General features: G+C 39.0%; 1 protein-coding gene across 2 annotated transcripts; it reads left to right on the top strand.

Annotated features, from left to right (window-relative positions):
- Positions 1 to 45,796: 45,796 nt before the first annotated feature.
- On the top strand, positions 45,797 to 284,005 carry ANK2 (ankyrin 2). Of its 2 annotated transcripts, XM_061993136.1 has the most exons (45): positions 45,797 to 45,877; positions 138,504 to 138,605; positions 151,940 to 152,038; positions 153,600 to 153,698; positions 167,491 to 167,589; positions 171,706 to 171,891; positions 174,462 to 174,560; positions 175,733 to 175,831; positions 183,786 to 183,884; positions 185,982 to 186,179; positions 189,172 to 189,270; positions 189,442 to 189,540; positions 191,953 to 192,051; positions 192,925 to 193,122; positions 195,528 to 195,626; positions 196,172 to 196,270; positions 197,535 to 197,732; positions 199,094 to 199,192; positions 199,294 to 199,392; positions 201,970 to 202,068; positions 204,180 to 204,278; positions 208,522 to 208,594; positions 221,580 to 221,724; positions 226,993 to 227,095; positions 227,710 to 227,813; positions 239,543 to 239,767; positions 242,747 to 242,901; positions 243,811 to 244,022; positions 244,823 to 245,027; positions 246,849 to 246,945; positions 250,811 to 251,039; positions 252,668 to 252,793; positions 254,894 to 255,016; positions 256,176 to 256,208; positions 259,436 to 259,457; positions 269,293 to 269,367; positions 271,125 to 271,256; positions 271,750 to 271,896; positions 272,855 to 273,137; positions 275,432 to 275,717; positions 277,514 to 277,606; positions 278,054 to 278,137; positions 279,751 to 279,915; positions 281,374 to 281,556; positions 283,911 to 284,005. In XM_061993136.1, the coding sequence occupies exons 1-45, from the start codon at positions 45,797 to 45,799 to the stop codon at positions 283,923 to 283,925; spliced, it is 5,763 nt and encodes a 1,920-aa protein (XP_061849120.1). In that variant the 3' UTR covers positions 283,926 to 284,005. The 2 variants fall into 2 exon arrangements, with proteins under 2 accessions (XP_061849120.1, XP_061849119.1); XM_061993135.1 differs by lacking the exons at positions 196,172 to 196,270; positions 277,514 to 277,606; positions 278,054 to 278,137.
- Positions 284,006 to 288,358: the final 4,353 nt, after the last annotated feature.

The raw sequence follows: 288,358 nt of genomic DNA, 5'->3' as shown, positions 1-288,358 counted from the left end.
GTTGAGGGCAAGATAGGAGAAAAAGGAAGAAAGGAAAAAAGAGTCAGGGGAAGATGGAAAAATGTCAGTCTAGGATTTTCTCTCTGAAACATAATGAAAGATTGGCTAAGGCATGTCCTGCTCACCAATGTGTTACTGAAGAGGAGTACAAGAGGAAGAGGGCATAGGTTCCAGAGCTAACTATATAACTTATGCTTAAAAATAAGGAATCTAATTCATACTTTGGAATTATTGAAGATTTCCTGTAGTATCTAGGTCTGCATTCATAAGAATCTTTTTTCAAAGGTTTATCCCTGTAATATTTCCTGGAGTGTGGGTCAGTGCATCTCAATTTTAAGCTCATATCTTCATTGTGGTAATAAATAAATGTACTTGTCGTGGTTTAGGCTCATTAGGGAACAAAAGACCATGATTAGCCTCAAGTACCAGGACCTGAGGATTGCTAAAGGGCATGGAGAGCTTAATTGCTGCTTAAGGTCCAGGACAAAACAGACCAGGCTACTCGGTTTGGGGAAGAAAACAGAAAATAATGTAATACCAACTAAAGCATAACCATAAAACCCCAAAATATAACAAACATAACACAACATAGAGTGATACAACGATGAAAAGTCTGACCAGCCCTTTAAGACCACCTTCTTCCCACCTGTCTCCTCTTCCCGGACTCAGAGCCCTGATCCTGGCGTTTTTACTTCCTCCCCCCCGAATGGCCCAGGGGGGCAGGCAGTGGGGGTTTCAGTCAGTCTATTCCTGATAGCTTCTGCCATTTATCTCTTCTTAGGGCCAGTGGGCTCCGCACCAGTCTTCCCTGCAAGTCCATGGGGTACCTCACACACCCAGCAGCCCTGCCCGGGCTGCTCCGACGCGCACTTATTCCAAAGGCTGCAGCTCCTCTCTGCCTCTCGTGTGGGGCTGCTCTGCAGCCCGCAGGCTCCAGCACGGCCTGGGCCATGGCCGTCTCCCCACACAGTCCCTCGCCCGTCTGGACTCACTCACACGGAGCTGCTGGTGGCTCTCATTCCTGCCATTGCCATCCATAGGTTGCAGGGGTACAGCCTGCGTTCTCACCATGGCTTGCAGAGGGGTCTCTGGTCTGCTGCTCCTCCTTCCTTCCTCCTGCTCTGACTGTGGGGTCTGCATAGTCGCCTCCATCTTGTATCACTCTTTGATCTCCTGCAAGTGCTTCAGATTACCGTCCCTAAATAGTGATCGCAGAGGCGTCACATTGGCCCAGCCGGGCCAGAGGTGGGTTCGAACCCAGGAGCCGGGGGAGAGTCCAAAAACTCTTTACTGGGTCTTCACTGCAACCCCCTCCCCGTTACCAAGCAAAAGCTGCTCCTTTCTAAACTATGACAGTACTTTTCCAATCCAATACGTGTCTTTGAAAAGTGTGCACTATGGATAATAAATGAAGGAAGGTCAAGGGGGAAGTGACCACAGCAAACACAGCTGCCATCAGCTATTAGAGTGCAAACCTATTCCCTTATGCGTTAGAACAAGCACTCTTCCTTCTTCTGTGTGAGGGAAGGTCAAGAAAGCATCTTGCGGTGTTCACAGATGTGACTCCTGGATTGATTGGCAGGGTTGAAAATTACATTGTACGCTCTTCTGGGCAGTTGCAAACATCCATTAGGAGACCCTGTGTGTAATGGTGCCGTATATGAGTTCTCTTGTTTTTTATGGTGTCCCAGTGGCCAGTCCACATCTATACCTGTGAGTGTTGTATATTTTCCAGAGATTCAGATACTGCAGTTGTTGACAAGCCTTAACATCTGGATTAAATAAATCTGTGTTTGCTGTTGTAGAGATCCAGCATCTCTTCAGTCACGAGTGGGACTTTTCAGTACAGTGTTTTGAGCTGTAGATGGTTTCCTGTGTTGTACTGCAGCTGTCAAAAGCGACGGTAATGAGTCTGCAGCTACCAAAAGGATCTGCCGACAGCAGGGGAAGAAAGGAGCTGCATAATTTCATTATCCTTTTTACTTGTATAGAGCAAATGCCTTATAGCCTCTTTTCTTCATTGATACTAATGCCTCTGGAAGCCTTTTGTTATATTAAACCATGTACATTTGAAGATATCCCTTTGAGGCTCTAGTAGTTCAAATCTGAGCCTGTCATAGAGCTGTACATAATTTCAGGGGTCATAATCCCAATGTATCTATGCGTTTCAATTTCAGTTCTAGTCTTTAATTGAATTGGAAAAACTTTATCCCTTTTATGATGAGTGCTATTTCTATCCTGTTCAAACCTGAGCACAGTTTCTTTGTTAGCGGTCTCAACTTTTTTAATTAGAAAATGTTGGATTTGTCATTCCAGAAACTTATTTTTATGAGTTTGGAGATGTTCCTTACATTACAACTTGAGTTGTGTAAGCTGAGAACATTGCTTTCTGGTAAGCCATTGGTTTTCCATTCCTAACTCTAGTCAACATAACTCCAGTTATCACAAAGGATCTGGTAAGATGGTGGCACTCAGTGTCCTGTGGAGCCACTTCTGCAAATAATGTGGGATTTGGTCCTTCTTCATTTATGTTAGCAGTAAAACTCTTGGGAATTTCAGCAGGGTCATTCTAGGTGGGTTTTGTGTGGGTTGTGGGATTTATATTTATTTTTTAGGATTTTTTTAAAGCTTTCCCCCCACTTTTTATGTAATACAGAGAATTTAAAAAATGTTAATATCAAATTTGCACCAAGATCTGCAAATATGTATTTCAAACACTTTACATTCAATTTCTTACCATGGTGGATGGTAAATATGACATCCTTGACTCAAACTGCTGTTCTTATTGCTGGGCAATTGCTGTTTTGGACGGCAAAGCTGTCCTAGTGAGGTTACAATGTTGATAGCTGTAGTTAGAAGGAATGTTTAGTTGCAGTCAAGCTGCCCTCTGGCAGCCTATGTGCCTGAAGAGCAGACTAGGAAGAGGGCAGGGTTCTCCCAGCCAGCTTCATCTGATGGCCATGCTCTTGGTGGCATTTCCCCCACCTGATAGGCTGAGAGATCAGCTTTTGTGGGACTCCAGCCCTCTCCTCAAGAGGCAGGTAGTGAGAGTACAGTGGCAGAGATGAGAGGTGAGCCAGAGCTGTGTGACTTCCAGAATGGACCATCTAATTCTCTGGTGTAAGTTTGGTCAATGTGGCTAAGTGCCAGCCTTCACTAAGGGCAAATACTCCAAGAGCCAGTGCAGCTTACAGGTTTAAATAACTGGTAAATAATATACCATGTGAAACAAGTCTGTGGTAGGAAGTGGTGCTGTCCAAGAACACTGCATCTTTCATGTGCTTTTGAAATTATGAATAGGCAGTATTGTTGAATTTGAACAGAAATCTTTATGAATATATTTAATTGAAGATACTGGAGGCTCACAGAAATACAGAACATTCTATATATGTTATTTTGTAATTAAAATTCATTATTAATGAAATACTTATATTAACAAACCACATCTTCTTTATTTGCTTTGTAGAGATTATGTTATTAGGCTTTTATGAATTTCTGAGGTAATCTTGTGATCAGGACCTTGCTTGCTTTGTTCTCTTTATCAAAGTAAATTTCCTCTAATAAAGACTTTTTCTTTTCCTCTCTCTTCCTCCACCAGTAGCCTCTAAAGTCCTTCTGGGTAAGGACAGATCTGCTTATTGGGGTTATTGAAGGGTAATGTAGACTTATTTTTTCTTGGTTTCTGGTTGGGAGCAGGAGATGGCTTAGTAATTTTTCAAGAGAAGCCATGTGTGTATAAACTCTGACCCTTTACAATGCTGTCAGCCATTTGATAGAAGGATTAATTTTTCACAGTATTTGGTACTATTAAGAATCTTGACACTTTTTACAAACATTCTCTTGGTTTTGTTCTGTGCTGCCTGCCAACTAACATCTCCAGTCAGTAAGAAAATAAGAATGAGATGAAGTGTCCATATAGAATGAGGATATTAGGCAAAAATACAAGAGCTTTATCACGCAGAGTTGGTTTTGTCACAACAATAATGCCAGGCTTTTTCTCTCTACATACACTCACACAAATCTAAAATTTAAGTATGTGGGTTTTTTTCCCCCTGTTTCTCAAGTAATGTGTGTCATGACAAACATGCAAATTATGGATCGGCACATAATTTTGTTTGCATCTGGAAGTGTTTCACTGATCAAGTTTTAGATGAGTAAAACTGCACACAGCAAAGAGAAACAGTGTCCTAAATCCAGATACTGTTTTCTCTCTGGATGCATGTAGGAGACCCTCAGAAGAGAAATTTTCTTGAAGGTGCTAGAATTCATTGCTCCCACATGCTATTTTGTTAGGCTGTGCATAGATCTCAGAATATTATGTGAAGATGGGACCATAGGAACGATTTTCTGGTTCATTAATTGAAATTTTCAAAAGGTCTTAAGTATATCTCAAATATATGAGAATGTTTCAGTTCTGTTCAGTATGTGCCAGGAGGAAAAACTCATGCTTTTTTTTTCTGTGGCAGCTGAACTGAAGTCAGTGCTGACGTTCTTGTTTACAGCATATCATCCTAGAAACAGACTATTCAGAAGATTTCTTGTTTTATTTAATCCTTGAAGTCATAATTGTCATATTCTTACGATTTTTCTAGTCTTAGACGCTAATAAAGTCACAGACTCTGATTAATGGTTAGAAAATTATATGTAGAGTAGTCACTGACCAGAAGAGAAGTCTGATGTATCACTGGTTTTTAAAGAGGGACTATTTTTATTATTTTTCCTCTCTTTTTCTTTTTTAATGAGCTTTAGATTTATGTTTTTCAATCCCACTCAGTTTGAGTGCAAGATGCCTGCTGTGGGAGGAGGTAATGGGAAGAGACAATGGCATCTGTGTTAGTTGCTAATTTTAACCTCTAGCTATCTTTTTCTCTCAGGATGCACTGTGCAGACAGAAGAGCTTGTAGGCGAATAGAGAGCAAATCATTTTCCCCAAGTAAACTAGTTACATGCCAGACAGAAATGATTCTGCCAAAATGACTGATCCTCCTTCCAAATCATTCCAAAAGATTTTTCAGCTTCTAAAATGGAGTTAGTAGTCTGGTAGGTAGTAGCTGTGTTCATGTAAGCTGTGGATGAATCAAAATAAATAATCCAGACCAGAGCCTTCAGTGGGTGTGTGCTATGGTAGACATGCCAAATCCACTCTGAACACCTCTTATGGGAAGCTGGAGCTCTTTTTTACTAGAGATTCCTTGCTTTTGGTACTCATTCCACATACCAAGTCTCTGAATTAAATTTACATTTTGGGACAAGCAGTTAAAACAGGGAACGAAGGCTAGGACTCACTGAAGTCTTGAAGTACCTTGGATGTATGAGTGATCGTAACTGAGGAAGACAATTTTCAGCAACAATTTGCTTGATGAATCAGCCATCTTTCTTGATTGCAGATTGTCTGCAAACAGATTGCAATTTTAACAGACTTGTTTGCTATTTATAATAATTTTGTGCATAATAATTTTTTTTCCTGAAAATTGCTGTTGGTAGTAAGATTTACATTGTGGTCCTGAGAGAATGCAGAGAACAAACGCTTCCCATAAAATGTTCATGGTAATCAGATAGGAAAAATGGGAATGCTGTTGGAGCAAAATCATACGTCACTCAGATGTTTGTGTATTATTTTTCTCGTTATTTGTTCAGCTGTAACAGGCAGTGAAAATTGATACCATTTGATAGCTCTTCAGTAGTCTTTGTAAAATGAGTCTGATGGGCTCTGGGGAGTTCCCAGCAGACGTATCCCCATCTCTTGTATCACCTCCACAGTTCATAGTAATTGACAACCTCATTGCTGCTAGCTGCAGAGAAACCAAGCAATGTATTGCTCTGAATGGTGTTTTTATGCAGGATTCAGTTCTCAGAACTCACTGGGAAATGCTGCTGAGACAGCACAGAAAGGTTGATGATACCACTTTTCCTACTGTGCCTGCTGTTACGTTCTTAAAAATGCTCTGTTCTTCACACATATCAGTGCGTTATCTTTCATTCTTAGCCATTCCTCCACATGCACTGTAATTGTCTTTTGTTACCTAGCTGTTTTACAGCCAGAAGCAAACAACTATCTTTTCTTTTGGGTTGGTTTGAAGTGAAATAACTGTAATTAGGGTAAATTGAAGTTCCAGGAAGGTTTCTAGCCCTTAGGACAACAGACAGCCCTGGACCATCTTTCTAGCAAGCTTTAACTTAGCAAACCTATTAAAGTAGTGAACAGATCATTCAGTTCTCATCTGATCTTCCTGCTAAGGTTGCTGACAAAGGCTAGGTTTGTGGTTGTATTTCTTATGACAGTTACTTGTCTTGGATTAATTAGATGATCAGCTTGTCACAAAATAACGACTCTGTCTATTGCTGAAGAGCTTTTATCCAGCTCTCCTTGTGTGGGTGATCCTATAGCCAGTTACCAATTTGTTGAGCTATTGTGCCTCTTACTAAAAAATAATGTAAAAAAATTTATTCACATATGATATGTATGAGAGCTGAATCTGTCCAAAAGTATACCAGGAAACATTTTATTTTACTGACTTCACTCAGTTTGGTTTAACCGTAATAGACAACATGAAGCGTAGACTGGAGAGAGGTCAGGAAGACCCATCTGCTAAAACAGAGGTATCTTTCTAATTGCAGTCTGCTAGGCAGAGTCTGGGGATAATGATATACTTTTTCTCTTATGAATATTTTCATGAACTTTGCTTGTCTCAGGAGATTCCCTCGGTGCTATACTAAGTTGGGTCATTTGTGTGTGTACAGAAGAAAAGGACAAAAGATGGGTGTATGTTCCAGGATTATCATAAAACTCTGTATTTTCTCACTAATTAAGTAGTAAAAGGATTCTCCTACAATTTACGGGTAAAAACAGTTGCTGAAGGTCAGGATGTGTTCTTCTTCTATGCAGGTATATATTTTCAGTGCTCTGCAAATTAGATCCGAGAAAGGCAGATTCTTGCTTTGGTTGCTGTTTTAAAGTTAATTAAAAAAATAGAATAAAATTAAAAAAAACACCCACAACATTCTTCCTGGAGTGACTGCTTATATATTTCTAATGTGTCCAGGTCAGTATGATCTCTTTGTCTTCTTAACTTCAAGCAGAGTCATGGTTAAAAGAGACATGCATTTGAGCAGTGGAGCCTTCCTGCATGTTGGAAAACTAGTCCAAATGAAGATATTTATTAAAGATTAAGAAAAATCAGTATTGCAGTGTGTATATCCAGTTCACCTCCAAACAGATTCACAACAATTTTTTTTATTGTCCTGAACAAAAAAACCCCCACAATATCTGTAAAGGTGCAGGGTTGCATGCACTCAATAAAAAACAAAAAGAAAAACCCTAACCAATGTACCCTTGCAGTCCTACCCCCTGTGACCTCTGTTTGTCGTAATTCTGCCTGCCCTGATTCCCAGTGCTCATAAATATTCTACTACAGCAGAGGCACAAAAGAAATTCCCATGTACTGTTTCACATAAAGACCAAGTTTCTTATGAATTTTGCATAAATTATCTTTTTCCTGATGAGACAAACTAAAAGCATTAACTCCTAAACATTATTCTTTTGGTTGGCTTTGTTGATCTCCTTACTTTGTAGTAGGACTAATAGGTTGATTAACTATGCTGGTTCCTCCATATGTTCTTGTATTCTTAATAGCAGATTTCTTTTTACTACTTTGCATTTTCACTTGCAGCTGATTACTCAGGGATCAGTTAGAACTCAAGCCGAAGTTTAAAAATAATAATTAAGGGGGGGGGGGGGGAGGGGCATAGAGCCACAGCTGTAGCAAAGCAATTTCTAATCTTTGTGTGTTAATGGATCAGATCCTCTAGATATAGAATCAAAATAGCTAATCTGCTCTTGCAGCTTGCATCCTCTTGACACTTGCTGTGTTTCATGCCTCTTTTATGTTCAGATCTGGTTCTGCAAGATTACTTGTGGAAAGTGTTTTGACAGGTTTCTGCCTTTTCATTCTTCATATGGAGAACAATTATACCATTAGAGTAAAATAAGAAAATGATTAAAAAAAACATTTCAGAGACCTACCCTGAACTTCTTATGGCTTTAAAGTTTGATGGAAGAATTAAAAGAATTTCCATTTTGGCTCTAACTGTATGGTTTTATTTTCGTCTTTGTTCTTCTGTGTGTTATAATACTATCACTTTTTTGTTCTTTTAGCTAATGTTTGCTTTGGTGTTTTATGATGTGGATTTTCTGTTCTCTTACATTTTTTCCTTATTTCATCATGTTGCATATTATTGTAGAAAAGAGGAGATGTTCAATAGAAGGAATTCCATACTGGTTTTAGCTCTTTTGTGTCTCGAGGAAGTAGCATTTATTTTTAACTTAATAATTGACTTAAAAAACTGTTATATGTGGTTATGTATTTCCACTTGAAGAAAATAAGGCGTTTCTTAAGTTACATGTAGGTAGTGAATGGTGGTAAGATACATAAATAATTATCTGGAGTAATATAATTAGCAGAAAGTTTCACCTGTGTGAAGCCAGTAGCTTTGAGAATTAGCCTGATATCAGGGCTGTTTCAATGGGGTAGTGAAGCAGTTAAAAATCTTTCTAGGCCCTTTTATTTGTATAGAAGGCAAATTAGTAGATAACGGTTTTGGGTGACTAATTCATTATATATCACCAGTTTTCAACTGCTGTGGTGAGCAGAGGTTAATCAAACTTTAAATGCAGTTTAGACTTGTCCTCATTCTTTAAGAGCAGACAGCTCCTTTTTCTTTTCAGTCTCTTCTCAGCCCACTTGAAACAAAAAATAAAAAAACCCCAACAAAATCACCAACCCACCACTAAACATCCCACTTCTATGAATATTTTTGAAGAGACTACTCTCTCAGCTCCTGTCAGTTTGGTGTGGAGAGGCAGCAATACCCATCCAGCATCACCTCTGTCTCTCATAGGTGGTTGTTGGAGAGAGTAAGATATCTGTACTGGCAGAGAGCCAAGCACTTGCTCACTGAACAGAAGTATTTCCTGAAGATGACTGTGTGTTGTGGCAACCGCCACATCAACCTTGCTGTTGTTTCAGAGGGAGCTGTGTAAAGCGTAGCAGCTCTGCCCAGTAATGGCCGTAACGAGCTGGGGCAGTTTGTGTCACTGCAGCTGGGATGCCTCTTTACTGTAGCTCGAATGCCAAAATACTGCCATGCAGTTGAAAGGATGTTTAGGTGTTTGTAATCATAAACTTGACAAGCAAGTTTAGTGAAGAGATCACATTGATGCTGCACATTTAATATCCTTTGGATATTAATGTGGGGACTTTAGGCAGGGGGACAAATCCAGAGAGTCCTGGGGATTCCTGAGATTCTGGATGAATGACTGAGCAACATTTCCATCAATAAAAATGAGCAGTTACGCACTACTGTCCTATTTTTTTAAATGCCCACAAGAGCATGCCTCTGCTGCTCAGAACTGTTGTTCCTAATAGTTTTTATATCTTCTACTTTTTTTTTTGCCTTTTTTTTTCCACTGGCCTCTTCAGAGAGGCCTGTTGCAGTTTCATGCTGCTGTTGCAGTAAAAGGATACTTGTCCTGGAATTAAATGAGTGCTTTTTTTCTGTAGACTTTCAGTATTACTGTAAACCTATCTAGAGAACTAGTTGGAAGCCTTTCTTGTGGTGTTTAGTTTTATTTTAAATGGCTGTTGAAAGCAGGATAAAGTAGAAGAAATAAAAATTGCTTGTATTCTAGTAGGTCATTTTCTTGTTGATAGGAAACACATTTCATCCTAAAGAGACATTATAAAAATTGAGTGAAGATTTATTAAAAGTCAGTCTTCCAAGCTGGTTACAATATATTTTTTGAAGGTAATACCTCTTTGTTTTGCAATTAAATTGATGATCCATGAGCCTTCAAATTGTCAATGTTTATAGGCTAATGCATTTGAGGAAAATAGTATGGTGATGCTACAATTTAATGAGACTCTGTCTTGTGTTATAAATAATAAAGTTGACAGCTGATTGTTCCAGTCCATGATCACAAAGGAAAGAGCCTGTGACCATGGGCTAGATGAATTTTATGATTTTTCAGAGTTCAACTTGTGGATGATGAAGAAGGTAGGGAGGATGTGATTGTATTAGTTTGTCTCTCATGAGAGAGCCTTTGTCAACCAACTTCTTGTCTCCTAGATCTGTGGACTGTAGTCTTCCTTCTTTTTTTTTTTTTTTTTTTCCTCTTAAAAGGATGGGCATCTCTGATTAAATAACTTGTTTGGCATTTTCCATAACCAGTACAGGAGGCCAGACACATCAATTATGTAAAGCAAACCACCAACCTCATTCAGCTTCCCTAGTAATTCTAATTCCAAGGAAAATGAATTCTAGCAGTTTGTATTTCTGAATTGCAAAAACATGACCTGCAGTATGAGTTACAATGCAGATGGCATTGGGTTGGATTCCTAGTTCTATCACTGTAGCAGGGTTGTGAGGTTTTTTTAATTGGTGTACACAATAAGTAAGTGCATTGAATTGGAAATACGGAACAACCAATTGTACATACAATAGGAGAATCTACTTACAACATTGACTTACCCCTCCTGCTGTAAAAGCACACCTCTTGAGCTTTTCCAGTGCTCAAAGAACAAAACCATACGATACTTTTAAGCCTCCAGTGTCAGTAGAAGAAATGCAGTGCTCAAGTGATTTGTAAGCCCTGGGAAGAAAAAAACAATTAGTAGAAAGCTCAGAGCTTTGCTCAATTTAGCCAGATTTTAATGAGGCACTTTCCACTTAGCTATGCCATGAGGTGACAAGAAGAAAGCAAATATGAGGTCAGGGAGCTCTCCATTTGTTTTAAATAGGAACAGTAGCACAGTCCAATATATGAAAATTGAGTCCAAGTTTGACAGCCAAGAGAAAAATACATTAGAAGCGGCATGAAATAGCTAGATTGGAGTATATCAACTCTGATTGCTTCACAACATACCAGTGCTCTATGCTGAACACTTTTTGTGTTAATTTGTGACATGAAGGTTTAGCGTGTGTGCTCCAATACTAATGTATAAGGGAAACATAAAAGTACTTTTTGGTATTCTGTGGTTACACTTTTGTTAGATAAAGAATTTGAGAAGAGAATATAATAAATATGCCTTTCTATTAGACTCTTCAATCTCAATGTATCATAAAACATCTCACTATAGCACTTGAGTCAGATTTTTTAAGTTATTTAAGTTCCTAACTGCTGTTCATTTCAACTGTCAATACAGTATATGCACTGGCACATATCCAATAAGTAGAAAGACAAGGCATTGAATTACAACCCTGTAGTTTCTAATGATTTTGTAGCTGAGTGTGTCTACTCCAAGTGATTTATAACACTCTATTACCTTAACCATTAGGTCTGACATGCAGAGTAGACCGAATATTAAGATTGCCTATGAATAATACAGATATCTTCAAATTCAAGTAGTGACATATTTTTTGGTTAACGTGGTGCAACATTGTTAGTATTAATTAAAATGACAGAAAAAGCATATTGTGTCACTTCTCGTCTCCTCATTTGTGGTTTTGCAAAGCCATCATTGAACTCTCAGAACATCTCAGGAGTCTTTTTACAGTATTTGTTTGGTCTTTTTTTCCCCCCTGTTTATTCAGAAAATCTGCTGGAAGCATAAGGAACCCTCTGCTACATTCTGTCATCTCACCAAACCTGCTTGGGTCAGTTACTGCACAATGAAATGTGGAAAAGATTTCCGGTCTTGCTTGTGAGCAGTGTTGCATCTATAAGCACTACTTTTAAGAGATTTTCTGGAATTCTGGAATGTTTTTGTGTTTCTGCATAATGTTCCCAAAGCATCACTGAGGACAGATATCTGTGTGCATTAATTGTGCAAGGCTTTGTGTACTGACTGCCTCAATCCACCAACAGAAAACATTCTTAAAACCCCACAAAAGAAAGCAAGGTAATATAGTGCAAGGTCAGTATAGACCTTGTCCCAGTGGGACTTCAAGTGGTTTAACCTGCCAATTTTATTGTCATAGGTCTGAGAGGCGTGAGTCCAGGCTTCTAGCTTTAACCTTACTGAATAACTGTCTTCATAGTACACCTTGTTACTGGATGGAAGAACATCTGCTTTATAACTTTTACTCCTCAAATCATATCTGAAGTGGATAGAAGGTGGTAGAGTTCATCTCTCCAGTTCACTCTAACACATTTATGCTGTGTAGAGTGCAGCAGTGTGAAAACTTTGATTTAGCCTCTACAGTAGCCTCTATATTCTTCTGCTTTGTTGATGGCACCACTCTTGGAAATTGTCAGACAGCAGTGTTGGTGTGTGATGGTCTGGTACACTCACTGTTGGCAGCCCCAGAGTTGATTTTCCTCCACTGATTGTGAACATCTCCCCTCTGAGCAGGTAGAAGGTCGGCACCTCTGGCACACTTCAGTGAAGAAGAAAACTCCGTGTGTATGACATGGAAGGGGAGGACCAGGGAGGGCACATGTGATTTAAGGACAGCTCTACAGGAGAATGCAGACCCTAAACAGGACTGTAGGGGACCTGGGGACCCTGGATATCTACAGGAATGTTTCAAATACACTCTGATACTTCCCCCTAGTTGGCAGTAATTTGACTTGCCCCTTGCATGTGTTTTTTGCATTGCCTTTCTGCAATGTCATGACTGTGTGCTGGTTTCTGTAGCATTGAACACCAACTGAGGACTTCTGTGATACTATGCAGTGGCATTGCATAAAATTTTTTTTTACTATTTCATCTTGTTTTTTTACAGTTTGTAATATTGTCAGTCTACTTACTTTTTCCTATGCTGGACCTTTTTATTTTGTGTATTGCTATTTTATGGGCTCATTGTCATGACAGAAAAGATTGCTGTTGTTCTCATTTTTATTATCTCTGCAAAATTAACTTGGACTTGCACTGGTTTCTGACAACTCTTTGATTTTTTTTATATTAACTATGCATTATTAATATTCCCAAGACTTCTTTTGGTCTGGATTTTTCTGAACACTGCTCACTTTACAGTGATGATCTTCATTTTTTCTCCTTTTCAGCGTTCTTAGGGTTGTGAACATCTCTTACACTATCTTTATTTCAAGAAAGATATCTAGTGTAAGAGAAAGATATATCTTAATACTTGCAGAGTAGTTAAATTATTATTCTCATGTATGTTATTAACATATTATTCCCATTATATTATTTCTGGAAAGCTTGAGCAAACTAAAGTCATAACTACTTAGTTTACATAGTTCTCTGGGTAAAGAAGTCTATCTTTTTACTATGCATCAAGTTCATACAAAAATACACCAAGACTCTTGATATTTGGCTGTTTCTACATACTCTGCAGTAGAGGGTTTCCTATAGATATTTTTTAATGGATTTTCATAGTGTTGTTGTGAATGACTTTGTCTCAGCCTTATCAAGTTTTGTTTTCCATTGTGCTTTCTTCAGTCACTGGAAAGCTCTGAGGGGTTGCTGCAGCCGCAATCTGGAAATAGCAGGTTTGTCTGCAAACAGCTCAGTGTGAGCAGGTCACCAGCAAAGCACCACTCTTGCTCTGGTAGAGGTCTTCATTTTATACAGATCCACATAATGAATGTGGTGAAATAATTCAGCTTTTAGATATAAATGTTTTTGAAATACCATTTCATCGCTTTAGCCATGACAAAGTCCATGCTACTGGAGGTGTTAGAAAGCTTGTCATTCTCACGGACTGAGCCTCTCTCATGTCAGTGTCCCCAGAAGCCGCAGAGTGAGGATTTCTGAAATTAAGGAGTAAGTAGTTGGAATTTGAGTGTTATTTACTCCACATACTAGTGTCTGGTTTTAGTATGAGTAAAAATTATTAGCACCTGTCTCAGCTATCTTCTTAGAGAGGAAAGAGCCACGACAAAGCTTGTAACATTCTGCATTGTAGCCACTTTGGACAATGCTTTAATGTTTAGAAGATTGAATAAGGAAATAATTGTGACTAGTTACTCATTTTGTCAGAATTAATGAGTATTTTTAGTGTCAACTAAGTATTTCCTGGAATTGAAATAGTGTTATGTAGATCTTTCCACTTAATTTATCAGCTCGGACCTAGACTCTGTTATCTGATTTTAATGAGGCTACTTGAGTAGAAGGATGCTGTTCAACTGAGTTACAGGATCTTTGTTACCAGAATCTAAAGGTAAATCAATAGCTATTGATTATGGAGTAGAGCCATAAGTCTGCCAGCAGACAGAAAACTCAGAGTGTTAAAGATGCTTTCCACTTACAAAAGAGATCTTTTTGGCACAAAGTTGATCTGATGATCTCAGCTGTATGCCTCTGCTCTCTGAGAATCTTGGCTTTTGGCTTTGAAGGAAAATTTGAAGTTAAATTCACGTAAGTGTATGCTGAATGGATAAAATAATGTTATCCTATAGACAGTAGCATTTCAAGTAAAAAGTTTTACATGAAGATTGTTTATCACTTGAAGAATTACAAGTAGGTAAGTTATATCCTTCATCTGTTTCTGTGAAGCAATGCAAATTTCAGTTAGTGCAGTACATAGTATGCTGGCAAGCTTAAACTGTCAAAGTTTTAGTTGAAAATTTTTAGGCAAAGTACAGGTCGGTAAATATTCAGGTTATTTACATGTAACAAAAGAAGACATCCTGTGGCAACTGCTGTTGCTGAGGATTGGCTCAATTTGAAAGGAGGAGCGTGTGTACTGGAGAATTCCAGTTTCCTTCAGGAGTTATTCTATGTTCTGTGACAGCAAAATTTTGCCATGTTTTTTAACAGCATTTTCTTCTCTTCAGCAATTCAGTGGAAAGAATACATAAAAAAAAGTAAAAAAAAAATTAATGTGAATCCCTGTCATATTAAAAACCACCAGGAGTTCCCCATTAGTATGTAGATGTCACACCAAGCAAAGTGAAAATTTACTGAAGAAATCTTTTGACTCTGGGTCAAATCTCACGTGAACCAAAACTGAGTATACTGTATCACCCACTCAGCTCTGCTTTCAGCAAGGCTTTTCAATGTCTCAAGAGAAATTACAGTGGGAAGATGCTTTGTTTAGTGGGGGAAGGGAAAATGGGGTCAAACACAGTCCCTGAATTTATTTTCTTTTTTTTCTGTACAGTTCCTATAAAGAGTCATAATCTTAGGGCAGGCTGCAGTGAAGATATTGTTTCTTCTCCTGTGGCAGAACTGTTATACCCTTAACCACAATTAATACCCACAAGTAAACTGTTTTCACCTTTATTGACTTATTGTATCAATTAATTAGAGAAAATGTTTTTCACTGTGAGGGTGATGGAGCCCTGGCACAGGCTGCCCAGAGGGATTGTGGAGTCTCCTTCCTTGGACGTCTTCAAGACCCACCTGGACATGTTCCTATGTGACCTGATCTAGGTGACCCTGCTTCTGCAGGGGGGTTGGACTAGATGATCTCTAAAGGTCCCTTCCAACCCCTACCACTCTGTGATTCTATGAAATGGGCCTCAAAGTCCACTAGCTGCAACTATGGAAGATTTGGTAGAGCCTAGGAGTGCAGGAGTGAAAGAGGTTTAACGTGCTGGGACAGAAGGTCCCAGATCATCTCTCATTCCTCACTGTTGTGGGGATACAGCAGTCAGGCCTTTGCTGACCTGTATTGTTGCGCTGGTTCTGCTAGTTTCCGCCTCCAAAATAACCTGCAACATGCTGATGTCTCGGTAGGATGTGCCTGCAGGGCATGAAGCTAAATGAAGCACCAAGTTAAAATAACATCAAGATTCACTGGCTTTGTGACAGGTTTTATTGTTTTTCTACTTAAGTTCCAAGTAGAACAGCAGGCAATTTCCTAGACACAGTAATATGATGTTTATATGATTCATGTGACCACATGATTAGCTGCATAATTTATTGTCTAATATCCCTAGATATGGTATTGCGAATAGTAAGCAATTAAAATAATCAGAAACAGCAGTCTAGCATGAAGAAACAACAAATCCATCGTGAGGTTTTAGCTGTTGTTAGATTTTTTTGGTCCATCTGAGTTATAGCATGCTGACTTTAATACTATCATTGAATATTCTCATCACAAAATATGTTACGGTATAGCATTTCTGTGGCTTGTACTTCCCTGGTGGGATTTTGCATATAAAGAAAACTAAAGACAATCCACTTTTGTTCCCTTTGATGCATTTGGAAGATTTAAAAAGATAGCTGAAGTGCTGAGCTGTCGTTAGAATGTTTATATATAGTTAGTTTAATAAGAGTGTAGCTGGTGTCCTGAGAGTACCGTCTACATTGTCATTTCATAACTGCTCTCTTCAGGATTAGCCTTTAAACTTCTTTTTCGCTCTGTCAACATCTGATGACTGCACACAGGTATTTTTCTTGTCTGGTTTTTCTTTGTTCTTCCTTCAAGTCTTCCTGTTCTTAACTCTTTCCTTTACTCCTGCATGCTTTGGTTACTCCTTGGTACTAGCCTTCTCTTTTGCAGCACCCATGCAGGGACTATGAGCCTCCCTGGTTCCCAGGCCAGCAGCACCAAATGGCTCCCATGGGAGGTAGCCTTCATGGCTGCAGAGCAGAGAGTGAAACCCAGCCTGTCTGAAGCTGGGGCTAGCAGAACTGTTGCCCTTTTGGCCTCACTTCAGGGCCATTTGAATGGCCCATCATTCCCTGCAAGGCTCCTGCTTCATGGCTTCAGCGCTGATTCACCTTGCAAGCAGAGACATGGAGAAGCTGGTAAAGTACAGGACATTTTAGTGTCCCCTGCTGATTTTTAGTTCATTTTACCTCTCATCTCTGTTATCAAGGAGTTTTTAGAATGCCTCAGCTAAATATATGTGGCCTCTCTCAGCTATATAGGGCATATCCCAAAAGGGCTTTATAATAATCTTCCTGTATTTGTATATTTATTTATGCTGGATTAGACCTCAAGGCTTAACAGTTGCTTAAAAACTGACATCCTGAAAAGCTAAAATTTGCAGAAAAAGACATGTAAAAATCTGGGGAGACCCCCTCTCTCTTCCCTTTACTTCTTTGCTCTCTGAGAAATATATTCTGAAAATTGAGTGTTGATCAGGCATTGTGAGGCAGGGCTTGGGTTTGGTTTGATTCTTTTTTTTTTTTTTTTTTCCTTAAACTCAAGCACTCCAGGCTAAAATCACTGCCCTGTGTTTGCTCCAAAAGATCCAATAAGTAGGTCTTTTACTGTCTTTTTGCAAACATGGAACTTCCAGAAAACAAATCTTAGACTTCTGTCCAATTTTAAATTTTTTTGAAGTTATAAGTCAATGGAGAAATTTGTATGCACTCAATAGCTTCTATTTTATTACAGCTTAAGGTTTACAATTGTAGGGGATGAGACTTCAAAACCTAGTTATCTTTCTTTCTGAACTAATACCAGATGGAGCTAAATTTGCAGATGCATCTGCAAAGATAAAAACGCAGGTTGGCAGGATCAAACTCTACACATGCTCCCAGAATTAGGTAGTGATTTTCACATGCAAAGTAAGATATATTATCTGCCCATAGTTCACAATACAGCTCAAAGAAACAATGAAAAATATTCCTTCATACAAGGGTGAAAGATTGGTGTGAGTTCTTGCTTGTAGAAAGACACGGATAGTATGGTGCTTGGCTCTGCCAGGGAAGGAAGGGGATTTGCCTCCAATTTGAAGTCATCCATTACATAAAGGAAGCTTCACTTAGTGACCATATCTTAATTGTCTGTATTTTTTAACATTAAAGCAACTACTAGAATTTGACTCTACAGGAAAACACTTTGAAGCTATAATGTGCTCTAGCATGTAACATGGGCCATGGAATGCAGTTGTGTTGCTCAACGTGAGGCTGCTGATTTGGAACTGAACAGGGATGTGTCCTTTACATCATCTTCTCTGCATGGTGTAAAGATAAATTAAATGATTGGCTTTCTTGCAGTATTGTTTCAACTGCTGGTGACCTTTGCTGTTAAGGTGTTTCAAGCCTGATTTTTTTCCAGCAGTGATTGTGTAAGCTGTGGGTGTATTCAGTGTTAAATTGCATAAGGATCTGTGTTTGCTGGATTCTTATTAAAAAAAATGGCCAAATAAGCTTCAATGGAACAGTATGTCTCATTTTATTACATATGAATTGCTGAAAGTTTGAAAAACTTCTGTCAATCACTTACGGAATTTCTTCTCTCTTTGCATGAAAAAAAAGCTTTAAAAAAACTTCCGTGAGATGCCTGATTTTGCTAGAAATGGACCCTCCTTTCAGTGAAGCTTGAGGCAATGTCTCTTTTGAAAAACCTGATTGTGTAAGCCTTGTTTGCTTGGTTGGGAGATTCCAGAAGTTGAGTTTTCTGTTTTGATCACAGGACAGTGTAGTGGGCTTGCGTGACCAGGTTTTGTTAGCAAAGGGACTACAGGGGATGACGTCTGCGAAAAGCTACTAGAACCTTCCCTTGTATCTGATAGGGCCAATGCAGTTTGCTCCAAGATGAACCTACCACTGATCAAGGTGGAGCCAAACAGCAGTGGAGGTAATGCCTCTGTGATTAACACATTTGAAGGGAATAAGCTGCTGCTTCTTACCTTCTTCAAAGACAAAGGGAAAGAAAAATACTTCTTCAAAGAACTGCAGCAGAAGAAGGGACTGGGAATGTGAGAACATCTCTGCAGACACCAAGGTCAGTGAAGAAGGAGGGAAGCTCAGGTGCTGGTGCAGAGCTTGCTCTGCAGATTGTGGTGCAGCCCATGGTGAGGCCCCGCTCCTGCAGCCATGGAGGCCCTGGGGGAGCAGAAATCGACCTGCAGCCCAGGGAGGACCCCACGCCAGAGCAGGTGGGTGCCTCAAGGAGGCAGTGACTCCATGAGAAGCTTGTGCGGGAGCAGGTTCCTGACAGGACTTGTAGACAGAGAGAAGCCCACAACAGACCAGGTTTGCTGGCAGGACTTGTGGCCCTGGCAGAAGTCCATGCTGAAGCAGTTTGTTCCTTAAGGACTGCTTTCCCTGTAGATGAGACCCACACTGGAGCAGTTAGTGAAGAACTGTAGCTCATGGGAAGGACTTAAACATTGGAAGTAGTTTGTGGAGGACTGTCTCCCATGGGAGAGATCTCACACTGTACCAGGGGAAGTGTGAGGAGTCTTCCCCACGAGACGAAGCAGTGGCAGAGACAATCCATGATAAGCTAACCATAGCCCCCATTCCCCATCTCCCTCAACACTGTTACTTAAAATTAAAGAACCATTGCAAAGTGTATTTTTATCTGTAAATAACAAGTATTATAGGTTAGAAGAATTACCCTTTTTTTTGAGAGAAGAATGTATGTCAAAATAAGATTCTAGAGCTGGTACAAGGTTTTCACAGACAAGTAACTCGTGCCATAGGTTTACTTATGATTTTTAACATAGTGGTCCATTCAAATTGGTAGAAAAATACAGTTTAAAATATCTGATTACTTCTAGTGTTTTGTGAAAGTCAGTTTTGCCATTTGTTGGGGCCTAGGCTATAATGAACAATATAGAGTTAGACAAAGACGGAGAAAGTTAGCAGTTCATCTTTGGATCGCCTTCGGTGGCAGAAAAAGAAAAGAAAAAGAATGCCTATGTGACAGCAAGCTTGAGCAGGGAGGAAACCGAAACTACAGACTGTAAGGGAGGCAAGGTCAAACAAGAAGACAGGATAGAGCATTCAATTAAGCATTGTGTGATGGCATGTAGGTGACTAACAAATTGCAACATATGTAACTAACAATAGTATAAAGCTAAGCAAAATGTAAGGGAAGCATAACCGTAGTCTAGTGTGAGAGAAAACTAACTGAAGGCCAAATAGATGGGGTGATATTTAAGCACAATAAGGTTGGTGTTTAAGCACAATGAGGTTGGTGTCTTAAGTTGCTACAAAAATGAAACTTTGAAGCTTAACGCATAGTGCGTGAACCTTAGTATTAACTAATTATCATGAATTGTAGCACGTTTACAGCATTTGGAAAAGTATATATGTGATGAGTATGTGGCAATAAAGTGGGAGTTGATGCACATCATATTGGTGTCTGGCCTCTCCCATCTCACATGATGAAGAACTCTTGCAGCCATTCACATAGGAAAAAATTGCCAACATCCTCTTTATAGGAATAATAAGCAGGAATAAACATTGCTCTTTATTTTCCTGTGGAGAATATTCAAGAAAGACCATGTATGGTTTTGATTAACACACATTTGCATGTCTCCTTAGAACTTTCTGAGAGTTGGGTTTTTTTTTGCTTTGTAAGCATTTCACTTTGGTTTCCGGCCTTAAGAAAAGAAGGTTTAAGGGATGATTGTATTACTGACTTCAGCTACTTAATAGGGAAGAGGCAGAGCCAAACTCTTCTCAGAAGCACACAGTGGCATTGGGCAGGAGTTGCAACACAAAAAATCCTGATTATATGTAGTAGGAGAATTTTTCACAGTGAGAGTGGTTTAGCATTGGAAAAGTCTTCTCAGAGAGGCTGTGGCTTCTCCAGCCTTGAAGGTGTTCAGTATTTGACTGGCTACTATCCTGAACCAGCCTCGGTTGAGCGGCAGTAAGATGAGCTCCACAAGTCACCTCCAACTCAACTTATTCTACCACTCTGTGGTTCCTTTGACTTGGGACTGAATTTACTCTTCTTTTTCTTAGGTAAGAGGTTTAATTTTCCACTACCTGAACTGCTGGAACAATTTGTTTCATTGAACTAGAGTCTGGCTGGAGATTCAGTTATGTCAGATTTATACCAGTGAAAAACAACTGGAGTGCCTGTCTCTGAAACACTTGCGGCCACTCATTTTTATTTAACACCGTGTACAATTTGCATTGCTTTAACAACTTGATTTTCCACACCATTTATTTCCACTGACCTCTTGCAATTGTGGTAGTTGCAGATGTTTTGAAATCACTGTACACAAGCTGCATTATCAGTTGTGGTGGATTAAAAAGAAATACATTTCTCACTGAGGTGCTAATGATTTCTGGAATCCATTGCTGTTCCTACTGGAAGGATTGCTTTGGTGTGCAAATAGCCCTAGGAGTCACATTAATGAGCTCCAAATTGGCTGGAGGAGATTCTCAGGAGTTTCTTGCATGACTTCTCTGTCAGGGTTTCGATCGAAAATGCACCTTCTTATGTTATGGAAATATTGTCAAGAGCGAGGGGCTACCTTCAGCTCCCCTGCGAAAACCTGTATGTAACATCCCTCTGCAGTGGGATGGGGTGGTGGAGGGCTGTGGGGAAGCTGGGGAAGGAGAATTGACCAGAGGCTGAAGGGCTGCATGGGCATGCTGGGCCAGTGGTAGGTAAGGGCAGAGAGCCAGTGCAGCTGGGGGGTGGGTACACATGGTGAGGAAGAACAGCAGCTCTGATGTTGGACAAAGACACTGTGTTAAAAGATAAAAAGAGAAAACAGGACCATAAATGGAGCAAAGAAACAGTGATTGGATGAGGCATCCCCTGATTACCATGGGATCTTACAGAAAAAAATACTATGTTCTATGGTATTGTGATACACAATATTAATATACACAAAAGGGCAGATTTAAACTGTGCAATTACGGCTTTCCCTACTGTTTGAGCTTATGGATTTGCAAGCATAATATTCTTTTAGTGCTGTTTCTTTCAGTATGGTATAAGTAATTGTGTTTAATGCACCATACACTGTTAATGGAGAGTTTTTAACATTTTCTTGTCTTGAGGAGAGCGCTCTATAAGGAGATTATTGGAAGTAAGAAAGAGAAATTGTGTTAAGTAGATGATGGTATCTTCAGGTTTAAAAATTATTTTCAATAACAAAATTAAAGAGAAAATTTGTCATGTTTAGTGTACAATCTTTAAAATGCCTTTTTTAACCTATTCAGAATTAAAATGATCTGAATAAGTGATGTAAAGGTTCCTAACATGATGGTTCTGGCTCAGCACCATCAAAGTGACATAACTGTGAAGGGCTGTCAGCTGGCATTTTTTTGGTCTTAAAAAAAAGCTTTGGGTGTGTAAATTGGGTCCCACGATAATGCAGGCTTTGCTTTGATCCTAGGCTGAGAATGTATTAAACCTAATGGTTAACGTGATATACTATGTGGAATCTCCTTTCTATTTCTGGATCAAATTGCAAATATAATACATTGATAACTGAGCTGAAGCATTGTTGTTTCTAAATTTTCCTTTTTGTTAACTGTACTTAATTCTGGAACAGAAAATAAGGCATGGTAGTAGTCCAGCGTATGGTCAGAGCACCTGCAACCACAGAACTGTGCTGTTTGTCCTTCCCTGGGGGAGGAGATCTGCAACCAAGGCATGCAGGCAACTGCTGAGAAGAAATCTGTGTCAGCTGTGATTTTTCCTTTTCTAGGCTAGAAAGAAAAATAATCAGCTATATTTAGCACACTTGAAAGAAACTACAAAATCTATCCACATAAATAACAATATAGGTGGATGTTTTGCAGCGCCATGTCTTGCATCTTCCCAGGATCCTGCTGAACAGAAATATGCAGGAAATGGAAAAAGTAAAGCACTAGGTGATATTTATCAAATTGCCTGCGTATTAGCCAGGCATCTGGCAGAGTTCTGCTGAATTTCCACTTGATAAAAAGTAGTAAAGCTGAAATGTCAAGTCTAATCTCAATTTTATTTACGTATATTGAGGTCAAGCTAATGTGATTCTAAAAAGCTGATGAAGATTTCCTTTGGTGCATGTTGGTATGGGGTCAAGATCAGGCTATTTGCCAAGTTGGTGCTCTTCTGCTACATTTCTCGAAATTGCCTGTCTCATGGTGTCAGACCAGGAGTGCTTATTATTACAACAGCGAATTTACAGAAGCTTCTGTTTCAGAAGGGAGACAGAAATTCATCAGGAGCTTTCCTGTGCAGAAACATTGGAGTAGCTCATTTAATGGCAGTCTTTTATTCCAAATTTGTACTGTGAATATGTTTTGGACTCTGATCTTAGTTGAAGCTTACACTTGCTGTAGCAATAGAAAAAACTTCAACATGACCCTGAGAACATACTTTCTTGAAAATTGCTATTCTTTGATTTTTGAAAATAGAGCAAGCAGACCTTCTAAATTGTAGTTTTTTTCTTGTATTTCAGAATGTGCAGCTAGATGGTATTTTATGTTTATTTGCTTGCATCTTGCAAACATTATATTTGCCTTTGAAGAGACCTCCTTGAAGATCTGTATTTGTGTGATTTATGCTTAGTAATGGATAATTTGTTTTGGGCAGATGCAGGGTTTTGGTTTTTTTTTTCTTTACAGGTGTCTATATTTAGTGAGTAGCTATTCAGAACAGAGAAGTCAGTCCATCAGTGGTGCAGCTATTTATCAGCCATGTCAAAGTCACTTTCTTGGCACTACCTAGTATTTCTAGTGGTAGCATCTCCAGGTTTCATAGTAGGTAGCAGGTGCAAATCTGTTTTTAAGTAGTAGCTACTCTATCTCACTTCTCTCTCTGCCTCTACTATGAGTAGTATTCTTTACAATTCCCATTTTCATTTCCAGATGAGGTCAGTAAATCTTTGCCCAAGTGAAGAGATTTCGGTCCGAAGTTCAATCAGCATGAGAACTTAGATTTAATGTTGGGTCTGAGTAGTCCTATTTTTTGTCACTGTTTCACTAAGCGAGTAATGGAGGGAAGCCTAGCTCTAAGTAGCAGTGGCAGCCGGCAGCCTCCGACTGGCATTGAAGGCGGTTGCCAAACAGAGTACGTGTAGCTGGAGTAACATAGGTGTTGTGGTTTGCCAGTTCCTGATTTATCTTCAACTGGCTTATAAGTGTGCTTGTCAATTCAGTTTGTACAGTTCTGTTCAAGACAGATAATTGTTCATAGTGTTAGTAGTTAACTGCTTCATTGCTATGTGATATAAAACCCAAGATGATGTCCTTCCTGCATCTTCTTGTGATTTCAGTTATGCAACTTCAGTTTCACTTTATCAAATGCTACTGTAGCACAGAGGAATGATAACAAACTAGATATCTGTGTAAAAAATAGTAAGGTGGATTTTTATGGTCTTGGAACCTCACAGACCCTCACTCCTCTCCTGTTTGTGTCCTGAGCATTTGAAAACACTAGCTGAATAGGCCCAGCATGAATGTTCTTGCTCTTTGTTTGAGGCTGTCAGCTGGGGCCAGTGAAGTCCTGGCAGCAGAGGTCCATCTCGTTTACTTTCACTGTTAATTGCTCTACACACCCAGTTGGAGAAGGCAATGTTGTCTTCCTCTGCAGTTCTAGGTGTTCTGTGAGGCACTTCCCAGCAAGTGCTACAGTGGGTAGCGAGCCCAGTCTAAGGATCACCCCGTTGCTCACCAAAATAATGCAATTTGGACAATTAATGCTGGGAGACTTTTCAGATATTGCAGAATTGTAGGAGAAATACAATCAAAGAGAAGCTTATGAAAAAATCTTATGATATTCAAATAAATCTGGAATTGAATTTCAGAGTAGTAGTAATAACTGACCCTACTGAAAAATAACAAATGTGCTGTGTCCTTCCACCCCAACCTGCAATGAACCAACATGTTTAACTGGTAATTAATTCAGTCTGCAATTTTGTGTGAGGGTAATATATAGTGTAACTCACAATGTTCATAAAATTTATTAAAGAATTTGAGTTTCACATAACTGACATCTCTTTGAAATGGCAATGAGATTTAGGACTGTCAAAGTATTTCTGAAGAAGCTGAACACAAACTTCTCTTTTCCTGTGTGGGGCCCAGAAGTCACTCTTTCTTCCTCTGTCCTCCCATTTGCAAAATATATTTTGTGCTAGTTATTTTGTAGTATGTGTGATACTTGCAGAGAAGGCACTTCGGTTCCTGAGCTCATGCTACTCTAATCCTTCTTCTGGTGATTGCTGAGGTTTTGGAAATGAGGTTATGCAGCTTGGCTTTGGAGAAACCCAGGGAGTGCTGGAGATGGAGAGCTGTGAGCGATTGCTAAGAATATCCTATCAGCAAGGATTGCTATGGCAACAGTGCTGCCAGGATGAAAAACTTTTCACTGCAATCAATCTGAATTCATAAGTACTGTTGTCTACCTATGTTGCACAGGAAAGTGAATCTAAATTTTCTGATTCAAAGCAAATCTTTTGTTAAATCCTTCAGGATGCATATTCTCTATGTGCTGAACAGTCTGGTGCAGAGGAATAAACAATCATCTGTATCAAGTCAGAGAGATCTTAAGGGACCAGGCCAGAGAAAGACATTTACAGAGATGACCATATGAGTAATTGGTTTGTATTTATGCTGTTCATTGGTTTGATGTTTATATTTTTCATTCTAGGCAGTAAGATCAAGTAAGTCTCTTCTGGTTTTGGTCCAAGTCTTGTTTCTAGCTTTTCATTCAGGTTTGGTTTATGTCTCCTTTGGTAGTACAACATAGAGAAGTTTGAATTGTGATCACTGGCAGGGATTATTTAATGAGAACAAGCACATAAACTATATGAAGTCCTGAAATTTCTACTTAAATTTTACTGCTCACCTCAGTTAACTATTTTTAAAACCATTTAATTTCACAGACAAAATACATTTAAGAGTGTCTAATGCTGTGTCTGCCAATGGTTGACTTTCTTTTTTTGGGATCTGTTGTTCTACTTTCTAGAATGAAGTTAGTCATAGCTGATATTTATTAGTGAATGTCCTTCAGATTAAACAATTACGTAACTAGCAAAGCAGTTCACATTTTGTGATCAGTGCACTCTATTTTATGCCAGAGACCACAAACTTACTGACTCTTCTGCAGCTGTAATAAACATATGGACATTGAAGTGATCCTCAGATATCTTTAGTTTGGGAGATGAGTGAATATTCACAAATTGAAAAGGTTTTTTTGAGTCAGATCCATCCACAGAAGTTGACTTGGCTTGTGATACACATCATGTAGATAATAGGAGAGCTTATTTAAAAATAAACACATTCCTTTGCGTACCCTACCTATACATAGACAAAATCCTGTTCTTGGCTTCCAGCAGCAGCCCGTCTGTGATCCATATTCAAGACTGTCATTGCTTTGAAAAAGGACTCTCAACTGGGTTAAACCTTGAAATTTACATTACCGGAGAATTTCTAGCATATTATCATTTTTTGTTGTCATGAATTGGCACAAAATATCTTTAAAGACAAACTAAGCAATTGAACAGACCTGTTCCCTTTTGATGAAATATAAGTATATATAGAAATGTTATTTATAAAAAATATAGTTTTTAAAGCTGTTAAAATTTAGCATGTTCTTTGATGATAGTATTCTGTCTGAATACTGTTAATGTTTAAATTCATTTCCCAAATAAAGGTTTTGTTTCAATAAATTAGGATGTTCTAACAAAGAATAAAAGAAAAAAAGCCAAACCACTGCACAAACCAAAACACTAACCAAAAGACCTCAAAGCAATGACTGAGTGAACTCATTAGCCACACCTATGTATAACAGCATCTTTATTTTTGCCTTAAAGAAATTTTTTTTTTCCCAAGTAAATTCTTGTTAGAAATATCCTTTTAAAATTGTAGATTAGGAATGGGTGCAAGTCTTGTGTGCAAGTCTAGTCTCTAACCCCTCAAATTTTGCTTATCATTTACTGGTGCGTATTCTCAAAACATAGAATGCAGATCTATGTCTGATTTGTCACTTTTGCACACTGATTTTCTTACAGTGGCACTATTTTTACCCATTGGAGGTAGCTGCCTTCCCAAGAAACATGAATTGGTCTGATCTGCCCATGTTGTGTCCTCAACAGCAGAAAACTGAACAAACCGATGAATTGCACCTAATATGGTAGTGATGCCTTTCTGTGCCAACTCTATTTTTGCTGCAAGTCAGTCTGTCATCTTGTCTCAACCACAAAGAAGTGGTGCTCATTTGGTTGTGGAGTCTTCTTCCTTGGAGGTGTTCAAGACCCTCCTGGACGCATTCCTGTGTGACCTGATCTAGGTGGACCTGCTTCTGTAGTGGGGTTGGACTAGATGATCTCTAAAGGTCCCTGCCAACCCTTACCATTCTATGATTTAGTGTAAAGAAGTGGTTCAGGATTTTTGGCAGATGATATTGGATGCTCTGTAGCAGATGACAGTTTAGGATATTGCAGACTTTGGTAAGGAATTGCTTGCAGGCAGTTTCAATGGATGTACAGGTCAAGACAAAGATTAACTGTAGGCTAACTGCTCACTGTAGTAAAGCCTTTCATGAAATGAGCTGATATACAAGTGACAGATGAAAACAGCTGTCCAGGGTGATGGGAGATTGTAATAATTCCTTATCAGTTTTTAGTGCCCCAAACCATAACTTCTAGCCTGAAAATGGCTTTTAGCCTGAAATTTTAAACCATTTTTGTTGATTCTCTAAAGACTCTGTGTTGATTGAGATATAAAAAATGGCTTTTAGTAAAAGTAGATTGTCTTAGACGGTAGACAGGAGAAGTAGGTGAAGTAATGACTTCGTTTTGACTCAGTTCTGTTATATATGTTCAGTTTATTACATGCATCCTGTGTTTTAGAAAAAAGAGCAGCATCTTTTTACTGAGGTGGGGTTTTTTACTGATTGACGTATATAGTTAACACTCTAGGAATAGAAGACAGAAATAATGTAGGCAGGATTATAATAAAATATATCTTGTCTGAAAGACAGTTGTGTAATGAGATTTCAGGTGTCTTCACTTCTTTTTTTCTATTTCTGTCATTGGGTATTTTTCTTCTATAGACACAGCCAACTATTTTCTTGTAACAATTTACAAAAATCGGTTCCAAAGATTTCCTTTAGCAGTGTTTTGTTACCGCATAGAGAAGGGAGAATAATGTCAGAGAAGACCATCAAAGAGAAATGCCAAAACTGTTCTTTTTCATTGTTTTCTTGCATTGCAATGGCCACTGTGCAAAGGTTGATTCTAAAACTATCCAAAACACATTCAACTGACTTGTAATTTTTCAGAGGTCACTGCAAGCTTTTACGATTCGCAACAGTCCTTTATACTTATCCACAGCCAGCTAAGATCCTCTCTTTGTTTCTTTTCTCTATGACATACCCCAGTCTATTAGTTAAATAGGAAGGTGAATTTAACCTGCAGAAGATTGCCCAAATCCTTATGCTTTGGCTGAACAAGAGAGAAAAATGCTACTCCATTGTTTCTAGCTTAGTAGACCTGATTGTAGAAATATTTAAATAAAGGAGGAAGGGCTTATGGGAAGAATCACGTTTAGACCCTTCAGTTGAAAAATAGCTAGCACAGCTTATTTGTTCCTAACAAAATACAAATATTTTCCTTAAATTGGAGCTTCCTTCGAAGTGTGCAATGTAGGATATCCACACCTAAGATTAAATGTCCCCATGTTCTTAAGGCTGTGTTGCTAATGGGTTGGTTATGTGAGTTTCTCAAAGCTGATGTGCATGCATGTGAAGTAAAAGAGTCACAGGGATGTGTATGGAGAGATCTTTTGAAAAAATACATTATTTATATTATTTAATTTTCAGAGGGGCAAGAAAAAAGCTGGGGCTGGTATGACTACCTGTTTTCCATTATTGATTCTGTCAATATATCTTCTGTTCTTAATAACAAATTCTTCCTGTCTTCACATTCACCTGCTGGACACAACCTCGATGGTGAAATTGTGTTTGTATGTACATGAAAAAACAATAGTGTTAAAATATTTTTCTGCCCTGTATAAAGCTTGTTATGGTTTTCCCTTAGAAGACTTGGATCTAATTAGAGGGCAAAAAAAACCCCTCAAAATGTACAGTTACTTGTTTGGTAGAGAAATGCCCAGGTTCATTGTAACATTAATACTGTAGGAGCAGGGAGGGTTTCTGCTGCGGTTTTGTTTTTTCATTAGATGAGTCATTGTTAGGTACCTTAACCATCAATTAATAAAGAAAGAGCATAGATTAAACACTCCCAGGAATTCTTAGTTAACAGTCATTTGACCAGCCCAGTAGAAAGCCTGTTTTCACTCAAATCTTGAAATTGAAGAAGCAATGATGTAAGCCCTTCAAAAGCTAGAGAATAAAAGGGGTTTTTTTTCTTTCCACCCTTTAATGAAAAGAAGCTTTTGTTAACAAAGGCAGAGCTCAGTGTGTCCTGCAGTGTCTGGGAGTGGGAACATGCCATTCTTCCCTCTTACCACCTCACGTCTGCCAGCATTTGGATTTCAGTAGCTCTTGCTTCAGTGGCAAAAACTTGATTTTCCTCACAAACTGCATGTGAAATGGATGAGGATATTCACAGGAATTACCTGTGTCATCTAGGAAAAGAGGAGACGTCAAGCGCCCTGATGGGAATGTGCATGTGTCAATGCTGCCGGTGATGCTCTGCGTGGGGAGAGTGTTGCAGGACCAGCTTTGGTCGCTGCTGTGTTCCTCTGGGAGCACGAGAGCCTGCCTTGCACAGCCATCAGAAGTGATTTTAACTGAATGTGTGCAAACAGTATCTTTTTTAATATAAATGAAGACCCAGAAACAAAAGCAGAGAAAGTTTTTCTAGAGTAAAGGGTATCATTCTGAGTGGGTGTGGCTTATCTCCAGAAAAGATTTTCTACAGAGTTTCTGTGTCAAAGACAAAGCTCTACTTTGTCACACATGCTATTCAATGTCTATTCAAAGGTGGTTGTAATTTTTATCTGGAGGATCTGTTAGAGATGTAAAAGCATACAAAACAAGCACCCAACAACCCAGAAGTGAGAAAACTGAAAGCATTAATGAAGTTATTATAATAATTAAGAATGGAGCTCTAAGTGCTAGGCACTGTACAAATTGGGAACAACAGGCAGTCCTTTTCCTAAAGAGCTTGCTGCCTAAATGGATGATTCACACATAGGGCAACAGAAGGCCTAGAACAAACAAGCTGCAGGAGAGTTGGTAAACAGGCACAGCATGTTATTGTTAAACATATATATATGTTTGGGTTCGGTTTAGTTGAAATTGTGAAGGGGAAACACAGGAAGATAGAACGAGGGGCAGAGTTTGTAAGGGAAAAATAGGATGGAAAAAATTATACATAGGACAGGAGTCAAAAGTCAAGCCACTTTAAATGACAAATTTAGGGAGGAATAGCAACAAACAACAAGGTAGTATATTTTGGAAAAAGAAATATCAAGACAGTTTTCCTTCTTTTTGAGAGGGACTCATACTGGCTGTTGTGTCCCTGCAGAAGACCAAATTGTTTGACTTGAGCTGTCCACTCTTTTCTGGGGCCTGTGTTTTCAAAATTCACGTATCTCACAAAAACGTGGTAGGAGGACAGCAGTGGTTCTACAATTGCCTTTCAAATTCTTTGCGTATCAGTGTGAATTCCAGGCATGCCCAACCTTCACAGGCCTCAGGATTTCCCCTCTGTCCTCAGCAGAGCAATGCTAGCTGAAAGTGTCCTTTCTTTCAGGAGTTCTTACATCTGCTGCATTTCTAGATCCCTGGATCCGTTCTTCCTAAACAGCTGATCTTGTGATAAGCTCGACCTTTGCAGCTGGGGGCAGAGAGACATATCTAGTTTATATTCTGAAGCACACTATTGATTGGAGAGAACAAAACCAAAAAGCATCTCTCAAGGGCAGAAATCCAGTTTGAATGTAGAGCTGGATGTGGCAGAACTGACGTGTCAGTGGGGTTTTTTCTATGTGAATTCATTGTAAGCCTCTAACAATATCAGTCTTTGCTGTAGTTAAAATACTGTCTATTAAGATGAGACAGAAATATGTAATGGTTATAGTTTTATCTGTATTTAAAAATCCTTCTCCTTAAGATATTTTTAATGAAAGAACGTGAAGCTTAATTTTCCTCTTGTATTGAATGTTAGTCCTTGACTTTGCTGACATCATGTAACTTGTGAAATCGTATGCAGTTATATGAAAAATGCAGAGGCCGCCTTTTCTTGTGATCAGTTCAACAGACTACACTCAACTATAGGGATTGCTGTAGGAAAAAAAACTATCACCAAGGCAGTATTTGGTGTTCTTATGCCCCAAAACGAACTTTATATTTAAATATACACTTTCTAAGGCAAGCACTTCTGTATTGTAAGCCATATGTGAGATTATTGTTGTTTCTTTGTTGCTGTTTATGTACAACTGGGGAGCAATGCAGCAGTATGGGTTAAAACTCAAGCTAGTTTTATGTTTAGTCTTCCAAAAATGAAATTAGTTGAATTCTGTATTGACAAATCATGCTCACCATTTTCTTTTCAACATTTTTCACTGTAGCCTTGGTTTCATGCCAGTGAAAGGAGTGCAAATGTTTCAGTGAAGCTGAGAAATAAGAGTTACAAAACTTACTTTTTGTGTTTCTCAGATGTTATCAAAACACCGAGTGTTTTTCCAACATTCCAAATATCACAGTGAAGGAACAAAACCCATAATATGAAGTAAAAAACTAATGAAAGCCTTTCTACTGAAACAAAATCTGTGTTTGACATTAACCTTTTAATTTCTTTTCTTCGTATTTCAGATAAAATTCTGTACCTCTGTTCTTAGAATCTGAAAACAGTTGTCTGTTGGTTGTCTCAGTAACATTCATATATTCTGTTAGGTATGAATCTCTTTTGACTTTGACTTGGATGGGCATACACTTTCCTGGGTGAAAAACTGCTTAGGTGATTGAGTCCAAAGAGTCATTGTCAAGGGAGTTAAATTCAGTTGGCAGCTGCTCACGAGTGATGTCCCCTAGGGCTCAGTACTGGGGCCACTCCTGTTTAACATCTTTATTAATGATCTGGATGAGAGGATAGAGTGAACCCTGGGTAAGTTTGCAGATGACACCAAGCTATGTGGAAGTGTTGATCTGCTTTAGGGTAGAGAAGCTTTACAGAGAGACCTAGATAATCTGGCTGGATGGCTGGGCCAAGGTCAGTTCCATGACTCTCAATAAGGCCAAGTGCCAGGTCCTGCACTTGGCCCACAACAACTCCCAGCAGAGCTACAGGCTTGGGGAAGTGTGGCTGGAAAGCTGCCAGGCAGAGATATGGACCTGGGAGTGTTGGTTGACAGCAACTGAACATGAGCCAGCAGTGTGCCCAGGTGGCCAAGAAGGCTGATGGCATCCTGGCCTGTGTCAGGAACAGTGTTGTCAGCAGGAGCAGGGAGGTGACCATTCCCCCCGTACTTGGCTTTGGTGAGGCCACACCTTGAATACTGTGTCCAGTTTTGGGACCCTCTCTACAAGAAGGACATTGAGGTGCTGGAGAGGATCCAGAGGTGGGCTACGAAGCTAATAAAGGATTTGGAGCACATCTCACATGAGGAACAGCTGAGGCATCTGGGGCTGTTCAGCCTGGAGAAAAGAAGACTCAGGGGAGACCTCATCACTCTCTAGAGCTACCTGAAGAGAAGCTGTAGTGAGGTAGGGATCGGTCTGTTCTCCCTAGTGACAAGCAACAGAACAAGAGGAAACAGTCCAAGTTGTGCCAGGGGAAGTTCAGGCTGCATATGAGGAGGAATTTCTTTACTGGAAGGGTTGTCAGGCATTGGAACAGGCTGCCCAAGGAGGTGCTGGAGTCACCGTCCCTGGAGGTGTTTGAGACAGGTGGATGTTGCATTAGGAAAATTGGTCTAGTGGTTGATAGGGCTGGGACAAAGGCTGGACTCAATGATCTTAAAGGTCTCTTCCAGCTGAAACAACTATGACAGTCACAGAAGTTTATTAGCTGTATAGGTGCTTGCATGGGATTGAAAGTAATTTTATTGTATCAGACTTTGATTCTCAGCTCATGTAGTAAAAAGCAAGAGTATGTTTGTTGAACAAACACAGAATGAAAAAACTGTGCAAAATAAGAGTACACAGCAGAAAGAAATTCATCCTGCAGAGAAACTGGTTCTGACTTAATGCTAGAGATAAAACCAAGAAATCTGAGTGATCCCGTCAGTAAAAATATGTCTGGAGTGAGCATTGCAAGTGTTGGACAAGGCTAGTGCTACCTGGGTGCTTTTTTTATGCTAACACATGATTAAGGATCCTTTTAATCCATTGTATGGCGATTTCCATATTGTGTTGACTGTTGTGCTTTCAGGTGTGTTTTACACCCTTCAAATATGAATTTATGAAATTCACAGCAGGTTTCAAAGTATGGCCAAAAGAAATACTCCTGAGTTTTTGTTCTGTGAAAGGCTTATCACAAAGGAAATGAAAACCTATGGTTGCCACTATGTGCCTTGATTTACAAAATAAGTACAAATCTGCCAGCAGCTGCTCTAGTTAACTGTTCCCAGCTGTTGTTTCACATTCCAGATTTTATGAGTGTTTTTACTAGCACCAGGAAATATTGTTTAAGTCTTTGCAGATAAGGCATCCATTTATTTTATATAAAATGTTTTGTTTATCTTTTTTGATTATTCTGCATGTAGAAATTTTGCATGTTTCCAAATGAAAACTTGCCATTACAGTTACAGAGAGTTAATAATTTTCTACTAGAAAACAAGAAATAAACTGTACACTAAATGTACAGTTAGTACACTTAGAACACTTATTTCACTGGATGTTACTCCTTCATAATATCCAGTTTTATTTGCTACCCATTGTGTCCCCCTGTTCAAATATTTCAGGCTTTTTCTCACCTAATTGCATGTGTTTGTTGCTGGTCTGTAAGCAAGTGTTGTTTTTATAACCCATAGTTTAGAGACAAAGTGTCTTTCTTCAGTTTCCTGGATTAAGATTCAGTTTAACTCCTTTATTTCATGAACTTCATTATGTTTTATCAGTTATGCATAAGGGTAGAATTGTCTTTGGTTTTATTTCCTTTCTGGTTTTCTTCCTACATTTTGCTCTTACCTTTGCACCAAGAGAAATCTTCTAATTGTGCTTAGACTGGCACCAGTATCTTCCACAGTCTTGTATCGAGGTCAAGTGTATGAGAAGTTCTTGTGGCTGCAAGAGCCTAAGGCTCTTCAAGTGGCCTTGTTCCCTCCCAGGTTCCATTTTTAGTGACTTGCAAGGTTGGACATTTTACTATGGTAAAACTCCACTGTCAAATATCACTAGAATTTCAGCAAAATAGTTTCACAAAGTCACGGTTAAAGAAAATAACTAGTACTTCAAAAGATACAGATGTTTGATGTTTTTTTAATTGACCAAAATATGGGCCATTTACCAAGATACTTTTGGTGAATAGTGTATGTAACCCTAAATATTGTGATTATTTTTTTTTTTTTAACTTAAAAGCTATTCAAGCTATTGGGTTTAGCAAACAGTTTTGGAGAGACAGAAACAATTTGGAAGGAGGATACCTTCCCTGCTCTTGAGCTAATGTGGATTTCAGCAGAAGTTTGGCTCTTGCTTCTCTGGGGCCACATACTCTTTTTGGATGAATGGTGAGTCCAAGTTTGGATTTAAACAGTGAATCAAAGTGTTGTTTGGAAGAGTACTGTGATACTTTTTTTTGTTGTCACTTGTAGAGTGAAATGGTTTCTATCACAACCAGTAATTTATGAAAAGGTTTTCATGCCTGCTCTGAGAATTAAAAAAAAATGCCTTCATCTCTTTATACGTTTTGGCTTAAGATACTATAAACAGAAAAAATATTCTAAGATCAAATGTATTGGGGCTGCTCACAGTACAGCGTATGAAGAAAAGCCTTATTTTAAGGCAGAAGAATATACCATGTAGCCATTTTCCTTTAATTTATTTTCCTTTTTTTTACTTTTACTATTGCTTGATTGATTCATCCTGTTACCGTGGGAGTGTTAATTGCCACAGTGTAAGTGAAGTGCCATCTCTTTAAGGTGAATCCGAGAGCATATGGCTGCTACATGCAGGGTGCTAGCGATTGCCTTAGAGGAAGCGTCAACTATAAAAGGTGATCTCTTCCAATCTGTTTTGACAATTGAGCTCTGTATTGGGAAATACATCCTGAGGTTAAAATGGATGTTTATTCCTAAGACTCATCATTGATTTGATTATTAAATATAGTTTACTTGCAAGTTGTTAGATATTGCAAGTCTTGCCTATCCAGTGCAACTTAGAAAGTCTATGGCTACATTTTTGGACAGAGATGGAAGATTATAAAGTAAGAAAGAAATGGTATAGTAAGTTTCCATGCTTTCTAGGAATGAACAGCATTTATTTCTTGCATATTTGAGAATTTTAACCTAAAAAGATTTATTGTTTAAAGATGACTAAATGAGATAAAAAAATACACAGATCTGATCTTTCATTGTTTTACACTTTATTTTGCAGGATAGATTAACTTACAGGCTGCTATATATGGTTATTTTATAATTACAGCACTCCAGATTGCATTTTAAGTTCATCAAGGTACAGAGAAGCACTTAAATGTGATTAAATGGTTCACTGAATTGAAACTTGACTAACTGTTGCCCTCAGCGGAGGACAGAGCTGTAAAAGGGCCATCTGAAACTCAGTTTCTTCCATCCAATTTGCCAGCAGAGCTCGAAGCCACCTCTGGGACCTGGGGGAGGCTTTTTTTTTTGCCCATAGATGGCCAAAGCACAGAAACTGTTGCCTGTGTCAGTTTGCTACCACAGCAAAAACCCCACCACAGCATTGACCTGGCTTTATCTCCAGTCTAGCACTTAAGAGCAAAACTGAGCACCTGCTCTTATCTGGGCACCAGATATCTTACCTGATCACAGAACATCTTATAAGTCATATTTTACCCCAATATTGTGAAAGTGGTTATTTAAAAAAATATTATTTTGCAGCGTTCAATACCTGTGGGTGAAAAAAGGATGTACTTCTGCTTTTTAAAATGTGTATTTTGTTCAGTACATATTGGTACAGTTCCAAAGAGAATATTTTCTAACAAGATGGATTTTCAGTAGGAGAATGTCAGATTGACATGCCGAAGTGTTCTTTTACAGGAAGGGAAGAGTAAATTCTTTGTTAAATGTTGGTTCTGTTTTTGATGCTAAATATATAGACATGTAATCTTTCTCTGAAAGTTAGAGGAGGTGTCTTTTCACTCAAGGCAAGAAACTGTCCCAGATATTTGACTAAAACACTTCAAACTGGAACATTGTGGCAAGAACAAATGGGGTGCGGGAAGATAGCAGTGTAGTTGGGCATAGAATGTGAAGCTTTTTTGGGGAAAGCCATTGTTCAATGTCTCAATATTTTGTGACACGGGGATTTAGCTGGTTAAGAAAGCATCAGGTTTTTTTTCTGCAGCTGTTAGCCTTTGTGATTGTGGCTTGGAGCGGGGCTCGTACAGTGGATACACTCAGATGCTTCCAGTTTCATTTACCACAGAGGTTTACACAGTATTGCCCCTTTGCTCATGGGCAGAGAGAAAGAGGTCTATGGAGCAGCTTGAAGGAATCTATGATGTAATAGTAATAATAATCATTGAAAAGAAAATCTCATGAAGAACAGTAGAAACTTATAGTGAGATCAGTCTGATACAGTCAAATCAACTGAGTTTGCAGAACGTCTCTGCTGCTGTGCAGAGCTCAGTACTGTAAGTGGCTGAATCATTTCCTTTGCTTGTGGGTGGACTCAGACTGTTGCTGTGTTCTGTGATAATAATTCTCTTGAGTTCACAAAATCAGTTGATAATACGGTGCATTTAGTTATATGGAGTTGAGCAGTGGATAACAGTAGCTTCTGAGCCAGCTGGTAAGCTCCCAGGGTGTCAGGGATTTGCTCTACTAATGATTAATAAAAGCCAGAGGAACTGTTGTCCGTGTTGGGATTAAGTCATAGGAACTCACAGTTCCTCATCTCGCCTGTGGACTGTATAGTTTCATTAATTAACTTATTTTTGTTCTGAACTAATTCTTGATGGCCCTTTCTTGATTTGAACAAGTTTCTGATGATGGATTTGATATCATCAGGTAAAAGTTATGTACTTAAGACATGAGATCCCTCTAAAATGGCAGTGACTGTTAACTCAGAACGTCTCACTTTCTGATTCTGTATTATATTTGATATATTTGAATCCTTACTCATTTTAAAAAAGATATAGTTGTAAACTACACTGAACGGAGTTAAATGAGAGTGCAGTTAGATGTTTTTGCAACCTTTATTTGGCTCAGTCATGTGTATACATCATGATACAGTCTTCCATTCCACATACCCACAATACTTTTTCCACCAACTCCTGCTGTATTTGGTGCACAAAACAGACGATACGTGTTTAATGAACAGCTATTCAATAGCTTGTTTCCTTATCAGAGTTCGATTTGTGGCCCTAGGCCTTATTTACATGTTGTTCAACCTTGCTTTGAAGAGAGAGTTATTATTCCCTTGGGGGCTCATCTATAGTGCTCATCAAAGTAATATGCAGAGTGCTGAAAAACAATTAATTAATTTTAATTACGCTGCTGTTAAGAGACACAATTCTTTTCAATAGATGGGATGTTGAAAGAGAGACAAACAACATTCAAAAGTTTTGACTGTGTTTGAGACCCTCAGTTCAGGAAAACTAGGACTTTTGTTTTTCAGAGTAAGTGTATTGCATCTCACTGATCTTGGTTATAAACTGCTCTCCTGATTTTGACTATGTCTGAGATTTTCTTACACTTTGAAGAGAAGATCACAAGATTTCTAAGCACACAGAAAATGAGAAACTTCCCTGTGAGTTTGTTTTTCAGTACCTGTCTTGTATGAAGTATGATATCAGAGACAGATGTAGCAGCATGAATCCTGTTATCTGGTGTGAAGTTTATTTGCTGTAGCTTTGAAGGCATCTTGTTCCTAGTTCTGCAGTGCCCTAGTCCATGTCTTCCATTTTCTCTGAACAAATTGTCAGGTCAGGTGACCTTTATTCCTTGGTGTAGCGACCTAAGCACAGTGGTACTAGGGAAATAACAGATACACAATGATATGATTAGACTATGCAATCCATTAATACAGGTAGAATTAATGTTATATGAGTGCCATGGCTATTTACTTTTCTTTCCTTCTGGAACAACAGACAACCATCTGCTCTTTCTCAGTAATAATGGCAGCAGCTTTGTGCTCTGTGTGTGAGCCCCTGGACGATTTGTCTAAAGAATTTCAAAGCATTTGTTGATCGTAGATTTTGCTGTTTTGTTGGCCCAGTTTTGGAGGACACTAGGCTTTAGGAAGCATTGGCTCTTCTTTCCATTTCTCAATTTGCAAACTCACAGTGTAATTTCTCTGCTCCTCCTCTGCCACTGGTGCCATTCCTAGATTCAGTCCTGGTTCTGCTCCCCTGGGGATGGCAACCCTATTACCCTTTTGTGCTTTTTGATCCAAAGCATGTGGATGGAAAATAACAATTGAACTCTTTCAGATGAACTTTTCAAGTTTGTATTGAAACAGTATTAAAAAAAACCCACAAATCCAAGAGGTGGAAATTTGGTCAGAGTATTTTACAAGCAAATGAAAACAGTACCTAGCAAGGAAGGATTGTCTAGAACAATCATAACTACCAGCAATATCTGTGATCATTTCAACCTTAGAGGCTCATTTGAGTACCTGGCAAAAAAAAAAACCACCCTGCCATTGTTCTTGACTTTGTGATATTCTACCCATCTCTCTTGGAGTCTGTGCTTGCTAAAGGATACAAGATACTGTATTTTGTAGAACTCATGATGTAAACAGCTATTCTGATTTTCCTTTACATTATAACCGATTTCATATTTATTTTCTAGTAATCTTTGCCTTGCCAGATGAACTCAAAACATTCAACTCCTTAGCTCCCAAACAAAACATAAATTAACAATTAGCCCAAGACTAAAAATTCGAAACATAAGAGAAGAATGCTTCTAGCTAGAAACTGTCCCTGGTAAATGTCTGGTTACTATAGCAATCGCCACGGAGCATGTGACCAGCATGATAATTGCAAGGTACTTGAGCCTTTTCTCTTGCATAAGTTTGATGTCTTCTCAACAGAGACGTTATGTGAGGTCACATACACTCAATTGTGACTACCAGATGGATGGATAATGCAGATGATCAATCTGCAGCTCCCACTGGGCAGAAAATGGTGCATTCAGTTCATAGATTTTAATTTGCTTGATCTACGGCACCCTACAAGTGCTGAGAAGAATTTCTTCTCCCCTGTCTCAACATTTTTAGAATCTTTGTTTTGGCTGTCTGCTTGTATGTGAATCTTTTCTGCATACGTGTTTTGTGGAGCACTTAAAACTGTGTGGACAGTCATACCTCTGCAGAATTCGTCTGACAAATATAGTGGAGATACTGCTAGAAATACTGTATTATCTCAGGAAAAAGAAGATGTTAATGCCAAAGGACAAAGTAACATAGCATTTAATGAAAATAACCAATTGTTTCAGAGTGAATTCTTGCTTTAGACAATTGTTTATCTAGTGAGTTTGGTGGCTTGACAGTTATAGTGCACTCTTTCGAGCAAAAGAAAAAAGATAGAAAAGATAGAAAAAGAAAAAAAAAGCATACTGCATTACTTACTTTATAATGGATGTTTGAATAGGTAGTGTCAGATTTATTCCAACATGTAGCACTATTTGACTTTCATTGGTGATTAAAGGCTGTTGAGAATACCATTTAAAAAATCTTAAATATTGAAGGTTCCTCGCCACTTGCACAGAATGACATTTTTTTTAGAGGACAGAAACAAGAAGTAGAAGCAAGTGATTAAATATATATCTGTTATTTAAACACAGATGTGAATTTTTCACAATTTGGAAATGTTTACCTTTGAAAGAGGAACCTTTCCCCTAATACTCACTTTCAGTTGTGGTATGTTTGATGGATAGCAAGAGAGTACTACGTACTGCTGCTTTACAGCAAGACTGTGCAGATAGCTGTTGTCTTTGTTTTGAGGTTGCTACTGGTGATAGATACTCATCTGGGAAAGGAGTCACCCAGGTGTATTTGCCACAGAAACATTTGCTGTCTTTCTGCTGGGTGGAAACCAGCAGTGACAGGTGTTTGTGCTGTGCCAGGATTAGGAGACTCAAGAAAAGCGGAAGGCACCTCCACCATGAGGCAGGAAAGGGCCGACTCTGCTGTCCACGGTTGGGTGCTGAAGTCGGAAACCAGGAGTGAAATGGCGCAGGAAGTTTTACTTTATTTTGGTTTCCCTTTACAAACACAATTCCTTAAAAGAATGCAAGTACACCTCAGGTGTATTTCTGGAAAGATTTCTCAGCTATCTGAGAAAATTCATTGCCAGGCCAGTCATGCCTATAAATCCTGAATTCAGATGAAAGAAAAATCACTTTGTCACTTTGTTTTAGATGCAAACTCTGTAACATTCCAGTATTTCTTAAAAACAGTGTAACAGGTTATTTTTAATGGAAAAATATGACACATGGTTAGAGGAATCTGCTTTTTTAGGAGATTAAAGTCAGAATTAGTAGACTGACTCACCTATTTGGTCACTTTTTTTAATTACACTTAGGGTATTGTTGTGAGCTCCTTAGTGGAGCTGTCTGGATCCTCCATGGATTGAGCACTCACCTGTACCACACCTCAGTCCTGCTTGGATTGACTGTTGCTGCGTGTCCTCAGACACAAGTAGCCAAAGTTTGTGGCCATATGATTAATCTGTCAGCAATGTTCGCTGACAATGGCTCAACCGTTGCTCTTTTGTTGTAGGGGTTTTTTTCTGTGTAGACAATTGGAAGATAGGCTGGGGAAAACACAATTAAATTTATAGGAATTGACCAGATGGCTCTTTTCATTGATTTACCTGCTCTGTTTCCGACAAGAAATGAATCCCTTCGTACTAAGGAAAATGCAAGATTGAGTGAAGAAATTAGGTTGTATCCACTTTGCATTAAACAAAATAATAAATACTTTTTGTGATGTCACAGTCTCAAGTTTTAATTATTAAAAGCCTTCCTTCTTGTAAAAGGATAATAATTATTTTAGCAGGAGGTGTTTTTGTGTTTAAATGGTAATGCATGGCTAGGCTTGATGAAGTCAACATTGACACTCCCCTTGTCTTTATCAGGGCCAAGAATTTTTAAACAGAGCAAATCAGGGGAGAAGCACTTGCCAAGTTAAAAAGGAATAATTTTGAGCAGGGTAAAAATATTTTCTTTGGTCTCTGTTTATTTTCTTGCTTGCACCTTTGTTTCTCTGTTACTGATTCTGTTTGTACTGTATTCACTGAGAAAGGAAAAACAGCGAACAGTTGTGTGTAAAAATGTGTGTAAAATGCTCATTTCTGCAATAATTGTTATCTAACTTAATTTCACCCTCATAAAAATAATTTGCTCAGACTTTTTTGTTTAATTAAATTAATCTATACTTTAACTCTTTCCTGTTGTATTTTGGTTTAATAGTTTCAGTGGTAAACTGCAGCTGGCTTTTTCGCCCACCTGTGATTGACTCCATTGTTCATCTCTTATCAGGGTGGGCCACATGGAAGCTGAGGGTTCAGCTCAAGGTAACCAGCAGGAACTCCTGTAGTGGCGAGTCGATAAAATCCCAGATGAGCATTTGTGACGTGCTACTGAACAGAGATAGAGCATTTATTGCACATGGTATTTAGAGGGTTTTTATTTCTTTTTATAATGGCAAACATAGAAGCAAGTGACAAAACAGAAGTGTCATCATTTTAAGAATGATACTATTTGGAATTTCTCAACTGGAACACCTAAATGTTTTAATGCCTTGAACAACTACTAAAAGCAATGCATGCTTCGGCTAGCTGCAGGATCAAGGCTCTGTGTTTGTAGCTTCACAGAACAGTTGAGGTGGAAGGAGGTCTCTAGAGATGGTCTAGTCCAATCTCTACCTCAGATCAGGGTCAACAGAGGCAGGTTGCTCAGGGCTGTCTCCAGTCATGTTTTCAGTATTTCTAAGGATTGAGAATTCCTACTCTATCTAGGTAATCTGTTCCTTTGCATTTAAAAGGTTTGGGTTTTTTAGGTTTATATTGGTTGGGTGGTTGTTTTTTTGGTTTTGAGTTTGGTTTTAACATTTCAGTTTGTGCCCATTATCTCTTGTCCTGTCACTGGGCACCACTGAGAAGAGCCTACCTCTGTCATCTCTACTTTCTCCCATGAGCTATTTGCATTCACTGATAAAATCTCCCTGAGGCTTCAATTTCCAAAATGTGAAACGTGCAAATGTTCTGAGTTACTCACAATGGTTTTCCTTTTTTTTTTTTTTAAGTATAGCTAGCCCAGGTGCAGAATATGAAGTTAAGGTCAAGATGTAAGAAATAGTCCTAGTTTAACTGTACATTTAAAATTTTGATTCTCTGTTGTAGTGGTAGGATTTTAGACATCTTAAATTTAATGCATGTGCTGCTGTTGATTTCAATGGGAATAGACCTGACTATTGTTTTTAATTGTGGAAATAACCAAAAATGACATCATAAGGAATGACTCTGGAAAAAGAAAAAGATTATTTTCTACTATGATAGAAAAAGGGGAAACTAGTTCTAAGCCTGATAGCTTACACAGCAGCAGGGATACAGCTGCAGCATCACAGGGCTCAGCACAGGCCAACGTCATCTGACAACAGATGTTCAACGGACATTCTTCTCTGGCTTTAGTTTACGTGCCTATGTGAATGCATTTGGGTGAGGGTCCTAGGTATGGAAAACACCCAAACAAAACTTAGGAAGGAAGCCCTTCCAACTTCCTACACTTATAAAATTAGAAGGGTTGATTTAATACTGTGGCCATTACTGCTAGCATATTACCAAAAGCTTCTGTTAATGCTTTCTTCCTTCACGCTTTTGGTGCATAATATCTTTTCAGATCCAGAAAATAAATTTAAGACAGGGTGGAAGCCTCTTCATCAAAGCTGTATGAAGGGAGGTAACTTTGTGGTGTTAACCTGAAATGTCTGCTGGAATGTGATTCAGATGTTGTGGGGGGATCAAGACACTTGAGCTAAGCACCTGGACTTGAGTGTAATGAATAGAGGCCTTGAAGCAACACAACTGGCAGGATACATATGTGGCAAGTTTCCACACAAGAAATCAACCTGATCATCTCAGTCGGCATTCATGGGAACTGCCTGATCATAAATTACTACTCATTGCTCCTTCACTAGGTTCTGCAGGTTGAGAGATAGGGGTTGGAGATGTAATAACCTTTTTGTAACCTGCTGAGGTCTGCTCATGGATGTGACTGCAACCCTCCCTTTCAAGGGAGTTAAAAATTACTTCCTGTGTGGTTCCCCATATTACAAGTTTGATTATATCTATATATTTTCTTCGGCTAATAAATTTTGCTTTGTGAAGGAAATGCAGTCCCCATACTACAGTATTTTTTTAGCTGTTTTAAATGAGGAAGACTGCCTTTGGTAGTCTTGAATATTTAGGACTTACTGGGGTGTTTGGGCATTTCTTGGAGATGGTTTGTGTATTTGTTAGATCTGAGTTTGTGCAGTTATTAGATCTACTGTAAATCCATACCAGCCGTGGTTCCCTGGTTGGTTAGGTTTCATGCTGCATTTCTGGGATCGTGGGGAATGAAAGAGTACTGATGTGTTGTTACTGAGCAAGAACATTTGTTTTATTTGACTACAGCTAAAACTGTGTTGCCAAAGGTGAATGCCTAGGATCTGTGGACATGAGCTGAGAGCAGTTAAAGTTAATGAGGCTGTCATCCTTTGTACATATGCATTTGTGCTTGTTTGGTGTCTCTCATTAATAAGTACCAGAGATACTTGTTACGATAGGCTTTTCTAATATTTTGTTTGTGGGTACAGTCATGTTGTACCATACACTTTGTTTCTTAACATGGGGGATCCTACTTTTTCAGTCTAGCTTCCCTCTGTATTTTTACCCTGTCATGGACTTATGTGAGGATGGAGTAGGAACAGCTAGAAAACTTACATAATGAAATTGAAAATCCTTCAGCTGTGCCTTTCTCTCTCACTTCTTCCTCACACCTTACAGCTTGCACTTGGCCCTGCTTGCCTCCCAGGGGTACCAACCTTTTGTTACTCATGGTGACTGCCAGTGACTTCTTCCTTTCACAAGACAGCAAGCTTTCAATTATACAAGTCTCTCAGGAAAATCTACTCCTTTTCCTGGCTGTCATGGAATCTTCCTGTAATCCTGGTTCCTTATTCTTCTCCATCTTAAAGACCAAAATAAATATAGAATTACAAATGGGATAGTGAGTCTCATGTCTTCTAGGGACAGAGGGATGTGATAGATTTTGTTGAGACTGAGATACCGTGTTCTTTATCCTGTTTAGATCACTGCACCATCATCTCTGAGTTTTCAGAACTGTCACGTATGATTTGAGTTTTCTTCATATATATATTCAGAAATATCAACGATTTTACTTTTTCATTTCCAATAAACATTATTGTAGGAAGAAAACATACAATACATCATTATCACGTACTTCAACAATCTGCCTAAACTCAAGGGTCACTTCTTAGAATAAACAAATAGCAGAGAAAGACTGTAAAGCCTTAGGTTTTAATGAAAAAAGGGCTGGAGAGACAGATTTGTGCAAAATCAGCCTGAAGTATGAAAGGGAGGATGACCTCTTTAAAAACATCATTTATGTGCAGAATAGGCTTGTTTGTAAATTAAAAGAATAACCACATCTTTACAAGTTTCAGAAATTATTTCCATGAATGTCTGACGCTGATAACAAATGGCTGTTGTACATCTTTCCCAAAATACTCACTGTGACTGTGATTGCAGCGCTAATTATGGCATAACAGATGCCATGTTGTATAGCACCCGCCTTCTGCAAGATTTGTAGCTCCCTTCACTTTTCCATGAGTTATTTCTCTTTTTAGTGTAGAGTTTACTACTGCTAGCAGTAACAATAAAGTCACTCTTAAAGTAAAAAAAAACCAAACACCACAAAACAAAGAGGATTTTCAGATTGTTACAGTGCTTATATTGTTTTTGTGCTGCAGATGTTCATTGTGTTAGCAGCCAGTGCAGTTGTGGGGGAGCATATTCATGCCTCGCTGGGTCCTTTCCACTTTCTCCAACCTCTCCTGTGCTGAGTAAGCAGTTAAAGTGACTTTTTTTTTTCTTTTCTTCCCCAGCTGCTGCTACTGCTGGAAAAGGAGGGCAAGTTACGTGGCAGTTTTGTTCAGTTCCAAGTAGAACAGTATTGTCTTTTTAACATATTCACCAGGAGGAATGGAGGAATGCATGTTAGTTTTCACATGCTTTTACATGTGAATATTGCTGTGTCGTTCTTTCAAAGTAAGAAGGTGATTTATTTTAGTAGTAAAGGCTGTTGCCTTATATGCCAATTATGTTGCCGTTGTATAGTTTAATACAGATAATTAATCATCTTTTATCTGTTAACAGTCCTGGCCAAATACCTCAGAGGTGTCTCTGTGTTTTGGGGGTGTGGGATGCCTGGGAAGTCCCAGGTGTTTGTCCCCTGACCATAGGCAGACAGAAGCACTGTTGTCTTCTCAGGGGCTCTTCTGTCATTCTTGAGGGAGGAGATCAGAACCCTTTCTTGGTGGAAATACTTTCTGTTTACTTTCCCGGATTTCTTTATTATAATAAACCAAGAAACAAAGCAAATAACAAACATCTGCTCAACAAGTGTTCAGGGAAAGTGTAACATATGATACTTATTCTTTTTGGTAGAAGAAATCAAAGTGCATAGTATGCATCTTTCACACTTAAGAGCTCCTTTTGACAGAGGACAACTGGAGAGACCTTAGCCTGGCCCAGCTTGCCCAGAGAGGCTGTGGCAGCCCCATCTCTGGAAGTGTTCAAGGGCAGTTTGGATGAGGCTGGGAACAACGTGGTCAGGTGGAAGGTGTCCCTGCACATAGCGAGGGGTTGGAACGAGATGAGCTTGGAAGTCCCTTTCAACCCAAACAACTCTGTCCTCCTAAGAGCATTCCTGCCGCCGGAGTGCCCGCGGGAGGCCGGGCTGCCGCTGCCCCGCTGCGCGTCCCCGGAGCTCCGCCGGTCCCCGCCCGCCGCCGCCGCTGCCACGGCAACGCCGGTCGCTGCGCCCGCCCCCGGCGGGTCCCACCCTCGGCAGCGCTGGGCGGCTGGAGGCTTTCATGGCACGGCTGGGCACTGGCAAACGTGCTCGCTAGGATGAACGAAGAGGCAGCTCAGAAAAGCGACAGCGGGGAGAAGTACAACGGCAGTAACCAGAGGAGGAAGAGACCCAAGAAGGTGGGGCCAGGGGCCGGGAGCGGTGTCAGGGAGCGGTGCCGGCTCGGAGCACGGCTCTCTCCTCCGTGGTCGGGCGGGAAAGCACGGGCAGGTAGCGCAAGCTGGTTGGGAGCTGTGATTCGGGCGAGGAAGGTGGGAGGTAGGCGGTGGGAGCAGGGTGCGGCAGCTCGGAGGAAGCCAAGGATGCAATTGCTGGGGGCGGCGAGTGGCTCGGTAGCCAACCTGCTGGTCCTCCGCAAGCGAGGAGGCTTCTCCATCTCTCGACGGGGAAATTGATAACGTTGCAATAACTGATAATGTTTAAGCAGAGAGTCCTTTCTGGCTTTTTAATTTTTTTTTGACAAGCAGCTGTCTGGTTTGTCCAGTTGGAGTTGGCTTCGTTAGGCAGTGGGTGTCTCTTGGCACGGGTTGCCCTGTGCTCCCTGTAAGAAAGAGCAGTTTATACAGAAGAAATAGAAAACCTGCACATGATAGTAATGACTTGTGTGCTCTGTCCCTTTCTTTTTTTTTTTCTTCAAGGAATATAGATGCACATTTATAAACCTTTAGTTTACCAGAGATGTTTCTTAGGTTATAAACAATCCTGGCTTTTGTACCACCTATGATAATTCAGTGATGCTAGTGAAAAATAATCAGGTGAAAATGTGAATTGTCCAGCCACACCCAGTTTTCATGGTACTTTCTCTCCGTGTCCAGTCTATCTTTCGTAAATGGTTAATTTGCAAGGTATAGTGTACCTGCTGCTTCAACTCCCTGCTTTGAGGTCATTGTTTTTTAATGGCTTTAATCATAGTCAACTATTTATTTCTGCTTGGTTTTTCTCTGATGTTTAAGAGGAAAATGTTGGTGGTTCTGCATAATTATGACATAAACTGGTTTACAGTTATTCCCCTCCCCCCTACTTTAATTGATATGATGTGAGTGACCCCATTGAAATGTGTGGGACTGTGTGCAGGATGAGGAAGACTATAATCCATACAAAGCATATTCACTGATGAATTCTTCAGTCCCTCATTTTGCATAGAATTTGCATGTTAACCAGCATGGTACATGAACACGACAAATTGCTACAAATGGAAATAATCTATAGAGCTGCAAACAGACACTTCTTGAAGGGCTCTTGTGAGGGTTTTGACCTGGTGAAGAAAAGCTATTTTGCAGTAGGTGACACTATTAGATCCCATTTTATCACTGAGGGAAGATTCTGTACATTTAACCTTAAGGACATGAGATAATCCAGTCTAAGAAAGAAATTGAACAAAAACATCCTTACCCCACCCCCCTGTGCTTGGAATATTGTCTGGATCTCCACACAGTGGGGGATTTTATATAGCATGTTGACCTTCTATTTAAGCACAACTGAGCAGCAGAGGGAATATCTGGTTTAAGACACCTCTGAATTGCAGAGGTTTATTTGTGTGGGTAGGTAAACCCATCTGAGGAAGCAAAAATCAAATGATCAAAACACTGCATGCCCTATGTTTTCATTTGATTGTTTGATAACCTAGGAACAATATCATCTTAGGGGAACGATTTTGGAGATCTAAGGAATCCAAGTTGGTGTCTCCATTTCTTCTTTTTTTATCCAGGTATATGTGGTTTCTCATTTTCCAAGTAAACTGACCCAGAGCCTTTCAAGGCTGAAACCTCAGTATATGTCACTGCTGCCAAATTACTGCTGAGAAGGCAGCTCTTAAATTGCATTTTCGTATTTGGAGTTTTCCAACAGCTGATGTATCTTCATTTTTCAAGAACGTATATAATGTTTGGATATCTTTTTAAAGTTATCTTTTACAACTGGAAAATATTAATTGGGTATTTTCAATTTAAAAATGTAACCCAAAAAATTCTGAACTGCTCCATTTGGATGCAATAGACATTGGTGTCTTTGGTCTGGTTTTACATTTGCTCTCCTGAAGCTTTACCCTTAGTAACTTCATAAGGAAAAACAGTTCCAGGCTTTAAGATTCCTTTTTAAATTATAGAAATTATCTTCTTAAAACCCAAAAATATTTTTTCGGGTGTTGTTTTTTTAATGAGAAAGAGAAACCCTGGAATAGCCAAGAGTACAAGAATTCCAGATTGAATTCCTCTGAGTTTTGAATAGGTAGGCACAGTTTCTTTTGAGAACAGAGGTGAAGGTGCCATGTGCAAGAGCTCCAAAATCAGAAGTCACATAGCCTGTTTTCAGGTCCTGAACTACTTTTGCTGAACAAAGCTGCATTGCACCATCTAGAATGCCCTCTATCTGTTCTATGGAAGTTGATCCCTTTTGTGTGGATAATTAAATATTAATTGAGCCTGATGAGTTTGATCTATGTATTGGGAGAGACTGAGAGAAAGACATCTCGGGTAGAGCATTCAGCTGGATCTTATGTATTCCAGGAGGATATTCTACCTAGGAAGCAGTACCTCAGTTGTTTTTTATGCACACACACACTTTGAAATGAAAAGACTTCAATTTCATCCCACTACAGGACATGAAAAAATGAAAATTTTGTAAAATGGAGTAAATTGCTACCCTCCCAATCCCAAATTCAATCCTTGTGTTGGTGTTTGTGGCTTTATGTGTTCCAGTGAGTCAGTGGGCTGCAGTAGGTTTGGGAATCCAACTTTGCATCCAGTTTTACTGTAGTACTTTGCCTATCTATGGTAACTGCTATATGGTGAATTTTGTGCTCCTGGCAAAAAAACCTCCCATGCTCAGTTTCTGTGTGCATCCAGCCATAGGGTCAGAGAGCTTAGGGTGCATTCTGCTGGAGGTAGAAGTGAGTAGATTGGCCTCATGCTGTTGCTGGCATAGCTGCATGGAAACCCAGCGAGAGCAGCACTGGGTGTGTGTCCGTCTTCTTGCCTTGGCAGGTGGTGTGCCATTTGTGTAGAAGGAGTAGCACAGCAAGTGAATAGGAGTTCAGAATGTTAGTTTCTTGAAGCCTCTTCTGTATTTTGTCAACTGTATTGTGAATCACCCAAGTACCAAATTCCTGTAGTTCCTTTAAGGGTAGTTGTCTTCATCACGGAGTGTTTAAGATGAAAACCAACTACTAATTGTTGTCATGCAGAAAACAAACCATACCTAGGGCTAAAAAAATGCACTGATGGAAAAGAGTTTCCAGAAACCACAGGTTCTTACTCCAGTGGCTGTAAAGCACACACCATTGATGCACCGATGAAAAACAATCCATTTTGGCTTGTTGCAAAGTTCTAGTCTTATCACTTATAATGCTCATTCTTTAAGAGAAATCAAAATCTCGGAGTCAGGATCATGCTATAAAAGACTCAGATGAAGACGTAATGCTGATTTAAGGGAAGACAAATGGGACTTTTTTTTCCTAATTGCTAAGCATCATCCGTTATTTTAAGTGAATCTATGGAAAAAGTTAAGTTGATTGTATTAGGTGAGGTACTTCCAGTGGAAGTTGTATACTTGCTTATGGAATGATTACCGTGTAGAAGCTAATGCTCTTAATTAATTTTGATTACTTAAGACTATTCATTCCATGAATAAGGTAATCAAGACTTGTGTTGGAATACAAGTGCAATGATAGTCACTTATGTTCAAGAACAAAAATCCAAAGGTACACAAAGCACGTAGAGAGAGATTGCTGGAAGAGAGAGCTTGTCTCATGAAAAAAACTAGAAAAAGCTTGTCTTTAGTGTGCAAAAGCAAAAGGCTATCTGAGGGGAAAAGGAAGTGAGGCTCTTCAGCTGCCTTCTAATAGGTTTAAGCAGGTAAAGAGCCAAGAGGAACCGGATTAATTATGAATGAGATGTGATTTCTCTAACATATCGCTAGAGTGGATTCAACTGAAGGAGATCCCTCTCACTCCCATGTTCCTGTGTCTTCACCTGTGTCATTTATGGTGCTATGATAGTATTATACAACAGTTTATTTGATAGTAATTATGACCAAGTATTAAAAAATGTTTGTTTACTTGGTTATTTAACTCTTTCAGCTACCAAATGTGGTGGAAAATTGAATACCATCAGAAGTAAAATTTGAACTATTGTCCATCTCACTAAAATTAGTATGGGGACTTACATAACAGCAGTGTCCTATCTGTGTTTCTAATTGGTGGTATTTCCTCTGAAGTGCCTTTATTTCACACTAGTGCAATCCCTCTTAGCTTTCTCTTGTTGCTGCTGTTTCCCTCGCTGTCCCATTATTACTAGTGACAGACAAGTAGCTGCACTGTTTGGTGATCCAATTGAGAAGAAATCAGTATACTAAGATCACATCCTTTAGTTTTAGAAGAAAGGTTTTCCTTCAGATGGTATGCAATAAATGGAAAAGGCAGAAAATGCTAGGCTATCTAAAAGGCTTTATCTCACAGCAAAAGTAGTTGAAAGTTAACCCAACTCACTGATGTTTGATGTTGTTAATGTTACTAGTAACATACCTTCCCCCAAGTCTGGAAAGTTTTATTCTTCTTTCAGCTGAACCATTTTTAGAAAACTGTAACTGCCTTGCTTTCAGTTGGGTTAATCTATTTTATGTGGAAATAAACAGAGACATGGAAAGAAGAGAATAGATGGAGAAAAAGACAACATTTTAGGTCATGGAAGTAAAAATTTGTAAAGAAACTGTTAAGGATGGAACCAGACATATTCGTAAATGTCTGCACTGTATTTCCACGTGGCTTGCACTATCATAAATCTGATGCAACTCCACTGATAGTGTTGCATTGGTGACATTGGGTTTTGCTTGTTCCATTTGCCCTTTCTTCCTATCACAAGGCTTCTAGCACATTTTGTGCCAAGTGTAAAACCAATGTCGTAGCTACAAATGTATTTTTTCTTCTCTCCTTCCTTGCCTGTCTCCTCTGACTTTATTTGCTATGTGTAATGGTAACAGTACAAAAATGCTGTGTATTTGTCTCAGTGTGAGATAAAGCACCTCATCTCTGTGTCACTAATTGCCACAGAGCAACCATTGCTTTTGATGATTGCATCAGCACAATGCCCTGTACTTCTCTCTACAGCAGCCCCATGGTGGGTGACACTCTGGAGAAATAATTAACATTTACTTAGAGCAATGAGATGAGGAAAATAATGACAGGCAATATAGCTGATAATCTGGAGCAGAGCATCTTGGGTGGTGATGGTGGTTGTTTTTGTAACATTATAAAGCCTCTAAGACAGAGAGAGCATGGGATACTGGCTGTGTGGCTGAGCCTGACCTTTTGGGATCTTTATGTTTTAGTATAGCAGGATCACATCAAACATTGTTGTGGTTTGTTGACTTGATGGAATAAGTAATGGACACGTTTTAGAATTGACACAGCTACTTATAAGGTTACATGTATTCATTGCTGGCTTTGAAGTTAATATATCTATTGCTTTCAAAAATATTGGTAGTTTGGGTGTGGTTTTTTTAATAGAGTAATGGAAACCTACAAATCTAGCAGGTTTGTGCAAGTGCTACATTTCACAGATTAAATACTGTGAAGTTAACAAGGAGGCAATGATCTGGATAAGAGGGGTGAGTTTTTTACAGACCCACATGATGTGGTGAGCCTGCATCTGCCTGGCACACATTCTGGGCTCCCCATTTATTGTTTGCAGTTCTTGCTCATTTTCACCAATGTTTGGCAAACATCAATTGAGTCAGAGAATCAAGTCCCTTTCTTCCCAGCCAGCTTCCCTTTCTCCCCGCAGGGTGCCTAAGGCTGTCAAGCATTACACATATTGTATCGCATTTGCACATCTTGCAGCCTCGTCACGCCTTCCTGCAGGTGGACGGTGACACAGGCTGAGCTGGGCTTTCAGAAGGCAGCTTTAAGCTGCCTGGCCTGGCTCTCTGGAGACCCAGTGATCCATGCTGGAGGCAGCCGCATGCATTCTCTCTGCTTCCCCTCCTGCTGGTTCTGCTGCAGCGAATGTATGATGGAAGAGCATCTGGAAGAAGGATTTTGGCAACAAGATAAGTCAATGAGAAGGCCTGATGCTTATAAATCTGTCCCCAGTGAGCATTCTGTTTGGCTTTCTGCAAAGTTTTGTTTTTCTTTTTAAAATCCTAGCCATCAAGCCAGCACTGGACTGTTTCCCTCTTCAGGCAATCCCCATTCAGCAAGATGTGTACACAAGGCCTGACTTGAGCTGCAGTCTGGGACTGTACAGGTCGCTGCTTATGTTCTCTGCCTCTCTGACCTGCCTGTCCCAATCAGAGAGGGCATGGGATTTGCAGCCCTGTGCCCCTGCCTCCACAGAGCACGTTGTGTTGAGGCTTTAGATAGATGGCATTTCTGGCTAGGAAAGTTTTTTCTGCTCTACAAATTGAGTTTGAGCATGCAGATCTTTAAGTTAGATGCTGACAGCCCTGGAGCTCCAAAATTCAAGGAACGGAGGGAGGCCAAGAAAATAATAAGATGGCTAGAGGCTCTTACATCCTCATTTATTTGCAAGAATTAATTATTTCTAAATCTTTAATAGCTGATCAAGTGGACTGCTTTTGTCACGGTGACAGAAATTGCTGAGATGAAAGTTTGAACTTGCTCTTACTATTCCGACACTGTGTAGGAATAATTCAGTATTTCCATACTTCATTTTCAGTAGAAATTTGTTATTCGTTCAGTGTGATCCTAGTAGTTTTGCATTTTCTGCTTTATTTCCACTTGATTTTATTGTACTCTGGCACGAAGTAGAGGAGGGAAATACTTTTTTTAAGAACTCCATGGAGATTAAGGCTTCCTCAGAGTAGTTTCTAGAATTGCATGTGAGAACTAGTGAATTGCTTCAGGTCACTTCATAAACAATTCACTGTTGAAAATACCTGTAATTAATTTTCAAATTCATCTTTCTGTCTTGTGAATGTGATTTTGGAGGATGGAAATGTAGTGTTACATCCTTGCCCTTTAAACAAAAAGGCAGTGTATCCTTACAGGCATTGCAAGTCAAATGTGTGGGCAGTGATTAGCCTTCCCCAAACCTTCTTGAAGTAAAAATCTTTGAGCACATAGCAACTGAGGGAGTCAAAAGTAGATGCCTCCCCATATTATCTCACCTTTTCCATAGCTGCTTCCAGTTAGCCTATAGTTGAGTTCCATACAGGCAAATAATTTGTAACCTTCTTATATTTTCTGAGTTTAGGTCGCACACACACACACACAAATTCAGTCTGTGAATGAAGTGCTCTCTGGAGAACAGGATTAGCTCCTAAGGAAATGATAGAGTAAATGACAGTAATTGCAGTTTGAAATGATTTTCTAGGTTGAGCAGCATAGAGGATTCTGCCAAAGGCTATGTATTTCAGAAGTGATTGGTTGCTTTTATTTGTTTCTTCCAATCTTGGATAGTATGTGTTTATCTTATGCTATAGTACTGGATCTGATCAGAGTGAGTGTATGGATTGAAATTGACACAGTTTCCTGTGACAATTTAGCTTCATGATCAATTAAATCTGCTAATTGTTCCACTGCTAGGCTGTCTTGATAAGGCAGTATTTGAAGTACGTGCCAACATAGTCGAGGCCATGAAGAACATTGGTGATAGTTTTGAAATACATAAATGAAAATGTGAACTGATGAAATTGATAAACCATTTTTACCCCTCTGTAGAAGACAGGATTCCGAACCTTGTTTGTCTCTTACTGTGTTAAAAATCATTCCACTTTCCTGTGACCAAAAGACTCTGCTAGTCACTCTTTTAAATGTTTTAAATGTCTAATACATTGTGTGTCTTTCAATATCAGAGAGCAGATGTCAATGTATAAATGTCAAGAAACAGTGGCAGTTATTCATCATGCAAACCATTAGAAACCTAATCTGACTGTCTTGGTACATAGATGGCTATGATCCAATAAAAAAAAGAATGAATAGGCATAAACATCAGGAGTGGGTTGTGTATGTACGCATTTGGATATATTTCAGCCTGTTGGGGTGTGTTTTATTTGGGTACATGGCAACTGAACACAGTGGGCCACAGTCACTACTGGATGTCAGCGTAGGTTTGTTAGAGCTGGCAGGGACTCTGCCAGCTTTCATCAGCTGAGGATCTGGTCTCTTGTTGCTGGGTACCTATGCAACAGAGCAGAGCGTAGTGAATATCAGGCAGCAGAAGCACTGGAATGGGCACAGCTTTTCCAATCAAACTATGATTCATGCTCATTAGCTTTGAAACATTGAAGAAAGAAGCTTTATGAGCTGGCTTTTCCATTTGTGCTTTAACTGCTTTACTCATACTGAAGACAGTGTGATGACTACAGCATTCCCAAAAACAAGTGAAAAAAAGATGGGAAACGTGTTCTGGGCTTTATCTAAAGGTCGCTGCCCTGGCCAGGACCTCCTGCTCCGGTTAGAGGTCATGGCCTCCCAGTGAGCCACTGGAGCTACCCGTAGCCTGTCATTTTGTGTCAAATGCAAGTTAAATTGGTTAAGTGTAGAGCTGTTACACGTTTCCTTTGGTGCACTTACAGTTGGTGTAGGGTATCCTCCCCCTGTACCTTGTGCTCCCTGTGTGAAAGAGGAGCACAGCTTTTGTTGTCACATTGATTTTTAATTAACTGTTTCGGATGGTGCAAAAGGTATTTTCTTAAGGAAGCCCAGGCACTTGCAGAGCTCACAATCACAGCGATTGTGTTTGAAGGAATATATGTGGAGGGGCTTATGGTTAACTGTATTTGACTCTGTGTATTTGTACGTGCCTCTCTCCCTTTGGGTTGTCAGCAGAGCTGCTTTTTTCACAGCATCATCACCAACAGAAGCAGCAGGTGATGGCTTTTGATTGTAAAACAGCTGCCGTGAATTCATTATGTGCTAATGTAGACTTTAAGATACCAGATTGTTCCTTTGCAGGATAAGCTTAGGCGTGTGGCCCATTTGAAGTGTAGTTGATGGCAGTTACGATAGTGATGTACAACATGCCTTTCCTAGAAATCATTGTTATAAACCAGTTGCCACCTCTGAACAGAAATAATAGAATCTGGCTCATATTTGTACAGCAGTTAGATTAATGATATGCCAAATTTTTTGTGAATGAACAAAAAAATCCCTCTGGAAATCTCTTTTGCACAATGGAGCTTCATCCAAATGGAAATCAGATACATTTGATTAAAAAAGACAATCGCTAAATGAAAGTGGAAAATACGATTAATGAGCAGCACCTTTTTAATTGACGTAATTGGAATGACTAAGATACAGTTACAAACCAGCTGACTGTGAGTTAGAGTGAATGAAGCTTTATGCTGGAGGCCAGATAATGGATCATTCCTGTGACTAAGTGACGCTTGGACTCGGACCTTTGTTTATTTTCTCCCATTTGTCCTCTTGAGAGGATTAATATGATGGGTTTTTTTTTTTTTCACCCAAGGAGGGAACAAATGGTTAACATTTTGTAGAACCCTTCTGAGGAAATAGATCATAGAATCATAGAATGGTAGGGGTTGGAAGGGACCTCCAGAGATCATCCAGTCCAGTCCCCCTGCAGAAGCATGTCAACCTAGATCAGGTCGCATAGGAACATGTTCAGGCAGGTCTTTAAGACCTCCAAGGAAGGAGACTCCACACCCTCCCTGGGCAGCCTGTGCCAGGGCTCCCTCATCCTCACAGTGAAATAGCTTTTTCCTAGGTTTAAGTGGAACTTTTTGTGTTCCAGTTTCATTCCATTACTCCTTGTCCTGTTGCTAGGTACCACAGAAAAAAGGGATGCCCCAACCTCCTGACACCCACCATTTAGATATTTGTAAATATTAATGGGAGCCCCCCCCCAATCTTTTCTTTTCTCGACTAAACCGCCCCAGTTCCTGCAGCTTTTCCTCATAAGAAAGATGTTCCATATCCCTGATCATCTTGGTGGCCCTGCACTGGACTCTGTCCAGCACTTCCCTGTCCCTCTTGAGCTGAGGAGCCCAGAACTGGACACAGGACTCCAGATGAGGCCTCACCAGGGCAGAGTAAAGGGGGAGAAGAACCTCCCTCGACCTGCTGGCCACACTCTTCTTGATGCATCCCAGGATGCCATTGGCCTTCTTGGCCACGAGGGCACATTGCTGGCTCATATTTAGTTTATTATCAATCAGGACTCCCAGGTCTCTCTCTGCAGAGCTGCTCTCCAGCAGGTCAATCCCCAGCCTGTACTGATGCATGGGGTTGTTCCTTCCCAGATGCAGGATCCTGTAGTTGATCTCCCTGAAAAAGAAACCCTTGTTCATACAGAGAGAAACCGAACACTTCAGATGGAGATAGTTTCTAGTCTCCCAAGTCTGGATGTCAGAAGTCTAGTCCCAAGTCATACAGTAGGCTGCGGTTTGACACATGCTGTAAGACGGCACTGCCACCAGTTGAATGGGGCATAGCTTGTTCTTCCTGAGGGTGACAGTAAGAAATTGATCTGACTGGAGCTCCCTTCTCCTGATTTATAGAGGAGACAGGATGATAAGGGATGGAAATGAGCAACTGGGAAGGGAGAGATTGTGTAGCTGTTTTTATGTGACAGTTTCAGTGCTTGAGTAGATGATCAGAGAGAAAAATCTAGATATATTTTACTATTATATAGTTATAAAAAACTTTTATTAGAACAGTATGAAAAGCACAAAATCATTTCGTGTTTTTTTCTGTATAAAATGTGGTTTGTAGGAATAAAAAAAAAAACGAGAGTGCAATTTACATTACTGTAAGGCATGATTCAACCCATGGAGATCGGGCTGCCATTCTAATAACTGTGATAGTAATATACAGTCATTTTCTCTAATAACATTTTTCATCATTGCAGCTAATGTGCTTTATAGAATAAAACTGGTATTAGTGCCTTATTGCTTTGCAATGGTTTGCCCAGGGCAGCCTTAGGTGTGAGTGCCAGAGCAAGGCCGAGAACCTGGTGACCCTTAGGTCTCCTGCCTGTCCTCCACCACTCAGGACCAGCTTCAAGGGCCTTTATTCCCCACACCCCCACTTTTTAAAAACCCTGCCTCTTCTTTTTGCTATCCCACTGTCTTTTTGTCTGAGGTTACACAAAGTGTTCGGGGACTCGGTTACTTTTAACAATTGTATCTTGAGATGTGGCCTGGGAAGCAGACTCTTATTTTAGTTGCATTCAGACAAAACCCACAACTCACTTTCAGAGCCTGTGTCAAAACTTGCTGACGTTAATGGAAGGATTTCCATTTGCTTCAGTAATTTTACAGCCTTCACTAATTTTGACTGCCTTTTAATGGCTTTGAAATTCAGCCCATCAGGAATGAGCTGAGTATTTCCTTGATGTTTATGTCATGTAGCAACATTAATAGCTGAATTAGGGCTAATTTTCAGTACACTTAGAGCTTGGACTGATAAATTCTAGATCCCAGTCTTTAATTCATCTCTGGAAAATTTTTCCTTGTTACTTAGTAAAATTATCTAGATGGTTTTATTGCAGTAGTAATGACAAGCATTAGTATATATTGATGTTTGTGGAACATATAATACCATCAGTTTGTTTCTCAGCTTGTGCCATAAAATTCAGCAAACAGATACCTGTAGAAACATACAGATACTTATCTTATTGAAGCACATAATTCACTTTTAAAATAGAAAAGTCGTGCTCAGCCTAGCTAAATCTCGGAAGTAAGAATTGAATAAGTCCATCAAGTACTGCCTTGAGGTGGGAAATGTGTGTGGGGATTATTTATTCCAGATGGCATTAAACCAATTTCTTCTGGAAAGAGTTGATTATTTTCACTGTTTTAAGAGCAATACATCAAACAGACACTCTCACGTCTGCCTATTGTCAGTTGTTTTGAATTTCACTTATGCCATTGTCATGACCCAGAATTATATTTCTCCTGCTTTAGTCCATAGCAAAGCACACCTCACTGTTCTGTCACATGTGGCACTCAAGCATTTTACTCCTTTTTAAAGGCATTGTCAAACTCTAAAGATATGTTAGTAGCAGAATTTTTCTGAAGATTACCAGAGCTCTCAGTAAGAAGAAAGCTGGAATTAGACACAAGCAAGGAAGTTGATTAGATGAGCCATTATTTTACTGGAAATTCAGTTATTTTGTTGCCTAGTTGTAGTATCATTGTCTTAATTATTGGCACTGAGGTCAATATGTGAACAATTCTGCAGTAAAGTTGTGTAAATTTATAACAAACCGTAAGATTAACATGAACTTTTGGATGACATATAAATAGAAGTGTATGGGGATGTGGTGTTAAACACCAGAAGCAATTCAGACATAAAATAATGGTTCAAAAAATAGCCTGTCTTGGTAGTGCAGTAAAATGGAAAAGTAGGCCTGAAGGATTATGCTATGAAAAGCCCACTGCAGTGAGTACTTGGCCCCAGAAGAATCTGCATATCTCAACCAGAGGACAGCAAGAGAAGTTGCTACACATGCTATTTGCTGTTCCTTTTCCTATTAGCCTACCAGGAAAACAGACCTACATTTTAGACAGAAAAAAGGAAAAACAGGCCACAAGCAGCAATGGTTTGACTTAGATTTATAGAAGGTGAAGTAAGCAAGATTCTTGCTACCCTGTGATAACTGTTCGACATGTAATGAAAATAAAAGATCTTTTCAAAGCTTGTTTGCTGTCTCTGATAAGGAAAGACTCCAAATGTGATGAGGAATCAGTAGCTGGTGCACGGTAAAATCAACTTACTTAAAAATCTTTAAGTATCAGGTTCCCCCTTTGTAACCTGCAGAGTTCTGTTTCACTAGTTTCCTAAAAGCCTCCCAGTGTTGCTGGAAATATAGGGAAATAGGGATGAGTTTTTGGAAAGTCAGGCTGCATGATTGCTTCCAAAACAGGAATTGAGGTGTTTACTTCTTGTGCCTGAAGTTGAAAATTCTGGTGCTATTACATGAGACAAGACCCCTAATGTGTGAAAAGTTTAGTGTGACTGTTTTGAGGAGTTTGTTTCCCATAGTCAGAAGATGACTTCAGGAAGATATTTATGCTGTTCCACATTGCTGAAAGCCTTAATCAGCATTTTTGGTGTACAGATATTGCAATCTTATGGATGACCTAAAATACGGTATATAAATGTAGTGCTCCAAGGACAACAGAGGGAGCACGTTAACTGGCAGAAGCTTTTGCAACAACTTCACTTAGAGCTGAGATTTCATTTTAAGACAGACAATGAGCTTTTCTCCTTACAGGGCTAACATCAAGGATATGGATGACGTTATTGGATGCCTATGCTAACACAGAATTGGCTTTTACTGTTTTCCTGTGATTGGTGTCCAGAATATCAATCTCATGTTGGCTGTGGTCAAGAGTAGTGGGAAGGGCAACGCTATATGAAGACAGCTGTGAGTACTAGATGAGTGTGGAGCAGATGAGCTCAGGAGCTGCCCTGGGGGCTGCATTTGCAGAGTGAGGTTCAGATGCAGAAGAATTATAAAGAAAATTCCAGATGTTGAAAGCCCTTAGAAATAATGGAAGAGGTTATTTGGGAGTATGGGGCAGTAACCAGTGTGATTGTAAGGAATGAAAAACTCTCTTAGGTAAACAAATTGGTGTACTAGTAACTTTACTTACAAATGAGTACATTCTTATTCTGGAGAGCATGCTGCCATTTATGAATTTTGCTTGTATGCCAAAGCTCACTGTACAGTCTTTGTTGTCAGAACAGCAGAGGGGAGTATGTGTTTCAAAAAAATCAAGGAAGGCCTTAGCAGGAAGTGCCAAACTTCTTGATAAAAGTATTGCTTCTTTTTTATTTCACAAATACAGCTATAAATGTAAACATTTGTTCTGTTACTCACAGAAAAGAACAAAATCTTAAAATTCCACATTAATGAAATTTTGTCTTACAAAACATTTCAGAGCAGAGGTGAGAGAAATGTGCTTTCTTTACATTGATCTCATTGTGCATCTGTGGAAATTGACATAAATCTTCATGTTTGGCTGCAAACTTAGGTTCAAATGATTGCTCAAGTGCTTTGTCCACTCCAACCCTGTAACGTTGTGCCATGTAGAGCTCAGTGATTTTTTTTTCTTAAGTAGTTAAATGCCTTCAATGTGTCTGTCTTCCTGAATAAAGACATATTTCTTCAGCTATTCTAAATGACAAAATGCTTCTGTAGTCTCTGGGCATTCACTAACTGCAGAGGTTTCACAATTGGATGGCTGGCACATAATCTAATTTCAATGATGCAGAATGGAGACCCACAGAAGAAAAAAAATATGGGAAGGTTTTTAGGAAAATAACTTGAAATCCAAAAAGGCACAACATTTTGAAGATAATTCCATTTTGTTTCTGAAAAATATCAGGGTTTTGCCAGCATATCTTCTTTTAGACATAATTTTGAAAATATGATTTGTCATTCCTTTTCCATCATCCTTTCTCTGGATATTTTTAAAGGATATGCCTAAAATCCTTATCCAAATTGACTTGGCTGCTAGCCAGGTGTTTAGTTCACAAATTAGCACAGCTTTTGTCCTCCTGCCAGTTGTATTGTAACCGCTGTGGAGGTGCTGGGCTTGCTGAGAGCAGGTATCACAGCAGTGGTGGCAATCTGGGCATCAGCAGCTGCACTGCCAAGATGAATGAGCAGCAGCTTCACCATCCAGCAGCAGCTTCCCTGCTCACCTTTGCAGCCTTTACTAGAAAAGATTCCCTTCACCACCTCATCGCCAGTCTTTAATAAACTGACCTTTATAAATGTGAGATCTCTGCTAATTTTTGCATGTTTGATGCCATACATTGATGTATACATTTTTATACAGATCATGAAATTTTATGTTGTTCATATTAAGCACACTGGTTGTGGAGAGTTCAGCATTCGTTCTAAGAACACAGATGTAACATATACACACTATTCTTTATTGGTTCTTAGTGATCTTGATATGTACAGAAGCAACAGTAAAACTATTACCAGTATGAAGTATTTGGTTTGCATAACATGTGTCTCTGGGCAACAACATAATGTTAAATATTTCTGCTTAAACCATTTTGCAATAGTTATATTAACAAGAGGGAGGTATATTTGAAGTTTCACCCAGTCTCTGCAATCAGTGATTGATCTTCTAGGATGGTGAGCACTGGCTTTCGCACTGAGAATACCAATTTGTGGATAGGTTTTCAGACATATTTTGGGATAAGAGCTTAATTGCCCAGGTTCTTCTTGGTGTATATATTAACTGTACATATTAAAAAGAGAGCTTCCAGCAAGGAATGAAAGAGTTCTTGGGTTTCAGGGACATGAGCAAATATGATATTAAAAATATATGTGTGGTTTCTCTCAGATTTTCAAGGCTTAAGAGTTAACCTTTTATGCAGGATAAACTGCAGAGCTTTCTCAACTGCCTAGGGCATTGCTTCTGGCTACAAGTATTTTGAAGAAATGTTTTGTGTTATCCTGAACAGTTAGTGCAGAAGGGACAGAACAAAGTTGCAGACTCAGATGAGACCACCTATGCTTCAGTGCCATGCTGTCACAGGGATAGCCTATGAGTAATTTTACACCTGTAACATTATTGCCAGCTATCAAAAATTCTGTTCTCTTGTAATTTTATGTTTTTAATATACCTTATTTTGATTTAAAATTAATAAATTAATAAACCATGTCTTGTGTAGTAAATTTTCAGACTGAGTGGGAACCATGTCTCAGTTTAACTCTGGGTTTGGAAATGAAAATTTCCAGGACTCCAGACAGCCAAAAGAGAGTAGCCTGAATAGGAACTGGAGGTGCCTGGGCTGAAAAACAGCCATATGAGAAAGGAAGGAAACAAGGGAGCTTTGCCATTGTTTGAGCAGAAATCAATATAAATGGGACTTCTTTGGGGAAATTCCCAGCCAGCTCTATCTATAACCCCTTTGATATATATACAAGTAAAGCACTAAAACATCTGTGATTTCGTGTTTAGTAGTAACATTTTTTCTGATTCTAGGTAGAGCTCATTTGCCATCTTGGCAGTCAGCACTTGGCTGAAGCAGAGATGCTAGTAAGTTGCATTTGAAGGGAATCTGACAGATAAGTCTGAACCAGAAGACTGATGACTTCCTCAGAGTTTGATTTTTTGGAAAGAATTTCATTTTGCCACTAGAAGTTTGAGCTTGCTGAATGACTCTACAAGACTGGACGACAGTAAGAATGAATTAAGAGTTTTTATAGAAAGTGAATGAAAGATACTAGTACAAAATATCAGATTAAGCAGTTCTGGCCTAACAAAATTTTCTGCTACAGTCTTGGGTCTTGTTTTTGAAGTTCAAGGAGAGGCACAAATTTAGTATAGCCATAAAAACTCAATTCTATGATATTATCAACTATAGTCTTTTCAGTAGAGATGATGGTCAATGTCATAATACAAAACACTATTAATGTCTCCTGTAATAATATGCAAAATTTGATAACCCAGACTTTACATAGATGATTTCAAATTGGAGCAGAGCAGTAAAGGCCATTGAGGACGCTTGGGAAAAGGAGCCTGTTTTGTAAGAGATTAACATGATGACACAGACAGTAAATAGATACAATTTTTCTGTGATTAAATTTAGACCTGAAGTTACAGTATTTGTAACCATTTGAATAATGAGCTTTTGAAGGAACTCTTTGCTAATTGAGGCAAGTAAGTTCTCTATCTTAGCATGGAGTCAAATAAATGTATGGCAAGGAGTGGATAATGTGTTGCTTACAATATAAGGAGACTGGACCTGGAGACCAAAGACACCCCACGGCATGCATATAAAGTCAGAAATCTTGGAACAAACAAGTTTGTGCAGTTTTCTGAGTAGAGGAGCTGTTCATTTTATTGTGGCGGTGTGCAGCCATCATAGGCAATAGAGTGGTTAATTAAATTGGTTTTTTTAGGTTTACTACAAGATCTGATTCATTCATGTCTGTTGATTCCGGATTGCATCAGAAGGAAATGTCTTTATAGGTCAATGGCTTGTGATAAAGGCCTTAATCCACTTCATAAGCCAATACATTTGAGGTTGTATTCCTTTCCTACCTTTGCTGATAGTTTTGCTTGACAGGATGCACTTGGCAGATTTTTTTTGTTTGGTTTTGTTCTTTCCTCCCTTATTGTTAGGCTCAAAGTTCCCTGTACTTTCCTCCCCCAATTTTTTTTATACTGAGATATACTAATAACATTTGAATACTTTTCTATTGCACCAATAATTTTCTGGACTCAACCACTCTCTAACACTCAGTCCTGCTTCTCTTTGCAACCTTTGACACCTTCTGAGGTGTGGGCTGTTGTAGGAGAAAAAACATTGTTTTTCTCAGAATGCTTATTTTATTGCTTGTGAAAAAATGATAAAGTTTAGGGAGATAAATATTAGTAGGAGGAGCAGTTAAGTAAATAAATCAGGTATGAAAAATTTATTTGGATGACTGTCCTTGTCAAGAAAGGCTGTCACTGAGCTCAGTAAGAATTTTGCCTAAATTAAAAAGAATGAAGGATCAGGTCTAAAATACCTAAGTATTACCATATTAATGCAAATTTGAAAGCCATTCTGTTGCTGTAAAACAACAAACCAAGTTCATTTTAGCCTATTACTATATACAACAATATTGGCTTCCTTCTCCAAACAGATTTTCAAGTATATTGTTCCCACAAACCTACATTACTAGTAGACTTTGGGAGCTTTGAGACTTTAAGCTAGAGAAATATAGGGAAAGTAGAGCAAAAAGGGCATCCAAAAGAGAGCAGTTAAAAAGATTTCTGTTGCAGAAATTAGTAAATGATTGACTAATAGAAAAATAATCAGTTCTGCTGGGAAGAGTTGGTTCATAGCAAAATTTTCAAGTTCTCTCACAACCAAGGCTCAAAACAATGTACCTCAAAGTCAAGTCTCCTCTTTATGGACTGGAAGTTTCTGTTGTTTCCCTCATTGCACATAGTTGTCATTACCAGAGCTCTTTAAAATTCTATTGCCTTGTATGAGAGGTGACCCTGTGGAATCAATGCATTTTCATGCATGTGTTTCATAGGAGTGGGAGTGTGTTTTTTTTACCTTGAATTTTAATTTGGGAGCATAGTGAATGTGGTTGAACATTATTTGCTATAGACAAAAGCATTTATTGCTGTGAGCAAGGTATTGTCTTCTTTCTGCGTATGACAGATAAGAACATTAAATGCAGAAGGGAAAAATCCAGCAGAAAAGAGCTGCTCTGTGGTCAGAACCAGCGTTGGGAAGCTTTCAAATTCAAAGCCTTTTGTCTTGGCAACATGGAAAAACACCATGTAAGAAGGGACAACTCCAGGGTAAGAGAGTATTAACTTGCCTTTTGAAGAGGTAGTTAAGAGAAACAGAGAGCAGTCTAAATCAGTCTAACTCTGGTTTGAGTGAGAGGTGGAAAATGCTTCTGTGAAGAGCTGGGATTTTAAGGCCTGTAATCTCATAGAAAATTCACATATGAGTATGAAGGTTTTATAATTATGAACAAGGAAACTATCTTCTATGGTTGTCTAAATGAAAGTCCGAGTCCCCAATGCAGAAGGGTATTTAGTTCTTACGGAACTTTACTATTCTATGATTAACTTTATATATAGTTTTTCCTGTGTGGTGATTAAGATTGTTTTGTCTCTTTGAGATTTATATGGATTCCTGTTGATGTTGTGTTCAGCATCTCTGGGCAATTAAGTCTGTGGACTCCTGCTTTTTGAAGGGGTGGAAAATAATTTGTCAAGAAGTACAGCGGAGAGACTGTAAGAATGTGTACTAGTGTAAGCTGCTTCTCACTGGATTCTAGATCTGACACTTTTTTCTCCAATGTACGGCAAGTGAGATGTACCAAGATCCCCTGGCCTTTAGTGCTCTTGTACATCTTATCACTGCTTAAAATATCCTGCATGATAGTATGAAAGTGTATGCTTGTTTTTTCTCAAATCTTTGAAAGGTTAAAATTGTGATAATAGGTTACTGCACAAACGCTATTAATTAGAGGCAGAAGATCGTGACTCTTAATTGCAAACCACCTTGTGATTCTGAGCAGTAAGTATTTGAGCAGAGTATTTGTGGAAAACCAAATAATTTCTTTTGTTCTAGAAATCAAAATTAAATAGATTTTAAAAGAAGTTATTTTCCTATGACTGTCTATCTACAGTGTAGAACTGTTGCATATCAGATCTACTGTGAATTTATAGCCTGGTAGGCAATCTAGCTTGCAAACAAATTTAATTACTGGCCACTAACTGCTACTTGCACAGATTTTATTGAACACAGTTGGAGCTGAAGATGCTCACCTTCAATGAAGACAGCACGTGCATGCCCTCCCTGGCCAGGAGGAGCACTCCCATGTCAGGGAGGAGGCATGTGTGTGGAAGGCAGGCTTTTTTTGTTGCTTTGTTTGTATGCCTTATCATGAATATTGACAAAACGTCAGATAAGCAGTGCTTATGCCCACATTGGGCCATCCAGCCTTTTAGTACCTCTCTTACAGATTCTGCTGCAGCTTCTTCTTTCTTGCATCTGTGTGTCATGGGAAATGCTGGTTCTGGGAGGCTGCTGCCTGTTGCCCAAGGATATCTGGCTGAAGCATTTAAAGAAGCATCTCTCTCTGCTGCAATTTCTGCATGAACATTAATAACATCAGTCACATGGCTTGCAACGATAAATTATAAGGCATTTTAATAATGTCATCAGAACTCTGTGCTTGGTTGGCAAGAAACAATTTTCTCTCATTTGACTCAAGCATTGTTTAAACCTAATTTTTTGGTATAGGATGATCCAGTGTATCACTGGATTTTAAAAGACATTCATTAGTTGCGAAGTAATGAACCTCTGCAGCTGACTTTGTTAGATCCTTTGTATGTCAACAAAGGAGCCAGAGTGTGGTGACAAAGTTATCATCAATCTTTATGCTGTAGGGCAAAAGCCATTTTGGGTGACACCAAAATTCACCTGACAGAAAATAATAGTTGGTGTATGGAAGACACCAGTCCCCATTTTGCCATGCACATAACACAGAACTTGTAACATTCTGGCTGGAAATCAAGGAGGAGAAAAAAAGTTAAAATTAATTTATTCCTTTGTCTTATCTATGGTAAAGTCTGTTGTATATTAGTTTTCTTGAAACAAGTGTTCAAATCAAAGGCAAATCTTTAGAACTAGGACGTTGGCTGGAATTAACGTATCTGCAGCAGGCTTAGAATTTTTTTCCTCTGATTATTTTCAGAAGGCGGCATTTTGTGTAAAACTAGGCAATGCTTTTGAAGAGGCAAATGGAGTAAGAAGATATGTATGTTCTGTGTGTTGGAAATATCAACTGATAAAATTGATGCATGACTGCATAAATACTAGCAATTAGAGCAAGAGAATATATGAAATGTGCATCATGCGAAAAAGTGTCAGTGTTGAGCTGTATTTCTGTATCATCTGTGCATGTCATCTGAAAAACTTCCCTGAGATCCATAGAGTTGTTGATTGTTGTGTGCTTGTTTGAAGGAAACTTTGCTGTCTGGTTTCTCCCGGTTCTGATCTTTGAAATTTAAACCAGCAGCAGACAAGTAGCTAAGACACACATACAGCTCTTGAGGAGCCACCTTATAGACTCAGGTTTTTGACAGCATGATCGGTTGGGCAAATCTGCTTCCATCCCCATACATTCTAACTGATGGAGCTCCTCACCTATGTTTTACCTCCAAGCTGCTGTAATTTGTACAAGCTCATAGCTTTTACTGAGACTCTTGCTATGGTTTCTGACACTGACCCTGTTTAACCTTGAATTTGCACTCAAAAGTTGTACACAATAGAGCCCTGTCCAGGATTACAAAACCATGTTACACGTAAGCACAACAGTACAATTCATGCTGAGTGTCACCTTCCACTGCTGCTGCTGAGTAATTCCAACTGCTTTGAAATATCTCCCATTAACAGTGGCACAATTTTGGGGCTGTTGTTTTTGCCCAGTAAAATGCTCTGTTGTCGGCCTTAACATATTCATCAGGCTTTAAGGTGTGCAGCAATCTGATGGATTTATTAATCTCATCCTTTTCAGTTTGTTCTGAAACAGAGGTTGGGAACTAGTTCCCGGGAACAAGAAATAGTTTTTGCAAAGCTTTTGTTTTCAGTTATTTTCAAGGTGGGAGGTTTGTTCTAAATTGGATAGTTTGACTTAGTAGGTTATCATTCAAGAGGCGTGGTTACTTTTCCCGTTCTGTATTTAACTGGTATTTTGGACTTTGGTGTTTCTAGATAGACTGGATTCTCTGCAGCTGATAGAGGGTTATGACGTTATGGATGATTTGAAGGAATGGTATAGCCCTGTATTTTTTATATGCAAAAAAAATTAAACCTTTGACTTACTCTCTGAAGGTTCAGAATTTCTGTGCATTAAGAGCTGTATATACGGCCAATGAAAGATCTTTTCAATCCAATATCTCATCTCCGGCATTCATGAGTCAGAGGTACCTAGTAAAGAACAATTTTTTCTTTTCTACTAGGAAAGAGCCTTATTTTTTTAATTCTCAATCCATCTATTCCATACCAGTTTGCTTATGGAGGTTCATTTGAAAGGCCTTATTAAAATAAAACTTCCCCCCAAATTGTAATTGATTTGACATGATCAGTTCTTAGCAGATTCCCATTGCTGCTCCTTGTGGTCATTATTCCCATTATGTCAGGGCTACTCTTTTGTTACTGAAGTCCTCTGGGTAATTTTATGAAGGTTATCCAATTTTTTCTGAGATGCAGTCAGCAGGAAGCTGTTTGCTAGTTCCAGTTCTGCTGAGCCACTCAGGTGTCATTAAGTCAGCTTTACAGCTGCCCGAGAGGCCAAGTGGATGACAAGGTGGAGCAGGTCTTGCAGAAGTGTGGCAGTCACCATATGCTGGAGCTTTCAAAAGGCAAAAGTGCTCCATAGGAAGGTCAACAAAGCCTGGTGTTACAGAATCATTTAGGTTGGAAGAGACCTTTAAGATCCTCATGTCCAACTACTAACTCAGCTCTGCCACGGCCACCACTAGACCATGGTCCTCTGAGCCACAGTTATACAGCTTTTGAATACCTTTATGGTTGGGGACTGCACCACGCCCCTGGACAGCCTGTGGCAGGACTTCACAACCCTTATAATTAGACTGTTTAATAGGGTTTTCAGTAGTTTTACATGTATCAACATTTTGGCTGACCAGTCAGGAGCTCTTCCTTCTCTGCTCTTACCTGAACATTGTACAAGTCTATTCTTTGTATGACTAGTCATGTTATTTAAAAATTGAGCTGGTAGTGCTCAAAGTGTTAATCGACTCCTCTGTCTTGCCTGGAGGAGGTCCTTCTACAGTATTTCTCTGAGCAGCAAATTGACACCCACCACCAATAGCTTCAAGTGCTCTTGTCTAGTTCAGTGGGTCACCTTCCCTTGGGAGTAAATACAGGTATGTAGACACCTGAATAGTATTGTGGGAAGACATTGTGCGTAGGAACCTGAGATCTGACGCACATAATGTCTGAATTCAGGCACAGTGGTGGTTCTGGGAGGTGTTTTCTTAGTTCTAGGACTTTGGTACTAATTGCTGATACGTGCAGGTCAGATGAGCAGATTGCTAGTTTTAAAGTTTTGTTAAAGCAGAACTCAACCTTTGCTATATTTTGTTGTTTTCAAGTCATAACCATGTATTTCACAGCTTATTAGCAATCTGCTTGTTTTTACTGACATATATACTATTTGAATATAAAAAGTAAAGAAAACCAAATGAAATAGATGTTTATTACAGCTGATGGTACTGAGTGCACGTGGTTTATCAATATAAAAAGACTTTCTCCCTAGGCCTCTTGTCACTTCATCACCAGATCCAGTCTCTTGAGGTTTTGCTGTCTCAGTAACACTGCAGGGGATTATAGTAATTATCCCAAAGAAAACTATTCAGCCTTCTAGAACAGCTTGACCAAATTTTGGATCAGTGATGTTACTACCCTGGATGGAAGAAAATCAGTAAGGTGCTATATCTCCATTTCTTTTGTCGGTGACCAAGTGTGTCTGACAGAGGAATGAAAGTCCATGGAGAGAAACAGTCCTAATTACCACAATCCTTTTACCTTAGGACTATTTCAAAGAATGGGTTCTAATCAGGCTACAATCAGCATGATCCCTTTGATTTCTCCAACAGATCCACATCAGGTGATAACAGAGGACTGGCCTTTTGTCCAGTGTAATTTTAAATGAAAACAAAAATACCTAATGCCAGTTCCAGAAGCTCAGACTGTAACGTTTAAAAAGGCATTCCTGGTTTGCAGCTACCTGAAGATATATCTTCATCTTCAAATAATTTACCTGCTAATTTTAAAAAAACAACCTGCTAACTCAATTCTTATTTAATGTGCTTGTAAGTGGGGAAAAAGGGAAAACAGTTGAGTAGTTAGAACTTGGATCTTACAGTGACTTCCCTCTCAGCACATGCACTCCTATGTATGTCATAGTTTAATTTTATGTGTGTTTTATGGTGTATTATTTTACATGTGATAGAAGAAATTCAAGCTGTATAAACGTATGGCAGGTAATTCACTGACTTGCCAATGTGCATCCTTCCTGGAACAGTGGTTCAGGCATCCAATTGAAGTGTGTTGTCACATCTTGTGGTTTGGAATGTAGTTTAAAACTCTTTGTTTCTGGAAGAAAATGAAATCCTTTAACATACATTTAGTGTTCATCTGAAACTTGGCACAGTGAAGTGTGGTTCACCAGAGGTTTACAAAGAGCATTTCTGCCATGGCCAATGCCTTGATGTAATGGGGATTTTTCAGATGAGCACTTGAGCATCAGACTCTGGATGAAAACTGAAGGGCTTCAAGAAACTGTCAGTATATCCTCTCTATAATGCATCCAGCTCCAGGACATTGTTCCTATGAGTGGTGAAGAGATGAGCAAAACAATTCTTGCCAGTTGTAATCCTGAGTTTTATGACTCTCTTTCAAGAGCAGGAGGTGGCTGGCTGGGGGCCAGACAATTAATCACAATTCTTTGTAGGCAACTGGAAATGCATTAACCTTCAGCAGTACAAGCTAGAGGCCAAATGCAAAAAGGTTTCTTTTAAGATCATGATAACGTAGAGATCCACATTAAAAATGATAGTCAAATACATGGAATGTTATATATACATAAAAATCTTACTTGTCTGATAAATACAAAACATAGCTATATTTTGCAACTTACACCTCAGGATATCTTGTCATGTTTTTTAGTTTCTCTTGTACTTGGTTGACTGCGTGGATTGAAAACATACAGATTTTTATTTATCCTTTGCAGATAGGGATGCCAGCAATGCATCACTGAGAGATTGACTCTCTTGATGTGCTTAGTATCTCAAATATCTTGGCAATTAGTAATGTCACACTGCCTTTGTAAATTGTTCTCTGTGAACAGAATTTGGCCAAACTCCTGCATACTTGTACATACAGGCAATCTGCTGCTGCCACTGCAATATACAAACAAACCTGTAATTCCTTTGCCCCATATGATGGCAGGTAGTTTGATTCCTTACTCTGGTAGCTGTTTTCAGAGCTCATTCTGTTGAATGTTTTCTCTACTTGGTGCTCATCACAAACTGGAAGACGTCGTGATGGAGAATAAATGCTTTTAGGAAGTGCTGTTTGCAGAAAGTGAATGCATCTTGTTACCAATATCCTGACATAGTTCCTAGAATACAGAGCAGCACCACTTAAGGTTTAATTTTTTAATAGAATGTGTATAATGTAAACATTAAAAAAAATTACTATGACATATGCATTTTGAATTGCTTTTGGAGCCAAAGGCAGCATTGTCCATGATGCATTCTTCTTGCATGCTAATTCTGTGGAAAAGCGTGGCAACAGTGTTTAAGCTTATTTATAGAGATACTCTGAGGCAAATCAAGATAAAACAACAAAGCAAATGATATCAAACCAGATGACTTAGAGCCTGTTAAGCAACTTGCAGACAGACAGACAGACTCACAGATTGGGTGGCTGTTTATGTGTCCCAGTGGAGACTGCTCTGAGGAGCACGGGATGGTGCTGGAGATCAGTATACTGTAAGAGTTTTTTTTTCTGTCCCTAGATTCCTCATTAATTTTACATTTGGCAATGATTACTCCTCTTGAAAGAAATAGTTTCCTTTGCACAAAAGTTTCAGCAGGGGGAAAGACATTTTTAGTGCTGTTCTTTTTATCTTTGTTTTTTTCTTTTAACTCCCTATATATAAGCCACTATTTTTCAGTGGAAAATAAATACTTTTGTGATCAATGCTAAGGTGCCTCATTAAGAGTGTTGTACTACCAAGCCGTTTTCCCACATGAAAAAGATTCTGTAGGAATTCTTTATAACCACAGAGAGATGCTTTCGATAAGGAGACACTAAACATTATCTAGAAAACCTTGTGGGGTTTTTTTTTGAAGTGATTTGATAATCTAATTCCACACATTGTGCAAACGCCCGTCCCCAGCACCAACACTTTCCTTCTCCTCGAGCACCAAAAGCCTTATAGCTTGGATTACCTTTCTGGCTTTGTTAGAAGTGTCAGACTTGAGACAGGCTTGCAGAGCAGGATAGGAGGCCAATTATTTCAGGTTCAGATCTGAGAAGCACTTCTGTCTGCATTTTGGATGGAAGAGTTGTCAGTTTGTAGGGCTGCTGGTGCCTTTTACAAGCAGCAAAAACTCTCAAATATTAATTTACTAGAACCTTCCTCTCGTAAAGTCTTGTTGCTGGGAAAACTGCAATTATTGCATAAAGAGAAGTGACCCCAGTGAAATAGATTGTAGTCAAGTGTAAATCAAGCACTTCTAGTGTTGCAGTTATTTCAGACCCACTGAAAATTCCTTTTGTTCCCAACCCCTCTGGTTACCATCCCGAAGACCTCCCAAAGACACAGCCCCATTCAGCCATGTCTGCAGCAACCTCCAGCCAGGGTCAGGTTCTGGATTGGTCTCTGAGAAGTCGAGAGACCCTGCCCCGCAGGGTTTAGGGTTTTGCCTGAAGTGCTCAATGAGGACATGTACATTTACAGGAGAGCTGTCAGTCTGCAGAATGCAGATTTACTAAGAGACCATTGATATCTTGCTGACATAAGGTAATGGTAAAGATTACTGGAAAGAAACCCTTTATTTTAATGTTGAAGAAGCACTTTTGTAGTATTGAGAACAGTAGTAGCCCCAGAGTTACTCCACTTTCTTTGCACAGCAGCTTTTCAGCACCGAATTTGTTCCAACTCCTCCCATCTAGCTTCCCAATGCCAACTGTCACGCAGAGTGTATTTACTCTTGCAGCAGGGATAAAGTGAGCAAAGTGTTCAAAATAAATCCCACCCTCAAACCAGTGTAATAACTTGCTTACTGCAAAGAATTAGTACCGTTTGGTATATATGTGTGTATATATATATGTATGGCTGCCCTCATTGGGGAATTAGTATGGTTAATTTATAATAAATGATTTGAGGACAATTCAGTCTAAAAGTTGAGCAAGGTCTGAAGCTCTCTGGCTGCAAGGGCTCTGCCTTTCCACCAGACAGATATATCTGAAGACATTACTAGAGCTGTTGAGGGAAGAGTCCCAGGGTCAGTAGTGAATCTTGTCACCAGATAGGACATTTATTTTGAGCATCCCACAGCCTCTTCTCCACCTCTGTATGTTTGATAGCTCAGTAACCTGATGCTGGCTGCTACAATGTATTCCTGTAAATTAGGGGATTTTATGAATTAAGCCAAGTGCTATCATACCTATTCATATGGACTATTTTTATACTTATGGAGAATATAAGAGGTGTTTAGACGAGTTTTTTTTTGAGGGTTTTAAGGCTCTGTGTGGTTCTTTAAAAAGCATAGGGTAAGAAGAATGCATGTAGCCTGAAGATTCATGCATTTAATTTTCAATTCTGTTTACTGTTCTCAAAATTGTATATGTGTGCCTGAGATGTTTTAAAAGTATTTTTTTACTATTGACATAAAGATAAAACTGAAATGACTTGCATACAGTCACAAGACAGAAATGCAGAGAAATCCTGGAGAAACAGAGCACTGACACTGTTGCTAGAGCCTAATGAGCTGTTAGGGTGCTGGGCCATGCTGTCTATTGCAGTTAGGAAAAGTTGTTGTCATGGTAAAAATAATTAATTTCATCTAATTTGCAAAACTATTTTAAGTCTTGCTCATTTTGTACTGAAGAATTAAGCTGTGAGACGCTAACACTGAGATCTCCCAAGTGTGTGTAGGTGTGCTTACATTAATGTTTAAGCTGAATAGGCTCAGACAATGTGTGTGTGTGTGTGTGGTGAGGAATATTTACCATAAGCCAACTGCCTTTGGCAGATTCTTTATACCAGAGAGTGATATAGTAATGCTGGGTCAGTACTTGACCTATCTGCTTTGGGATTGACTTTTATTCATCTGTATGAGCTCCTGTGTCATGAGTAACAGTGAGATAGAGCTATTTTCTCCCTTTTTGTTGCTTAGACTGAGCTGCCTTCCACATGCTCTCATGGTATGGAAAATGATGTTCGCTGGGACAATTCCACAGGTGTTTGTGTTCTTGTGTGGATTCATGTAATGCCTTTCCTTAAGCAGAAACATTTTACTCTACATTTGGATAACCCTTTTCTTCATCTGTGATGGCTCAGAACAATTCTTCAGAGAAGTTCAGTGGTAGAAATAACAGTTTAGTGTAAACCCATCTGCAGCAGTAAGTTTGCATTAAGATTTTTGGTCACACTTGGCCTTGTGAAAGCCCTTCTAAAGGAAAATTCAGTAAGTTTTCTCCTTGGCAGAACAATTTCTCTTTTTTCCTTTACAAACACAGTTCCTGTTAGCATCAGTGAGATGCTAAGAAATGAGGAGAATCCTCCAAAGCCTTCTGAATCAGTGGAAGCCTTTCTTTGACTTAGTTGGATTTTAATTTGTAAGCATGTAAAAGGGATAAGAAATCCCTAATTATAATTCACTAATGCATTTTAAGAGTCTTTTTACAGCAGACTTCTGTACAAATATAGTTTTATTAGAGCTGGTAAAGCTGCAAGAACTCATTTTCTTCTGGATAAACTTCTGGGTCAATTAGAAGTAAGCTGGCTTAGCTATTGTACTTTACCACAGCTCTTGGCCACAGCTGTCTTGTTCTTGAGACTCTTTTAAGATGACAGTCTTTGATAAATCTTCATCCCTTCATCCATCAGAGCTTTTGCAGAATTGGCTATTTCAGTCTTTGGTTGTGTCCATGACATGAGGGCAGTGAGCTCCCTGCCACAAACAGCTGTCTACTGGGAGTGGGACAGCTTAAGCCTGATGAGACATCCTTCAGATGTTTCTGTGTTGCTCCACTGCTTTCTTTTTTAATTATTATTATTATTCTGATCAGTGATTATTTAGCAAAGACTTGTGAGAAGAACACTATTGTTTCCAAAGACATGAGGCTGTTGCTATGCTGTCATAGTCTTTATGTAACAGCTAGGAAGGTACCAATGATAAATTATAGCCACTCTTCTGTGTAAAATGGGAAGTGTTCATTCAGCAGGCTGCCAGCATATATTTAATAGAATAGTCCTCATTAATATTCTACAGCATAATATGTTAATTGGATTTTTTTTCACACAATCCCAGAAGACTGAGGTTGGAAGTGACTTTTGGAGGTCATCTAGTTGACTCCTCGCTCAAAGCAGAGCAGAGCCTAAAGGAAACATTAGCTTTTGACTTAATGGAATTTGTGCTTGTTACATTGGTCTAAAGACATGGAGTTTATTTACTTACTTCTTCAACAGAGAATCCCCCCCACTATGTTCAGTAATATCTGCATAAAATGGGAGTTGTGGCTGTACCCTTCGACTCGAAAGAGACCAAAGGGAGCAGAACTGCCACAGCAATTCTCTGGAGGTGGTGAAGTGCCTGCTGCTCAGCTCGCTAGATCTCACCTGCCTCAGTAATCATCATATCCTTTCACCCCAGAGTTTCTTTCTAAGCGTGTGTATGTGTCTGGTGAACTATGCAGCTTATTTCGTATAAATGGATAATTGATGCTCTTACAACAGTCAGAATTTGGGATGCTTGTGTGAAAATCATGATAGCAAAGTTTTATACTTTAAAGTTTTATAAAGTAAAATGCTTTTTCGAGTGTAGCAAGTTATTGGCAAATAGGAAACTAAACCTTCTCTTAATATTTCAGCTGATCTGTTGACTTGGTATCATGCTGCTGTATTGTCTACTTGGGTTTCATACCTGTAAGATCATTTTTTCAGCCAGGAGAGTTAAAGATAACTTGAAAGTCTTAGTTCTTTCAACAGAAGATCCATTTCACAACAGATCCTCTGGCCACAGAACTCACAGGGTGTCAGTTACGACAGTGTTGCAGTACTATTGTTCCTTAAATGCTGATTTTTATATCATATCATAGGTTTCTTCAAATATATATATATACACATACACAGACTTTTTTTCAAGTATATACATATGCCTATGTGTGTGCACAGAGAGACAGAAACAGAATCCTATGGGTAAAGAAACAAAATAACTTGCATAATATTTAAGGAAAGAGCATCCAAACAGAAAGTACATTGTTAATCAGTATATATGATACAGGAAGTTTACTAGCACTTGTGCAGCATCTGTCAGGAAAAAGAAGTTCTGTGTTGTTATTCAGTAGCAATGAAGCGGTTTGTTTTATGATATTATAAATAGTACCTGGGAGCTGAGATTATTTATGAGAAAGTAGGCAAAGCAAAGTGAGAAAAGAAACACAGATACTTTATTATACTGCATGTATGTTACAGTAAGCACTGTAATGCTCTGGGTAGTGTTGGATGGGGGTAAAACCCCACCTTCTTCCCTTTGCTTGCTAGAGAGTAGGAGAAAAAAAAGAGGCTGGTGGGAAGTGGAGATTTGTGCTAAAAAATTAATGTGTGGTGGTAGGTGCATTAATATCATAACACATCTGCTGCCGGAGACATATTTATCTGCTGAAGTTATCAGAGTGCTTGGCAAAACCACAGGGAGTGTATCATTTGACACATTTTTGCAGATTTTCAATATGTTTTGCCTGAAGAAAAATAGAAAATGAGCAGATGAGCCAGAAATACCGTGCAAGTGTCTGTTCCCTCTCCAGCTTCTGGACCACAGTCCTTCCACGTTGTGTTTATACTTTGTACCATGCCAGTGTTTGCCACGAGAAGCAGATGGGCAAAATTTGTGGGAGTGCTGTGTAGTGATTTAGCAAAGCATTCGTTATGCAGGTCCTTTCCGAAAGTCAGTTTGGAAATCCTACAAACCTCATTCGACTCATCCGATGTCAACCCAGCAGCACATGCGAGGGTGCATTTTACCCAACTTCTGGGTTTCTGCATGCAGAATTACAGGCTGTGTTGCTATGGAGACTGGGGCTCGCTGCAACACTGATCTGCGCTAACTGGCATTAATGATGCTGTGTAATCAGGGGCAGGGAATAGTCACGCCAGCCCAAATTGAGGCCTGTCGCTGATCTCTGCTGAACCCATCTGCTGTTATCAACTGTGGCAAGTGAAGCATGTCCTTGTACACGCTCCTGCCTTTTGCTGACACACTTGCATGCTGTGGCAGCTGTGGCAGCCACTCCACAGGTCCCCGGTGCCCTCGCTGGGAATTGTGTCTGTATCGTGCAACACGGCACAGTGTGGTGTGCTGCTGCTGGGAAGAGTGAAGGTATTTGAGTTCAGGATGAGTCTAAGCAGGCCCAACTGCCCAACTCACTGCCCAACTCTCTGATTTTCTACAAAATAACAAATGCTGCCTAGAGGCGGATCCAAAGCCCAGTGGAGCAGATGAGAGAGGAGTACCTTGGGTGGGAAAGAGGTTAGAAGAGGTATGGGCAACTATAGCTGTGCGGCAAGGATAAGGCATTGGAGGAACGATTAGACTGGCTACCAAAAGGCATAAGGAGATGTCAATAGATGATCCTCTAGTCCAGGAGCTTGTTTGGAAGGTAGGCAACAAAGCGGTAGTATGTACAGTGTGTACTGATGGGTGATTTTTAACTTGCGAGTTCAGAAATGCTGAGAGGCACAGAGGAGCTTTGAGATTTGCTCATTGATACATATGTATGAATAAGGAGAAGCCTAAACTACAGAAACTTGGTGCAGGATGTCTGTCCCGCATCTAATGATGGCAGTGTTAAATTTTTCCCTCCATTTAACTCAAGAAGATCTTCCTACAGAGAGGACAGACTGTTAATTAGGGGGCATTGTCTTTATCGATGTATCTACTCTGTACATATAATCACAGTGAGTAATGGATTATGAGGGAAGTAAAAAAAATTTCACCTCTATAATTTGACCCCATTATCTAAATATGCAAGGGTAAAGCCCTGAGCAATTCTTGGTAATTATTAGCTCTTGCCATACAGATTCCCTTGCTGTAAGCTTGGGGAGTTTTTAACTCTCTTGTCCATGCCATGTTCTGTATTTCCACAGTGCTCGTGCATCTGTGTCTGTGTGCAGACAGTACCACTGCAAATGCTGGCTGGTGTTACACTAGTCTAACATGTCATGTTTCAGGTGTTACAGTGTTACTTCGCAGCCAGACATTCCCAAGAACAAGAATGAGGACAGTTATACATAAAGATCAAGAAATGCCAGAGATAAGGCGGGACAGAGGTGTTGTATGTATTTGTGTGTTTTCAGATGCAGATTTCTGGTGATGGATTTGTGTGCTGTTTTTCCATAATGTCTTTGACTTATTCAGGGCATAGTTATATGTCCTGAAAAGTAAAATCCAAAGCATTTCTGGTGGGTGCAGCCAAAATGTAGAGGACACTGTCGGCCTTGTAAACTGAAGATTAAGTGTCTTTCATTTCGCAAAGCTGTTACTGAAAATAATTGCATGAGTATTTATTACAGATACAAATATAATGGAGAACTACAGAAAGACATGTGAGGAAATTAGTAATTTTGTCTTCAGAAATCAGGTTTGTCGTGCAGAATAAAAGTCCTTCTGCCATCCATTCAGCATCAAGCAGAAAATAAGTGCTCAAGGCTCTGGTTCTGAAGCATGTGCTGCCTCAACTACTCACTGAGGAGGCAGAGGTCTCGTGAACATGTAGGATGTCATCCTTAATTACAGACTATTTCACAGTGCTTGCACGTAAGGCAGCTGAATAAAGATTATGGTTGCAGTTAGGAATTTTATAGGTTTTAAATGCATGTCTTTGCAACCCAAATGATCTTACTCTATACTCCATTTCGCACACACTGGGGTTGAGGACAGATGCTAAAAACGTCAGTTTGAACATTGTAACATGGTCTCTACAAAATCTGGTAGCCTGGCTTCCAGGAATGCTGTTCTATTAGTGTCTGAATTACTCCAGATAGATGAAATATATAGCAGAATAAATCGTTATTAACAACAAGCTCTTCTAGAAATGCCTTTGACAATAAAAAGTCACACGTGGAATTTGTATCTACCATTCTTCAGGAATTTTGTCATGCACTTGACTCTCTGCACTCACTGAAAGGCTCCCAGGGAAGAACAGCAAGAAGCAGCTCTAGGAGTTTTGTCAAGGAGTCTCATCGCTCTGATTTTTTCTCAGTGAACACCCAGAGTTCAGCTCCCAGAGCTCTGGTTCTTATTTTTCCATTTGAGCCTGAAATGATGGAGAGATCACATAGGAAGAATGGCTGTCCGTGTGCCTTTTTATCCTCCTTCAAATGAACAGGATTTTGCATTGTTGCCTGTCTGCCACAGCCCCCTCTCTTTTCTTCTAGGCTGCTATCTGCCTCTTCCCCCACACCTCTCACCTTTGTTGCATTTTCACTGCTGGGTTAAGTATATATTATGCAGTTTAAGATGTAGGAGGTAAGGTCATATGTAGATGATGGCTTGACTCTGACTGGATGCCAGGTGCCCACCAAAGCTGCTCTGTTACTCCCTGTCCTAATCTGGACAGGAGAGAGAAAATGTAGTAAAAGGCTCATGGGTTAAGGTAAGAATGGGGAAATCACTCATCAATTACCACCTCCAGCAAAAGAGACTCACTTGGGTAAATGAGTTTAATTTGTCACCAGTCAGAAGACAGGTAATGAGAAATAAAACTCTAAGTCTTAAAACAACTTCCATCCTCTCCATCCCCTCTTCCCAAGTCTCTGCTTCCTCCTCTGCAGTGGTGTTGGGGAATGGGAGTTACAGTCAGTTCATTACAGATGGTCGTTGCCACTGCATCTCAGGAAGACTCTTTACACTTCCCCTGGTGCAGCGTGGGGTCACTGCCACAGGAGACAGTCCTCCACAAACTTCTCCAATGTGGATCCTTCCCACAGGCTACAGTTCTTCATGAACTGTCCCAGCCTGAGTCTCATCCCCAGCAGAAACAGTCCTTCAGGAATAGACTGCTCCTGTGTGGGTCCCCCGTGGAGTTGCAGGTCCTGACAGCAAACCTGGTCTCATGTGCGCTCAGCTCTCCACAGGTTCCTAGGTCCTGCCAGGAAACTTGCCCCAGCATGGGCTTCCCATAGGGTCACAGCCTCGTTCAGGCACCCACCCACTCCGGTGTGGGGTCCTTCCCAGGCTGTGAGTGGATTTCTGCTCCCCTGTGGCCTCCATGCACTGCAAGGGCACAGCTGCCTCACCGTGGACTGTGCCACAGGCTGCATGGGAATCTCTGCTCTGGCGTCTGGAGTACCTCCTCTCCTCCTCCTTCACTGACCTTGGGGTCTGTGGAGATGTTCTCATGTTCTTAATTCTCTTTGCTGTAGTTTGAACACAATAACTTTTTCTTCCTCCTCAAATACATTACCCCAGAAGTGATACCACCATCAATGATGGGCTCAGCCTTGGCCAGCAGTGGGTCTGTCTTGGAGCTGGCATTGGTTCCATCAGGTATAGGGGAAGCTTCTAGCAGCCTCTGACAGAAGCTACTCCTGTAGCCCCCTTGCTACCAAAACCTTGCCACACGAACACAATATATTGCCAAAGATCTGTTTGTTTCTGTCTTTCCCAGCACAGGAACAGGTTAAAACAGCAACACTAAATGAACTGGGGAGAGGAAACTGAAAGGATAAAATAACAATAATCGTATTTCTTGTACCCTGTTGTACAAAACAACAGTCGAAGGGTCTATTCCTGCTGCCGTGCAGTTCAGTGCATGGGTAATTCAAACATAGTCCACTTTACAGGGCTATACAGCAGCAGCTAATCTGAGATCATACAGGGCAAAAGACAGCAGGAATCTTTTCAAAGGTTGCTGCAATTTCTTCTCTTCCTCCCTGAGCACTGTTTTCTCTCTGCCCCTGGGAGATTGTTAGGTGGTGGAAAACACTGAACATCATTCCCTGATGCACCCGTGTTAATGGCTAAAAAGAATGTGTTTTGCATTTGGAAGTGGCAGTTTTGTCCTTCTTGTGCATTGAGACACCATTCAATCCCAAATGCATTTCTGCTGATAGCTACTGAAAAACCCTGTGCCATTCTCCAGTGTGGAAACTCTGGAACTTAATGCTTCTCTTAATATTGTGCAGGGTTTCACTGTAGATTGCATGATACAATCTTTATGTACCAGTATTAAACCATGATACAGTAGCAAATTTGAAATTGGAAAGGTACCATGGTGCAAAAAATGCAGGAAGCACTCTACTCTTTACTGAGTGGCTCAGAGGATGGTGAAAAATGAGTAGCTAATCTTAAATGCCATGTCAAGTCATATATGTCAAGGTCATGTGACCTGTTCATGTTTGTGAGTGCCTGTTACACTGAAATTAACACAAGGCTAATTTGAAGGATGACTATGATGAGCAGCAGACTGAGCTGTGTACCACTGGTTGTGCTTGCCACAATGTAAAACAGGTAGAATGGCAATGTAGCTAGGGATCCTGAGCAACTGCTGCTAGGGAGAACTCCAGGCACTGGGCAGGGAGATCAAATCCCATCCCACTGCTGGAAGCATGAGGTGTTGCCCACAGGATTTCCTTAGGTATGTGTGTTTAAAATACCTTGGGTGTCATCATCAAGTCTCCTTAGTTTTATGTCAATCTTCAGGAAGGTTTGCTGTTTACCTATTCCTGCTTGCTTCAAGGTGGGAGAAAGAGTGGGGAGCCTTGGCTGGGAGAACCCATCTGCCAGGATTGTGGTAATTGCTGCAGGCAAGCAGAATTGCCATTTTACTGCCCTGGTCCAGACAATCTGGAGGAGACCTTTCCCAAGAGAAGTTTAAAATTAGTAAAAAAGTAATTTACTTTTTGTTTCAAGGAGTAAAAACCAGTTGCCCAGTAGACAGGTTTTTGTTTCTCTAAAGTGTATTAAGCTGGGGGTGTTGGCCCAGGTGGCCAAGAAGGCCAAGGGCGTCCTGGCTTGTAACAGACATAATGTGGCCAGCAGGATGAAGTCAGTGACCACCTCTCTGTACTGGGCACTGGTGAGACAACACTTTGACTGCTGTGTTCAGTGTTGGGCCCCTCACTCCAAGAAGGACACTGAAGGGGACCATGTCCAGAGATGAGCAGTGGAGCTGGGGAAAGGTCTGGACCACAAGTCTGATAAGGAACAACTGAGGGACCTGCAGGTATTTAGTCTGGAGAAGAGACTGAGGAGAGACTTTCTCACTCTCTGCAACTCCATGAGGAGGTTGTGGCCAGGGGAGGTTGGTCTCTTCTCCCAGGTAACAAGCAACAGGACAAGAGGAAACAGCCTCAAGTTGCACCGGGGAGGTTTAGATTGGAGATTAGGAAAAAATTACTAACTGAAAGGCTTGTCAAGCCCTGGCACAGGCTCCCAGGGCTGTGATGTGAGTCCCCATCCCTGGAGAGATTCAAAAGCCCTGTAGCTGTGTGGCTGAGGGACATGTTTTAGTGGTGTCTGTGTCAATGCTGGAGTAATGTTTGGCTTTAATGATCTTGATGGTCTTTTCCAACCTAAACTGTGTTAGGTATCTCAAAGCCTCTTCATACAGCTCCAGCCAGGCAGGTGCTGGCATCCGGAGATAAGATAATCCACTAGTTTTTTTCTTAGACCATCACATTGCCTAAGGCAGCCAGAGGTTGGGGGCTGGCGAGGTGTGGCTGCTGGGGACAGCCAGGACAGGAGTGCCACCGTGTGGTGCTCTGACAAAGCTAGATATTAAAATTAAGTAATATTAATAGAATGTCGATCTCTGCGGGATTGCAAGACCCTCCCGAATCTCCTTTTTAATAATCATTCTATGAAATTATGTACATGCAGGGATGATGCAAGTGATAAATCTTTCATTTTTTTAAACCAAACTTGGGGTGTAAACTGTTAGGGGAGGAATAGGAGACATCTGGGATATGCTTTTTTGCAGGTCTAGTTATAAAACTCCGTACACCCAGATAAACCATTCCTCCTCACAAACCTCACCTATTGAAGATGTGCAAGTTTGATTTTGGCTTTGAAAACACAGAGGTGAAGCTTGTTTTTCCACGACCAAAGACTACTTGGAAACTATTGTTTAGGTCAGTAGAGATAAGTGAAGATCTGAGAGTAGAATTCGTCTTAGCTAGTGAAGTTATTCATGGTAGTGCTTTTCTCTGTACCCAGACTTTTAAACCTCCCTGAATTAAAAAGGATTTGTAATCTTTAGATCTTGTAGAATCTGAACCTACTAGTATTGGAGAAACAAAACACAGTATTAGAGCATAGGCTTTACTCGAGTGCTCACTGTGGTTTTGAATATCATTCACTGTTAGCCAAACACAAATTTCAGTCTCAAGTGATGAATAAAAGAGTGATTTTTATTAAGAAAGTCCTCTGCTCTGCATCCTTATGTGCTCAAAGAAAAGAGATGACAACTAAAGAGTGGAAGAGACTGGTAAATCCTCTTTGCTGGCTGCTTGCAGTTATGGAGAGGTGAATCCTAGAGATTGTATTGTTCTATGGAGGATTTTTGAAAAGTTTGCAAGTATTTCCTTTGGTGTGGAAAAGGTGATGTCTCAGGATATCTCTGCACTGTGCCGTGGTGAATGATGCAGTGACCTTCAAGCCAGCACCAACAGAGACAAGCTAAGCCTGTCAGCAGAAGGCTACAAATTAACCCAGCTAAAAGATGGGACAGGAGGTGCTGATGTGCCTTCCTGCTTTTATGCCTGACCAGCACACCCAACCACGTAGACATGTCGGCTGCCTCGGTACTTTGACAGCATGCTCCATCACACACTGTCGAGTGCCCTTTGAAAGACCAGTGTTTAAGGCTTTACATGGAGATTTTTGATTCAGAGAAGTTTCTGAAGTTCCAAATAAACATATTAGCGCCTAAGTAGTCTGTTTCTACTTTTTTTGAAGCTGTTCTACTTTAAGTAAGTAATAGTGTTTTAATTGGGCCATTCATTCATTGAGGTGATGGGACACCTAAGATTTTTAATCTGGGTTTCTCACATCCCCTGTGATATGCTAAATGTTAGCTAGTGTCTGTCTTCATTATCTCTCACTGGAAGGTCCAGATCCTGCCTTTTCCATACAAGCCAGTTAATTTCTGCTTTGAAACTCATCTTCTGTAATTATCTGTGTCATCATCAGAAGAAACTGCATGTATTGAAAGGCATTTTTAGTCTCGCGGCTCTCTGAAAAGGAAGATTGGCCTCTGTTCAGCACTCCTCATTGCTGCTGTGGGAGCACTGGTGTGGCAGAGTGCAACTAAATTGCAGCCTATAATCCGGTGCTGTATGTTGAGGAGATACAAGCTCATTTTGCTCTTTGCAAGAGCTTAAGGATGATAAATTGAGCTGTGAGGGAAAGCCTGGGATGAGGTATGTATTTGGAGTAGATCAAGACTCTTACAGTTCTTTTTGTCCTCCTTTTCAACACAAAGTCTCTGCTGCCTTTATCCCTTCCCAATGTAGAGCACAACTTTAACCCATATGAATAAATCATCTGCCCTTTTGCCATATATATATATGAGCTCTTATGGATAGTTGAAATTTGAACTCGTCTGCCAGCTGAGGGTCAGTTTTGTGTAGATTTTTGCAGAAATATTTCTAGTCCATTCCAACCACTCTTCAATATCAACTTAACTACAATCAGACAGCTGTCTGATTTTCAAAGAAGTTTCTGTATATGTGCTTGGGAGCATCTCCTTCATCATATTGCAAACTTCCAAGACTCCAAGCAAGAGCATCTTGTTTTTGACTCTTGAGAGTAAGATTGAGGAAATGGATAAATTACCATATTCTTTATTCATCATTTCTAATGCTGCTGTCTTGGTGAAACGTAAAATTGCAAAGTACATAGTCATAGTCAAGGGGGATCATTTGATGAATTCAGCTGAGTTACAGTAAGGCTCCAAATTATATCAAGCATGACAGATTACGATATACTTTTGCAAGGATACATATTTTGGTAATAATCCCTGCAATGCATTTTCAAATCTCCATAACAGTAAGAGGTTGTTTGGGAAAGTGGTGCAGACACTCCCTTTATTTCCAAGGCTGCCAAGAAGTCACAAAGTGTGTTTCAGAAATTATTCCTTTTAGAAAGATCCTGCTTTTAAGTGAAGATGATGATTGATCTAGACAGACTGCTGCCTGTATTCTAGCTATGATTTGAGACCCATTCTTGTTAGTTGTTTGAGAAGACAAGCTGTTCATCCTCATCTTCCACAGGAATTAATGGAAACTGAAGGCACTTTAGGAACAAAATGATGGTAATGTATGACTTTCTGTGTGTCAGAGATGTCTCTTCATTCTGTGTGATGCTTTATTTCACATCATTGAAAGGGTACTGTTATGGACAAGCTCTTTTACCTGCTAGGACAGATTTCACAGTAGAAGAAGCAGCTGTGCATCAAATATACCTTCCTGTATTTAGCTTGAGACACATATTTGCCTCTGCAAATTACCTTCAGATCTAGGACGACTTGTCTTCAGTACAAATTCAGATTCAGACCAACCACTTCTGTTCTGTGTGAAGACAGTTCTGGCCTAGCATGCTTTTGCAGATGGTGATACAGTTGCTGAAATCATTTCAGTCTGTCATTGTAAGAAAATAATTTGCCAAGGGACATGTTTGCCCTTCTCAAGTGTGGCACTGTGGAGGTGATCTGAAAGTTCTTTGGACAGGAAGCCAAGCTGCTTCTTACCAGAGCTTTCAAACCAAATCAAGTAAACTTCCTGTAGCCAGAATTGATCTTTTAAATGTCTAAATGCTGCAGAAACACTAGTTAAAAATTAGTAGGATTCTTACTAGAAAAATGTAAAGTAAATGTAAAAGTGAAAGTTACATTCCGTAGTCCTTGAAATGCCCATGGATGCTGGAAGTATGTATGACAGCAGTGGTCTCCTGTGCTTTTTTTGCATCTACAAGGAGTTTTTCATTTTACAGGGGGCCTGAAAGCCTGTAAACGGGGGCCTGAAAGCTGTAAATTAAAAGTTATACTACTTAGGAAGGGCGAGGAGAAAGGCTAGGGTTTTGCAAGTGAGATCTACATTATCTTTTCAAGTTCTAGAAGAACAATAAACTGCATCCCCTGTGACTTCTGAGGAGTTTTCTTTAGCTGACTAAAAAATGACTGCTTTAAAATTGCTGTTATTTAGAAAAATATCTGTAATAGGTTCTGAAATGCTTTTAAAGGATCACCTGGCAGGTGTTTACTGAAGACTGTAGACTATTAAGACCAGCAGAAGCTCATGAGACAGGGCCCTTCAGTAGTGGGTTATACCCTGGTCAGAGACCTCTGGCCTGTCACTGGGTTTGGTCTTTAGACCATGTTTTCTGGCTTTTATCTATCATGTAGAGAAAATGTTTCCTCATTTCTGTTATCTCAGGGTCATTTTAATCTTCTCAGGTGCTTTCTATAGAAATATCTAGGTGGTCTGTGTCTTTAGGCCACCAAGGATTTCACAGAGTATGTGATGCAGAGAGTATTGTGTTCTGGGGGCTTCCCTGTCCTAATTGGTGGTAGGACAGTGGAATGAAGACAGACTTTGTGCAGCAGAGTCTTTCACTTACGGAGTTAGTACTTCTATCATTGCTTTGTAACCAGTGTCAGTGCCTTTCGTCTTGTTTGCATCAGGTGTCACTGTACGGAAATTTACAAGCCATCCTTGGCAAACTTTCAGAGCTGTTCAGAGGTTCAGATCGTCTCCTAAACAGACTAAACACTGACAGGAAATCTGATGCTTACTGCTACATATACACCCAGTTGTTGCCAAACTTGGGCTGCTGTAATGCTGAAATAACGGTCTTGAAATGTACATCTACGGCTGCCTTGGCGTCTCTTGGCCAGGAGAGGGGGATCACTTGCCGTTCATTTCCCCAGGCACTCGGGCAGGGAAATAAAACGCTGAACGTTTTTCACGTAGCTGGACTCCATGTTTTCAACACTACCTTAATCACATCTGTTTTTCTTCAGTTTGAAATTTGACTTTTCAACTGTTCTAGAGCTAGGGTTTCCCCCCAGATATCTTATTTGATCTCAAGATCTTGCATTCTCCGCTGAGGACAATATTTCATTAGTGATGTGAAGGTTCCTCCTGGTCTCTTTGGTCTGTGTTGCCCTTGCAGCGCCTCAGCCGAGGGTTTCAGTAGCGGGGCAGAAGTTGGAGGTCCCGTGCCACCCGCCCCACTGATGTCTGGGTCCCACGCCGGCTCTGAGGCGGGACACAGTCGGGGCCGTGTCCCTAGGGGTCTGCGACTTTCCGATGCTTTAATTTGGCATGGCGGAGGGTTTCCCGTGCGCCTCGAGACTTGGCGGCGCGCGGAGGCGGCGGGGGCTGCGCGCTCTCCGTGGTGCTGACCGCCGGGCGCCAGCTGCCCCGAGCGGGCGAAAGCGCTTCTGAGCTGTTGGGAAGCAGCAAGTTCTCCTTGGGGTTCCCTCTGCGGTAAACCACTCCCTTCCTTTTCTCCGTTCTTGCCGAATGACGGTGTGCCGACGGCTCGGTTCAGCTGTAGGCCAGAGGAGTTCAGTGTGCCATAGGTAACGATGTTTTGATCAACTGTTGGCAAGTTGGTTTGGAGCAGGGACCACTCCAAAAGTAATCTCAGCCTTCTTTCTTTTGTGAGGAAGGGAAGAAAGACATCTATATTAGAAGGGTTTAATAGATTAATGTGTTTAATATGGTGGTTAATTTGGGGAGTGTCTTTAAAAAGAGTCTTTGAGAGCTCTTTGAGAATCCTTAATACAAAATTTTATCCATTGTTTTTATAAACAAGAGGCAGATGGGCCTTCTTTTGTTAAAAGCAATAGAAAAACGTGCTTCACAGACATCTTAAATGATACACCTTTTGTCCATAAGTATTTGATGAAGCAATGCATTATATAGCTCTTCTTTACATTTTCATTACCTCAAACAAGCAAAAGAGAAAGGAAATAGCATTATTGCCTTTCAAGCAGGCATACTGGACTTCTGTAGGTTGTATAACTGCTGATGTAGTTTAGAAATTGTGTAGTTGGAGTTTTTCTTAGGATTGGTTAAGAGTACTGACTTTATTTTTCACATCCACTGTTGCGACCTAAATATTCAGACTCCAAGCCTAATTGCATATGGGTAGGTGAAATCTAACTGTATCATTAGTCCTGATGGTATGTTGGTGATAGAAATGCTATTTAGATACCATATATATAATATACAGAAATACAAAGATGCATCAATTGGTCATAGTGCTTCCATACTTTCCAAACTGAAACAAACCATGAAAGAAAATTGTTTATTTGATATGTCATCTTTCATTTTTGGAAAGCTCATTTTGTGGGTCAGACTACTATGTATACAAATATATATACATACATATATGAAAATATTTGTATAAGCAATCACTGAAGACTATTTTGATAGCTGTGGACATGTCAAGTTTTAATTCAAGGTAGATAGAGCCCATTCAGATGTGAATCCATGTGACCTGGTCCAACATTAAAGTGCGGGCACACTTCTACACGTAACAGCAAGGATGCTTAAGCAGAGCTGATTATGTGCAGCATCTAGGTTGCAACTGAAAGGACTTAAAGTGGATGAGATCTGCGTCACGTTGGCTTATAGGCTTCCAATGCAGTGGCAACCAAATCCATTTTCCTGTAATATGCTGTTGTTGCCCAGACATAACTGGTTTTTATATTGCTATAATTTGTAAAGTTCTTTTTATTGACGTGACACTGAAGCACTTAGCTTTGAGATATCAGAATCTGTTTCTAGATCAACAGACATCCCTATTAAATTGGTTATATTGCATGCAACACTGTAGTCCAGCCACATTATAAAAGGATAATTTCTGAATGTAATGAACTCTTACATCAGATAAATTGGTAGATCAAGAGCTGTTCTTTTGACTCTTCAGACAGCTCACTGGAAAGACTCTCGTGGTTTCTGGGAAAACTAGTAGGTCTTTTTAGTCCCAAGTGATACGATTGACCCATCAGGGACACAGGTCAAATATACACAAACACCTTTCAGCATGTAATTTGTTTTCTATGACTTTTTCTCAGAGGATTACCTTTGAGTGTGAAATATGTCCTGTATCTCAGACCTGATGTAATTCGGCAGTATCTGACTATAGTGCAAATGCTCAGAAAAAAGGGGCAAAAACACCTTCTGAACACGTCTGATCATTATATGGGAAGACATTCAAGAGAAAAACCCCCACAACTTATTTTTATCATAAAGACCAAAAACCTCTGAAGTCTTAGCCCCTCCCTCAGCTTTCTTATCTTACAGCTAGAAAGACTACATCTGGTCACACAGAGGAGGCAGGTATCCACCTCACAGGATTAGAGAAGAAGCATTCCCTTAGGGTATTGGACAACTTGTCCATGGCATTAGATTGTACCTAGGGAGGAGGCAGGATGAATGTAGACCCTAAATGAACTGCTCTGCTCTTGGCTATGAGTGGCCTCTCTTGTGTTGTCAGCAGAGCAGAGATCAGATTGGCAAGCTGCACAAGCAAAAGATGGGCCCCTGCACAGGTGAGTGGCTGAGCACCTTTGCAGCAGATACAGCAGATGTAAGTGCAGCAACTAGGGAGTGTGAGGAGAGAGCCTGAGGAACACATTGCACATCTTGGGAATCAGACCTGGCAGATCTGCAGTTACCTTCAGGATGATCCCTCGGCTCTTTCTTTTCATTAACGTCAGCTTCTGTCCCCACAAGATCAAAACTGAACACAAAACAAAAGAAGATCAGAGAAGGTAGGGCAGGGAGGTCAGACCAGGAAGGAAGATGAGAAGGCACATTGCAATGTTGAATTAAATGATTGTGGTCCTGATCCAAAGTCCATTTAAATCAATAAAATGTCTGCTGTTGCCCTCAGTGAGCTATTGCGTCAGGCCCTGTTTGACTTAGTTAAAATAGAATGTGATGTCAATATTTTCAATCAATATGAAAACTAAGTGAAGCGATATTTAGAATTAATGCAACTTAGCTGTCATCAGAAAGCTGCAAAATGAGCAGTCTTGCCAGGAATGCTAGTTTATTTAGGATTTTGATTAAAAAAGCATCTTGAATTGCCAACTTTGACACAGCTCGAATGTCTTTACCTCATTTTTGGGATATTTATTTCAACTGGAGGCATCAGTGTCCAGAGGGCTTTTCCTAAACCCTGTTCTTGGTGCTCGGAAAGTTGGTGGTGTGTGCAAAGCATTGCTTTCTCATGGCATAGCTTGGACATTACTAAAGGATGACTACAAAGACTTTTATGATATGAGAATGCCAATTATTTTATCTTGCCGCTGTCGCTGGTCTGTGAGCACTTGCCTGTGATAATGGTGCTTCAACTGTGTAGTTCATCTGCACAACTCCACCTTAATACTTAGTGGATGCTGGAAATTCAGAAAGGTTCAGAGAGAGATTGAATAAATCCATGGAAAATGGCCTGTGAAGATGACTACATCTATCATAGCGCACATGTCCTTCAGTCTGAAATGTCCAGAAGCTGGGAGAGTACTTGGCAATACGTGTTTGCCTTCTACTGCCCTTTTCTAGGGTATCCAGTTTTTGGCCGTTGTTGGAGGAAGAAGGCTTTGGTCTCATCCTACCAGTGATTGCTCTTACGTACTTAGAAGCAAACATGTGACCATATTGTCTCAGTTTATTCATCTGTAATATATGAAAAATTAATTATAAGAGTAGATGAATATTTTCAGTAACTCATTCAAGATGAAGATATGTAAGCAGTATCATTTTTTTCTAGCATAATTGTTAACTATATGTAAAGTTTGTCAGTGTTGGACTGAACATGTTCAAGGCAGAAACCCACTGTGCAAGGGGAGGGTGTGGTATTGCAAGTATTACTGTGTTGTCTGTAATTTGTGGTGAACGTGTCAGGGCTGTGAGTTATACCCAGGAGGTATAACAGAAAATAAGAGAAAGGCATTAAGATTGGTCTGATTTGTGTTTGTTAACATATATGCCATAACTTGTCCTTTTTAATGTTGTCTTTTGTATTGCTTCTTTTCAGTCAATAAAATAGATTATAGAATGGTAGGGGTTGGAAGGGACCTTTAGAGATCATCTAGTCCAACCCCCCTGCAGAAGCAGGGTCACCTAGATCAGGTCGCATAGGACCATGTCCAGGCGGGTCTTGAAGACCTCCAAGTAAGGAGACTCCACACCCTCCCTGGGCAGCATTTGCCAGTGCTTCGTCACTCTCACAGTGAAATAGTTTTTTCTTATATTTAAATGGAACTTTTTGTGCTCCAGCTTCATCCCATTAACGCTTGTCCTGTTGCTAGATACCATAGAAAAAGGGATATCCCAACCATTTAGATATTTGTAAATATTAATGAGATTAATGAAATAATTAATTAATGAGATTAATGAAATAGATGTCATCAAGGTACAGAGAAAAAAGCCAGAACATAGTTTTATATATTATCTTTTCAGTTCAGTGACATTAATTTCCAGTTTAGAGCTTTCTGGAACACATTGTATTCACATGTTCAGTAACATGAGAATCAGAGAGTGTAGAGCCTTTTTTTTTTAACCTGATTTTTTTTTTTCTTTCAGGAAAATATAAAATGAAACCCATACAGTATGGATATCTGATTGCTGACTCACTTCAAGGGTTATTTTACCTTTAGAACTAGGAGAATTGCTACCCTGTATGAGTAATAAATAAGAGTGTGGATATAACAGTGAGTGAGACAAGAGGCAATTTATAAATGTGACATAAACTTCCATAGTTAGCTTTGTGCTTTTACTTTCCACAAGAATTATTTTTACCTTTTTTTCTAGGAATATGTAATTCTGTGGATATTGAAATGGCTGAATTTGCTAGTATGCACAATCCATCCAAATAGATTTTAATAGTTGAATTGAGTACATTATTACACTGCTCTGGCACACCAAGTATTTTTTGTCCCTATCAAAAATACTCCATCATCTCCATCCTCATCCTTCAAGAGGAAGCATTCAGAGAAGTTTCCTGACCAGAAGGACAAGGATGTCTACCTCTGACACTTAACCTGGCTAAAATAACAATAGAGTGGGTAGGTTGACATCCATGTTTGTTAGTATAGGTGGGCTAATTCTTGCAAGTCTGCAAGTCACTGGTTTCTAGGTCACTAATGGCTGTGCCTGTACATTTCCAAGCCTGACCTCACATGTCCTGCCTTTCAGCAGAGAAGTTTAATCACTACACAACTTGTAAGGACAGAACCGATGATTGTTGTATGGTTGCAAAATAACACATAGGTGCATTCATTAGATATTATGTACAAGTTAGGCTGTGCATTGCTTTGGAGAGAACCTGATTCCCCTACAGAACTGCAGTCTGCCTTGTCCAGAAGGATCTTCCACAATACTAGACAGAAGTTGAATTGCTCAGCTTTTATCCCCACCAAACTATTGCCTGGGACAGCCCTTTCCCATTTTTAGCTCTTTGAAACCAATTTTGATTTTCAGACTGTTTCCTGGATGTGCTAGCAGCCTGGTCTCCATTCTTGCTTTGAGGTATGAAAGGCTTTTCCCACTCCATCACTGCTTACCTTTTTTTGTAACTCCGGGAAATGATGAGAACAGATTTGAGTCACACAGTTTTTGGCATTATTTCTAGGCTTGGTTTTTGCACTACCCACATGATTTTCTGTGGAGAGAACCTCATCTTTATGAGACAGACCTGTGTTAGTGGATATGGTTTAAGGAAAATAATCACTTTTTTACATCTTCTTGTATTCCATTACTTTTGATTTTCATCCAGTAGGTTTCTGCAGATGGAAAATGCTGATTTGCCCAGCAAATCATGTGCCTCTACCTGAAAGCTGGCAATTAAAACCAAGTGCTGATCATAGTCGTTGACTAATAAATCACTGCAGTGCAGGAGCCTATTGTCTCAGCTGGTGGATCAGGTTAAAACAACAAAACCTGGAGATGCTAAACTTAGGCAATCAGGTCAGGAAGTTAATGACATGCCAATTTGTAAGTCAGGCAGATAGGAGCTGTAACTCTAGTTAAGCACCCACACATCTGTGATCTCATGGTGAGGTTACCCGCTTGGGACCTGTTCACAAATCATGTAGGACATTGGACAGGTCTAAGCCTTAGAAGCTTTATTAGCCCAAATGGGAATTTGTTGAATCTCATGAGTTTTGTATTTCTACATTCAGAGCTAATGATGACAAATGCTTTTCAGAGAAAACCCACTCTTTTTCTGGTACCGTGTTCTTTTTATGTTACTGTGCATCTGCCCACTCTCCCACTCCCCTCCCACATGCTGTTTGTGGCAGCATCGCGGCATGTTCTGTTTTCCTTCTGTAGCGGCTTCACAATATATTTTTTATGCTTAGGGAGAAATTATTCAGCCTCCATTTTTACTGAACAGATCTTGAAAATTTAATACTCAGACTGATGTCTGCAGAAGGATTTCTTTTTGTTAAGGTCTGTATAAGCAGACAAGTTCTTTTCTACTTTTGTTATAACAATTTTTCCGCCTTAAAATAGAGCACTTCTCTCCTGCAGGGACATTAACTGTGTCAACTGTTACACACACACAAGTGTGTGTAATACATACTTTATGTTCTTCTTCCCAAGGCTGGATATGTGCTTTCCAAAATAATCTATTGAAAGTGATTTCTTTTTTTTTTTTTGACAAGATGATGACATATTTTTATGTTTCTTTGGGATTAGGTGGAAAATGTTTATGGGACTTAATAGTGAACTCCTAGAACTGATCTGAAGGGGTTTTTTTTGCCAGTGATCTCCTAAAGAATGTTTGCTGTTTCATTTTGTCTTACTTGGCACCCATTTTTTTACTCTAATGTCTGGGTTTTTTTTTTTCTCCTGTGTTGCATGAGTTACAAAGTACACTGAGACCTTTGTTAACTTATAAGTGAGTTTTCTGGAAGAATAATTATTTGAGACTGAGCTGATGAGCCTGCACTTATCAATCATCAAGAGATGACAAATTGTTTAATAATCATGACTCCTGTAAACACTCCTGTGTATCAAACCCTATTGTGTGCGCTGCATAGCAGGATTTAAGCATTTAGTGGCTTAAAGAAAACCTGTACCATGCTTTAGGGAAATTCTAAGACCAGGATATTTAAATGGCCTCTGATTGCCTGTGATTTGGTTTTATTTTCAGCATTCCTACATAAGATCCCACAAAGAGGTTGGTAAGATGACTGCTTTCCTACTGTTTCAGGAAGGTAGAGTTCTAGATTACCAGCTGTTCATTTCTAATTTACCAATAATGCTACCTATGAGGTTCACACAATGTTAAGAAAGCACAGCAAGTTACAGTTTCTATTAAAGAATCCAGTTGTCTCCTTTACTTTATTCCTTTGGTTGCCTCCACCTGTCTCACTTTGCTGGTGGCTGTTGCTGCTGCTACTGCTTGTGGTTTAGCCACTGGTTTTGCATAGCCTAGTTTCTCACAAATGAGAGCAACTGTGAAAAAATCAGCCTGTATGTACCGACGAGCCACAGAAAGGGCTGGTTGGGACTCTGTACCCTGCTTCTTCTGATGTCTCCTTCCACTAGAGAAATACATTTTCGATTGAATGCACAGATCACTGGCTCAAACACAAAATAGATGCCTGTTTTAATGGTGTCTTTATATTGCTTCGTAGCTTCCATGTACAAGGACTTTGTGACAGTTCGGTCTTTGGAATTTGTGAAATCCTCAAAGTGAAAGTTTATAGTGAAAACAAAAGGCACCAATAAGAATTAGCTCCGTGGTAATAATAAATGGCTTGATCTATGTAAACTGAAAAAAAACGAGTCCTGTAGGTACAAAAATAACATGAGGTCAGGATTAGACCTGGTCTGTGAGCTATTGTCACAGAGACAAGAACTCACAGGACATCTGTTACCAATTTGGTGGTGCTGTGTTATAGGGAAATTCGTGGTACTTGTGAATTTGGTACTTGGTACCAAATGTACCATGTACTATGGTACTTGGTTTAGTGGCCATTCAGACTCATTCAGTCTGAACTCAAGGAATAAGTTACAGAGGGAAACCTGGCTAAGATAATTGTTTCTTTGAGTTAATGATTTTTTAGTGCTACCACCAGTGAGCTCCCATGTCCCTGGCTTCTCTGTGGTGGCTAAGCCAGGAATGCAAATCTCTCTGCTGTATCAGAGCATCGAAGTCCTCCTCTGCCTCGGGAGCTGCCTGGAAGAGACGAGATCAGTGCTAGTGGAGAGAGTTGAAATGTGATCAGTTGTCTACCCAGGACTAATGCAAAGGCGTGCCCTGTTTTGATGAATAAATGCTTGACGCTAATAGTGAGAACAGTTACCCAGGGAGGCGGGAGCAGAGCTTTGATACGCCAGTTTTAGCAGGGGGGATACGCAAGGAGAAGATGACAGACCCATCTGTGTCTGATATTAATGCTGTAAATTAATGTCCCAAACCCAAATGATATTTAAGGGGGAGGAGAGGGAGAGATTAATTGACAACGTGTTGTGTCTCTCTTTCTCTTTTGATCTCTGGTGGTCCATAGCTATAATAATTCTCCATCTTCAATATAGGGCTTCATAAGTTGTCTTAGGAAGCGTCTGAAAGCAGCTTTTGGCACTGAATAATAATGAGCAGCAGACTCGGTGGTATTATTTTTACCTCAGAGGAGCTGAGCTGAACGGGGCAGGCTGAGCCCAGATTACGCTGTGTGCTTCCCCGAGCAGCATCCCCCTCCTCGCTGCGTTTGGTTCGCTGCTTAATGCAGCTCTCCTGATGCAGCCTCACGTGGCTGCATAAAGGCACAATGAGGACTTGAATATTGCAAGCTGTTTCCAGGCGGCTCTCCATGCTGCCTGCAGGTGAGCAGGCTGAGGGTGGTCTCTCAGAGCCCGGTAGCTTTTCTGCCAGGTTTCCTATCGACTGATTCAGCAGTAAGGGAAGAGACCAAGGAGAAGAAGAGCCCAGAAAGCGTATGCTAGGCTCCAGCACAGACGGTTGCAGCAGCAGCAAGTCAGTAAGTCAGACTGCACCATTTTCTTCTCACCCTGCATAAAGGCGATGTGAGAAGCTGAAGGGAACTGCCCCCTCCCCCACCTGGTGGTGATGCTGAAGTGGAGCCTTCCTCCCAGTCAGAAGACGCAGCCTATCTGGAGGAATCCCAGAAGACCTTTCCAATTTGGCGATGTGTGTTTGAAGGCCAATTTTTCTTCTTTTCTTTTTTCTTTTCTTTGTTTTTTTTTCCCACTCCCCAGCTAAGTCTGAAGCTTGTCTTCACTCACAGCCAAGCTGAAGCAGTTTCAGCCTGCTAGCAGATATTTGCCGGCAGCTCTCTGCTTCTGTGTGCGTGGCTGCCAGCACTTAGGCATGTCGTGTGTGTGGCCATGGTCTCGTGCTTCTGAGTGATGGGTGCTGCAGAGGCTGGAGCAGAGCTGTGACCTCTCCTGGGGTGCCGAAGGAGGAAGAGTGGATTACGCCTTGAAGTTCTGACTTGCAGACAGTGCCCTTGCGGAAAACATAAATCACCTGGATATTCGCGTGTGGCGGAAACTGCTTCCTTGGAGCTGGTGTTTTCCTCTCCAAAATGGCTCATGCAGCCGCTTCCATTAAAAAAGTTCGAGAGTCTGAACTAGAAGAGAGGGAGAGAAACCTTGAGAAGGAAAGGAAAAGGCAGCGAAAAATCTCTAGGGCAGATCGGAAACGCAAGGTACAGGGGGAAAAACAACCCCTTTCTCTCTTTCTTCCCCCTACCCTTCCTCTCTCTGTGCAGCACTTCACAGGTGTTCATTGCCATGTGTAGTGCTCTCCCCTTCGTTTTTCTAATCTTTCATATCATATTTCCCATTTGCATCCCTACCTATTCTTGCTGAACCCCACTGTGGGCTTAGCCCAGCTGCAGTGAGATGAAAGTGCTACCAGTCATGGCAATCCACAGCTTTGCAGGGATCATGCAAATAAAGATGGCCATTGGCACACCAGTGTCACCTTCCTTCCTTCGTCCCTGAAAGGGCTAGAAATGCATGGCACTGTTCGGGAGCTGGGTCTTTCAAGCTTCCATCTGAAGAAGTTGTCAAGGAGGGAGGTGGTAGTGTTTGTGCTTTGCAGCGTGAAGGTACATTTCTGTACTTCATGATAGCATTTTTACCCCATTTCCCCTTTTTAGTTCCAGTTCCCCCATCACCAGCAATGCTAAATGTTTGCCCGTGAGACTTGTCTTGTTATGCTGGGCGTATCAGCTGAACCAGTATGCAGTTAGCTCTCAGTACCTGATCCTGGTCTGGCAGCCGTGATTCAGTGTATTCACACTGCACACTGCAGGTGTATTTTTCTAGCTAGGGCCTGAAACACATGTCTGCAGTCTGTTATTTTTTGCTTCTGTTGCTGGTGGCATAAGGCATATGTATTTAGATGTTTCAGATTTTGAGGAGGTTTCTGCTAATTTATAACTGTAACTGCTGTTTTGCTTCTGTGTTAGAAAGGGGGAATGAATTTCTGATTGCCTTGGGAAAAAAAATAGAATAACAATGCCAATAGAGGTTATTTATTTGTCAGATCACTCTATAGTTTCTAAGGACACAAATAACATACAATAGTGGAGAAAATAATAGAAAAACCTGAAGCTTCTATTAAGGTTAGCTTCAGGACTATATTACATTGGAAGTGTCTGTGTTAATGCCTCCTCATTGTCATTTCATTTCTCCCATCTCTAGATTGTGGTGTGCATTAACTCATTCATGGACACTGTGTTTTGATCCATTCTGATAAGTATCTTCTGGAAGGAATAATATCAAGAGACATAATGTGTCTTTTTTTCTCATTTTCAACAACATTGCATGTAAACACAGATCTCTCTGGAAAAAGAAAACAGAACCCAGTAATATAGTGTTTAAATTTACAGATCCTTTTGGCAAATCTCTAGGATTCAGAAGCCATCTGCTCCCTTGGCATACCTGGAAATTTTGAATTCATTTTACATTCAGTCTTATGGATTTTTATATTCTGACCTGCATGACTTAAATGAAATTACCCAGGCCATTTGATACCTTTGGGACCTTTGGATATGATCTATCTGACTTTTAAAAGGCTACCTTTGCAGAGTTCATTAAGTTGGATTAGAATTCTCTTTATCAAAACAGGAATGTAATTTCTAATGTATGCAGTGCTTGGATGCTGGGGCAGAGCTGCTTGGGGCAGATTACTGTCCTAATCCCCTAAATGGGACACTGCAGCATAAGGTAGTTTTTGTGATTACATCTTTGATTGTGGAATTCTCTGCAAAGTATCCTTTTTAAAAAAATATTGTTTATTTGAATGTCCTTGCTGGAGGGTCTTTTTTTTAATGTTTGCCCAGCACCTATCACAGTTACTTCATCACAACATGTGGTGTCTTTCCTGGTTTCCACATATCCTATTTCATCAGTGTGTTTGATTCAAATGTATGCTCTCCTACTTTAATTAAATCTGGATAGAATTAATACTGCTTCTTCTGCTATCTCTTTTCCCAGAGTGATGCATATCCTTGACTGCAAGTAGACAGACTTAGGCCGCAATTGTGATAGTGATGCAGGCTCCTAGTAAGATTTTCAGAGCTAGGAAACATCAGTAGTCTTTGCTTAGAAAATATGGAGAATACCTTAATGTTGTTTGCGTTCCTTCCTCGTTAATATTCAGTGATGGCTCTCTTGTCTCCCTTTTACTGCGGCTGTACCTTGCTGTTACATAAACCAGTGCTTGGCTGCACCCTAAACTTGCCTTCAGCCGGTACGAGTATGGGTTGGGCTGGACATCTTCCCTCTTGCTCCTTCTGTGTGAGACATACAGCAACAACACAAGCTTGAGTTTGTGTTTATATGCATACATGCTCATACTGTGCAAAATGCCTAGTGTAGAACAGATTAGATATATGAGTATGTATACACACACACACACTCATATACACAGAATATATAACATACGTGATCTGTAATGAAGTATTTGTATCTGTGAATCAATTTGAGATATATGTATCTGCTATGTGTATATATAGTTGTATGTATGTCACTTAAATTGCTGAAGAAAAATGAAGTGTTCTACTGCGACATGTGACTGTCTCCTAGAAGGTGCAGAGCCCTCTCAGTTTTTGTTGACTTCCTTGGAAAATGGAGGCTGTGAAAAAATTTAATGTGCGGGCCCATGAGAGGCAAAATGTAAATACATGGGTTTTGATTGATTGCTCTCAGCACTTAAACTCTTTCTACACCTGGGGAATGTGGTCCCAGCTTTATGTTTTATTTAAAAGCTCTTGCGTTGCAGTGACTGGATTTTTAGTACAGCAGAGATCCATTTTGTTTGTAGGAGTGATGGTGAGGGGGGAATACAGGAATGTGAAGTATCATGATCTGCCCTTTTCAAAGATCATATGTCCCTGTTTGGACATATGCTATGTACCGATGCACACTGTAGACATGAAGTGCTAATTTGGCCTTGGGATGGAAGGTTTTTCTTTGGCCCTGGAACATCCTTATTATGCAAAACAGGATAATGAAGGGCCACGATTTTAGCTTTTCCACTCTGCCAGCATGTTGGGCATCTGTTAATATTGTCCCATGCTGGTTCTAGCTTCCAGGGATGCTGCAGGGTATGGAATCTTTGTGGTTTTGCATCTTCTCTGGAGTATTTTGGTTAATGATGTTTTGCAGTCTGATCATCGTCTGTGCTGATAGCATCAATACAAACCATGGATGTAGCTTCTGTGCTTCTTGGGTAGGACCAGAATGTTCTTAAATGTCATCGTGTCTGCTGCTTGACAACAGCTCTGGACAGTAACAACTCCCTGGCCATTAGCAGAGCTGGGAAAAGTGCCAGCATCAGTAGTGTTCTTGCTCAGATGATGTCTTTGCAGTGCTTAGATATTTGTAGTTCTTTAAAGCTTAACAGAATTTTTCCATACCCAAAAATTGGAAAAAGCTGTTTGCAGGCTGAAGACAAAGTTCAAGACCCACTCCTGCATTCTTCTGACACTCACTTGATTGTTTTTTAAAACTAGTTGACAAATCATCTCTCTTCATCTTGCACTTAATTGGGAAATTTTCACTTTGATACATGCATTTTGCGATGTTGAAAAACATGTACTGATGCAAATACATGGATGTAAACAAAAAAACCCAAACCAAACAGTCTGAATAGTTGTATGGATACCTGAATGCATCAAGAACATGAAAAGCTAGGTACAAACACAGGAGGTGAGTGGTTAAAAATATGTAGATTTTGCTGGAATTCAGGCATGGCTAATTCCATTATACCTAAATTCAGGATATGTTAGTCCCTACTCCACTTGCCTCATCTTCTGCAGTGGAAGGAAAAGGAAGCAGTGTGATGACACAATGGTCACTCACTGAGTCAGCAGCAAAGATGGAATTACAGCCTTGGAATTCAGCTTCCTAGCCCCTGGCAGTATGTAACACATACTCGCTTTCCTCTGAAATACTTTTCAAAGCAGACAGAGCTTCCTGTCTTTGCTTGTGACAAGCATTTAAAAGGTTTTAGAAAACCCACAAAAAATAAACCGTCAAATGAAACATGTTGTTACTGAAAATTGATTTTTCTGCCAAATAAAACTGCTTTTTGAATGTACAAATATAGGAAGATGATGCCTGTTACCCTTTTACCAGCAGTGATGAGGACAGAGTTTGACCTCCAGGCTCTACTAGCAGTAAATGGGTACTTATTTAGAATTTAAATACACAATTTGAAAAAGCTTTTTAAAGCTTTCATACCTTTACAAAAGGCCAGTCTCAAGAGTTCAGCATCCCTTAGCATTAAATGTCCCATAGGATCTGGAATGTTCACTATTGCTCACCAAAAGAGATTGGGAAACAATTGTGTCTCAGTGAGTTTTGTCTTTCACTTGACATCCTAAGCACAATCAAAGCTCACAGAGAACTACTGCTGTTCAGCAATATCTGCAGAAAGACAAGGTGGAGGGAGAAATGAAGAGCTGCTGCTATCAGCAGAATTCAGGTGTGTATGAGGAAGACTCCAACATTCAGTAAATGTCTTCCATCCTTTACCTGCAGAAGACAGGGCCTGAGTTTGCTTTGTTTTCCATCAACAGCAGAGCTTTTTCCATATTACCGTCTCCCTTTTCACAAATTGAATATCAGAACAAAATCTCACATTGCAAAATTCACACAGAAAATGATGTAACATTTGTCTCAGAACTGGGTGGAAAAGCTCATTCAAAATTCAAGCGTACCTTTGGCAGGAGAAGTGGATATTTAGCATCTGGTACATTGGCTCTACTGACTGGCTGTTAGCCACAAAGTTCATCGCTCTGGAAAGGGCCAAAGCTTCATGGAGGATGGGAGGACATGGAGGAACAAGAGTGCTTGGGCATGCTAGGAAAAGGTATCCCAAAGTGGAAGTCATGTGGAAGTATAGTTCTTCACTTGTGGTCACACCCACTTTGGTTCGTGGGTGCCAAACAGTATCTCACCTGGTCACGCTGCAGGATCGGTACAGTGTTTGTACGGGGCTAAGGAAAAGAAAGGAAGTCTCTTGCTGTTTAACTTCTGTCTGTTGAAGCTTTCAAGGTTTATTGCAGCTTTAAGCTACTGTTTTTTCTTTAGCACTGAGTATGTCTTATCTGTTTAATGTTATGTTCGTTGCCTTGGCAAGCATCTTTGTGATTCACTAGAATTTCTAGATGTTTCAAATGCCTCTTCAGCCGTGAAAAAAACCTTTTTGGTGTTTTGTAACTGAATGTTTGCGTAGGTGGTGCCTATTCCTGATGCCCTTTGAGCATTTACCTTTTGTATCTCCAACTTGTTTTCATTATGTAGATATTTCTTGGCATGTAAATAATACCCCGCTGCTCGCTTCCATGTGAAATAGAGCTTCTTTTGATGATGTTGCATTTCACAATAGATTGGTGCTTGCTGCTTCAGTATCTATCTGTCCTATCTGAGAGGTGATATGCATGTGATTGCAACGCTGCTGAAGCATGAAAATAGTTGGCTCTGCAGACCCTCTCACTGTGTTTAACGTACATATCCTGCTCAGAATATCTTTCTTGAGTACTACTAAGTTGACTGGGGGTTTAATTGAGCTAAACCAAGTGGGTCTCTAAAATGATGTCTGATTAAACTCTGTTCACCTTTCTGCAGGTAGAGGCTGTTGTCACAGTGCCAAGTGTCATTGTTTCTGTACTCTTCTTTGAGACTTCCACACTGGTCACCATAAGGAAACTAGGAACAAATACACAAGATTCTGAAATAAAGCAAGACAGGGGTTGTAGTAAAGACTGATTATCTCCAGCTCCCTTATTTATGGTGGGAAAGGAACCATCTCCACTACGAGTTTGAATTTGCTCACCTTTTTATTGTTATCTAACCATACTGTGATTTATATGGAGTTTTAAAATTTAGTTTCCATGGTAATTTTTGAAAGATAAGATTTACTTGGTCTTAATAAATCGTATATAGAAAGTATTTCAAAACACAGGTCATTTACCTAAGTGTGTTTTTGGTATCTTGTGTAAATAAGCCTCTTCACAGCTTTAAATTTAATTAATCCATACCTGGAACACTGGAGAAAATACTGCCTCAATAGACAGAATTATGGAGTAGGTGAGTAGATAGGGATCCTGAAGTAAAGCTGGTGGTGATAATTGCTTGCTGTGTATTTAGTGAAGAGAAGCATACTTGGGCTTGAGTGTAGAGCTCATTTAGCACACACGCTGCACCCACTGGTACTTGTCCCCTCTGGCTCAGCATGACGGGCACAGGAGTGCTCTGAATCTTAGATCCTCTCTCACTCCCTGCTACTTGTGCAGGAAGACGTGGGATGAATGAGGGAACTCGAGCCGTATTTTAATCCTTTCATGATGGCTGTAATAGTTTTGCCTTTTATTTTTGTCACAAGAAGATAGGGCATGAGGAATACTTGTGTGAGGGACATCTGACTTACTGGGGTCTGCAGAGCTGCCACTTGGTTGTCAGCTTGTGCCCGACTCCTTGCTGATGGCTGAGGCTACAGTTCTCATCTAGCCATGAGCAGATGGAGTGATACAAATATATGTGTTTAATATATCGCTCTGCTGATTTCTCCCACTTTCCTTCCCTTGCTGGCATTGGGCTCACAGCTCTGTTGTGTTAGGTACTGTACCCAGGAGGAGGAAAATGTACTCCTGGCACGCTCAGTCCTTTTGCTTTGTCAAGCTTGCTTGATGCAATCCAGCTTAATGGAGTACACTTTGGATTTTTAATCTGGATCGACTCTTAATGCGATCACTTCCATAAAGTTATGAAAGTGTCCAAAATGCCTATTTTTGTCTCTCACTCCATGTAAAAAAAGAACTTTTGCTGAACTTTAAGAAGAATAACCAAGAGAGAGGCGAAATGCCAGCACCTGTCTACCATGGCTCCACCCATCGTGGTCTCTGCAAATTTAACAAGTGCGAATCCTACTTAGCAGGAATCCCGAGAAAAGAAAATTGAGAGAACATTTACCATTTACACATTGAAGGAAATGTTCCCTGATAAACTTCTGTGGCTTTTTGTTTCCTTTTGTTTGCCTTCTCATAAAATTTCTTCTTATATCCTTTAAATTGGTGACATTTTCTGCACCACTGGAAGAATTATTACATTATGCTTGGGCAGTTTTGTGTTAAGCAAGTGAAAAAAAAAGTGTTTAAAGGGAAATTTTCCAAATGGAGGTCAAGAGCTGAAAAAGTAATGTAGATGTCAGATGTTAAACTATGAAATGTCAAGCTTTTAGGAATCTGGCTCCTGTAATTTAGTCCCTCAGGCTCTTCCACTGAACTCCTGGGGAAAGTTTGGCACCTGAAGTAATAGTGGCATACAAGCATTGAGAGTTCATACTTCAGTGGTGAGATTTGAAGCTTTGCCCTGGTTTCTGTCTTTGCCAACACATAGTGCATCCAGAGTGTGTAAAGGGGAGGAGTATGTCTGTACGCAGTATAGGAGTACTATTGCCATTCAGGCAACAGTTCTTTCCTTGAGCTTGGTGCCCTCTCCAGTAAAGATTTGTGGCTCAACTGGAGTGCATTTCTGCAGGAGTGCAGAAAGCATCATGTGCCGCATCAGCCCTGTGACAGAAATTGTTTTTAAGCCTTTCTAAAGATAAGTATTGCTTCAGAATTTAAACAAATGTGGGTTTATAAATATGTAGTTCTTGGTCAAGTGTCTATTTGAATTTCTTCCTGTTTAGTCAACAGAGTGATGACAGAAAGAAGCATTTAATGTACAGTTTGGAGTGCTGTCAGATATTTAATTTCTTTATGATGACTTTAAAGCAGTTTTCAAACTCATTTAGTGCAAATGCCTTATAGGTGAGTAATTGTGTAAAATGGAGTTTAATAAGGTCATTGGAATTTATCCCTTCGAGTCCTGATCATATTCAAATAAAAAAATACACATTGAGGAAATTACCTTCATTAGACATACAGTGTCATGCTAAAGATATTGTGAAGAATAGAACTAGATAAAGCATAGATCTGCTATCAGTAATTAGGGGGTTTGTAGACCAATGTAACAGAAAACTGCTCTTTAAATATTTCTCCATATTAATTTCCAGTCAAGATACAAAACGTTCCAAAGTAGAGACTTGAACTTGCTTTTATTTAGAAAAAAAGATCCCTCGATGTCAGAGAGTTGTCAGTTGTAGGTTAGCAATGTCTACCCTGCAGAACTTTTCAGGTATGATGGATGACCTTTGTTCCCCATAGGTTCTATTCTTGGTCTAACAAGGTAGTGCCTAAGTTCTTAAAGCAATTTTTAATTTTTAAGATTTTTTTAGGCACTTTTGTTACCATGTCATCAACTTTTTCCCAAATTTAATATTTCTTTTCCTCCCTGGAATTTTACCTAATAGTACAACATATTTCAATATTTTGTTGACTTGACTCTCTCTGCTCACAATATCTTTGGCATTGCTTTTTGAGAATGGAGGTATTACCTGAGGTTTTTGTAAAAATAATTCCTGTTCTCTGCATTCATCCCAAGTAAATCCTTTTGTGCACAGTCATGTGGCACTGAGTAGTTTTGTTGGAATGTCTGTCAAGATTCTCCTCCCTGACTGGGAGCTGTTTCTTCAGGGGACGATATAGTTTATAATAACTGCTCTCCTATACTTAAGTACATCTCGATGAACACTCCTGTTAGCAACCTGTTATTAATCCTTTAGCTTTAGACAGTTAAAACATCCCCCTTTTTTTCATTCACTGGTCCAGCTGGAGTTGTCCATCTGTAAGCAGGAGTGTACATTCCACTGTTACACAATGATATACAATATTAGATGTATGTATCAGAATTACTGAATTCTGACAAATGCAAGTGAATGGTTCACTGAGTTGGCACTGTACATGGTACTAACCATATTGGCACTGTCCAAGGGTTTCTTCTCAGTAATTATTTATAAAAGTTCCATATATTGTAAATAGGTGCCAACATCTTTTCAGGGATTGCTTCAGAACTGTGCTAACACTCATTCCTATACAAAAACCTTCCAGATATGGATTGGTACAGATTAATTGCTAGCTGCCCTTTTACCAAGTGACTGAAAACAGAGGCTGCAATTAAAAAAAAAGTCCATGATTACTATCTAAGTGTTGATGCTATGAAGAATTTAGCGTGTGAACCTATTCAAAATATATCATGTCTGTTAGCTGCCTGAGGCTTCAGAAAAGAGGCAGTTTTAGGGAATTGAGCCTAAACAGGTTTCTGAGCAAACATTTGTGAGCTGTTCTATTTAAGGTCAGCTTTTTATCCTCTAGCAGCGTTGTCACTGTAGCTGGTGGGGATTGTATTGCAGCATCTGGTCTCTTTCTGATGACGAGAGAATAAGAAAGAAAAGAAGGAGAAATGGGAAAGAAAGTAACTGTAACTCTAGAGATGGTTGGGTCAGGTCATTAAAAACTTGCAGTGTTTCATATTTGGAAAATACTCATGTGATGCTGTTGTTGTATATGACCTGAGGAAGGGTGTGGCTTGCTTTTTCCCTGATTAATTTAGGTCTGCATTCTCTTTGTTTCTATATGTGAAATGAAGCAGTGTGGAGAACCAGCATTCACCTGAAATACTCTTATTTCCCCAAGCTAGTAGAAATATATTTCAGCCTATAGAACCATAATTACAAACTTTTCTAGGCCATTTTAGGTTTAATAATTTAAGCTTATTTTAAATTATTTACCATTTCTGCCTTATGCAATGTCAGGATGTCAAACAAAGACACATCACTGCTCAAACTCGGCGAAGTTGACAATGCAACAAGAGACTTGGATGCATAAAAGCTAGTTAGTGCTCAGGCTGGGGTTTAGCGAGGAGTGCCTGGCTCCTGTTGAGCCTTTTTACTCCCCTGCTTTTGTTTTAAAGGCACTAATGCAGCAGAGAGGAAAGAAATTGCATGCTCCATGTTGATTATACTGGTGTTGGTAATATTAGTGCTACTCTAGCAATTAGAGGCTGTTACTAAGATTTATCAAACAGAAGAACTTCAGCCCCTGCTCAAATAAACGAGAGCAGTTAAGCTCAGCAAGTACTTTCCATTTTTGCTGATGAATGTGGTACTGGACATCAGAGCTGCCTGGGGGAAAGGAATCATTGCTGTTGCCCATGTTTCCAGACTGGGTAGACTAAAGTCCGCTTAGTGAAGTCAAGTAACAGTGTAAGTCATCTCTGTTTTAGTCTTTGCACAGGATCTCCACAGATTTTTAATATTAGATCTGTTTAGTTAGTATTTGAAAGAGGTTATTGAAACAAGACTGTTGATCTGTCTCATTTTAAAACTTACATTCTTGCACCAAAATAATAAGAAAAACAACACCACACTTTTATGTCACAGCAAAAGAAAAAGCCAGTAATTTTCCAAGTGGTGCCTATTTCTTTTTATGTTGCTCATGTCAAAAAAATGGTATGGATGGACACATTCGGAAAGTGTTTTGGTAGAGTAACACGACTTTGCAGGAGGAATTCAGTAACATTTAAAATGCTGATGTGAGCCTTAAATTGCCACGCCAAGCTGCTGTGCAGAAGCAGGCCTAGTTGTAATGATTATGGAATCTTTTGTGAAATGGCACTTGCTGGAGACAAAAAAGTGATTTACATTTTCTTAGAAAAAGAAGATATTTTGACTGGTCAGTGGCAATAGCAACTGATGTGTAACAGCAAAATTTTTCTGAAGACATGCATGGAGGCTCCATAGCAACTAGATCAAATATGTGCTATATTCAAGATGCTGGTGCTGTGTTTTCTGTGAAGAAGGCAGCCTTCTCCCACTACCACCACACCCACACTGTCTGTGCTGCTCAGCCTGATTGCATTTGGCAAATGGCAACTTCAGCAAATGACCACTGCATCAGAGTTATTTTTAGGGTGACAAAAATGTCCCTGAGTCGTATTTTGTTTCCTTTTCTTGATTATCTCGAGGTCAACAAAAAGCTTGCAGCATTGTCTGAAAGGCGAGTAAACCACTCAGTCACTTCTTTGGTAATAATTTATTTAGTAACTTCTCTTTCCTTAGTTAGAGGCAGTAGCAATATGTGCTTTAAGAGAGCAATTTCCCTGAAGCAGTGCATGGTATTGGCCGAGCGAATGATGAGGCCTTGCTAAAGATTTCCCAAACAAGTGAAATCAGAAATAATTAATAGCCATGCACAGAGCTAACTCTGCATTGCAGCATGAGTTCTCTCAGGCTTAAGGAAGTACGTGCTTGGCCATCTTCCCTGTATTTCCAGGGAAGCCTAGCCCTTAACCTGTTTGGTTTAGCATTTGTTTATCCTCCCTGTGCTTGTGGTGTGGCATTGCTGATGAAAATGCAGTTTGCAGACAGAGTGCAGATCAGATACAGTTATTTGCAGCAGTAAGGTGCCAGAACAGCTGTGCAGGGCTCCAGACTCCTGTGTAGCTTCCAGTTAATGCTGAGCATTTGTCCCTGCAGCATTTGTTTTTAACTGTTGGTACAATACTCCTATGTAAACCTTAGTGCATGTTTGGTACCTTCATTCAAATGAAAAGGAATTCTCTGAGGGCAGCTTATGAATATGTGAGTAATAGAAAAGGATATTTAATGTCAGTTTTCTGTTTGTCTCAGTTTATCTGTGTTGAAAGTTATCTGTGTGGATTTAGCAGTACATATTCCTTAATTTTGAGCAATAAACCATCATTATTTTCCAATCTCTATGTACTTGTGGTATCAATCATTGGTCTTGGAGCCTGACAGGGGTATGTGATTCTTTTTTAACATAGCTGGTCAAACCAACTTTAACATGCTTAATGTGATAAAACCAGAGTGCTTGAGAGGAACCAGCCTCCCTCTGGAAAAGGTTTTGGAGGTAATTTAGAGATAGGGAACTGTAATTAATGGTTATAAAGGAACACTGGGTTTTATAACAATATAGAGTATAACCTTAACTCGTTGAAATCCCTGAAAGATTTGCTTATGATTTCAAGAGATTTAGGATTTTTTCCAGATGATTTCAAACAGGAGATAATTTACCTCATATTACATAACCGTCTTAGTACTGTATTTTTCAAAGGTAATTTGTGACCATTTGTTCAATTTCTGAAATACATCTCTGTGGCAGAGAGATTATTTATGGTGGAAAAGAATGTTAAGCTAATATACCTTGAGGACCAAAATGTTCTTTAGATGAGTCTTATCTTCTGTGACTTGACCTGTTCAAAGCACCTTGTTGTTGGCATGAGGAGAGCTTTGGTGTTCAGAAACTATTTATAAATTTCATAGAACCTTGGAATGGTAGAGATTGAAAGGGGCCTCTAGACATCATCTAATCCAACTCCTCTTTAGATTTAATAATGTTCTAAAATTAATGATAAAAATAATTGGAGAGGCAGGAAGAGCTTGAAAATCACAAATGGAATTGGAGAGAAATTTACAAAGGCTGAGGAATAAAATGGAGTTTTTGCCAAGCCCAGGAACTCGAGATGTTCATATGCCGTCAATATGATGCCTTTTGAAGACTGAATATACTTGCTTTAGCCTCACGAAGGAACTAGTGCACTTCTAACCCATTTCAACATAAATTCTACCTATTCTTCTCTGGTTTTACTTTGGAAAGTAATTTTCAGTAGTTGAGATCCTTCCAGTCAATGGTCCCTGAAGTTTGTTTAGGTAACTATCATGGTTTGACATGACAGCCTTTTCTGGTAAGGGGGAAGAAGCTGTAAAGATGGGTCCTGTAAGAAGTTGCTCGCAACTCTCCCCAGCTGTGAGCGAGACCCACTTCTGGGGCTGAGGCAATTAGACACCTCCACGATCACTTTTTAAGAAGCTGAAGAGGAGGCTTCTTCCTGTTTCTTCCTTCTTCTGTCCCTACCTCTTTTTCAACTGTTGTGGTGCTTCTGTGCTAGCTGGGCCAAACCACAACAGTAACTCTGTTAAGCTATTCAGAAAGGGCTATCTGAAATATGATTTTCTGCCAATTTTAGCTTATATGCAGCTAGCAGTGATGCAGTCCCTACAATCGCAAGGTGCTTGTTCCATTTGAATATTAGCTCCTGTGAAAGTTGTGTTTTATACAGAGAGATAAAGATGATGTACATTTTAATCCATTTGGGTGAGTGCTGAGGCTATTTAAACTATTACAGCTTGTTACATTTTTTACTTAGTCTCTTATATCTTTCATTTTTTTGAGTTTATTAATACATAAACTTGCTGGTAATTAAACCCCTCAGGGTTTTGTGAGGGTGGGAGGCTCATGTCAGTGAGAAACAGGATCAGAGAATGAACAAAAGTCTTCACTTCCTAAATACTGCTTTCTTCACTTCCTAAATACTGCTTCAGGGCATCTGTGTCTTTCCCTAGGATATTTGTGCAAGTGTTAAATGTAGGTACATCTTTGCTGCACAAAGATAATTCAGTATCAGATGATGGTCACTGATGAAGCAGGAGGAAGAGTCAGAGTTTTGCTACATGTCGATAGGTTTGATACACAGAATATTTCTATACAAACTGTCCTGCAGTGGACACACAGAAGAGTTATACATATAAAATAAAACAATTTAAAAATAATAATCTCTAGTCTTTTCTTTAATGTATGTGCACATAGAAAGTAGCCATGGAATTGTTGAAGCATCCAACTGAGGAGTATTGGAAAAGCATCTGAGTTCTTTAAAAAAATCCATTCAGAAATTGTGTATAAGCTACTGTCCAAAGAGCATAATGTTAAATATGTGGGTCAGGATGTTGTTTAGCCTGTAAGTGACCAGAATTTCTACTATGTAGAGTGAAAGCTTGCCTTTGGAGAGATTTGGAAAAAGTTACTAGGTGTTCATCATTACAAAAGGTGAAATACGATCCTCATGCTCCAAAATAATTGCATAGTCCTGAAAAATTGGAGTCATGACCTTTTCCTTTTCAGAGTCAGAAAGAGTGAGTCAGCCTCGCCCCATCCCTGGAAAGGTGATGGAACAACTCATCCTGGATGTCATTTCTAAACCCATGAAGGAAAAGATGGTTATCAGGGGAAGTCAACATGGATTCACTAAGGGGAAATCCCACTGGACCAACTTGATAGCCTTCTGAGATTATATAACTGGCTGACTAGATGAGGGGAGAGCAATGGATGTTGACTACCAAGGCTTTTGACAGTGCCTCCCATAACATCCTCATAGGAAAGCTCAGACAGTGTGGATTGGATGAGTGGATGGTGAGGTGGATCGAGAGCTGGCTGAATGACAGAGCCCAGAGGGTGGTGATCGATGGCACAGAATCGAGTTGGAGGCCTGTGGCCAGTGGAGTTCCACAGGGATCGATTCTGGGGCCAGTCTTGTTCAACATCTTCGTCAACGACCTGGATGAGGGGACAGAGTGTCCCCTCAGCAAGTTCCCTGCTGACACCAAACTGGGAGGACTGGCTGATTCCCCAGAAGGCTGTGCTGCCATTCAGCGGGATCTTGACCAGCTGGAGATTTGGACAGAGAGGAACCTCATGAGGTTCAACAAGGACAAATGCAGAGTCCATACACCAGTACAGGCTGTGGATTGACCTGCTGGAGAGCAGCTCTGTAGAGAGAGACTTGGGAGTCCTGGTCGACAATAAACTAACCATGAGCCAGCAATGTGCCCTCGTGGCCAAGAAGGCCAATGGCTTCCTGTGATGTATTAATGAGAGTGTAGCCATGGGATGATCAGGGGACCGGAACATCTTCCTTATGAGGAAAGGCTGCAGGAACTGGGGCTTTTCAGCCTGGAGAAGGGAATACTAAGGGGGGGACTTCGTTAGCACTTACAAGTACCTAAAGGGTGGATGTCGGAAGGATGGGGTGACACTTTTTTCTGTAGTGTCCAGTAATAGGACGAGCAATGATGGAAAAAAGCTGGAACACGGAAAGTTCCACTTAAACACAAAGAAAAGATCCTCTTCTGTGAGGGTAAGAGAGTCCTGGCACAAGCTGCCAAGGGAGGTTGTGGAGTCTCTTTCTCTGGAGGCTGTCAGAACCCGCCTGGATTTGTTCTTGTGTGACCCAATCTAGTTGAACCTGCTTTAGCAAGGAGGTTGGGACTGGATGATTTCTAGAGGTCCCTTCCAATGCCTACTATTCTATGACTCTGTGATTCTAATGAGGGTGAGGGGGAGAGAGGAAACATTCCCCATAAACAGAAATGTTGATAGCCTGACTGCTTCCAGAAGGACTGTGGATGCCTAGCCCGTGGTTGAGAAGGCTGTGGGTTTTAGAGAAGCTGGATGATAGAACTGCTGCAGGGTTTTCTTTCTTTGATTTTTGTCCTTGACAGTCCTTTAGTTTAAGAGAGAATTGGAGCAGTGGATGTGAGGGGTCTGCCTGGCCAGGGATAAACTGATCCAGGTGCAGTTCAAAGGCAAAGATGATCAGGTTGACTTCAGTGGGTGCTGGAGCAGGCCTATAGGGAATGGATAAGAATAGCCAGATATTCATTTAATCAGACAGCTGCTTCCCATGTATGTGGTATTGATGTCCTCTCATACATGAGTCATCTTTGCAGTAATAAAAAGAGAATTTAATTTGTCACTTTGAATGTCGTAGGGCTTTTCAGAGGTCTCACATAGGATCTGAGATCTTTCACTTAATATTTGGTTTATCTGGGAAATATTAGTCCCTTCAAGTATTTTATTATATAAAATTACTTTGTCTTTTGACTATCATTGCTTAATGTGTATACTTTTATTTATCTGGTGGGTTTGAGTTACTATTTAGTCTGCCATATAAACTACTGGGGTTTTCCTGTTCTTTTTCCTCATTCTGAATGTAAAATGCAAATTCAAGTGGACCTGGTGGAGACCTGGGATCTGGGGCTTTGTCAGGGACTTCTTTCATGACTTTCAGCTAAGGCCTGAACCTGGCTGAAGTTTGCCTTCCGTGTATGTAAAATGGAAATAATTGTACTTATTCTACTTTTTCTTACACTACTTTTTTTTCTCCCTACTTTTTTTTTCCTATTTTTTTATTTCTACTTTAAAAAATTCTACTATACAATTAATAATATTAAGACAAGTATTATCATAATGTTAGAATGGTTTTAAATATTTATTGGTTATGACTTCTGTGAGACATTTTGCTTAGAAAAATAGCTGCTTTACCAGAAAGCAGGCAAAGGGAGACTTGTGTAGAAATATTACCATCTGCTGTTTCACTTAATCAGGGTTGATATAAATTATTATACTACTGATTTATGGCCATTTATGTCTCAAATATAGAACAGATTTTGCTTTCTTTCTGAAAGGTTATCTGGACTGAATTTCTGAAGGTGCAAGTGTCGTAGGGAAAAATACGTTTAGTGCAGTATTCCACAAAACAGGGAGTTGCTTCAAGTGAGATGTGAACCTTCCTTCCTCTTCTCTATTTTTTTGGTAAAATTTATTCTAATCTCAGAAAGGGAACATGATAAAGCACAATAGCAACTTATTTTTTTTAGCTAATATAGGACAGATTAAGGGCCAGTTTAGTGACATTTTTCTTCTGTTGGTAAGCACTTAAATTCATAGGACTTCCTTGCTCAGGCTGATTGTATGCAGAAGTGCTTTGCTCTGAAAGGAAGGGTAACAGGAGTCAGGTCTAGGTAAATCAGACCCTATTTCTGACCCTGCCTGTTACCCACCGTGCTTACCTAATTGGAAATATACTTATCTTTCATTGCATGTAATTGAAATTTTACGTGTGTCTGTCCTACTTGATGTTCCAAAGACAGAAAAGCTGGAAAAGCAGCCTTGAGGGAAGGTGTTGGAGAGGGGAGGGTTTTGTGGAGGCTTCTGCCCTATTTTCCATCTTGTAATTGCCTCTGGGCCAAATGTTGGTGTTCAGCCATGAAGTTCAAATAAATGAACTGTAATAGTGACAGAACAGAGATGGAGACATTGAAAGATGCTGCAAACTGGAAGATGGCAGGGTGTTATGAGGGACATAACCCCCCATTGCTTGATTTGAGTTATAGTGCCTCCCCTGACCCATCCAGTTGCTTGCTAGAGTCATGAGATTTAGTTAGAGATAAGTGGGGAAGTGGTCATTGCTAAGAGCTTCCTTCATTCTTGGGGTCGCTGTAGGATATATGGGTTAATTCAGTAACAAAATTATTTGGTAATCCTCAAATACTGAAGTTATAATGTAACATAGAATTTAAAATGCTACTAGCACTTTCCTTGCCATTTGGAAGGAAAAACACAGACTTTGTGAAAGGTCATTTTGTAAATGTTACTGTTTTCCCACTGGTGGTAAATCTCACTGTGGTATTTTGTACATTTGAATTTTTTTGCTCATTTTAGTTGACATTAATAGAGTTTACTAGCATCTAACTTTGATTCTATTGTAAATATGCTTCTCCTAAAATTGCACTGTTGGGTTTTGAGAGAATCCAGTTCTTGTGTGGATCCTTTCAGGAAGAGGCTGTACATAGCTTATGGCTTCCAAGCAAGTCAGATGAGTATTTTCATCAGAGGTTAGAATCTCTAGAGATATTAAACAGAGAAGAGGGGGAACTCATGTTTACAATACAACTTACAAATGTGATTGTGCAGGACAATCCCTAGAGAAGAATAATTTTGAAAGTATGTTAAATAGGAACATTGTAGAATATATCTGTTTTATAGTGTCCTTCAATAGAGACTGCCACTGCCATTAAACAGGCATCTGCTTAATGAATCTTTGTCATATTAAATGTAGCGTTGACATTTGGGAATCTGGTGCTGCATAGGGAGTTTTTTTGTGTGAATCCCATCTACTAGGTGCTACTACTGAGCTGCAGAGTATCCATTATGTTCCTCTTCTGTATTAGCTCAGAATTTTGTATTGTTGACTTTTATCAGGGTTGTTTTTTTTCAGTGAAAGGCATTGTCCTGAATCTATGCTTACTCAAATTTGCTAATGCATTGACTACAAAGCTAATATTTCTTTGATCGTCTCTTTTGTGTATGTTTATTCCTCATAGGAAGCAAAACTGTTATTAAAACCTTGGATATTTTGCCTCATGTTTGATAGTCATAGTATGTGCACCCTTAATGTTGTGCATATCGCAGCATCATGAATTATGAATGGCAACTGAAGAAGGTTTTATAGCATTCTTAGGCCTTCTCTGGAAACAAACTTCTCAGTCCTGTCATTTTGTCTTCTTTGGCTCTTTTTAATTCATAGACACTAGTGTTTTTAATAGTCCCAAGAGTCTACAGTACCTAAAAATTTGCATTGTCTTTTATCAGTTGTTAATTATCAATTTTACTCTCACAATTTTTAATTTGTCATTCAAAATTGCCACAGAATTTATTTGCTGAAGACTTGGTTACAGATGATATGCTTTCCACTATGTTCTTTGGTGTTTCTGTTAACCGTACAGAACTTGGATTTTTTTCCCTGAGTGGTGGGTCTAACAAGCTGATAAACTACATGAAGATGTGTTTTCAATAACAAGATCTCAACATATATGTTTGCAATTGTGTGTATGGTTGCAAAACTGAAAGTTTGTTCAGTCACGTAGCATACATAATTGTTTTTCATGCTATTCTGTCCCTCATTTGTATCATTATATAAGGCATAAATTGTTGCTTGCATACAGAAACCAAAATTCTTGATGTTATTCTGTTAAAACACTTTTGCTTATGGAGAACTGCTTTTGGAAGACTGTCATCTTTTACTTATCACCTATTAAAAACAACTTCAGAACGGGGGAAGAAAATTGGTAGACAGAAGTGATGTAAAAGCAAGCTTTCAAATGCTGTTTGTTGACATACAATGAGTCTAGCATAAAACTTTTTGTATCATGACTCACTCTTTCTTTAAAAATTGCAAAGATAAGCCCTTTAGAGTTTGCTTCAAAGAAGATATCTTTTCATCTGCACCCACGCCTCATCAACTGGTTAAAGCTGGAGACTTGGAGTTGATAATGCTGGATTCTGTTCTGTTTCTGCTGGTGTTGTTAGTTGAGTGCATATAACAAAAGCTGTAATGTACCAGAATAGAAAAATGACAGTTTTATTGTTGTAGTTCAACTAAATGCAAGCCCACTTTGCACAACCAGGTTGTTTTCAACATCAATAAAGATATGTTCAATGTGTGTGGGAGGGGGTTGGAGGGGGGATTGTCTGTGTATATGTATATACATCGTGGTTCTGTTGTATACACTCATTCAGGTTAGTGTGTGAATAGGGGAGATTAAGTATAGTTTCCTTTCAGTGGCACTAGATATACTTTATATAAATAAATACCTAAATATATTCAAGATAAAAGTATTTTCTGATGCAGCTTAACAGAAGCATTTGTTACACCATATGTATTTTAATGGTCCCAGAGATAATAGACAAGCACAGGATGCAAAATAAGAAAGGAACTGAATTAATGGTATGTACTTAACAACTTGTGTAATTATGTACATCAGGAACGATTAATTATTATAGAAGAGGAGAAGCTATAATCAGGGGTACAATGCTAACAAAAAAGTGGCTCATTCTTTGATGATTCCCTAAGAAAATGCTACTTTTTTATCCATCTTTGAGAAATATAGAAATGAGGGGAAAAAAGTTGCACATACATTACATCTGATAGTCTTTTATACCTAAGCTGGTAGATAACACTGAAACCTATGTCTCTGTATTTTGTTTTCAGTTTCTTGGATTTCTTAGATATCAAAAGCCTCACTCTACCTTTTTCTGTTACCAGCATGTATGCCCAGATGGCAGCTGCCTTTAATACAGGAGAATGCTTCTCTACCCGTTAATCTCAAGCGATATTTAGAAAGAACAATTTTAACAGGCAGAATTTCAAAAAGTATTTAATGTTGAAATAAATGATACCTCTTTTTTTTTAGCATTTTAAAAATAAAGTTATTTCCTTAGTTCCACAAAAGGTCTGTTAAAACTGTATATGTTTCAGTTACCAGCTATAGCATTTTGCATATGTTAAACTATAAGTAGGTTTCATTGTCTTGCCTAGGGCAGAGCTCCAGGGAATATAAATTTGTTACTGACCATTTTTCTCCTTGAAGTTTTGTTGCAAAAGTATTCAAAGATTATGAAAAAGTAACTTTTAAAGGAAAAATGTGATCAACTTCAAAACAATATTGTTGTTTCCACTATAAAGTGATGTTTAAGATGAGGAAACTTATTCATAACTTGCATTTCCTTGTATTCTAGCGATAAGATTCTTTGCTAATTAATATACATATATAACTTCCTAAAGTATTTTCATTTTGTCTCTCTTGCACATTAGATAACTTCATTTTAAACAAATTTAGTCTCAGAGCAAAGCTGTTACCCTGTCTCTGTTTCATTTTGCTATTTTGCTCTTTTTAATTTTAATTGATCAACTTATCACTTCCCATTATCAGCATTGCAGATATTACTGCTGCATAAACAAAAAATAGAAAGACGATTGATGTTTAGACAGGAAAACATTTAGACTTCAATAAATGTTGGGCATTAGCCTGAATAAAATCCATTTTAGTGAATGTCACTGAATGGCAAGACCTTTTGCAAAAGAGTAATTATGTATTTAGCATTGTTACCTTTCCTCTGTCATTGAATTGATCCTTTCAAACTACAGTAAAATAGAAGATGCATCATGTAGAAAACTATTATGTATATTGTATACCTGTGTTATGTATATGTTTTATATGAAATATCTATTCCCCTGACAAACTGGTTTTATATGAAAATATGGAAGTTTTGCCTCTGAAAGATGTATAAAATTTGCAAGAAATCAAACTGAAGTGAGAACTTCAGACACATGTAGGAAAAGGATCAATGCAAAGTGTCTCCTGATATGACAGGAGTGACCCTGTGGTGCATTCAGAGGGATGGCAGGGGAGTGGCACAGCAGTCTGCTGTGAGACTGTTTTCATTCTGTGTTTCAATAACAAGGACTTAAGAAACTGGGATTTTCAAAGAGTCAGCAATGATCTCCTGCTGATGTATGCAAAAGAGAAGATAGGATGATTATCTTAGAGAAGAGGATTGAGGCCTTACTTGGATATACCAAATTCTGAATGAGATGGCTTCATGAAATCCTATGAGATGATGGCTTAAGGAAGAATTAGTATCCTGTCTGTGTTAAGGAACAAAAATTAGAGCTAATCAAGAGTGAGATATTTGATTTAAATTGAACTGCCTGAGACAAATAGGTGCCAATTAGAGCTTACTACCACAGAGTGATATAGAAACAAGAAGTTCTCAAATAACGTTTTAGTTTTGTTGTAAAGAAGTTTTAAAATGCTGTTTTGGACCCAGGGAGTGATAATATACTTTTAGTTGTGCTGGCATGGGTGATTCTGAGCTGTGTTCTTAACCCTTTACCCTAAGCTTTGAGTTTTAGTGCAGTGAAACTTTCACTGCATCACTGGTCTTAGATTACTGCTTCTAAGTGTTAGTCAAAGTTAAGTTGGGCTCACACAAATAAATTGATCTAAATGCTTCTCTGTGTTGGCCAAGTACTGCAAATGCATTTGAGGCTGTGGCTTTCCATGGTTTCCTGCATATACCATGTTTCTGCTGAAGAGCATATGCATGCATATTTTTAATTCAGTGAAGGGGTGTAATTTTGTGTCATAACTACTTTTCCATAGATACCAGCAAGTAGAAATATTTCTCTGCTTTAGAAGTACTTTGAGTCTGCAAAACAAGGGTGGCAAAGATATAAGTCCACAACAACAACGTGATTCTGCATTTGAGTTGAAATCAAGCAGGTATTCATTTCCAAATTCACAGTCATGCTTAGATTTCAGACAAAGAACTGCCTGTACAGTCCTACATGTTTTCTTGCCCTTGCTTGAGAAAATTAAATAGATGAAAACCAGCTGATAAAATGATAGTGAACACTTCCTTCCATTGTCTTGACCCAGACTTTTAGTCAGACACAAATTTTACTAGTTTTGTGATTAGTCCACAATCTTTGTAGTAGTTCCTGCATGTTATTTAATGTTTAATATTGATACGTGTTTTATTTCTGGTGAGTATTTCTCTTTGGCAAGTTGCAGACTGAGGCAGAACTGAGAAAGAAAAGAAATACTGACTGTAATTTTTATGAGAAAAATATCTACGTGGTTCATAAATTGCTGTGCCTGTGAGGGGGATCTCTAGTAATTAGACCATGAATATTTGTTTTGGTTTTATCTTCCTGTGTTATACCTCTCATTTGAAAGGTCTCATAATTTTACAGATCCTGAGAAAGTATTATAGTAAGTCTGCAAAATATTTTAACATATTGAGGGACTAAGCCAAAGTGGGATGAGAGTAAGCTGAGGCCATGCCTTAGGTGCTGAGTCTGGCACCCAGTGGAGAATCCCCAGGTAATACCCAGATAAACACACTCTCTCTGCACATTATACTTTGTATTGTTCAAACAAGGAAAGAGATTGTGACATGCTAATAAGAAAAATCTTTGTCAGCAAGTTCCATATTGATCATTTGATTATCTGTACAGGGGAAATTACCTTTTTTTTTAATTATGGCAGAATTCATTTGAGACACTTTTCCCCTCTGAATAGGTAGGAAAACAAACATGAAATAAAGCAGTAGTACCGTTTTAGATGTCAGGAAACCAAAATACTAAAGGTTTAGTTAATATTGTGTTTCTATAGATTACATATTTTAAAAAGTGAATAGTGGAATAAAAATGTTACCTTTTGCACTTGCTTACACTCTAATTGGTATATGACATGTATAGCAGGCAGTATACTTGATGTTTGAATTGTAATTGTCCAATTGTTCACACTTTGCTTTTTCTTTTATTTCTTTTATTTTTGTTCCATGTGTTTTACCTGTGGAATGCTTTAGGTTCGAGTTGCTTGTGTTTGGACGAAGGTCACTGTAAATTCACCAGGGAACTATAAATATTTCAGAATAACAGAAATCTTGTAGCTTATTTTGTAAGTGTATGTAATATATATAAAACTTTCCTATCCACAAATCAATCTTCTTCCCAATTCTGTCACTCTTGTGCCCCTACAGTACTGCAGGATCTGTAGCTGCAGTGATTAAAAACCAGGTTCTCTCTTTGCTCATTCTTGTAGAGATACAAAGACATACTGTACTGTTTGGATCAAAAGCTCATTGTTGCTGACCAGAGAGGATTGTAAGCTTAATGTGTTGAATGATTCACCACCTAAAGCATAGCAAAACAATTTATCCCCTTCAAAATGGCTCACTATAGATTTTTGCAATTGATGGGACTCAAATTATTTAAACTGTAAAGGGTTTGCTAATAGGTCCTCTGTAGCAGACAACTGCCTCCTCATAAAGGCTGCGTGGGTTTGGGGAATTAATTGCTGTGGCCTGTGTGACTTACAGACAGTAGATACCAGAAGAAAAAGAAGGCTGAAGTTTTGGGAAATAATGATTGTATCAGTGTCATTTATTGCAAAACATAAAGGGAGAGTAAATGATACAGAGGCACAAATCATCAGAGTTTATAATCTGCATGAGCTCAAGCTCTGACTCAAAATAATTGCCAAAAACAAGTGAGCCGTGTTGTATTTGACCTTTCTGTAGAAGAGTCCCTGAGAGTGAGACTTTGCATTTAGGAAACATTTCACAGTTTAAGAAATCTCATAGAAATATATAGATCCCAGTACAGTCTCTTTTCTTTTTTTTTTTTTTTAATTACTATGTTTAACCATAAAAATGCAGTAGAAAGCACCTCTGGGGAAAGAGTTCACAATAATAATTTTTGAGATTTATGTTACTAACAATATGGAGGTTGTGATTCATTTTGATACTTGGAACTCTTTCTGTCTCTTTCTTCTTTTTAGCTTTTGTCTTTTATTTTGCAGCACAAAACATTTTTACAGTACCTCCTGAATTGTTATTTTAGCTTCTGTGTTACACTAGGGCATAATTGAAACCTCTACTGACAAACTAAGCTTTAGTAATAACGACAAAGAAAAAGAAAGAAAGCATTCTTCATAGTAAACAGAGCAGTTTTGGTTTTGTCATTGAGTACCTGGGTCTGTGTGACTGTCTCTAGTCCTGTTTCTTCTTCCAGGAAACAAGCTTGGCTGTTCCTGGGGTGATGAATGGTATCCCGTAAAATGAATCTTATCTCCATCTGTAGAAAAGATGACAGCTTTGATTTCACTGCTTCTCACTTATTACTCTTTGAGATCTTAGTTGATATTTTGCAGGTAGCAGCAAATCAGTGGGGTTTTATTGCACTGCTTTTCTCCATGGCCAGTAGTAGAAAAGTCAGAGTATTTAGCAATGACTATTTATTGAAAAGTGAAAACAGCACCTGGTGACAGAAGGAATACTGTAATTAGGAGACTAAGTTCTTGTTGGTGATGGCATTATAATCACCAAATGCTTCTCTTTATTCTTGGAGACATAATGAAGCATAATGGATGCCTAAGTATGACAAAAATGCAATGTTACATGGGCAAAACCATTTTTTTCAATATCATTTTGTCTTTAACTTTCATCTTTTGGATGATAAGACTTTTTTCACTTTGTATTTTACATGGTCTTAGGCAGTTCAGGTTATGTTTATCCTTGGGGCTTGTTTTCCAAATGTTTTACATCTGTATTTCCTCCTTTGACTAGGTTCAATATTTTTAGATATGGCAAACTGGAAATAAACCAGACCACAGTAAAAATCACAAATACATGCTGGCTCTACTGGCCAAAGGAGGTGGTAGTTGTTTTGTCAGAAGTTGTCTTATGCTAACTTAAACCAAGCCAGGTATATCTCTGAGAAAAATATTTATAAAATGTTGGAACAGTCATGATGTAACATTCTCAACCTTGCTTCCAAAAAAACCCAAACAACGTGGATGTGTTCTGGTCAAGTTTAAAAATTAATGTCTTTAGTCATCTGTATTTAATTTTATCCACAGCTGTATCTCTTCTAAATGCACGGTTAGGAAAAACATTTAAAGTATCAAATGCAACAAAATAAAACTGTTGCAAGTGTACTCAGTGATTGATTGCATGAAATTTGAAAGTACGGTTTGCTGCTCATAATGGGAAAGTTTGTGCAAGATAATGTGCCCTCGTGGCCAAGAAGGCCAATGGCATCCTGGGATGCATCAAGAAGAGTGTGGCCAGCAGGTCAAGGGAGGTTCTCCATCTCTACTCTGCCCTGGTGAGGCCTCATCTGGAGTCCTGTGTCCAGTTCTGGGCTCCTCAGCTCAAGAGGGACAGGGAAGTGCTGGAGAGAGTCCAGCACAGGGCCACCAAGATGATCAGGGGACTGGGACATCTTTCATACGAGGAAAGGCTGTGGGAACTGGAGCTGTTTAGAAAAGAGGAGACTGAGAGGAGATCATACTAACATTTACAAATATCTAAATGGTGGGTGTCAGGAGGCTGGGACATCCCTTTTTTCTATAGTAGCTAGCAACAGGACAAGGGGTAATGGGATGAAGCTGGAACACAAAATGTTCCACTTAAATATAAGAAAAAACTATTTCACTGTTCAGGTGAGGGAGCCCTGGCACAGGCTGCCCAGAGGGATTGTGGAGGTCTTACTTGGAGGTCTTCAAGACCTGCCTGGACATATTCCTATGTGACCTGGTCTAGGTGAACCTGCTTCTGCAGGGGGATTGGACTAGATGATCTCTAAAGGTCCCTTCCAAGCCCTACCATTCTATGAAGGCTACTGAGGACTTTGTTATGTTGTGTCCTGGCTTTGTGCTGCTGAAAAGCTGATAATCATAACTGCTGCAGGCTTAGGAAGAGTTCAAGTGATGAAACCAGAATGTTGCCCAAAGCCTATAGCATGATTTGAAATGGACAAGGCAGCTGCTAATAGTCTTCATATGGTTCTGTAATTTTTACTGATAGCCCATTATTCTAGTAATGGTCTTTACCAAGGATTTCAAGCTTGCTGGTCTGCATTTTTTGGTGAATTCTGATCACTTTGCATTATTTAGGGGGTAAAAAGTGGAAATTCCCCATAGAGATGGAATTCTCCCCAAAGCAATGGCTAATGAAAATGTTATAATGAATCACTACACTGTGTAAGAAGGGTGCTAAGTGTAAGAAGGGCATTCTGAAATGTTGGTGAAACAGAGTATTATTATGACAACTTTCAACAAATGAATTAAGGCAGTCCCTTGGTTGTTCTAAATAGTACCACAGTTCCTTGATTTATTTCCATTGTTCTCGGTGTCAGACAGAATTCAGTGCATGAAAACTCAAACTCAAAAGTTTATTGGCCAAGAAGAAAAAAAGTTGGACATACGGATAACATATGGATTTGACCTGCAAAAGTAGAGGAGTGGGAAGAATGGGATTTCTGACAGAAGCACATTACCAGAACGTTTCGCTTAAAAACTGAAACTGCTGACACAGTTAACACTGCCACTTGACACGACTAATTTTAGGGAAAGCCTGCCAGGGTGAGTGAACCAGGTTTCATTTACTGCAACTACTGTTGTAAACTTAAACACCCCAAATGAAGCACCACATGATTTTTTTTCCACACAAAAGCATGAAGTTTGTATAGACGTTGGAAGTGCAAGACCTAGCCTCGAGCAAAAAGGTGGTTTTCTGGATGACTGCATTCTTCTATTTCTCCCATAGTATCAACATTTCAGGGGACAAGAGGAATCCTGTCTGTCAACTGCTTACTGTCCTAGCATCAACACTTGAGTATAGTATATGAGCTACTCTGCTGTCTTCTTACCAGGCACTCTAAAGTGTTTCTCAATGTTTTTCTAGTTAAGGGAGTAATTGAGGTTTGAAGTTACTGTTGCAAAAAGGTCTGTCACACATATAAAGGGTATATTCAAGTGTGGGAAAACAAGTGGATTCAGTGAATTACAACCATGAAGTTCTTTAAAAAGTTTTATTCCAATGTAAAGAGGTGCAAGATTGTGGGCTTTGGAGCAGTTGTGAAGTCTTAACATAGATCAGACTCTGGCTTTTCATAGAGTAGGACTAAGATGCGGTGATAGGAGTTTCCTGCTTGAAAACCACGCCTTTGTGTTTTGGTTTCATCACTGCTGCCTTATGGGATAGTTTTGCAGCCCTTAAAAACAACAGCAAAAAAGAGCATGGGAAAGATATTGCAATGTGTCCTCCACAAAGGCATTGAATCCTGCTTCATAAGACTTATACTGTGTTAGACTATGATGTCCTAACTAAGTCTGGCAAAACATGAACGTGTTTGCATTCTGAGTAATTTGCCCTAATGACTTTGAACCATTTTGACAAACAACAGTAATATTGTGTAAAGACTCTGGCAGAAAGCTCATCCACTGCTCTTCATCAGATTGTTGCTTTTCTGCAAGCATTATTTCAAAGGAATGCGTGCCACTCGGGTTTTGCCACCCTTTCCCCTTGAGCTGATGTCTTGCTTCAGTCTCTTCTATGTTTTCTAGTAGGTTCATTTCACATTAAATAGGTTGCTTTGTGCAAGGATTTTTAGTTCAAGTTTATCTTTGAACCTTGGTTTTATGAACTTGGATCAAGTCAAGCATTTGGTGAGATTCCTTCTTTTGCATCCTTTTATAGCTATATGAAGAAGTTAGGGCAATGTGTATACACCTTACTGTTATAGGGTAATGCCTTGGAAGAGTTGAAGAAAATCAATGTCAGCTAATGCGGGGAAGGTCAGCCTTCCATGAAGATGTTTGAAGCATCACTGGTGTCAAGAAAGTACAGTGACTGCTTTCAGTGTTGTGGGAACCACTGATCAAATGCAGTTGAAGTGGTTGGGATTGTGATCATTCTCCGGATAATCAGCTCACACCTGAACCTGCCCTTAGCTAAGGAGTAACATGTGCACATATTACATGTTATTATAATTTTAACATGACCCAAAGCCTTTATATGTTCATTCATTATTTTATATTTAAAGTTAAGGCTGAATGCAAGATTAAATATCCTGTTTCTCGTATTTGCCAATTGCTGACAAAAATGTTGTTGAGGGCATTTTGTAGTTGAAGTTTAATTCAGTTCCATGCATAATCACATGGCAGAAAGCAAACATAAATTTAGCTATTCTGTGCATGCACCTATCCAACATGTACTTATTTCACATCATAGTGCCTGAGCTTTTTCAAAGGAACTGAATGATCCTATCCTGGAGCATTAATCAGTCAAGGAAAAATTATAGAGCTCTTTTAAATCTACTTTATGATAATTAACACAAAAGAGTTCTCTATACAGGTCAACAATCCTTAAAAAGGGGGGCTGGGAACAGTGTGCTCTTTGTAATTGTAACTGGCACTACTGGGAAGGGTAACAGGGCAGAAATCAATAGGATGTTGTGGACAGCTGCCTGCTGATGTACATTGCAGTATCAGCAATAGTTAGAAACCCCAAAGAGAATAATGTTGGCTAAATGTTACAATTCTTTGAGGATCACTCTGTTTCTGAGGAATTTTGGGCTTAGTTTTCCAAATACATGCCTAACCCCAGTTACAGAATACATGTGTATTGCAGGAAAACCTATGGGACTGTTACTTATGGGCAGGCAGCCTATCTCTGTTACCTCTGTGACCTCCAGCTTTTCCTGAAGCACTTGAAATCTGCTAATTATTTCTCAGCTAACTTTGTGAGTTCTTTGGTTTTTGGAATTCTGCAGTGGACATCTGATGGGGTAATGAGTGGGTTCCAAAACGCAACCTTCAAAAATATTTATATCCTACTGGGTACAATCATGATAACTTACTCAAACCTAGAGGGAATATCTTTATTTTCATTTTTGATGGTTTTGAGTTTTTGTTTGCTTTGGAGTTTTTGGGACGTTTTTTAAACTTGTAACAATTCTAGTAAAAAAGCAAACAACCCTAAGCCAAAACAACAATAAAACCCCAAAACCAGATCAGACATGACATAGAGAAGAGCTAAAGTGATCTAGCATTGTCCTTTTTGAATACATTTGAGCTCCTCTGAAATCAAAGCCAGGGGATATATCAGTTCAAAAGCAAGCTCATCACAGTTACTGTCTACGTGAACATGAAATTGCATGTGAAACACAGGAATGAAATGACCATGAAATTTTTACTCAGATGTTTTGTCTTGTTCTGTAGATATCAGATAGCTGCAACTTGAATTGATAATCTTTTTGAGTTAGAAACTCAGAAAGTGTTAGCAACATTCTGAAATTTAGGGCTTTATGTAAACACAGCAAGACCGAGAGGGCTAGGAAAAAAATCAAAACATTCAAAGGCATGCAGCTGAGTAATTCAATAACCCTCACATGTAGAGGCATTTCACTCAGTGGGACTTTAACTTTATGTGCTAGGCAGGCTGGCTGAATGCTGGAAAGTGGTTCCCCCCCACCCCACCCCAATGCCATTGACATGCATAGCTGGCCTGGTAGGTGTAAAAATAGCCAGGCAGCGCCTGAATTGGAAATGGTCACCGACTGCTGCCTGCAGTTGCTGGGGTTTCGGGTTCTCCGTGACACAGGACGGCTCAGGGCAGGGAGCCTGGTACAAGGGGCAGGGAGTGAGCACCGGCGGGATCCTCCTCCTGGAGCGTCGGTTGTCCTTCGGGAGCGCTGGGCACCCTCTGCAGCGCAAGGGCAATCCCACTTGTAGGAGTCAGCAGGAGAACTGATATGGGCAATGCACCAATTTGCCAGGCTTGTCATTCAGATAAGGGCTTAAGAGCACAGGGCAACATACAGGATTTGGATAAAACCCCTGACTATTATGGATGCATCAGTGAAGAAAGTAAAGATCCTGAAGCTGTGGTAAGTCTTGGCTAAAGAAAATGGGGATCAAAGGGAAAAAACAGTAGCAGAGTTTTGCATGTTAGGTTTGAAAAGGATCTCTCTTCTCAGCCTACATCTTCCTTGATAGGTTGTAATATTAAGAGACCAGCTAAATGTGTCCCTGTGCAGGCTTTGCTTTTGCTCTTGTGTCTAACTGTCATTAAAAAACAGCTGCTGCTAAGCTGTATGGTCACTTGAAAGCATTGTCAGCTACCAAAAGGCTCAGGTACATGGAGAGAGAACACCATCCATGGAGCAAGTCCTTGAAATGAATGAATGTAATCAATTATCCTAGTTTACGGGTCTACTGTAAATGATCCTGCATCGATCAGTTCAAAACTTGAACTCAGTAACTTTTAATTTTTAAGCTGCATGATACTATTTTCTGTATTTACAGTAGAGACAGAGCCCCACATCTTTATGCAGATGAGGGTGACAGTGAGTGGGACCAGGCACGCCCAGAGGGTCATACTGATGGCTGCAGAACTTGGAGTTAAGCATGCAGTCAGTGATTATAACAGCCATGTCAGCATTTGCTCTGCAAACCAGAAGAAAATCACTGAGATGAATACTTGTATAATGTCTATGGCAAATGAAGCAGCTCTTTTCTGGGTTTTTTTGTTTGCTTTTTTTTTTCATCTTCTGTTTGGGAAAGTTGTCATTAAATGATTATCTAATTCAAAATTGGCAATGAAAGGAGCTAGTGTCAAAACTCACAGAAAGGGAAGATCAGAAAAACATTAATGTCGATATGTTAAAATACTATATTCTCTCAGATTAATCTAAAATACTTTTTTCCTCAAGTCAATATTATCCTTTTCGCTTGCATGAATTCATGCAGTGCATTGTAGGAAATGTAGTGGAAGTGAGTTACAGCATCCATATGGGATGAAGAGACCAGCAGCACTTTCAGCAGCAGATCACAAGAAGTTCTGCTAGAAAATAAATTTGACCCTGTCTTGGTTTTCCAGTAGGAAGTATTTTTGGCTGAAAGTTTCTGACCAGTTTTACTGCTTATTTCACTGACAACACAGTCATACCAGTTCTTCAAAAACAGAAATTTCTTTGAGCTAAAACATGAAAGCAAACTATTTCTTTAAGCTTTCAGACCATTTTTTTTCTCTCACCAAGGAGTTTTTGGTTGAATTAACAAACAAGCTCCAGCATTTGTGATGGGAAACATGACATCAGGGTGAGGGACAATGCAAGCACAAGACTTCCCAACAGACTTTGCTTCCATTGCTGAATGGGAGGATTTCAACAGGTATTATAATATTTTGCTAAAAGTGAGTGGTCTGAAGCTGTTTGCAAATGTATGGAGATTCCTCAAAAGCAAACTCTGAAACAGTTATCTCCTTCTGAATCTACAATCTCTAAGCTGCCCTTCTGCATAATGTCAGGTGTTTTAGGAGGCTGGAGTGAGCCAAATTGAGCAGCATGTGATCTTTGAGGGGTGGGGGATTTTTTTTCCTCCTTTGGTTTTCCCCCTAGATACTTTTCAGCCAGCCTTCAGAGCTTTTCATAATAGGCAGAGATCAGACACTTTGATACCATCTTTGATACGTTTAATCATAAGATCTTGGCATTATATGGCTCTGGTAGGGAGTGACAGAGTCACTTTAGTCACTTTTATCTGTCTTAATTCAGATATTACAGTGCTTGGAGGATTAAAAAAGAAACTTTTATTTCCCTCAGAAGGTTGACAGTCTCTCATTATACTCATGATTCCGTACAAAAGAGTTAAAAAAGGTGTCAGTAAATTAGAAATGTCAGCGAAGTTTTGTCCTGAAGGCAGAAATGGTATATTGTTCTTCTCCTGAACAGGAATATAGTATGCAGCACAATTTTTTATTAGCTACACGTTTCCTATGCTTTCATATCGCTGTAGCCGTGCTGGCTGTCTAGGTTTCTTAAGAGGAGTGCCATATCAAGCTGAATGTGATGACTTAATGAATCTTGTACCAAGTAAAAGGTTCAGAATAATTCAATTGGTATTCAGCCAAGTCAAATGGCAAAATTGCTGTGCATAATCTAATCTTTTCTAAACTAAAATCAAATGCAGTCCACTGCTTTAGGCCTATCGTGCTGAAGAAATCAGGAGGGTGTTGGTTTAACTCTCCTGAAATGGCTGTATGATGCCAAATGACTGTCTCAGGGAGTCAAATGTTCATCTCTGAAATAGCAGTAGCATTAAAAAACTGCAACATTTTCATAATAATATACTATACATTTAATTATGGTGAGTTTTTTTATGTCTGAGACAAAGACATCTCAGATGACAAAGCACGGGGGGTTGTTGCGTTCACTGTATATTAGTCTCCCTCTTTACCTGGATGTTTAATTACCTTCATATTTACTCTTGAAAGAGTATGATCCAGTCTTGTTTCATGTTTCTGGATCCTGTTGTATTTCAAACTACCTGGGACAGACTGCTCTCTGAGTTTCAAGACAGAATCATTCCAAACTCTGACTGCGTAATTCAGAAGGGGGGTTTTTTTCTCCCTGCTCAAGGCAGTAGATTTGGCAACGTGGACATTTATGTCATTGCATAAGACAGTGGGAGAGTCAACACAGGGAGATGAACATGGAGCATTGTTTCTCAGAAGTGATAAGCAATTTGCAAAAACTTTGGAAATACCTGTGTTTGCAGAGTATAAGGCTTGTGGTCCAGCCAGAGCCTTTCAGTCCCATTGCTACAGCAAAGGTGAGTGAGTGCCTGGGGTTGAAACTAGAAATTATAGGTAGTGAAGGAGGCCAGAACCCTGCATTACAGTCTTCTAAAATGGAGGCTTGCAGATGGTGCAAAATGCAGGCAAAGAGCTATTAATTTTGTGTATTTTAGGTACTTACTTGAAAGTAGGATAAACTGCCTTTAGGAAGTATCCCTTTTTGTTATTTTTGTTACTTGATGCCATAGGGAGCCTGTGTGACCCAGCTGAATTAGAGGAGTAGCTTTCATGCTAGATGAAGTCAGATGAAACTGTTTCTTTTCTCTTCTGCCCAGAGATGAATTGTTTGAAATTTAGGCCCAGGACTACAGGAGTTTTGTTTTACAGGTAATGTTCAGATGGAAATTAAGGGAAGACAATAATGCATAGTATCATGACCAATATACAAGCAGTAAATGTCACAGCTAATGAAGAGAAAGGGTTTGCATAGTTTAAATGTCCGGGGAATTACACTTGAAGCATAAATTAATGTGAGGAGATAAAAGGAAATTATCTGTGCTGGATACAATGCTATTTGCATGAATCTTAACAACAACAACAACAAAATCTCCTAAATGAAGACTTGTTTCTTTCCACAGTGGAAAAGTTAAAAATTCTTCATTTACTACTTTAGTATCCATTTTACCTTTCTATACAAGGAAGATCTTTACAATAAGTCTTGCTGGCAGAACTGATATTGAGTTCGAAACTACTGCCTTTCACTAACACTCATTTTGTTTCAGTCAATTTTAGTCCATCTCAAAGGAACATGAAATAATATTTTTCTGTTTATGGTACCAGTAAGTTTGAATCAATGGGCAATCGGTTAATGGCATTTAGGTCAGTCAGGCTGTTTGATTCTTTAGCACTGGTGGTGTTAGCACATTTCTTTTATTAGAAATTGTCACTTTGATGATAAGATGAGGGATGGAAGCGGATTAAAAATTAATGATAGTGGTAGAATTATCTGTCAACAGTCTGTCATAAACTTCACTGACAGGCAAGATTTTTGTTAAGCCTGGCTATTATTCTGCTAGATATGCTTGGAATGGCATCCTCACTCTTCCTAGATGGGTTTTAAGCATTATTACCTTTCTATTTGAAAGCATCATTAGTAATGAAAACTTACCATGGAAACTCTTTAAATGCCTGCCAGGTTCTAAAGTTGTCACTAACACCTCAGAATCTCTATATGGCATCTGAATAAGCCTAAATATTTTTCGTCCCTTTAAAGAAATTTCTTTCAGTTTTTTTAGTGGAAATATCAGTTCCATATCAGTATTTAAGAGACTTCAGTAAATGTGTGTGTCATGTAGGAGAACCAAGACTGGTCCTGCAGTTCTTTGAACATATTGTGAATCCTTTTAGTTTCATGTAACAACTGAATGATGCTTTCACTCACATTACAGCATGGGAAATTTTCCCATTAAACAATAGGATAATCCATTTCCATTTTTAGAAAAGTTTAAAAGTCTTAATAAAATGAAGATTTTTAAAGTTTTTAGGGTTGCTCAGACTGTGGTAAAAGCTTTCTTTCTTTAAACCCAACTTCTTCGGGTTTTTATTTGTTGGGTTTTGATTTGGGGTTGTTTGAGGGATTTTTTTACTCTTTTTTTTTTTTTTTGAGAAAATCTAGGCTATGTTTTTTGTCAGGCTCTAGATTCACACTTGATGAGGATAACTCAGACTTGCACACATTGTTTCCAAGCTAGGATTTATACCAAAATGTTCGGGTTTGAGAACATGACTAGCTGAGTGGGATATCAGGGATTACACCTGCCTGAAGTTAGGATTGAAGTGCTGTTCTGAGGTAGAACCCTGTTACTGATGCTGTATTTTAAAATCAGTATGGATTATACATAACTTCTATAATTTAAAATACTGTGTTTAGAAGGAACATGCTGCTAGGCAAAAGACTCTTATTCTATTCTTTTTTATAGAAAACTATGCAGTTTTGCCTCAGCTCTCATAAATCCTTCATTGAGACAGTAGAAGTCAGCTGGCAGTAAGTCCATTATGTCAAATTAATGAATGTAGTGGGAGGACTCCTACAGATGTCTATGGCAGCTAAGTATCATAAAGGGTTTATAGAGGACGTTTACTCCTTGGCTGAAGTAAACGTTGATTTTACATTACTTTTCCTTTTTTTGCTGCTGCTGTATTTGCTAATGTTGGCCTAAATTCAGGAACGCAGTTCAGTATGTATTGAAATCCACCCTTTATAAAATAACTTAAACCTGTTTAGTTGGAGATCAGTTGGACCTAAAGATGTGTTAAAAGGATCCATTCTTCTCTCAGTTAAAAACAAAGCAAAACTGATTAGACATCTGGACATTCCAGTGGAAAGAGAAGAGTGACTGGATGGCTGGCACCCTGCAAGCTCTGGAATCTCTAGAAGGAGTTGGCAAAAGAGTCAAAGGTGTCAAAATATAAAAATCAGTGTAAAATAAAAGTTATCCCTTATGAGTGAGTGTTAGTTTTCCCATCAATATGAGAAGATAGAATACTCAAAGCCTAGCTTCTCTATTAGTAAAAATTAGGAGGGTCCATGAGCGTGTGATAACTTCGTGATATCTGCCTGGAGCAGTCTTGTAGCAGAAACTGGTATTCTGATAAAGCTGCTAGCTAGGCATAGTTTTCTCCTCCTTATGTTGCTCAAAAATACATGTCTGTTGGGATAGTGTAACAGCAGTAAGAAACTTTCTAAATAGCAAATGCAGCTTTCTGAAAACAGTCATTGTAGTAAGATGTGAAAGTGCTACAAAACTGTCATATGCAAATATTAAAATTACTGGAAGAAGTCTTTCAATTCAACAGGTATTAAAAATATGTTGAAATTATAATGTATTTGTTATTTTTTTACGTCCATAAATCATAATGCATTCCTCAACCCAGTTTTATTAGCTTCTTTTTTGCAATGACTCTTTCCATCTGCAGTCATACCAATGAAATCCATTTCTCAAGGACACTCTAAGCCTTGAATATTTTTCTATGCTGTATCTCCTTTGGGTTGCAGGTTCTATATCTAACATAAGAAAGCTTTTACCAGTATAAACCTAAACAACAATATAAACTCAAACATTAGTCTTCCTGCCTACTTTGGCACTATGTAATTTTGGCTGCTACATGTTTCTTAGTAGAGCTACTGAAAGAATATTTATTCTGAGGACCGAAGGATATACTTGAAGGGAGTCACTTCTGAATCCAGTCAACTCTATCACGGGTTTCTCTGTCAGGCAATCATCTTCTGTGTTTAAATATGTGCAGGCTAGTTTTGATTTGAAATCACTGAATGTTTTAATCCTAGGTCATAGGCAGTGTAGAGCACAAAAGTTTTTTCTTTCTTGTAGCTGTTTTACCATCTTGTTATTATGCAGTACTTTTTGCTGTAAATAGCAATAGTCATTATGCCAAAGTGTGGGACCACGTCCATAACATATACAACATTATGGTGAGGGCAACTCCAGCCACAGTTCCAGCTCGATGCCTGTAAAAGTGGTGATAATCTCTCCGTTCTGTGAGTAACTGGCCTAAATAAAGCATCTTAAATTATTCAGGTGCAGAATATGTGCTTAAGAGAGTATTTTTGTTTTTCTGATTTATAACCAACATCATCAACCTAGAGAGACAGACCCTTGAAATGAAAAGAGTTAATTGCTAGATGCTGTTGGCTGCATCTTGGTAGAAACTATTTGACTTGCTAGTGATCTCTTGTCTCTGAAACCTCACCTTCTTAACAATTCACAGTTCCTATGATTCAGCTTCTTATTTCTTAAGGTTTTAAGGTCAGTTGTGTCTTTTTTGTGGATAAGAAGGTGCTTTGGATTATGCAAAAGAGGTGTTTATTTAGTCAAGACTGCTATTTTACAGTTGTGCACTTTTCAGTTCAACTGTTTATTGACAAATTCTATACAACCAAAGGTACGTAGCAGGATGATTTAGGTCTGAAATGCCTATACATGCTTGAATGGGAAAAGATGTGTGATAAAAACACTTTTTTGAAATTGAAATAAGAAATCTGTGATTGATCTACCTTCATTCAGTACTCTCATTAAATTAATGGGAGGAAAACATTCATCTTTATAAGCAAAGGAAGTGGCTTTGAAAGTAAAGCAATGTTCTATTTAGTTTCTTTCAGAAGATGAACATTATTTCATTAACAGCCAGGAAAATATGTTTCCATTATAGCTGTTATTATCTCATTGAACTAATTTACCAATGTTAGATTATTGAGCCTGTGCCATTGCAAGTGCAAGATTTAGCTCACATTCTGGAATGCATGTCAGAACTGCAGGCTGAGACTCTGCTGTTGTAGTTTAATTACAAAATAATACTTAAAAAATGCTCTGCCTTCTTGCAGTTGTACATAGCTGCATCTTAGGCTTGCAGTTCACAATATCACCACTGTTTTGTCATGATGCCCTTCAGAGAGCAACAGCACTTTCACCTCAATCAAAAAGTAATTCAGAGTACAAAAGATAAAATGTGAGCTGCTGAAAAACTACCCAGCAAGTTTTACAGAAACTGTTTTATGGGGAAAAAAGATTCCTTCTAAAGTCAAATCTTCTACATTTGAATGCTGGTATGGAAAAAACCTACCCTGGTGTCAAAAAATACATATGTGACAAATGAGTTGAGTAATGGTAAGACTTCATTGGTGCCACCTTTAGAGTTGCACCCAATTAAATGATGGCTGCTTTGAACAGATGGTTTCTGAAATCAGAGAATAACCAAGCCAATTGGAACAAAATTTAGTGGTTGTCTCAAGGGCAGGAGCATAAATTGACACTCTGGAAAGTACGATATAGTAAAAAATTAATGGAGGATGTTTACATACCTGTTAGTTTTTCCCCTTGCACCTTTTAATTACTTGATAACATCAAGAAGCCACCAAAACGTGTGTTCAGATTATGCAGTTTTCCCTCTATGGTGACCTGAAGTCTCAACTCCAGGCATTACCTTAATATATTAATATGAAGAGCCACTAGTCAATTAAGAGCTTTTTAATGAAGATGAGTTAACAAGCCGTCAGCATTCTACTAATTATAGAAACAGCTGTTGGACAGACACTGCCTCACAACTCTGAAGTGTGTAAATCATGTTAATGCTGTCAGATAACCCTGAAGCCTGCTGTATTGACAAATTTGGTCTTAATGTGGATTTGAGGGGAAATAATAATAATACAGGATTCAATTTGTAGGGAAAGCTTTTGTAACTGCTTGGGTAACTCTAACAGGGTTTTTAGTATTCAGATACACAGTTTAATGCACATGCAAGCCAAAAATGTTAAATGAAAGTGTAAAAATACTATTTGGTTATTATGCATCAGTTTTGAATTCTGTTTTTGCTGTCATTAATTAATCAACTGTATTTAACATATGAGAATTGTTCATTAGGCCTTGTTGTTACGCTCCATTCTCCCACAGAGATATTTATGATTATGGACAGCCTGGGGTCATTCACATTTTTTTGGTGGCGGGGGCAGGAACCAAAGCCATCCTACGGGAATAATTTTAACTTAGACATAATTTCAAACAAGCATTTGGATGGTTTAGATAATGTTATTGTGAAAGACATCTTTTGAAAACTGAAGCTTCCTGCTCTCCCAGTCTTTCTTAATCATGAAGCTTGTGTTCAACAGAAAATTAGAATAAATGGAGAAATTCCTAGGAGTTAGGTATAACATATGTTTTCCCTATTTGTTTTTGTGCATCCCTATAAAATACCTTTGAGAAACAGGTGCATGCTATGTGTGATAAGCGATGTGGTATGCCGTGAGATGGGAAAGGCAACCCGAGCAAGGACAGAGGAACTGGAAGGGAAGGTTTCTTACTATTTGAATCAAATACTGATTTCCATTTATGATTTAATTACTGAGATTCCCTGACCTCTGTGTTTCAAAATCAGGCAAAATTCTGGCATTGCAATTAGCAAGAAAGAAAGGAGTCGAATCCACAGCCTCTCAGTCTTTTTTTTTTTTTAAGTACACATCCACTCAAACATTTCTTACCTTTTCTTATAGGATACGTGACAACTAGGGACTTAAAAAGTTTTCATTCTGCTGTGAATGTACTCAGGGTTATAACAATTTTTTTCATGTTGTAGTTTATTTGTTTGTAGTGCTCTGAAAATTCTCCTATCTGGCTGAAATAATGTCTCTTCATTCAAAAGTTAGTAAATGTAAGTTAAAAGATAGCAGCTTTTTATAAGGTTCAATAGTACCTAACATTCCTCACAAATCTATTGCATGTCTTGGAATTACATTGCAAACAGATTTTTAAAAATAATCAATTATCAAAGACTGGTGGAGATCTCTCAGTGCATATGTATTTAATATTTGGGGTTTATTTTTTACAGTGACTGTTTTCCTTCTCTTTGATTAATATGTTGTATCTATAGAACTGTAAATAAATAGTCCAGCTTCAATCACGGTTGAAATGTTAAAAAAAATAATTCTCTGTGGAGCAGTCATACATGAATCTTAACTATTGTTAGTGGTGCATTTTTTGCAGAGCATTTTGGATGTCTCAGAGTAGTGCATTAGAAAAAGCTTATTAGGTCCACAGATTGGGAGTTTGTCCCATACTAGAAAATATCAGCTAAGTACTCTTCAGTCTTGCATACCTGGTTCTGATAGCGTTTTAGTACCATACTGAGTAGATTGCCCAGCCTTAATGGCCACATGTAAACAAAGTGTCCTTAATTCTGCCTGACCTGAACCGTGGGTGTCATGTAGAGATGCCAGCTGAGACTTTGCAAATTAACGTGTCGACATTGGACTTTCCCAGACTGCGTGCCTCATGTTCTCATGCTTGCTGGTAGCTACTCTCCTCTTGTAAACCTTCCTTTTCCCTATAGGCAGAATGTTTACTTTTGACCATGATTTACATGCATGTGTAAAATTCCTACAGAAAAACAAAAAAATCTCAAAGGGGCGTGGATACGAAAGGATGACGTGATAAATATCATATGGTGCAGAGGACTCTGACTCCCTGTTTTTATCTTCTTTCTCCTAAAGAAACTATCTTCAAATGACAGTTTCCTGACATTTTGCCTTCACCAGTCAACAAACTAGTGAAGAGCAATATGCCAGCTTCTGTGCCAGTGAAATGTGATGTGAATTGAACTAAAAATCTACATGTAAGGAAACAAAATATTTAATGAGATCACGGAATCAATTGGAGAAGCCCACAGGTCAAAAATTGTTTCCTAGCATGGTAGGGCTATAGGAAACTGCTCCACAGTAGTTGACTACTAAGTTGACTACTAAGCCCATTTTGTCAAAATGGATTTGAATTCATAATGTACTAAATTGAGTAAGTTGCTGAGACAATAATACTGACAAAAACACTTTTTAAAGGCCTTAAAAGAATGGGGGAAAGAAGAAACTACTAACGACCTACTGGAAAATCAGAATTGGCAAACAAAAGCAGGAAAGAAGATGGAGATATGAGTACTTCTGACTTCTAATCTTTAAAACACAGTGCTGAATCTTTTTGGTGTTCCATGGAAGCACTCACTGGCATTTGGACGTGAATTTGTATAGGAAGCATCTGAATTGCTACTCCATGTCTTTGATTTGTGTGTTTAAGTTTGATATAAATGATACATCATGGAAGACTATGAAACTTACTGTGAAACAAGACAGGCCAGACTATGAAGAGATGGGTAGCATCATGTTCATGTAATAGGAGACCGGTGCATTTTACAGTGAGAAAATTGATAAAGTACCAACAATCACATAGGCTAGGATTTTCAAAGGCACCTAAATAAAGCATCAAGATCTCATTGTGGTTCACTGGGATTTTATCAGATTTATTCCTTTTCCATTTGCAGTCAAGTACTGTTATTTTAGATTGAGAACATACACAGCAAGAGATACCTTTAGAAGAAGTGCCTGTACAGGGGGTTAATAATGAAGAGTTAATTCATAAGGGCTCTTCATATTGACAAGACGTTCACACTCCACATTGTGATCAATATTCAGGTGTTCATAATATCTCTTGAAGTGATGTATATTGCACTAATTTTAATTTTGAGATAACAAGTCTGGATCAAGGAAATGAGAATCTGTTTTGCAAGCACTGCTTACATCTTCTTAGCCAGAAACAAATGGAGTATTGTCCTGTAGTCTTAGCTACAGTCTGAGCTTCCATCAGTAACTGAAACTATCATATCTAACTTTTCATGTTACACTGTGTGAATGAAGAACAAGCGATGATTGATTTATCCCTAATAAAACAGAAGTTGTAGATGTTCAGTTTGTGCATCATTCTCACTTAACCTTTTAAAAATATAAAACCAGTTTTGGCATGATAAATTATTGTAGAAGTAGCAAAGCATGAAAAAAATGGGGAAAGGGAAGGGTAAAATGTGTGTTCTATTGAGGACAAAAATACTTTTCCCATTAATTTCAAGATTGTCTGTGTTTGCCCCTCCCATGCTCAAGTATCTGCTCTTGGTTAATGTTTTTACCGAGACAGTTGATTTCCCTAGGACATTTAAACATTAAACTGTAATTCTGCTCCTTTATGCACACAGACACAGGAGATGATGCAGTGCCGATAGTTATCCTTCCATTTGAAAAGGGATTTCTTTCAAGTACCTGTCAGAATCTGCTCCTAGGTCAAGCCTCACCCAAATGCTTGCCTGCCTGAAGCTATGAAAGAGTTCTGTGAAAATGAATTCCTGCGCTACCTTCCCCTTCACCCTACCACCTGGTTAGAAAGATGGTCTGTTTTCTTAACAGCAAAAGATGTGGAAAATGTGCTGAAGTTTGCTGAAAGGAATTTAAAAGGAAATATTTTTGTCTTGGTGTGTCGTGCAGTTGTAAGAAGAATCATTTTGATGACATCCATCTGTTGTGGATTAAAATAGGTTGGAATCAGAGATTGTGAAGTGAGTTAGTACAGCATGATAAGTAGGGTGATCAAAATAAATGCATTGAAATGGATTGGTTAACTGAAATAAATTGCTTTGTTGATCGGTATTAATAAGCTGAAAGTGGGAGGCTTTTAGGATATTCTCACACTGTGAAAGAATAGTTTTTACCTGGTGTTCCTCACAGGGAGGTGGAACTAGAGGAGAAACACGTGCAATTGGAGGTGTTTCAGTGGAACACCAAGTACAAGTCCAATGATGTGCATGCCTCTCCAATCACATCTCCACAAAACAGACTTTTACAGTTATTTATCTGCTTTTGGAAACTCACTCCTACTCTATTTATTTTGAGTTTGAAGATTGTTTCTGTCTCTGTGCGTGTTCTCTAATGCTTATTCTGTCTAATCAATACTTCTGTGGCATGACTGTCTTTTTTCTCTTGTTATCTGCAGTTGCATTAGTAGCCAATTTACCTGTGTGTAGGTTCACGTGTGGGTGCACATCAAAGTACATGCTGGTTTCAGATAGCCGATGTAATTTCATGTCATAACTGTAGATCAAGGCAAGAGGGCTGACACATTTCACGCTCCTTTGCTTAACAGTGCATCCCACAACCTAGCTGAAAAATGAGAACATCATTCTTTGTTTTTTTAGCCTATGAATGCTAATGGGACTTTAAATGGGAATGTATGAATGCAAGCAGTTTAGGAGAGAGCATGTTTACAACATTATCCTGGATTTAGATACTCAAGCTTGAGTATGTCATCCGCTTTGTTCTATGGTTAGCTACACTTGCAGTGTGGCCTGGTTTTGTGGGACTTCTTTTTTTCTTTTTCCCCACTTGTGTGTCACAAGTGATAGAGTATAGCCATGGAACTTTTTTGCTCAACAAATCCAAAATATTGTTTTTTCTCCTGTGTATATCTCTGCATTAAACCAACATGTGTGCATGAGTATGCACCGTAGCCATATAACTTTTTATGCCAGGTACAAATCCAAAGCTACCTTATGTTTTCTTAAGTAGTATAGATCAGTTATTTTCCAGAATTTTGAGCATATATATGTATATATGAAAAACAAACAGAAAAACGTGGCTATTAGGTTGATACATTTATTCTTTTCTTATTGCTTATATCAGTTACCATGATTTCTGGGGCATTATTTTCTTTGATCGTTGCTAAATTTAGACCTTCAGCAATTGTTGTACTATTTTTCTCACTCTGACAGATGTGCAGTTCTTTTGTGCCAGTATTTTAGTCTAGATAAGAGGAGACTGAGGGGGGGGGTTCTCATTAATATTTAAAAGTATATACATGGTGGATGTCAGGAGATTGGGGCATCCCTTTTTTCTATTCTATCTAGAAACAGGACAAGGGGTAATGGGATGAAGCTGGAACACAAAAAGTTCCATTTAAACATAAGGAAAAACTATTTTACTGTGAGGATGAGGGAGCCCTGGCACAGGCTGCCCAGGGAGGTTGTGGAGTCTCCTCTGGAGGTTTACAAGACCCTCCTGGACACGTTCCTATGTGAGCTGATCTAGGTGGACCTGCTTCTGCAGGGGGGTTGGACTAGATGATCTCTACAGGTCCCTTCCAACCCCTACCATTCTATGATTCTATGATTGCCTTAAGTATGTGCATGATAATTAATGAAGATATAATGCAATGTCAGTTTTCTGACAATTTTATTCTCCTGCAGCACAAAACATGGAAACTTTTTATTAATGGTGAAGTTGTGCTCTCTTAAGCATGAACTAACGACATTTTTTTTGCTAATCTTTTTTACAGTCTGACAGCAATGCAAGCTTCCTCCGAGCTGCCAGAGCTGGCAATCTGGACAAGGTAGTGGAATACCTAAAAAGTGGGATCGACATTAACACGTGTAATCAGGTAAGGCATTTGAAGGACAAAAATTTGTAAGAGTGAGTTGCAAAAAACCCCTCTTAAAACCTAGTTTTTTCAGGCTGGGTTATTTCATATAGATGAACCTCAACCTATGTTTTCGGTCCTGTTCTTCAGTGGTATCTTTCCATAGGAAGCTGTTAATGTCTAGAAAATTGTGCTGTATTTAGTAAAGCTTCCTGTAAGACTTTTTGGGCTCCTCTTTATTGCTAGCCTCCTGCAGGTATGGATATATATTAGTGAAGAACCTATAATCAAAACTTCAGGTATACTTTGTTAGTCTAACACTAACAGACCCTCTATTGTGAAATTGCAGTTCTAATGGAAACAATGAGCACTAAATATAGTTGAATTCTCTGAAATACTCAAGTTATGCAAAACAAAATATTCTCATTGAGGAAATTATTGTGTGGTATTCTCTAGATACAGGTCAATGATAAAATATGTTTGTGTATCAAGGTGAAGGTTTGTGGTAAGTCTGGTTGGTTGTTTTGTAGAAAGCAACAGTTGTCCTGAGGCATCTGTGTTCAGCAAAACCCACCTTGCTCCCTGTGTGCTTGGTCTTGTGTTGCTATAACAGAGTGAGATTGAAGTTCCTGTCTGAACAGGAAACTTGGGAAGTTGAGGCCCACCAGTTACCTAGTTTTCTTTCCTCTGCTGAGAGTTTCTCGTTCTTTTATTTGTCTAGAGAACTGAGGCTATGCCAACACTCAAGTTTCTTGCTCTGCTAGTTATTGCTATTTATTGTAACCATTTATTAACTGTAATGAGGTGTACTCATATAATGAGTATTCCTGATTTTAATGAGAGATACGTCTTTGTCTGGAGGATTTGCATTGCAAATAGGGGTTGAGGAGCAATGGGTATTGCAACAAATTGATAAACAGAGATGACTGTGATCAATAAATTCCACAGCATGCCAGCTGTCAGGACTTCATTTAGTTTGGTTTTTAAAGCTATTTTGAAGTCCCGTTTTCTGGCATCTTCATAGGTGTAGCTGTTAATTTAAAAGAAAATTCAAGATTTCATATTTCAAATGTTTGTCCAAAGGACAGTGTGGACTGGCACCCTTGGCAGAGCCAAGGAAGATGTTGAAAGCCATGTATGAAAATTGGTATCCTTAGCTTCTGTGGGAAGACATTGCTTGGATGCTTGAAAGTGAGGTGTGCTTGAATGAGTAGGAAAAGTGAAGCTGACAGAGACTTATATTTTTGAGGCAACAGTTTGCAAAGATGAATGCGGTAGAATTTTCAGTGGATTTCAAAATCAAATTGCAAAACATTTTTGAGTCACCTAAAGAAATTTCTTGTAAACATCATCTTTTTCATATTCAGTGTGTTACGTTTAAGCTCCTGTAGCGTGGGAATATTTTTAGGGTCTGGGATTTCTATCATATGTATAGCCAGAGTTCTCTTCCAGGACACACACTCATGATTGTAATAGCAATAACTTTAAAAAAAGAAATTACAGGTCTAAATTTGTAACAAACTTTTTACTAGGCTTCTGTAAATTATCCTAGCCCTAACTGTGGAAGATATTGATACATGTTTTTCCAAAATAAAGAAATACAGTCTGTGTTTTCAGTTTTATGCTTAGTTTTCAAAGAATGTTATTACTCGACTTATTGAATTAATGTGAATGCTGGAGGAATGGGATAGCAATTGAACAACTCATACCAAAGAAAGTTAGTAAAACAAAAAATTAAATTAAAACTGTGCATTATCTGTGGATTTTTTAATGCTTTTTTATTCAAATAATTCAGTTAATATTTTAATGAACAAAGTTGAGAAATAAAATATTATTTGCTTGTACACAATTCTCTATTAAAAGCAGGGTTTTCATTTTTTTTTAATATTTTGTGGTGAAATGTGCCATCTAAATGTCACTAAATAACCTGAAGACAGAAAAATGATGGAAAATATGTGCTTTACTGAAGAAAAGAAAGATAATTCCATTGTGAATCTAATCTTCCTCCCATCATTCATGTTACTTTTACATTTGTATTTAATAAAAAATATTCCCATTTTGGCAGAGTAAATTTTAGATATAAGATGTCTGGAGTTGCTCTGTTCTTGGGGAAGTGTGTAGAGATGGAAAATACTAGTACTGGAGACTGGGAAAAAATGAAGTAAAAAACCAGTATTTTAGATTTGTTTACGGGAAACCCACCCATGTAGTCTTATCTCTTCTGATCACTATTCAGATTAAGATCAGAAATAATCAAGATTTTCCCTACTGTATCCTAATGTATTGTAATGTAAATCATGTCTGGCAGCTCAGCTGTGAACATACCTGTTATAAATAAGTAAAATATTTAGGGAATAAAGTTAAGCTGTGACAGCTAATAGAAGGAAAACGGCTGTTGAAACAGCATCTCTAATTTCTTTTTTTTAACAACTAGGATATAAGGTACACATTTTCCAAGTGACTGAAAGTTTGAGTTGTTTCCTACTTTAATATAACATGGTCTTTAGAAGCCATGAATTTCTTCGGTAGCAAAGTAATGCCACAAAAGGATGTTTTTTCTTTGGTGGCAGGAGCAATAATTCCACATGAAAGTGTAAGTCTTCATTTTTCTGGTGGTCAGTATGTTATGGAATAGTATTCTGCCAGTGGTGCTGAAGGCTGATTCTCTGGTCTTTGAAATCTGGATTGCAATTATGTTGTCTCTGAACCCTCAAAGGAGAAATGAACCTTCTGTTTTCTGCTCCGATATCTGGAATCCATTTGTATGAAAATTATTAGTAAATTGCTTCAGAAATCTGCAAGGGGTTTACTTTGAAGTTGTAAAGAGTTTTTCAAAGGTAGTATTTATGTATCTTCTTCTTATGGCTTACTCATGGTATGCCTTAAAAACTATTATTGCAAGACAGAGTTTTGTACGTTTTTAACCAGTCTATTTTGTGTTTCTGGTGCATCTTTGACTTCAACAGTTCAGTTCTAACAATGACTTTACCGATCTGTTGGTTGCCCAAATCCTATCTTGGCCTTCATAAAATTTTACAAATAATTTTTCTTGACTTTGTAGTTATATATATAAAATATATACACACACACGTAATAAATCTTCAGTGGGTTCTAAAGCACTTCTTCATTTTTAAGTTCGAAAGAAGCAGGAGGAGGTTTAGCACTCCGCAGTGCCAGTCTTTTTCCTTAGGACCAGTTACTGGAACTGTAGAGGTAATTTTTTCACCAAGAGCAAAATCAAATCCAATTCAAAATGTGCACTTGCGTAGTAGACAGAGCACTGGGTAGTCTGGACATTGTAGAAAAATTATACCCTGCTTTTTCACCCTGAAAGCAGTATGATAAGGTAATTGATTTTCCTTAGCCATCCCACACAAAGCACCTGATGCCCTGTGACCAGAGGTGTGGAAGTCTGGGGCTTCCCTTGCTATTTTGGTGAGATCTCAGCTGGTAAGTAAACATTCAGTAGGTGGTATTTTTAACTGACTATCTAACTTGTGACCAAGCAGATTAAAATCTTGTAGCTCACTTGCATTAGCAATGTGATTCTGATTCCCCTCAGAGGGTTAGAGAGCAGCCATAGTTTTTTACCTCGTTTCAGAAAGCTATAAACTTAAATATGTTTTTACCACTGGTCAATCTTATCTGTAACATAAATTATTTTATGTATTGTTATAAGAAGGTACTTAGATTTTCTACTTAAAATCCTAACTCTCCTTTCAGTGAAGTTATTATTGTTGTAAAAATACACTGTTAAAGTTTCACCATTGATATGACTGTAATGTGATAGAATGCTTTCGCTTGGCTCTTTTTTAAGTCTGTCATATAAATCCATTTACTTTCGCTTCATAGCCTACGGACAACATTTGCAATGCTTATTTAAGTGACTACTACCGTCAAATTTAATAAGATTGTAACTATGACTTAAAATAAATATTCAAGTAAGCATCTGCATCAGTCCTGAAAAATGTCTTGACATTTTAGTGAAATCAATGGCATCTCTTTGAAGGGGGACTTGAATGACGTCCAACCTCCCCTCTTAGCCAGATTTAATCAAAATGACCACTAACTGGACAACAACCATGAGTTTTGAGAGAAAAATAACTTAAAAATTGTTTTTAAACAACATTAAAATCGGTAAATCATTCAAGTGTCACATCAAGTCGGTTTTGTAGCCAATGAGATGGGCTACAATTTTAGTGCAGTATCTCAATAGAAGCTTCAAATGCTATTCACCTTCATAGATTACAACATCAGGTTTACTTTATGGGCAGCACAGTATATTTCTTTTGACTCCAACAGTGGAAGAGGTCGAAAGAGGAAGGGTTTCTGGTAAAAAGATAGAGGTATTCAGGGAAAGTTTGGGAGCAGAGAAGAAGACTGAGCGTGCTGCGCCTGACGTATTGATTGTGCTGTCTATCTTGGTTACTAAATCTGCTAACTTGGTTACTAACTCAAGGAACACACTCTGTGCAAAACAGAGCAGGTGGCTTTTATTTTGAAGAGTGACATATCTGAATGCGCTTTCAAAAATGAAGCCTTATATATGCAGGATTTTTTGTCTCAGTATACTGCTATTTTTAGACTAGATCTCATCTCAGAAAACAGTACGTGATGTTAAGAGTCAGCTTTCCTGAACAGAGATAACAAAAGAGGATACTTTCTCCAGTTTTACCATTTGTGTCTGAGTTTTCATAGAGATGTGTTTTTATAGATAAATGAAGTATTTCCCATTTAACTCTTTCCAAAATTTGATGGAACACAATGTTTCTGGTTATACTGAATAGAGGTATTAGTTACAGTTATTAATGTAGTCATATAGTTAATAATTTGTAATTAATAATCATCTATTTTAAAAATCACAAATAATTTCTATTATATTCTTTCTGGAGAAAGTTAGAAATTTGAGGAGACAAAATTCCCCTGTTTTAAAAACAGTTTCTTAAAAAAAGAAATCTAATTACTGGTATTTTATAGGATGAAAAATTGATAGGCATTGGAAATCTGTGATTCCTTTAAAGCTGTGTTCTTTATGTTACAAATGTAGTTATTTTAGGACATGGTTTCTATTTATAGTTAATGTAGCATGAGAGAACTGTTTGCTTCAATGTTCAAATGTTCAAATGAACTTTAGTTTTGCAGTATGCATTTGTGTAGCCCATAGTTGTAGCAGAAGGTAGACTCAAAAATCTGACAAGTCTAAGGGTTCATCAGCTATCTGCTGTGTTTTGAAACAGAATTGATAATCCAAAAGGCAGTGAAAAATAACACTTTCCCATCTTGTCCTTGGAAGCTTGTCAGTTTTTGTGGTGACTGAGTTACTTCTTGGAAGGAAAAATTGGATGGATTCTAGAATTTATTTTGAAGAAGTCTTCTGTATTCACAGGGAATGCATATGAAGTCTGGTATCTTGAACAAGAGTCAGCTATTAGGTAGCTTGTGTGGAGCCTCCAGCTCCAGGGCTCTATAAAACTTCGATCTCTTTGGCTTTTGGTCTCATTTTGTTGACTTCCTTATAATTTGATTAGTGTCATTATTGCTTCAGCCTCAGTGAGACAGAGCAACCAGCTATTAATTAGTCCCTCATTTAGTCCAAACAGAAAGCAGCTAACACTCCCAGTAGTGCTAACTATAGACTGAAGTAGCACTGTAGTCATAATGAGGTTGACTGTATCACATGATGATGTCACTCAGGAGGTTAATTCATTTTCATGAATTGATAAGATGTAAAGCAATATAAAGGGGGAAATTTCAATAATCTGAAATGATTTTTCTTTTTTCAGCTATTCATCTTATTTCTTTGTGATCTTTTTGGGAAAAAATTTCAACAGACCATCAAACTTGAGAAGGCTGTGCGCAGCTCTTTCATGTGCCCTTCCCAAATCCTTCTTGAAAAGAGATTGACCACATGCACCTTTTACTTCCCCAAGAGATTTATTTGAAGGAGTGAATTTGCAGCAACCTTAGAATGACATCTGTTAAGGAGACAGAGAAAAGTATTTGACTTTAACAAATACTATGTTACTGCTTTTAGTCTTGGCCTCTACTGTCGAGTGCAAATGCCTTCTTAACTCTAGCAAAACACATAAAGGATTTAGCAAAGCCCTGCAGAGTTAGTTACCATAGATTTGTAATTTTCATCATGTTTGTAACTTGTGCTTTGCTATTAGTCTGTTAGTGGATATATAAACCTGTGAACATAGCATCAGTGGAAGGAGCTTGATAAAAGTGCATTGCATTTCATGCTTCATGAAAATGTCAAAACGTTATAAGAATAGATTTTGCATTGTTTTATTTTTGTTGATTTTCATTTTGTTGATTTTCATGTGTAAGTTGCTTAAATGCCATTCTAACCTTCTGTGGCAAAGGCTCAAATGTAGGCAAATCTTCTGGAAAGAGTTGCATCTCAGCTTCCACCAGACTTGATGAGAGATATCAGGGGTAAGACTCTTAGCATAAAGGAAGGAAGAGGATTAATTTTCTTAACATACATTCTTGTTTCCTAATGTTCTTAAAGATATTAAATATGTAATTAGTACTGTTAAATGAAAGTAAACTTCAGGGAAGTAAGAATCATTATATGTAACAAAGATTGGTTTCTTTAGTGCCAGGGCCATTATATACTGAAGTAACATAAGCAAATGTTGTAAAGAATTTTCCCTACTTCCTTCAAACACTTTCTTTCCCTCATCTATATATTCTTATGTTCCCTATACTTCTCACCAAGTCTCACCAGCAGAAGATGAGTAAAGATTTCCAGGACTACCAGGTTATTGTCTATACTTGGCACTGCTGAGCTTAGAGGGGAGGATGTAAAAGCTCACACTGTGCCCGTATTGCAGCTGCAGTAATGCTAGACAACTGCTGAAGCTGTATTTTGCCTCTTTAATAAGCTGAAACTGATAGAGAAGTTGGTGGTCATGCTTCCATGCTGTGCTTTTTCCTGCGCTGGCAGAAGCAACCTCATGGGAAACAATTGAGGCACCTGAGGTGCAGAAAGGGGGCTGGGGATAAAAATGAGCAGAAGAGAGGGCAGGAGAAGCAGAAGCATGTCAGGTATCAGCACTGACTTAGCTGATTTAAAATCTTCTTTCAACTAGAAGTTGATCTGATGCTCTGCCACGAAGTTGCCTTTCTGTGGAGTTGGTTTGCTTTGGCACAGTGTTAGGCAGAAATAGTATGAGCCATTATTGATGTTGGACATAACAGGCAGCACTTGAAAAACTTCCATTCCATTAGGATCACTGTAGGAGACAACTGACTACAAAAGCAAAAGTAGCATGGACTTCCTTGGTGATTTCAGACAATTGTCATGAGACTTAGTGCCTGTTTTAGGGGAAAAAAGTGATGGACTAAGATTACAGAATCATAGAATGGTAGGGGTTGGAAGGGACCTCTAAAGATACCTAGTCCCAACTCCCTGCAGAAGTAGGTCCACCTAGATCAGGTTGTACAGAAACATGTCCAGACAGGTTTTGAAAACTTCCAGAGAAGGAGACTCCACAACCTCTCTGGGCAACCCATTCCAGTACTCCATCACCCTCACAGTAAAGCAGTTCTACCTTACATTTAAATGGAACTTTTTGTGTCCCAACTTTCATCCATTTCCCCTTGTCCTGTCACTGGGCACTAAAAAAAAGTGTTGCCCCATCCTTTTGGCATACACTCTTTAAATACTTGTAAGTATTAATGAGGTCCCCCCTTAGTCTCCTCTTGTCCAGGCTGAACAACCCCAGTTCCTGCAGCCTTTCCTCATATGAAAGATGCTCCAGTCCCCTGGTCGTCTTGGTGGCCCTGCATTGGACTTTCTCTAGGAGTTCACTGTTCCTTTTGAGTTAGGGAAGCCCAGAACTGGACACAGGACTCCAGATGAGGCCTCACCAGCACAGAGTAGAGAGGAAGGAGAACCTCCCTTGACCTGCTGGCCACACTGTTCTTGATGCATCCCAGGATGCCGTTGGCCTTCTTGGCCACGAGGGCACATTGCTGGCTCATGTTTAGTTTGTTAGTAACCAGGACTCCCAGATCTCTCTCTACAGAACTGCTCTCCAACAGGTCAGTCCTCAACCTGTACTGGTGCATGGGGTTGATCCTTCCCAGATGTTGGACTCTGCCTTTGTCCTTGTTGAACCTCATGAGGTTTCTCTCTGCCCAACTCTCAAGTTGGTCGAGATCCCGCTGAATGGCAGCACAGCCTTCTGGGGAATCAGCCAGTCCTCCCAGTTTGGTGTCATCAGCCAACTTGCTGAGGGTACACTCTGTCCCCTCATCCAGGTCGTTGATGAAGATGTCAGCATCTTCATAAGATCAGCCCCAGAACAGCCCCTGTGGAACTCCACTGTCCATAGGCCAACTTGACTTGGCTCCATTGATCACCACCCTCTGGGCTCTGTCATTCAGCCAGTTCTCTATTCACTTCCCCATTCACTCATCCAATCCACACTGACTGAGCTTTCCTATGAGGATTTTATGGGAGACAGTGTCAAAAGCCTTGCTGAAGTCAGTGCAGATGACATCAGCTGCTATCCTCTCGTCAGCCAGTTATGCCCTCATAGAAGGCCATGTTGACTCCCCGATAACCATCTTTTCCTTCATATGTTTTGAGATGGCATCCAGGATGAGTTGTTCCATCACCTTTCCAGGGATGGAGGTGAAGCTGGTCACTCTGTAGTTTCCCAGGTCCTCCTCCTTGCCTTTTTGAAGACTGGAGTGACGTTGGCACCTCATCTGTCCTCCACAATGATGGAGAACGGTTTAGCAATAACATCAGCCAGCTCCATCAGCACTTGTGGGTGCATCCCAAGAGATTCCATAGATTTATGGATGTTAACCTTGTCCAACCGGTCTCTATCCCAATCCTCATCCACAAAGGGAAAGTCTTCTGTTCTCCAGACTAATCTACTATCCTCCAGGGGCTGGGCTTCCCAAGGGCCAGCCTCAGCAGTGAAGATTGAGGCAAAGAAATAATTCAGTAGTTCAGCCTTCTCTGCATCCTCTGTCATCAGGGCACCCTCCTCCTTCAACAGCAGACACACATTCTCTCTTATCTTCCTTTTGCTGCCAGTGTACCTGAAGAACTCCTTCTTACTTTCCTTTACTTCCCTCGCCAAGTTCAATTCCAAAAGGGCTTTAGCCCTCCTGGTTTCATCTCTGCATACTCTGGTGATGTTCCTACACTCTTCCCAAGCAACCAGGCCTTTTTTTTTCCACCTTACAGAGATTTCTTTCTTTTCCTTGAGTAGTTCTAGTAGTTCTTTTTTCATCCATGCAAGCCCCTTGCCTCCTTTTCTTGATTTTCTGTTTATGGAGACACACTGATCTTGGGCTTTGAGGGAAGTGGTACTTGAAGATCAACCAGCTCTGTTGGGCACTTCTACCATTTAGGATCCTACCCCATGAGATCCTTCCAAGCAGATCTTTGAAGAGGCCAAAGTTAGCTTGCCTGAAGTCCAGGGTTGCAATCCTGCTTAGTGTCCTGCTTCTTCCACATAGGAGCTTGAACTCCACCATCTCATGGTCACTGCAGCCAAGGTTGCCTCCAACCTTCACATCCCCAACCAGACCTTTATTTGTCAGTAAAAGGTCCAGCAGCACACCACTTCTTGTTGGCTCCTCAACAACTCGTGACAGGAAGTTTTCATCAGCATTAGGAACCTCCTGGTCTGTGCATATGCTTGCTGAGTGGCTTTGCCAGCAAATATCAGGGTGGTTGAAGTCCCCCATGAGGACCGGGGATTCAGAGTGGGAGGCAGCTCTCAGTTGTTTGTGGAAGGCTTCATCCGCTTCCTCTTCCTGATCAGGTGGCCTATAGTAAACTCCCACAATAGTATCACCTATGTTACCCTGGCCCTTAATTCTCACGTATGAGCAGTCAACGTGCCCCTCATCCCTGCCCAGGCAGAGCTCAATGCACTCTAATTGCTCTCATGCAGAGCAACTCCATCTCCTTGCCTCATTTGCCTCTCTTTCCTAAACAGCACACGGCCATTCATGGCTGTGCTCCACTTGTGTGAGCTGTCCCACCATATCTGTGTAACTGCAATGAGGTCATAGCCCTGCATCCTCACCCACATCTCCAGCTCCTACTGCTTATTCTCCAGGCTGTGTACATTGGTGTAGAGGCAACACAGAGGTTTACTGGAGCAGGCAGGTTTCCCTGGACAGGTGCAAGAGGATCCTTCCTCCTTAGATGCTCTCTCACGGCAGTCAGCCTTCTGCGTCTCATCTTGGTCCAAGGCTGAGTAGTGCTCATCATTGCATTTCCTGCCCTGCCCTGTTTCCCTGTTGGATGGGATGGCACATACTTGCCATTTCACACCCTGCCCTCCAAGTCCTTCACTTTAAAGCCTTCTAAATCAAGTTGACCAGCTGGTTCCCAATGATTCCAGTGCTCTTGTGAGACAGATGTATTCCATCCTGATTAGCTTAGAAAAGGTTAGCGTTTTCTGTGATGTACGAGAAATCCATGGGCTTTTCTGGTGCAAAAGGATACGGTCTCGAAGGACAACAGTAGAATAAGTGAGTAGTATTGGTATATGTGCACACTTGTAGCACTCTAAGGGATACAAAATGTTGACGCCTCTAACTCAGTGGCAGAGGAGAAAAGGAACTGAGGGAATTGGGCTCTGCAGGGAAACGCTTGAAAAAACAAACTTGGAAGGCTTAGTATTATGTTCTTTTATGAGAGTTTGAATTAAAAATGAGCCTCTAAAAGATGGCTATGGTATACATATGCTTTGTGGGGAAGAGCAGTTCCTATGCTGTACAGTTTTGCTTAACAGACAACTAATTTCATCTCCCCCCTCCCCCAGGATTTTGGTAGGCGTGGGAGACAAAAAGGGAAGTGTCAGAAACCTTTGTTGTTCTAAAATACAAGAATCCAGTTGACAGGAACAGAGGAGTTACATTGATTAAATCTGAGCTTCCATCATCATAAGTAGCAGGAATCAGCCATGTGGGTTGGGAAATAATTACAGCATTGGTTCTGATTATGAAGGAACAAAGCTTGCTTTAAGGTTTTGGTTGTGCTGGCCCTCAATATTTAAAGTGCAGTGCTTGCTTCTGCTTACTTACTTCATTTAAGGAATTAAGGAATTTGAGTGTGTACAATAGGAACTGTCCTAAGGCTGTAGTTTCTTTCTTCATTGTTTTTACTTGACCTCATCCCTTTGTTTTGTGTATGCATTAATGAATTTTGAAACACCATATACTGCAATGAAACATACACATCATCTGTGCAACAATCACAGCTTTCAGCTGCTTATTGTGCCATTAGATAAATGTCTTAGAGGTACGAATAAAGGTGTTTTAAGAGATTGTTACTAGTTTAGCACTGGGACGAGCCATGATTTCTCCGTACTTTAGCACATGGTAAACTGAAAAACAAGCTTGCCCTCAACTTGTTGCATTCAAAGGCAGTGTGTGTACATAATTTGTGTGGGCCATGCAATATTGCAGTTTCTCTGCTGTTTGTGGACCTCACTCTGCTCATAAGGAGTGAAAAAGATTAATAACATGTTATGGGAATACATCAGCTGTGTACAACTGTAAGGAGTCAAAGTTACCGTTCATACTCTCCTAGAAAGTGTTGATGACTGAATCTTTGAGATTAGATATGAGAACAGGTCTTTGTTCTCAAACAGAACACCGTGTTTTGCCACAAAATACTATTTCAGAGCTTTCAACCACTGTAGGTTATAATTATGGTTATTTAATACTCAGCTGAGATTAAAAACCAAGGAAGATTACAGCTTTCTGAAATGTTTTCAGCCTGCAAAAAATTCAAGTGCATGTTCAGTGTTCCCCATCTTGATGATTATGGTCAACCTCACCACATAATTTTAAGAAGAATTTGTCCTTGATCCAGGGCATGACACTGCTGCTAGCCCTGGGCTCTGAAGCTCAGAAGTGCAAGTGTTCCTCTCGAATAAAGAAGATCTGGTTGCTGCTGGTTTACCCTCATACTGGTATTTGAAACCATATTTTTCATTAACATGGCCTAACTACCAGGCTGCTTAAGGGTATTCTTCTTTTGGCAGCTTGTAAATGTAGCCTTCCTTCAATTCCTTTCTTTTTCTCATAGTTGCACTTCTGAATTTGACTATAAAATCTGCCTGTGCTGCTTACATATGTAGAATTAAATGGAGTTACTTCAGAAATGTATTTGCATTACTGTGTCTGCAGCCATTGGACCCACTCCCATTAAATGCTTCCTGTGAAGTGCTAAGTGCTTTAAAATCCTACTGGGAATGACAGGCTTGGACTGCCTCTGTGGATACACAAATAAAAGACCAGCAAAGTCCTTGTTTATTTTGCAATTTAAATTACTATAAACTTCTTAGAGACAAGTGATAAAAATTACAGTGCTAATGTTGCTGCAGGTTACTGAAATACCTGAGTATCACTTACGGTAATTGCAATATGGAAAACAGGAGAATGCTTGAAGGCAGTGGCAGTATCTGTTGCTGTCGCCTGCCTGCCATACCATGAAAAAGACCATAGGGTTGTGAAAATAGGTTGGCAATTCGGCTACAATAGGCTGTCATTTTGTATTTTTCACGTGAGTGGAATAGGGATACCAGGAAGAGGAAGATACAGTTTCCATGGCTGGAATTTATGAAAGATAAAGTATTCTATTCTTATTCAGTATGAAATTTTTTTAGATTCTGCCTTTCCTAGGTTGATATTTTTATTTTTGGTTTTTTTAGAAAATCCCAGCTCTTATTTCAGTCATTTTCTTTTCCTTTTCTCATGAGGTTACAAAACATCAAAGTTCTGTGAAGACTTCCAGAGACAAGGATCAATATAATTTGCAAGCCATGTATAATCAACAACCCTTTGGTCAACTTGTGCTTTTGGTTTTCTGTTTGTTACAAGTTATTTCAGAGGAGAAGAGAGTCTGGAGTTTAGGACAGCTACATCAGCCTGGAATAATCCTGATTAGATAGACACATCCTTTGTAAATTTGGCTAAGCCCTGTGGTTTCTGTGTTGGTAATACCTTGGTGGAGCTAGACAAGGTTACAAAATTTTGAAATTATGAGTTCCATGGAGATATTCAAGGTAGTAGTCTGCAGAAATGTGAAACTGTCTGAAAGGAAGGAATCTCTTATGGATACTTGGAAAACGGGGTTTGTTTTCATGTCTTTGTTGCTATGAGAAAAATGTTATTGGAGAAGTTTGTCAAACAGTGCCTTGGCTTAAATGGAGAAGTCCAAAATATCTGACTTATGTAGACTGTCAGCTAAGAAATGTAATAGTATTCTAGCTACTAATCTTCCTCTTATACCAGGGTAAGGTAGGAATGTGTATCTTCAGATCTGATATTGGTAATTGATATGGCCCTTGTGCTTACAGAATGGACTCAATGCTCTGCACCTGGCAGCTAAGGAAGGCCATGTGGGACTGGTACAAGAGTTATTGGAAAGAGGCTCAGCAGTGGATTCTGCCACTAAGGTAATTCATGCATGTCTATAAGTTTATTCCCAAAAAGTCAAATACATGGGAGAAAGTTAAAAAAATTTAAAAGTTAAAGTAGAAAAACAGATAGTAATAACAATACCTCAGTGATGTTTCAAATGTTATTTCTATTATGGCGTGTGAGTCTATGTTCTTTGCTGAAGCTCATTGATAGTAAATGCAGAGGGAAAGATTATTAGTGGTAGAATCTGTTAACAGGGGATGCATTAAAAGGTTTTAGCAATGCCATACTTCTCGTTATTTCTAAAGACAGGTTCCCATTATAGAGAGAGTGAATATAGCTTAAAATAGTAGATTTTTTTTTCCAAATCTGTGAACATTGGTAATTGACTGTATGCTATCCTGAGACATTTCACTCCATGACACAATGGAAAATACACCTGTGTGATAAGTTGTTTTGCCTTCAGTCTTTCCACAGGCACGCACACACGTGTGTTCAAGACATTCAATCAGTATGTAATTTGTCAATGGGTGATAAATTCCTTGTGATCATGGAATCACAGAATGGTAGGGGTTGGAAGGGAGCTCTAAAGATAATCTAATCCAACCCCCCTGCTAAAGCAGGCCCACCTAGATGAGGTCGCACAGGAATGCATCCAGATTTGTTGTCTTGGACAATGTCGTGTTTGACTCCTAGTGTCCAGACTGGCTGGCGGTGCTCAGCCTTGCATTTATTTACCACCAATGTGTCTCTCTTGTCTCTCTATGGCTCTTTTGTTTTTTATCCTTTCTGACCTACAGAAACTCCATCAAGGTTAACTCTTGCTCTGCAACTCAAAGAGCTTCTTGTTGAATTTGTGATTTCCATCATTGATGGAAAATCAGAAGTTCCTTCATTCAAAAACATTTTTAAGTCACCCCTCAGTGGAGCTGTTGGAAGAACCATCAGGTTCGATATAGGACTTTGGGATTTTGTTCTGGTTTTATAAACCTTGGTTCTTTAATTAAGTCATTTAATATTGTTCATACAGCAAGAGATTAGCCTGGAAGAAATAGAAGGCTCAGTGGTGTGGTGTACTGCACTGCTACTGTTTTGTGAGAGATTGTTTTTGTTGCTCAGTGCATCTCTTAACCTAAAGTTAATACTTTTCAAAAATACACTTTTTAACTTTATGCCAAAATAATATTTATCTTCTTCATTTAAAAGGTTGGTTTCTGTTACTTGACAGTCAGATCTTGTACTGGGAAATTTCATTTTGCATGGGATTCACACCTTGAATTTTAGGACTTTGATTTCAGCTGCCTTCTATAGAGCTAATCTCTGGACCTGAATAAAAAAAGCTGTTATTCTGTACTAAACTTTACCTAGAAGTTTGTCCCGTGCCCCTGTCCCATTCCACAATTTCGTTGAAAAATTATGTAGAATATTAACATTACACAGTCACACAACTACCAATTCTATCCCTTGTGACACTTATGGAACATCATGGAACTGTAAGGTGCAATTGCACTAAAAAATGATTGTTATAAAGAACTGCTGGTTGAAATTACTCCTGAGAAGGGTAATGTCTTTCATTTTTCTCTCTCTCTGTAACAGAAAGGGAATACAGCCCTGCACATTGCTTCCTTAGCAGGACAAGCTGAAGTTGTCAAAGTTCTGGTTAAGGAAGGAGCCAATATTAATGCACAATCCCAGGTATGATGCGATTTTTTCTTCTCTCTCGTAAAAATTATTTCGTGACATTTTATAAGATAGACCTGAGATGTTAGGCAATGATCCCAAGCATCCAAGTCTGACAGATCTATCAAATTGAGGCTTATGTAGCATTCAGTTGTAAGTATAATAAAAGTAAATCAACTGAAGTCATTATATATCCCACTTATTGTGGAGTAACAGGAACTCGCATTGTTGTTGGCTGAGAACTTTTAGGAATTCCTACTGTGCTTTAATAGATTGTTTCATAAATTTTTCAAGGTGTAGAAATATTACATTGTGTGTTTGAGTCGAGTTTGGTGAGCAGTAATGAAGTTAATTTCTCAAAGACTTTATTTACACAATTGCTTTTTGTGGTTATTTGTCAGCTAAAACTTTGCAAATCACTTAATACAGGCTTCTGAACTCATTCTTTATGTGATCAGGAAGAATTTCAGTCAAAAGTGTGAAATGTACATTTGAACTGGGGAAATTCACCTTGTCCTGGCAGGCAAACCAACTGTAAAAACAGCCCTGTTATTTCCATTGACAAGAAGCTTATCTGCTCTTCTGAAACCTACTAGAGAACATGATGATGTGGCTGGTCCTTTTCTCCCTGATTTGGGCAAAGTGGTTGCCCAAATCTGCTTGCCTGCTGGGGCTTCAGAGCTGTAAACAGCATGGGTTAGATTTGCAGTGAACTGATAACTAGGCAGGCGATGGCTTGTTTTCTGAGCTAACTGCCCCTGTCTCCTCTGCCCTATCCAATAGATGCATAATTAACACCATAGATTAATTGACTGAGTTATCCTAACACATATTTGAGATACCTCATATTTCCTCTGTTCTGGATTAGGAACAATTCATCAAAGAAATAATTTGATTAATGTTTGTAAATGCCACCTTAGTTATGGCAACTGTCTGTAGCTATGAAGAACTGAACAGATGGTATAGATGAGGACTGTATATGATAAAGAAACTGCATCTTTCTGATGACATGTAGTCAGCTTGTGACATTCTCAAAGCAAATCATCGAGCTAACTAACAGTCTTCACATTGAGGCCTAGTGCGTCATTCACTAACCACAAATACCATTTTTGCAGTAACGGTGTAAGCTAAGATGATGAGAAAAATAAGTCATGCTTCAGAGACAGGTTAATTTCAAATTGCATTTTCCTAGCACTTACTATCTATGGTCAAGATAGTGGCCCCTAGCTTCATCTTACTGGGCAGAACAAGAAGAGAGAGATCTGATTTAACAGAGCAGCTTTGAAATACCTTGGTTGAAGAGAGTTACACAAAGCATAGCTGGGCCTGTGTGAGATGCTTTTCTCCATCCTCTTCTGTAGCTCATTCCTTGATCGTTAGGAACACAGACAAGTTTACAAAAGGTTTCAATTTGTCAGAGTCCATCCTAAGTCTGATGAGCTCCACATCTTGGTGTTCCAGACTTGGGAAACTGTGACCTGGAATGATTTTTGTTTTCTATTTGACATTAGAGCAAGATTAATTAAGAAAGTAAAAAATGAACATAAATACAAATCAAAGGTAAAATGGAATTAAAAAAATGAGAAATTCTGACTGAAATGCCTGGTTTATCTTCCCTTCAGTTTTCTCTCAGTTCCATTTTTAAAAATAGATGCTCTATTGTCACTCTTAAATCTTTCAGGAACAGTTGTTGGTATTGAAGTTATATTACATCCTCTCCTTGAAATCTCTGTTATTTCACACTTTATTTTTTCAGGCCCCTGATAAATGCCATTTGTTACTAGTGATTTAATGCTAGTGAAGTTACTCAGGTTGCCCAATGACTTCCTCTTTAAAGAACTTGTTATCTGTCAAGGTCATTTTCATTTCCAGTGATGACAATTTGTCATAGTGACAAAATCTCTTCACCAATGATCAACTGGTAGATAAAAGAGTATTCTCAATTCTAGTTTATTCCATTTATTGTTTTTCCTTTCCTTTTCTATGTTAAATTGCATAAAACCAGAACTTACTACCATTGACATCTGAAACACCACACTGATTTCCCAGTTCCTTGCAACAACAAAGGAACAGAATTATCTCTGAAAATGCTATTAAAACATTGTGACTGCTGAGATTACAAACCCCATCTGTGCTATCTGAGACTGTTAAGCATTTAGGGATTTGATTTCATGGATTTTGTTTTTCTATTAGATTACTTTGCCCTTCAGTTTCATGTTGGCCTTCAGAGCTGTTATATTGTTCATCTTCCTCTTTTAAAAAGTCTGTTCCTTTTGAGCTAATACGTCAGCATTGCTATTTTTAGAAAAGTAATTTCTATTTTGATACAAACCTTAATTGCACAGTGATTAATAATTGAATGACTCCACTTTCACCTGCATACATATCATTGGAGAGCTGACATCTTCCTTCAGTATGTTTCAGGCAAGTGCTGAAATGAGGTCACGCTCAGAAATGGCCAGAGATCTAGAAGCTGCTGGTCATTTTTTGGCATGCCTCCACCTAGAATCTGTCAAGTATGCAACTGTTTGGGTCAATCAGAATCACCTTTTGCTGGAGATAATGTATCTATTTAACAAGTAGCTATAAAACCTTCATTTGGTTGACTCTCCTCACAGTTCAGTGAGCAGATCTAGGTGCACGTCATGGAGTAAAAAAATCAGTTTCTGCAATTTCTCTTCTTGATTTGACCATGATTTTTGGTCACATACATATCTGACCAAGCTGTACTTTCTGATAATACAAAAACTTGTCTGGGGACTGGATGGTACAAACTGTAACATGTGGGATGAGTCCAGGCTTTGAGCTTAGATTACTTTTCCTTGCGGAGCAGAACAGTGTCATCCCATGGAATGAGGTAACCTTTTGCAGTATGTGTTCACTTGTGGTGGTAATCCTCTAGATACTTCTGAATTTCGGTAGGTATTTCAGAAAAAGTCCTCACGGAACATTGAAATGTTTTATTCTGCAGAACCATGAAAGTGGCATTGACCGCTCACCACTCTCTCACACACCCACCCCATCACACACGTCCACTGAGCCCAGTGGTATCCTCCTCACAGCTGGATCACTTCTTTCCCACAAACCTATTATTAGTTGGTGCATTGGATTTTTGTGATGTTCCCCTCAATCAATGAGTATCTGTTTTTGTGATGTTTTGGGAATTCTTATGTTAGTTCTTGATCTTTTTTTCCAGGTGGAAGAAACATCAGATTTAGTCAGTCCAATCCTTTCCTTTGATAAATTGCCATTTGTCTCTATTGCTTTCTCTTAAAGTCAGATTGTGTTATCTGTCTCACATATAGGCATCAGAGATGTCTGATAACTGGAATATTAGCCTGCCAAATGTGACAATACCTCAACTGCAATAATCTTAATAACTAGAGTCTATCTGTACACTGTCCTTTATGGCATTGATGCTGAGCTGTTCTGGCCATGCATACCTTATGGAATGAATCAGTCCTGACCTTCCTCCCTTCCAAACAAGGTCAAAAAAGTTAGCCTCATGTGAAGAGTTGCACCTCCTGCAAAGAGGTCACTTGACAAATGTCAGGTGATTGAAGTAGAAAAACCTGAAAAGTGAACGGCAAAATGAGGAAATATAGTTCATTCCTGCTCAGTAACTGTAAGACGACTGTCGTGGCCTGAAATCACCTAAAAAAGAAATTATTCCCTTCAATTTCAAAATTTCTGCAACTCTTTTTATAATAGAATATGTTCCCCATTAGCTGCTACGGTCATGTTTGACAACTGCTTCATTTAGGAGCCCTCACAAAAGGAGGAGCTGCCTTTTAATCATCAGATTATTTAAAGTGACCCAGATACAGAAAGCAAGGATTAGATAAATCAGTCCTCCCCCAAGCTGATCTTGTTATTTAAAAGCCCTCTGGTTTCCTTTCCCCGATGTCCCACTCTAAGCTCATTGCAAACACATTAGCCAAGAAATAATTTTGTTTAAATTTGCCCTTTTTGTGGTTAGCATTTGCTGTTTCAACACATAGGAGATGTTGTCGTGACTGCTAGGCATTCTCATCTGGACTATTCATCACCTTGAAGCAATACTTAGAGTAGAACAAAACTTCCAGGCTTAATATGCTTTCCCAAAAAGGAGTGATAAGAGAGCTTGTTGAATGCCCATATTCAGTGTTACCACAAAAGCAAAGGAAGGATTTGGATGATTCTCAGGGAAGTGATCAGCTTGTCTCTTTCAGGATGCCCTGGGATTTGCTTTACCAGAGATTGCCCTCCCCTTAGTTTGTAAAGATAATCTTACCTTCAGAACGAAGCATATTCGGCAGAGTATTTGCAACTCCATTATGACAAAATGTTTTAATTCCACCAACTGGACTTTGTGCTTTTATATCAATATATTTAGAGAGGCAGAGAGGTGGATCAAGAGGAGTCATTTAGCTGCAGTTCATTCATTGCTAATGTAATAAAGGATCAAGCCCTTTATCTCTTCATTGGAGGAAGAAGGAAAAAAAAAAAGAGGAAGACATGCCTTCTGGAGGATTTACATGGATTTTGAGAGACATAAACAAAAGTAATACATTAAGAACACTGAAAAAGCAGATATATTTATTCATCCTGCCTTAAATTAGTACAAGTTTCAGCTGCCTATCTCTTACAATGGTTATCAGTTAATGATAAACAACCCTTATTCCTGACCATGGAAGAATGATCTCAGGCAACTATGGCAGTGGAGTTGAGCAAGGTGCCTGTGCATGGGAGACTGAAGCAGTGCTTAAAGACTGGCACAGAATTACAGGATAACAGAGTGTGAACATGAAGTAATGAGTTTTAATATCAACACATTCAGGTGGGACTTCCCATTTCCTCAAATGCTTCATACAGTTAAAGGAAAAATAACCGTATGAGGCTGTCCAATTTATGGTGTCACCTGCAGAAGGAGGAGCATGGTGATCTGGAGACACGGAACTTATTGGCTTTCTTTCAGAAGCTACTCTTAAGATCAGGAACTGTTAAAGACCAGAGAAGGATATTGAGCCAGTTTGATCTCTGTCTCTGGACTCCCAGCTGCAGCTATAAAATAACTGAAAGTGTCAGGATCTCAACCAAGAAAGACTGAAAACAAGCTGAAAATATTTACAACATACACTTTAGTCCGCTTTGTTGACTTACAGTCTCTGTGAGTGCTGTAAAGGGACAAATGGTTCAGGTTCAAAGATACTAATTTAGACAAATAGTGGGTTTATCAGCTAATAATGTGATACATGGTCTCTAATATTTATTCTTAAAATACTTAAACTTTAGGAGCCTGCAGTAAACCAACATACCAATTGGAAGGGTAAGGTCTCACCAGACCAACAGGTCACATTTCACCCCATACTGTAACACCACAATCTGCAACCATAAGAACCAGGCAGTGGAAATGTTATCTGCGTATATGTACGAGAGTGTAGATTTTACTGAGACATAACCAAATAAATACAAATATTTTATTTATAATTTAGTGCAATATTGTCTTCCTTCCAACTCTCAACCATATACATAAAAGAAATAATTGATTTCAGTCCTGCTTTCCGTTTACGGTGTTCAGAAGGCAAACCCCAAATGCTGTTTTGGATGACTGCCCAGAATTCAAATGAGAGACTCTGCCCTAGCTAAGCTTTTGGACCCTGACCCATGCCCACTATCAAGGTTATGTTTTCTTGTGCGTGACTAATCTCTTCTCTTCCCATTTTTTTTCCCCATCAGCTCAGTTTCTATTATAGGTCTCCTCTTTGTAAAAATGGCATTTCCAAGGCACAGAACATCTTTATGCCTGGCTGTGTTTCAGGCTCTGTTGTTGCTTCACTGTTCTTGGGGAGAAAATCTTGATATTTGAAGTTGCTGAAATAGAATGTTTCTGCTCTTTAAATTTGGCATCTGAGCTAGGAAGTGATTTACAGTAAAACACACTTTCCGAGAGACTGGCTCTTGGATGGTGAGGCAACAGGTATTGTATACGTGGTGCTACAGTGGGAAGTGCGTGTGATCTCTCATGAATGAACTCACCAAGTTCATCACAAACCGAGACATCATTTATCCATAGACTTTATAATTATTGCAGTGGTATAAGTATAGAGTGGAAAACATTATTTATATTACTGTGGAATTAGTGAGACAGCTGAAGGGATTGATACTGTTTCCAGTGCAGGCCTCTGTGTCCCAAAATTTTTGAAATGTATTTATTACAAATTAGTTTTATCATCTCTCATCTCAGGCAAGTAAATACTCTGTCATTGTTTTGTTTGCTGCCAATAAAGCAGAATCACTAACCTCCCTAAATCCAGTAATTCTGGCCTTTTTCCTAAATACTCTTCTCAGCTTTAATCTTTACCGTCTATAGGACCTTAAGGGCTCCAGCATTTTCTGTGTGTGATGAATGGAAAGATCATCACCTAAAGCTAACATTTGGAGAATTTTGTAGTAGTTCAGAATTGAGTAGCTGTCCAGTGCCCATAATAGACATGCCACTTCAAATAATTACGTCCTCACAAATGCTTACATCTAATCTGTGTGTCATACTTTTTGCTAGCACTTTCCATCTTTGTTAGAAAAGGAAATGAAACACCGGGATAATGAATATATACTCACGTGTTACTAATTTTGAAACACAGAGGAAAGAATCTGATCAGAAAACATAGGTGCTTTCATCAATACCAGAAATTCACAACATTTAATTTGGCTGATTGTTGATACACCCAAAAGAATTTTTTGCTGAATCTCCCTTTCTCGTAATGTGGATATAGGACAAAACAAAAATTCCCTCCAGGAGACATCACAACTGTAGCAGAGGGGCAGAGGGAGAATTGGGGAACAGAGTACACTTTCTTCCTCAGTCTCCTGTAGTTGATCCAAATGTGAAGCTGGAGCAAATTGCTTCTCTCAAAAAAAAGGAAAGAATCTTGAACTGAATGCTGTTTCTCAAAAGCATAACCTGTCTTTCGCAATGATGTTGGTTCAATGCTTCTTCTTATGGTTGAAGTAGAATCCAGCTCCCTGCTAGGATCTCAAGCAAAATGTATAGTTGAATATCAAACTGTCTTCTGAGTATTGCAATGGTGCATTTTACACAAATAGATCCTCTTAAGATGAAGCTTTGAAGTCAAACAGTATGCAGGTAGTACGTGTCACACCTTGGAAGAATTGTTCCAAATGCTTGGTAGGCACTATAGACTTACTGGAGAAAAGAAGTGCAATAAATTTCTGAGTTGTTGTTTCTGACTTGTGAAACCCTGCTAAAATAGATCAAATTAAAAATAATTGTGCACCAAAAAAAAAAAAAAAAATAGTATTGTATGGTTATTTTGTTACAGTTCTGATAGTAAACACATTACTTCTAATCCTCTTTTATTGTGATAAAGTGTGGTTTTCCTCTGTCCATCTTTGCATTCTCAATGTCATGCTGCATAAGATGTCACTTGAGCAAGATGGGCTCTTGATTCCAATATTACAGAATCACAGAATCTTAAGGGTTGGAAGGGTCTTCGAAAGATCATCTAGTCCAACCCCCCTGCCAGAGCAGGACCACCTAGATTAGGTCACACCAGCTTTCCATTGACTGTATGGCAAAATGAGACTCCTTAGGCATCTCAAATCTGGCAACTTAAATGCATCTTCACAATTTTGACAATGTCCTATTTGCTGAAATAAAAATATAGATGAGTTAGTCCAAATATTTATGAGTTTTATCCCTTGAAAAAGGATACGAATTATATGTTTATTTTATGGAAAAATGCATTTTAATGGAAAAGAAAGAGGAAAGTGAAAAATGGGTAAAGTTATTTGTATGTAAAACTCATGGATTTTGATGTAAGCTAACAAAAAAAAAAAGGGACTTTTGGAAGTTCAAGTAGGTGCCTTGTTCTATCCTTAATTCACCCTTTTAGGCAGAGATTCTCTCCTACTAAGACACAATCCTCTTATGAAGAGTGTATTTTTAGACTGGCTGAAAATAATGCTCTGAGCATAATGCCCAACAAAGTTCCCAGAACTGTGATATTGTTGATCCTATCAAGATGTGTGTTCTTAATTTAACTTGCAGTGTTTCATTTATTTGTAACTCGCATATTTCAGTGTTTTAACTAATTGCTTTGATTGTTAGAGGATTTTTCACTGAATCACAGAATAGTTGGAATTGGGAAGTCTCTCTGGAGGTCATCTTGTCCAAAGCCTCTGTTCAAGCAGGGTCACCTAGAACAGGCTGCCCAGGACCATGTCCAGATGGCTTTTGAACATGGATGGAGACTGCACAGCCTCCCTGAACAACCTATGCCAATTCTTGGTCATCCACACAGTAAAAAATGTTTTGTGCAGTTTGGAGAGACCTTCCTGTGTTTCAGGTTGTGCCCATTACCTCTATGCATAACCTTCTCCTCTTTGAGAGAGAGTAGTCTTTGCAGGAGTATTTCCTTTCCTGTGGAGCTTGCTGGAGACTGAGATAAAAGGAAACAGTGAGTGAAGGTAGAGTTACCTTCTACTAACTGTTAAGACGAGATGTAGATGTCACTGATTTAGGGTAGTACTTGTGGAGAAATGAGGAAAGCGGGTACATTAATTGTGTGTCACTGAGCAAAAGTTTAAATCGGGAACTTGCCTTTCTTGTTGAAATTGGGAAATATTCTGAAAAGCGGAAAAAATCCTGAAACAGCTCTTGAACTTAAAGGCCCCAGAAATTATCATTTTGTATGGTAAGGTCATGATATATTAACACAACAATAAATCAGAAGATTTTATAATCTCTGTGAGCTGTTTCGTGAGTACTCCAAGCTTGTGTCACCCTTGTCTCATTCTTATCTCATCTATTGTGCCAATATCTCTTCCTTTTTGGGACTGCCTTAAATTCTAAGAAGGGCAGAAAGAGAAGGAGGTGCAGGGAGGAAGGTAAAGCAATTTCACAAAGGCTTCTCTAAGGTTACATTAAGCACCAGGGGTTATGAAGGAAGCTCTAGAGTGACTCAAAGAAAACTGAGCTTTTACATGGGAAGTATTTTGTGCACAGAGTCTACTCTGAATATTGCTTGAGAAGTGCAGTTGCAGAATTGTAGTAAAGGTTGCAGAAAAAGCCTAACTATTTTTCACTTATGACCTTGAGAAAATAACTTCTTAATTTCCTTCAAATTTGGGAGGAGAAGGCTCCCAAAATGTCAAGCCAAAAACCCATGCAGTAAGATGGAGAAGTAGAGGAGGCAACTGGTCTGTCAGGCAATCCCCTGAGTGTGTTGACCTTCTGACTGGTAATTACATCTTGAAGAGTCAGTAGGAATGGGTGTTTGCTATATGTAAACAATTGCATTAGATGTCAGCTGTCCCATCTTCCCTGGTAATCTCACTGATCTACTAATTCAGTCTGAAACAGTTCCTGGAGGCCTTGAAAAAAGAGATATGTTCACCTGGGTCTACATTATCTGTTTAATCACAGGATATATTGCTAGCTCTCATATTTCATCTTAAAAGAGGAGTAATGAGGGGAGGACATATTTTCTCTCTTTTCCTTATCAGTGTGAAAACAAATGCATATGGCTATATGCTATATAGATACTATAGGTATCTATAGGTATAGACACTAAAGGCCACATCTTCATGGACAAGCATGGGTAGGCTAGTCATTCAAACACATTGGCTACTAATCAGAGTTTGGAAGATGTGGGCTTCCGGTCATTTGGTTCTTCATACAAAGATTATTGTCCCTTGAAAGCCTGCCATAAAATAAAGCTCAACCAAGCTGTTTCTATGGGTTTTTTAAAATGCTCCAGTAATCCCTCTGCCTCGTCAGACTATGTTCTTCATCAGGGCTTGGGCAAAATTTAATGATACAAATTCTGAGTCATATATAGGCTTGCCAAGTTGCATTAATAGCTTGAAGAATCATTGAGAGCTACTCATTTTCTCAAATTAGCTAGTAAATCAGTGAATGTAGTAGAAAGAATGGAGTATGAAATATACTCTGTTTGTTTAGAGTTATTTTCTTCTTATAATTTTATATTATAGCAATAAACATCTTGCAGTATACATTTGTAAGGATAATGAAATCTGAGTAGTCTGTCCTCACTACAAATACTCTGATGAAATCATTGTTTGGAAATGAATGTTGTCTATCATTACAAAATTAATTTCTATTTTTCATATGATGCACAAAATCTAAACATACAGACGTAACATAATTACACATACGGGCTTCCAGAAAAGCAAAATAAAGTGCATTTCTCCCTTTCCAGGTCACATTTATCTACCACAATCAATATTTTTACTTTAATTCTGGACTGTGTTTATACAGTATAGGATCATAAGCTGAAGGAAAATGTATTGAAATAAAGATTCCCCACCCCTGTCCCAATAAGTCTGCTGTATCCCATTTCACACATTAAAACAAGGAGGGGAGAGACCCTTCTCCTTTGCATGAAGAATCATTAACCAGAATGTCTTGTGTTCAGTAGAAAACATTTAGGGTTACTGAAACAAAAGTCTAAGGAAAAAATGATTTTTTCAGTTTGCAGAGATCTGAGATCTTGAGCTTTGAAATATCTCTAGAAGCAAAACAGAGAAATCAAGTATTGGCATACAACTCTGAAACTAAAAGATGAGAAACTAGGAAGGGGATTTGAGGTTTATAAAAGTAAAGGAAATGAGAGGAAAGATATACTTTTGTTGTGTGGATTTCCATTTAACTGCAGGACTGGCTAAGAGAGACGGAAACTTGCTGTATAGGGTACAGACTAACAGACACGTCATAGAAACTACGCAGGATGGGAGGAGACATGGAAGTCCTGGGCTCCTGTAGGCAAGCAAGAAGGAAGAACTCCTGCAAGGCTAGCAGATAATCATACTGGGCAGGACTCTGCCAAGGAAGAGTGGTAATATTGGGAATCCTGAAATAGGAGGTTTCTGGCCAAGAACCAGAAGTGTTAAGGTCAGGAACACTGCAATTAGAAGTTCTAAAACCAGATTTTCAACCAAGAAATCAGACTTCATCCTACTGGCAGAAAAAATTTGGCTCGATCAGACCAAGAAGATAAATTCATGGGGAAGCTTTTTCAGAGTGCTTGGTATAGGCACTTTTGCATAGAGACCTTGGTGAGCTGTTGCAATTTCCAAAATATGCCAGAATTCAAGAAAGTATATATAGAAGTTTTAAACTATAAATAAAGCTTGAAGAAAAAAAAAAGTCTATGAATTTATGTGTAAGAAATTCCTTATCCCTGCTTGCTGTAGTTTCAAGTATGATTATAGTACAAGGAGGATATCCTTGAGATAATGGGCACTCTGCTGGATTTCTCAGTGGAAAAGCATTTAGTACTTTTTGGTACTGCATGATCATGAAGTCCTACATGTATTGTTTATGGTCTCTTAATCCAGGATTTATTGTCCTGATCCTGTTCCAGAACTAGAGACTTAAGTTGATGAAAAAAATAAGATTCTTTAAAGCTTTTAATCAAATTGATTTAGTCTGGCTTGAAAATTCTCGTATTCCCCAAATTTATCTTAGTAAGTGCAATCCTCATATTAATCCATGTAATATTCAGTGCTAGAAGGGTTGTACAAATGGCACATATTGCCATTTAAAAAACTGCATAATTAGACTTTAATGTTAAAATACTGATGTGGCCAGTGGAAAATGACTATGTTATAACTAGTAAGTTGCCATTTTGTTTCTTTCCAGAGTGGGAAGGAAACGGTGAGCCAAGTCAGTTACCTGTGGTTTTCTCTGTGCTATTCTGTACAAATGCAACTGAAAAGAAACCAATCTGTTCACAGTTCCCCCTGCCAGCTCAGTCCCTATGCCTGGCAATCCCAGGGTGGAGATGGAAGAGGCTGGCTTGTTTGCCTAGTTTGTACTCTCAGTCTGCTGGCTCGTTTTAGCAGTGCTTTGCCATCAAAATGCAATATAGACTGACCTGGCTGTTAAAAGGCTTTTCTTGATTTCTGACTTGAATTTTCTCTCCAACAACCTTAGTAAACTATATTTTTTTTCTGTTTGTTACAGTCATCACAAACATGCAGAACAGACCTTTACCCTCCTCTTTAAAGACCACTGTCATGTTTTCCCTCAACTTTCCCTTCCCAGACAGAATAACACCAAGTTTTCTCTCAAAGAGGACTAGCTTCCCCAGGGAGATGTATTTTTTACACCAGTACAAAGATTGAATAAGCTTATTGACTAGTGGCCTTCTGGTAGACCACTGTGACCTTCAGGTCCTTTTCTGCAGAAATCTTCTCTAACTTATTATTATTCCCTGTTTGCATAGTTGTTTTTCCCTGTAATATAGTGGAGAAGCCTTCAATTTGTCATTAAATTACGTTTCCAGCTCATTTCTTCTAGGGTAACAGAAACCTTTCAAATTATGATCCTGTTGTGTGGTGTACTTGCAGAGTCTCTTGTTCATGCTGCCTGTGACTGCAATAAGAGCACTGTATTTCATCCTTCAAATCGTTACTGAGAATATTGAATAGTACCTGCCAAGTACATCCCATAGCTTTGACGCTGAGCTGCTGCTAACTGTTCTCTTGGTCCTAAGATTGTTGATGGAAATGCTAGAATATTATGAAAAGCAGTATTGAAAGACTTGCTACAACATATATGATGTATATCATGTGATATAGACAACATAAATGACATTTATTGCCTGAGCAGTTGTCTACATTTGTAAATGCAGGGGACAGGGACTGTAAAGACATCGGTTCTGCAATCAATTGCGTTATCTAGTGACTCAAAAATGAGATTTCATTTCATTAGGAAATAGCTGGAACGTTTCCACAGCAAGTTTGCTGGAAAGAATAATATTGGCTTCTCTGAAACAAGGTTCTTCATTATCAACAGTATTTGCATTAATTCTGACCTCTTGTATAAGTGCACATGCTTGTCATTCATTGTGACAGCATGCAAGATAAAAACAAAACAGAAAAAAATTTGCATATTTGAAATCTGGTTTACATTCTAGCTTAAAATGCCATTCCAAGACAGAAGGATGTTTTGAGAAGTATAGATGATTATGTTACATGGTAATCTACAGAATAGTCAAGAATTTTCTAAGGCCTTTTAAAGAATCTTAAAAGCTCCTAGAAGCTCACTGCCATGCCTCTCTTCCAGAAGGATTTGGTAGCTAATTGTTTGCATTAAAGTATTTTAATGGAAAGAAATAAATTACTTAAGTTTCTAATGAATTTGCCTGTAGTTTGGTTAATTTAGAAGAATTTTTTTAAGTTACTATATTATCCACAGCAGATTTACATAAGGATTCTAGGACATTTTAATGAATGTTTGAATTAAATGATAGATGACCTCACTATATGGTCAGAAATGCGGTTGTTACTTTGCAAGGTAGAGTTCCTTTATGTCTGATGACTTGCAATGTTTTATGTATTTCCAAATTTTATGTAGTATATTAAGCTTTTGTCATCTCTACTCAACTTGTCATGAGGTATGGACTTTATGGTCTCCAGGGTATGATGTCTTTGTTTAAGTTAATGTAATAAATGGAGGAAACTCTTCTTTTCCTGTCAGCTTTCATAAAACTTTATTACCAGTTTACAGTCCCTGAGCATTGTCAGCAAGGAATAGCTGTATTAATAATTAGTGTGTCCATGGCTTCCCTAAATTATGTGTCAAAATTAAATGAGTGCGAAAGCATGTAGAGTTTTGTGGATTTGAATAGCATTTAACCCAAAGTTATGCTACTCATCTACTGAAAAGATTTTAGTTTAAAAAGCACAAATGCATTTTTAGTCATACATTTATTTGGCATTCATGTTGTTGGTATATTTTGTTTCTTCATGATGACGTTTTCTCGTGTGTTCTTTCTAGAATGGCTTTACTCCTTTATATATGGCAGCTCAAGAGAACCACATTGAAGTGGTGAAATATCTCCTGGAGAATGGAGCCAACCAAAGCACAGCTACTGAGGTGAGGTATATTGCTCTTTTTTGTTTCCACATACTCTTACTTTCCATTGCCTTTATATTCATGACCTTATATCTCAAGATTTTTCAAATGGAATATTTGGAGAACTTTCACACTTTCAATCAGTTGCATTTTATGAGCATTTTTTTTTCTACATGCACGGAAGACAAAGGTGGACTGTTCTGGAAGTGGTGTAAAGACAAGGCGTGAAATCCAGCCTGATTCATTTGAGAGCAAATTTGAGAGCAAATTTTTCACTGATTGTATTGAGCTCAGAATTTTCACCGTCAATTTGTGCCTGTTTCTCCTATCAGCTTCCTAGAGAATTTTCTGAAAAATGAATGAGGCTTTGAAGAAAGGTCCCCAGGGCTGTAGAAATTTTAAGAGGCCAAAGTGATGTTGCCAAGGGAATGGAGTGAATAGTAGATCGATCATAGGCTAAGTGGAGAGGTACAGCATTTCATTTGAAGAGATTTATGTCTCCAACAGAGCCCGTGAAAACTAAAGCATCTCAGAAGTCCCATCAGCAGAGCAACAGGGCCATTTCTGTCCTGCTTTTTCACTTGCACTGTAAGATCTGGACAAAAATGTGTGAATAGCATATTAACCAATATCTGTTTCCCACTCTTCACTGTATAAGACGTTTTCTGGGGAAGGTAGTTTTAAGGCTTGCTTTAGCTTCTTCCTCAGCCAACTGAAAAGTGTGTGGAACATAATGCAAATACCATAATTAGGGCTATGAGGAACGTGACCAGAAGGGTGTCATCATTATGTAAAATGCTATAAAAACAATTAGTATGAACAGTTAGCTGTGGACAAGCCTCCTTTTAGATTGAATCTTGAGATTTTAGATGAGTTCAGAATGTTTTCCGTATAGAGAGAAAGAGTGAGAAAGAGGCAAGTGATGAGAGTAGGCTCTCTGTGCTGGTAGGTTCGCAGACCACTCAGGTAAAAAGAGGCCTCAGGAGGTCAGTTACTCTGACTTCCCATTCCTTTTCCTCTAAGTGAGGAACAATGGCAGAAGGGCTACCTTGACCACCTAAGTAACTCTAAGATTTTGAGGCTTTGTGTAACCTATGAGAATTCATTATTGTCTATGATTAGCATAAACTAGAAATAAAATGACTAACACATCAATGAACTCAGCAGGCAATGTGCAGTTTTCTCCTCGGACACTTCATCTCTACTGCTGGAACACATGGCTGTAAATATGCAGAAGGACAATATTAATTGCCAGGTTTTGGATTTAACTGCAGTGCTGGAAACCTGCAGTAACTTCAGTGCAAGCAGAGCAGACACCAAAGTAAGAAAGACAAGACTCCACTGCAAGAGTAACTAAATCACAGAACTTCCTTCTGCAAATGAGAGGATTTGAGGGCAATGGGGAAAACTCCTAGGTCATGAGGACTGTGCTGTCTTTCCTCATCTTGTTTTCTTTCTGCCCAACATTTTTTTATTCTAAGCCAAGGAGACGAGTGAACGGGTTCTGTGTTGTAAAGTGCCTTGACTTCATGTTTGTTCTATGGATATAGATGTCCCATGTGAAGTAGTAGGGAAAGTTTCTCTCCTGTCAGAGCTTTTGTTCACTTTTATTATTTTTTCTTAGCCTGTACAGGAACTTATCCATTCTGGATAGCACTCACAAACAGATTAATTGGAAATCATGGTGCATTGATGCTCACTGTCCTTTCAAATGAACTGCTAGCATTAACAGCTGCTTTACTGTCCCTTCATTCAATGGATACTGTACCATTTGATGACAGCTCCTAAAATAGCCCTCTCCTGGCCTGCATGTATAGCGATCATGTTACATGTCAGCTTTCTGAAATATGAAATCCCATGTGATTGCCAGGCAACGTGGCAGAAACACTCTCTTTGCGAAGGAGTCAAGTGGAACTGTGCCTCTCCAGGAGCCTGGCCCGGCTACAGCCCGCAGTCACCTGCTTGCAGCCTTTTTCCCAGTAACTTTTTGCTGACTGGGTTGATCAGGTGGACTGGAAATTCATTCATTAGTTCATAGGAACTGTGAGGCCAAGATGGTTGTAGTTAATGTGGCCTCTGCTTGAATGCAGACACCACTGAAACTCACAGCATAGTCTGGTGGGGTTTTTTTTCCAAAGAAAAAAAAAGGCAGAGGGAGGGAATAAAAAATCATATGCTATGGACTCTGAACCCCAGTCCAAGTCTGTCTTCTGCCATCAGAAACATCAGTTCTCACTTTTGTAGCTTGGAAAGTAAAGACTGTCCTCCCCCTGTTGCTTAACGAGATAAGTTTTGATTTCAGGTCTTGCTGAGGTGATAATTTCAGTGATTCATTCAATACTAAAGCATGAGCTGAGCCACTGTCTGCTTTTACACATGCCCACAGTTAAGTCTCATGAACAGAATGAAGAAATGGTACATTAAATAAGATGGGATGGCAGCCTGAACTGAGGATGCCACCAAAATACATGGAGAAGGACCTTCTCTTTGGTCACAAAGATTGGCTGTCCTTATGTGAGGAGGTGGGGAAATGAAACGCTTTCAGTGGGCTCCAGTCAACCATGCTCTCCAGAAGCAATAGGGGAGGGAAGGCAGAGTTGTGTCCTTTTAGGGAAGGATGGAAGACAAATGAGTGTAAACCAAATCGATGATCTTGTCTTTGAAGTTTTGAAACTTGCACTGCCTTTGAATATATTTTGTTTCCTCTAACACATATATATGCATATACAAAATGAGAGTTAAGGAGGAGCTCAGTTTCACAGGGCCTCTAATCCAGGATTTGTTCTCATGTTCCGAGAAGCAAAAGGCAAATGCATTAAGCCATTTCAACACCTAATGTAGCCCCAATCTCAGAATTATCTTTACAGTTCAGCTGTTTTGTCAGCTGTTCACCCGTTTTTAATTCACGGTACAGAATTTAATCTCTCATACAGAAGGAAACCATAGAAGTATTGCTGTTGCAATGCGCCTACCCACAGATCTACGCAAAAGGGAGTGAATGTTATTAGATTACTAAGGGGAAAAATTGCTTTGGCAATTCTTCAGATGTTTCTTTCAGCATATGTTAGCTATCATTCCTTCCTAACTTGTCCTTTATTGTTTTATCATCTTTCCATATTCCTATTCTGAATCATTTCTGCCTCATTCCCATGCCTTATACAACGTATCTAAATCAATTTTCTCCCTTTCTGGCTATAATCAGCTTTTCAGTTGTTCCTTCTAACCTAGACATAGAATACCTTGTTTTATTTGCTCCCCTTTTCTTTCATTGTTGTTCACCATGCCTCCAACCATAGTCTCAGTTAGAGAGCAGTTCTGTTCCTCTGGTTCAGTTGCCCTCTAAATCTAGCATGTGATTACAGTATGTCTGTGTTTGGGCAGCATGCAGGACTGGAGTGAAATTCACTTTTATAGTCAGAATAAAAGATAGGGGAGCAAACAGTTCTCCATCTGAGACAGCAAGTAGTGATCATGTGACACATTTTAAAGCAATGTCAATCTAGGGTATGTATGGAAGAGCAAGATGATTTGAAAATTTTTGTAAAACAAAGCTAAAACTATGAATGAAAAGCAAAGATATTTTTTTCTGACTTTGTTTTCTCAAAAAGCACAAAGAATCTAATGTGTTCTTGCTACAAATTAGAATGAGTTCCTAAACATGATCTGGCTTTCTTGACTCATTGTTCATGTGTAACTTTGAATGGAAAAGAGTAGCAGATGCATCCAAAGATATGCGTTCTTTTCACAGAGAAGTGAGATCTTCGCAAACAGCTTCTTTCACACCTACTTTGTTCAGGGCTCACTATTCCTTACTAAAATATTGCTAAAAATATGTTTTGCATTCCTTTTGAAGATGTGAAGTAATTAAGAGAGATACTGTAGAGTGATCCTTTGCTTGTACTTGACTTTAAAAAAGTCTACTTTGAAGTGGAAAAAGTGTGCTTCTGACATGTTTAAAATCCTGTCTGGGTTAAAATGTTGTGGCCCCGATGCCATTTCACTGAAGCAGTGATAGCAGAGGTAGGAAACAGCTGGTGATGAGCTTATCAAGTTTCTGTCTGTGTGCAGCACTGTGCAAAATCCTGAAGCCATACGTCCTTCAGCTTACTAAGCTCATCTTGTTCTCTTCTCTACCAGGATGGTTTCACTCCTCTAGCTGTTGCACTGCAACAAGGCCACAACCAGGCTGTGGCCATCCTCCTGGAAAATGACACCAAGGGGAAAGTGAGATTGCCAGCTCTGCATATTGCTGCTAGAAAAGATGACACCAAGTCAGCGGCGCTCCTCCTGCAGAACGACCACAATGCCGATGTGCAGTCCAAGGTAACACCGTGGTGCCGTAGAGGCGCCAGGGTAGTCACACGGCTCAGTGCCGATGGGCAACAAACTTTACTTCTTTCGTCTTAGTGGTTAAAGGTAATTTTTTCTGTGGGGAAGGACAAGTTGCTCGACCAGTATCACCAGTAATATATCTGCTTTTGCAGTGGTTAGCTACACAGTAATTACAAACTACTCATTTTTTTCTGCTTTTTTTGTTATACAGCCATTTCTTTAGTAACCAGCTTTCTCTCATTATTTGTAAACCAGAAGACACTGGAATGGAAGCAGAATCACTGCTTCCCTATTAAATAGGATACTGGTTTAATGCCCATGGGAACGTGGGTTGTATTTAAAGTTAATGCATGCTCGAATGGCTTTTCCCATAATTAACAGCATAACTCATTTCAAAAAGCAACATAGTTCTTCGTTTTGCGGCCAGTCTTTAATATTGTTCCTCTTTTTCCCATACCATGCTGCATCAGATGATGGTGAATAGGACGACTGAGGTACCGAGATCCAAAATTTTTAATTACTCTTTCTGTTACTTATGATGATTTTCTCTGCTCTGTGGCAATATTTCTTTAGCACTAAAAGGGAAGATATGATTCTTTTGTAATACATAGAAATTTGTGACTCAGCAAGCCTGTTTTTATTCATCCTTTGTTTATCACTATTGAAGTAAATTTTAGAGAATTCAGTTCAAAGAAGTCTGAAGCAAGTAATGGAGCTAAGAGGACAAAGATGCTTTTCTAGTTCAGTTTCATTTATTATGAAAATGAAGTCACTTGACAAAACTAAATTAAGATGTCTGACTCATCCAGAAAGATGGTAAAATAAATTTTCCTTCTTTTACAATAATAAATATAATGAAAATCCACCAAGGAAAAAACTTGTTCAGAATATCTGCTTATTTTTACTGTTGTTCTTATTACCACATTTTCAATAACGTTTTGAAAAGTCCTTTTGGGATAGCACATAATCAGAATGTACCTGCAGCAGTTAATATTACATTTCTCATATGGATTCTGGAAATGGCAACTCTCCAAGCACTTCCACTGAAAGTCATGAGTCTAATTGGCTAGAACTGTGATTTCTCCCCTAAAGATTATCATCTTTAGGAAAAATAATTCTTTCCAAGAATGCTATCATTATTTGAATGCCTGCTTTTAAATAAAGGAGCTTCTCTGTTAGATGAGGGAATGAATTTTGAGGGCACACACCTGTATGAAAGGACCTCACGCTTGGTGTGTGTGCACATGAGTGAGTTGCCATTATGTGAACTGAGTGACAGCTTCTTTCTGGCATCTGCCCATGGGCAAGTTCTTCACTATGGTAAACAAGAAGGGGATGATCTCTCCCTCACCATTACGTTACTTCTCAATGCCTTTGTCATCAGGCAAACTGTGTCTGCAAGAAGGTAGTTGTTAATGCCGTATACATTCCACCTATATCTTATCACAATATCCTATTTGGGTGCCTAATATCCTCAACAGACATTTCCCATGTAATTTGTCACAGCACGAAGACTATGAATTTACTGCCTATACTTAGACCAGGATCACCTGTGGACTAACAATGAACTAAGTGGAATTATGGTAAAATAGTAGGCTCATGGATGTATTTTTGGGCAGTCAAGTTGATTTCAGAGTGTAGCGTCTGCCTGCATTTCTTTATTCCATGAGTAGTTTAAAATTATGCTTTGTACACTGAAAGAAATGAAACCTAGTTGAAAATACAGTATAGCCTAGAAGCCAAAAGTATTTCTTTCTTTCTATAACTAACTGTGAAATCTGATCAAGTCAGTGTAAAGCTCTCCAGAGAAACCTCAAAAGCAAGATCCTTTGTATTTGAATTACTTATGAAACTGAAAGTTTGCTCTGTGTTCTAGTTTCTGAAACAAAACAGTCTTTTTTGTATTGTTGTCAAGCAATTCTGTATCTCATAGCTGGAGCAATTTTCACCTTCTAGTGTCCAAGAGGCAGTGTTTTTTCCGATGAATACGTGAAAATGTTTCTTCAGATCCCTTCAGATCTAAATTATATAGAAATATAAATAATGACAATTCTTATACTATGCTACTAAGTAGTTTTTCATGTACACCAAATTAAAACCTAATACATGTTACATATTGAATAACCATTGCTAAAAAAAGAAACAAGTATCTTGTCAACATTTTTAATTCTAACGAGTCCAACAACTTTCATGGTCCTTGTCCAAAAATTGTAAAAAGATGCAGCCTGAAAGACCCATGTTGCTTCCAAATTGTAACAAGAGACTTCCTTTATTTTCTTTAAGAATGGAAAAAGATACTAATATTTTTTATGATGAAAGATACTCTTTTTATTGGCCACTGATTTAGAAGACTGAATTGGAGAATAAAAAATGAAGCCCTATATAAAACCTGTTATATGACAACTGCACTCTCTGCCTGAAGGGCTGTGGTATATTATAGGTGAAGTGGATAAAATTGACATGAAACTTTTGTTTGCCAGCAGCTTTTGAAGTCAAGCTCTAGCAATGTTGATTATCTTGTATGAAATGATTTCTTCAACGAAGGCTGTTTCCCTTTGTAGAGTGGATTTACACCTTTGCACATAGCTGCGCACTATGGAAACGTCAACGTGGCAACACTTTTGCTAAATCGAGGAGCTGCAGTTGATTTCACAGCACGGGTATGGAGTAATTTCTTTCTTTTTTTAGTTGTAATGGCCTACAAAAGTGGGAATGTTTCTTTAAGTAATTCTTAGTCAAGAGTAATCAAGTAGCAAGGTAATGCTGAAATACTGTTGTGTTCAAAGTTGGATTTTTTTGCAGTAATTCTTAAAGTTTACCTCCATATAATTACCAGAGTCCACGGCAGTTGAGTATTCTCAATATTCCCAGCTGAAGGAAACAGACTTCTTTGACTAGCTCTAGAAAGCTGATATTCTCATAATGTGTCCACCCACTTCAGCCTTTCTATCAGTCAGACACGCTCCAGAAATATTTGTAGGATTTATCAGCTTTTTCAGTATTTATACTAATTTGATATTTTCACATATAAACATATTTTGAAAAAGTAAAGTAAGGTATATTAGATATAAATTATGTATATGCCAGTATATAAATGCAGCAATAAAAATACTAATTAATCATTACTACTCTTTTATGGTGGGCAACTGCAGAGCTACATAGTATGGTCTCTTTGCTATTGTACATTACATAATTTGAATCCTAGCGGCCGGTGCCATGAAAACCTCTGATCATCTGTACCTTAACATACCGACCAGATCACAAGTTTTCTGTTTAATTTTGACGGATACACTTTGAAGAGCTTTAGAGTTCGGCCTCTTGGACTGACCTCCTCCTGTTGCCAGTCTGGAATAGCTGCTAATATTCTCCCTTTCCTCACCCAAAGGATTTGCAAGAACTTTCGGCTTAAACAGGGCCTACTGCTTTACTCTGTTGGCATTATACTAAGCAAGTTTCTTTGTGTAGGAGTCACGCATTTGTGTACTCTGTGTATGTTGCAGTGATTTAACTGCATCAGTGTTTTGTGACTATTGACTCACTGGGACTTTGATACATGTTTGTTTCCTTGTCTGATTCTGGGACTGTGATGTTTGCTGCTTTGGCAGATGCGCTTCTTCATTTATCAAAATCTCCTAAACAATGAATAAAGATTCTTAGAAAGGAATTACTAACTCTAGCTTATATGGTGTGTGCCTAGCTCTGATGCTCAAGTACATTTTTGTTTCTTCTCTACAATGTGATGGTCTCATTTTTTGTGATGCAAACACATATTCACCACCATCATACACCTTCAAATCCATCATGCTCATTGTTTGTTCTTTTCATGGTGTAGAATGGAATCACCCCACTGCATGTGGCTTCCAAAAGGGGAAACACAAACATGGTGAAGCTCTTGTTGGATCGTGGAGGGCAGATCGATGCCAAAACCAGGGTGAGTCTTTCTATTCCCTGAATATGATATTGTCCCTTCTTGGAAATGGATTGCGGTTTTTTACTTGCTTAGTTTTGGTTTTGGTTTGGGTTTTTTTAAGCCAGAGACTGAGAAGATCAAGATTCATAGCTAGGAATTAATTCAGCTTCAGTAATTGTGCCTTATTCTCTGCTCCTAAAGGCAGACATTGGATGCAGCTGTCATTAGTTTTCCAATCGTTATTCATTTTATGTAGACTGTTTACTGTGGTATCAGGCTACACAATTGGTGATAGTAGGAGACAGAAATACAATTTCCTTTAGTCTCCTGTATAATCTACCTACATGATACAAGAAAAAGCTGATGAAATTGCAAATAAGCCTGTTACTTGGTCCAGCCTTCTGTGACAGAAGAACATACATACTGCACAGCAACAGGAAGCGGAGGATCTGGCCTCAGATAAGCCTTTCAGTTTTCTGATTCCTAAGTGTCTGTGCCAGTCATGATATGTCTCCAAAAGTGGTGTAGTGTGCTGGCAGTCACTTTTGGTTGAAGAGGCAATATGGGGAACAAGTAACTTGTTCTGTGCCAGCAGCCTCTTCCCCAGACTAACCACAGAGATTCTGTGACTCTCACTCTCTTCGTCCTCCCAGTTGTCTTGCTGAAATGCCACACCAATACCGTGCTCTTTATTTATGGGTGATTTGGTGATCATTCAGAACAAAAGAAAAACCTATCCATTTATATGAGCAGGGTTAATTATTTCAAATGAGATTTTGGAGTCATCTAGGAAAATCTGGTCATTTATACACACTGAACTGCACAAGACTTGTTCACTTGTTCTTGAAAGCTGCTTTTTTTTTAAGCATTGATCTGTAAAACTATATCTCCACATAATAATTGAGAGAGTGTTTTAGAACACTGAGTTTAGAGTTGAACATGAAGACTTTTCATTTAATAAGGTAGAAAGACAGAGGAAGCTAGGGGATTATGCAGTCAACTACCCTTGTGTTTGATTCAACCTCTGCAGCTACTTTCATATTAATTAGATCAACCATTTGTTGCTTCATAAACTAGGAAGACAATCGTGATTATCATGTAACTCTGTATGTGATTATTGTTTTGATTTCTGATTATTTATGAAATTATGTCTCTTTCTCTTTTTTTGTTTTTTAACTACTGATGATGGAAAATGATGCCTTTCATGAAGGTGTGCAGTAAATCATCCCTGGTCAAATTTTCCTCCAAAGCTGTTTAAATTCTCATGGCAAAGAGGCTTGAAATGATGATAATATGCTGCAGTTAGGATATGCCACACATTCATAGGCACAGCAGTCATACAGAAATGGTCCATTTGACCTGTGGAATGACAGCATTGAATTTCACCTATATCCTGTTCAGTTTTTAGATACTTATTTTAGACAAGTTGGAACAGATGATTGTGAAGGACATCTTACATTTTAGGAGTCCAAGGTGTGTTCCCTTCCCCGCTCACCCGCAAATATTGATGTGTAGTTCTGAATGAAACTAAAATAGCAGGACCTTGCCCAATGTAGGTGGAAGGTGCTAATTTTAGTCTTCTCATTGTCTTGGCTTCCTGCCCTTTGTCAGCTGCTTCATTAGCTCAAAAACTGTCAGCACAAAGACATCACTGAAAACCTGTAAAGGTACCCCAAAGCGCACATATCCCATTTTGCTCAGGCTCAGCAGCTTCCTTTTGCTTTCATCTTCTGCCTTCTCCCTGCTCAAAGGCCCACGGTGGTAGTCGGTGGCGTGTACTTCACAGTGGGGAAGATTCCAGAGCTTTGATTTTGCTGTCAGTGTCTCTGTGGCATGATCTGGTCTCCATGCCAGCTGTTTATATCTTCTCGGTGTCTTTTTCTTTTCCCTTTGCTTTGTCCGCATGCGTTGTGTGCTTTGCTATGGCCGTGAGTATGTAGGGTATTGAAGAGGTAGGTTGTGTGTTGCATGCCATGCATACATGTGATTTGTACTTTAAAGGACAGACTTCCGCCTCCTCCACCTTGGTACTAACACGCTCGCCTTCCCATACTTGCCTTTTCATTTCTTCTGAGGAACACCTTTGTTCTTCCAGCAGTCAGGTTCACTGAAAAACAGTGGAATTAAATATGCTAGGATATTTCATTGCCAGATAGCTTGGGCTTTTATTCTTGGTCTCTGTACCACACCCAAATAAGCTCTTTGGTTAAATAAGTACTCATTGCTTTCATTCAGTTCATTTTTAAGTTGATTTATTACATGCATAAATTAAGATGCAAAAACTTATTTTAACATCATTTTAGATGAGCCTCAATACTTCAATTTTGCGGACTTAATCTGTGAAATCTTGTTATGTTTGAAAATGTTCCATTGGAATGATCCATTAGAAACTCCTATCTTGTCTGACAAAAAATGAACTAAAATGTACATTCTTCAAAGGGAGTAAATTATGCATGTGTCGAACTGCTCTGTAGTTAACGTTGAGGAAAGCCCTGCTTACTGCATGAATTATGTACTTTTATATATATTTCATAATGCATTTGCTGAAATTGTATGGACTTTCTCACTAGAGTATAAAGACGTAGAGTTGCTAGCAAGTCTGCTTGCTACTCTTATATATTTTAAATTCATTTACTCTTTTTTTTGCAAGTTTTACCCTTTTTCTCAACTAACTACAAAGTAATTTTTTTAAATGTGGAATTTAATTTATCTTTCATATTGTATCTAAAGCAAACACGTAAACTCTATTCTCAATAATCTTAATAGGATGCTTTTATTAGTACTATCTATTAGATCTACGTTTGTGCTGCTTCTGTTTACACACAAGACTTATCTGGACTTATGTTTGCCAAGTAATTAACAGGTAAAGTTTCTTACTCTAAAACATTTCATATTTTAAATCCTATTCAACCTATATTCTCTACAAGTTTACCAGAAAAAGAACTTCAGTGACACGATTGTTTAAAATTTTTAAATTTAGCTAAACTTCTGACATGTACAACTTGCCATGGCAGACCTGTGAATCTGGATCTCAGAAGCTGCTGTGCAAACTGTGGGTAGGAATCAGTGTGCAGAAAATCGTTCCCTAAAAGACGGTGGAAAGTACAACTTATGATTAAATCAATGTCATGGGGTCAAGAGTAACGTGGCAATTATCAGTTCTCCCTTTGAGAGAAGGAAAGAACTTACAGCCTTCCTGAAAGATAGTAAGGATTATTGAAGGTTGAATTATTTTAAGCATTTAAAGGCAGAGCAATTTCAGCATGACCAACATATATATTTCTATTTAAAAAGATAGATTCTAATATAATGGAATAGTAACAGTAAGACTGTGTGGGATATTGAAATATTACTAACGATTAAAAGCTTTTAGGAGTATTCTTTATGAATGCAGTTTTTATAATAGCTCTATTTTTGTCATCTCTGTAAAAAAATGCATAGAAAAAAAAGAACAGGAATATGGGGGGGGGGTTAGGCTTTGCATGTTTTTTTACTTTGAAAATACAGCATTATTCACAGGCCTTTGTCACCTTACTAATGTGACCATTTTTTTGGGACTATGCACACACCCTTAGAAGGGGAGGAAGGCACACTTTCACCTGTCTCAGATGCTGAAGTTGTCATGCATTTTGTGTTCTTCCTATTGAATGTTGCCAACACTGAAATGAAATTTTTCTTGCTCTGAGACTTTTCTTTAGACTCCCATTGCAGAATATTTACTGTTGAAAAAAAATCCCTGGAATGAAACAGAGCATCTAGTCTTGGAAAGCTTGTTGTGTGGGAAAGTAAACGTTTTGCACCTGGAGCATGGCAACTGCAGCTGGAAAGAGGAGTAGACGTGATAATGGTGGGGAGAAAGTTTGGTATGTTATTTGAGTTGTAGGAGGGCCACAGAGAAGAAAGGATGCTCAGCTGGAACTAAAAAGAGTGCAAGATTGTTCACAACGATGTATGATCTCAGTGGGAAAAGCAAAGGAAGGAAGCTGTAGGAGGTGGAACTGAGATTGGTTTAGTTTGAGTTTCTTGTGGTGAATAAGCTTCAAACACCCCTTGACACTCATTCTGGGAACCTATTGAGATTTATTTGTAATAACTTCTCCTTTTGTATACATGCATCTGACAAAACTATCATAGCTCTCTGCTCTTTCCACGTGGTAGTGGGTTTCCTACCATAAAACCATTGTAGGGGGATCCTAACCCACTCTAGGCACTAGGATCTGTTATTGATGTTTTTTTCATGCAGTAATGTTGCTGTGACATTTTCTGCTAATCTTCACACATGCCCAGAGCACTAATAATTCATTCCCAGTTTTTGCCACTCCTAAAGCAATGTCAGATTATAAATATGTAATCACAATGCAGACATTTGCTATAAAAAATTCAGTGGAGTCATATAATGCTTGCAAGGGAGCAGGAAGGGATGCTCTACAGATTATCTAAGCAAGCTATATAGGTAGTGACTGTTAGTTAGAATTATTTAAGTTAATGTCTCAAGTAAATGCATGATATATCTTATCACTGTGTTTTTTAAATGTGTACTTTAAATGGTAGACCTGGAAGAATACTTTAGAGTATGTTTAATTATGCCAAAACACTGAGATCTTGGAGCAAGAGGGAAACTTGCTTTGTTCATTTTTAAAGAGACGAGGTTTAGCAGTCATGAAAAATGAACAAATGAAAAGGCTTTTACTTGTGGACAAAATTATACAATTTTGCATGCCTGACATACAGAATACTAAAATTTTATTTCACCCTCATAAACATGAGAATATGCAGCTGCAATTTAGAAGAATTCTTTTATAGTTTGGCCTTAGTTGTTCATGTGCTGTCATCAGCCTTCGTTCAAATGAGCACTGAATGTGTACAACTGTCCTGTTCAGATGCTGCCTATACCATTTCCCATTAAGAATCTCTTATAAGCACAGCTTCTTTCTATCTCAGTCTCTCTGGTAAGCTGAAATAAAGCATTTTAATCACTACGAAATGGCCCAATAATTTATCTTCCTAAGCCCTGCAGTTAGAAGTCATGCACAGAATTGAGAATTAATTGTGCAGGTTAAAAAATGACCAGTCATTGATTTTCAAGAAAAAAAGACAAAAGTTTACCCTCTATTTTCAGAGCCATTTAAGAGGAAATTGGGAGTGATGGAATGTCATGGCTTCCATACATACAGAAAGGGTTGTGGTGTCATGTCTAACCAGCTGTTGGTTACATTGCAAAGCCTGAGCCAGGAGGGCACCTCATATTGGAAAAATAAAACTCCAGGTGCGGAACGTCACTTGAAAAATGAAATCATTTAACTCTCCATTAGGTACTGTTTGGGATGAGGAGACAAATATTGGACTTCTTAAAATACAAAATTGCAGGATTTCTTGTCTCCTGGCATGGTGCCCTTTGTGTTTATGTGATACCTATTATCTGTGCTTCAAAGTCTGTGCTCTTCATCCCAGTGTCCTGTCAAATGATGGGTTTGGAATCTTGGTCTGCATGTGTTCATCATTTTACATAGTCTACCAATTGGTGGTGAAGTGATTAAAATAATACACAGGCAAATTCCTGGAATAGATTTCACAGCACTGATGTTCATTGCAAAAGAAAACATTCGGCATGTCTCTTGGTATTGGCTAATAACAGTTTGTCCTTGTTGTATTATGTACTAATTCTTCTACTACAGCATCTCTCTCTTTGCAATTCCCCTCATCTTTAGGGTGAAACAACAACAATAAAAAAAGGCAAAAATAGAATCTCAAGTGTTAAATATTCAGTGATATGTAAATATTTATGCTGTGTTTTCCCCAGGGCAGGAAGAAGGAAGGGGGTTATCTGGGAAGGCTGCAAAGCATATTGCTTCACTCATCTACTGGAAAGTGCACAAATAGTGAATGATGGTGCATTTATAAAAGTTATGACAAGATAGAATAGGATAATTTTTATTTCTACTTTTAGGGGGAATTCTAGATAATAACAGAGGAGAAATCATGATTTTTAATGATTTAATTCTTACTTTGTGTTGTAGCTAGACTTTCTGATGGAGTTGATGTGTTTCTTAGCTTGTATTTTTGATCTTTTTCCTCCCTCTGGAGATTTGTCCTATTTTGTTCAAAGATACACAGAATTCTACTTTTCTTTTGCTGTTCTATTAAAAAGAATAATGTCAAAGTCAGTATGTGGATAGGGAAAGTGAACTTCCCCCCATTGATTAAAAATGTAGAGCACGAAAGGCCAGAAATTGGAGACAAATACCAAGTAAATACATTTCCTAGAAATATGATTGGGATATATTCTCACCTTAGTAATGATAACAGGAATTATGTGTATGAAAATAGAGCTCAGTCTTGCAAATAAAGACTTGATTTAGGAGACTGAATTTTCAGCACAGAAAAAATTCCCAGATGAGGAAGATACATCCAATTCCTTTGCATTGACCCAATCTGCCAGGTGCTGAACAGCCTTGAATTCTGTTTGGGGGTTTGATCTTGCATCCATTATTGCAAAGCTTCCATGGGATTCAGTGATGCTTCTGCCTCTGAGATTGTGAGTGTCAAGGCACACCTAACCCTTTCATATGTTTCTGAAAAATCTCTGTCAACAGTAGATAAGTAAGGGAGAAAAATTCCTCCCTGCAGAGTGCAGTTCCTCCCTGCTAGGGACCTTTGTTGCACAGCTAACTCAGAAGGGTTCTCTGTGCTTTCAAAAAGAAGGATATGGGAGGATCTGTTCCTAAGAACTACCTTTTGTAGGGTATTATAGGGCCATGTTTGCATAGCCAAAATGATGTTGCAATTGCCAAATGCAGTCTAGAGCTACTTTTAATTGAAAAATGTTAGTAATAGGAGTGAAAATACAGCAGTGTAGGCTTCCTCTAAACTCCAGCAAGACAAGCAGGATATCTGTGCATGAAGCAGGGTCACTGACTCATACAAGGCCATGTTTTTGCATTTTTGCAACTTTTTTAATCTCTTAAGTATTACAACTATCTCAGATCAATATATTCATCCTTTAATCATGCTGATCCTCCAGAAAGCACACTCAAATGTTAGCATGTACCTCACTTAAAATGAGCAGTGTGTCTCAAAGGAAGAAGGCTATTCTTCTGATTAAAAAATATTGCAATTTCACCTATATAAATCTGTCAAGTGAGTATTGATGACTTCTCTAAGTCTGTGCTTGAGATCTAATGAGATGAAAACTTGGGTTTCTATATCTTAGGCATTTTCTTTTTTCTGTCATTCATCACTAATATACTTTGTAACCATTTTTCTTGCCTCATATTTCCTATATTTTTCTGTATATAAGCCAAACTTCAGCAGAATTACCTGGAAGGCCTTCTCCTATCTAAATGTTTCATTGACACAACTTTTGCTACCATTGCAGTCATCTCAGCTGAGTAGCCCAAGCAAGGCTTTTGGTATAGGGTAGTTTCCTGCAACTAAAAAAAGCAAAGTTGGTGGTCTCACAGTGATTTTAGCAAAGAATTGATAGCTCTCTGTTCACCACTCAACCTCCGAAATTAAAGGGTTTGTTTAGTTTGTTTCTTTCTCTTATGGAATGTTTTAAAATCTTCTTGCTTCTGCTGCCTGTAAATTCTAGAGCAGATTTTCTAGTATGAGCATTTCCTGTTTCATCCCCATATCAAAAGCAATCCAATGAATTGATTAATGGAGCATCCTTGGCCCAGCACACAGGGAGAGGCAATACAATTTCAAAACAATGCAGAGAGGAAGGAGGGGAGAAGGCAATGCATGGTCATATTATCTTATTTGATAGGAGATTTCAACGCACAATGGGTTTCCTCTCTAAAACAATAACCTTAAGAGTGTCCTTTGTTGGTGCAAGAAACTATGTTGATTTCCAACTTCAGTTAGGAAGAAAAAAAAAAGAGCTTTTTCACACATTTGTGGAGCTATGTTCCTCAGAGTGCCAGGACAGGCAGCAGGGGATGTGCTCATTTGTTTTTCCTCCTTTTACTTTAAGGATGGACTCACCCCACTCCACTGTGCTGCAAGAAGTGGACACGATCAAGTTGTGGAGCTACTGCTGGAACGAGGTGCCCCACTGCTTGCCCGGACCAAGGTGTGTGTCTTATTAGGATATGTTAACAGCTCTGTGGAACTTTCCACAGAATTTTCAATGTCACTGAAAGGACAAGGAAGAAGATAGGAACATTTCTCCTCTCCCAAAGGAAATGTATTAACAGCTAGAATAATCCAAAATAAGAGTTCTTTACATAAGAGGGAGTATCCTATCCAAATACACAAAACAGTATACACTTCTTCGCCCCCCTCTATAATATCAGCCTAAACACGATACACAATGCTACTGGAAGTACTTCACTTTCATTGCTTCCTAAGATGATAAGACACAGAGATGGGAAAGCTAGGTCAGTCACTCCAGAGAGATGCTTCCTGGTATACATTTTCTGATCCTTCATATAAACTTATCTAAGGCCTGTGATTCACAGCTTCTGTGAATTGTGTTCATGGTCTACTTCAGACCTGGAAAATTATCTCAGTGTGTTCTTACTGATTCCTGAAAAGTGTGCATCCCACATAAATGCATTTCCTACAAATGCTGTCCCTTCCATCAAACTAAGGAAAGATACTTGTAGTATCATAGCAAACCCCACTGAGCAGCACTTTACATCAGTAAATTTCAGAGTGCCTGCTAAAGGTATCTGGAATCATTAGCTGGAAAACAGTGGAATGGAGTATTGCAATGGTATACTTGAGGTCTGGAAGAAAAGGAGAGACAAATTTAAATACCAGTTTCAGACCATTGCACTGTTTACTGGGCCCCCCTCCCTCAAACATGGCTCAAAACATGAACAATTAGTGTATTCTGACCCATAGTTATCCCTATTTGAGACTCAAGATTTCCCCTTAAAAGTGTTCAGCAGGTTTTATCACCGAGTTTCAGGCATATCAACTACATCAAACAAGGATGTGCTCAAGCTATGCATCCTTGATAGCACCAAGTAGTCCACATCATTTGTTTATGCAGGAGGGATCCACAGGGAGATGGCAATTGTAGGGAAAATTCCTTAGAGTTTCACTAAATCTGTTGGTGGGAAAAGGTGGTTTGGTGAACCCCATGTGTCAGCCCTTGTGTGACTAAGAGGCAGAGAGGCTCAGAAAAGCAGACCCTGCCACATATATTGATCATGCTTCAGGGAGGATTCCCAGATGTTGCCGTTCAAAGGCAAGTGTTGCCAGTTAGGACAAAACATCAGCATTGCTGTGGCAACATCTCAACATCCCCAATGTGTTGAGGATCAAACAGAACAGAACTGATCAGTGAATAATTCCCCCCTTCCAAATGACAAAAAAATAGTCGGTTTTATCACACCACGTGAGTTACCTATTCAAGTCTATATGTCATAGTCTATCTGCTTTCTAAGTACCTTATTGCATGTAAAATGAAATTAGATTTAAAAGCAAATTCCTTTTCTAACTTCCAGTTGAAGCAGGTGGTTCCAAACTGGGGACAGAGAAACATGTAAATACTAAAACTATTTTTTTTCTGAAAACATCTTGTTATGTGTATTAATAGCAACAATTCTCTTTCCTCTTAATTGTCTAAGTTCCATGGATTTCAATATTTACAAACAGATCTATTTAAGCCAGACATGGCTATAAAACCCCTGCTTCCACTGCTCTTCAAGTGTTATAGTTTGAACAAAAGGTCCAGCCATGGTGGAGGCTGCAAGTACCATTCCCCAGAGGCTCAGGGGTTAGGTTTGCTAATATCATTTTATTTTATTTTATTATTGAACACTTAAAGAAAAAAATATAGGTTTCTTAATAAATGCCATGATGAGTAAGTAGGTGCTTTTCCTCTCATTAATACACAACCTGTGTCTTAATGTTATGATGAGTATACCCAGTCTTTCAAGGTCAAGATATGTTTTATTAAATCATGAGGCAGGCTCCTTAGATTCTTTTGCTTTGATTAAATTCTGATTTTATTTAACTATATGATGTTCCTCTAAATTTGCTGGTGTTTACTAGGAGGGGTGACTGTGGCTTTTTTTCAGTTTTTCTTCCAGTCCATAGCTCAGATGCATCTCTGTTTCAGTGAGGAGGGTACTCTGCAAACTCACATCTTTCTCATATGTGCCATGATCTAAGTGAGAGTTACTAAAAGTTACTGTTTGGTTTTCTTTTGCCACAGAATGGACTCTCCCCACTTCACATGGCGGCCCAGGGCGACCATGTGGAATGTGTCAAACACCTACTGCAGCACAAAGCTCCCGTGGATGATGTCACACTGGATTACCTGACTGCTCTCCACGTGGCCGCACACTGCGGCCACTACCGTGTCACCAAACTCCTTCTGGACAAGAGAGCAAATCCCAATGCTCGCGCCCTGGTAAACGTGTCCCACCTGTGTCGTGTAACAAAGCCGTCCAGGGCAGATGAATAGTTCTTACTAGTAAAACTAAGGGAAAGCTCCATCAACAAACTCCAACAAGCTTCAACAGCTGCAGTAACAACAAGGGTTGTCACATCTGCTGGTTACCAGTATCATATCTTGTCTTATTAGGCCTAGTCATGGACCACATCCATGGCAAGTGACTGTAAGATCAGGTCAGGGAGCTCTACAGCGTTCCCAAAATCAGAGCCATTTCTAGCTGATGCTAACTTGTGCATTGATATTTTACTGAATTGCTAGGTCAGTTTTTTGTACTCTGCAATATGATAAACAAATAATTTCTAAGCTCTCAACTGAATTCAGTAAATTGGCATACAGAAAATATATTAAAAAGCTAATGTGTCTGCATTTATCAAATGATGACATTCCCCTCTGTTAGGCGACACTTTTCTTCCTTTTCAAAAATCAGTTCTTCTGATGCTTATAGGAAAACAGTTATGGTTCCTTTCTCTCACTGATCACACTATTATCCCCTTTTGTCTTCAGGAACATATAAAGCCTCTAAGAATCTTTAATCTGTCTAAACCCAGACAAGATTCCAGTTTTCTCTAATAGGAAATGTCCCATGAACTCTTAGCTGTCTGGAAGTTAAATACCAATATATTACACTCAGTGTAATAGAGACTCAGTAATAGAGACTGTGAACATTTGAGATGCCTCTGCCTCTGCCTGGCACAAAGTCTGCAGTTTCCTCCTGCATTCATTTCCTACACAGAACTTCCACTGCAAGACTCTCTGATGTCTTCCCCGCCTTCTTGCCATCAGTATGTCCCCGTGTTTGTTGACTAAGGTTCCCTTATGGCCTTACTGCCTTGGAACTGATTTTTTTATTGGTATATTTTTCTTCTGCTCTCTCATTTTTCTTGGCCTCTCTATACCCTCAAATCCTGTAACACCTCTTGTTTCCTCTTCTTATGCTTTTCTTGTTTTGTCTTTCTCAATATTGTATTCACTTAGTTGATCTTTTTCTAATGCTCTTTTCATCTTTTCTTTATATTCTCACTAGTCTTCTAATTATCTTTAGCTGTGCTTGCCTAGGCTACCCTCACTTACACATTATATGCTAGCCCCTACATCTTCTTTCTTTCCTTCCATTACCGCAAATTTTCATTCTGTTCCCTCCCCCTCCCTCCCTTCATCTCTCCCTCCCAGAGAAATATCTGAAATGAAAGAACACCCTCAGGCCGCTGCCTCTCTGCTCTCTTCCCTCCAGACAGGCTTTTTTTTTCCTCTCTCTTGTTTCCACTTCTATCAGGGACTTGTCGCCTCTGGCTTGTGTATAGTATTTAATGTATTAAATGGTGCTCATAATTTCTGTTAGTGATACATTTTTTTCTGCCCTCTCCTCTCTCCCATCAAATCATTAATTGTGTAAATAGAAGTAGCAAAATTAAATCCATTGAGGCAGTAAAATTAAGTGAAACATACGGAAACAGTAAAACTCCTTATGAAAAAACACTGAGAGATGTTGTGCAGGAGGTAAAATATCTAATGCTTTGCATTCATTCTTTAGAAATTGGCGAAGGCTAATAGTAGTAGTAATATTCAGCAGAGTCCTGCGATGGAATCATTTTTACAAATAATTTATTTTCACCTAGCTTTAAGAAAACTAATTGTTATTGCTTGCAAAATGATTTGGAGATACAGCACTATATGACATCCTAGTTTTTTCAATTTGTCTGTGCTTTAAAGCACCTCCAAATAAACTAGTAATTAACATTTCCTCTAACAGAAGCTGACTGTAATGTCACGTGCCTCTTTCCATGAGCTAAGATGTCACTGATAAGTTCTGTTTACTGCTAGTGATTGCTTAGCAATACTGATCCCTTTCATTAGAAAATATAGTAGTTTTTCAACATTATCTAAAAATGGTATCTGGGCTTTTCACTAAAATGTTCATATATGGTAAACGATGTATTTGTGTAGTCTTAGACACACACTTAACCTGCATTAATTATAACAGTACATTAAAAAAGCTTGAAGTCAAAGCAGATGTTACAGCACAGAGTATAAAGTCATGCTTTCATTTGGGCCCCAACCTCACTGAATAAGCATTTCCAAAGAAATGGATGTGAGCCAAAGATGAGCACAAAGGTAAAACTACCGTCTCACGATATAAAATGCTAGGTTACAATCCTGAATTAAGAGGTTCCCTTTCCTACCCTCTTTCATTCCTGTTCCTGCCCCATTTAATTTTAATCTAAATGAGGACTGATATCTTGCTTACAACACTTCATGACTCCACAGGGCAGGAGTAAAAGAGGGGAGGCCACAAATAAATGAAGAGTGAACACTTTGTATTGTAAAACCACGGCTGAAATAGTGGTCATTTGTTTAAGACACCTCACAGAATGCACACACATACACAGACACGAATCTAGTATACTGCTGATTGATGCATAAACATAAAAATAAATACAAAGATGCTTAGATGATAAGATATTCTAAAAAGACAAATGTAATAATTAGAATCTAGAAGTACTCTGTTCTTTTCCTAGAGAGGTACAGAAAATGCTTTCTAGATTTCAAAAGACATGAACTGATTTCAAAGTAATCACTATAATTTCTTATCTTTTCCCTGTGTTAGGCAGTCTTGGGAGCCACTTCAGGTCATCCTTATGTACACATGTGCAGCCTTCAGAACCACATACATATATGTGCACATGCAGACATTTAAGTCAGAACAGACATGTCTCTATTTGGGGTTTGGAGGTGGAAGCTGGGTTTCTCTCCACTGCCTGAGAAGAAAGCAGTGGTATTGCTTTGTTCTGTCTCAGACTCTGGGGAGATGTCTGTATTTCGCAACCTGTTGTGCTTAAAGAATAATTGCTTCTGGTACACTAACGCTTCTGCTCCCAGTGTGCCAGCATGGAGCTATGTGGAAAGTGTAGCTGCATGTTTTTAACTAACATGACTGTCTTTTGCACAGAATGGTTTTACTCCACTGCACATTGCCTGCAAGAAAAATCGCATCAAAGTCATGGAACTCCTGGTGAAATATGGGGCTTCAATCCAGGCTATAACAGAGGTAGAAAAATGTTTCATGTCCTGAAGAAACATTCCTTCTCTCTCTCCCTTTTTTGCTTCCTGTTTTCTTCCTCCTATCATGCCTCATTTTCACTTATGTTTTATTTAAACAAAGAAGCCCCTTCCCTACACCTGTGCAGAGGAGTAAAACTGCTCTTGCTTTGTTTCGCAGTCGGGCCTTACACCAATACATGTGGCTGCATTTATGGGCCACTTGAACATAGTCCTCCTTCTGCTGCAGAACGGAGCCTCTCCCGATGTCACTAACATTGTGAGTATGGCTTTGACTAGAATCATCTGTGCAGTACTTCCTCCAAAAAGGCTCTGGCCTACCATATAGCTGATACAAAGGTCACATTTCATTGATACTTTATGACTTCATTGCGGTTTAGGACAAATTATTCTAGCACCTTTTGTAAAGACGGAAAAATGACAGTTACACAGTTTTGTGTATTCTTCAATAATGCTTGAGTAGGTGAAGTTTCCCTTAGAAACAGAAAAAGCTCACCAAATACATCCAAAACTGATTTACAAGCCAAGTCACAGGGAAGATTGTGTTTCCGTTCTGAAGGATGCAATTTCAGTCCAAATGGCTCTAATTTCTGCCTGCATAGCTTTACTGGCTGCCATGAAATTGCATCATCTGAATCAGTATTAGGGTATAAAGTGCTTAAAACCCAACAGTTAAACAACAAGTAAAAATGTCACACTCAAGATATTCCTCTTGTACAGGAAATTCCAGGAACTGGTGCTTTTCAAAAGAAGGTGCTTAAATCTAGAAAATGTGACCTTTGGGAGGTAACACGAAATGCAGAACCTGACTTACCATAGAAATCAGTGTTTGTATACCAATAGCCTAGTTACCAAGAAGAATAACAACAAAAAGAACAGAATAGTTTTCAGAGCTGTATTTTACAGATACTTTACTGTTGGAATTTGTCAGTATAAAACAAAGATTCAACTTGTGACCACCTGCACTTCGAAAGCAGCTTCTTTCTAGTAAATAATGTTATAGATAAGTGTTCCCAACAACAAAACAACCATTTAGCAATTCAGGTACTCTGTACTCAGTTTTTCTGTTAGAGAAATCTTGTCTGAGTTGTTTGCTTGAGTCATTAGAACAGACTCTTACTGCTTTTATACTCTTTTATAGAAGCAGTCTTTACATTAAAACTTTATTGATGATATGGAAGACAATAGGAAATTCTCATGGAAGCAATTAAAAGTATTGTGTTACTGGACATTTGTGTGCAGAGTTTAACACTTTACAATTTACAATTTACAGGTGTCTTGGCTTTTACTGAGTAAGCTGAAGTTCCCTGTTGAATTACTAACTTTCAAAAAACCACATTGCTTTGCTAATTCAAGTACAAAAGGGTCTTTATAGAAATTTTATCTTTAGTGTGTGAAACATAAACCTTATTCACATTTTAAACAGCTCATTCTTCAGGTAATAAAGTTTGTATGGATGAATTCTCTCTGAAGATTTGTAGCTAGGGCTGGGAGATTTTGCTTACTAATCACAACTGGTAATACAAGCTTAATTTTAAAATGACAAGATAAATAAACTCCTGGTGAAGAAAGTTTGCTATAATTAGGAGTTCATAATACTAGGCAAGCTCGGGCTTTTTCTTTTCCTATATCTAGCCAAAGGTCAAGAAAACACAATTCCTGATTCTGATGCAAAAGATCTTGACTGGGGCATTCATTTTGGCAATTGATGTTTAACTTGATAGTCATGGGGTCAAAGCTATACAACAGAATATACTCCAGCTCTAGAGTGAGGAGAAAGAATAATTAACACAAAGAAGTGATCAGTCCTACTGCGTTGTCATAAGGTAACAGATGAGTACAGAGCTCCGAATTGCAGCACTGACCAAGTACTCAATGTACCAGATACTGATGAGCTGCACAGGGACTGTTATAGCCCACTTTAGGATAGCGCACTCAAAGAATATTGGACACTACAAAATTAAGCTAGAAATGGCATCATCAAGGAGAACTCACTTTCAGGGTTCCTTTGCGAACCCATATAAAAGAGAAATGCTTTGAATGTATCATCTGTACTTCATTAGCCTGATCCGAAGTTCCGCTTCAATCAGCTTTCCAAAATTTCACGTTTTCCCTCAAATTCTGTGGGCTACAAAAAGCTTGAAACAAGATGCATTCCATAGCCTGCAGGCAGATCCACGCCACTGAGCACAGATTTTACACATTTCATATGCTGGCTCAGTTGTGCACAGCCACTGCAAGGCCTTTGAATGCTGCCAGCTCCACACAGCGTGCAGGAAGAGACCATCTGGAAAAATATCCCCTTCCATCTTGAGGCTCGTGTGCCTTACAATCCCTTGAGAGGTACAGGCTCAATATACTCTTATTGTGCAGCACACAAGCTATGTAAAAAACTGTGGAACATATGTGACCAGGGGAGTCTATAGGGCAGGATTTTCTATAAACCTGGATTTTCATTCTGACCCTCTAGAGTGAGATTACATTTGTTTGGGATCATCAAGTTTGCAAACCACAGCATACCCAGACCCTTCCAAACTGCCAGTTTTACTGGCGCTAAAGCCAGATTCTCAGCTGGCAGGTCTCTGCATGAGCTGACGTGGGTGGAATTTACACCATTGGAGCTGTTTCTTCATGGAGGTTTAGACCCTGAAACTCTTTTGCTTTTCTGCAGCGTGGAGAAACTGCATTGCACATGGCAGCACGTGCTGGGCAGGTGGAAGTAGTTCGCTGCCTCCTGAGAAATGGGGCCCTGGTTGATGCCCGAGCCAGGGTAGGTGTTCCATTTACAATTGGTTTTGTTTTCTCTTACTCAAGAACCTAGCTGCAGCAGAGGGCTTAGGGAGGAGCAATTTCATTTTTATTTGATCTGTTGATTCTGTATTAAGCACACCTAAAATCGGTTCTGAAAACAGAAATCTGTTTAAGCATAGATCTTCCAAAGACATTGTTGTGTTGTGGGCTGACCCTGGATGGCTGCTCAGTCATCCACTTAGTGCCTCTGCAACAAGATGAGGGGAGAACTGGAAAGATTTGCAAGAAAAAAAGGTTTTCTAGCAAGAAGATATCTTGGGTTGAGATAAAAACGGTTTAATAAGTGAAAGAAAAAAGAAAAATAAAACCCACAAAACCAACTCCTTCACTCCACAAGCAGTGCAAAGGCAGTCACCACGTCCCACAAGCAGACTGATGCTCAGCTAGGCTCTGAGCAGTGGCTGCTTTGGAAGAACTCTCCCCCTCATTGATAAGCATAATGTTATATGGTATAGATTATCTCTTTGATCAGTGTAGGCCAGTGGTCTTGGCTCTGTCGCCTCCCAGCATCTTTCCCACCCCCAGCCTATTCCCTGGAGGGGCAGAAGGACAAACAGAGAAAGCCTTGGCGCTGGGTAAGCTCTGTTCAGCAACAGCTAAAACACTGTCTTGGTCAGAAATATAAACCAGTTCTCTTTGTTGTAATAAAATATTGTGAAAGGTCATCACAAAAATGAACTCATGAACCCACCATTACTGACTTTTTTTGTGGTGTTACTTCCTATGATCTTTGCAAGATAAAGGCATAGATAGGTCTATTGGCATCAGCCAGGGTGTGTTGTATTCAGGGTGGTTCTACCTGTGCTAATTATCTACTCAATTTGAGTTGTAGGAAGAACAGACTCCACTGCACATTGCTTCTCGCTTGGGTAAAACGGAGATTGTCCAGCTTCTGCTGCAGCACATGGCCCACCCGGATGCTGCCACAACTAATGGGTACACTCCGCTGCACATCTCTGCCAGAGAGGGACAAGTCGATGTCGCATCAGTTCTCCTAGAGGCAGGGGCCTCACACTCCATGTCCACCAAAGTAAGACATGACTGTCTTGCAGCACCATGAGGATTGTACTTTCACACTGGGAAACTGAACTAGTTGTAGACTTTTGTTTTTTCTTAATCATCAGCAGTCCGATAGGCTGCAGTAATGTTTCAGAAGTTAATCAAATTTTGACATATATTGCTGTCAGTTAAAGCTGGGAGTTTGGTGCCCTGGTGAGGCGTCATCTGGAGTCCTGTGTCCAGTTCTGGGCTTCTCAGCTCAAGAGGGACAGAGAACTTCTGGAGAGAGTCCAGCGCAGGGCCACCAAGATGATCAGAGGACAGTAACATCTTCCTTGTGAGAAAGGCTGTGGTAACTGGGGCTATTTACTCAAAGAAGAGGAGACTGAGGGGAGATTTCATTAATATCTACAAATATCTAAAGGGTGGGTGTCAGGAGATTGGGGCATCTTTTTTTTTCTAATGTACCTAGTGACAGGACAAGGGGTAAGGGAAAGAAGCTGGAACACAAAAAAGTTCCATTTAAACATAATTATTTCACTGCGAGGGTGAGGGAGCCCTGGCACAGGCTGTCCAGGGAGGGTGTGGAGTCTCCTTCCTTGGTCTTCAAGACCTGCCTGGACATGTTGCTGTGTGACCTGATCTAGCTGGACCTGCTTCTGCAGGGGGGTTGGACTAGATGATCTCTAAAGGTACCTTCCAACCCCTACCATTCTGTGATTATATGAAATAGACAGTCCAAACAGGTTTAAGATGTACACAAAGTCCTTGTTTCTCTCTTTCCCAGTGTGTTGCGGGTAGGGCTTTTTTGGCCAAACTTTTCAAGAAAGAAAAGGGGATGATGACGTGCTTTTTTTATGAACAGGCCTGCTTATTTTCAATACTTTGTTTATTTAAATAGTAAAATAATTCTGGTCTGTGCTAGCTGAAAGGAATGTTCCTGAAACATACAAGTCAGCATCTGTCCAGTTGCATCTAATGCTGAAGCTATTTTCAGTGGTTCCATACATGAGGTGTCATATGACACAATAGGCTGTTTTGTCTGGGGTTAGAAAAGAAATAGTCTGCAGAATCATTGTTGTTTTGTTAGCCAAAAATGTTTACCAATAGATTCCTAACAGACTGATGAACACGTAAAAAAAAAGCTGTGAAGAGAATTATGTGCCAAGGTATCTTTTCCAAATTTATCACATGTGATTAAGCAACAATCACTTAATTCTCACTATTGATTTAGTCTTTAAAAAGTGCCCCTGATTTTACAGTTGGAACTTGAAATGTATTTTTGAACAATTGGATGTCTTCCAGGGTTTAGAAGAGTAAACCTGCAATTTTTAAATTATGATGCACAGATTACTGGGAGTGCTGTCTGTTCTCCTTTTATCCAGCTGTTAAATTATATCAAAATGGCTAAAAATACACTAAATACTTTCCTAATTTCCCATATTGCTTTATGGCAACTGCTTTACTACTGCAGGAACATTCTATAATTATGAATAAGTGAAGAACTAATCTGCTAGATAATCTATCTAGAAACCTGTGATTCATAAACTGGATATGTTTGAGATTTCCTGACATAAACTCTTTTTGAGGTGGGATTAATGGAAGAGGATGATAATGATAATAAACATTGCACATCACTTACGTTAGGCAAATAGGTCACTGTCCCTCCTCCGAGTGAGGGCAGTGGTGCAGTCTGCCACCTACTGTCATGCATCCATGAGTTTTCCTTACCAACACGGGTTTTGAAATGAAAACAGGAAAAGGGCATCTTAGTTTGACATAGATTTTACATTTGCATTGTATTGAGAAGCATTATTAAAACAAAGAGAGAATGGTTCTTTTTAAAGGACCAGATTTTTAGCCTTGCCACAGTGTGTTTCCAAAAGCATGCCATGGAGTCAGGCATAACATTTTTAGCTGCAGTTCAGAGGCTTCAGCAGAGCTTAGTGACCATCTGGATACATAAGCCCAAGTAGAAATCCTTCTTCAACAAACTCTAAAGGAGGAATCTAAAGTTTGGAGCTTTTCTCACTGAGTTTAGTTGATGTTTCATTGTTACTGGCAACAATTGGTACAGGAAATATTTCTAAAGCTGTCATCATGAAACTAAAAAGTGCAGCTGGTTTGAAGTAGAAATTTGAACAAGTGCCTTCCTTGCCCACACACTGTGTGTTTTGCTAGTAGAGTCTGTATCAGATAAAATGTCTGCCAGCCTGACAGCAAGTACATAGGAAAAAAAAAAAGACTAAAAGGGAAAGTATTTTCATGCTTCTCAAAGTGCTTTCAAGAGATGATGTTCTTTCTAGGTACTGCTACTGGTTCTGCAAGCTAGAGTATAGGTTGAAGAGTAAGGACTTAATACATAGTCCATAAAATAGAAATATTGACATGTCCTTTAATGCAAACATCTGCTTTTTATCTCCTGGAATTTTTCAGAAGGGATTCACACCTTTGCATGTGGCGGCAAAATATGGGAGCCTGGAAGTTGCAAAACTCCTGCTGCAGCGCCGTGCCTCTCCCGATTCAGCTGGCAAGGTACTGATGAGAAAGGAAAACAAAAAACCATCAGCAGCGCTTCAGATTCTTCCTTAGGAGAGAACCATGTGAGCCGTGCCCACGACAGGCAGCTGCAGCTACATTCACATGGTGGCTTTGGCTTTGTTAGGGCTGCATTCCCCCAAGGGCGATGGTTGCAGAAACCACAATACCATGTTGGGTTTGGGTCCCTGGCTGACAGGCAGGAATATTTCTCTGGCAAAGGAAGTGCCAGTTCCGTTAAAGCTGTCCGAACTGTCGAAGTCCAGACGGATACACACGGGGTCATGGCCCCTTTTCCCCCATGCAGTGGGAATTGCTTAGCCTGGGCTTGGGGAAAACGGGAAAACAGGCCTGCAGCCAGGCTGCCCAAATTCACCCCCCTCCACCGCTTCTCCCCGACTAACGCCATGCCCCCAGTCCCCATCCCGTGCCCGTTCCCGTGACGGCGCCGCCCGGTGCCCGTCACTTCACGCACTAACGGCTCCGTAACGCGCCCCTCAGCCGCCGCGCGCGCCGGCCTAACGCCGTAACCGCCCTTACAGAACGGCCTCACCCCGCTCCACGTGGCGGCACATTACGACAACCAGAAGGTGGCGCTGCTGCTGCTGGAGAAGGGCGCCTCCCCACACGCGACCGCCAAGGTGAGCTCGCGCCCGAGGGAAGCCTCGCAAGATGGCGGCCCGGCCTGCGCCTTCCCCGCCGGGCGTGGCCGGGAGGGGCGGGGGCAACAAATAAAACATCCCCAAGGGGGTGGGCTGTCGAGTCGTACAGAGGGGTTGCGGGGACCATACAAGGTGGCCGCGGTGTGAGTCACTGAGCCATGTGAGGGTCATAGAGCACAAAATTGGCTCTGACTGGATGACGCCCTGCCTAAATTACTGTACAGCTCTCTCAGACCTCTACTGAAAATATGTGTGTGTGCACATATACATGTGTGTCTCAGCTCATTTTTTTGTTTGTGAGCTTTAGTCATAACTGGCAGTCACTTTAGTGTTGTGTAGTACTAGAAATGATGTGTGTATTCTGATAGAGAATTCATTCTGTGAACTACATCATGATACCACAGTGTTAGGCAAATGCTACTAAAAGGGGAAAACAGCAGGCAAATTGGTGTTAATATCAGGATGTTCTTCCCCGTATGAGGTTGCTATCGTAAGGCTGCCAAAAAATGTGTCTGGTCTGTTTAAGTGATTGTATGAGAGCAGCAAAAGCTACAGTTTGCCTACATTTGCAGTAGGATGGTTTGGTAAAGCTCCCTTTTAGAAAAAAAAAAAAAAAACCACAGACCAAACAACCAAACACCTCCAGAGGGACTGTCTGCTGTAACCCAGAACTCAACGCCACGGTGTGTTGTAAAGCAATTAAAGGAGGGGAGTCATTGCCAGAAAGTACTAACACCATTATGCTTTGCCTAAATAAATTCGATCAGAAAAACACTCCTCCCTGTTGCTGTTTCCAGGCAGTGCCATGACTGACACATGTATCAAAATTCTATATGCAAGCACACCTCTACCCGCACACTCCACAGAAGCGTAATGCGATGAAGAAGGTACAGCCCTCACTCATCACGGAGTATGTCACTCATTAGTCAAAAGTGAATATTTATTACATAGGTTAGTCCAAATGTAGCTGTCGAGCTCGGCACAATTTGAAGGTATCACTCAGCAGACCTACCTACCCTAGTGAGAGCTGTCTTTGTTCTAGTTTAAATGGTGAAAATAAGAAACAGACACAGCACAGCAGCAGGGCCATGTGGGGCATGTCTGGCTGTGAAAATTCAATGAATTCTCGTCTCTAATGATAAGAAGTAACATAAAACAATACTGATTTGTGCTATCTGACTTCTTAGGCTTACGTGGCCATTGTGTTAACTTAATTCTCATTTTGTTTCCCGACTGGTGCCAGAATGGATACACCCCACTGCATATTGCTGCCAAGAAAAATCAGATGCAGATCGCTACTACTCTATTGAACTATGGGGCTGAGACCAACATTTTGACCAAGCAGGGAGTCACCCCGCTTCATTTGGCCTCCCAAGAAGGTCATACTGACATGGTGACCTTGCTTCTGGAGAAAGGATCCAATATCCATGTGGCAACAAAGGTAACTCATAACTGGAGACAAGTACGATGGTTGGGAGTGTCCAGTAAGATGCAAACTGCAGTGTAGGAATGATGTCATCAGTAATTCTCAGCTTCACTTCCTTCTATACGTAACTGTGAGTTTGCAGAAGAGACAATAGGTGAGTGAACAGTAGAAGTAAGAAGAGGTTATCTAAGACTTGGCAGATGGATTGATCAGTTAAGTTGTATCATGTAATTAATACCTGTACTGGGTAACAGGAGGAGCTGCAGCTGTTTGCTGTGACTGGAGGAGAATGATATAATGCCTGACTCTGGTAGAGAGATTACAGCAGGAAAGGCAGACCAAGAGAAAATTGTGTCTGAGCATTCAGGAAGGCAGGACCATAGTATTTGTGCTATGCTGCAACCTTGCCATCTCTCAGGTACCTTGCATGTACTCCCAATGTTTTGCATTAGATGCAAAGGAAGAGGAATGTAAAATTCCAGAGTTTGTAAATCCATGGGTAGATTTAACAAAATTGACAGTCTTTGATAATTAACAAACTAATATTATTAGCAGAGTAGTGAGTGAGAAAAATCCTATGGAGGACCTTTCCAATTTAAAAAAAAATTGTAATGGTTGTACATGACAGTTTTTTCATAGAAAAAAACAATTTGTCAAAAAAACCTGTCCATTACTGTAGATCTTTATAGGTCACCAGATTTATCCAGGCATACATGTTAAGTCTTATTTATATAAGGTTAAAAGCCTACAGCTTTTGTTTATACAAGTCAAAATAGAAGGCTCAAGGCTCTTGTCTGGCATTAGTATTACACTGCCTGACCAATGGGAAACAAGGTCATTTTCATTTCTCTTACAAAACTTGTCCCCTCTCCTCTTCATGGGCAAGCACTGTGTGAATGATCACAGTGAGCTTTTAGGTAAAAGCTGCATCCATTTTCTTGTTGTCTTTGAGTGGGATCTGTTTCTGGAGTTATTATCTCTATTCTTACTCATGCCTGCAGTTGTCAAGGTTCCCTTTCCTGAGGAGTGGGAAGCTCAGTGAATGTGCTGCTTTAATTTATTAATGAGCTCCTCAGCATCCCAAGTGATGTTATTGTGTAAAATCTGAGCGTGATCATTGATGCCTGAAAGTTTTACTCAGTGCTTATGTTGATATACTTGCTTTGGAACTGTTTGTCAGCCAAAACAGGAGAAACATCAGTTCTACTTTGTTGAAAAAAAACCCTCCACAACACCCATACTTAGAAGCTATAGTTAGGATCTCTTCATGTTTTAAAGATGAGAAAGTGGGAAAGTCTAGATTTCTTTCGTCATATAAAGTAGGCTTTATTCCTGTATTAATCTTTACTTATTTATTTTGCATATTCCACCTCCAGACTGGACTCACATCCTTACACCTTGCAGCTCAAGAGGATAAAGTTAACGTAGCTGAAATCCTCACAAAACATGGTGCAAACCAAGATGCTCAGACAAAGGTAAATCACAGACCGGCTGCTGTCTCCAGCATGCCAAAGGATGTACCCATTGCAGTGTTCCACTGAGCTTGCAGTTTTATTTCTTTATTCTCTTATTATAGCTTGGTTATACACCTTTAATTGTGGCGTGTCACTATGGAAACATCAAAATGGTGAATTTTCTTCTCAAGCAAGGAGCAAACGTCAATGCTAAAACAAAGGTAAAGAATTTTTCATTGCTTGACTTTTACTTTCTATTATGACCTTGGAAACCAAGCTCTGCAAATACATACCATACGTGCCTTTTCACTAGGAAACTAATTATTGCATCCACATATGGTGATTTGTAGCCATGGGAATGACTTCTCTCTACTACACCTCCTTGTGTTGTGTTCACACAGAAGAGTCAGAGAACTCTATGGGCATATGAAAAAAGAGAGAGAGAGAATATCTATTTCATTGCTTGCTTTTTTAATTTTTATTTTTACTTACGAACAAGTGTGAGCTTGTTTCTGATCTCATTTACACCAGTGCAACACCAGTGTGCTGCCAAGCTAGTAAGTAACATTTCAGACACTTGGAGGGTAATACCAGTCTGCTGGGAGAAGAGTGGGAGGAATTACTGCTCATCAAAGCGCACGTGGGTGGTAGACTTCAGGAGAGGAAGCAGCTGTGGTGAGGGAATGCAGTTTACAGAGACAGGTCTGGGGTTTTTTGAGGGGAATCTGGATACACTGTTACTGACCGGTTTTACTGAAATGGACCAGACTGTCTATAGCCAAAGTCTGAACTAAATCCACTCGCCTCATCAGTTTCTTCTGGTATAAACTGGTGAGTATCACAGCTGAATGCAATAGATTTTGCAGCAAGAATTGTGTACCTCTCAGTGTATACTCAGGAGATTCTGGTGACAGCAGCAATGTATTGCATCCCAGATATCATTAAACCACCCTTATCAGAAAGAGAAGGCTACCTCAGGAGCTGCAGGCCTCCAGCTTACTTAAAGCTGGATTTGGACAATAGCCAGCTACTAGCTTCAGATCGAATGTCTTAGGATCCACAGGAAGAAGTCCACTGCATTTCTAGTGACATGCTTAGTATTTGTAACAATCACAAGCTTGTGGTCTACTGGCTGCTTTTCAGCACTCTTTGTCACAATGGTCACAGCTCAATGTGGTAAGAAATAACAAAGGAAATAAATAAAAGATGCTGGCCCATCCCTCATGAGATCACTCAAAATCAATGGACAAAACCCAGGAATTCCAAAAGAACAGGCAACACTACTAGAAAAAAAACAGCTGATAAGAATTAATAAAGCAGATTAGCAGGATCCAAATGATAGCTGCCAAGACATTCAGCTGAGGTATTTGGAGGCTAACTAAAGGGACAGGCGTACTTAAATCTTTAGTACTAGGTCTCACCTTATGTCTAAGAGGCCACAGAGCCAGAGTCTGACACCATTTCCCTAGGTATTTCACTGTAGAATAATTACATTCAAGTCAGCAAGTTTGTATGAAAGTATGGGGCAGTGGTTTTCCAAAATCTCAAACCTAGGGACCAATAAAAATACTGGCAATCTGTCAGTTGGAAATGTGGACTTAGTTTAAAGAGCAAATCCATCCTGGTTGGATTCAGGATAGACATGTTAAACAATAAATAATCTTTATTTCAGCTTGTTCTCCAACTAGAGAAAGCTTGCATGGTGCTTTGTACCATCTTCAGTGAAAAATAGCGTGGCTGAATTCTGGTTTTGAAGGACTGTACTAATATTTAAGAAAAGACATCTGATTCACTTTAGGCTACAGTAAAATCCTTCTTCAATTTCTTAATAGTCCACGCCTGCATAGGGTAAATATGAGAACTGTAACAGTTCTGAACTATGACTATTTAATCAGTGAGACAAAGTATTATTTGCATGTATTCATTTGCAAAAGAGATAACTCCTTTGAAAGAGTGTGTCTTTCAGAGCCTGCCCCCCAAGTTTACCTAAAGTGTACAGTGAGATCAACTTGGTGTTTTCTTCCAGTTTATTCTCTGCTTGCTTTCAAAAGCAATTGCAAATCATTTTGTAAATTAATTGCCTGACTGAACTTATACAATACTATTTCATATCAACTAACTGAAGTACACTTTGGTTAGGGTTCTGTATTGTAAAATGTTTGAATGAATCACTGGAGTAGATAATGTATGGAGTTAAGTGTTAATACAGGCATTGTGTATGTGTTTTTAAGTGTAATTACAACTTGATGAAGCCTTGTGAAGGCAGAGTTAAAATTGATTGACATTTTTAATAAGTATATGTTGTTAGCCTTTTTAAAATCAAATAGTCTCAAACCAGTGCTGCTAAAAAAAATCTCTATTTTTAAAATTGACTCTAATATTTTAAAGGCACGACTTGGGGCTTCTATGGAAAACCAAGATGTGAGAGGAAGAAAAATGTTCTCTGCCTCAGCCATGATTCTATGTCTGTAGCGTGCCACTTGAACTTTACTGTCCCTCATTGTTCCTCCCTCTGATTAGGCAATGAGGATTTATCTGTCTTTCTAGAGATTGCTTATATTGTGAAATAAAAAATGAATTGTGAATAAATATATTATCTTCCTTTATATTTTCATTGACCTGGGGAAGGAGTATTATTATTACTGAAGATGTATTATCTTTGGATTGAAGAGTGGCAAAATTTCTTTTTGAAATGTCTCAAAAGGAACAGAAGACAACAAAGCAAGGTGTCTGATCTAATTACTGATGGTGGTTGTTCTTTGTTTGTTTGTTTTTATTGTAACTGCCATGGACACCAGAATGGGTACACCCCTCTTCACCAAGCTGCTCAACAAGGCCACACTCACATCATTAATGTTCTCCTCCAGCATGGGGCCAAGCCCAATGCCATCACCACTGTAAGTCTGTGAATGCAAACTGGAGCTTGTTTCCCTGGACAGTTCTTTCCTTTCTTAGGGCCTGAGACCAAGCCTTTGTTTTGGTGAAAGTATTCTTCATACAGCTGGTTGTCAGATGTGTGTAAATGTAACATCCTCCTCCTTTCCTTGTCCTCTTAAGGTAGTTCAGATCAGATCTAACTCAGTGTGCACTAAGTTAAACGTAAGGTGAGGAAAGTGATTTCTGAGCAGCAGTCAGGCTGTCCACAACTAGCTGCATTGTGCTTCTTCAGTTGCCCTCTGCCTCAACACTTCCATCTGTAAATTACGACCCTGATGAGGATTTTTCTATGAAAATTAAGGGGAAATCAGAACCTAGACTTTTGAAAAATTTAGACCCAAATTTCTGCCCCTCTCCACCAGATCTGTTTCAGGTTCTTACTGAGTTCACTGATGTTAATGCCTCCTCAAAGACTGTCAATAACTTCTGGCACGACACCTTCTCTGCAGTCAACCAGAGTTGCAGCTGTCCTATTTCACATTGATGTTGGTCACCTCTAATTGGATAATCTTAAAATGCAGCCAAAATGTCCAAAACTCCTGTCATTCCTCAGAGTGAATCAGGTTTCCCTGTATGGATATTGTGCATGCTTAAATCAGTGCTGGTGTCCTGTATAGCCCTGGAATGACCACAATTAATTATCTTCTGTGAAGTTACCTCAAATAGTATTTTGTGCAGCAGATCATCAAGCAAGAGACATTGTAGTCACCTTCTGGGGCTGTAAGTACTGCTGGGCATGTTCAGCTAAAGGTCTCTTTATTTGCTGTCAGTCCTCCTGTTGGGACTGTCATGCCCAAATCTAACTCAAATCCAAGCAAGGTCTCCAGAGTGTGTCTTTACTGCCCAGTTCGCATACTTTCTCAGGTACTAGATCTGTTCCTGTCCACACATTACAGCCTCTAGCTTGAGACAACAGAGACTTCCCACTTGACAGGGAAATGTGAGAGTGGGATATGAGCAATTAATATGCAAGTAACCGTAGCAGTCAAATTATTTGTGCTGTGAAGACCCTAATCTGTTCATTTTGTGCTAATTCACAAACACTGTTGCTTCAGGTTTGTCGAGCTAGACTTATACAGAAGAACTTAAATTACAGATAACTGAAGCAAGTGCCAAAGCAGAGAGAAGTCTCCAGCCTGATATCCTGTGCACAGTGCAGTGGTGTCACAAATCATTTCATTGCAAAGAGCAATACAGTGGCCTTCCACAGTTCACCTAGTAGGCAAACATTATTCTCCTTGGTTCAGTGTAAAGTAATACAATTCTGCTTAGAACTCTTTAGAAAGAAGCAGACAAACATGTCCCTTCGTCCCCTCCCCAAGCTGAGTGACATGGGGACCATGGATTTTCAGTGTTCCAGGTGATGATCCAGGAGATAAATAGGCCTAAACCCTTACTAAATTATCCTTTTAATGTCCATTGGATGAATGACATATCTATATATCAAGGGCATTTAAACTACAAATAAATTGATTTAAATGGAAATTAATTCCTCCCAAAAGCCTTGTGTGGGCTGGTTTTGTGTTTGTTAAATCATTCGGTTTTTTTGTATACTTCTTATTGAACATGCATTTTTGTTGTAAGGAGGAATAGAAGTGTTTGTGGACAATACAGCTGCAATGTTGTATTCTCCAGAATGGGAATTGCACCTGATAAAAATTTAGCAGTTTCAGCTGGAAGTGAAACTGTAACATTCTAAAATACTTTTTTTTTTAATAGAGTATTTCTGATATAGAGCTATTTGTGCAAAAGAAAGCATGAACTTATACAAGTGGGACACATTCTGTGGAGTGAAATCTGAGCACTGAAGTGTTAAACCATACAGTGCTTTTTTATTTAGTAGAAGCAGGCAGATGTGTGTTGTGTTACCATGGTGACCAGGGCTTTAGTCTTAAAGAAGTTGCAAAGGCAGAGTCAGATGTAACGGTAGAAAACCAGTGATTTTCCTAGGCTGTGCCTTGTTTTGGATGGAAATGCTGGCTCATGCAGTGTTGAGAGTGATCTCATTGGTTCACATCACAATCCTCCCTCTCACTGCGCTCTCTCTCTCCCTCCTCTCTTTTCTCTTCAGAATGGTAACACCGCCTTAGCTATCGCAAGGCGTCTGGGATATATCTCAGTGGTCGATACGCTGAAGGTTGTAACGGAGGAGATTACTACCACCACAACTGTGAGTTGCAGATGCATTCAAATGTCTCTCTTCTTTATTCAAAATGTTGTCTTTCTCTTTTCTTCCATCAGACTCTCCCTGTATCACTTTCCTTTTTATTTTTTTGTCTGATTTTAGCACCACCCTCCCCCTTTCTTTTGTATTTTTGCAAAAGTGCAGTAATGCTCTCAGTGTATCTTTTCATCATGTGGAAATGTGTGCAGTGCAACAGGCTTCATTGAGCTAGCTAACAAAATCTTACATGCAGATGGAAACAACTGTTCAAAAGCAGAGAAAAACTTTTCTCTAGATATGGGGTCTGAGCTGCAAACTCAAACTTTCCAGAAGTTTGTGCATTGTTATTTAGATCCTGTCCTGTTTCTCTGTTTCTCTTTCACCCCTCCTTTTCAGTCTATGCTCACATTTCCACACTTTTGACACCTTCTGACGCTCAACCATTGCAGCACACCACAGCAAGCTTCTAAGCACTTGGACTGTACCAGCTGTGGACTGGTGCCAAGCTTAATGATGCTTGCTAGACGGCTCTGAATCACATCAATCAACTTTTTACTCAAGCCACTTTCAGTTCAAACAGATACTGTTTTTCCAAAATACAAAAAGAATCTTTCCTTATGTGCCCAATTCTTTTAGTCCTCCACACTCTGGATACTCTGTATTTTGACTTCAGGGTTTGTGAACACCGACAAGGTGGTACTATTGCCAGGAAGAACAGGTATTCTGACACTCTGGGAGGGAAGTTGTTTTTTTCTTGGGCTTTTACCTCCCATCTGCAAATTTTTAGGCAGGTAGGAAGAGAGAAATAGTGCAACATTTAAGAAATCAATTTTAATTGAAATTTCCATTACTGCATTTTATCTTAAAACACTGTTGCTTTTTTTTTTTATTATTCTTTAATGCAAGAAAGATTAGCAGTCTAGAAAACCAGGCAGATCTACACGTCATTTAGAAGCTCAGAGTTGTAAAAATCAACAGATTAAAGATGCCACTACACAGGCAGGGCGAGGGTTAGAGGAAGGAAAGAAAGAAATTCAAGTGTCTTGTCAAGAAATGGGGAAATAATTTTGGTTTTGTTGCATGCTGACAGCAAGTCTCACTGATATTAAGCAAGGAAGATGGAATAAAAGTAACATGGCATAAGGTTACAAATAGAGTGAGCTATAATTTATTAATGGTCTGCAAAGATCAGACTGAGTCAGGTTTGGGCAAGGAATTCCAGCATAATTCCAGAAGTCTCTTAAGAAAAACTGAATGTTTTTGTTGTTATTTATTTCATGTTCTTGTTTAATCATATAGCACATCACACATGTATGTGCATAAACATATATTTATTGAGAGATACAGAAAAGTAAAACCTAGATAAAGTTTTCGAGAAAATTTATATCTTTTCAAAAGTAGATTTTTTTTAGCCTCAAGTAACACCTTTGCTGCTCTCTGTGTTGCGTCCTGGCACACTTTTTCTGTTAATGCCTGATACAAGTTATAACTTCCTTTCTGGTTGTGTTGCACTGTGGAGCCTGGTACCTTGTTGTATGTAAGTATTAGATGCTTTGTAACAGTAGAGATTACACTGTGAAAAGACACCTGTGAGTTATTTGCTTTGGATAAATGTTTCTCTAAACTTTGAGGGTAATGGATTTTTCTGCCAGATACCAGATGCATGGGGTTTAGGACTACATCAAATACTAAACCTTACTTGCATAGTTGACCTCTAATGCTTGCATATAAGAGAAATGTGAGCCCTGGAACTATGACTGTGTAGAAAGCATAGCTTTTAAAAGTCAGGTGGGAACCCTTGATAAACTCAGCAGATTTTTCAGCTATGAATTTTGTACCTTAGGGATTTAAAGAAAAGAAAACTCTAGTGGTGGTGTTCATGGTGGGGAATGCTGATGAAACATATTTTAGAACAAGTTCTACAAAAAAAGCAGGGATAAATAACAGACGCTTATAGGCTCTCCCTACAGTAAAGTCCTCCAGATGGTGAGGTTGATGTTGCCAAACCAGAACACAGCATTTAGCACTGAAAAAAAAAGGTGCTGTCACCATAACTACTTCATTCTTGAAGGTTGTAGCTGAGTGATGCATGAGGATGTTAGATGGGCTGATGCTTTATTGATATTCAAGTCACTGGCATTTGAGATGAGGGAAGAGTCTCCAGTGCCAAAGCCTTTGGTCTAACTTGAAGCAAATTTTCCCCTTTCTTACATTAGAGTTATTGTTAGTGGGACCATGTGATTACAAAGCAATGGAGAGAATTTATGAATAAATCAATGTCATAATAAATCAGCCTTGGTTCCTAGGGTCTGCCAATCTAAGTTAATAGGCAGTGTACAGTATACCTCTACTCATAGTGTGTGGACTAGAGAATTGTAGCATCCTTTCACTTCTGTGTTCTTCTAATCAAGTGAATTCCATACATAAGCTAAAGTAGGGAACCAAGTTTTCTTAAATAAATTTTGGTCATACAGCAGACATACAAAAAGTAGCCTGGCATTTCCATCTGAAGAATGCTGTGGGAATGCAGAGGGGAAAAGTCAGAGATAGCAGTGGAGGCATTTGGGGAATATAAACTCATTTTCAACACAAAACGTGTTATGAATAACACTGCAACAGAAGTAATTAACTGTCTTGAATCATGAGTAAGAGTGAATTTAAAAGGCCTAATTGGGATTGCCATTTGAAGCAAAGGGCATTGTTCTTTCCCTATACCTCAGGGGGGGTGAATTGGAAACTGCTGTCACAGTTAAATATATTTCAGAAATGTAAAACAGACTTTTAAAACAAATTTCCAAAGAAATTACACTATTGGTAACTTTGATATTTATAAAAGTGCATTACCTTACAGTAATCCAGAGTGCTATCTTGGCCAGTTTGTCAGAAATAGAGAAGTATAAAACAGAATGGGGAAACACCTACTAAGTTTTGTGCAAGAAAAACTGCTATTGGCTTCACTGCTTGATATCAATGGGCATTTTCCCAAAAGCATATTGCCTAAGGGATGCAGGATTTGGCTGACATTCATTATCCCTTAGATTGTACGGGCTTTCCCAACTTCTGCCTGCAGTGTTGACTTAATGCTTGAGAGATACCATAGGGAGTGAAGTACTACCTCTGTGGGAGTTTCACAAGACACATAGCCTGCTGACATTCCTCTCAATGCCAAAGGGGCACATCTGCCCCTCCATGCCTTAAAGGGTGATATGTCCACTCTCCTCCACAGCTCTCCAGATAACTGACTGGGTGGATTCAGGGAAGTATCTGTTTTCCTGCTGTGACTAATTCTGCTCTGATCATTGCTCCTTTTTAAGCCCCTGGCATTTTGTCTCCTTTGTGGTAACACACTGAAGAGTTTCCTGCAGTCAACTTTTTCACACTTTGCACTTCCTACAATTTCTGTCATTACCTTCTTCATCTCCTTCTCCACTGTGTATCTTTATGCTAAAAGGATGTCCCCATTCTTGATTCAGCACCCCTAAACATTTTCTGTTTCCTCCTGGAAATCAATTATAAAGATAAAATCATATTAAAACCCAAACCTTCCAGTGTTCTGCTCTTTGCTTACCTGTGTCCTCCCAGCAGTACTTGGCCTATACTTGCCTTGTATCACAATATTTTAGACTCTCAGGTGCACAAAATATATGCAAATCTTCAAATAACCTTTTTCCCTCCCAGTGTATATAGGGTTTGAGGGAATATAGATGATTTATGAAAAGGATATCGTTAATATGCAATGTAGTCACTTTGGGGTTGAAAAATGTTTCAAGTGATCTATATAAATCCTTCACATCTTTTTTTAGTTTAAAAATTTCACATCATTCATAACTTCATTTCCAAATGCTTTGCAATGTAATAATTTCCATATGTCACATACAACTTTCTGAAGCTCTTCTGTAGACATTACCTAATTCATTTAAAAATCATCTTGGAAACATTGGGCTGAATTGTTCTACATGCATCATTTATAAATAAATTTACTGAAAGCTCTCTTTTATTTTCTTTTCCTCCTCTGACTAGCTCATTATCTTTGTTTTTTATACTTTTCTGCCAGAATAAATGTTACCTTATACAGCACTGAGAATAGGAGCTTCTGGAGTAAAGAGGGAAAATGAAGTTAAGGGAATGAGAAACATGTTAGAAAATGTGTCAGCAGATCCCACTGCTGTTATACTTGAAAATATCCTGCTGTGAACTTTGCGTCTGCTTTTGGTGTTTGATTTGAGGATTGATGATTCTGTCTTTGCAGACCATAACAGAGAAGCACAAGCTAAATGTACCTGAGACTATGACTGAGGTCCTGGATGTTTCAGATGAAGAAGGTGAGCAACTTTGCTAAGTTCCTATTCTGTATCCTTTGTGTAACCTTTAATAGAGACTCAAGATAGCTGCTTAAGTACTTTGACATCGTCGTTTTGCAGTGGTTGAAATGAAGTTCAATGTAATAGCCTTTTTAAGTGATGTAGTCGTTATGGCATTTGACTGAAGATGCCAAAAGTTGTCATGAACCAAAATCCTGGACCCCTACATCTTTTTCAGAAAAAAACTTCTCTGAACCAAATGAACAAATCAGAACATTTACCAACTTCAGATTTTAAAATGTAATTGTAGAGATGTCCCAAAGCTGGATTTGGCTCTCCCATCAAGAGGAATTTGAGCAGTAAATTTTTTGGATCAGTGCCACCTAGTTCAGATACATATATCTAGGAGTTCTGCCTAACTGGAAACATTTGTGTAAGAGGATGCATGAGGTGGAAGGTGAGAAGGCCTGTTCTCTTGAAGGAGCTTTTGGCACACGTGGGTCACAGTTACATACAGTGTGACATAGAGTAGCAACACGCTAATAAGTTTGGCACTCTTTGGTTTCCGAGTCTATTGCGTGCACAGACTGGAGGCATACGGTGTACTGCTTAACAAAGTCCCAGGAAAATGGCTGTGAACTTCTAGAGGAATTGAGAAGCTACTGTGGTTTTATACAGAGCAGTGTTAAGGAAGTAGCTTCAAAACATCCTTTTCTGAAAGGTTTTTCAATCATATATTTTTCCCCATGTCAGTTTCTTTCTTTCTTGATTAATTGTAAACTGATTTCTACACTGCTACAGATTAGAAAAAGAACACATATAATGTTTAACAATTACCTACAAAACTGTAGAGACAAATGAATACCTGGTTTCAGTCATTCACATCTGTCAAGCTAATTTTAAAATGAATCTTGTAAAGGGATTAATAAGAATTAGTGAGTTCTAAAGGTTAAAGGTCTCTGGGGGAATTAAAAGGTTTAAACAACTTTACATTGCTAAGCACTCCATCTAAAAACTTCACAAACTGCTACTTACAAATTTTAATCATAATGACATCTGATAAATATACACACCTTTGCAAGGATTTTCTGAGTTCTTTTTTCCTCTTGGCTACATTAATATTACTGTATCTCACATACGCTATTTTATTATCCTAGAGATTTAGGAACACAAGTTACAGGGCTGGCTTTTTTTTTAGTAAGAACACAAATGCACTTGTGGTTCCAAGTGATATTGGAAGTTAATGGCATTTGTGTTCCTAAACTGCAAGTAGTACTTTTTGAGATGGTATTTATGCTGATAAATGAGATACACTCATGAGATACACTTATGAGAAAATATGCCATCTAGCCCTCAGATACTGATTTTTTTTAATGCTTGCAAAGCTGCAAGTGAAAACAAACAACCATGATTCAAAAGAAATTATTTTCTGCTCCATCGTGATCAGTGAAATTGTTTCTCTCAAGCATCTTTTTGCTACATTTTCTCTATTTCAAAAGCATTCCACTACTTGTGTAATTATTGTGATAAACGACCTTTAAATGGCTTATAGCCTTATGTTCGCTTTGTTGAATTTTCTCCCAATCTGTTGAACTACCCTTTAACTATCTTTAAATTCACAAATCCTAGTATGCTTTTCTGCTCATCCAGGATTCATAGAGGTATTTGTTTTTCTCAAACCAATTTGTATGTTGAACAGCCTTTAAACACTCTGACGATGAACGCTTCAGTGATGGGGAAGCATATAGTGGCACGGGTGCTGTTAGCAGAAGCTCGTGGAGTAAGACATTCTCTTTTTGTTTAACTCTGTTTTATTTTTTTTTTGTTGGAGCAATGTGGATTTGCTTAATCTGGATGCCTAACAGTGCTCCTTTTCATGTATTTTGAAGTGTGGCTGGGTGTGTGTTTCCTGAAAGATGGGAGAAAGAATGGAAGCCAGAAAATCCCAAGATTTATTAGCTGTATCTTAAATATGTTGGCAGAACTTACTGAGACCATCCAATATGACTAATGCCCTCTGGTGCTTTGAATTAACATTCTCTGCTCTCTGTTACCATCTGACATGTACTCTTTGTCAAAAGGCAGCAGATAGGACATAGGTACTCTGACACTGCTGCTGGAGGCTGAGCACTTTCATTGACAGTGTCTCAGTGATCCTGCTGCAAGTTGAAAAGCAGGTTGGTCGCAGTTAAAGTGCTTCATACCATTGTCCTAGTAAAATCTGTTTCTAGAGGCAAAACATTCAGGATGTTGTGAAAATTCCTAATGGCAATTGTCAAAGGAATTTAAAATACCTGGTGGCAGGAAGACCACCGAAGTTTATCAATAAAAAGGATGAACCTTGTAGTGATAGTGTAGTCCTTGTAAGAGGCTAGCAGTAAGGTTTCTGTAATGCTGTGTTCTTAACTGCTTTAAAGGGACACAGTATATTCTGAAATGTATCAACATGACACAGTAAACCTGACAGCTGTAATTACAGAATTATGAAGTTGAACACAAGAGTACTTGAGCAAATAAGTATTTTAGGTCCCATTGTGGAGCTTGTTCATCACTGGTGATAAGTACTTTGCATTTTGCCTGGGAAGCAGTTACATAGCAGAATTGTATGCTGTCACATTAATAATGTAGTTTTCATAGTCTTAAAACAAATTCAAGCACAACATGCAGTCGTAGCAGTATAAAATAAAGGACCATATAATCTATCAAATAGCTCCTCTTAGTATGTAAGGTACTGCTCTGTGTAGCCAATTTAAAATATTTTTAAAGGACTGAGAGTCCCACTAATAATTCTTTAATTTTCATACAGTATTTTCATGTTTGATAATTGTATTATTGTTCAGAATTACTTACCTTTGAACAGAACCAGATTATATTTTTTATTTAACATTCCATTTGTTTGTGGTTTTTACTGGGTTTTAGATCAGAGTTACGTGCAGAAGCAGGTGTGCATTGCCAGGGAAAAATAAACAGGCATGCCAACAACAGACTAGATAAAACTGAATTCATTAGCTTTTGCACAAGGATCAAGGGAGATGTGAAAAAAAGCAAAAACATGATTACAGAAAAAACCTGTTAATTTGATGTAGGCGTGCTATGTGGTCCTACATGTATCAGATCTTCTAAGGCTTTAGAGAGCCTTTCCTGCTGTGTCACCATCAGGGCCAAAGGTGTATCAGCACAGTTTTATTATTGCTACAAAGTTTCTTTGTTTTAAAGCTGTTGCTGCAAAATAAACAATTTGCACCTGAGGGATACTTAGAGCAGGAAGGGCAATTACTGCAAAGCATCCAGTGAAGTGGTTTTTAGGGACATGTACAGAATCCATGAAATTAAGCACAAGCAGATGTTTCTGGTAGGACTGAGTCAGTGTAGACACACAGGAAAATCTAGAAAAGGCAGGAACCTTCTTTTTATGCTCTCATATGTTAATATTGTATTAAGGAGCATGTTGATGCTCCTCTGTCCTCATTGCATGTCTTATTCTTGTGGTCAGGACCTGTACAGACTGCTGATGATTTGTCTTTTTGACTCCCATCTGTGATAGGACTTTAAGTGGAGGATACAAGACTGACCAGTAAACTGGTTTGTCAAAGAGCTCATTTGTGTCTGTTTTCAGTCCAGTTAATTTTCAGAAGCTCTTATTTCACTGTGTCTTTGAGGCTAAGTTCTGGCTGCTGCAAGAAGTTGTCATAGCTCAAACCACACTTTCCAACATCCTCCGTTATGTTAGCACAAATGTTTCACCGTAGGGTGAACCAACCCAGAGAAGTAATCTGTCTGAAAATTAATCTTTTTGTTTGTTCTGGCAAGTTATTTTTTGGTCAGACTACTTTTGCAGGCAGAAAGCAATAGAGAAGCTGAAGTATAAGTTCAGACACCTTATTGTCAGAAGCAGCATGCCCCTGAGCTGGCCACCATAAAGGACAATTCACACCACACAGTAATTAATGCTGACATTTCAGTTGCAGAGAAGGAATAGACAAATGCTGGGCAAACAATCACGTGGAGATAGTCAATGGAGTCTCAAAAATCAATGGTAATCACAATATCCAAAGAAAAAAAAGGGTCTCTTTCGTGAGGGACACCTGCCTAAAATTTTCTGGAGACTTAACTTTATGCTTGATTGAGACACAAGGTGAAGTTGTTGACTTTCTTTTTTTAAAACTTTTCTATACAAATAGTAAGGTCATCTTAAAATGAAGGCGATCAGGACATGGAATTTGCTGAAGCATTTCTAAAAATGGAAGCAATGTCATCATATGTCCTTGAGTAATTTATAGAGTAAAATATGCATGAATGCCTACATATGATAACGACCCAATGTCAGATTGTTATTTTTCCTCTCACAGAATTGCTTTTTTGTTCTCCTTTTTAGTTTTAAAGCTTACTTAGAATTGTAATGCTACATATGTACAGTAGTAATATCTATGTAAAAGTGGAGTTTGTTATCCCCTCATGAATGTGCATCTGTGACAAGGTGGCATATATGTGAATTACTGCACTGCTTAAGGACATCAGAAATGTGATCTTGGATTCCAGAAAGCAGCTCACAGCTAATCCATACCTGATCAGGTTTCTAATTAAAATAAAAAAATTCTTTTTGATATTGAAAAAAGTTGTTTTCAGTGTAGACACTTTTTCTGCTGTAGAGAAACTATCAACAAGAGAACTTTCAAACTGCTTGGTAAGTCTGGTTCAGAAATACACGTAAAAAAACTGAGAAGTTGCTGCTATACAGATGAACAATCTGATAGGGTTCGGGAATTTATTTCTGGCACTGCTCATGATTCCTAGGTGACTCTCTGGAAGTCCTTCCATTATCTGACTCTTCCAGTTGTAGAAAGGAATAATGATAAGCTGCTTTAATTGGAACGTGGAGCTTGTGAAGAAAATGCCACTTGTGTCTGTTTACCCACCTTTGTAACCGCCAGCCTGCAACTAACCAGCCACCTAGTTATTGTTATGAATACTGTTGTTACTATTAATTGACAATGTGCTCTGGTACCCAAGAGTATTATGTTGTCAAAGTGTTCATGTTTGTGGTAGCTGCAGCTTGCACTTTGACATGTATACTGAATTCCTCAGTAGTATCTGTAACAGCAGGAAACAGTGCTAAAACTTTCTGAATGTCCCGAGTGCCTCCACACATGGCTGCAGAGTATACTGATACTGTGGCACACGTGTGAGAAAGGAGCACTTAGGTCTAGGCAGAATTCATTGCTGTTGTACGTGCACCTAATTCCACTGAAGCAGTGGCTTAATTAGTTGAAATACTTAATTAAACCTGGAAGTTAAAAGTTTTAGCCAGTAACTGCTCTTGGTAAGTAAGTTGCTGTTGCTACATATTAAAACACTGCAAACTCAGAATACCGGCACTGAATAAATTCACAGTCTAAATCAAGCATGTTATAACCAATAGCATAAAATGTAGCCAAAGATTATGGAAGTAAATTGAAAGCCACGCAATGACAATTTAACTGAAACTTTCTTTAACAGAAAGAAGTCTATACTCAGGTAGAAATAGCTGGTGAGTAAGAGTTGATTCTTAAAACTTTACTTACGATAACGTGCACAGAAAAGATGCCAATGTCTACCTCCCGTTGCTTAGAAATTTCTATGATTTAGATGCCCTGTTAAACAAAGAGTTTCTTGCTGGTACATGTGAACAAGGTCATCCAAAAAGAAGGGAGATTCTTCTCTGGAATGTTGCTTCTCTTTATATGATATTGTTGAGATTACTTATATTTTCCTCTTCTTTTTTTGTTTTTGCCTGAGCAAAATGAGAACATTTTTTCTTCTAAGTGCCAGATGTGCAAATGCAACAGGAAATCTGAAAATTGTCTGTTTTTTCAATTCCTGTGTTGTCGATTCTCAATACAGTGGTTAGCTGCTGAGTCTTTCTCTTTAATTTTATTGACCTTCTTGCTAAGAATGTGGAAAAAAAAGTGTTATTACAAAGTTTTACTTGGATTTTTTCATTGAAGTCTTCCACAGAGAATACAGCTTTTTTGAAAAAAAACCAAAGAATCTGGTATTGTCATTGGAAATAATTTTTTGGTGTTGGGATAGAATTGTTAAAGATTTCTCACTTGTCAACGTTTCAGTTATGAAATATAGGAGATTATTATTTGGTCACAAACATTTTGCCAAAGTTTTAAAGAAACTGCTGTTTTTCATTTACATCACTGTTGTTGACAAAAAGTGGAATTTGCTACATTGACAATAATAAATTATGTCAGTGACATGTGTAGGCAGGAACCAAACTAGACACACATGTGTTAGTGTGAAGAGGGATTAATGCACGGGCATGACTAAGAGATACTACTGTATTTAGTTAGACATTATTTCCTAAATTTTTGTTTTATGAGCAACAGTGAGCACTGAATTATTTTCTTTAGAGACTGAAGTTATAGCAGGGACCTAAAATAGTTTATTCGTAGAAGTAAATCATAATCAGCATGTTAAAAAGGGGAAATATATTTTTGACTAGTTTTATCCATCTGATCTAAATATGTCTTTAAAGGTATTGGATATTATTCCTACTTATGACTGGTAAAAACTAGTTGCTCTTACATTTAATTAACTAAAGATTTTATGTCTGCTGACAGCACTTACAGATATTTTGTAATCAAAGTGAGCTCTCACAGTCTGAGGAGTATTACCCATTCTGTGGGCAGCAGATGTCTTGGGCTGTTGTTCCCTGGAACAGCACAAGCGTGAAAGAGGACTTGTGTGTCAGCACATAACATTTAACAAACATATTTTTAAAAGGGTAACATAAAAGAGCAGTACTTGCCATATGAATTTCACAAAGGCAAAATTAGTAAATACTTTCTATACTTGGGAAGAAGGAAGATACTTTTTCCCCCTCTTTTCCATTTAATGCATGCAGAGTCTTGGTCAGCGAATTTGTTGGGATAGTTGTACTACACCAAGATTTCCTTCCTTTGCACCGGATTGGTTTCATATGGAAGAGGAAATTTCCTGTAAATTTTGAACTTCCAGGAGAAGAAAGCAGTGTTCTGATGGAAAAAAAAAAGGCTGAATCAGCTTTCCATTAGTTTCCCCAGGATGTTCTTTTAATGGCATTTCCAAGAATTTTTTTGTGGGGTCTGCTTTATTACTTCTCTTGAGACTGCATAGAGGACTCCTCCAAGTCCCAGGTTGACTGTGCATGTCATAGTAGCCTCACCACACCTCAGACTTTTCAGCATGCCAGTTAGTTTTGATGACCTTCCAAGGCTTCTGTGGCTTAGGGACGTAAGTAGGGTTTGTTCTCATCCAGTTCTAAAAAGACAGTGCTTTTATTCTTTGTTACCTAGATCCAGTGGAACAGCTTTATAAATCGTATAGGAGCCTCCTGTGAAATGCTGGAATTCCTTTTTCAATTTCAGTTTTCAAGAAAACAAAATCAAGGTGTCTTCCCTCCCTGCAGTTCCTAGAGGGCAAACATAGGGGTGTTTTTTCTTTTTCTTTGCTTAACTTTCTCTCTTTCTACAAGTCCTGCATTTAGCTACCAATAGCTAACATGATTCATGTTAAGTAATGTATCAATATATGAAACCCTGCTTTCCTGACTAGCTAAAAATACAGACATTTAAAGCATTAGCCAAACTGCACTTCAGGAAGACGTCTTCGGTGTGTGGGCTATTAAATACAGGATTGACTTTAGGGAAGTGAAGGTATCCAAGGAAGGTGTCAGAGAAACTCTGCATTATACATTCCTTTAAAGATCCTTCAGGACTTACATATTCCATAAGAAACTATGCTTGCCATAGCTGTCCCTTCTCCATCTGTTACTTTTAAGGACCAGCACTTAAATGTAGACTTATCTGCATGCTGCAGAGAAAAAAATGATTTTGGCAAACTTGCATTTAAAAACTTAGCTTTAAAAACATCTATTAAAAGCAAATTCAGACAGTTTCACAGATCTGCCTTTTTTTTAAAAACTTTTTGCTTATATTTTCTCTATGCTTTGTGAGGATCGATTCCTAAGCAATTCTCATACAGCAACTGTACTCCAAGATACATTTATGTTGGAAATGGTAGAAACTGCCTTTGCTGAGGCTTCCCTAAATGAATTGACTCTGTAGATGCATATCCAGAATGGTGTGGTGAAAGTTTTAAAACTGCTTACTTGATCAAACATTTACATAGCTGCCTGATATCAGAACAAAAAAAGAGCTAGTCTGGTTTAGAAATGTTAATGAAACACTTGTACTGTGAGACAATACTGATTGCTGAGCTGAGAATTTAATGTGTCTGGGTCCCTCAAAGCTACGGACTTGTAAATGTTACTATGCATTTAAAACTAGCTTTGATTTCCGACTGTTTCATGATTGTTGCTTAATTTAATCGATTCTATCGATAGGGCATACCTCGATCTTTTGTGGGATTTAAAAGTAAAGTACAGCAATATTGATGTAGGTCTCCAGTTTTAATGCCTTGTGTGTTCAGCCAAACTATCACTGAAGGAGCAGATATGTGGTCTGAGCATGTGGCCTGTTTCTCTTAGTGGTCCATTCAACAGTTTCTAGTGCTCAAAAGCTGTGTACAAACAAGAGAAATCATTAGCATCAAAGTTAGCTTTTTGTTTCTCTGTACTACTGAGTTAGAGTGAGGCAAATATTTACTGTTAGAGTGACAGATCTACCCAGGTGCTTCCTTTCCTTCTAGCAGATGTCTTGGATATGATGGATTCATGATACACAGAAATAATATGTGGTCAGCATAAAATATAGTAAGAGGAGCAGACCAGTAAGAGTCATCATACGAATATTGCTGACTTAAGCAATAAGTTAACTAGTTGTGGACTTTTGCGAGTTTGCTGATTGGCTCTATCTTAATACAGACTGTGAAAACCATTCTGTGTGGCTTTGACAGTTGCTGGCAAAGGAATTTATTCCCACTCCCCATTCTAGGCATATAGAAAAAACTCCAGGCAGCTGCCTTTTAAAAGATTGTAGGGTAGGTTCCCATTGATGCTTTGGCCATCTTTTGCCTGTCTGACCAACTGTACCAGCACTGGCTACGTGCTTTGCCGATGGCTCCTTGCAGACTAAACCGCATGCTTCCTGTTCTATGCATGTGTGAGGCTCCCTCAGGGCCCCACAAAGCTCTGCAGAGTGATGCCAAAGCTGCTGTTTTAATCCAGTTTCTGTAGCAGCAGTATCTTGAAGGTTCAGGATCTTCTCAGTGTTTTTTCTAGAGTGCCTCCACAGCACAAAATGGTGGGATGGAGAAGCTCCCCAGCTAGTGCCACCTGTGTTGCACATCCTGGTGCCGAATGGTGCAGGCATGCCTGCTCAGGTTTCTGTATCAGGCCATCCTTGCCCTAAGCATACTATTTAAATCCTGAAGCTTAATTTTCCCATTCTGATTCTTAGGTTTACTGTCTCACTTTTTTTTTACCTCTCCATCCCATTTTCATCCTTTCTTTCTCTCTCTTGGATCCAATTCTGCAAAGCGCTGGGCCTGTAGTTTTGCATAAGATGCCACTTAATAGTTTTCCTCAGTGGCAAATACCTCATAGAAATATTTATCACCTTGTGTAACAAGTCTGTATCTTCTTCTCATTTTTGCCTACTAACCAGCCTGGAACCTGCCACTTTTATGCTCTATGATCACTTCTGCCTGCAACCTTGCCTTTGCCAGTCCCATCGTTTGTATCCATCTTCTTGCTTCAAGTGCTCTCTCTCACTTTTTTTCCTAGCCCTCTTCTGAGGAGAACAGAACAAAACTTCAAGTATTGCAAACCTGTAAAAAATGTATGCTTTTGGTGGGGTCTTGCATCTTGTTCCAGAGCATTACTTTAGCCGCTGGAAACAGATGTGGGGAGTAACCAGATCATTGCTGAGAATGCAGTGGGACCATGATGCTTTGTGTGTTTTGCTTTGGAAAAGCTACCTGCCAGCTTGGGAGTTATTTGCACTCTGCAAAGAACAAAAGCACAGTAGCAGTAAGTGCTTTTGGACATTGGGACAATTTTGTTTAAATATAGGTTCTTAGGTCTGGGGATTTAATTTATTTTTTCTACTTCTTCCTCCAGTGTCCTTAACAGTAAAACCCCCATGTTTCTTTTAAGAGTCCAGGTACTTGATACTTTCTCTGGTGCATTTTATTTTCTTTCAAACCTGCCCTAAAGAAATGATGTTATTCAGAAATGCAGATTTAGATAGAGGTTTTAGAGATATTTGAGAGATGGACGGTGGCAGTGATGCAGCAAAAGTAAACAGGCATGCTTTAACTGGGGCAAAGTGTAGGGTCATCCAGCGTTTTGTGGTATGTTTTCAACTGTCAGGTAAACTTCTGAATGTCTGTTAGTGTTATTGAAAAAAGATGTTCTTCAAGTAAATAGAAGATATATCATTAAGTGGGTAACTCCACCTGTGAGTTCATAGATGGCCACTGCAAATCACAGAGCATCAAAGTCAAGGGCTGTATTTGTCACAAACTGCTCAGCAAGTGGTGAAAATGTTACTTTTGTTAATTTAATAGGGAATATGGTGGCAGATGAATCATTTCCAGCATGATTAAAAGAGATAATTTCTCTTACCACCACAAAACTACCATCTAAGATTTGCTGTGTTAAGAAACTCCTGGTGTGTTATATGTGTCATTTCTCAGGAGATAATATATCTGTGTATGATTGAGTTGACTGAGACGTGGGAATATAGCCATGTGATATCTTTTAATGACAACACAATGTTATTGTCAGGATGAAGGAGTGCTTGTTACAGACTCAGAATTCATCTCCTTTGTGTAGGCACAATGACCCTACACAGGAGGAATTAAGACATTCAGGTAACCATAATTGTATGAAATGGTATGTTGCTGCACAATACATTTTTTTCCCCCCTAACATACTAGGAGACTCTACTGATTTTTGGGAATTCATCTCATTAAGGAAAGATGGAAGGGCACAGGAGTTGGCAGACAGTGACTTTAACTTCTAGTTCACTCACTCGAGACTAGTTTGCTGTCAAGTAAGCTGCGTTACCAACAGATAAATGTTCTGAATCACCGTGAAACATTCATAGATAGTCATATTACTGTTTGCAGATGTTCACATCATATAAAACAACTAGTATCATGTGGACCTATTATTGACAACTTTCAGATGAGAGGCCAAAGGTGAAATAAGAGTACAGTTTGGATTTTTGTTTTAAAGAGTATGAGTGCCATGAAAGTGGTGAAGATTTTCCCATTGTTTCTATTATACCAGGAATGTCTGGGCTGATTGTGTCTAATTTATTTGAAATATAACTTGAAATTCCTTGTACTGTTTGATTAACAGCATTTCCTTAATATCTTCCAAGTTTTCACTAAGCCTCATGCTTTATAATGTGACATTCTCTGGAAACAGGAGACATCATCGTTCAGAAGACAGGAAGCATGCAATGATTAAATACATTTGTTTTCTGTGAAACTGTGCCCAGTTTCTCCCTCTTAATGTGAGCAGATGGAATTTTCAAGAGCTTTTGTTGTTATACTGAAAAGAGATAGGCCTCATTTTTACATGTAATATTTGCGTATACAAAAAAATCTTAACATTCCCAAAGGTTATTTAGTTTTAGATGACAAATTATAAATTAATTATTTATTAGCTGAAACATTAAGCTAGAAAAGCCAGCTTGATTTGTTTCATGAAAACAAATATCACGATTTATTCCTTTAGTATTGAGCACCACTCCTAGAGCTTGTAATACCAATAACATTTCACATGGAGTGGGGGAGTAAGTTGCTTTACAAGAAGTAGCAGCAGTAACTAATTGGGTTTTGCAATTTTGCTTTATTAAGACTTCAAATCACACAAGTAGCTACTGTCCTGATGCCCAAATTAATTCTATTTGAAACAGCAAGGATACCACTTCATCTTTACAATCCTTTGTGTTTCTCAGCGTATCGGGGTGAATTACCGCATCTGGAATGTGTAGCCCTTGAATACTGTTAATGTACAACAGTTGTGGTCTCCTTGATGTAACTGAGCTTCAGGTTCTTGACATTTACCCGTGCAGCTTAGACAATGAGAATATTTGAAGCCAGCAGTGGCCTACGGTCATGTTGTGCCATTCTGTGGGTCACACCAAACCTCTAGCAGGTTCATGAAGTAGTAATTAACCTTTCAGAAAGTCACTGAAATCTCCAGAAACTGCAGAGAAACTATGTTGCAAATGTGAATGAACAGAAACTTCTACATGTTGCTTGGCAATGTAATCTGTTTTGTTAGTCTGCTGGGGAAAAGCAAACTGTGACTTCATGTAGACAGAATTTCCCAGGGAGAATAATTTTGGACTCAAAAAAAAAAATTAAACCCCATAATTCAGAGTATATGCAAAAGTTGCTGTGCTAGATATCCAGTGATTGTTTAGGCTTTGATTGTCTATGGATTACTTTTCTGGCTAATGGTCATTGCCATCTAGGCATGTGAGATTATTCCCAGTTTCTGGATATTGCTGTGGTTTGGAAATAAGATTTTTTTTTTGCTGATCACAGAAGGATATTGGAACATAGAGGAGACAGCCTCATAGGATGTGGAGTTTGGACAGTGGAAAGTTTAAATTAGGGTCTGAAACTATCAGGCATTAAGCCACAGAAAACACCTTTTCAGCTGAAAGCACATAGTTTACTGTCAGGTAAGTGGTTATAGTTAATCATAAACTGTCAGGCTGTGATACAGTATAACTGTGACCAGAGAGCTAATGTGGATACAGGAATGGAGGGGTCATGCTTTAGAGAGCAGCAGAGAAATTTGCCCCTTACTAGTATGTGCAACAGCAAAAATTAGATTCAGTCTAATGAATTAATCACCTTGATTTCATTTTTTTTTTCTAAATCTTGCTTGATGTGCCAGTTTTAATACATTAATTGCTTGTGGTTTGCAGTGTTTCCTGAGTGGAAAATGCCTTCCTATTTATTGTGCCATCCAGCTCTTAGATCCCAACATGTAAATGACATCTAACTTGTGTGTGTGCTTATCTCTTTCTCTTCTGCGTTTGATTTAAAGGTGATGACACAATGACAGGAGATGGAGGAGAGTACCTTAGGCCAGAAGACCTCAGAGAACTAGGAGATGACTCTTTACCAAGCAGCCAGTTCTTAGATGGTATGAACTACCTAAGGTATAGCTTGGAAGGAGGCCGATCTGACAGGTATTTACCTGAACACATATCTCTTTTTTTACAATAATTCTGTGCAACTATTATTACAAATGCTTGAAATCCCTGTTTTGAGTTCTTTAACTCAAGGGAGACATGGAATGCACTTGTCGATGTTCCTTTATTAGGTATGTCAGCATGGCTGGTTTGTAAGAGAAAGGATCAGTCAGGAGGAGTATTTAATTCCCAGTCCAGAACTGAATACATTTGGCACTAATACTGTACTCAGAGTCTAGTGAAGAATTTGTTTGTGATTCTCATTTGCTTCTTGAAAAGGCAGAGTTTGCTTTATTGTCCTCATGGCCAGGCAAAGCCAGAAGAGTCTAACTGTCAAGGGAAAGGGCTTGAAAATCATTCCCATCTCCTCCTGTCATGAGGGAAGAGATGAGTAGATAGATGGACAGAGTGATTTGGCATTAGGTGAGCCAACTTTCTAGAGTAGTTTGCTGGCCTATAGATATAAGGAAAGGAACAATGGACTTGGTCATTGCACATTGGGTTGGCAGTGAGTATATTGTCAGCAAGTGAGCTGACTCTGTTTCATCATGGTTGAAGTAGCAGAAAAGAGAATCCCTTTCCTTCTGCTGCCACAACACAGTATTTATGTTGTAAATAAATATTTTTTTAATAGAAAAAAAGAACACATTTTCAGTACAGAAAACTTACTGATTTGTTTGTATCTAACAAATTGAACTTAAGTCTAAATGTATTTGTGAAATAATAATGCCTGCAGCTTTATTTTCTTACTTTAAAAATTTATTTTAGAGAATGTTGCTACAGTGGAAAAAAACCCCACACAGTTTTCTTTTCAGAATAAGAATCTTTGCTAGTGAGCACAAGTGTAGACTCAGATTGGCAGATTAACAGGCACAGTCCTAGTTTAGAATAGGCTGCCCAGGCATTCCTGTTTGAAAATGACCATGTGTAGTGTAAATCAGTAATGTCTCCAACTTACTGCCTTTAGAATTGGGGTTCACTAAAGAGGAAAAAAAAAAAAAAAGAAAAAAGTTGAGGTCTTGGCAACAGAAAGAATTTTTAACCTACCTCATTTTCCAGTCTTGTTTGTTATTCTGGCAGCATTTCCGGAGCCCAGTGAAATCAGTAGGATGCATTCTGTTTACTTCAGTAGGCTATGAATTGCTTCTACAACAAAAGATGTCAGGAAATAGTTCGGTTTGCCTCACAGCATGTGTAAATCCCTCATCATTCAAGTCTTATAAGCTTGGAGTCTTTGTTGGTCTTTAGACAGCTCCAGAGAATCCACTGAAAAGAAAGTGACTGTGTGGGTTCTTAAGTTTCAGAGGATGTTTATAAACTACCTCAGAATGCTTCAAACTTTTAAAAACCTTTTGTCATGCACTTCAATGGTAACACAGTTGTTTGCTTTTTGTTATTTTAAGATGATGTATAAAAACGATGGTTTAGGCAAGTGTTAAGCCCGTTTTTGCTCCTATTTAGAATATTTTAGCTTTCAAATACCAGATTTCAGTAGATTATCACAGGCATGTGATCAATATATTTTATTTTTGTGCTGTATGAAAATGATTTCACATCCTGTATTATGCATGGTTATATTGAAATGAAGCAAAATTACAAAGAGAGAAAGAACAAAAGAGAAAAGTACATCTTTCTAACTCCATGGTCTCATTTTCTGTCACTGACAGGTTACTGACTGTAAGAATTTTTACAAAGACTCCTTAAATTATTTTGGTTTAGCTTTAATGTGGTTTTCATTGCACTATACTGACTGTTTTTCCAAGATATTCAGTCCAGCAACATAGTATCAGCAGTATTCATGTATTCATGTATTTTTATGCATTAAACAATTTGATTTTAAAACATATCTTTTTCTTTTGTAACCATCTTCCCTGTTTATTTTATTTCTCTCTCCCTTTCATTCTTTTTCATATGCTTTCATTAGCACCATGCCCAGGTAGGTATTACACAGCATGAAAACACATGTCTCTATATCCTTTTATGGCACCTGATCATCCATTTTGAAGGCCTGCTGTATGATGGAAAGTTGATTTGGAGAAGCAAGTGAATGATGCTGCTGTTGGAGATAGTTATATTCTCTAATAAGTATGGTGTGTAGTGGTGAATACTGAGCCAACACCACTCTAGGTCTAAGAATGTCATGGTATGACACTTCTTAACTTCCCTGAGTCTTGTACAGACAGTGTTCACGAGGATCAGGGAAATTGCACTAGATTGCAACAACTGGTAGCTCTCCTGCCCCTGTGCTGCTGAGGAGGTTAGCCATTTTCCTTCTCTGTGTGGAGAAAACAGTGGTAGAAAAAGAAATAAAGAGAAAAGACTACACTGACTAGATTCTGCTTCTGGATAGTGAGAGCCAGAACTGATTTAGGCTATATCAGATCACCAGTATTTGAAAAGACTGATTCATTTCATGGTCTATGACAAGTGTGAGGAAGGCTTTCAGTCTTTAGAGAAGCATTTTCAAGGCTGATTTGTAGAGTTTTCTATGATACCAGGTTCTTTTCCCGGCTTCTGAAACAATGTATACTTCCCACAAGAAGAGATAATCTCAACTGGACTAGAGATTGTTAGAGTTCTGTCTAGGCTGACAAACAGATGCATGCTGCAACACACTCTCCCAGTCATCTGGATTAGAAACTTGGCTGGAGTATGCTGCACTTGTTTTCTGGATATCACCCAAGCTTTATTCAGGGTTTAGAAGAGGTGGATGATACATGCCTGTGTGTTACCGAACATGAGCATGACACACTCGGGAGCTTTGTAACATTCTTGGGTTCCACAGTTCAGTCACTGTGGCTGAGTAGAGTGCTATTGACTGTGCAACCCCAATGCCTTAAGATTTATCAACTAGACTGGAAAGAATCTATATTTAGACATTAACTTTATCTCTACAAGTTTAGTTTGGGATTTGGGGATTTTTTTTACAGGATTTCTGAAGGCTTATTACAATAATAAAAAATAAATTCTGTTCAGTGCCACTACACTTCCATAATTAGACGGTTGTTTGAGTCAGTACCTTTATTTCTAAGTCTCAGAAGCACGGGCCTTTTAACTACTGGTTTGTATTTGAGGTGGGATAGCACACAGAAGAGAGGCATCTGAACACTTAGTTTCACAATTTAGTAGGAAATTTAAACTTCTGATTTACTGGAGACCTCAGTTACGCTCATGCATACTTTGCCTGTAGACAACGTACGTGCCTTTAATTTATTTGGTATTTACTGGAACTTACTTAGAGGTACTAAAAGGTGGATATGTACTGGGCTACTTGTAGCAGGGGTAGTAGCAGTGTCAGGTAGTTGCAGGACAATATTGACAAGATGACCATCCAGATAAATCTAGTACATACTTCTTGTTATTCAGTTTATCCAGGAGATTATGTTAGCTGAATAGCAGAACCTACAACTTGGATGGTGAATCTCTTACAAGCATTGCATGGCACAGCAAAGCAATTCTGAAAGTGTCCAACGTTGAAATGAATAAGGGATAATGATGGCAAATGGGGTCTGCTACCGAGGCTTATTTTTCAACCAAAGAACAAATGTTCACTGAAGTGCTCTTGTTAGGGACAAGCAAGGTATACTCTGCCTACCCAATTCATATAACAAAGTCTAACCAAAGTACTTTTCAGTCAAGATTCCTTGTCATAACTTTTTTTTCTGAAATGTTATATGCAAACAGTTAAGGAGAACTTCAGTCCCTATCGAAAGTGTTGTTTGTGTTTTAATGGAATCCAAATTTTGTTCCAGAAAAGTCTAATTCTAGTAATAGCAGCCTTACATGTCATGCCTCTTCCACTTGTCTGGATGAGAGACATTTCATGTCACGTAAAAGAGACTACTTATTGTTGATTTGTTTTTTCTCAAGACTTTCTTAAGTCTGATATTTGTGTAATACCTCTCTTTCCTTTCAATTTTGTACAATGTATCTAGTATTCTAAATAGGCCATTGGTTTAAGTCCGTGATCAATAGCATGGATTATTCTTCCATGTTGTATATTTGCAGTAAAAGCAAGATAACCATTCGCTTCTGAAAACAGATGAAACAAATTATTGAGTGAAGGTAACTGTTGTTGAAAAAGGCTGAATGGTCTGATACAGATGGTAAAATATTATTTCCAGCAAGATCTGACGTGAAAGCGCTTGAATCTCACCTCTAGAATGTACGGAAGACATTTTCTATTGCTAACTGCTGAAAATGAGTTGTCCCTGAAACATCTATCTATCTAGATAAATGGTCTATTTTTCTGATTCAGTGTGTTAGTCATGATGAGTACTACTCACGGATGTGTAAGCCATGAAAGTAAAACTGCTTCTTTCAGTTGTACCTACTGTATTCCTCATGATACAGAACATCACAGAGTACACATACAACATCTAATGGGCGTTGATCTGTTTGTAAAAAGTCACTATCGTAATACTGCTGCTGGAAAATATTTAAAGGACTGAACTGTGCTATTTGGTAGCAGAAACCCCATTTACCACAATATGTCCTTTTGTGGTGTCTTGTCTTTTTTTGCTTTTTGCTGGTGGATACTGCAGTAATACATTCTGAGCCATGCTTGGAAGCAGCTTATTTACTGCCTTGCACCTCTCATTGCTACAGCAACCAGAGCTGTGTGTACTTGCAAAGCAAACAGTGCTCACTTTTGGACAGCCTGCCTAAAGATGCTGTTGGCATACAGAGGAAGAATTTTGTTGTACACAGGAGCTTGCAGCTGGCCACAATTCACCTCGCTGTGTGTACCTTCCAGGGGACAATATCAAGCTTACTTATTGACGGTTTCAAGGACAGAGAGTAGATCATAACACAGCTTCAGAAGAGGCATTTCAGCTTTTCTTCAGGTGTTAACATTGTGGTTTTCCATAGTGGATTGCTTGTATGGGAAACAGAATTTCTCCAAAGAGCCTTACTTATAAGAATTTCATGCTTTTTGTTGTAAGGAAACTATCATGCCACGAAGCAAAGCATAAAGTATTTGTGAGTATAAAATAAACTGTCATTTAGATTAATCTCTAGATTCTGCAATTTGAAGCAAATAAGTCTGTCAAAAGGCTTTGTGGCCTCTGGTCAGAAAGGTAGCATAACACAGATTTGTAAATTTCTGGTTTTTCCCCTGTGACTGTTATCTACTCCCCCTGGAAGCTGCATCTTATTGCTAATAGCACGCTTTTTTCATTCTCCCACTCGATCTATCATGACACCTTTACAACATCATCTGTACTGCTGATATATTGCTATGGCATCCTACCAACCTACCAGCCTGCGATCCTTCAGTTCAGACAGGTCCCACACTTTGAGCCATGCCTCCTACCTGAGGGACAGTGCCATGATCGACGATACGGTTGTCATCCCCAGCCAGCAGGTACGCAGCTTCTCTTAAGTTCACTTATCGGTTGGATAAATGAGGATATATGAAAAGATTGCAGTTTAGATCATACTGATGATACCATGTCATGTATGCTCCTTTGTCTATTTATTAAAATGAGTCTCTCTAATTTGTGTTGATATCTAATGACATATTAGACTATGCAATATTAAACTTTACTACAAAATAAATGGATAAGCTGTGTGAATATAGTAGATGAACTGTCTTTAAAATGTTCTCCATTTTAGTTGATTTTTGAATGATGCTTACAGCCATTTGGCAGAATATTCAGGTGATCTAATGAATGCAAGACCTTTTTGTCCTCAAAAATACTATCTTAAAGCATGCATATAGTTAAAAAAAAAATTTAGAAAATGCCACTTGGGTAAATTACAGCATTTATTTCACTGGGACCATTAAAACATGATTATTTTGAGCAAGTACGAAATGTTACAGTAAGGGGTTTCTAATATATTAATGCTATTAAAACTCTTTCTTTTTTTAACAAAATTCAACTGCGTTAGGCATTAATATGCAAAATACATCTTCTTACTGTTTGGTTGATTAATTGATTTTATTGTAGTAAAAAGAAGGATTTTTTGCTTACCAAGGTAACAACTCTGGCCAAAGAAGCTGAAAGGAATTCATATCGCTTAAGCTGGGGCCCTGAAAACTTGGACAATGTGGCTCTTTCTTCCAGCCCTATTCATTCAGGGTAAGTATATCTCTTAGCATTACACTAAGAAAATAGGAACAGAGTACCTGCTGTACTAGCTAACGCTTAACTAGGAGTTATCTTTTAGTTCATTGCCTCCTAGAGCTGTCAATAAATTGTTATGATCTCTTCAGCTCTGACAATGAAGCAAGCCTGAATACCAAGACTAACCCCTGAAATTGCTTTAAGTCAGTGAGTTTTCAGTCAAGTTCAAGAGGAATGAATTAGATAGTTGATGTGTACACACACATATTTGTGGGAATTTTATGCAGAAGTAAATGCAGTGCCTTTTTAAAGTTAGTAATAACTGAGACCAAGGGCCTAATCACTCCAGATCGTGTGTGTTGATTCCTATGCTAGTGAAGTAGTCTTAGGTAAGCACCAACTCTAGTGTTTGCATGATTAGTAAAAGAAGAAACCAAGGATTTTATATGAACCATATGATAGACAAGCAACCTAAACATCCTGTGCTTTTCACATACCTGTCAACAGTGTTAATCTGTTCACACAACCAACACTTTGTAAGTATTTTCATTTAGGCAAGCTCATTGAAATGGAGTAAGACTGATCAAAATGCAGGCCCAGACAAACAAATTCATGCTTACAAAGCTTATCCTGGTTGACCTTAAAATCTGTGAATGCATTTGTATTAATTGCTCTTACATATTGCATTTTAAGTAATTTTATTCTTTACACCGAATTCTTCACTTGGGTCCTGCTGTCAGGTTTCATGAAGCATGTGCAGATTAATTCATAAGAAACCGATGTCATGAAAAAGCATTGCATTTCTGTGGAGCTATGTTGTACCAGCATGGCTCCTTCTCACAAGGAGAAGGATATTTTTTTACTGTTAATCTCAAATATGTTTGAAACAATCTTACAGTTTGTATCTTTCAAAACAATAACAGTGGGGTCTCATTTGGAAAGACAGGCAGTCCTGGTCTAGAAGAGGAGCAATATTGTCATAACTGTGTTTGCAAATTGACTGATTTGTGACATATACATGACAGGTCTGTTAGCTGGTAGCAGAATATTTGTCTGTGACCAGTGGTGTTTGAATTTGCTTTTCCTGAGCTCTAAAACTAACAAGTTAAATGAAAATACATAATGTGTGCAGTATGTATGTGTTTATAGATGTGTCAGTATGTCAGCTCTAAAAGTGTTTTGGTGGTTTATTCTAACCCTAAATAGTTTATGAACTTTTTTCCAAAGGATGTATTACTTTTCACTTTCAGAAAGGTACATCTTTCCAATGATTGCAGAGGATGGACTAAATACTCTTAAAAAGAGTCGCATTTATTTCTTGAATATCTATTCATTTTGTGGTTTTCTTTTAAAACATATTAGTGATATTTAAATCTTTTTGGATTATCAGGATACTAGTGGTAGGATAAGAATATCTGATTTTATTAGGAGCAATGCAGTCTGCAGCCTTGTATGAAGTAATGACATTTAATATGACACAAGTAATTTTCCTCTTTTTATATATACCAACAGACTTGCCACTATATATTGTTATAAAAAAAACCTCTAATAATGATTACTCAGCATTTGGAAAAGACTACAATGCTTCATTTTTATCTTGTTTTGATTTGTCCAAGTTATTAAGTTATCATAAACTGTTGAGATGCATCTTATTTACATCTCTTTTTTTAGAAAAATACAATGACTACTAGAGTTTTGCTTGTTAGACCTCATTTTAAAAGTGAAACAATTGTGGAAGTACTGTGTGCATGACTGTTGCATTCACTTAGCTGGAACAATGACAAATATGTTTTTCATTTATATCCTTCTCATGACACGCATCCTGCTTCATGCACAGACACACACTATTACTAGGTTCTTACCAACTAGCGGCACTGCTGATATTTCAGGTGCACACATTTATGTAGTATATATCTGTCACAAACAAAAACTCTTAATATTTGAAAAGAAGTCACATATAAACATTGTTAGTGGCTTCAGGTGAAGATACAGCTTTGATTTTGCCCAAGACACTGTAAACGTATTGAATTCATACCGTGTTTTTTTAAAGTAACACATGAGCAAAGTATTGGGCAGCATTTTACTTGGCATTGATAATCTTAATTTTGTATTCTGTGCAATCTGAGTTAAAAATGGCACTAAACTCTCGCTGCATTACTTTGATGGCTAACCCTAAGTTGCTATTGAGTTCCTACTGAGCTCCTAGTGTAGGGAATTGTTTCTGTGATTAGGAGTGTAACATCCCCAAGCAAAAAGATCCATTTCTTGAGAATTGTTCCCTTGTGGAATTTCACAGGCATTTATTTCAGCCTTTGCATAACTAACCAAAACTACTCTGGTGTTGGAAATTTCAGAAGGGGAAGATGTGACCATCCACTAAAAAAGTCAATGTAACTGTTGTTTCAATTTGTTTGCAATTTCATCAATAAGGGAAGAAATGCAAGATTTGACAGCCATTTCAAAAACAAGAAAATAATTCTTTAAGAGCAGGCACTTTTGGTGCTCAAAATCTCAACATAATAATCTCCTGGTCATTTTAAAAATCTAGCAGTTTCCAAATAGTTTCATACATTGGCTGGAGTATTGATTCCTGCATTTTAAACTTTCTATCAGCAAATCAGACTTGCTTCTCTTGATAATGCTATCTCATCTGACACATTGAGCAAAGTTAAGGATCTCTGAATATGCCAAAAAGTTTAGGTGTTAAATATCCAATAAGGTAAAGTTTATCACTTTGCCGGTAATATTAGGGGATATTATAAATAATTTCTTGCGGAAGCATTATGAGAGACAGAATTAATGCCTAGATAAATGCAAATGCATTTCACAGTTTTAATCTCATACTTCACAATATACTACTGTGGAAGAAAACATATCTTTTTATCAAGTTAGAAGGCAAAAAAACCTGCTCGACTGAAAGATATCTTTTCACTTGCAGCATTTAGACATTGCTTGACAGTATCATATTCTTTCGTCTTTATGTCCCACAGTAGTTAAGTGTGAATGGTAAAAACAAAGCTGACTGTAAGATCATGTGCAAAATTGTGGTGTTTGAATACCTGCGTTCTGGTGATACAATGAAAACAAATTCACAATTTAGTTGTTTATATTATATTTCTAAGAGTTATACTAACAAATATGGAAAGATATGGTAGATAAGAAGAGAGGCAAATCTGACATTATCAGGAATACGGCACTGCATGGAAGGAGCTTTGAATTCATGCTTTGGTACTAACTTGCTTTTGTGTTCTAGAGCAACGTATGTAACAACTCTGCATTTTATTGACTTGCAGTAAAATTCCTATTTCATGAAAGATACTGATTTATTTTATATAACGTGATTAAGTCCCTAGTTGACTAATAGTTGAAACAAGTGTGTTGGTAGTTGTACCTGACAAAATTAAACTGTTGTAATATTAGTGAATTTACTTTTCTGGAAGTTCTTGCTTCCGTCAATGAAAAAGGGAGTGGGCAGCTCAAACTGTGACAAATAATGTGAATTATCATTCTTAGCTGCATGTCTGCAAAAAAGGAGGCTGGATCATTGCTAACAAGGTAAACAAAATATATTTCAAGTGTTGTATTTTGAATCCATAATATTGTTTTCCCCAATATGAGATTGATTTCCTGGAAATAGTTATGGAAACAGGACCTGGCAGCGACCAGCTGATAGTCACTTCTAAAATCTGAAAGTCTAAATAATTTCAAATTATGCTGTGGCCTTTATGACTTTTATTCAGAAAGCTACAGTAAGAAAAAACAGAAGGTGTGTTTCATTAATGGCAAATTGCTGTTCATGTCAGTGGATGAAAATGGCAATGGAGGTACATATAATAAAAAGCAACATCAGAAAACTAACCATTCATGTGACACATTGCTAAGTGCCTGAACAGGTCAAAATGAAACTTTGACATTTTTCATGCTGTGATACAGAACAAAAGGAGGACAAGAAACATGTTGAAATAGAAGAAAGTGGAGAACAGGATGTTTTGGTAGAAATTTGAAGAAAAGAAAACCATGAGTTACTGTGTTACCAGAAATACTGTCTGGAATTACCTCAGCTACCTTAGCTTTTGATATACCATGGTCCAAATTTTAGATGTGGATACTAGACAAAGCAGCATTTCCTCTGATTTGCTTCTGAAAGGTTTATTCAGAATCTGTGTGGTTTAGGTATCTGACTTGCAGTTTGAGAATATATATGGAGAAACCAGATCACTCTAGCTTTACTGCTGTAGTAGTGGTAACCATTTGTGACGTAGGATGTTTATGTAGACTGATTTTCCATGCTCGCTCCTACCTCCTCACATGGAATAAATATGTATATATATGTATGTTCTTGTCTTTAATTTAGAAATCTGTTTCTTTTTTCCAATATTTTAGTATTTCTTTTAACTCATTCTTTTTTCCCCTTTCTTTTCCTTTTTGATGTTAAATCATCTATTCTATTGCAGATGCTCCTCTCCATGTCTTGATCATGACAACAGCAGGTGAACTTCTGCATAATTTCTTTCATTAATACATTGCACTCCTCACCCACCCTATTTATCCTTCTCTCTTACTTCACTTCAGGATGCTTTAGTGTTTTGATAGTGCATGTTAGCAAAGAGTAAAAAAAAATCTACTAGACCTAGAGGTAATAGTTACATATGGCCCTGTTTCTCTTATACAGTGTGTCCTCTTTCTCCCATCAGCTTTGTCCTCTCTAAGAAAAGAATACTGGACACAGAATAAATCTACGGCAAAAAATTTTAAAAGACCTCCTTATACATTCCTAGATTGTTTCAACTATTGATTTAATTACAGTACATTTTGTCTTGGTGGCATGGTTTAATATTATTAAAGGGAAGGACACCCCTGCACACATAATCCAATACAAACCACTGTAGATATGTTTAGTTTCAACTGTCATATTATAAAGTGTGCATTTAATCTCATTTGTCCATGTAAAGAGTATGGCATAACCACTCCTTAGGCCATATTTCCCAAATTGTGCCACCACTTTGGAAGTAGTAGAATAACAGCATAGATCCAGTATAGTTAAATTTTTATGCCATGTGCATTTTGTGTGTGACCTCAGTTGATCAGCGATTGAATGACTAGCACATTGCATCCTGCACAGAATACTTGGAGCCGTACTGTCTCAAAGGAGATATCTTCACTTTGCAAACCAAGTGTTTATTGGCCCAGTACCTCTTCATTCCTTTAGCATAACCCTAGAAAGGCGAAAAATCTAAAATATTCTTCTGTGCAAACTTATTAAATGACTAAATAAAAACCCAAAATACAAACCCGTATTGTTAGGTCATATCACTTGATCTCTCTGTAGTTGACTAATGCAGTGAAAAGAACGTTACCATAAGTTAATCCTCTAGTGATTTCCTGTGTAGGATCATGTTTTTTGTCCTCCTGGAAAATGTATTTTGCCTTGTCTATGTATGACATAGTTGCAGCCTGATGGAAAGCACACTGAGGTAGTTGAATGACTTGCTGTTGACTTCAGTGGTAGCTGGATGAAGGCATTTTTTCTCAATTGCACACTATATCAGTTTTCCTTCTCCAGCTGAACACTTTACAATGGCTGATGCACTCCAGTTGTTTGTTTCTGCTTCTTCACAATGCGACTAACACTGAATGCTGCTATCTCCTTGTTTCCCAGTTTCTTTTTAAAAATAAGATAATGTACGCAGAAAAATTCTTAAATGTTCTGAAATGGATGTGCTCTAGTTAGAGCTTTTTATTGTTTCCTGCTGAGAGCATGTGTGCCTGCCTAGCCAGTTTAAAAGAATAATGATACCTGAACTGACCGTATGAAAGTGGTGGTGTCTTGATTTTGCCTATTCTGGTTTTGTGTGTTCAAAGAACTGTTGCCTGTTGTAGAAAGCCACATGGCAATGCTAGGTTTGCATGGCTCTTCAGATGACTCTGCAGAATGAGAAATGTGTTTGAGTGCCAACATGCTTGCATTCGCAGCTGAAACTGACTCTTCTGCAAGGCTGTTTACAGAACAGGGATTCTTCACACAATAAGTATCTTCTTTCACTCCCTAGTGTTGACACATCCATTTTTTATTTGTTCATCCTACTCTTATCTTTCAAATGAGCGTAGATGTAGAACAAAACCAAGCTAATTCTGTATGAGTAAAAGTCAACAAAGAAAATAACTCAGGCTTGGACCTAAAATACACATATTTCTTGAAAGTGTATCACAATTTTTTGTCCTTCTAAAGTGGATAAAGCCAATGCATATGACTGTGTTTTGTTCAAGTGGAGCCATTGGAAAACTCATTGGTGTTTGCACTGCTCTCTGTAAAGGCATGGAATCAACCTGAAAGATTTAGGGACCTTTTATATATGTCCCCAGCCAGAAGGATGCTGTAGCCAATGTTGTTTGATCTAGTTATCTTTCAAATGGCAAGAATGTCTTTTTTAATTGCTCTAAAATTGAAGAGAATGAAATGGCCTCTCTAATTGATGAGTAAGTATTGCTATATTAGAGGAGAATTGGTGATGCTTGATTTAACTGTTAACTATCTGTTTAACAGAAGCATGTGTAGACTTCCCTGCAGCCTAAAACTTATTCCTAGAAAATAGTTGCTTTTGTTCTTTATTTTTTCTTTTAAAAAAAGTAATCCTGATTTCCTATTCATGCTCTTTAAAAAAAGAGAAAGCAATATTTTCCCAAAACCTGATTTGTTTCATTGATTTGGCTATTGTATTGGACTACCACTTTACTAAATCTCTGGAAAGCTCAGTGTTGATCCAGTCCACAAGACTGTCAGGGTCACATGTTTGTGTCATGCCTTACTTCTAACCGAGCCTTTAAAACTGGCAGAAAAGGAAACTTACTCAAAGGCTGTCTTAGTACTCAGAAAGACAATCTCTTTGTTGTCCTTGTCACCTTCAACATACAGATTTTGATTTTGCTGTTTTAACGTATAATTTGCTTTGATTTGGCATCATCACTTAACTGAAATTTAATTTCTTGCCGTGGCTTGCCGAAATAAGCTGAAGTCAATGCTTAAGAAGGATGCTTCCCCTATATAAAGTTATTTATAGGAAGGACATTTAAAACATGTTCTGAAATAGATTTTTGCTGATGGAAAGTACACATAGTTTTGATGCATTGCTAGATCAATCAGTTCACTCATTTTGGCCATCCTTCTTTTAAATGGCTCACAAGAGTGTTTTCCTGCTTAGCAGCTACACAAAAGTTTTCTCCTATTTATATTTTTTCCCTCTCCTCAGTTTTACCTCATTTCTCCCAACCATAATTAGTCCCTAGGCTTTTACTTCCCCTACTATGCCATTTTTAACCCCTTTTGAAAATTGTAGTGATTATATCTACATGGAGTTCCTGTAAGTTATTCTGGTTTCTTTTATATTTTCTTGAATTTTTAATACTATAATAAATTATCATGGAAGGACATAAGGAAAAATTGTCAGCCTATTTTTTTAGAATGCCTGCCTTCTTTTCCTAATGATGATCTGAAAGAGCTTTCTGATCCCCTTAATCCCTTTTATTGACTTTTTTTCTTTCCTTTTTTTTTTTTTTCGTCTGGAACTCTTCACAACCATAAAGTTCCTCTTGAATAAGCCTTCCCCTCTTCATTCCCTGTACCTAGATGGTTGGTAGTGCTTGTAGTGGTGCTTCCTGCAACTGGAACACAGAGCAAGCTCTGTGACTAAGCAGTCAAAAGGCACTTTTTGTTTTGACCTGTTAGCATGAGCTAACAGGTGCCTAGTGCCCTCCGCAATAGGAGAATCTGACCAAGTCTGAAATCAGAGCAGGGAAGACCAATGCAAAATTTGAACCCATACTTCTGAGGGACAGTAAAACAAAACACAGTCTCTGCCTGCAGTAAGAGAAGCACCCCCGCACTTAAACCTCACAGAGGATATATGATGCGAGAGTTACTGATATGCTAGCATTATGTATTATTTTCTTTTTGACCATGGGCATTTAGAATGAAAAGGTAACACTTCTCAGAGCATTGGCTTCATCTGCCAATTATTCCTGTTAGTTGGTTTTTCATTTGAGTACAATCTCTACCTCAGTCTTGTCATTTAACAATATATCATAAGAGAAACGTCAGGGAGAGGAAAAATAATGTGTGTGTGGGTGACAAAATAATTAATTTACTTTTTACATTTCCTTTATATTAGTCATACAATTTTTTCGCATTCCGAAGTGCACTTTTCAGAAAGCATGTCGTATGTCATACGTTAGTTTTGTATGAATTATTTGTATATTGCTAAACACAGTCCTTCAAAAGGTCAAAGCATTTCCAGTCTGGGAACAGCAATGTCACCATCCAGATGCTGTATTATGTGGTAAATAGGTAGAAAAAGAGGCTACTGTGATTCAGAAAATGCTTTTATTGACTTGACTCCAGTGCATATCCTAAATTATATGAAATGTGCTGATTTTTAAAAAAAGGGGGAGGATTAAAAGAAAATAGATTAAATAAATGGATGAAACAATGAATATTGCAAAAGATTGTGAAAGAACAGGGTGGTATGGTGAAAAAGAACATGCTTTTACATTATGTCGCAGCTCTACAAATCTTGCTTGAGTGCACTGTCCTTTCAGACTTTGCCATGGCTCTTGAGTTGATGAATTTTCCCTTTCAAGTTTCTTTCTTTTGCACTATAGTCATGATAATTCTCCAAAATTTTCTTTTCATAAATTTCATAGTAGTGTATAGTTGGCTTTGTGAACTGGCTCCTCCATATTTACAATAAGAATCAGCCCTGATCTTTCTGCGCTGTCCTCATACTGTTTTATGTTTACCTGAATTTGCCATCCAGCTATTGAAAGGTACTGAGAGTGTCTTAGATGGTTTCAAACACATCCAAAAGTCACCAAACACCTCAGGAATCTCCCAGTTGATGTGGGAATCTGTTTCAGTTGTATGGCACAAATCTGGCTTTTGGTGTGTTTTGCAGTGAACACTCCTGGTTGACAGATTGTGTCTTATTATTTAGTAAATACATCAGATCTTCTTAATGATAGAAACAACTGTTTACAATGAATAATAATACTTTCCTACTGATTTTATCCTAACTATTGTTATCTTTGTCTTCACCTTCCAATGACACTTGTCTTTGCCTACTTTTCCACTCTTTGGACCAATAGTTGGTTTCAATAATGGATGACTGATAGACCTTTTGACAAATGTGTCCACAGACCTTGCTCTGCCTCACCAGGCATTCACTGAACTAAAACTGAAAGAAAAAGATGCTGCTTTAAGGCCTGAACACACACACAGCTATCCCTTTGCACCTCGAGTGCTCACTGCAAACAAATGCTACACTCCATTTTTAATTGATCTGTATTTGATCCCAGATTTTGCCAGTGTGGGAACATGGGGCTATGATTGTGTATGTGAGAAGAGATACCAGTTTGTTACCTATGGTCAAGATCAAAGGCTACTCCTGCTTCAGCTTTTATGTTGGTTCTATACCACAAGCTAGTTATCTTAATTTTGTAATGTGGTTTATGAGGAGGCACTAATGTTTCAGCACTCTGTTTATCTTTTAGTGTGTCTGGAAGGAATTACTGTATGGAGAAACAGTATTGTATTAAAATAACTGTGATCAGAAGGGAGAGTATTTGTTCTGGAGCCTTACCTTTTGTGTACATGTATTCTAACAGTTAACAGTGGTTTTGACATTGCTGGAACACATAGGGAGATAAGCTTAGGAGGATGTAAAACAAACAGACTACCTAGCACTAATATTTCAGTGATGGACAGCAAAAGAAGGTGATCCTGTTGTTAAAGTGTTCATTACATCAGTAATGCAAATAATTGAATCCTAAAAATTGTATTCATGACAACTTACACAATGAAAAATGTGAACACTAATTTACTTCAGAAAGTGCACTCATTACCTTCTGGTAATTGTAGGAGTCGTATTTCTGTTGCTCGTAGTATTGGCATCAACATGTGAAGTTCTTCCAACACTCAGCTTTTTTAACTGCCTCTAACACACCCATTATGATAGAGACTCAGAACAATTCACTGAAACATTATTCAGAACCACTTTGATAACAGTACTTCATACAGTTAAAGGAAAATTGCCATGCAAGCCATAAAGCATTACTGTAACAATTTAGCATTTAGTATCTCTTAAGCTCTCCTTTCAGCTGTGCTCTAAAATGTATAAAGTATGTCTTTTATGAAGGAAGCTCCCATTTTTCTAAACTAATCCCCACAGAGTCAAAGCTGTAAAATGTTTTCATTTTCTTTTTTTCCCCCTTGTTAAAACCACAGAAACACCAACCTCTAAGGAATGAGATAATGATTGTACTACCCAGACTTTTACACTAAACAAAGCCTAGAGGTATATGAATGGCAGTAGATTAGGAGACTGCATGTGTGAGAAAGACTGGCATCTGTGGTGCATGGTGTGCTTCTGACTGGCGCTTGTGGCTCCTTTCCATCATCCATTTTTCTGACTTGCACGGTGTGTTGAGTGTTGTGTTTTTACAGCATGTGGAATTACTTGTAGCTGTGTGGACAGGGAATGGATGCAATGTTTGTTGCACAGAATGTTCAAGGGGACAGTGGCAAAATACCTCTATTTGTTGCTCATGTTATAAGGGCTTTTCTCTATTGCAGGTCCTTCAGTAGCATTTCTGCGACTACCCATGTGATGATTCTATTTTAGTGGCTAGAAGTAGGCCTGATACTGTTCCGTCTCATCTACTCTTAATTTCACTTTCAGCAACTTGACATTCCCATCCTACATCAGGCATGATCCCAAGTCATAAACCAGTTAAAAAAATTGAAGTGCTTCTTACACCTTTCCCAAGAACGTCCCCAATCTTTGTAACAAATCTGTTCAAAATCTACCTGTTGACTGTATATGGAACTGTAAAAAGTTCAGCATAAAATAAATACCATGAAATGTTTTTCTCCCTTTTCAAGAAAAAGAAATAAATAATACCATTTACTTTGTGCTAGAAAAGGGCTCCCTGTAGATGGCTTTCTGTATTTGTAAGTCTTCTACTGGGACATTGTATTGCTTTTGCAAAGTAGCACAGAAAACCAAAAAACCATAAGTAAACCTCTTATACAGTGAGTGTGGCTATTGTCATTTCACAAAAATCCAAAATTTCTCTTCAAAAAACAATGACATATTTGGTTTTTGATACAACTAGGTGCTAGCTCCACTGATTTATTTCAAATTGTATCCACATGCTCCAGATAAAGTATGATTTTTTTTTCATCTAAAATCATTTTTGTTAGAAACTATAGCTTATCAAATAACTAGAAAACTATATAGGTAATCTAAAAAAAACCCTAACATTGGCTTTATATACCTGAGTCATAAATAAGTTTCTTTCATAAGGTGTATTTTCTTGCAAAGTATTTCAAGTGTGCCGACTTTACAATGTGGATGCCTACAGGTACAAAGTAGTGATACTTGCACTGGACTTTGTCTCTAGTAGGTATATAAACATGTGCTCACAGTTATTAATAATGACTGCTGGTATTTTTACCAAGAGCAGCACTGTAAAATAAGACTTTTAGTGAAGAACTCTTAGGTAATAGTTCTCAGTTTAGTTAGCAAATGATCTTAGCATAATTTGCTTCACATGGGAGAAAGGCTTTTTCTAATTGCACATCTTGAGAAAGAGCTATATTTGCATACATAATTTGTTACATATGTGGAACATAACCAAAGGAATTCTTATTTGTTTGGTTGGTGTCTAATTTTTTTTCTCTGATTTTTCAGCTTCCTAGTTAGTTTCATGGTGGATGCTCGTGGGGGTGCCATGAGAGGTTGCAGACATAACGGACTACGAATCATTATCCCTCCGCGGAAGTGCACTGCTCCAACACGAGTGACTTGCCGGCTGGTGAAACGCCACAGGCTGGCCACCATGCCTCCCATGGTGGAAGGCGAAGGTCTAGCCAGCCGTCTGATCGAAGTTGGACCTTCTGGTGCTCAGTTTCTTGGGTAAGGGGTGCCACACGGCCTGAGGGAAAACGTTCGGTTGAGTTTTGTCTGTTTGCAACTTGCACTGAAATGGTTCCTTTTTCCAGACTTGAACAGAAAAAGATGTTTGGAACATATGGTAACAGACTAGTTATGTGAAATACAAATCGGTTGTTAGTTAACAATTCACAAAGTTTCTATGTTTTTTTCTTTGAAAATGGATATTTTAACCATTAGTGCTAAGGTTAATGTGCTTCCTTGGATAGAATTATTACTCAGTGTTGTGATATTTGAGTGGGAAAAGACCCTTCTGCATCCAGAAAAGGCAGTTCACACTATACTGAAATAATATCTACGAATAAGAAATGAATAGCACAGCACTGATCTAAAGCCCAAATGTAAAGCCTGCTAGCTATACAACACAAGTCACAGCTGCTTATTTTAGAGACCTGTGTTGTGTTATCAGTAATTTGGACTATCAGGGAAGCACAGTGCCTTTGATTTTTCTGGGGTTGAAATTGCTACATTAAGCAATAGGACAACCCTGGAATTCTTTGGCTATTTCCTTTGTCCTATGCTGCAAAACCCGTAGAAAGATCAGATTTGTGTCTGCTGCTGAGCTTGTTTTAGTAATTTTCAGCTAAAAGCAGCAGTTATCCACACCTTTTTTGTTTGTTTTACCGAGTGTTCTCCCTATCCACTGTGGCATCCAAAAGTGGATGATCGAAGGAACCTCTTCTATCACAATAAATAGCTTCATTCAGAAATTATAAATTTAAAAAGTAACTCTGTAAACAGCAATATTTTAAATCTATTTTGAAATAAACCAGTTGCTTTAAAATCCTGTTATAACAGGCAGTCATCAGAGCCACTATCTTTGTTAGTGCTTTCTCTAAATGTTTGAGCTTAGGGAGAGGAAAAAAAAAATATTAGTAGTTGTTAACTGCTCACTGCTTTTATATGGAGTGTAAAAGAAGAACTTAAGCAAGACATGTTTTGGCTACTTCACTCTCGCTCTTATCTAGTAAAAAAATCTTAGACCAATTCTCGAATACTGTGAATGTGATGCTAAGAGCAAGCCAGCCATTCTTTTTGACAGACAAGTTTCCTTGATATCACAAGTAATAGCAAACAATCTGGCCAGGCAGATGCTTTATAGGGTTCTTTCTCTTCACATCTTTGTCACTTTTAAAGAGAAACAGAAAGAAATCTAAAGACCAGAAGAAATATTTTGCTGTCACATTCAGTCTTCCCATTATCTTTGTCACACACAAATTGACCTTAAGTATGTTTCCTATTTTCTTTTTAATGGTTTCTCTATCTACCAAGAATGTCTCACCTGAAAGACCAGACTATGGCACAGTTTTCTGCATTCTTAGATCTTTGTGTCCTTCCTGCAAACATTCTTCTAAGTGTTGTATTGACAGTGAAGCCACAAAATTACTCACAGAGATGCATTCTAAGGTCCAACTTCTGTTCACATTGAGTTCAAGGCCAAAACTCATTGTCTTTGCATAAGCAAGAAAAAATCCGAAAGTCATAAAACTCATTTTGCTGTTTTGATCGCTAAATTGTCATTGCTAGGACAGAACCTTATTAAATGTACAGCCTAATTCCACTCTGTGGACCAGACAGTGGCACTGGCATTCTGGCACAAAAAATACATAAAGTTTATTTATGTTCTTTCTTTCACTGCTGCTTTGGATGTTCTCAGTAAACTTCATCTGCCTACGGCTCCTCCCCCACTTAATGAGGGAGAAAGCTTGGTCAGCCGAATCCTTCAGCTGGGGCCTCCTGGGACCAAATTCCTTGGGTAGGAGAGACTTGAAACAAATTGATGGATGCTGACCTCCCCATTCTTCTCCTTCTTCTGCAATATGATTTTTTTTATGTCATTATGCCCATGATATTGTCCCTTTCTGTCATTTGAAATTTTGTATACCTAACCCTTAGTGGACCATTTATCAACCCTCGTGGTATGTGATTTTGTTTTGGTGGTATGTTTGTATCTTAAAGTACTGTGGCCTTCATTTTTGTTTTAGCATGAAATCTTTGTAGTTATGTGTTTGATGTCTGTAGCAAAGCAACCTGGACTGGAACAAAAGAAAAGGAATCTACTGTAAATTTTAAGATGTTTTTTGTATCAAGGACTGATTAATTAATATGTTGGATACCAGCAGTGTAATAGAACACGTGACATTTCCTATTGTACATGGTAACATGTGTGAGTCCTCTAATTAGAAAAGTGTTTATAGAAGTAGATTTGTGTTTTCTCTCTTATTTCTCAGAGTATGTACACACATATAAATATAGATATATTATATGTACACATCTGTGTTGTATGTGTGTGTGTGTATATATATATATGGACGCATACACTGATACATGTATTGACATCTACTTGTAAGGCAACAAGGCAAATTCTTATCTCTTATACTGATTTAGAAACCCAGATGATCTCCTCAGACCTCCTTTATCTCTCCCAGAGTGTAAATCAGGAATAAATTCATTGGAATGTACAGAAATACAATGAAGTAAAATTGGCAAAGGACACAAATGCCCACTGATTGCAATGAAATTATTCTGATTTGCACTAGTATAAGTGAGATCAGAATTTGTTGCGCTGTTCATATACATTACAGTAGATTCTCTTTGAAATGAAGTCGCACAGGTTAACCCAGACAGTAGTGACAACTAAAATGAGCATGAGATTTTAAGAATTTGCACAACAAATTTCTAGCTAAGTACTGTCATCTTACCAAATATCATTCACACTGTGGAAAGCGATGAATGCACTTTTTAAACCATCCTTCAGCATTTCCTGGGTCCCTGTAAAAATCTAGTGCGTGCTAGTGACCTACTAGTTTAGAGTTATGCTCAAGTATTTCAGCAAAACAGGTAGAATTCCAGGTCACTTTGTAGCAGACTGAATGGAGTTGCTGTTAATCTTGTGTCTTCCTCTCTCCCGTGTGTGTTTAATGCACTGTGTTGCTGTGCCAGGCCTGTCATTGTGGAGATTCCCCATTTTGCTGCTCTGCGTGGGAAAGAGAGAGAGCTGGTGATCCTGCGCAGTGAGAATGGGGACAGCTGGAAGGAGCACTTCTGTGAATACACTGAGGATGAGCTGAATGAAATCTTGAATGGGATGGATGAAGGTAGCCAGCCTGACTTTTTATTTTTATTCTGCTCCTTCATTACTTCTGTACTGGGGGTAACAGCTGTTTACCTTTCATTCTATTCAGCACATCACATTTGGCCCACCTTAGGATTTCTGATACTACATTCTCTAGGTACTTTCTTTCAGTCACAGTGGAGCATAGTCATGTTCTCAGTACAGGACCCAGCAGAAGCACTGTGTACTTATGCTTACTTCCCTTACATGGTCTGCTAAACTAGTAGGACAAAACAAAATCTACCATCACAAAGTTGAGAATAGATATTAGGCTTATGTTTTCTACTGCTCCTTTTCACAGAGTTAAATGAAAAGCTTCCATAGCAAACATCTCTCCAAAACAAGGCAATTATCATGCTAATCCTTTCCAAGCAGCTACATGTGTGGGAGGAAGTATCAGTCATGGGTACTTTCACTTTCTGAGAGAACAGAATGGCCTTGGGCTGTCTAGGATCTGCAGAATTTGTTATTAATTTTGATGGCTTTTGAAAAAAAAGAACCAAAAGTAAATGAGCCAACTCACATACTTCAAGCTGAACTCGTACTTTGCTACCTTTTTGATTTGGAGTTTAGTTTCCTTGACGCTACTCTAGGTCGTAGAGTAAACATGTGAAATAGAAAGGGGCTTGGAGCAATTCCTTTGCTTGTTTGCCTGCTGATTTTGAAGATGTTGTTAACAGATTCTGAGTTTGCTTTCTTCAACTCCTGACAGTTTGTTGTTCAGTCTGTCTATCTATTCCTTTCTTGATCTCTCTAGAAATCTCTTTTGTGTCCAGACAAAATACTTCAGTTAGTTGCAGTTAAACTGTGAAAGGCTTGACTGCATTTTGAAATTTGCAATATTGTTTCCACAAAATTCTTGTCTTCTGACCATCTTCTCTTTTGGCCTCAGTACTTGACACTCCAGAGGAGCTCGAGAAGAAACGTATCTGCCGCATCATCACCCGAGATTTTCCTCAGTACTTTGCCGTGGTATCCCGGATCAAACAGGACAGCAACCTGATTGGACCTGAGGGAGGCGTGCTGAGCAGTACCGTGGTACCACAAGTGCAGGCAGTCTTCCCAGAAGGGGCTCTAACCAAACGAATTCGCGTTGGCCTCCAGGTACAATGAAACAATTACAAGGCTTTGTCTGGGTTTTTTTAGTGTAAAATCACTTCTCTGAGTGGAGAACCAGCCTATCCAGCTGATCATGTTGAATGTTGTTGTCTAGAATGCTTCTAATAAGAATGTTTTTTTTAAAAAAATCAATGCAAAAGTCAAAGTAAGTGGTAAAACTTAGGGTACTGGAGTTAATTCAGGTTCCTGTCTGTCAACTGTCTATAAGAGCTTGTGAAAATCCACTAATTTTGGTGGTCATGTAGGTCATAGAACAGTTCCTTAAATACTTCTTACAAAAGGCACGGGAAAAGTACAAAATGCTGTAATAACTAGATCAAACGTACAGATTCTCAGCATGAAGTAGACCAGCCTAACAGTTCACTACTGAAAGAGGGGTACGTCTTTTGCCTATGTCTAATCCCTCCTCCTGCTGCATGCGTCCACAACTTGGCCAGAAAACTGCTTGTTAAAATCTCCTATGAACAGCTGAATAGCTTACTGAAATGACTCAGGGCTTGTTCTTAGAGGGGAAAAAGAAAAAGTGACAAGGGAATCATTTGCTACTGGTTAAGTGAGCTAAATGAATGTTGTAAAGGGTCTGGCCAGCATCAAGAAAGGGGACAGGAGGAAGGCATTGGGAAGTTGAAAAAAAGGTCTTCCCTTCTCTCTTCACTGGCTGTCAGTTTTTCTGTCTGCAGGTTTTCCTGTGAAAATCATGTCATTTCATGTAACCACTTAAGTGTTTCATGGCTCATTAAACTATGTTAAGTAACTATTCTGTTACTGTCTTTTGCTTTGGAAAGGCCCAACCTATGCACACTGAGCTTACAAAGAAGATTTTAGGCAACAAGGCTACCTTCAGTCCTATAGTCACACTGGAGCCCAGGAGAAGGAAGTTCCATAAACCCATCACAATGACAATTCCTGTTCCCAAGGCCTCCAGCGATGGGCTCATGAATGGTTATGGAGGTGACACGCCCACCTTAAGGTTACTATGCAGCATAACAGGTAGGATGCAAATCTAGAGCTTTTCATATACATCTTGAAATGGTCAGTCATCGCAGGCTGAATATATTAAACTGATGATACACATGGAAAGCTTGCTGAAAAGACGACTGGGATGAGAGGCTGTGAAAAGAAACTGTTTTCCAAACAGTTTCTTGAAGGCAGAAATGACATGTGTTGTTTGAACTAACAAGAAATGTGTAATATAATCATAGACTTCAGCTTTGGGGCTATTTTCCTTTTTTCTTACAGTTTGTTTCTTGAGAACCAACATACCTCTGCCTCACAGAGTAAAAGTAGTACACACATAATGTTGCAGTATGCTCCAGAGGAAAATATTGGAGTTAAACTCTCTACTTGCTGAAACTCTTCAGTGATTAGCTTCTCTTTCAGTTAAAAGGCAGAAATGAGCTGCATGCATTTATTCCATTTAGAAATTAGCATCTTAATTTTCACACTGATTTCAGTGTAAGATGGGTTACACACTGAGATGTGCCAATGAGTCATTCTGGAGAGCAGATGCTTTTGCAGTTTCTTGATGCAAAGGTGATAGGTAGCTGCTGAAATACCAGAAAGAACATCTGGGAAACAAAGAATTATTTACATTTCCAAGATAGTGGAACGGTGCTTATTTAAATTAGAGAACAGTGGTCTCTATAGAGAAATTTGAGTAAGTTTCTTGGAGGGACAGTAAATCTGCAAGGATCATCTAGAAAACTTCAAAATTGGTTCCAAGAGCGCTTCACCAAAAGGAGAAAGGGGGTATTTCCTGAAAATTAGTATTGTTTTACAGTTACAACTTGGTTTAAGGTTTGTGTAAAGACAGTACTACGTGGTCAAATGGATATCTTAACAAGTCAGCTGTACATACGAGGAGGGAAAGGCACATATGCTGGCTTAGCTCTGATTATGCATAGTTTTTCCTTTAGTTCTTCATATATGTTTTATAAATATTCATCACTGCTGTTAGAAATGAATGCTTCTCTTTCTGTTTTTTGTAAGCTTAGTGTGATTTAAGGTAACTGGAAGCTAACTGGGTATTCTTCACCAAAATGTGAGGCAGGGACATGTATTGAAGGACTTGAAAACAAAGCTGAAGAGTGACAGATTGTGCCCACATTTCATCTGCATGAGCCAGATAGGATGCTGGCAACGACCATGACAAAGCAGGCTGAAACACTTAATAGACTGATAGAAATCCAGACGGTTGGCTGCTGTACAGAAGGAGATGGAAGTGCACATTTCAGTGCACACTCTTCCAGGAAGCTTGTCAGACACAGGCCGTGCAAAAGAAAACCATAGAAATATTCAAAAGAAATTTCTTAGTTAGGTACCTACTGGACCTGAGTCTTTGAAGTACTTAAAAAAGAAGTAGAGTCTAGAAAACATAAATTGTACTCATCTTTCTAATTAACATGATTATCGTTTCCCAAGTGTAAGAATATAGGTTTAGCTGCACGATATCTGGGCCAGTTCTGCTCATTATGTGTTAATAGTCTAGAACAAACAAAAATCATTTCAATAAATTACATCTCTCTACCCAAAATTCCAGCCCCTTTTAACATTTCTGGAGCTGTGCTGCAGGACTCATCATTTGAAAATCTCTTGGGCAGTTGTTTTCTCAGGGGAAGCCCATACCATCCTGCTAGCATTAGTGGAATAACGTAGAGCTAAGGAGAAAGCATGTATGGGGTTATTACTGGCTTCATAGCAATTAAAAAGTCAGAAGAATGTAAAATATTTCTAAAATGCACGAAAATTGTTATAAGAAACTTAGAAGCAACTCAAGCAGAGTTTCTTGATTTTAAAAATCTCTCATTTCAGGAGGAACCACCCCTGCCCAATGGGAAGACATCACTGGAACCACACCTCTGACGTTTGTTAATGAATGTGTTTCCTTCACAACAAATGTGTCTGCCAGGTATCTATATGGCAAAATGGGAGTTTTACAGTGTTACTTTCAAGTGCATGTCTTCTTTTTTTAAACAAACACTTCCCTTCAGCTATTCTAGTTTGTGCAGTGGACGGAACACAGGTATTTTCTCTTTACTGTGAACCAATTGGTGAGGTGTTTTTGAAGCCCCGAGCTTCCTAGGCCAGGCAGATGATGGTGGTACTGTAAGCTGTATGGTCCTTACCGGCTGCAGAAAGAAACTAGTGTTTCTGTCATTTTTATCTCAGCTGTTAGTCCTTAGCAGTCAGCACCGGCTGTAATCCCAGAAATTAATTAATGACATACTATTTTTTGAAAACAAAAGGTCAATTTTCAGGTAATTAGAAAAAAATCTGGTTGTGTTTTGATTACCCCCTTCTCTCCTGATGCAGAAATATCCAAATTTCCATGGGAGCAGAAATCCCTTATTTGGGTAGCTCCTTATACGTCTTCTAAAAGATATTACTTACAGAATATCCGACAAATGAAAAATCAGACAGATTTTTGTGGGTATACCAAACTGTGGTCTAGAAGAATCTCTTCCAACCATCTGTTCTTGTGATGAGATTCAACTGCTCTCTTTCTGAAAACCAAATTACATGTTTTTCAAGAAAATTACATGTATATCTGTATTTTAGTTTGTATACTGCCTATGATTTATATCACAGAGATGATAAAAAATCTCCTTCTCTGTAATGGGAGATGCAGTCCTTTAGTGCAGTTATTACTATTAGATTAGATTTGCTATTTAACAAAATAATTTATTCCACGTTAAAATGAGTTCAGGTCTTGCAATCCAGTATAATTTTAACATTAGGTGAAATAAATTATTATTTTTCTATACTTTCTCAGTCAGAAACGGTTTTCTTTCCATTAAATTGGATGCTTAGCTTATGTATGTTTCTTTTCAGTTCAGCATAACATCTTTCTTTAACATTAGTGACCAGAAGAGGGAGATCTTAAAGTGTGATTTAGTTCTCATCTGCTACCTGTGGTGTTCAGTTTAGAGGAATAGATGTGGAGACTAGATGCAAACTTTGAGAGGTCCAAGTCCCTAAAATTGTGAAGTCCCATCAGGGCTACACATGAAATACAGGCAGAGTGAGAGTGACAGTTTACAGAACTACAATCCATGTTAGTGCTGAATGTTTCCTAATCCTAATGATGACATCAAAATTGATAACTATTGCTCATGGTCTGTGATATAAGTGAGGTCCCATGTAGAGATTCTAATGGGTTCTGCCTCTTCTTCTTAATGTAAATGAATGTCCAACAGACTGCTTTAACCAAAACATGATTCTAAAGGTTGTTAAAGTTAGAAATTGTGATTGCTCATGTATTTACAGTCAATAATTAATTACCTTCTTTGGTGAAGGACAAGATATCTTGTATTTCTTTACTTGTGCTCTGGCCTAAAAAGTGCATCTACCCATACACTCTGCTGAGAATCAGCTGATTCCTGACTGTTTGCTATTCACAGTAGCTTGTGTATATCTGCCTAAGTAATTAATGATGAAATTTTTTCCATTCATAAGACTAATTCTGTCCAAAATGAGCTTGGGAAAGAGATCATAGAATCATAAAATCATTACAGTTGGAAAAGACCTTTAAGATCATCAAGTCCAAATACTAATTTGACTACATGTGCATTGAACTGCAGACTTTGAAGCCTAGCTGTTTTCTGTTGGCTGAGCTGCACCTTTTAAAAAACTTTGTATCTGTTTGGGCCTTTTAGGCCCTGGTGTATGACAGCAAAACATATGAGCATCTGATGATTTCTCAGAGGATATAGCCTCTCAAGTCCAGCGTAGCATAATTCTCCGACATATGAAAAAGAAAGTATCAGTATACAGAGCCTTTCTGTACCAAACATGCTTTCTCTCTTTCAAATGTCAGCAGTCTGTTTTTTAACCAGTGTGTTTGTTAAATGCTCTAAAGATCAGCACAGCATGAAATTCACTATTATTCAACTGCAGATGAGTAAGACCCAGAGGAGTCACACTTGAAAGGTACATTTTGTGGGTTACAATAGCATATAATCTGCAGTAAGTAATAAGCCCCTTGTAGATTATATCAGCTTTTAGGTGTCTTTGACCCCTTTTGACTTCCGTCTCCATTCTATGGAGACAAAATTCAAACTCAAACATACTTTCCACCCACACAGTGGATTTTATTTAAAAGAAATGCCATCAGTTCCACAGAGAAACTAAAGGAAGGGATATCTGAGAAAGACAGCAATACATGTTACTCCTTGTAAAATCTTTGGTATGTTTTTGCTGTTGTATTTTGGGAGTAAAAGTAAAGTTACTGTAAGTAGAAATTTCCATCTTTGTGAAATGACAATTCAGTTATGACAAAGGCATAAGGGAATACTGAAAATGTTTATTACTGGGCAATGTTATCCTGACCTGAATGGCCCAATGAAAGGGCAAAGAACCTGTAGCTTTCAATAAAGAGGAGTTAATTTTTGTGAAATTCTCACTATAAGGAACCAGTTCAGATGAAAATAAATTTAAGCCATAGCCAACTTGTGAGTTATTTTTTGGACACTATGAGGAATTGCCAGAATTTCTTGGTTTTGGTAAGCCATCAACAATTGTTTAAATATTATAAATGTATTTATAAATAGATGTATTTCATAAACACAAAGATATGAAAAGGTTCATATATTTAAATCCCCAGAGAAGGTGTATGAGACTGTGCCACAGAGCAAGTCAGCTTCTTAAAGGCTTTAAAAGCCAGTCATGTAACCTGAAGCTGAGAGAAGTGAGAACATATGAAAAGGCAAACAAGGGCCTCCAAGCAGGAGACTCTGTGGGATTTGCATCTGGTATTTAAGAGAGTAAGTTCTGGTCCAGATGCTTTCTCTGTTGATTTTGCTTCGTGCTCCTAAATGCCCAGGGGGTACCGTGAGGTTCAACAAGGGTTCATAAGGTTCACCTCATGAGGTTCAACAAGGACAAGTGCAGAGTCCTGCACCTGGGAAGGAACAACCCCATGCACCAGTACAGGCTGGGGATTGACCTTCTGGGGAGCAGCTCTCCAAAGAGAGACCTGGGAGTTCTTGTGGACAGCAACATAAACATGAGCCAGCAACATGCCTTCCTGTCCAAGAAGGCTGATGGCATTCTGGGATGCATTAAGAAGAGTGTGGCAAACAGGGCGAGGTCAAGGTGAGGTTGTGTTTGGAGTCCGGTGTCCAGTTCTGGGCTCCCCAGCTCAAGTGAGACAGGGAGCTTCTAAAGAGAGTCCAGCACAGGGCCACTAAGATCACCAGGGGACTGGAGCATCTCTCCTATAAGGAAAGGCTGAGTGACCTCAGACTGTTCAAGCCTGGAGAAGCCAAGACTAAGAAGGGAATTTCGTTAGTACTTAAAAATATTTAAAAGATACATGTCAAGAGGATGGGGCAACACTTCCTTCTCTAGTGTCCAGTGACAGGACAAGGGGTAATGGAAAGAAACTGGAACACAAAAAGTTCCACTTAAACATAAGGAACAACTGTTTTACTGTGAGGGTGAGGGAGCCCTGGCAGGTTGTGGAGGTTGTTGAGGCTCCTCTGGAGGTTTTGAAAACCCATGTGCATGTGTTCCTGTGTGACTTGATTGAGGCAAACCTGCTTTAGCAGGGGGATTGGACTAGATGATCTCTAAAGGTCTCTTCCAGCCCCTACCATTCTATGATTTCATGAGCATTCTTAGGCTATTCTTCCCAAATGGTAGCTTTTTTTCTTTCACTTTATTCCGGCTTGTCATACACAATTGGTGTGATGCTGCCAAGATGGGAAAGCATAATAATTTTCTTGCATAAATCTTTCTGTGCTGATTACACAACTCTTCATTTTGTTTTGCAGATTTTGGTTGATAGACTGTCGACAGACACAGGAATCTGTTACTTTTGCTTCCCAAGTGTACAGAGAGATAATCTGCGTCCCCTACATGGCTAAATTTGTGGTGTTTGCCAAATCACATGATCCCATTGAGGCACGGTTAAGATGCTTTTGCATGACAGATGACAAGGTGGACAAAACTCTGGAACAACAAGAAAATTTTGCTGAGGTTGCCAGAAGCAGGGATGTAGAGGTACTGTACAAGAATCTTAAACAATTTTGCCCATTTTCTAATGTCTGTTTTCAAGCTAGCATTTTTTGCCTTCTACCTGCTACAACTTTGGAAAAATAATAGGGAAAACAAATACTGTCATGGTGCAGTATCATGCATCATGGCAAAATGGAAACTTTTTCTTCTGTCAGATGTAAGGAAAAAGTAACTGACAGATATGAATAATGAAATACTATTCTCAAAGGGGAATAGCCAATCTCTTAGTCCACAGGATTGGTGGACAGGTTAGCTATTGTCAGCTGGCTGCATTTGGGTATTCCTGGGTCAACCGAACAAGGTGGAAGGTTGTGCTTCAGCCACAAGTAAATCCAATTGGATGATTATCAGAAATTAGAAAGAAATTCCCTGTCTGACTTTTGTAATACTATTTTTTGCTTTCTCTATAGCATTATCAATATTGAAAGGGGACATCCAATGTGTTCTCAGGATAGGGCTCAGCAATTAAAAAAAAAATAGGTAGCAGAAACTTTAAGCTGGATTCAAGGTGATAGTAAATACAGAACTGGGCTCATTGAGTCTGAGCTCTTTTATGGGACTAAGGCTTAGAAAACCTCTAGACAAAACTGAATTAAAAGCATTTCGTTTCCCAAGAGGCTTTTTTACAGTGGACGTATTAGACAGTTGTGCTTAGAAACTACTGATTTTATGCCAGGAGATCAAGTAATAAAATGAAGTTGGGAGTTACCACTTAGTCCAGCAGTTTCAGGTTCTTTGTCCTTTTCTCTGGTATCAGTGTCAGCATTTCTTTTATTCAGAGTCAGAACTAGAGCAGCTGCTGCCAACTAAGTATTATAAAGTCTGTTTGAGATGGCTAGTTATGCAAGCAGGAGACATTGCCCATGACAAGGTGGAATTTCTGGCAAACAAGGTTGAGACGTTACTGTATTGGCAGCTGGAAGGGAACATCTCCAAAACTAGTGAACTGAGATTGAAATGTATGGAGGGGCCATAACATAACAACCCAAAGACATGGACAGTGTCATTATGTAGGCCTTTCAGAGAGGCGTTTACCTGAGACCTGACTTTTAAAAGCTCTAGGCCCTTACAAATCCAGCTGAATCTAGTGATTTATACTGGCTTTGCCTGCTGCAACAGACTGTGTCAAGTAGATTAAACGCATATGTAATGTAATTTAGAGAGTTTTGGCATTGGTAAAAAGGTCTTCTACAACTTCATCATCTTCCCAGACTGGCTTATTAACCCACCAGTAAAAACAGGGACTTTTGATTGCTGAAGAAAACATTTCTTTGACTCTTATAGTGAGGCCAGGTTGACAAAGTATGATAAAATTAGAGCCAGTAAAATATCCAAATTAAAATATAGATTGATAATTTGACCAGGTTTGTGACATCGAGTACTCATTTTGTCATTCACAGTGTCACACTATTGTTACTGAATTAACAGCGTATTCTATTTGGAGTTTAATAATCTGACATGTTTCCACGGATTTTAGATAACTGTACATAACAAATCTGGTAAATGCTGACAAGTCCTAACAATTTAAAAAATGGAACTACTGTCAAATTATGCTTAAGAAGAAATCCCAACCACCTCACTGTGATTGATTGCTGCTTTTTCATTTCCAATAGGTATTAGAAGGAAAACCCATATATGTTGACTGCTTTGGCAATTTGGTGCCACTAACAAAGAGTGGACAACATCATATATTCAGTTTTTTTGCCTTCAAAGAAAATAGACTTCCTCTGTTTGTTAAGGTAAAGTTATGAGCTATGGATTATATTTTTATTTTTTGTCTGCTTCTGAGTTTACAATAAACTTAGCAGACTGAAGAACACTTCCAAATGATTGTATGATAATGGATTAAATGTTGACTTGGATAGTCGAAACAACAAGAAGCAGCCACCTAAAATTTATTAAAGTTTTTCTCTTCTGTGTGTGTGTCCACAGCATTCTTTCAGGCACCCAAATGGTACTTAGAGGAATCCTGTTCTCTACTTAAAAATCTAAAGAGCTGATCAAGATTGATCTTGTCTGTTTTTCCATATCATGGTTCAATATATTGTGGGAAAAGAAATGCAGAAACTGCACAGAAAGTGTCAGAAAACATTGTAAAATTGGCATAAGTCTAGCAAAATATGATTGTTGGACTCTACACTTGTAAATAGGCATGGCACTGTAAATACAGATGTAACTGTTCTTCAACCAATCAGCCTCCCTTCAGCAGCAATTCAAAACTTCATTGGGGATACAGTAAAAAAATAATGGCTCCTTTTTGGATATTTCAGGTATTTTTGAGAACAAATAAAGAAGGAAGTAAACAATTTTGATATATTCCCATCCATAACCTAATTTTATCCCTGTGGTGTATATTACTTTGTTATTCTATTTTTAAAACTTTTATATGAGTAGGAAAGTTTGGTAAGCAAAAGCCAAAACAAAAAAACTTATCTATTCGTTCATGCTTCAGTCCTACTCTAGAGCCAGTGACCATAGGGTCCACAGGACTCATCTGCATTGTTCATGAGGTCTGCAGGGAACAAGTCATGCAAAAAAGTCCTCTGTGCTCTGTTCTAGCAGCAGAGTGGGCTGCTGTCAGCTAGACACAATCACCTTCACTTTTGAAGAGAGAGATTCAGAAGGTACTGCAAATCTCCTCCCACTGACTTTCTCTTTACTGTGATGTCCCAACTACAACAGAGCACATTATTGCCAGTGCATAAAACAGTTTTAAAGACATGCTCTGTGAATGGAAACTTCTAAAAAGTGAAGAAAATCAACCCGCCCTGTTATTGTAATAGATTTACTGTATGCTGCCAGACAACTTTTAAACCCTTCTCCCACCTTTCCAGCAATATTTTGTAAACTTGCTTTAATTTAGACCATTTGGAATGCCACCACCTACCTTTGACTTTGCATATTTTTCTTCCAAAATGTGTTCAAAGAGATGTATGTATCTGCATCTAAGATTTTTAATCTTATCAATTTAATAACATGTTTATCTACTTGTATCATGTAATCATTTCAGAAAACTAAGAACGAGGTGATGCTTTCAGTTGTATTTCTTCTGTGATATTGCATATAATCCTCCTCACAGTATGCACAAAAGCTAAGACAACATCACCAGTATCTTAAGTTCTAAGTCCTTACACTTGTTTCCACTAACAAGTGTGAAAGATTTTTCTAAGATTCACTGCAAAATCGGCACTGATGTCTTACCTTTTGTAGGTAGTAATGGTCACGCTTATATTCCAGCAAATTTCTTCATTCCAAGACTAGGATTTATCAAATGTATTCAAGAAAACATTTTGCAAGAGAAGACATTTTAAGTGTGGTATTTTTTCAGCCACTCAACCACAAAAGTAGCCAAATGAACAAACACAATATTTAGTACTGAAAAGCAAAGGGTTGTCATTGACAGCAGCATAAATACAAATTCTTGCCATGTGGGGGAAAATTACTTTGTTCCTTTTATCACCTAATGCAAAAGGAGTCTGTGTTATGACTGTAAGGTTTGAAGACTGCTTCAGTGATACAGAAACCAAATTATATGGGAGTGTCTCTGTTCTTTAAAGACTATGATTACAGTCTTAGGACTACCTTCTGTAGATGAGTTTATAATGTGCAAGCATGTACATGCTTGTGTTTTCTCTTGCTTTCACACACAAATACATTTGTCTGTGCATTTACAAATGAGCAGGAATAAAAAAGAGAAAAGATATTATTTTTCCCTACATAGACTTTTTCTCCCATGTCTAGACTTTTTCTGCTAAATAGTTTTTAGTAGCACAAGTAAGTTGTACTTCTGGTGCAGAAAAATAGCACCAGTATAAATGTCTGTATGTTTGCTCTACCAGGTGCGAGACACCACTCAAGAACCCTGTGGACGACTGTCGTTCATGAAGGAACCAAAATCTACAAGAGGCCTCGTTCATCAAGCCATATGTAATTTAAACATCACTTTACCCATTTACACAAAGGTACTGTGAAATTATACTGATCTACAGTCATCAGTGTTATAATATAAACAAGAAGTGAGTAGGAGGACAAAATATTATTAGAGCTTTGTAGTCGGGTATTTTAAAGAAGAATAAATACCAGTGTCTGGGGTTTACTACTCTTAATGCCAGTGTTCAAAGATGTTATACAGTATTTTCTGAGGGCTTGGAAGACACAGCAAAAGACACTTGCCAATTTGAATGTTAATGGGCTTTACAGTAGCACTTTTAGCTAACTGCCTTGTTTATCTGTAGTGATGGTGATAAAAATGTTGCAAACTGGAGCTCTAGAATTTGAAAAGTTTATAGCAGTGCCAAAAATATTTTCTGAGAGTAGATTTTAATGTTATATTGCCTTTGACACAGACTTTTCTTCCTGCATCTGGTCAAATTTTTAGAGTATGTCACATCATGTAAATGGTCATTTTTCATGTGTTATAACAGTCATTAATGCATCTGGAGAAGAAAAAGATCCGATATCAAGGACAGAAAAAGGAGGGGAAAACATTAGTATTTATAAGTAACAAGATTGAGACTAATTGAATTCTCTGTTGAGATGAGATCAGATATTAAGAAGTGCCGGTTTCCTTAGAAAGAGTTCATTTATTTCTATTCTGTGATAACTTGGATTTTTTACTGTCCTTGTCAGATAATGAGCTGCATGCCTTTTAGGAGTTTATTTGGCTGTTTTCCCAAAACCTTGCCTGTTGGTGTTTCTTTTTAGCATGGAATATAATCTTTATTATAGCATTTTTGTGACATTTTAAAATAGCACATCACAACATACTTTAAATGGGTAACACTCTTAACTATTTTAAGTATTCATTTGTGCTAATTTATGAATGCAAAGGCATTTATGTTTTTAAATTTTGGTACAGATAAGGATCACTAGGAGTCTAACACCCAGAAGCAACTTTTGTGTTTGTAGTTTGCTTGATTGTGTAGCCTTTTGTGTTTCAAACCGACTGTTTGGTTTTGCAGCTTTTTGACTTAAGAAATCAATTGCAGAAACACATTGCATTTTCTTCTTTCCTATTAAATACTGTCAGAAGTTATTTTTTCCTAGTCTCTTCTAAATAATTTGCATTTTGCCTGCCCTGTTTTCCCCTTCTCTTTTTGCATGGCATTCTGGAACTGAAAGGAATCAGATTCAGATCAAGAACAAGAGGAAGAGGTAATGTTGCTGTAACAGCATGTTTCTGCTTATGTGTACTACTAAAATAGAACTAATAGATATAACCTGGAAGGTGAAATCTGTAGTGAAATGGGCATGTCAGTCGTTAACTCCATGTACACAAACAGTGAAGAGGAGGCACTTAAAAGGATCTTGCACAGGCTCGCTTTTGACATTGACTGAGTCTAACTTTCACTATGTTAAAGTTTTACTGGTTCAGATGCACTGATTTTTGAGGTTTATAAAATAGTTCATTTTGCCTTCAAAATAGTTCCTTAATAATTTAAGATTTTTTTTCCTTAAGAATGAGCCACAAGTTATATTTCTTTAAGCTTTATTCTCTGCAGCACAAGAAAAAAAGAGGGGAAGGGAATTGGTTTTTTTGATTCTGAGAGCCATCCTGCATCCTAAAAATCATGTAGGGTTGCCACTGTAAAGTATTCAGAACCAGTGAATCATTTGCATGGTATACTTCATATCAGTACCCTGAAGCATAATCTGAATATGCTTCCTTTGACTAGTGGTAGTGGGTAGGGGAAAAAAAGAGGTAGAGGAACAGACATAACCACAACAATGACCTCCATCAGCAAGTTCCCCACTGTTGGAGGGAGTCTGCTACCAGATTGCAATTGATATTTGATAATTGCAATTGTACCCACATAATACCTGAGAGGGCTGCAATTCACAAATCTTATCCATTTATAACATCCAGTAGACTGGATCTTAGAGATTTCTCAGTTGGATTGCTGAGGTCCAGTACAGAATCAGTGTTAAACCAGAAGTTACAAGTAAGTTTACCTCAAGTAAAAGGTGTAGAGTTTGGCATAAACTGAATTGAATCTTATTGGAGAAATGCAGCCAACTCCCCACTATATTCCCAGCCCCATTCTGGCAGTTACACGTGTTTGTTAAGGCCTGACCCCTACATGGATAACATTAGATAAGCATCCCTATGTTTTGATGATGTTCAGCTGTTGGAAACAAGTAAGAGTGGCAGCACTGTGAGAATAGCCTGCTCTCCAAAAGCAGAATCACAGAATCATCAAAGTTGGAAAAGCCCATGAGATGATGAAGTCCAACTGTTGGTCCAGCACTGCCATGGCCACCACTAAACCATGTCCCTCAGCTGCACAGCTACATGGCTTTGGAATCTCTCCAGGGCTGGGGACTCCAGCACCACTGTGGGCAGCCTGTGACAGAGCTTGACAAGCCTTTTGAGGAAGAAGTTGTTCCTAATCTCCAATCTAAACCTCCTCTCACACAACTTGAGGCCATTTCCTCTTGTGCTATCACTTGGTATTTGGAAGCAGAGACTGATCCCTTCCTGGCGACAGCCTCCTGTCAGGGAGTTGCAAAGAGCGATCACATCTCTCCTCAGCATCCTCTTCTCCAGACCCCTACCTCTGGTGCCATCTCTGGACATGCTCCAGCCCCTCAGTGTCCTACTTGGAGTGAGAGGCCCAAAACTGATCACAGTATTTGATGATGGACGTTTTCCATCAACTGCAAAGCAGAGTTCGGAAGTTTTGTTTCATGGATTGCAGTTTTCTATTATCATTACAGAAATGCTTACCACTCCTATTTCAGCACTGAAATATAGGCACTTTCAGATGAAAATATGGCCAAATTTTTCAAGATAATTCCCCCTGTATTCATTCCAAAGGGAACATTTCTTATCAGATAGTCATTCGATTTCATGCCAAAAGCACAATCCTAATTATTTAAGCCTTTATAATGTTGTTAAAGCATTTTCAGGGAAGGCCTCAATAGTTGTTTTTGACAAATCTATGCTTTGAAAAGCAGTGTAAGGGATACTAGAAAATTATTTCTCCAACATTGATGACTGCTTGGGGTTTTATATAAGAAACTAAAGCACAAGAAGATGAGCTCATTGATGACTAAAAACACCTGTCATTTAATTTTTTGTGTCTACTTTACTCATGTTATGTTAATGGCATTAATAAGTATGCTGACATAATTCCAGATTGATTTGAAGGAAACTGAAGTAAGGGGAATTAAAGTATGCTGGGGATCCTAGGTTGCCATGTAGGGTGATCTGTGAATCACAAGAATCCATACTGTTGTGGATCTGTAGTACATGCTGATAAGTGTGACATTTAATAATGTAAGCCTGAATGATTGCAAGATGTGTATGGATGTGTGAATGTTGCCAGTGATTTACTTGTGTTTGTTTTCAGTTCATAGAAAAGCAAGAATTAATAACATCTTAACTGAGACACGTATTGCATTTATCTTTATAAAGAATACTTTTAAACAAGTAGAACCTTTTCGACCCTCACTAAAAAACTCTCTTGAAGGCTTTAAAGTACAAAATATATTGTATCAGCAGTACTGCATAGCTGATTTTCATTCCTCACAGTCATCCTACCATCACAAATTTGTATAGGAAAGGAAATGTTTAGTGCTACCTCTAACTTGCGTACTTCTACATATCTAAATTTACATAACAGACATCTTATTTTGCTTGTGTGGAGAAATGATTGTACTAGCAGAATTGAAAGAAAGTCAGACTACAAGGCATCTTCAAAAATTTGCTTCTGTACTTTGTGATGATGCAAAGCAGGGGCACACATGATTGCAGACTTGCTACTGCATAAGGCACAAAGTAGGGCTCGATTCCACTAATAGCTGCTGATACCTCTAAATGGAAGCAGTGATCCCCCTTTGGACACCATCTTTTTGATTTTTTAGGGTATATTGGGATATAGATTGAGAAAAAAACAGATTACTTTTATTCAAAAGAAAACATAGCCCTTGCCAAAAAAATTTAAAATTGCAATATCGGTCTATGAAATCCAAGAAGCAAAGTTTTGAAGATGCCTTGTGATGGAATTGCCTTCCAGATGGGACATATGCCTCCAGATGACCATATTGAGCTTTTTTTGTTCTGCTTTAGGTGGGAAGAAATAAATGGAAAACCATGTAACAACATACCCAGTAACACAAAAGTTTGGGTCCTTTACATCACTGGGCACATTTAAAGAAAATATATTGCAACAGTTTGCATCTAGTATGGACCATAACTATAGCATAATAATAATTTTTCCATTATTAGAAACACTAATTAAATTAAGCCATGCTCTTACCATTATTTTAAGTAAATTCTTGTTTCCGTGTCTCTACATCTAGTGGATTTAACTAAATCTGTACTACTTCACTGGTGACTTTATTCAAACTTTTAAGTTTCCCCTTTTTTTCTCTTCCAGGTTGATATGACTTCAGAAAAAAGTAAGATTTCCTATTTGTCTGAAAATGTTACAATGCAGTTTGTATGGAAGATGGTTAAGAGTAAAGATAAGCATGAAAGAGAGCAAAGCTTTAACTGCTACTGCTAATAACATCAATACTTTTAAAATGTAATACAAAACAATTTAATACCAAAGCAGCTGTCCAATTAAATACATTTTAATGTATCAGCTAACAAGTAATACAGTATAAAACAGTTCATCTAAGCATTTACTTTCCTTTGACATCCCTAGTGATCCTGCTTTTGCTATTATGCTTGTATGGGTGCTCATCCCTCCATTTTTTTGTTTTGTCCATTTGTTGACACACATTGTTGCTTCATATTTGAGATGAATGACAGTATCACTTTTAACAAAAATGTAATTCATACTGTAATATATTTCATTAAGCTAATGAAATGCAACCATGCAGAAAAGTGATACTGTACAAAGTAATCAGACTGTTTAACCTCCCCCCACCCCCTGCCTCCCCCCTTTACTGTGGTGAAATATGACTGGAAATTTGACTGTTAGGCTTGGTACAGCATACATACCCTTTGTATATACAGAATCAGGCCGTTATTAGAAACTGAGAGTGAGTAGTTCACAATGGCAAACATTGCCTTTAATTAAGATGCCAATCAAAAGTATATCTTCAGTCTGAAGAGTATCTCTAATAAGAATGGTTTTCAAATGCAGTGATTTCTTCCATCTCTTTAGCAAAAGAATGATTTCTGTCTTGTATCCAGTTTAAAGTGCAATGTCTTACCTTTTTAATATGTTGCATTTTGAGGGTTAAGTTATTCTTGATGTACTGCATACATGTTTTAATTGGAAAGTGGATGATCATTCCTCTGTGGCCTCCTTGGTCTAAAGCAAAAATGCTTCACCTAGAGGATAAAAGACATCAGGGTGACAAAATAGACAATAATGTGGTGGGAATTAGTACTCACCATGATTAACAACATTATTAGTATCAGATTTTTGCTCTAATTCATTTTATTTACACCAGGATGACCAACTTCATCAAAGTGGAAATGACAAGCCATAGTATAGCCAGTAGAGTGGAATTTCAGTTGTCCATGATTCACTCCCTTGACCGTGGGAGAGAGACTATTTTAGGTAGGGAACAAGCAGAGACCCCAGCAAGCATTCTTGCTACTGGGCACACACGGCTCAGAGAGTACTTGTGTTTGTCTTTCCACTGAAGCTTCTTTTCTCCAGGATAATTAACTTGGCTCTTTGGCCAGCGAGATAATCATCTATTTCTCATTTATGGAAATATATATTATGAATCTACAAAATTATTTGATAGTGTTTCAGTATGCACTAGACAGTCCACACTAACAACAGCAGCACTGAAATCACCCCAGCAATCTGGTTCTAATTACAGCACAGACATCTAGCATTTGTGTAAAGGATAGTGTAGCAAAATGGATATTTTTTACGAAGAAATATAGATGATTATGTATTCCCTCAGTTCTCCTTATTTACATTGCTACTTTGACTTCTAGACTAGGGTGCAGAAATACGTCAGGTTTTAAAAGAAAACTGTCCCATTGTGATTCCTAAGCATTGCACTCTGTTAATAACTTCCTTCAGTCCTCAAATATTTTATTCTGTTCAATGCACATTTTCTAGCAGTCCCTCCTGACATTAAATATTCCCAGCAGGCAATTATGGCATAGTGGCAATTACCTACAACCAGCTTACTGTATATTGATTGCGCAGGCCAGACAAATATTTCACCACAGTATGTTTTACAATATTTTAATTTTCATTTATATGATTAATTTCTAAAGCTACTGTTTCTTAACCGAAGCTACATACCCAACAGCATTTGCAACACCTTTGCTTTGCATGGAAATAACTTGCCTTACATGAATTGTGTGTATGTGTCTTGTGTGACTGTCTCTGATTTTTGGTTGCCATACATTACATTTATTTAAAACTTTGAAATCACTTCTAAGTTGATTCACCGTTTTTTCTTATTATCTCTCCTTTTCTTCTCTGTCTTCTCTTTCCTCAGTCAATTCATTAGTTGTCAATGAGGATGTTCCAAGGAAAGGACCATGCCTCTTAAAACAAGACTGTTTGTTCCATTGTTTAGGTGTGAAATCCCCTTAGATGAAATGCCGGTTTGCAGCTGATTCAGATCTCACATTTTATATTACTGCAGAATTACTTTTAAGTTTTTATTTTGATCATTAAGAATTAAAAAAAAAAAATGTTAACCCCATGTTATTCTGACAGTTTGCTAACACTGGCTTTCTCTTAGAGGAAATCAACTTTCAATCAGTTCTAATGCTTTCCCCCCTTTTTTCTTGTTATTTTTATTTGAACATTGATCTGTAACATCTGAACAATCTTGAGATGCCTATCTTTGTGTAACTTCACTGTGTTTCTTCTGTTTTTTATTTGAAATTTTGTTACTGTGGTTTTTATTTTTTTTCAGTGGCGTCCTGATTTGGTTTGTTACAGCTTTGATAATGTATGTGTGGTTGTGCTATACTGAAAATTTAAGCAAGTTATTTCCTGCCATTTTCCTTTTCAGTTGTTTTGGTTTATTTTCCCCCCTCCCCCCTGTTAGCTTTGCTTTGCTCTTGTACCCTCAGATCTTGTGGATCCACCATTCGCAGCCCATTTTGTTGACCTTCCCACCACTGCAACCAAAGACTGTCATTTTCAGTCCTGATTACATTTTCCAATCTCTATTTTTGATTTCCGTTTTACTTTCAATGTTTTTCATTCGCATCAAAGATGACGAGACAGAATCTACAGAAACATCTATCCTGAAAAGCCATCTGGTTAATGAAGTCCCTGTACTAGCCAGTCCTGATCTGTTATCTGAAGTTTCTGAGATGAAACAAGATTTGATCAAAATGACTGCCATCTTGACAACTGACCCTTCTGATAAATCAGGCTCCATTAAAGTGAAAGATCTTGAAAAACCCACTGAAGAAGAGCCGGGAGAGCCTTTTGAAATAGTTGAAAGAGTGAAAGAAGACTTAGAAAAAGTAAATGAAATTCTGAGAGGTGGATCCTATACCAGGGAAGAACGTGTTTTGCAGAAGTCCCTTTCCAAACAAGAACTTGTAGAGGAAGAATGGGTCATTGTCAGTGATGAAGAAATTGAAGAGGCCAGAAAAAATGCTCCTTTAGAAGTCACTGAACCTGCCTGTGTAGAAGTCAAGGTAGACAAAGGCACAACAAAAATGACAGACACGAAAAAGCCAGACGTGACAGGAATGGTAGATTACCTTGCAGAGGATTTAAAAACATATGTTTCTCTTCATGAGGTACAACCACAAGCCTTACAGGAAGACTTAGCAGAAGAGAGATTCGAAGCTGTAGTAATAAGCAGGGATTCTGAAAAAGAAGGGAAAAAATCCCTAACAACTGAAACAGTAACTACAGAGGAGAAACACAAGCCAGCTTTAGAAATTAAAAAGCCAGTGAGAACAAAATTAAGAGACAAGCAAAAGCAAAAGGAAGGCAAGACGCGCAGCAGTGAAGAACAGCCAGGACTAAAGAAGATCACTTCAGATCAGTCTGTAGGTGAGGATCCTGGCTTAACAGTGGCAGCTGCTCCTGAGGCTAAGGCTGTGTCCCCTGTTATAGAGGAAACTCCTATTGGCTCAATAAAAGATAAAGTTAAAGCTCTTCAGAAACGAGTGGAAGATGAGCAAAAAGTACGGTCAAAACTGCCTGTCAGAGTTCAACCAAGAGAAAGCACTGCTGAGAAGGCGTCTAAAAGACCAGTACCAGTCAAAAAAACAGTAGCTCACAAAACACAACCACCTGTTTCACCTTCTTCTAAGACAGAAAGACTTGAAGAGACTATGTCAGTTCGTGAACTGATGAAAGCCTTCCAGTCAGGTCAAGACCCATCCAAGAATGTATCTGGACTGTTTGAGCACAAATCTGTCAAACAGAAGCAACAGCTCCCCGAGAAGGAAACAACCAGGAGAAAACCAATTTCTTCACAAAGTGAAACGAGGCGAGTACCAAGCCACAAGACAGACAAACAAAAGGACAAACAAAGCACAACATCAAAAGCAGAGAGAGAGCCACAATCAAAAAAAGGAAAAATGCATATTCCTACTGTTGAAATTACCAAGAAAGCTGTAGGTAAAGAGCAGGCAAAAGGGCAGAGCAGCAAAAAAACAACCGAACCTCTCCCTCCAGCATCAGATGGTCAAAGTGCCAGAAATACAGCAGCTGTGAAGGGCAGGACTTCTGATGACCTGGGAGATACTGACTTCCAGATCAGCCCTGACAGAAAAACCTCAACAGACTTTTCTGAAGTCATCAAAGAAGAGCTGGAGGATAATGACAAATATCAACAGTTCCGTCACCTTTCAGTGACAGAGGAGGGAGAGCTTAACTTGGAGCAAGTACTAACCAGTCCTTTCAGTGTTGCTTTTCCCACAGAGTATGTGAAAGATGGATTCCTTCCCGCTCTTTCTCTGCAAAGTGCTACTTTTGATGGGAGTTCAGAGAGCCTTAAACATGAAGGTGTGGCTGATTCTCCAGGTAGCCTACTTGATGGAACCCCTCAGATCAGCTCTGAGGAAAGTTACAAGCATGAGGGCCTGGCAGAGACTCCAGAAACAAGCCCTGAAAGCCTTTCATTCTCACCAAAGAAAACCGATGGGCAAACTGAAGAAGCTCAAGAAGCAGCTAGAGAACACACAACAGCAGAAACATGTTCTCCAAAGGAACTCTCTCCAAAAGAAGATGAAAAAGGTATTACTGAAAGGCAGCTAGATGCTGTAACTGAGACTAGTAAGCCTCATTCTGACCATGTATCAGAAGACCTTGTGCCTACAGCCTCTGAAGAAGAGGCTGATAAACTTAAAGGAAGTAGCTCAGCTTCCATTGTGAAAGATATTAGCAGGGATAAAGAATCCCCAACTACTGCACATTTAATTAAGTCTTCTGAAACACATGACACTGCTTTAGAGAAAGAAAAAGATATTACCTGTGAACGCCGTTTTCTGGTTAGAAGTCCCCAGAAATTGGAACTTTCACTTGCTAGCCATGATAGTGAAAGCTTTAGCCCAGTTGCAGATGACTCTTTGGCTGTAAGTCATAAAGACTCACTGGAAGCAAGCCCAGTGCTAGAAGATAACTCATCACACAAAACGCCTGATTCTTTGGAGCCCAGTCCTATGAAAGAGTCTCCCTGCTGTGATTCTCTTGAAAGTAGCCCTGTAGAACAAACAGTGAAGGCTGCTATTTTGGGGCAGGGTCCCCTTCAGTCTGTTCTTAGCAAAGGAGAGACGTGCCCAGAGCTGGCATTGGTGCGTTCCAGGATTCTTCGTGACCCTGAGGGGAGTGCTGATGATGACAGTCTAGAGCAAACATCCCTCATGGAGAGTTCAGGGAAAAGTCCTCTTTCACCTGAAACTCCTAGTTCTGAAGAGATTAGCTATGAAATCACACCTAAAACAGCAGACTCACAGACACTGTCAAATATACCCAAGTCAGCCGTGATCCCTGAAGTCAGTGAAGAACAAGAGGATTCAGAAAGTGAACCAAAAAAGAGATTCACCCCTGAAGAAGAGATGTTTAAAATGGTGACCAAAATCAAAACATTTGATGAATTAGAACAAGAAGCAAAACAGAAGAGGGATTACAAAAAGGATTGTAAGCAAGGTGACTGTTGCGTAGTTTCTGATTCAGAAGCTGCATGTAAAGCTGAAGTACCTAAGTCAACGGCTGTAGAGGAAAAAGATATACCTACAGTGGTGATGTCTGCAGCTGAATGTAGAAAAACTTCTTCCTCATCAGAAAGCGAGCCAGAGTTGACTCAGCTAAAAAAAGAAGCCGACTCAGGCCTCTTAATGGAGCCTGTGATCCGAGTGCAGCCACCCTCACCATTACCTTCCAGCATTGACTCCAGTTCTAGCCCTGATGAGGCAGGTTTTCAACCCATTGATTCAAAACAGTGCCCTATCAGGATAGCTGCAATTAAAGCAGAACAGGATAAACTGCCAGAAGACAACAAAGAGGAACGACTTATCCTTGGGGGCAGCTGTAAGGCTTCCACAAGAGAATCGGGTAGTTGTCATTCTGATGGCTGTGTATCAGCAGAAACCAGTGAATCAAAATGCGACAATACAGATTGCAGTGAGACAGTTAGTCCCAGTGCCCCAGTCACACAGTCTGGGGGTACTCTGTGTCACTCTGGTGGTGACTGTTCTCAGAAAGAAGTTCACGTTGAGTCCTCACTAACGCTCCAGCAATATGATACTACTGCAAAAGATGACAAAAACACTGTGTTGTTAACACACACAGGTCTCGTTCCTACAGGAGCTGTGTTTGAGAAAGCAGGCAGTAGTGCTTGTGGACACTGTACCACCGAGTACTCTGTATTACAAGATGACAAGCTGGCTGAAGATGGTGCCACTGACCCTTCTGCTTTGGGAAGCCATTTGGGAAAGGCAGATTTTGAAACATCTGAGAGAGATACTCATGCAGAGAAACCCTTACCAGAGTATTCATCCCTTACCAATGAAACAGTGGAACTTGAAAGTTGTGTGGCAGATGCTGCTGAGAGCAGTGCTCCTTATATAGTAAGCCCTTACGAGAATGTGTCTTCTGAACATTTCTTTACTGACTCCGAAAGTACGGTAGGATCTGGTAGAAGTCTGCTGTCTAGGGAAAGTGGTTCTGCTGAAAAAGGAGAAGATCAGACTGGTGAAGGTTTACTTAGCAGAGACACAGGTAGTAAATATCACTCTTCAGAGGAAGTATATATGGAAATAGAGCCAAAATTAGAGGACGCATCTGCCCTTGAGGACATAAGAGATGAAACAGATAAATTAATCAGCCAAGTTGTCATCACTAAAACCGATGTGGATTCTGACATATGGAGTGAAATACGTGAAGATGATGAAGCTTTTGAAGCTCGAGTGAAAGAAGAGGAACAAAAGATCTTTGGGTTGATGGTAGACAGGAGATCACAAGGCACAACACCTGATACCACACCGGCCAGAACACCCACTGAGGAAGGGACACCACTTAGTGAACAAAATCCTTTTCTTTTTCAGGAAGGAAAGTTATTTGAAATGACTAGAAGTGGAGCCATTGACATGACCAAAAGGAACTACCCAGATGAAAGCTTTCACTTCTTCCAAATGGGGCAGCAGCCTCAGGAAGAAGTTTCTTTATCTGAAGAAGTGAAAGAAGCAGCAGAGGTGGAATCTTCTAAGCTGAATTGCTCACCAGATGCATTTTCACCTTCAGAATCAGAGCAGTCAGATACACAAGACAAAGAGACATTGAAATGTTCACCCCCAGAATCTGAGCCTAGCGATAAATCAGAAGAAATGACAGATGAAGGTGCCAGCACAGGCACCACAAAAGCAGATCCTAAATCCAGGATTCCGATTAAAATGGGTATTTCAGCTTCAAAATCACCAAAGAAAGAAACTGCTGCCTCTGAAGCTGAGCCCCTCTCCACAACGGAGACTGACATGGTTGACAGCAGTCAGGTGCCTTGCCCTCTCTCTCCTGAGCGGTCCACAGTAGAAGATGAATTAGATTTTTCCAAAGTCACTAGATTAGTTTGTTCAGAGCAGGGTGAGGAGTCCCCAGACTCTTCACCAGAGGAACAGAGATCTGTGATAGAAATCCCTACCGCTCTAATGGAGAGTGTGCCTTCTTGTGAAAGCAAATCCAAAATCCCTGTAAGGACCGCTGCTGCTGCATCACAATCCTTGCAACAATGGGAAAATGAGAGCCTTCCCACAGATGGCTCCCTAGATAGTTTGCAGTGTGAAGGAAAAGATGACCAAGCAAAACCAAAGTCTAAAATTCCTGTCAAAGCAGCTTTCCAAAAAGCTGAACAACAGTATACGTGCACAGACACATCTGTCCACAAACTAGAGTTGCCCAAAGCTCCTGATATGACAAACAAGCTACCTATGAAACAAGATAACCGAAGTAAATCTGAATCCGATGCAAGTGTTCCCATGGACCCGAAGACTAAACGGTCAATAAAAGCTAGGAGTTATGCTGAGGCAGAAGCAGAAACCAGGGAGAGGGAGAGAGAGATGAATCTTGAGCTAGACTCAGATGAGGCAACAACAGCAAGACCCAAGGTATTTTCATCACGGTTGCCAGTTAAAAGCAGAAGCACCACAGCCTCCCACAGTGCTTTTAGTCCCACGAAAGAAAGTAAGGAACATTTTTTTGACCTTTACAAAAACTCCATAGAATTCTTTGAAGAAATTAGTGATGAAGCTTCTAAATTAGTGGAAAGACTCACGCAGTCAGAGAGAGAACAAGAATTAGTTTCAGATGACGAAAGCAGTAGTGCCCTAGAAGTTTCAGTTATTGAAAACGTGCCATCCAGTGAGACTCAGCAGTCAGTTCCTGAAGACATCTTTGACACCAGACCCATTTGGGATGAGTCTGTAGAGACTCAGATTGAACGTATCCCTGATGACAATGTCCATGACCATGTTGAAGGTATTTGCCAGCGACTGGGATTCCCTGTGCGACGCATGTCATGAATTAAACTTTTTGGTTTTCTGTTTTCTTTGGGGTGTGTGTGTGTGTACCCGTGTAATGTGTGTGGCATTTTCTTTTAAGCTTTTGGTGGTTAGTTGTGTATTTTTTTTCCCCTGTGAGCTGTGTTTGGTTTTTTTTGTGTTGTGTCTGTATTTTTCTTGTCTGTGAAACAATCTCAAGATTGTGAATCATGAATGTTTATGGGAAGTGTTACCTTAATAAACAAAAACACTTCTAAAAATATGTATTGTTTTACCATTAAGCTGATTGCTCAGGTCATGCACATTTTGATTTTTGGCTTTCCCTGGCCCTACTCTTAAGTTTTACTAATAATGAAGTATGTGAACATTGATTGAAACCAAGAAAGGCAAATTCATTTTCTTTTGGGTTGTTACACAAAGAAATCTGCACGAGTTTTAAGCTTTTAAGTTTTTAATGTACCTTTTTTTGGTGATCTGCATCTCAAGCAAATTCTATGGCACCAGTAACTGTAGTACAAGTTTTGTGGTGTTTGGTTTTCCTCTCACTCACTTGTGTATTACTCCTGTGTAGCCACATTAGAAACCCAGTAGCTAAAATGAAACAGGCATATCTCACTAACTCTAAGCAATTTTCTGAATCTGAGATATCACAATCAGTGTGTGCATGCAGGGAAAATCAAAACTCAAATTCTGCCATCCTCAAATTAGTTTGGGGATGAGAGGAACAGTCAGTCTCAGCGAAGGCTGGCGAATATACACCTGACTTTTCCTTGCCTTCATTGTAAGTATTTTGCATCACTGCCTAGTTGAAAGAGTCAAAGAGATTTAAATTAACAAGGTCTCAAATATAACCTGTATGGACTCTTTGAACAAAACTTTCCCTACAACAGAAAGAACATAACTAGAAACACCGGTCCGGATGAGTTTTTCAACCTTGGCATTTACTAAGGGGGCATGGAAAATTATGGCTCTTGACTTAGTTAATGTCTTCCTATTTAATGTTAGAATGAAGCTGTAGAATAAAAGGCTTGGCCAAAATAGGCACAGTAGGCACTTCAGTACTGTTTAGATTTTTACCCGAAAGCCTGATTTTTGAACGGAAAATGTAGATAGTCCTGAGTTTTGGAAAAATCAAGCTTGCTGGTGCTTTTTTGGGTTTGGCTTTGTTAACCTGAGGATTTACCGTCCTCCCTTCAGTTACCTGGTTGTAACAGCTTGCCCACAATTAGATCACAGCAGTTAGAAAAACAAGCACTCGCCCTTCTTGGGCTATATCACCCATGAAAATGATTTTTAACTTGTAAAAGGCAACTTGTGGCTCTCTTTGACCTTTAGATCAACAGGATGATCAGGAAAGGACAGAGGAAAGACTGGCCCACATTGCTGATCACCTCGGATTCAGCTGGACAGGTAAAATACGTGTGTGCTCTGGGGAGAAAGGAGAGGAACATTCCTCACTTCTTTGACATTTCTTTCAGATGCTTTCCTGATTATCTAAAGATATTTTATAGAAACATTCCAGTAATTTACTGTCGTCTGGTTACTAGAACTCCTGTAGGCCATTAAGTAACAGCTCAGCTGCAAAGGTAAGGTCTCTACACTTGCTAGACATCTCCAGAAGGAAAACTCCAAGGACAAGAGAGTGACAAAGAGCTAGCATTATTTTTTTTTTTAGTCTAATCAAGTCTGCACTTTTTTTGTATCTCGCTGGAGCAGTATCACACTCTTTAAAATAAGCAAGGCTCTAGTAGTTCACGAAGAATTGTATAGCAGAGCAAAAATATAAACTCCTTGATAAGAAAAATTGTCTCTATACTGTTTTTATAAGCATCTCCAGAGTATATGCAAAATATCACTAATAGTTCTACTTTTGTTACTCACCTCATCCTTTCCTGTCCTCTGTTTCAATCCATAAAGAAGAATGGAAACACATGTCACTCATCGCAACTTGGATTATCTTGCAGTCAGTAGTACTTGGACCTGTGCAATGTATCAGATTAGGAATCTGTGGAAAATTTTGCATACATGAATAGACAGTTCTGAAAACAAAACTTGAAAAAATAGATTCTCATCAAAATTGACGTTGATGTTTTATAGCATTTTAGAGAGGGCAGGGTAATGCACATGCATAAATATTCAGGTCTTGTATTATGATAAAGTTTGATTACTGTAAAGGTTAATGTTACTTTGGGGGATAAAGTAGTGATTGGGTTTTGTTCAAACTTATTTGACTATGTAGGATTTTAATCTAATGTACAGTTACTATGTATTTGTTGAAGTTTACAGTTGCACCAGTTTACAAGCTGGCCTGGAGGCTTGCAAGCCCTGTGAGGTTAGAGTTCCCTCCATCCTGTTTAAAACATGACGCCCTCCAAAGTCAAGTCCATGCAACTGTAGGGATAACTACAAGTGGAATAGAATGAGTCCTATATTGGAATAGAGACCAGGAGTAACAGCAGGAATCTCACAAAGTCTCTGTGGCTTTAAGTCAGTTGGTGACCTGTTTCAAAAGTTGCATCTTAGTTTGGTGATGGCAGAAAGCTGCCCCTGATTCTGGATATGTTACATACTCATTTTCTTTTCTGGACTGCAGCCTGAGCCTATGCTACATCAGAAAGGCATCAGTTATTCTTAGTTTCACATTTTCAGGTTTTGGTTTTCAACTGTAATTCATAGACATTTAATTCTCTTTAAATTAAACCAGTCCATGGAAGTAGTAATATTAAGCCTTAATATGTGTTCCAAAATGCCATTACTTAAAATGAATTCTTTTACTACATTTTGATCAAAAATTCTGAAATACTCACCATTTCAGATTATAGAATCTGCTGAGCACAGTGCTCTGTAGCTAGAAATATTTTTATCTGCTCATGGGCTCTTTCTGCAGCTTCATATCATTTGATAGCTTGTTGCTTCTATATTTTGTCAGAAGTGTTGTGCCTCTGAGAACTAAGAACAGAGACACAAAAAATAAAACCTCGCACAGACCCATCACTTCCAATTCTGTCTTGATCATGGACTTACTGTTTAACAAGGTCTCTAAATATAATGCAAGGTGTATGGAAGCAGAGAGAATTTTGTTTCAGAAAAGTTTTTAATCCCCTTGGCTGCTGACAGCTGTGGGAAAAAGAAAGAGACATCTTTACAGAGATGGATTTCTTTTTCAGAGCTAGCAAGAGAACTGGATTTTACAGAAGAGCAAATTCATCAGATCCGAATTGAAAATCCTAATTCACTTCAAGACCAAAGCCATGCACTCCTCAAATACTGGCTTGAAAGGGATGGGAAACACGCAACAGGTTTGTTTCCAGTTATAATGCATTTAGCTGTCTCCAGTTTGCTAGCTGAGGTGACAGATGCATGTTATAACCACAGAAAGAAAATTTGGGTAAAATTTAGGCTAGAGAAAGAAATGACCATAGATTGTACCTAATTTTTTAAAATTTGTCTGTATGACACAATATATGGTAGGATCTTGTTAATTTGAGGGCAAGGCAGAGCACCTTACAAGAAAGGAAGAGTGGAAAACCACTGAGGCCTCTTTTTCCTAACCAGAAGAATTTTGGAGGAAACAGAACAAATTTGTTAAAGGAAAAAAACACCAAAAAGTGTGGTAATTTTTCTAGGCAGCCCTTTAGTTAATTGCAGATTTTACATAGCAGTGCTTCTAAAGGCATCCCTTTATATATGATATTATGTTGCTCAGTATCCTACGTATGTCCTTCATTTGCAAAAAGGAAGGGAGAAAGCACATGAAATTCTTAGCTACATGATGTCATTCTAATGCCACAGATACAAATCTTACCCAGTGTCTGACTAAAATCAACCGAATGGATATTGTTCACCTGATGGAGACCAGCGGCATAGACTCCATGCAGGGCCACGGCACTCGCACCTACGCAGAAATTGAACAAACCATAGGATTGGACCATAGTGAAGGTAAAGGTCTTCTGATCCAGACTGCCTGGGTTGTCTTATTAAGCTCTAGCCTCTGTTCTGGAATGCATGACTGGGATGATCAGTGAACTTCTATGACTGAGCAGCAGAATCTCATTCCAAAAGCACAGATCACGTGAATTAATGCAACCATGACATCACACCGATCACTATTTCACCAGATACAAGATCTCTGTGTTAGCTGAGTGTTATAAAACACATAAAGCAGTGTTGTCAGAAATCACTGCCAGTACTTAAACTCACTTAGATTGGGGTTTTTTTACTTACACGGGTACTTTCATAAAAGTTAAGAAGGCTACATTAGGATTTGGCCAAGATTTGTAAAAGGAGAACTACTCTGTGCTTTGGAAAAATATTTGGATTCAAATATCCAGGATATTGTAATTCTGCTATGATACTGTTGTATTTCTTAAGTTTAAAAGTTTAGTAGATTAGGTCAATGGTTATTTTACTTTTTTTTTTCGAACTGAGAGCTCTTGCTTTGAGATTAGGGGCTGGGGGTGAGTAAACATGTTTATGTTTTTTGAAGCACATAAATCTTGCACCGAATCCTGTATCAATTCATTTGAGCATACTTGTGTAGATATTTTTTCCATAAGCCAATAAATAAGAGAGGGGGAAATCACTAAAACCTATCCTAATCTAGTGGAAAAAAACTGTTTTGAATCTTCTTTCCTACTTTGATGGTTTCAGGATGAGTTACTCTGGGTAAATTTCTGGGTACATTTTGGTTTGCCTGTTACTGTCAAGATTCATGTTTTGACAATGGTAGTGGTTCCTTCAGCTACTTACAGAAGTTATGTCATCTCCCACTCAAGATGTCTAAAAATGTCAGATAGTGTTTTCCATCCAGGGATCTTAAATGCCCATGGAGAATGAAAAGGACTTCCTGCATTGTAGTAAGGCTTGTAATGACATTTCTCATCTCTATTTTTTAAAGGGTTTTCTGCACTGCAAGAAGAACTGTACAGTTCAAGACATAAGCAAGAAGGACAACAGAGGCTATCTAAAGACAGTGAGCCAACTGAACACCCTCCTATTGTCTCTGAGGAAGACGTGTCTGTCAGTTATTCTCCTTTTCAGGACAGTACTCCCAGGAGTGAGGCAGAAGTATCAATGGCTGAGCTCCTGAGACAAGCACATAAGGAACAAGTAGAAGCTGAATTCTCAGGGAAACCCCAAGATGTGCCAGAAAAAACATCTACTTCACAACATGAATATTTGTAAGTTTTGCAGGCCAGAATGAGCCCTAGGTGGAATGGATTACCTCTTCTCTGTGTAATACCAGGACTTTACAGGTTTTTTTGAAACTGTAAAATATAAATATGAACTCAATAGAATTTCCCTCCAGTTGTATGCCCCAGTTTATTAGTTCCTACTGCAGATTTGACTTTTTAATCCATGTGGAGGAAGCCTTTAGGATTAGGAAAGAAAGTCAGTTTATCACTGTGAACACAAAGCAATCATCTAGTGTAGTACATATGACAGAGAAGAGGGATAATGTAGGGGTGGAATTCTCTTGCAGTGTATTTGTTTCACATGTTAGATGACAGTTAGTTTTAAACTTAATGAAACTAATATTGGGAAGACCTTTCTTCAACTTCAAATGGCTTTTTCAATTAAGGCCAAAATTTTCCTAATTAATCATTATTTACAAAACTCATAACCACATGTTAGGAACTAGATATTTCAGAGTACATTTGAGATAGCCAAAAGAATAGAAACGGGGTTTTATAGAGACAAGACAAAGGTATTTAAGGGAAGAGCACATCAAAAAGTAAAGATTTAGAAGACCTGCACAGCAAAGCCTTGAATTCTGTTTTGGGGCTGTCAGTGATGTTGGTTTCATTTAGAAAGGAATTTGAAAAAGATCATGTTTCTTTCTTCCTTCCCACAATCCATAAACATGTGCCCACACAGAGAACTCTCTGCAGGGTTGACTCAGGTATTCTGAGGGTAGTAAAATATCAAGGATCCGTTTCCAAAGAAGTGATTTTCCCAAGAGTGAGTAGCTTTGATGTGAAGATGCAGCTCCAAACAAGCAAAGTGCAGTTGAGTCCAGCAAATGGTCTTTTGGGGATTCTTTTGGGGATTCTTTCACTCAAGATATGCTGCACTCTCCAGGAGAGAGTGTGGGAGACAGAAAGCAGTCTCTAAGACAGAGGATTATGTTGCACTGATTAGCAAAAATAATAATATTTCCTCGTGATTTAGATGGGGAAATGAATGTTTCTGAGGAACAGTTCATACATTTGAGACAATATTGCCAACACTAAATGAGAGCAGTGATGACAGGGGTATACTCCTACACATCATGTCTAGTTTGAACTAGGAGGAAAATGGGGCTAGACTTAAATGGCTCACAAGGAACCCATGCTGAGGGGAATGGTACTATAGTATGTGTGTATAGCCCAGTGAATAGGAGAAAAAGGCTGGATCAGCACAGTTGAACTTAAACTACAATAAAATATTTTCTTGCCTTAGAACAAGGGTTCAAGGGTTTTCAAGGGTTGCAGGAACACAATAAATTGTTAAAACCCAACTTGTATCAGGACAAAAACCACTGACATACAAATTATTTTATTACTGTTATCTACTCATGGGATTGGATATGGAAAAGGAAATCTGGACTCCTACTATTAAAATTTAACAGATTCCTCAGTTAATTTTTAGGATGAGAGAGGAAGAAAAGTGAGCATATAGATGCTAGCTCCAAAGCATCTCAGAAGTTTTAGCAGTGGAAGATTTCATTTTTGCAGGCTCACTATTTTCCAGACTATAATTCCACCACTTTTGGTGTAGTTTTTTTTCTTTTCACTGGTATCCATGACAAGAGAAGAGTCAGCCTCAAAAGAAGATTCTAAATGGTGAAGCGGGTAATGTTTTCACAGTTAGTACAAATCAGAAGTGACCTTTTCAAGGTAGAATCAGAGTTGTAACGTTACTTGATAAAACTCAGATGAAAGTTACCTTAATACCTGAAATCACTGTTACTCACCAATATGCAACAGAAAAATACCACATTGCATTTTCTTTAATACATGTATTACCTTTACATATGTTTCATAGGCATGTACATAATAATATGTTCAAATAACTTGCAGCAGCAAATTCTGCTTAAATTTGTTCTCTCCTCACCTGCAGTTGTATAGCTTGTGGTTAATGTAGCAGTTACTTCACATCCATCTGTAGTGATCCAGTCTCTTTCCCCCCAAAAAACATAGGTAATATGTAGATTTGTGAGGGCACAAGTAATGGCAAATCTCACATAAATCCTTTACAAAGACTGTTTGCAGAATTGGGTGAAACCTTTGGACATCCATTTGAAGATTTTCGTAGCTCAAGAGGATGAGAAGGATTCCTAGCCGGATTGATCTGTAGTTCTTGCCAAGCAGTATCAGTTATTGCTTGACTTTGCTAGGTGACAGAACAATATTTAATCAGTGCATAACGCCCCATTTATGGAAAATGGAAAGCACTGCATGGTAGTAACTTCCCTTGAACCTGTAATTCACAGCATCACAACTCCAGGAACAGAGCAGTCTGCAGCAGCAGTAGCTGGAAAAGCAGCAAGCGAAAAATCTGCACACTTCACTGCAGCAAAGGAAGAGAGAGAAAAGCCACCCCTACAGCCCCAATCAGCTGCTCAGAGAAGTGACTCTCCCATCATCCAAGAGCCTGAGGACCCCCAACTCCACCAGGATGACCCTTCTCCAAAGAGAACTAGTCTGGTCATAGTAGAGTCAACTGATGAGCAGACAGAAAAGTTTGGAAGAGGCTATGAAGAGGAATCTTTAGAAAAGGTAACTAACAACTTTACTTCAAATTAATTGACACAAAAGAAAAAATCCTATGTCTCATTCCCTAAGGAGAAAATATTTTTAATGAGCCTAATTAATCCTCATCTGCAACTCAGCCTTTTCTCCTTTCCTCTGTGGTTACAGGGCACAGCTATAGTCATTTGTGTAGAAGTTTTCAAAGCTGAGGCAAAACACAGATCCTGAAATCTAGACTGTAATTCTGGTTCTGGTACCTGTATTTGTCATTTGATTTGTGACAGTTGTGTCCATTCATGGGAGAGAGAATCAGCATAAAAAACAGACATGGAATCAAACTATGTACAAGGGAAAGCTGAAAAATAGATGTAATGAAAGACAAAGTAATAATATTAAAAGCTTATGAAGAAAGGCAAGACTAGACCAGAGCAGCAGGAAGAACATCATGAAAAATACTGTAAAGTTAGTGTGATGGAAAAAAGACACCAGGATGTTCATGGCAGAATACAAAGGATGTTCTGGAAGTAAAGAACCTGAGAAGGGTGTTTATGTATGAGAAATGAGAGACGGGAGATGGAAGAGAAAAACAAGAACTACGTGAGGTAGGTCATTGGTTGTGTAAGAAGACAAAGGAACGTGATTGCAATGTTTGGAGAGGGGAAGGTGTCAAGAGGCAGTGAAAGCAAGCCACTATATATGGCTTTTAGTGGGGGATTGAAATTACTTGGCACATAAAGCTTTAAGAACAAACAGCTTGCTTTGCATGTTCTGAGTGGTAGAAAAGGAAAAGGCATCATTAGGCATGAAAGTAGTTTTATCAGTGAAGTTAGAGCAGAGAAAGCACAGTTCTACTTAAGCAGAAATTATTTCCTGTTTTGACAGTCACCTAGAAACAGGCTCTTCTTTCTCTGCTGTTTATGTTGCCAAATGTGCCACCTCTATGATGAAGAGCTTCAGAGCTCTGCCTCTAGGTTCTCCAAAAAGGTAAATATAAGGTGTAGGATAGCTCTGGTTGAAAGGTTAGCTACAATATGGCTGCGGTAGGAAAGGCTGCCCTCAAAGGTAATGCACTTTTTTCTTCCCTCCAGTTCTTTTATTGAAATAAAATAACAGCAACAACCAGCTCCAACAAAAAGAAACACACGCTCCCTCTTTATTTATTTTCCCCTTTATGCTTTTATACTGTTGATATTTCCCAAGTAGTTCTTTTCGGCTTCTCTTTGCCTTCTGACCTCTTCATTTAAATTTTTAATTCTTCCCTATGCAGGAGAGAGAAGAACTTCAACATTTGTTACTAATTTTTCTTGATCTTTTCAGTGCCAAGGCTATTGATATATTGTCCTCTAGCTAAAAACTGTTGTCACACTGTCTATATGCTGGAAGTTTAAAAGACTTTCACATCATTTTCTGTATAATTAATACAGAAATCATATCTGTTTGAATTATATGTATGAACCATATGTGTATGAATTCCAGATCTGGTGTAAGTAACACTTTCTAGTCCACCTGCAATGACACCATGCCACAAATTTCTGGCTCGTCCCTGGCAACCTTAGGACCACTCAGACCATTAAGAGCATCCTATAGAATTAATGCCACAAAGATTCATCCTTCTTTTTTCAATGATAATGAGCAGCTAACGTACAGCCAAGTGGCCAAAGCCTCCTACTCTGCATCAGTATTTCACAGATTCAAGTCTGGTAAGAGGCCAAAATTCTAAAAGCAAAAATTTTTAGAAGCAAAGATGGTTTTAGATAAAAACAGAACTTGTAAGTACTGCCAGTACTACCTGCAACAGAGCACTGCTTCCATGCTTCCATTAGGAGTTAGCAGAGGAGTTAGGTGAGCTGGAGACCAGCTCGGACGAGGACGAGATGGTCACTACCAGGGTGGTTCGTCGCCGGGTGATTATTCAGGTACCGAGTGTGGAGTGATTGCACAAGCCTGTGGTGACTAGGCCCTGGTAACACCTTTAGGCATGCTGCTGAGACAGCCGCTTGCTGCTAGCACACATGGAGCTGGAATGCTCCTGAGTAACACACAGGCATTGGATAAGGCGTTCCATACCTCTTCCTAAAGGGAGGATTACAGTAACACTGCTAACCCAACTCTAAATTCCATTAGATGCCTCAGCAGGGGGAGGATGAAGACTTCTCAGCCTCATACACAATGCAGTCAACTAACACATATTTGCCTGTCTGTTGTGGCATAACTTTCCTTTGCATGCCTTTCTGTTTATTTGCAGAACATTTCTCCTTTTTTTTTTGGTCATTCTTTAACCAAGTAACCAATTTAAAAATTGCTTATTTAAAGTTACCCACACAAAGGCTTTGCTTCATAAAACTTTGTTCTTTGTCATACAGGCTGATAGTATGCCTGAAATGCCACCAGAAACAGTTACAGAAGAGCAATATACAGATGAACATGGCCACACAGTGGTAAAGAAGGTATTGTCAGTTATGCCCCTTGCTGCCTTCTCAATGACCTACAAAAGGAAGGATAAATGCATCCACATACACACCACATTTTCTTTTGTGAAGGAGCTGATTTTTAAGAGAGTAGAGCTTGGAAAGGACTAGAACTTCTGTTCATGAGAGATTCCAAAGTTTGAAGAATTATTTTGGCTCACAAGATCATTCTGTGTTCCAGTTTATAACTTAACATGACATATTTTTTAAATTTTCCTACTTGGAACCAATAAAAATTCTGCAGAGATCCACATTTCTCAGAAACTTTTAAAAAATAAACAAACCCCACAGAAACAAAACCAAAAAAAAACCACCCACAAATTTATCTTAGATCATGTTTGCTCATATTAATTAAACTAATGGAGGGTGGGTCTGCAAGAGTCCTCTAAATCCAGACTTTAGATCTTCAAAATCTCCACTCAGCTACGCCTGGCCAAGTTACTAAATTTCTGTATCTGTACATACAGTTCAGGTTTTATGGCACAAAGAATATAGCAAGTACTGTGTGATGGCCTCATCAAATAAGCATTTTCTGACCATGCTTATAAAAGTGAATTTTGCACAGCATGAAGGAGGAACTTCTGTGCCACTTGCTTTATCTGACACCTCAGCGCTTAATGATGTAGCTGAATTCTGCTGCTGGCAAACTCCACCCTCTGTCTTCCAAGAAAATGTCCTAGACCCTCAGCTGGGTAGGATGCCTCTGGAAGCTCTTTCAATTCATATTGAAATAAATAACCCCAGACAAATATTCCTGGGCACGATGTGCAAGAGTGAGCATGATTGTATTCTTCTGGGTAGATCCGTGCCTGGGAGGGCACTGCTTCCACCTCTGTGACTCTTAAATATTAGTGACTCAGTCTGATGGAGCATCCCAGCAAGTAAGCTTTGGGACAAAGTGGGAGATAACTGTTTCACATCAAAAGGAGCTGGGAAGGGGTATGAGAATGTAGAGCTCCAGGTCTTCATCAGGGGGACGTGTGCTCATCCTCCTGAGCCATTTATTCCTCTTGAATTTTCTTCCTCTCTTTGTTTGGCTTCCCAATGTCTAAAAAGTTTAAGCACCAGTTTAATCTCTTAAGGAGGTTAATTCTAGCTCACTAGTTTAGCAGTAGTTAGTACCATCGCTCTCACCATGTGATGTCCAAGTCCCTCTGTGAATCTAGTTCTAAGCATTCAATAATGAAGCTGCCAACCTCTTACTTTCAGAAGCCTTTTTGACAGTGCCAGTCTGAAAGTGTTTTCTAGCCATTGTATGGTTGTAAAGTTATGTTTTCTCTCTGAAATACTGTACCTCTCTTCCTAACAAGAACTACTGCTCTAGTGAGTCATTCCAAGGTCTATACTGTGCCGACTTGTGAAGTGAGTTTAGAGCTTTGCCGTGTGCTAACCCAAGTGGGGTGAATGCATCAACATGCAGCTTTACTGCAGGTACTTGTGAGTATACATGATAAAGACTGAAACACTGAACCATCTGTGTAGGTTTTCCTGTGTAGGAAAAAAATACCCTTTGAGAGGAAAATACTATATAGAGAATAAGGAGTATGTTCTTGTTAATTCTTTTGGGACAAAGCTCTATTTCATTCCTTCAGGTCACTAGAAAGATCATCCGGCGATATGTTACTCCAGATGGCACAGAAAAAGAGGAAGTCCTCATGCAAGGAACACCCCAGAACCCCGTCACTGTTGAAGAAGGAGATGGCTACTCTAAAGTTGTAAAACGGGTTGTGCTGAAGAGTGACAGTGAACAGTCAGAGGTCAGGTTTCCACTTTCCTTGCCATGGTACAAAGTAGCAGTACACCAACAGTCTTACTTAGTAGCTACATCTTACTCATGCCAACAATGGGCAGTTTTGAACTATACTTTAAAAAGTTTTCATGCAGGTGGAAAGGCCTCAGCATAAAGACAGGGAAGGGTGGGGGTGGGCAGGGAAAGAGGGCAGTTTTCTGTAAAAGGTAAGTTAGGATATAGATTCTGTGATTTATGAGAGGTACCAAATTCATAAAGAGAGCAGCTTCATACTAAAATAATGTCTAAATTAATGGCAACTCTGTGTTTGTTATTACTTAAAAATTTATAGTATACCTCTTGCTCTAATAAGAAAATTAGTGAATGTTGTAATGAAACAATGTCATGTTCTCTAGGTTTCTATAACTAATCCCTTCTAGAACAATATAGTTATCTTAGGTTTAGTTAACTGGTGCGTTCTTTGCTTTGAAGAGGCTAAAAAAAAAAAAGTACTGCTTTCATGCAAATAGTTTGTAGAGCCAGGTAATTGAAGAACAGCCTGAGAAGGTAAGTGCTTTTCAGTTTATCTTTACCTGCCTTTGTTCACCATGTAGCCCTACAGACATCTGTATCAGCACGATTAAGGTAGTGTCAGAGGTCCAGAAGCAAGTAACAGGGCTTGCTTTCAGCAGTGCTGCAGTTGAAAGCAACACTTAACAAGCCATCACTCAACATGCTAAGAGTGTAACTGCCATTCTCTCTTGCCAGAATTAATCATCAGAACTAATTCTCTAGGAGCAGGGTAACAAGGAAAGAAAGTATTCTTGTAGTTAGCTGACCATTGCAGAGCTACTCTTTGTCATATGAAACCCATATACATTACATTTGTGTCTTGGCAAATAAAATCATGTTTGTCACTTTCCCATGGTACTCAAATTCTGTCTGTTGCTCCTGTAAGAGTTCCTTGGTTTTACAAGCATGACTCATCTCTCAGAAGATTATCTTACAATTAAAGTCTGGCCTGCTACCCCTAATTGGCACTAGCTGTGTGAATACAACATGGACTCACAGCAGGAGGCCCGCTTGTAAGTTGGGGTGACTCCAGTGGCTTTGGCCAGTCAGCCAGCACAGTGGCTTTCCTCGCCATGGAGAGCAGCAATAGCCCTGCTACCCTCAGGCTAACTCGGGTTCCCAAAGCAGTTTTCACTCTGCCAGCATGAAGCTTCTCAGCAGAGGAAGTTATCCAGGGCTGTTCCTGCTGTCTAAACTGGCATGTATACTGCAGTGTCTCCTTCTGGAGCTGTAAAGCAGGTGAGAACACGCACACACTCTGCTTTGCTGCGTACCCATAGAGAGTGAGACACTGCCTTATTCCTGTTCTCTCTGGCAATGATTGAGAAGGGAGGGAGGGCAGAGCAACTGAAAGCTGTGTTTGTATCCCTTGTGTCATTCACACCCGGTATCCTCCTGCTTTCTCACCATACAGGTCACCCTGTCTGAGCCTGCTGTTTTGTCCAGTGCCTCCAAGTTCCAGTCTGAACCAGTGGAAGGCCGGAAGGTCAGCAAAGTCATAAAAACCACTGTAGTGCAAGGAGAGAGGATGGAGAAACATCTGGGGGACACTAGCTTAGCTACTGACCTTCCATCAGCCAAAGAGGACTTTGAAGAGGTAAAAATGCCTTTTAAATACAAATATTAACATAGCTGTCACAACATTCTGGGGAGAAATTCGGTTCTGTTGAAAGGTTTGTTGGTGGAGCATCAGACTCAACTACTGCATATAAAACCTGGATTGTTCTGCTCAGCCATGTTATGAAACGATTCATATAGGAAGTAGGGAGGAGGGGGAAGATACCATTACTGAATTAGCTATGTGTATTTTTAAGATTCTAAACAAAATCCATGGAGGCTTTAAGTAAAGCTGTTAGAAGTCATGGGTGTGGATATTGTTAAAGAAAATTTTCATTCATATGTTACCATGCATGGAGATCATTTTAGAAATTAGTACATTAAAGTTTACTCACTGGGTAAGTTGATGTATTTGTCCTTGAAAGGAAAAAGTAGCTTCCAAGCTAATTAGCATCTTTGCTGGTTTTATGCTTTTTCTGATCATTTTAGTAACAGAAAAGTGATACTGAATTACTATAGGCTTTTCTATAAGGAACTAATAGCACTTCATTCTTAATCCATTTTACTGTCCCTTTGAATAACGGGTGTAAAACATCTTAAAGATTCACATGGATAAAAGTTTTGTGTCATTAGATGCAACAGAAATACTTGGATGTACAAAAAAACCCAGAACTTTTTTAGTTTGCCAAAAGATTATATAAAAGCATAGATGCCACAATGTCACAATGGATATTTTCTGCTGTACAATGTTATAACAGCTTAGGGGAAGCCAACAAGCACTAAGCTGTTTGTTAGATTGACAGGCCAATGGGTGAAGTCCTAGGTTTTTGTTTTAATTTCAAGTTTATGTTTTAATTCAAGGCTTTGAGCTATACAGGTAACCAAATGAAAGTCCAACTCCCCGCTTTAGTAGAGAAAGAAATCGTGAAAGAAGACGGATCAATTATTAAAAGGTTTGGCTTGGCATGTCAATGAACTGGTACTAGAAGAGGATTAACAAACTCATAATAAATGAGTGGATTTAAGTGAATGTCTGAAGTGAAAGCACTGGCAGCATCTAAAGCTTTGTTTGCAAAAGTACTAGAGGTTACTACTAATGTTCTGCTGCAGGAAGGGATACAGGCACAGGAGAGGTTCACTTGGAAAGACTGACCAGCAGCCAAGCACCATGCAGCCATTCCTCAGCCCTCCTACCCCACCATGCCGTGAGGGAGGGAACAGGGAGAGAGCCCATCAAAATAGATGAGAGGATATATGGAGATGGGTATATAGATAGATACCTGCATGTGAGAGTTGAGCCTCGTGTAAGAATGAGGCAGAGCAGATAGGAAAATATTTGAGAGGGGAAAAAAAAAGCTTCTGTAGTACAGCAAGTGTACCTACATACACAACCTGAGCCAAGGCTGGACAGGCTTGGTGCCTTTGACATACCTTTTTGTTGCTTTCAGACCACTTGAATTGATAGTGGCCCTAGGGGTGGTAAAGCCTGACCAAACTGTGTCTGTAATGGTAAGAAGCTGTAAAACGTGGGCCAGTTTTGGTGTTAGTGGGACGATGTCACAAGGACACACTGAGAACCAGAAGATCTGCTTTTGGTTGAAGGGTGCACATTCTTGTTAAAGCACATTCTTATCCATCTAACCAAGGCACCTTTTGGTCACTTGGGTCAGATTAAAAAGTGTTATCTGTCTGATAAAAACTGAGCTGTTCCTGGCTGAGCCTGCAGGAATTTCCAGGGGTGCTTGGCTTCCCATGGCCCTCTCTCAAGGACACTGTCCAAAAATTGGGCTTCTGGGTAAGACTGAGCAAGAGACACCCAGCTGTCCTGTAACAACCACATCTGTTTGCCCAGATCTGAAAGGCATTTGATGAGATTTAAGTTTCTGACTAGTAGAGCAAGATGGTTCCAATGAGGCAAGGAAGTAATTAACAGAATAGTTAAGGAGACTAGATTACCACAAGTGTAGTTTTAATGGCTGTGAGGCTCACTCAGAAGTAAATTCAAGAAATTAATCAGCCTAAATTACTCTTGTATAGGACAACTCTGGATATTGAAGTTAAATAAAACAACCAGAAAGGGTCTTGTGTGAATTCCAACATCTGTTGCATGTCTGTGTGCTACAGCATGTTTTTGCTGGACATCTAAAGCTGTATCCTTAATCAGCATATGGAGATTAATTGCTATTAGTTTGCATTACAAACGCCAGTGAAGGCGATGGCGTGTGTTGTATTCAGAACGCGTTAACAAGTATCTGACCTCAGCCAGCTGCGGTTCTTCACATGTTATTTTAAATACAAAAGCCTTAAAACTGCAGCTGAAAAATTAGCATTTTTTTAAAAACCTTCAGGAGCAGTGGGCTTTTAAAGACAGTTTTGTCATTTGTTTTGTTTCAGGACAACGCTGAGTAAAGCCAGCACACAGAAGAGGACTGTGATGAAGGACCGGTACGGAAAACATGTCCACATTGAAGAGCTGGAAGACACGCCAGAAGCACTACCACGGGATGACCTCCAACATGACCTCCAGCAGCTTCTCAGACACTTCTGCAAAGAGGACTGGAAACAGGAGGCGAAGTGAGAAGCTGCTGCCCCTTACCACCACCACCACCACCGCCTAACCCTCCATCCCGTACGCAGCGTTCATCTGCTCTGGGTGTAAACATTACCACTGACATAACCACCTGAAGACACTGCCATTTCCCCTCGTGCAGATGCAGCAAATTCATTTCTTGCCCCCTCCTCCCCGTATTTGGTTTTTGGGTTTTTGTTCTGTTTTTACCCTGTAAGCTAATTTGTGACCAAAGATAGCATCCTTTGTTCAGGATGATTTATCCACCCGCTTGTCGTCTTTGTGCTGTTCTGGGAATTTGTCAGCATCGCCACTTCTTGCCGTTCCTTTGCTTCTGCACTAGCGTCACGAAATCGCATTTGTCAAGCCAACTTCATCTACAGGCCTCTTCGAGTGACTCTGTACATGCACCACACAAAGGGAGAGAACGTGTAAACTGTACATAGCGAGAGTACTTGGACTTACAAGACTGCAGAGAACACGCTGCCTGTGACTACAGTTAGCATCATGGATGACAAGGTCTGCTGACACTGCTGAGCAGCGATTAATAGAACAACAGTAACGCAACCCAGCGCGAGCACAGACTGGCCGAGGAGGAAGCACTGCAGATCTGCTGCGTCCGTAAGCCTTCCAGTGTAGGGATCTGTTATAGTTAAAGGCTCTAAGAGTCAGGCTAAACACCTGGAAATTCTGCTGTGCTCCTGAAGCAACAGCCAACTGTGGCCATTCACACTTCTAAGACCTTTGGACAGCCACTTAAAGATTTCCAGATAAAAGAAAAGAATAGTTGTTTTTTTTTTTAAAGAATACCCATTTAGGTAACTGACTTGCTAGCAGCTATATCTATGACACACTTGCATACAGTATAAAAATTGTTTAGATCTGGACACGTGGCAGGGCGTATTAAACAATTATCACTACAGTAGTTTCCTGTTCTCATCACCGCTTAGCAAACCCCACCGTTGTGCTGGCGGTGCTTCCCGCTGGCCACTGCACTGTAGATAACTGTGGGAGAGAGACTTACCCGCTATACCGGGAGAATCAGTAATTCACCATTGTTTCTCAAGATTGCCTCCTATCTGATACATGCATGTGGCATTTGAAGGTCAAAACTCAACCCTCCTGTCCTCACGTCAGCTTGTCAGCCCTCTTAGCACTGAGCGAGCAGTTTTTATCTTCCAGTCGAGTGTTTTTTAAAGAGAAAGTGCTCACAATCCATGAAAGCCAGTTTCTGTTCATATTTTGTTATCTATATATAATATATATATATTTCTAAACCAACCCTCTGAAAACCAAGATAGCATGTCTGCACTTTTATTTTCAAAAAAGGGAACATAGAGATCAGGTGTTTTGGGTGTTCTTTAATATTTAATGGAGGGAGCTCTGTAGTGTTTTAGCACATATGAGACACACACAGACACAAACTAAATATTTTTAAACAGCTCTTTGATTTTTTTAATAGTATACTCAAGCCCAGAGTAAAATGAATCCTCTCCTCTAGAAGTAACACTTTTTCCAAGCTTATCCGGCCTTCTGCAATTACAGGGTTTGGGATTTTTTTAATGACTCACTCAGTGCTCAGAACCAGGGCACTTCCTCATTAAGGTAACGATGCCAAAAGGACGAAAACACCTTGGGAGCGCTGGCTTCCTGGGGGCAAAACAACCCAAGGTGCCATGCTAAAGCTTTTCTTGGCAGGCAGGGGAAAAAAACAAAACCAGAAAACAACAACAAAAACACCTGTTTTGGCAGCCAAATGTAAGGAGACCCATGATGAACCATTTCCCAAGGCATCGTGGCTTTACCGTCAGAGACAAGACAGGATGATCTTCAAGGACGGGGCTCTAAAGAAATGCATTTATGTTGTGTTATTTGCGGTGCAGATGATGTTCTGTGTAACAACATAATGGTTATTCACCTCTTATTTTGATTTTTTTGCTGTGTTATCAAAGAAATTGAATACTGTGAGAAGAAGTGAATTTTAAGTTGACGAATCAGCATCTTGTTCCCATGGTGATAACACTAATTGAATATATCTATGAGGGCATGTATTAGTTAAAAATTAAAAAACAAACCATACAACACTAACAATACATAGCTGCAATGTGTACAATGGCTGATTTAACTAAATAAAAATGTACAAGTGTTCAATGTAGAAATAATGGCTCATGCTCTTTCACTGCCGGGGCTGCACAAAGAGGAACAGCACTCACGGAGGTCCCTTCACTGAACTAACGGTTATCATTCCTTTATAATCTTATTTACAATTAAAACCCAGCTCCCTGGGATATATATATGTGCACATATTTATTTATTTTCATTCTATTTCAGCACTAACAGAGAAATGTCAGTCAGATATGTTTTTTTAAGTCATTGTTAATAGTTTTTCCAAGGCTATCCAGCTGTGTTTTCTAGTGATCTTATTAGGCCTGAAATAGCAGAATCTTCCTTCGTATACAGCCCAGTTTGTTATAATCAATTATTTTTTCAGTGCCCACTACCAGGACCTTCTCAACCAGAGGAAAGATAGGGAAGAAAAACGTAGGGTGAAACTGTTGTGTCTTACACCCTTGTAACACACAGAAAATACAGAGAAGAGTCTGTTTTGTTGCCAGATAGAATTTATTCAGGGTAAATCTGAGCCAGTTCGGTTACTGCAGCTGGATCCCTGGCTGGTGTAGCAGGACATTCTGCTGCAGTATCCCCACTCTTTGCTCTTTGCCCATGTGCTACCGTCACAGCCACCGAGGGCGTCCTTCCTACTCACACCTCACCCTGCACGAGAAATGCCAATTTAAGCAGAGTCTGTATCTGTCAAAATTCAGTCACCAAACTTGACAGAATGCTGTGCTGGGAGTGACGAGGTGAGGGCATGTGTGTCTGGTATCAGGAGTATCAGGTACCCTGTCATGGGGTGTGTGGAGCCCCAGGTTTCATGTGTAAGGCCCTGGGGTGCATGGAGGGGGAGCTCAGGGTGAAGGTGCACGTGCAATATGGGGTGGGTGTCGGGGGACCATCGAGGAGAAGAGGACAGTGGGGGGGCACCCCAGTGCTCCCCTGCACCCATCTGCAGGGCAAGTGACCACAATGGGTCACACTGGAACCATCTCAGAGCCATCCAGCCACCCCTCTACCTGTGGAAACGATGACCATGGCACCAGGAGCTGTTACAGTCTCAGCGGGCCCTAATGGGGAAAAGAAACAAAGGCAAATTCAAGTAATTTCTTTTTTCTTCATGGATTTTATTCCCTCAAGTGACAACAACCACATTTTTTTTTTCCTGTATCCTTTTACCTCACTTTCACCAGCAGCCTTTTCGGGTTTTAGCACAGAAATTATTAGACTTTAGAGAAGGAGGTAGAAAATCTACCCTAAACAGTGGCTGGGGATTTTTGCCTAAGGGATCTTCAGGCAAATGAGCCCCTCTCAAAAAAGAAAGTCAACCCAGCACCCTGAGCAAATTCCCTGTTTCTGGACAGGGAGGTAGGGGCTCCCCTAGTGCTCTCCAAAAATCAGAGGCCAAAGCAACCACCAGAGTCACCTATCTCCTAACAGAGATGCTCTCTGCTAAAATGGCCTCACCAAGACTTGTGCATCCATGAACCCAAAGGTATTGAGGCCCTGAACATATCTTTTTTGAGGCAGGTGTAAGATTTTTTGGAAAGGTAGAAGAATGTCTTCAGAAAAGGCTGCTGAGGTCAAGTTCTCCTTGAACTTGACCAGGTAGCCAGCTAGACAACAGACACAACCAGTTTATGGGATTGCTTGGACATTCAGAATTTATCCCCAGGAAAGATTTGGGGAAAATTGCTCATACTGTAAAAATTAGGAAGACTATCGAGCATATGAAGTTTGTCTGTGCATGAGGAAGGCACTTGTTCCTCTCACTGCCCACCCACCAAATGCAGGGAACTGGAGTAAAACTTGCTGCTGCAAAGTAAATGGGGCAGTGACAGACAACCTGCCCGGCAGCGAAACAGGGATCTTTGAGTCTTGGCCATCAGCATGCAGCCTCAAAATCCTCTCTTGCCAGATGGAGAGAAGAGATGTATGCCATCTTCTACACAGACAAAGCTTTACATGTTTCAACCATCGCAGCAAAGCCACATCCTGGGCAAGCTAAGTATCCTGGCTCCCATTTCTTAACCACTGCCTTCCTCTCGGTCTGCCCTGGAATCTCGGAGGACATGGTAAGCAGCAATGAGAGTGTGATCTAGTAGGAACTATGTTCAGACCTTACACTCAGGTTTTTGCAGGGGAGGACGTCTGGAGG

This window comes from Colius striatus, chromosome 3 (assembly GCF_028858725.1).
Source record: "Colius striatus isolate bColStr4 chromosome 3, bColStr4.1.hap1, whole genome shotgun sequence".
Lineage (NCBI taxonomy): Eukaryota > Metazoa > Chordata > Aves > Coliiformes > Coliidae > Colius > Colius striatus.
The sequence above is the reverse complement of the archived record's forward strand: the minus strand, read 5'-3'. Positions and strand labels throughout refer to the sequence as shown.

What these genes read in the sequence shown, in the direction of transcription:
- ANK2 (XM_061993136.1), top strand. Translation starts at nt 45,797, where the DNA reads ATGAACGAAGAGGCAGCTCAGAAAAGCGACAGCGGGGAGAAGTACAAC. An exon ending in CAGTGGATTCTGCCACTAAG is followed by an intron (nt 152,039 to 153,599) that starts GTAATTCATGCA and finishes TCTCTGTAACAG; the next exon opens with AAAGGGAATACAGCCCTGCA. An exon ending in GAAGGAGGCCGATCTGACAG is followed by an intron (nt 221,725 to 226,992) that starts GTATTTACCTGA and finishes CCAACCTACCAG; the next exon opens with CCTGCGATCCTTCAGTTCAG.